The sequence below is a fragment of the Barbus barbus genome (assembly GCF_936440315.1).
Source record: "Barbus barbus genome assembly, chromosome: 6".
Taxonomy (NCBI): Eukaryota; Metazoa; Chordata; class Actinopteri; order Cypriniformes; family Cyprinidae; genus Barbus; species Barbus barbus.
Window position 1 is genome coordinate 6,287,487 of NC_136734.1, and position 288,358 is coordinate 6,575,844.

Genomic DNA, 288,358 nt, shown 5'->3' on the forward strand with positions numbered 1-288,358 from the left:
ACGTTAGGGCCACAGGTCTGTAGTCATTAAGTCCAGTAATTTTGGGTTTCTTTGGGACGGGGATGATGGTGGAGCTTTTGAAGCATGAGGGGACTTCGCACACCTCCAGTGATCTATTGAAGATCTGTGTGAAGATGGGGGCCAGCTAATCAGCACAGATTTTTAGGCAGGCTGGTGACACACCATCTGGACCAGGTGCTTTCCTTCTTTTGTTCTTCCTTAAGACCTGGCACACATCATCTTCGCTGATCTGAATTGTAGGTGTGGGGGAGAGAGGGGTTGCTGGAGGTGTGAAAGGTTGTGTGAAGAGGTGATCTGGACGGGTGTGGGGTGATTGTTCAAAACGACAAAAGAACTTGTTTAAGTCGTCTGCCAGGTGTTGATTCTCCAGAGTGTGCTGGGGGATGGTGTCTTGTAGCTGGTGATGTCATTCATTCCTATCCACACTGAAGCAGGATCACTGGAAGAGAATTTGAGAATTTGAATTTATAGCAATATGTGCAATTGCATATCGACCTGAACAACCATCAATCACTTAATTAATCCTTGCATTGAGTTTCTCAATGAGGCTAAAATTTATATTAAATGCACACGCTCAGCTAGAATCTGGAGTTGTATTACTTGCCTTGCCTTTGTGTTAAGGGATTACCTTTTGTCTTTGTCTTTGCAGAAATGTGGGTTTCCAGAGGTTGTTGATTGGTTGGAAGTTCAGTAGTTGTTGAAGTGGCTGAAGATGCAGTTGTGGCTGGTAGAAGTTGAGGCGGTCACAAACTCGAGTTGAACTCGGAGACAAGGCGTGGTGGCAAAACTTACATAATAAAACTTGGACATAATTTCTATAAATAGAATATGATACATTTGATAAAGAATTAATTGGTAGAAACATTTGAAGCAGTAATTTTTACACTCATACTGCAACAGAGCCGACGAGACGTGATCAAGAGGATCCAAGCTTTTATTAATAAACATAGTCAAATAACAGGCAGGGTTAAACAACAGAAACAGAAAACAGGAAACAAGGCAACACGGAATGACAAGACTAAATAGAACTGGACACTAGACTCAGTAAAGCAACTATCACTAAGTGAGTGATAAACGCAGAACATTACACAGAATGGCTCGGTAAGACAGCTAACACTAGGGGAGTGCTATATGCAGAACAATACTCGGCAATGACAGAGAGGAAGTCCAAGGCTTATAAAGTGTGTGTGATTGTGTGATCAGCTGTGTAATCAGTGCAATCAGCTGTGTGTGTGCCGTCAGTGCAATGGATGATGGGAACTGTAGTCCAATGGTGAAGTGCAACAGTAGTGTAGTGCAAGAGTCCATGCGGTGAGCGGGTGGCCTCTGGTGGTGAGTGAATGGAAGTTCATGGACCGGATTCGTGACACATACATAGCAAACATGAATATAAACGCTTAAGCTATTCGATAGTTATTAAAAATGCATACATAATGAGTGATAATGACATTAGTCAAATGTGTGGGTTACATGCATAATATGGAGTTATGCATAGAAATTATTAGTTGCTCATAAGTCCTTTTAAGATGATTTTAGGTGCATATGGAAAAGTTAGTATCTGTATGCATTCTGTGGACGTGAGAACATGTTCTTAGGAACACAGGTCAAAATGGTTTTAGAAGGAATTTCAGTCTGGTTCTTGTCCTGGGTGGGGGAAGCCAGTCTGAGGAAGCTCATGATTTCTATCATGGATTTACATGCGATGGCCATGCTGAGCGGATCTCTTTGACCATCAGTCTTGGTTACTTGCCCCACATTTGACAATCTCCTTCCTGAGTTGAGATTATCAATGTGTTATTTTGTGTTCATGTTGTAAATTGTTCTGTGATAGAGGCTTGTTGGTTAGGCTTGCTTCAGATGTGCGGGAGCTAGGTATCTGATTTATGACATCCTGTTATCCGGGGCCTTTTTGTGGAATTTGCTCTTTTGGTGGTTCTAACACCAATCTGATCGAATCTTAAATAGTCTGATTCGCTCTGATATCCTACAAAAATAAATAAATACACAAGTAAATAAATAAAAATTTGAAGTTGTAAATAAAAACAATTATTGAAGTATGTTTTACAAGAAAATTCTATTCCAGTCTTTGCACTTCAAAATTCCATGTTTGATTCAATGTTACTTGCAGTTTTTTGTAATTAATTATAAAATTGACTAGCAATTTCTGACTGAAAATTGAAAATCAGTTGCAAATAGCGAATACAAGTTTTAATTGATGCACAAATGCATGTATGCTCCTTTTTAACTTTACATAGTGATATAGGATTATTTTAAATTAGAATGAATGAATGAATGAATGAAATATTTATTATGCAAATTTGTGAATCTAATAGTATACTGGTATTGGTATCGGGCCGATATTACGCTCTTGAACTCATACTTGTAGCACACACAACTTATTTAAAGTAAAAAACTGAAACTATTATTCCGAGGTGACCGTAGCCATCCAGATCCAGACTTTATCCAGATTAGATGGTGGATCAGCAGCTACAGCCTACAGATGATCTCTACAGCCCTGAATGCCAGTGGAGACCAGGACAACTAGATGAGCCCCAGAGACTGATCTCCAGTGAAGACCCTGTCTCCTCGTCGGCCATCGGGACAAGACCACAGGAACCAGATGAGTCCTTTGCACAATCTGACTCTGCTGCAGCCTAGATTTAAATTGCTGATTTGTCTGGCCAGAGGAGAATGACACTATTTTGACACACTATTTCCCCCGTCTGAATACTGTAAAGCTGATGTAAAGCCACCCAGCTTTATCTAAAGATGTAAAGTTGCTTTGACACAATTTGCATTGTTAAAAGCGCTATACAAATAATAGTGACTTGACTTGATAAAATTCAAATTCAACATGCAGACATGTGACAAATCGCCCCCTCCCGGGAAGGCGCGTCCTTGTGCCGTAAAGAGTTCAAACTGAGGAGGGAGGGCGGGGGCTCTGGAGGAGGGAGTGGAGCAGGAGAGAGGGCAAACCAAACACAAAACAAAATAAGAGTCCATGGGAGAGTGGAAGGTGGGACGAACCAATGGGAAGCTAGGAGCAGGAGCAGGAGGAGCCAGGTTTTGAGCCAGAGACCAACCAGGACGAGGCCCCAGGGTGGAGTCGAAGGCGGGAGGAGCCAAGCTGGGAATGACGCCTTGACAGTCGTGGACACCCTGGGGACGACCGAAGGAGATGCAGCTCTCGTAGATGGAGACCCAGATGGAGCCGAAGAGCCGATGAGTCCACTCTCAGCCGATGGTCCTGGAGACCGAGGAGGAGCCGCGGCGACAAGCGTCCGAGGAGGAACCGGAAATCCAGAGGTCAGAGGCTGAGCCGGTGGGACCGAAGATGAAGGCGAATTCGGAGGAGTATTTCAATAAAGCTATTACATGTAAAAATGTAGTGCCATTTTTGTCCTCATTACTATATAGTTCACCATACATGGTCTGTGCATATATTGAAGTATATTAAAATACAAAAGCACTAGTTTCACATATATGGAAATATGTTATGTAACATATTGCATTATATTTTCCAGGATAATTTCAAATATTTTAATTTCGCAAGGGCAGGTAATTTGCAATGATCTGTAACAGTGACTTCTGGGATCGGTGGATCTCATTTCGAGATCCAAATTGAGTGTAATTTGAATCATTTGAGTTCAGAGATCCAATAAAGACTATTTGTATTTTTTGGGAAATAAATAAATAAATAAATAAAAAATCCAATCAGTTTTTGCCTGTGTCAAACCCACCATGATATTGGATTTGAAAATTTCTCATTTCTGTGCAAAACGTCAATGATTTATAGGTTTATTTTTCCTAAATGCTCTGAAAATGTTAACAAGTGTTAATTTGGTAATGTTTGTTAAACGATTCAGTTTGATGGATCTGTAATGCTAATGAATGTTCTGCAAATGTCAATAACATGATAATTGCTATCAGTTCATAATAAGATCCAGCATTCATTAAGATCCTTGCCCTTAATAAATGCTCTGTTAAACACTGTTAATCAAAAACAAACATTAGTAAAACATCAAGTAATATTGAAATATGTTAGAATTTAGATTAAGCTTCACAGAAATGTTTATCGCTGTCAAGCAACTTACATTAAGTGCTGTTCTTCATTGATTAATGGTAAATAATGCAATAACAAACGTCAACAATTTAAGCCATTACTTTTGCCATTAATTTACATTAATAGATTAACTAATTTTCTTTTTCACTATTAGTTCATATTAACTAATCCATTAACTAATGTTAACAAATACAGCTGTTACACATTCTATTTAGTGTCTTGTTACAGATATTTTGTGGAGCTCCATATCATTTTGATTGTTGCTGCTTGTTTTGACAGCATCTTGTATATCAGGAATTAAATGCACTTAATTACTCAAATTTAATAATGTAATGATAATTAAAATTCCAGTTCAACATACTGTGTTGCAACGAAATCAATTCAAATCCTTCAAAAATATAAATAAAGCAAACTTTTTTTTTTCTACCTTGAAGGCCACAAATCACATTGTTCTTTTTTCTATTTAGATCAATGTTATTTTTAAAATATGATAAGCGTCAAAGCACCTGGCAGAGAGGTAATTTATAGACATGTAATGTGGTTGCAGACATGAAATCTTAGTGAGCTCTTTTCTGACGTTTGTTATCATCATCATCGCACAAAAATGTCACGAACAACGAATGGATATCACTGCCAACAGATGAATCTCCTCTTTTATTCCCCTTCACAAGCATCACAGTCTTGACCCTTCACAGCCTCTGAAAGAAAATTCTTTGGAGCAACGTTCAACGAGTGCCATGTGCACCAAAAAACCTTGAAAGGAAACAGAAATGTGAGGAATTATCACATATGTGTATTAGTAATTGTTTTCGCCTTGAAACTGCCTCATAATCGGACTGTCACTCAAGGATGAATATACCTTTAAACTGTGTAAATAATACACTGGTTTTCTTTTGTGCTCTGCAAAAACACACAGATGAACAGAAGATCACAATAGAGGAACAGGTATATGGAAATGAGTCTCAAACAGTCCTCAGAGAGAATAAAATACGATTCTGGTGGCTTTGGTCGCACCGGCATTCAAGATGACACAAATCCAGGGTTGAAGACTCGAGAGCAAAACCCAGAGGAAAATGTCATTGCTCAGAGGTTGCACACTCATAGCTCAGGAGACAGAATAGAGTTCACATTCATGTTTCATCTCTAATTTGTGTCGAGTTTTGTTTCTCCTGGGGAGTTTTTAAAGCTCTCAAATCAGTGTCATAGCAATATATATTTAGATGTCATTCGTGATTCTTTTCTACTGTATGTTAAACCTTCAAGAGAATCCTGCATTGATAATTGAGCACAGGTTATGTATTCCACATGTTACTGTGTTCATTTGTGACTAAGGAACAGTGTGTAGTAGATGTACACATCCAATGATCAAAAAGGTTATCAATATTGGAGTTTGGTGGCATCTTTTAGATTTGCAGTCATGCGGTATTCCAAAAAGTGGAGAAAAATGACTTTTATCTAGTAGACATGCGCAAATATCTTTTTATTCTGGGAAAATGCATTGAAGGCATCGGATTTGTTTGAAATGACAAAGGCCTTCAGTAGGTGGCTGAAATAAGAAAATACAGCTTTCATATAAATGTTAACTTATTCACCCATTATTTACTTATAACGCAATGTTTCCAATAAAGTGTATTTTGTTTGTTGTTTTTTCCATTAATTGAATAAATTTAGGTTGAACCACATGAGTCACAACAATGTCTTAAATGGGTCTTCATATTGGTACGAGCCTAGGCTGTCAATGGAGGGACAGAAACCACTCAGAATTCATTACAAATATCTTCATTTGTATTATGAAGTTGAATGAAATTCTTATGGGTTTAGAAGGACATGAGGGTGAGTAATTCATGACAGAATTTTCATTTGTGGGTTAACAATCCCTTTAATTTTAGATGAATAAAAATACAATGAATACATAATCTGCTTAAAATCTCATTCAGAGACTGTACTGTCATAGAACATAAAGTGTGCCTACACATTATTCACACACAACATATTAAGACTATCATTTTACACAATAACGTAACATCATAGTTATAGCTACGACCGACCCTGAAAGCTGTGTGCAAGTTCATAAACTTTGCCTAGTTCTGGCAAAAATAAGTACCAAGTTGTAAAATATACACTACCAAATGCTTGAGCAATCCTAGCTAAAACATAACCTTATATAATAACAAAATATTTACAAAAGCCTCCAAGCAGGAGGTTGATAATGATGTTTTATGTGACATACTTCCATAATTTGACATATATGATAAACACAAAAGAAAAACAAACGAGATCTCTTTAATATCTCAAATGTTTCTCCTATATACAAATGAGGTTAGATGAATGCAAAATGACGATTTATTGTCTCTAAACATTATTTAGATATTTCAATGTGTTATTGATCAATTGATTGATTCATTCATTCATTCCATATTCCATACATATAAGACAAAAATTTGCATAAAATTTAAGTGCTATTTATTGCATTAATAAAAGTGTTATTTTATGCAACTAGGTATTATTCTACAAACTATACACCATTTACTAACATAGGCCTAAAACAAACAGCTGACGCAAACCAGAGTATAATAGATATTTGGGTAAGAAACCACTCAAAAGCACTCATAAAGTCTTAGCAACGCCCTGGCAAACTAGCATTGTGGATACTCACATTTCCTTCAGACAATGAAAGAAGTTGTTATAATACATAATAACTCAGAATTTCAAGAAATTCCAGAAAGTAATTTACATGTGGGTTTAGCTTTAAACAAATCCAGTCTATGGAGAAGTTATTAATGCAGGCGCACGGGCAGCAGAAATCCCTACAGCTGCAGACAGCAGTCCAGAACGCGCAGAACAGATGCAATAGTACGCTACATTATTCAAAGCAGCCTGCAAACAAAACCGTGATGAATGTTGTGTTTCCGCCACGGTGCGTCTGCACAAAACAAACACCTTTAAAATCTATAACAGTGCATTTACACACAGCCCTTTTCAATAGACTCAATAGGCCGATTCACTGCTGCAGACTCCTGACTGCACGCTTGCTGCTGGTCTGTGGCTGATAGCATGTGTATGTGTGTGTGAGATCTTATAGGGTTTTGATTTATTTCATCGTTCCCCATGGTCTATGGAGCACTCAAAAAGCATTAATGCCATGTATCGGGGCAGGAGCCATAAATCACAGGCTGAGCTGAAGAGGAGCCGCCGTCCGGCACACTGCTGCTGATTTGGACATCAAACCTTGAACCCCAGAGACCCTCAGCAGCTCCCCTGTGTGGTCTGGATGAGAGAGAGAGAGACTGGAGAGGTGAGAACATCTTAATGAGAGGATCTGACATCCCCTCACCTCCTCACATGTTACAAGAGACTCTGCACTCAGTGTACGGACATAAAAAAAGAGACCATGCATGTGTAAAAAATAGAAAATGTGTGTGTCAGAGTGTATAAAAAAGACTTGTGCAATTACAAAAGAAAGTTCTACCGCAAAAAAAAAATATTAAGTGATGTTTTTTGGAGGGAGAGAGAGAGAGGAAAAAGTGTCAAAGCATCAAAAATAATCAAATTTATGCTTAAAACAAGGAGGGGAAAAAATTTACCTTAAAAACACATTACAATAAACTAATTATTATTGATTAAGTATGGTATGGTCCATATAATAAATAATTGTTTTACTTTGCATGAATGGATTTTTCTTTGGGGAAAAAAAAATCTGATTCCTATATATGATTTATTTATTTAAATATATATATATATATATATATATATATATATATATATATATATATATTGTGTGTGTGTGCAGTCATATGTGCATCTCTTTGGAATTGAAGCAGTCGTCTTCTACAGGAAGTTGTACATTTGGACTTCTAATGAGCGTTACAAATCAGTCAGACCGAGGAATCTTAGAAAGCATGATTTCACCGCCTACCTTTTGGAACGGCCTCTGCTGCGCTCCCGATGCTTTAAATGTTGCCAAGGTAGGCAAACCGCTACATTTCGCAACAAAGCTGTGGAGGATAAAAAAACAAGATTTTTCAGCATATTCCGATGAACTTTCCGAACTGCATGAAAGTGCTGAATTTGAAAATGTTTTAAGCTATGTGACGCACAAACACCTGCTCACAGCTTTCTACTTTTAGCTGCTGCTTTAGAGGATGTTCAGATCTCTCATTGAGAGTGATCCAAACCCCTACAAGTCTGGTTAATGTTCAGTGAATCCATTTGTGAAATACATCAAATGAAGGCCATTTGCTTTAGTCTTGTGAAGCTCGATATTCAAGTCAACACTCTACCTGGTAAACAGATCAATAGGACTCATTTCCCTGTGGTCAGTTGTTAATGAAACTGTGCCATTCATTAAAAAGTGAAAAATAAGATCAAATGACTGTAAATGGAGTCTGTCATTGAGGGATATGTGAAGGTGATACTAATTTATATAGTCAGTTAATGGCACTAATCTCTGCGGGTCACAGGATAAAGATGGTGTGGGCCGGGACATCAATAGTATATTCAGTACTTAATCCAGCGACTGTCATCGACAATCTTTCCTGTGGTTTTGTTTTCAGAGACAGATAGAGTTTTTATATGCAGAATGTGCTGTTTATATTCATGTCAATTTACCATTTTAAATACATTTTATACTATAGAACACGTAAAGTATACTTGGTTATTTAAAAATTTAAAGTTAAAATGTTTTAAATGTACTACATATTTAAATACAAGTTTCGGTTACATTTATTTTAAGGTGTCCAGGTGTACAGCGCAATTGTACATTTAAGTACTGAGCAATATTAATCAACTACATGAACTTAATATAGGGTTGGGGTTAGGATTAGGGTTATTTGCATGTAATTATGCATAATCTATTGTTATTATAATAGTAAGTACATGTAACGTGTAAGAAGAACACCTTAAAATAAAGTGTTAGCCAAGTTTCAATAAAAATGACATTATATTTAAGTTTATCATAAATGTTTGTCAGTACATTCAGGAGTAAACTTTAACCATGTGTTAAAGAGAATAGACGCAATTGTGAAATTCCATATAAAGATGTACTTAATTCCCACTTAAGTGGGTTAAAGAATCACTATAAAATTTTGCTAATTGCATTTAACATAAATCTAACGTGTAATTAATTTAATTGATATGCAATTACGTAGTTGAAAACATTATTTTCAGTTCACACTTACAGTAATTATATTATTTTAAGGTTTATTATTTCCATAATAAGGGATTAAAAATAAATTTGCTAAAGTTGACTTTTTTCTCTCTCAAGAGGTGAAGTGATAAACTGTATACTTTTAATGCAATGTATGTCAGCTACCTTTCGAATGCATGAATGTTAACGAAAAATGTAATTTTTCAGCCATCTTTGGATGATTTGTTTCCCCACTGATTTTATCACAGTATATTCTGTGATTGTCTACTCCTCCATAAAATAACATGCAATACTGACTTTGAAAAAAAACATTTTATAATCATATTGGCTGCTTTTTGAACCAGGAGCGTATGATGCCTTTCATTTTTGGCATCTCACAAGGTTTTGGAACAGAGCTTAAATGTTACTCTTGTGCAGGTTAAAATGAAAAATATATACTGTATGTGTCCTGCAAACACACCCACAGCATCTGCTGATCTCTTGGCCACTGTGCTGGTTGGTTGGTAACAGCATTATTTCCGGATTTTCTCTCTCAGTCTCTTTCAAACGGCCGATAAAGCGGCGTTCTCCCATCAGGAGCACGAGCTCGCTGGAGATCCGAGGCGAAGCCCAAGGTGACTCGCCTTATTGGATGCGATGCGTCGACTTGCAGTCGATATGTTACCTAAAACTGATGTGTAACCCTGCGAGCACTCGTGTGACTGATGCCCTCAATATTGTCATCCATGGAGTTTCCAGAGGTGTGCAATTGGTTGAGCGGTAAAGACGAGAGGATATGAGATACATTATCATGACAAATTCCTTCTTCGTGAAAACATGCCGTCCAAGGTTTTTAGAGCTTTTTATACACACGCTTGGAACACAGCGTTTTTTTCACAGTCATCACATATTTTCCACTGTTTCTCAGATGTGTGTGTGAGAAAGAGGAAAGTGTGCTCCATGTGTGAACTGCTCTATTATTCAGCGTCTTCACATAAATACATATGCTGCTTTTGCAAATATTAGCTGAATTAAAACATATTTGTCCACTTGATCACCAACAGAATCAGGCACGGTTGTAAACAAAACAAAGATTATTGGATTATGTTTTACAAGAAATACTATTTTCGTTCTTCTACTTCAAAATGTCATGTTTAATTCAAAGTGTTCATTACAGTTTGTTTGTGAAATTTACTTGCATTTTTTTTTGTAGACGGGTAAAAACTCTTTTCTTTTCTTCTCATCTAATGTATACTTTAAACTTGGCATTGTGTGCTAAGAATGTTGTGTGCTAAGAATATTGCTTTTATGATAAATTGTTTGCATTTTATAAGGTGCTTTGGATAAAAGCATCTGCTAAATTAATAAATGTAAATTTAATATACCTTCTTTCTGCCCAATTAGGGCAGTATTGCATATATTCTTTGCAGTAAACAGAATCCCAGAATGCATTGTGACTAGCAAATAAATATATAATACATTCTAAGATGGTTAAAAGGTTGAGAGGAATGTTGATTGTAATACAAAATACTTGTATCTCATTCAACACTAAAGGGTATCAAATAAAACACTTTATTGCAATTAAAAATTGATCATTGGGGCATTTCAGGATTTCATAGGAGGATGAAAGGCAATGACGTTCAGTTTCGCACAAAGACATTTTTGTTGATGGATTCAACCATTTACGCCTGTTTTATGCATAAAGCTCCCTAACAAAGTAATAATGTGATTACACAACAGTTTATACAAGAGCAAAGGCTGTTTATTCCACCTGTATTTTGATGCTGTTTGCATGGTAAAATGTATTTGATATCAGATACTGTAATGTTGAATGAAAAAGTTATTGTACTATCCGTGAGACTTAGTTTTGCTAGTGTTTGCTCTTGTGTTGGTGTGCCTTTGCTTATCATAAAGCTTTATCACTTGCGTAGTTTAATGCAGCTCTTTTCGAGAGCACATGCATCACTGAACTTCACAGATAAAGTCTAATATCCACAACAAAACAGCAGCCATTAACAAAATATGAAATATACAAACTGCCTGAGTCAAGATCCAATGTTGTTTTTATATCTAACATGACAGTAAATTAAGAACAAAGTAACAAACTAATTAATGGACAGTTTAATTGATGGCAGTGCAATGTACAAACGACAACATTCACATTTAAAATGTAATTGAAAGCAAAACTTTTAATTTGACATTATTACAAAGTGCAGTTTTTAAAAGTGTACATAAGAGTGTTGAACACATGAAAGTCTCTCTACACATAAGTGGCCTTTTTTCATTAATATTATATGCAAGTTTAGCATATTAAATATACCTTTAAGATCTGAAGTACACTGCAAGTGCACATTCAATACTTTTTCACAAGGTCAAGAATTCTGTAGTATATGACAAAAAGTTAATTACAGTTAATTTAAAGCATTGAGGTCTCTGTATTTTCTCTCCAGTTCCACACTGTGATCATAAATCTTTGGCTCTTTAGTTCCATAAAATTGGATCAGGTCAAGGCCAAGAATACAAAATTATTTAAACACACACTCACACAAGGATTAAAGCCCTAAAATAGGTTGCATCTTGTTCCCTTTGGAGGTTTCTTTTTGTTGTCCCATACAATAATTAGCCTAAAGAGGGAACAACATTGCATTTGTGACTTTACATCCTGCATATCTCTGAATTTGGAGATTTTTTTCATAATAATTGTGACTTTATAACTCAAAAGTGTGCCTTTCACATTTTTATTTTGCAAATTCATCAAGAATCAATAGGTCTAGAACATCACAATTCAAAGGATAAACACTGACTACAATGTAGACTTGCATGCAATTTAAAAGCTGCAGTATTGCTAATGCATTGTTAAGTTCTGGGAAGCAACAAAACACAATCCCCACTTTGTTGTCTATTTCACTTGTGCACATTCAGCCCCCATTTCAGATTTACATTTGTCTTGTTTTTGGATGTCAGTCCTTTGCAGTCAGTGGCCGCTGGCCCTATCAGTCTGGGCCGCGATCCATCCTTGTACATCTTATAGAAACCTTCATGAGCTACACTGACCACTGGATCCTTTCCTTACTTCTCAGTCACACATTAATTGGTCGATCAGGCAGTGCTCGTCCCTCTGAAGCAAAAATAAATGGAAAGCAACTCCTCTCTGGTTCTCTGGTGTATTCCTGTGCTTGTTAGTGGTGTAAATTGTCTGGCAGAGCCTCCGGGGAGTTTCGCAGGAAACAGGTGTTTACTTAACCCAAGTCTGCAAATTGGCTTTGAGGGGAAAAAAATTCAGTGCACAGAAAGAGAAATGGAGGAGAGAGAGAGAGAGTGCAGCAGCAGGTAGTGCGGAGGAATATTTGCTTTGACAGGCGAGTCGATTAAGCAAATGTCCTTATCAAACGGCTTTGCGCATATGCCAATGTTCACAGCTGTGTGTCATGTTCCTCCACTGGCATGAAAGTAGATTTAAATCAGATTTGGCCCACATGGGTTGGGGGTGTCACCCAAACCATAATCGCTACCAAATCATGAATATGCTAATTGTTCCAGTGCTATTGGTTGACATGTTAATGCATTAAAGTCTTTGCAATAGATTACTGGTAATGTGCTGTGATTGTGGACTTTTCTCCTGTACCATAAGGGTCTCAATATTTTTTTTTTTCTTCCTGATCACACTTTAGGTGGCCACTTAACCTCTTAAGACCCTGCAGCCTCATATGAGGACATTATATTTTAGTGAATTTCTCTGAGACTATACATGCCACAGTTTTAAGTCTGGATGTCCTGTACAGAGCACATTCAGGGCTTTTCAGAGATACCAAATTGGATGTTGGATGTTTCACCATGACCACTCCCTCTCCTTGGTCTTCAAAAATGTCGGAAATTAATTTAGTGACACTCTTATGGAAATATGATAATATTTTGTAATTATCATTTAAATCTGTCTAATTTTTAAATTGTGTGTCATAAATAAACAGCTCAGGAAAATGTTATGGGGTTTCAAATTAAAATATGACTTTCTGTTACGAAACAGGATGTTGATTTCATACATGTCCTCATATGAGGACACCGGGACTAAAAGCATGTTTATTACGCATTTTGGGAGACATAACAAATGAATAGGGAAATCAATTATATATTTCAATATTCTATGAAATATTATATATTATTATGAAAATCTGGTCAATTATTACTCCCATTATTACACTTCTTTTTTCATTACATGTTGCCCCAAAACCATATTAATATGCAAATTAGATTTAGTTTATAGATACATTGTATATAATGAGAAAAACAGTTTATGGCCATTTTACAAACATTTTGCATAAAAAAAAAAGTGTATAGAATCATTCTGTTTTAACATAGTTGAGAATCATCTTTATCACCCACTGCTCCGGTTGTGTGTTCACGGTGTGTGTGTGTTCACTGCTGTGTGTGTGCACGTTGGATGGGTTAAATGCAGAGCACGAATTCCGAGTATGGGCCACCATACTTGGCAGTATGTCACTTCACTTCACTTCATCATCTTTATACAAAGTTTGGAAAAAAAATAAAAATCTTAAACTAAAAATGTATTGGCGATTTTAAAAATCAATTGTTTTTGCCCATGCATGTTAATTCATGTCTTTTTAATTTTTCAAAGAAATTGAGTCCCAATGTCCTTAACCGAGGACATAGCATAACTTATGAATGAAATATAATTTTTAATTTTTTTAACATTATTGTTTAATGCTCTAAACAATTTAAAGACATGAAAAAACTTGCGTCTTAAGAGGTTAATGTGTACTTACCCGTTTGATAAAAAAACAAAAAAAAACACTGCATACATACAGTTGAGGTCAAAAGTCTACATACACCTTCCAGAATCTGCTAAATGTTTTACCAAACTAAGAGGGATCGTACAAAATTCATATTATTATTTTTTTTTTTTGTGCTGACCTGAAAAAGATATTTCATAAAAATACATTTTCATATAGTCCTCAAGAGAAAATAAGTTTAATTTCTAAAAATGACAACTTCAGAACAACTTCTCACACTGCATCATTCTGTTGCAGTGTCTGCCCTCATCGACCCGGGCTCCTCAGGAAATTTCATTTCCCAAGAGTTCTTGAATCATCTAAACTTGCCCCACAGAAGTCAAGCCCGAGAGGTCCTAGTCGAGACCATCTAGGGAAAACCGCCAGGGCACGGACGGGTTAAATATTGAGCTCCCCCGATGACGCTGCAGATTGGCTGCTTGCATAAGGAAACAATAACTTTTCTGGTACTGGAGGGACCCACCATGGACATCTTCCTGGGACGACCCTGGCTTAACCAACACTCTCCAGATGTCAGATGGGATCCCTGTGAAATCACTCGCTGAAGCAAGGCGTGTCACCAGAATTGTCTCTCCACGGTTCCCAAACTGTCCACATCCCCTGTCGGATCCCAAATCTGTTCCACTTTCATCGAAAGCCCTGAACCTCAGGATGTACCTTCGATCCTATCTGACTATATGGCGTTCCAGGATGTCTTCAGCAAACAGGCAGCAACCCGTTTGCCCCCACACCGTCCATGGGACTGTGCGATCAGCCTGCTACCTGCCTGGAGCTACACTCCCCAAGGGTTGAGTGTATCCTTTGTCCATACCGGAGCTCAAGGAAATAGCGGAGTACATCCAGGAGGCTCTCCAGCAAGGGTTCATCCAACCATCCAAGTTGGCTCTGCAGGAGTGGCGCCACTGGCTGGAGGGAGCACAGTTTCCATTCACCGCCATCACTGACCACAAGAACCTCCAGCATCTGCGGAATGCCAAAAGACTCAATCCCCGTCAAGCACACTGGGCACTCTTCTTCATAATATTTAATTTCACCATCACCTATCGCCCCGGAGACCGTAATGTGAAAGCTGACTCCCTCTCACGTATCCACTCCCCTGATGTACCCACTGAACCAGAGTCAATCCTCCCTCCGGCCATAATGGTCAGTCCCATTCAGTGGGACCTCACAGAGTGCATCCGTACCACCACTCACACGGAGCCTGCTCTGCTGAGAGGCCCAGAAGGGAAGACTTACATCCTGGCATCACAGCAGCAAACCCTTCTGGGCTCTGTACACGACCTACCGGGCTCTGGACATCCAGGCAGCCAGCGAACTCTCTCGCTCCTCCAAGCTCGGTTCTGGTGGCCCAGTATGACCCGGGACGTCATCCGGTACATCCGCAGCTGCTCAGTCTGTGCAATGTCCAAAACTCCACGCCATCTCCCTGCAGGCAAGCTGGTCCCTTTGCCCGTTCCCTGGAGGCCCTGGTTGCATCTTGATGTGTATATCTTTGCCAATCTCCCCAACTCGGAGGGCCACACCTGCATTCTATTCTCCCATTCTCCACCGCTCCTTTGCTCTTCCAGATCACCTGCAAAAGACAATTATCTGTTACCTCCAGCTAAGAGACTTGAAACCTTGAAATCTATAGACTGTTGCTTTTCATCTGGTTGCTCCTCTTGTCAATAAATCTGCTGTTTTGAGTACTTACCCCTGTCTCTATGGGTTATTTGCTGACAGTGGATCATTCAGGTAACAACACAGTATTAAATATCAAGTGTATGTAAACTTTTGAACTGGTCATTTTTAGAAATTCAACTGTTATTTTCTCATATGTCTTTCTCAGGTCTCAGTCCAGGTCTTTAACAAGACACGGTCTAAATTTAAATATATCTAAGGTAATCTGACCTTCAGCTAGTGTTTCCCACTCCTTACAATGACTTCAGAACAGAACAGACCAGACCAAAACAGAACGATAACTTCAGAACAGAATGTTCACTTGAGAAAAAAACCAAAACAGACCAAACCTGACCAGATGTTCACTCCAGACCAGAACAAACAGGCCAGACCAGACAAAAACAGAATATGCACTTCACTTCATAGCTTATTTATTATATTTCTAATATATTAATTGTAATTGTATATAATTAGTATAATATATTCATATAATTATAATATACAGTGGCAATTAATTTTAAGCTTCATATTAAAAAAAATATATACTGTAAATTAAATCAAATATAGATAATATAGAGAAGCTTTAAAATATCCAATTTGTAAAATAACAATTTATGTTTACCTTTTGAGCTCTGTGTGAAACTATATAAATAATTAAATTCAGTTGATTCCTTTGCATAGTCATACTATATGTTCTTTCTGCTGCCTTCTCAAATTTTGCTGCAGCAGAAGTGTTTGTTCCTGCCTTGTAAATGCATTTAAATTTATTTTTAATAACGACATCTCTTTATCTTCAGCAGAAAAGTGAATTGCGCTGATTCTCATGAGAAGTAAATCCAACTGACGCTTTGCTGATGCTCTGCACGTTCCGTGTGATTGGCTGTTTGCTGCACGCGTCAAACTTTCACGTGCACACGCTCCAGAGTTAATCATAAACTCTGGTTCAAACTCAGAGTTGACAGAGAATGTTTATAATTGAGCTTTGTGAGCCCGCTGATCCTGATCTAAACCAGATTGGATTTGTTTGGATTTGTCAACTCTAAACTTACTATAAAACTCTGAATTTGTTCATCTTGCTTCATGCTACAGGCCACTGTTCACTTCAAGCTCAGAAAAACAGATCAGAACAAACCAGACCAGAATATAACTTTGCTCCCTCTCTGTGTTTCTATAGTGTAGAGCCAATCTTAGACAAACTTCAAGTTTAGCTGAATATATAATTAATGCATGCACACACACAGCAGACGTCCATTTCCACTGTTCAGTGGTGAAAATATTACATTTTACTCTTAGAAAATGATGTACGGTGAATCTCCTCACAGATTTGTCAACAAGGGAATTCTCTGAATTATTCAAAAGGATAAGGGCTTGATAATAGCCAATTGTTCAGCCTTTATTATAATGTTGTTTTCTCTCTTGGCGAGTTTCCACTCTGTCCTCTTATTTCAGTATGCAAATAGAAACACACGGTGACCTTCTGAATAACAGCCTTCTGTGGATTTTGCATTAGTTTACAATACAGACAAAAAATTATTGCAGTGCAATAAATGCAATGAGGCCACCGCAATGTTTATGAACTATATGACAACAACATGTCTAACAAACTCTCTACGCTGCAGCTGAAGGTCTTGGACTACAAGTGCTAATATGATTGACATGAAATTGTTACACTTGATTTTATTGTATTTTGTTAAGGTCTGTCAAGTAGGACCACATTTCTTCTTCGAATTCAAAAACTCCCCCCTGTTACTTATGAAGATAAGATGATTTGACAGTATGATCACACGAGCACACACGACACATCTGTGGTGTTTAATCAAGATTCATCAGAGCAATTACACCTTAAATGCTCCATCACTCAACAGCTGTGTGTGTGCGCCTGTGAGAGCACTGCCTTGTTCAGGTATGCCAGTTTAACAAGGTGCCAGTCACAAGATAGAAGATCTATGCTCAGTGCTAAATGTGCTGCTCAACATTTAGTTGTGATAGCCGACAGTAAATGCTCTTCTGACAGTATTCTTCTGACGTTTAAATAGATAGAAGGCTGCGATCACCTATACAACCTCACTCTAAAAGCAAAACATATTGCAACAGCACTGACAGAAATGTTTCAGCAGTGCATTGACATCTTCAACACATTTTCACTCTAATTATACACCTATCTGTGGATGGAGATAATGCTTCTGATGTTTAATTGATAGTTGAGCTGCCCTCTTATAGTCGACTAATCGTTAGTCAACCAGAAGAGGCTTGGTCGACCAACATTTTATTAGTCGCTCAGTTGCAAAAAACAAAAACAAACAACAACAACAACAAAAACAATTCCACAGGCGAAGTCACACAGTTTGTGACGGAGAGCTCGTTAACGGCTAGTCTATGGTGATACAGTACATAAGGCAGGACATCCAAACGCTCGCCTATCATTCATAGACCTCAAATATGGTTTATCATCTGAAATATAGGAGTATTAGAAGTATTAGCAACTTTACATATTTACACTGTTCAAGTGTCCGTGGTGTGTGGAAGCTGAATAGTAGCGCTCATTGCAGGACAGATGGAGGCGCCGGTGTGCTCCCTCTTAAAATACTCCGTAATCTTTGTCATACAGATAAGAGTAATGCATATTTCAGATCTGTAAAGACTCTCTGTTTATTTTTATGCACTCACAATAACAACAAAACGCGCTTTTGTAAAATAACGAAAGTAAACAGGATGCACTTTCTGTTGTCTCGGTCTGAACTTGAGCGCGAAACTCCGTGTATAGGCTATCTTTGCCTTACAGACATTAAACATATATCTAAAGAGAGTTAAATGTCTACTTTCAAACGAACAAATTCAAATGGAAAAAATATTCTCAGATTATGTAATCCGTATGAAACAAAGTGCATCACTACTGTGGAGATGATGAGTCTGTGTAGCCGAGTTAATCTCTTAAACGGAGAACAAAGAAAGCACTAGTTTATCAAATGATTAAAATGTTAATGCAGTCTCCTTGCTGTTTTTCCCTGACACATTCATAATCCTTACTTCTGCCTGTGCGCTGTGGCAAGCTTTATGCATGTGCTTGAGCGCTTATTAGGCTATGTAGACAATTAAAGGCTCATTATAATGATTTAAATGGTTTATTAATAAACGTGCAAGTCGACTAATGCTTAAAATGAACGACTACTAGTCGACCAGAAATATTCTTAGTCGAGGGCAGCCCTAATTAATAGTTTAGACTTTTAGTAAGCCAAAGGTCTTTTAGTAAAAATGTCTAACCTTCAGCTTGTGCTTCATGTCTTTTCGCTTACGTATATTTATTGATGTTTTTAAAGTAAACATAAGAATAACTTTAGTAATATTTCCAGATGAACACTTGGCTTCACTTGATTCTCCAGACATCATATTATATATATATATATATATATATATATATATATATATATATATATATATATATATATATATATATATATAATCAGTGAGTCTCAATTCTCAAATCAGATCATCAGGCTTTTGAGGAACGTTTGTTTCCAGAAGCTTTACTTTCTCTGTTCCTCGGTGGAGGAATGCAATTCCCAAGCCTCGAAAACATCTCAGATCTTTTGAGGAACGTTTGTTTTTCATTTCTCAATCATCACCGGATTGCATTTCAGTATATGTTTTGATAATTTAAATATCATCTTACTAAGACATATTATTAGAGATAGAGTGATGACTGATATTTATATAATTTTATGTCAGTATCTGCTATACTGGTATAAAAAATCTTATTAATTTACATCACAAGCATCAAAACTGCATATCTTAAAATATCAGCAAATAACAACTGTGAGGAAATAAATACCTGACTACTATTTAATTTGTCCGGCTTTACAGGCTTAAATCCTGAAGAAAACAATTCTCAGTTGTCAATAAAACATCATGCAAGAGTCTCATGCAGACCTCTCGGCTTGTGTTGGGTCATGCACAGACAGCACACTATCCCCCGGTTTCACAGACAAAGCTTAAGCCTAGTCCTAGACTAAAATGTAAGTGCCTTTGTTTTGTCTTAAGATCCACACCAGTAATGCTTTTTTCTAAGGCATGTTTATAAAAATGTCCTAATTAAACTATGGCCTAATCCTGGTTTAGGCTAAGCCCTGTCTATGAAACTGGGCCAATATGTACTCCGGAGCATAAGCCGAGGCCCAGATCTTTTACACTTGGAGAACTTGACTGTGACGACCCATGCTTTACGTGTGTCATCCCTGGGTTGAATTGTGTAATTGCTGCGCCTTCCAACTGATTGTTCTTGGATGGGTTCATTGAGGAAACCTGCTGTTGGTTTCCTGTCTTACCTTTTAAAAAACTGTATGGCAACTGGTGAGGGGAGAGCTGCACTTTGTACTTGGTTTGAATTGGTTTCTGTTTAACCTCGTTTTACTTTATACATCCAACATTATTACAGTCCATTACACTTTCATGCATTCACTTAAATTTACACCAATGATTCCTGACTTTTTCATTGTTTTTTTTTTCTGTATAGTTGTATTTTGTCAATACATTTTGTATGTTATTTGCACTTTCTTGTGTGTCCCTGTTTTTGTTACGTTCTTTTTGAGCCATGGGACGTAACATTGAGCAAGGCGGTAATAACTGAGACCCAGACCGAGGTCACAATGTGGTTTCCAGAGATCTCAAAAGCAAGACCATAAGCTGCGAACTCTGGATAGTAAAGCTGTACATCCTTTGCATTACTGATGAGAAGCTATGTGTGCTGCTAAGGGACGGATCTATCACGGGTAGATAAGTTTCTGTTTGGCAGTTTTGTGAGCATATAACAAAATGAACAAACCCACACACACTCCGAGCAACCAAAGGAGGCGGTTAGCTTTTCTTGAGCTTCTTGCTTTCTTGTGTGTTCTTGTTTTGAAAGTGTTTTGTTGTTTCCCTCTTCCTGTGCCTTGTTTTCTGAACCAGCGTTTTTGAGGAAAAAATCTCTCTGAAAACAATGGCAAGCTATATCGAGCCAAATCAGTGCAAACAGTACATCATTGAACTTTTTGCTTTTTGCCACTGACTGTATATTCAAGTTTACAGTTTATCCTATAGAGTGTAGACCGATGAAAAAACATTCATTATAGTTCTAATATTTTGTCATATTATTACTTTATTTGGCCAGATATTATTAACAAATTTAAATGTTAAATTGTTTGCATTTGTTTGAGTTGTTTCAAGATTGTTTGATGTTTATGTTGTTTTTATATTTTGCACTGCCAGAGTTCAGCAATACCAAAATGATAGATGACAGGATAAAAAGCTATTAATCCTCTGGGGGAATTTGAGTTCATACTAAATTTGCTACTAAAAAGAAAAAAACAAACAAACAAAAAAAAAAAACCCTTTCTAATTAGTTGAGAACACTGTGCTGCAAAACTGAATGAGAAACTGATTCGATTACCTCATTTGTAAGGCTTTTAGAATGATTGTGTTTCCTGTTTCCATGGTAATAGAGTGAAACAGTCGGGTTCCGGGAGTAAAATCTCCATTTCCTCTACAGGGAAATAGATTTTTAACAATAACTTAAAGCCTGTCAAAGATAGACCTACTGTGAGCTCTGAGGTTGTTACATGCTGATGATATATGCTTTTATTGAAGCTATCAGTTTGCATTATTTCAACTTATTTTTAAATTCTCTGCGTTTAACTGCTGAAGTTGTGGGGTAAAAAGTGCATTTCCCATGATGCTGTGCAGAAAATTAAATCAGTCAGAGAGTTGCAGCAAGCAAATCACAGCGAAGAGCATAGCATGGACAATTCATTCCTACAAAGCACTGTGAATGACATAATTGGGTCTTGATATGCTGTAAAATTAATAAAATATGTGTGTGTGTGTGTGTATATATATATACACACACATACTGACTGTATGTATGTATATGGTGTGTGTGTGTGTAAATATGTACAGTCGTGGTCAGAATTATCACCACCCTTGTCAAATATGATCAAAGAAGGCTGTGAAAATTAATCTACATTGTTAATCCTTTTGATCTTTTATTTAAAAAATTCACAAAAAACCTTTCATTGTAGAATAAGAATTTAAAATGGGAGGAAATATCATTATGAAATAAATGCTTTTCTCTAATACACAATGGCCACAATTAATGGCACCTTTTTATTCAATAGTTTTTGAAACCTCCATTTGTCAGTTTAACAGCTCTAAATTTTCTCCTATAATGCCTGATGAGATTAGAGAACACCTGACAAGAGATCAGAGACCATTCCTTCATCCAGAATCTCTTCAGATGCTTTAGATTCCCAGCTCCATGTTGGTGCTCCTTCTCTTCAGTTCACCTCACTCATTTTCTACAGGGTTCAGGCCAGAGGACTGGAATGGCCATAGCAGAAGCTTGGTTTTGTGCTCAGTGACCCATTTTTGTGTTGTTTTTGAGGTTTGTGTTTGGATTATTGTACAGTTGGAAGATCCAAACATGGCCCATTATAAGATTTCTAACAGAATCAGTCACTTATTGATTTTTTTATCTGTTGGTATTTGATAGAATCCATGATGCCATGTGTCTAAACAAGATGTCCAGGACCTCCAACAGAAATATAGGCCCACAACATCAAAAATACAGCAGTATATTTCATTGTACACATGGGGTACTTTTTATCCCTGTTTTCACCAAACCCATCTTGAGTGTTTACTGCTAAAAAGCTCATTTTTTTTATTTAATCTGACTATGGAAGCCAGTCCCATTTGAAGTTCCAGTCATGTCTGATGATTGAATATGCTAGAGTTTGTTTTTCGATGAGCTAGGATAATTTTTATTGAAACACTCCCAAACAACATGTGGTGATGTAGGTGCTGTTTGACAATTTTGTTTTAAGGTTTTCTGACCCAGAGACTCAACTATTTTCTGCAATTCTCCAGCTGTGGTCCTTGGAGTCTTTAACCACTCAAACTCTCCTTCTCACCGTGCATTAGGACAGTATAGACACACATCCTCTTCCAGGCAGTTTTGTGACATTTTATGTTGATTTGAAATTCTTAATAATTGCCCTGATGCAGGAAATGGGAATTTTCTTAAAGCCACTTCACTAATTTGTGAAGCTCAATTATCTTTTGCTGCACATCAGAAATATATTCTTAGATTTTTCTCATTGTGATGGATGATTAAGGGAATTTGGGCTTTGTTTTCCCTCCTATTTATATTTATGTGGAACAGGAGCCAAGGCTGGATAATTTCATGTTCATAATCACCCTGGAGTGCTCAAAATTAATAATATACTTCAGAGATATTTTACTCATAAGAATTTCTAGGGGTACCAATAATTGTGTCCAACGTGTTTTTGAGAAAACACATTTATTTCATAATGAGATTTTCCCCCATTTTCAATTGTTTTAGTTCAATGAAAGGTTAGCTTTTTGTGATTTTGTTTAAATAAAAGATCAAAATGATTAATAATGCAGTTTATTTTCAGAGCCTTCTTGGATCATATTTACCAAGGGTGGCAATAATTATGATCACGGCTGTATACATACATACATACATACATACACACACACACACACACACACACACACACACATATATACATATACACACAGTATATAGGTAGATATAATCAGCAACATTAAATATATATATATTTTTAAGTAATTGTGTTTAACAGCTAAATTCCAGGTTATATATATTACCCATGATGCTGTGCAGAAAAAGAGCTTTTGATGCAATGATGCAATCAAGTCAGTCTCACTATGCAGTCAAAATACTTTTTTATACTGTATATATATATATATATATATATATATATATATATATATATATGCATACATACAGTATTTAAAATAGTGTATTTATGCATTTAAAATCTATTTTAAAACTTAAAATAGATTTTTCTTTTCTTTAAAAATAATCAAAGACGTTAAATTAAAAGTTTATGCTTAATTTTAAATTGAAGCATGTTTTTCATTTGACTATATCATTCACAGTGTATGGGATTGCAGTTCTTTCCCTCACGAAAGCAGTTAAGTTCTTTTTGCCCAATTTCCAGTTACTTTTTCACTTTAAATCAAAGGTCGTACTGTTGCACTTCTCCTTAAAGCTGGTTGGTTTGGTTCATGACTTAGGGTGCTTCTCAAATGGAAGGCTGCATATCTTGGCTGTCATGTCATCAAATGTCGCTGAAGGCTGTCTCAGTCAGAAGATAGCCTTTGTTTTGTGACCTTCAATAACACACAATCCTTTGCATATTCCAATTCACGAAAGTACACTGACGAAAAACGAGCAACTGAGTACTGAGCTTGTCTGAATTTATTATGAAATGTAAGACAAAAATAATGTTTTCAGACATGAAAGCATAGATGTTATCTTTTGTTTCGGTGTAAATTATTCACTTGACACTAAACTGCAAATGCTGCTCAAAAAAGTGGGTGGAGACTAAAGCTCTCTATAGTGACTTCTCTGATTGGTGGGCGTCTCTCTTGGGCTCACTGATAGTGTAGATCTTCAACAGGAATTTAGAAATTGCACAAGTGAGGTTGAAATAACACTGACACTATCACTAAACCACCGAGATCAAAGAAGGTCTGTCTAGAAAGGTTTATACACTTTCAGAGAAAAAGCAACACTGGGGGTGATATCCTTTCAAAAGCTACTAAAATGTACCATTTAGGTATACTGCACTCTCAGAAAAAGGTACAAAAGCTGTCACTGGGGCTGTACCTTTTCAAAAGGTACACTTTTGTACCTTTTAAGTACTAACATGTACCTTTTAGGTACCAATATGTACTCTTTTGGTAGTCTCAGCCTCAGACTTCACACCCACGAACTGTTGGCTGATCGTCTGATGCATATGGTACACAAAATTGGAAACACTTCAGAAGTTTCGAAGTCGTCGTCGGATTGGTTAAATTATACAGGCTTTCCTGGAGACGTGTGTGATGCGTTCTTTAATGTTCCGCCTAAAAACAAAGATGCCGTGACACCAAACCCCCTCATGGAATAAGAAAGCCGTTGTGTTTACAACTGTGAGGATGAGCGCTTATCAGAATCAACTAAACGCTAGATTTTCAAAAGTATGTGAAATATTTCAACTTCGTGGCATATAATCTTTAAAATATGTCCAAGAGTTTTACACACCAGTCTGTTATTGTGGGGACATTTCCATGCCCCTAAACATGGCACGGCACAAAATGAAACTTCACTGGGTGCTTTACCTGTCAAATAGCCTCTTGGGCAGGCTTTGGCCATTCAAATCGGCCAAAGTTCCCAGATATTCTGCCTTCAGACAGCTTTTGCATCTTTTTTTAGTTTTTTTCTGAAAGTATACATCATTGTTATAAATCAATATACCAATTGTTAAACACAAAGAATGGGCTCATGTTCTAATCAGGCTTCGTGTTTAATTACAGTAAATGTCTCATGCATCAGGTCTGGTAAATGGGTTGTATGTTTAGTCATGGCGATCTTTTTAAACCTTTGGGAACCCATCGCTCTTTTTTATGTTCTGCTCTCACTGGTGTGAATAAACTGCTTGCACTTCACTCTGCCTGAGCCTGCGTTGTAATAAATAGCCAGGTAGTCATTTAGCAGCTGTTTTCATTTGAAGACCCTCACAGCTTCAGTCCTCCAGGAGTAACCCGAGGTTAAATGACTCTCACGGCACACTCAATGATGAAATCGAACCAGCAACCTTCTGGTTACGAACCCGTATGAGTCTCAGCCGCTATGCCACACCGCCCACATCCACCTTCACTCTATTCTGAGCGCTCTGACTCAAGCAGACATATGTTGTGTGAAGCTTACTGTAGGTGTGAATATCGTGAGGCAATAGTCGCCCATCTTCTCCGTCAGACTGACTCGGTTAAAAGCTTCTCACAGTCGGGTGTTTTGGGGCTGTCAGTGGGCTGAGACGTTCCCCGATTCTCTCAAAGAGAGACTTTTACTGTATGCCTTTCCCTACATGACTCAACGTCTTCTGTTGACACAAAGAGCCTTTTGTAGCTGAACTTCTGAGGGCTGGAGGTGTCAGAGACATGTCACGTCTCAGCGCTGATGTGTAGATCGTTCTGCCACGAGAAGCAGAGACTGTATTAAGCGGCTCCTTCAGATTAGGATCGCGGCGAGGGTGAAAGCGCTGCCGGGAAATAAATGATACGCTGCGATGCGGCAGCGTGCTCATCTCTTAGCTCTTTAGATGGTGGAGGATTCGAGTGACAAAGTCTGTGATGTAACAACGTTGCATTACGCCTCACTGAATGAGAGTCATCTATCTTTTAACGCAGGTTATTTAAAAGGAAATTGCACCCTAGATCTGGAGAGTGGCCCTCGTGTAGCTGCGGTAATACCCTTGCGGTAAATAGCAATCGGCGATGGAAGATTGAAACTAGAACACTAGAACCGCAAATTGCCTTTTGTATTGAGAGCTCAATCTTAGTATCGCTGGATACATTTTTAATAAGTCTGACACAGTTAAACTCGAGGTGAATAGCACTCATGGCAGCACTTCATTAGGAAGTACAGCGTCAAATGTGAATTCAGAAACCCCCCGAAAGACCGCTGTTTTGCTCAGTGAGATGCAATGCAAATGTATGCATTGAAAACACATAGTCATCAGCCACACCTCGATATTCTGATCTTCTTCATGCATGCTGTGCATGGGACTGTGTTTGTTTCGCTTTAGGACGGTGGACTCTGTATTTACCGCACGGAATACATTCATCCCAACCATGATGCAAATCACCCCTTTCATGAGTGCAACGAAAACTGTCTCTCCATAATCAGGCAGTTTATCAACCTTTCAGTGCTCATCTGTTACAGAAGAGTTGCAGTCTCTCCATACAGATTTCCACTTTCAAACTCAGGTGTGCTCTATGCTCTATTCAGAGTTGTGCACCATTCACACCTAAAATCACAGTGCTTTTCACCAGGTCAGTTCCTGACTGTGAATATATTTCAGGTGGCAAATGGAATGCAGAATCATAATTTATTAATTTGAATTTAAGAAAGTGGCAATAAAATATCAGTGACATTCAAAGAAATGCACATATAATTACTGACATACTATATATGTGTGATTCTCTGATACATTATGTAAATGTGTATATGTATATGTGTGTGTGTGTGTGTGTGTGTGTGTATGTGTGTGTGTGTGTGTGTGTGTGTGTGATCTTATAGAGGCAATGATGAAAACAGCAGCACAAACATCACTGAGTGTTCTGGATGAATTTGATGAGTTCGGTTGTGTTTCCAGTTGTGTGTCACTCAAAATCATCTATGCTGTTCAATGGAAATCATCTCCAGCTACATGTCCTCACTAAGCAACAACTAACTTTTATGAGCATCTGTTTGCTTTCTTGTCTTGGTTTTATTAATACAATTTCTGAAACCTAGCTAAGAACATTTCTCTAACATTCCCGTTAAGTTCTAAAACATTATCTTACCGTTCAATGCGTCATCAACATGTTTATTTTCTAAAGTCAAAATAAAACTGAAATTGCAATAAAGTGGGTTAAGTGGGCTGTTTAAGCTTGATTGTACTGTGCTCAGTGGATTTACACTTTCAGAGTTTTCATAACAACGGCCTTTAATTAAAGAAATTACATTTCTCTAAATTATAAAACAGTTTGGGCAGATGTAGGGTTAGGTACTAAATGTAAACAAATATTATTTTCGCTGAATGTGTTAGATAAAGCAGGTCAGTGGGATTCACGTAAAATGGGCAACCTTTAACCTTCAGTAATTATTTGAATATTATGAATATAGTGTTGAATATTTTTGCTTGATAATAGGCTATGTATTCATAAATTATGTGTTTTTAAGATATAGGATAATTTTTGATAAATCAGGGATGGCCCACTTTACCTGAAAAGAAATGTGGGTAGCACTTTTTAATTTGATGGTCCCTATTGACTATTCTGTTGACAATATTTAAAGTTGCACCTATGTGACAACTAACTTTTATCAGAGTATGATTCATATATGGAAACTCTTTATTGTGATGGTCTCCCAACAGTCATTCTACTGACTACTGACTAGTAGTTTTTCCAAGTACATGTCAACTCATTCTAACCCTAAGGCTGATGATACATGGGACAAGTTTTTGAGCAGTTAATGCCAGGCACCTTTTTTTGAGCAATGTTGCTTGGGCACTTTTCCACTTAGAATGGGTAACAAATTTCTATCTGGATACTTTAGATCAGTTGTTGGTCCTGTGTCTAACCAAAATTGCCTGGATATTATAGCTGAAACTTAAAGTTAATAAAACATTTTTTTTAAAAAAAATATATGTATCAAAAAGTGTCCCACTTTACCTGCATTCACATAAATCAAGGTCAACATAGCAGTCTTTTAAACGTCTACAAACATTGAAGTCTCAGTTAAACCCAAGTACTCAAAAAGGGCAAAAGCAAACCAGTTTCCTTCAAAAATGTCTCAGCCAAGTCCTCATCTCATATATGAAACATTCACAACTACCTAATGCATTCACCTAAAGTAGCCTTGTCAACAAGTTTGTGTGAGTAAAGGCAAAGATCTAGTACCTTCAATACCCTGTAGATAGATATATCATTTGAGTAAAGAGTACATATGCTCAAGCAGACAGTAAAAGTTGCTAATACTCTAAGTAAAACTACAAAGCAGCCAAAAAGATACAGTAACTAGTACATTTACTCAAATACTTTACACCACTGCATATCATGTAATGTTGCAAACATCATGAGAATGTTACTTTTCAATGTTTGCTGAATGTTTTGAAACAAGCAGCATTTGGAAAGCATTATGAGCATCTAAATGTAACAATTTGGCAGGGGAAACACATTCCATGAATGATGATGAAGTATGATGATGCTTTTGTGCTAACTTTTTGAGAACATTTTTAAAAACCACATAACTTTGTATGAATGTTTTATTAATCTTACTAAAATAATATTTTCCTATCTAAAGTTCTGAGACGATTCCCTATTAGCTGAGAAGATTGAGAGACAATTTTTATAGATAAACCTCCTTAAATGAGAACACAAGCATGATGACTTTTAAGAGTGCTGCAGCTGAAGCAGCATGTGTCCAATAACCGAACTCTCACTCATGTCATGGTGAATATACACAGTGCAGGATCTCCGGCACTCGCTCGTGTCCCTCTGAGGGGTGATTAGAATATCGTAGGAGAGCTGATAGTTCATTAACACAAGCAGAGATTTCAGCAGGGACTGGTAAGCAAACAAAATGAAGAACAACAGGAACATAAACCACGCTGTGCATAGTGCAGAAATAGAGGAAAACATGTGATACCTTCATATTAAAAATGTTTGAGCATGCTCTTCATCAATTGCCACATAACCATGCTTCACATGACCATAAATTACCATTTGACCCTGAGGTAAGTGGAGGTTGGAGGTTAAGGCCTGGTTTCACAGACAGGGTTTAAGTTAACCCAAGATTAGGCAGTAGTGCAATTAAGACATTTAAATAGTTTTTTATAAACATGTCTAAGAAAAAACAACACCGTGTGCATCTTGAGACAAAACAAAGGCACTGACATGTTTAAAGATCAGTTAGTGCAAGTTTATTTTAGTTGAAACAGCTCAGACTTACATTTTAGTCTGGGATTGAGCCTAAACCTTGTTTGTGAAACCGGGGGTAAGTGTTCTCTTCAAGGTCTACATCTGGAATCACTACATCTGGTTGTTATCAATTGGAAAGAAACGTTTAGAAAAATTAAAACTGAAGGGTCATGTTAGTTGTGTGTTAGACACGCCATGGAATGAAAAGAATACACAAGAACTATCATCAAAGTCACAATGGGCCTCATTCATGAAAACCAGCAGAAGAAATGTCTGTGTTAATCATTTGTGTAACCTTTCTTATGTAAATGAAACCGAATACTCTAATTTACGTAAGAATGGTTGCTGGAATGATTTACACACAAATCCGTTCTGCTTGTGTTTCATGAATGAGGCCCATTAACTGAATGAATGTTGAACGCAAGCAAAAACACCTTTTTTTGGTGAAATGTTTCGGTTGGGCATTCATTAAATGTTACTATTGGTTTCAGAATGTTCAGGCAACAGTAACGTTCCCACAATGTTTGCAAAATTATACAATTGATTATTGTTAATATATATATATATATATATATATATATATATATATATATATATATATATATATATATTCTTCTATTATCTATTGAAAACTACAATAATATTAAAAATATTAGTAAGCTTAATATATGTAAAAACATCATGTTTTGGATACTTGTAATTGAGAGGTGGTTGTCCCAAACCCTAACCTCTAAATTTCAATGTATGAAAATGATATTAAAATAATTTTTCTATCTTTTTTACATTGTATTTTTTTAATATATATTTTTGATTCTTTTATGAAGTGAAGTTCAAAAAATATTTATTTTATATTTTCTTTGTAAATTATGAAACTTCATGTGAAAAAAAAAAAAGAAAAGTGCATTCTTGAATGGAAAGTGGTCTTCAAATGAAAAGTCCCGCACTTTCATGTCACTACCAAAACAGTGTATGTTTTAATCCATTGGCTGAGACTAATTTTAACTACACCCCTTAATTTATGATCAAGAAATATTTATCTGTCACTCTCTCTCATGATGAATAGATATCCCTCATCATTTTGAGGTAAATCTGTTCAAAATCTGAAAAATCTGTGTGTAACTTTAAGGAATGTCACTACCAAAAACCCTTTTTTCTGCTATTAAGCACATTTTTTTAGGAGTTATTCCATAACATTTAGCTTTTATATGTACACCATTGTTCAGAACTGTGTTAGCTAACCATATGCTGATTAGCATCTTTGAGCTAGTTTCAAAATTATCTAGTAGAGATATCTGGTAGAGTTTCGGTAGTAACACCTTTTTTTGGGGGGGGGGGGTTATCCCATAAAACTGAGAATTAACTACACAATTGCTAGAAATGTTTACTTTGGATATTATACAATTTGCATACACAGACATTTTTTTTTTTTTAAGACACCTTTTTTCAAGATGTTTCCAACTCTGACTTTGGACCAATTCTGTAGAATGGCCCATATATAAAATTCAAGGGAACATTGTTAGAAAAAAAGAAATGAAAGCTTGCACCCGTAACAGATTTCATGATGTAGGTGGATGCAGTAACATTCAGTAAAATCAATCAATATGACTCTTCAACAAACAGCATTACCAGAGTCATCAATCAGTACAGTTAAGCTGCCTCTGTGGAGCATCCTTACTGTAGCGATTGCCTCACAAAGCAGCAGATCACACAGAACTGGCCATCGTTCTGCACAAACTCTCTGAACAGCAGCTCAAATCGGGCTCCAGTAGGTCTCATACGCAGTGATTGCTGCCCTCCACTCGTCTAAGCACAAGCGCTGCTCCTGTTCTATTACAAAAGTCATCCATCAGTACAGTAAAGCTGTCGTAAACAGCCATCAATCATCAGTCTGTATGGCAGTAGGAGATGCCTGTCACACTGCTGGATTCATTTAGGCTGATCCAAACCATTCCTGCTTGAGACACCCAACTTGTGTCAATGATTTATCGTTCTTTGAAGGAGTTTATTCCCATAAACCTGAACCCTACGGCTGATGGGTTGCATCTTGAGGGTCTAGGTGAAATACCTTTGTTCGGAAGGAAGGATGGGAGGAAGTCATCTAAATATGACGTCAAATTTACTGATTGATTAATTGATTAAGAAATGAACACCTTTATTCAGTAACACAATAAAATCAGTCAAAAGTGAGAGGATAATGTAACAATTTATTTACAGTAAGTCAAAACTATTATTAATATGACTGAATTAATAAAGTTCCATAGCAAAAGTCAAGGGTTATTTTATGCAGATACAGTTCATTAAGGTATTATATTTTTACAGTGCATGAAATTGATATAATTTTCTATATAGTCTTTAGCTTTGATAATCTATTTTTTATGTGTTTCTCTTACAGATCTCAGGAATTAAGACGTCTGCCATGTTTGGTGAACAACTGCAATTCATGACGTTTTTATGGCATCCCTCAGTACTTTAATCTAAACAGTTTTCCATACAAATGGCCACACACAGCTCTAATCACAGTCACATGTGGAGCGACTCTGATGGGCTGCTATTGCGCTGTAAAGGTGATGGATACCATGACATGCCGGGTAACCTTTGCAGATGACATTGCCTTTCATTAGAGCACAGGGATGGCCGGCATGTGATGGCACCGCTGTGATGTACATACATGTTTTTGCATTGTACTCAAATGTTTTAAAAATACCTTACATCTGTAATTACATTTATAATTACACTCTTGACCCATCCCTTATACCTTAACCCACCCTTAAACCTACCCATATCCCCAAACCTGTCCCTAACCTTTCCCATATCCCACCTCAATAGCAGCAAAAGTGTTTTACAATACAATATGAACACAATAAGTACATTTTACTTATTTTTGATGTAAATACATAGTAGTTAAGGCCACCTAATATAAAGTGTGACCAATTCAGGTACTGTCAGAGCCTCTAAACAATGCTTAATATCTGAACTAACATGTGTTTTGCACGTCTCACTGCTTTAACTATAAAATATTACAATTGCATAGAATAGGAAAAAAAAAAAAGTATTTTTTCAAAGAAACCACTACACATCAAATGAGGTGGTTATAAAATATGAAACATTCATTCATTTATTTAAAATGCATTTTTATATTTTCATTTCATACTTTCACTCCCCAAAATAAATAAATACATATTTTATTTATTTATTTGTATTGTAACAAGATAAATAAAGTATTGTCTTTCACAAAATAATCACAAGCAGACGTAAAATTCCTTTCACATTATTTGTTAATAAGCAAACAATAATAATCCATTCATGCAAGAGAAATTGAATATTTGAAAGAAATGCTGAATAGAGGAATAGAGGAATTTCTGTATGTTCATGAACATCAAATTTTAATTTCTTTACACCATAACATTGATCAGATGTGCTGAACTGTTAATCCAGATAACAAGTGTATTCTGAAAATAGAATAATGTGTCCATAATATCATCTGTGCACAACCTCTGAGATAAAAATGGCATGAGAGTTTGTGGTAATTAGAAATGATGACGGATTGAAAATGATCTGCAAGCCAAACCTACAGCGAACTGTCATTAGTGGGTTGTCAGTGTTTTTAACACGTCAAGCGCACGTTTATGCTCCTGTGAGCCGCATGTGTCAAACTGCTGATTTATAAATGCTTGGCTTCACTACGGCCTGAAGTGCCGTTAAAAACATGTGATCACAACAGACAGATGAAAACCATTATATCTGTGACATTATCACCAATAAGTATCAGGAAGAATAAAAACAGCTGAAAATTAGCTGTGAAAACAAAAATAAAAACCATGAATCATAATTGTAAGTGTCATTTCATTAAAGACATAATTTGAGATGGTTTAGGTGATCAACCAGCTTTATGCAATATTTACTAGAAAAAAAGATAAGTGTTCCTTCCAACAGTATTCATAAGGCCTTTGAGTATGTAGTGTGTGTATATATATATATATATATATATATATACATATATACATATACAGTATATATATACATGTGTGTGTGTGTGGATTTGATTACATGGACCTGTTTAGGCGAGCAGGTTTATTATCAATAACATAACATATAGGCAACAAGCTAAAATAAAGTAAGTTGAAGTACTAAAATAAATAAGACTTAAAAAACATACAGTACTTGTGTACAATACATATATATAACAGTTTTATTGAAAATATTAACAAAAACTATAATAGTATATCAGTGTGTCACAGTGCACACAGCAGGGAGGAACGAGGAACACACAGACGAGCATGTAACTTCAAAATAACAGTCTTTACTTCAGACATCAAGGCAGGGCAAGGCAGACACAGACAGGAACACCGGGGAGTAATGAGTAGACCAGACCACATCAAACTGACCAGACAGGACTATAAATACACAGGATAATCATAGATAATTAGACGAACACGGCTGGACAAGAATTAATTAATGATCACATTAAACAAGGAAAGGAAACAGACCAAATATGCACACAAGAGGCGGGAACACATGACACACATGACAGAGGACTGACACAGTGATTGTAAAACAACACTAACCTGTATAGTCTTGATTTTGTGGCCTTGTCTTGAGAGCTCATAAACCATTTTAGCATGGTCTGGGTTTCATTTCATGGTCTCAGACATGAGGACAGTCTATTTCCATTGTTCTTAATGTAATAATCGCCTCAAACACAGATCGGCACTGTATCGTCACCATTTTTGAAATCTCATTTCATTTGAAACACTGAATACTGCACTAAATTAATCAGTTTCTGTATTGCACTTCCTTCAAATGATTCTTGCCGGTTAATTGTCCGGGATCCTGGTCTAAGGTCCAGGTCTTATTATATTGGTCTGGCTTCTGACTCCAGTTTTGTATCAATGTCTATGTTTGCCAACTATTTTCAAGGCTGGCTGGCTGGACTTTAACTCTGTTTTGTCTATAAATGCTCCTATAGATTTAATCTGTGGTTCAAAGATTCTCATGAATTTAACCCATATGGGATTTTTGGTGGATAAGGTTAGACGAATGTTCAGTACAAGCTCTTAACACTGTGGACGGCATCTGTGACATGTTGTCGATGACCACAAACTTTCTTTTGCTCATTTTAGATAGTCTAACAAATAGTTTGTACAGAGATGACTTTGAATGAAAGTGTATGTGGCAACAGTTAAAATTGCTTACTAACACTGTCTAACAAAGTTATATAAAGCATATTGCAATGTTAACTACACAAATGAAAGGTTTTAGTTCAAGGAGAAAGGAATAGTTCACATCACAAATAACATTTACTGAAAATATAGTCATCTTCTGGCCATCCAAGATGTAGATGAGTTTGTTTTTTCATCAGGTTTGGAGGAATGTGGCATTACATTACTTTTTCATCAATGGGTCCTCTGCACTGAATGGGTGCCATCAGAATGAGGGTCCAAATAGCTGATAAATACATCACAATAATCCACACCACTCCATTCTATCGATTAACGTCTTGAGAAGCTAACATCTGTGTTTGTTAGAAACAAATCTATCATTAAGATGTTTTTAACTTCAAACTGTTGCTTCCGGCTAAAATACAAGTACATAATCCATAATGACACTTCCTCCATTGAAAAAAAAAACGCCTGGTCTGAATCAGGAGAAGAAAGTTTCACAAATCAAGCTCCAAAATACAAAACAGCTAGAAATAAATATGCTGGTGGATCTTTTTGTGAGAGGACACCAGAGGCTAAACATGTAACCAGGAGTTAATCAAAAACACACATTTTTGCTTATAAAATAAAACAAACAAACAAAAAGCAGCTTTGCAATCCTGCTTTCATACCCAAAAGACTCGCATTACTTGAAGCACGATATTTGTTTGTTTTGGCCAACTGAGGGGCGGATGTAAATTATTTTCTCTCTGCATGTGACAGGCAGATACTGCATATATTTAACCCGGCACAATCCAGTAACTGAGCGTTTATTTCAGCACCACGGACAGTTCCCGAGCTCAGTTTGACTGACTGCTCCGGCGCTTAAGACTCGAGTGATTCCGTCTTTGATTCCGTACCTAATTACAGACGCCTTCGTTATAATTTTATAAAGAAATCCTTCACGATTAAAGTCCGCATCTAAAAAAAAAAAAAAAAAAGGCTCGGGATGTTGCTTTTTCTAATATCTGCTTTATCTCTGGCATACATGCAGATTTACACACATAACGCCATAGAATGCCATTCACAGAGTCAAATAATAAAACGCAAATTATATCACTAATCAAATAATAGGTAGAACTAAAGACGCGCTCTCTCTCTATCTCTCCTCCAAACACTGGATGTGCTTCAGTCCCTCCCCTTTCTGTCTGCCATCACCCTCCTCTACAATCCAGTAAAGTGATGCTCGGCGCCTCCTCCTCGTTTCTCTCCGCGTTTCTCAGCAGCAGTCGGACTCTCCATCTCTCCATCCGGAGCTGCACTGCTGTCGGATATTTCCTCCTCAGCTCTGCCTTTACACTCGACCGTTTCTCAGATGCTGCTCAGCGAACCGAACCGCCGGATTTCTCCCTCTTGAGTATGAGAGGGACCGATGACCCATCCGCACAGAAGAACCAGAGCCAGCAGCATGAGCCGCGCCGCCGGACCCGGAGCCTCAGCAGAACTTTAAAGCAGCGCGGAGCGTCAGATTCCCGACACACCGGAGCAGCAGTTTCAGGTGAGTCTTTAAGGAGCTTTTATTGAGCTGGACGCTGAGTGTGTGAGCGATGGCGCGCTGGGTGCTTGTGAAACTGGATGTTGGAGGGATTTTTACATGCAGCACTTCACGGAGCTCGTGCGCGGCCAGTACATGATGTTTCTTGAGGGGATCAGAGGGTCTTCTACACGGATTTGAACCGGACTGGCTCTGCAGACGCTTGACGATTTGAGTAACCCACGCGCGCGTGTGTGATCTGTTTTCAGTCCACGCATTGCTCATTGTTGCAAGTTTGAATGCGGATTGATCGAGATTTGGTGTGTGTGTGTGTCTGTGTGTGTGTTTGTGCATGTGTGTGGGGTTTGATGCTGTTTTTATATCTCTGCTGAGTCAACTCACAGCCTAAATGCCCATTAGTGCACAAAGCATAAATTAAGTCTCATCACTATTAGTGAATGACACCATATGTCTTCAGAGGGGCTGAATGACTCATTCTGCTTTGCAGTCAGAAATGTTTCTACTCAGCAACTGCACATTCAGGACAAACATGATAGCAAGAACACTGTTTCTCCCCCCTCCTTTGTATGTTTTCTACTGCATCTGCAAAGTCAATAAACATGCACACTGCAGTAGAAAGCACAACAATCTCCATTCTCAGGCCTGCATCGCACCGGGAATGTGATGCAGAAGGATATGAAGTGTTCACACTCGCATTAAATTCGGAAGTGTGGTGGCGAGGAGCTCGTGTTGCTGGTGAAAAGGAGCCAGATCTTCACAGCTCTGCCACAAACGGCGTGTTGAGGGCATGGAGAGGCTCAAAGCTGGAGGTGAACTTTTGTGAATGTGTTTCTGATGCTTAACTGTTGGGGGAGCTCTCGCACTTTTGCGCTTGATGTCAAATTTGACTTTGAAGCTTTTGGTAATTGAGTGATTATGATGGACACAAAGGCGCAGCCGAGAGCCCTAAAGAGTTTTTCCGGGATGCATCGCATTACTGGTGCAGTGAATCAAACCTGGTCGATATGCACTTTTCATCTGGACATATTATGCAAAATTATGACATTCGTCAATTGAAACGATCAGTCCACATCATGCTTTTAGTGGCCACTGTAGAAGGGATTTGTTTTATTATTATTATTATTTTTTGTTAATGCAAAATAACCAGTTGTCTGAGCAATGCAATTGTATTCACTCACTTATGCAATGAACGCATGCTAACCTATCTAATTGCGTATCTAATTGCACAAACAAGCCTCACTTGTGATCCTTTGATAATGTCAGCAGAAGCTTGGGGAGACTCAGTGTCATGCACTCTGTGCAAACTGACCCAGGTGTGCGTCGTAGCCTGACGTTCGCCACCGCACCTGCTGTTCTGTACCTGTTCTGATCGTCATTCACCAAGGCAAATAAGAGATGGTCTGCATTCAGAGCCTCTCTCAGATCGTCTCAGACCACAGACGTGGAACTGTGGACGCTTGCTCTACTCGCAGGCCAAGACAAGAATATCAACGACGAGGCTGCTTTGGCAGAGGGAATAATGAGCACTGTCTCATGCTGGCAGGAGTCACATTGGCTGCCATGTGAAAGGGTGCAGCTGGGGGTCTTGGCGTCCTGGTTCTCAGAAAGAATCATGTGCAACTGAACACCTGCTTGTTTATTGTGCTGGTCTGTAGTGTCATAAAGATGACAAGGCTCAGATGCATCCATCAGATTCAACTGCTGTCTAGTATTTATGTTTATATGAAAGCGGAGGTCATGGTATGAGACATAAATGCTGGGAATTAAGATTTTATTATTCATAACAAACATTGATTTATTATTCAACCTGGGTGCACTACAGTTTTAGGATACAGAGGAGATCAGGGCTAGTTTTTTTGTGAAGTCAGCGAGTCAGTGTACATACTTGGAATAATTTTCACTGCATGTTATTGTCGTAACAATTTGACATAATTTTATTAAGTCATCATCCAATTATTGTAGTTAAAACTATTTAAAATTATTAACTATTTTTAAAGAATCATTTAATGATCAATGTGATTCCCCATTTTACAAAAACTGTAACAGTGTGACAATATTACAAATGTTACAAATGTAACAATATGACTCCCATGAAGTGGGATGCTAGTATGCTTTGGAATGCTGGCTATTATTATTTATCTATGAAAAAAAAAAAAAAAAGCTAAGGTGATGATGAAATTTAAATGTCGATGTTTAAATTTTAGTATTCATACAAAATATGGATTTATTATCCAATCGATGCTTAACCAGGAGACTGGGGCAAGTTGTCACATTTTTTATTTATTCAATATAAATTCAGTTGCTCATAGATACCCAATATATCACATAAATTAAGCATCATATGAAAATTTCAGATTGGACTTAAATTGCATTGTTATTGTCCAGGAAAAACACATTTAACACACTTTGACTCTGATCACGGGGCATGTTGTCACACCACATGGGGCCAGCTGTTACAATGGGAACCTGGCATTAAGGTATAATTCACCAAAAAAAATAAAAAAATAAATTGTATCATCATTTACAATATACTATTAAATAACATTGGTAACCAAATGTATCTTGTGCACATTGAACATTTTATCCATTTTAAGGACAGAAACACTGAGACATTTCTCAAATCATCTTTGTTTATGTTCCACAGAAAAAAGAAAGTCATAAAAGTTTGGAACAACACGAGAATGCTCCTTTTTGGGTGAACTATCCCTTTAATCAGACAATTTTAAATCAAAATCATTATTTATGCAACACAAAACATGACTAAATACTAAATATAAGATTCCAAGATGGTTAGATGTGAATATGTACATTAGCTTTGTCGTTATTACCCAAAGTCATCTCCTTTTATTGCCAAAGAAATGTCCTGACTTCTGCCTAGCACGGCACATGTCATTACAGCATCACAGAGGCGAGAATGTCTCTGGTGTTCTGATTAATTCAAGACTTTAAGCAGATAATACCAGCACTTCTCTCTCCGGGATATGGTAATTGCGAAGCATGGTGAAAAGTCGATCTCTGGGTTTCAGTGATTTGAGTAATCTCAGAACACCTTGTGTTAACAGAAATTAGCTAGCTGCTAAAATTAGCCCGCTGATAATAATCCTTCTATGCTAATATGAAATCGGGACGAGGTACTCTAAATTAATATCGCCGGATCAATTGATCCAGCTCGCAGACTTCATCTCAGCCTCATAGTGTTAATATAGATGCCCAAATCAAACATTTATGGGTCAAATATTACCGAGAGATTCTCCAGTGACATGAACCGGTGTCATTATCAGTCGTCTTGGCAGGATTTGCACATCATTGTAGAGGTACTCCACCGTAAGTTTCATCATTGACATTTTGAATGGTTATTGCTGTACTGTAGTTACAGTACTTAAGCCTTTAATGTCACATGATAGAAGCTCGGCATAAATGCATGTCAAATTGATTGACTTCATAGGCATAAGATATCTCAGTACTGCAGAGCTCTGTTCAGAAATCCAGTGCACTGCCTTGTTCTCTAATGCCTTCATAGGGAACTAAAGAAACAGCCTCATAATGAGTGATTTGAGATGCTGTATAGCGAGCAACAATGTCAATAATGAAACACATTTCATTTGGTGGCCATCTTGGGAATGCTGTTATGCGAGTTAATTTTCTATGTAATTAAGTAAACAAATAAATTAACAAATATTGGCCTACAGTCATTTTTATAAATAATAGTAACATTATACATTATTAGTGCTGTTTATTTACATTCATTTATATAATTTGTGTGTATGTGTGTGTAATACTCTATATCTGTTACTTTAACTTTTTATTACTTATTAGTGATTTTGCATTGGTGTTTAGTGTTAATTTGAATATATTTTGAGCTATGAACATCAATGATGCATGATTAGTGCTGATAAATATAATTATTTTGAAAAAAAAAATAAAAATCTACATTGTGAGGTTGTCAGGTTTTAAAGGTATTTTTTAGACCTTAAATAGGTCACGGTTAAAATTTGATATCAGGTTGTTTTGCATTCATGTTCTATGTTTACATTTAGTTTTATTGTTTGTTTATGGCATAAACCTTGCTTCTCCATTTTTATAATGCCCCTCATAATTTTTTAGACAACACAAGTGCATTTTCTCTTATGTCGCACTGGCTGATTGCATTCCCTGTAAAATGTTCCTGTGACATTGTGAAGAATAATTTTATCTAAAATGTATTCGTTTATATTTCAGCCAGCTGTGAGAATTGTAACTAGATTGTTCTGGGCATAGGGAGTTTTTGATTAGGCTATTAAGTATATTAGCTGTTATGAAAGTGCCCAATCTCACTGCGACGCGTCCTCTGTCTTCTGTTTCATATCATTTAATAATGTCTCTGAAACAGGTCTATCAGTAAGGCTGAAGGAAATATGTGTGCCTTTCTTTGAAAAGATGATCTGATTTGTGCAATTATGAGTCAAACGACACTATAGACTAAAATATAGACTATGGACTGAAAACTAGAGGCCAGTGTTATGAAAAGAAAGTGAGGACAAAGCTGCTGTTAATGCTGTGGGGTTTTAGATCATATAATATGCAACAGTGTTTCAATGACATTTGATAATGCTGTAATTGTAATTGATTGGTGACATCTGTAAAAAGTGCTGATACACCAGAAGTTTGACTGGTTAGCATGGGTCAGTAGTTTAGTGGGTACAGGATCTAATAAACATGTTGTTGGTTAAGATGCACTGATAAGTTTATTTAGCTCTTCCTGTCCTATAGTTGTAAAGCACTGCAGTTTTTCTTTGGGTGCGATGAATGAAGCTGAAATACTAGACGCAGTAGAATATACATTTGTTATTGTATTTCTGATGTTATCTATTTTATCAGTAAAGAAATTCATAAAGTAATTACTATTAAACTGTGAGGGAATATTTAGATCGGGTGGCATGTGTTTATTTGTTAATCTAGCCACTCTGCTAAATAAGAACCTTGGATTGTTTTGGTTATTATCTATGAGTTTGTGGATATGCTCTGCCCTGGCAGCTTTTAGAGCCTGTCTATAGCTGGACATACTGTTTTTCCACGAAATTCTAAAAACTTCCAAGTTAGTTTTTCTCCATTTGCACTCAAGATCCGAGTTTCTTTCTTGAGAGAATGGGTATAACTGTTGTACCATGGCGCAGTACGTTTTTCTCTAACCTTTTTCAATTTGAGGGGGGCAACAGCTTCTAATGTTTTAGAGAAGATAGTGCCCATGTTGCTAGTCATTTTGTCTAGTTCATGCGTATTTATGGGTACACAGAGCAGTTGAGATAAATCAGGCAGCTTATTTGTGAATCTGTCTTTGGTGGCTGGAACAATAGTTCTGCCCGGACGATAACGCGGAGCCATATAATTAATATCAGTAATACGCAGCATGCACAATACAAGGAAATGATCAGTAACATCATCACTTTGAGGTACGATATCTATATCGGTAAGATCAATTCCATGCGATATAATTAAATATAGCGTATTATTAAAACGATGAGTGGAAAAGGTGACGTTTTGCTTGACTCCAAAAGAGTTTATTAGGTCAGTAAACGCAAGTCCTAACACATCATTTGTATTATCAACGTGAATGTTAAAATCTCCGACAATTAGCACTTTATCAACATTAACTAATAGATCTGAGAGGAAATCTGCTAATTCTTTTAGGAAATCTGTATATGGCCCTGGTGGTCTATACACAGTAGCCAGAGAAAGAGATAGGAAAGCTTTCTTTTGCATATCTAACAGTGTAACATTAAGCAGAAGTATTTCGAATGTGTTAAACCTCTTGTGTCCTGTTTTCTGAGTAACATTGAGAGTATCACTATATATTGTTGCAACACAGCCGCCACGACCAGTCTGACGGGGCTCATGTTTATAACAGTAGCTTGGTGGAGTAGACTATTAGAATAATTTCTGAAGGATCATGTGACACTGAAGACTGGAGAAAACATCTAGCAACTAATTAAATTAATTGACATCAGGTTCTTTAACATGATTAGCTATAAACGGATGTCTTAGAAAGGCAGAGTCTCTATTTTTCTCATGTAATGACATTAGCCAAACAGTGGTTGATTACTTAAAAGCGTTAAATGAGTAAATCCTTAAAAACAAATAATTTGAGACAGAGTGTCGGAATGAGGGTTGAAAATAACCATTTGTGCGACTATATAACTGTTTAATAACATTATAAGCAATCCTCAAGGAAGATATTAAAAAGAATCCATGTCAAGACCCTTTTAAACGCTGATTACATGGTTCTGAGAAGGGAAGCACTTGGCCCTTCATGGCTGACCGCATGCCCGGCGACTGTTTTTGCCTGATCTTCATAAATTATTAAAAGCCATGGTCATTTGCGGCGATTAACCTCCATAATTCATACAATTATGTAATGAAAGGACTGAATGAAAGGCTACACTGTGGCCCCCGACTGCTTAGGCAGTGGGGGAAACACTTGTGACAGAGAAAACCTCGGCGCTCAAGCTCAACTGAGGCCCACCAGCTGCTTCAACCTTGCCACTGCCAACAGAGACCGCTGGGATTATTAATAAACAATGGCAACCTGTAGGGGGAGAAGAGGTAGGTGTGGTTTGCCAGCTGGCTTGACTTCACTTCAGCATCAGTGCATTTCCCCAACTGGAGTGGTGAATGGCTGCCAGCGAGCTGGAGAACGAAAGGGCATGAGGAGACGTCGCACACATGTGTTTTTGCTACAGTAGTGCTTGTAGAATTAACACATTAGCGAATGCAGAGATGTTTGCGATGAATTAAGTTAAATTGCGCAAGCCATCCCTCCATCGTTGATAAGACAAACAGATCTTCAGATGAAGTTCCCAACCCTTGTGTTTCATCTAAAGATTTAGAATGAGTGAATGATACAGCTTTCTGGAGAAAGAGAGAGAGATCTGATCACCTGTGCTAAAAACCTTTAGAATTATATATGTGAATTATATTTAGCCAGGAACTGGATACAGAAAAGAATAAACAATGGAATTACAAATGATTTTTGAATTATACAACATCATCAAAAAAGCTGTTCAGTAATGAGAGATGAGCAAGTTTTATAGCTTTGGAGTTTGGTTGCATATACAAACTAATAACCAGTTTAGACATGGGAATAGATAAAAAATACTATTTATTATGAAAAATAATATAATAATTATATAAGAATAATATACTGAAGTGCTCAATTAATGTAATGTTTTTGGACATCAATTTCATGATATTTGCAATAAAATGAATGCATTATAGGGATTTTTTATTTATTTTAATTTTGAGTAGGACATCTCTATATGTAATTTCATAATTACGTCTATTGTCTTTGAAATAATGTCAAAGTACTGCTGAATGGAATAATTTAGGATAAACTTACATACTTCAATGTAATTTCTATTGAAACTTGTTTGCCATGCATTTAAATATATTTGTAATTACAAAAAATTTAAGATTTTGCAATTTAGTACATTTAAAATCTATTAACTTTAAACCCCCCCCCCCCCCCCCCCCCCCACACACACACACACACACACACACTATAGTACACTACAAGTGTAGGTTTTTATCTAACATTGTCTTATTGCATTCTGTCCATCTTGGAAACAGTGTGAAATAATTGTCAGTTGTCATATACTCAGGTGACCTGCACTCAAAAGTTTAACTCAATACCACTTTGATAACTTGCAATCAGGAATCTCTACATCTAAATGGTAATGGTTTCCTCTCGGCTCTATTATTTCCTTGCCGAGCTGGTTGGAGACGGTTTAATGTACCAGTGAGAACAGTCGTGACTCAGCATAATAAAGCAGCGTCAAGTAGCCTCTCCACAAAATGTCCCAGATCCGCTTGCTACCTACAATTACTCTGTGACTGACAGCACCTTCAACCGAGATTTACATTTTGCTTTAAAGCGAGCAAGACGTATAATTGAGTTTTAAGAGTAGCTGTTCCTAGATCAGAGGTCACAGAGAGGCAAACTGTTATCGGTAACCACTCAAGAAAAGAGAACAGATAAAAGCAGTAAAGCGCTCATTGTGGGTTTTTTGGCCTGCACCGATGCCAGCGGTCGTCCCCTGTTTTCTTCAATTTCTTTATAGAGAGATGCTTTAGAGATACTCACCCAAAGAAGGAACAAAGACACATAATCTTTGCCACAGTAGGTCTGCATTTAATTGATTAGTTCACCTAAAAATGATAATTCTGTGACCATTTACTATTGTTAAAATAGATCCGTTTACTAATGTGTATTATACTTGGAATGTATACCTGGCTACTTAAAACTTCAGAACGGAGAGGAGGTTTCAGCCAGAGCACACAGGTTAAGGCTTTTACACAGCAGAAATAATCATGACAACAGGCACTATAGATTATATAAGATAATAAACACACAATTACAATAGGATATGGTTTGTATATGATTTTCTTGAGATGAATGTGTACATTTGAAATGCTAATTTGTTCAGCAATAAAAAAGGATATACATAGGATTTTTTTAACAACAGTAAACGACCAAATTGCACGTGATCACAAAAGGAAGTTATTATAAACACTCGATGGTGGTTTAAAGTGAGTTCTGAGTAAAAGTGTACTATTAATCTCATAAATTGTTTTAGTGACAGCACTAATATATATATATATATATATATATATATATATATATATTAAACATTTTAATAGACATATATATATATATATATATATATATATATATATATATATATATATTAGGTCTGTTAAAATGTTTAATCTAATTAATTACACGATGTGTCAATTAATTAAATCTGAATAATCTAAATAAATTACATTTGGCTGTGAAAATACTCCAAAAAGATTATTTAAATGTTAAATGAGAAAGTATTAATTAGAAATTACAAACAGTAGCTTTAGAAAGAAATAATTAATTTGATTCAACATAAAAATGATTACCCAGTGGTCTAAATGTTTAGGCTACAATGCCCTAACATAAACGATGGAACATAAAAGAAGATAATTTGAGAAAGATCTCAGTTTTTTTTTAATTCATTTATCTATTTTTTTTTAATCATGCAATGGAAGTCATTGGTAACCGGAACAGCTTTGTTACCAACAGTCTTCAAAATTTCATGCTTCACAAAAGAAAGTCATTCAGGTTTGAATAAATGATGACATAAGTACATTTTTTTTTTTTTTTACGAAATATATTCTAAATATAAAAACTAAACTAAAACTTACAGCAGGAGGCGGTAAATGTCTTTGAGTCAAAAATTCATTCGATTTGTTTAAACAGCTGATTCATTCAGGAAGGAAGTAAGCGGCTCTCTTTATGAATGGATCTTTGAATCATTGATTCACCCATTGATACACACACACACACACACACATATACATATATATATTGTGGCGGGAGGACAATATATAAATCCACCCAGTGATCTTTTTAAAATCCCTGTTCCTGTCAGAGTGACATAGTTCTGTACAGACCGCTCCAACTATAGCTGATTGACAAGTCCGTCTTACCTTAGACCCGCCCTGAGTGAACTGAAAGCTGTTCGCCATTGTGCCATTTTTGGAATGATCTGCGAATCTTTGAGCACATTGACTGTGTGAGTCTACAACAGCAAGTTATACGCTTGTATATCTTTGAATATTCATGGATTATTATGGTGAATGCGAGATGGCTGATGCGTCAACATATCGGGAGGGGTCGAATAGGGAATCTATACATATCTCTGGTCTGCTCGTCACTCCACGGAAGAGAGGGGCGGAGTCAGCAACGCACACTAGCATTTAAAGCAACACGGACTAGATCAGCGTGCTGAAGACAGAGCTGATTTTGACAGGGTAAAGAAGATGTTTTTTACACTATCATTGAGAAATTTTAACCAAAGTATGTTATAGACATTTCATTAAGACCCTAAAGAATCATATCAACTTGTGTAAAATGGGCATCTGATGACCCCTTCAACACTCTTGGTTAAGTTTAGTGTCCAATTTAGTGTAGGCTGTACATTATTTTCAAACCCACTTTTCTGAACTGCTGTGTTATATATGAAAACCACTGTGATACAATGTTGTCAGTTCATCTGTTGTTCATCTGTTTCAGATAAAACTGAACAATTTATTAGTGCCACTCACTGGATGTTTCATTTTGAAAGTGTCACGAAATGTGCAACAAGCAACACAATATAATTTGGCAGAAATGTCATTACAGGCATATTTTTCTAATGACATCAGCATTAAATATACCAGGATAAATACAAAATTTTGAAAAAAAAAATGCTGTTGTGTTGTCTGGTAAACACCATCACAAATGCAATTATCTGATTGGGTGCTTGAAAACGTAAAAATTATTTGACTTTTCTTTTCCATGACAATCGGGTTTCAGGAATTTTACATGCAGTCTCATTCATGCGTACAGTCTCATTCATGTGTTTTTCTTTTTCTAAAAATTCATATTTCTACAATTTGCATAATAAGGTATCTAGAATTGGAAAACCTACAATAGCAATACCGTCCATGGTCATTTCTGCAAAATATTGCAGAATGTTGTCATGTTTAAAAAACAAATACTGCTTTTTTGTAATTTTTGTGTACGGGCAGTATTATTTATTGACCCTGGAATGGAAAACAGAAGCTTAGACATTCATATTTCTTGTTTCAAAAAGGGCTAAACATTAGAGTTGGTAAATGATGACAAAATGCACATTTTTAGGTGATCTATTCCTTGACGTGCCTGCAAGACACACCTTGAAATAATGAAGGGTCACAAAAATGGACGGTTTTGTAGAGTTTCCTTGTATAATATATTGCTTTGGCTTTGGGCTAGTTAATATTCTCTCTTCATCTGGCCTTTGGATGAGCCCTTGATATCGCTCCATTGTAGTTCTGCCGCTTTTAAGCTGTTCACAGACAAGCTTCAAAGTGGAGGAGGCCGAAGCTTCAGAGAATGTTGTTAGTCTGTTTTCCTAAACTAAAGTGCAATATCAGCTCGGAAAGAGAGAACAGAGGCAGAGAGAGAAGTGAAAAGATTTCGATTTGATCCGGTGGGACCAAAGCGGTGACGTGAGAGCCCAGCTGAGCTGCGACTGCGGCAGTGTGCTTGATTTCCCCATAATTACCTGGAGTATTTTTGCCCTCTGTTTCTGCCCCTGCCTCCGTCGAATGGAGCAGCTATTCTTTAATCTTGTCACTTCTCACGACTATGGAAGTGGGCTTTGGAAGTACCTATTAGAGGAAGGAAATTGCACAGGGCTCTCCCTTTGGCCCTTCCGGATGGTTTGAGAAATGAAGAAAGAGAGGGTCATGGGAGAGAAGGAGTGCTGGACTAAAAGTGTGGAGAGACGCTGATGGCGCAGAACGCCCCGAGTGACGCTATACGCCGGTATTGTCTGAATGCGTATTTGGAGAAGAGTAGAGACGATGTGGTGAGAGGAGGGAGAGAGCAGCACTGACAAAAAAAGCTTTTTCTGCCTTTTTTTTGTTTGTTTTTAATTTAAACATCCGTAAAACATGATGTTTCTACTCTAGAAATCAAACAGAGCAAGATAAAAAAGACTTGTTACAGAATATTTAATAAAAAATTTTTTTTCGTTCTGGCAATTTAAATTTATTTAATTATTTATTTATTCAATATATTACATTTTATAAGAGTTATGCTTAAACATGGAATTAACAATTACTGGAAAAAAAGGCAAAATAGTTACTGGCCTTAATAAAAATGTCAATAAACTGTATGTATGTATGTATGTATTTATTTGTTTGACAGTTTGTTTTGCAGTGCCCCCCCACCCCCCACCCAGCAAATGTAGCTTGATCATCAAAATCTGTGTTTTTTTTGCAGTGAATAAACACAAAATGCCTTATTTAAAGACCTAATGCATCAAGTGGGCTTTTATAGTAGGTGTGAGGGATAATTTATGAGATAATATGGGACTTATAGACATGCTCACTTGACACTTTATAAAAGTTGTTGAGCCAAAGTCACTGTGCTAAATCTTCTTGTGCTTTACAAGCTAGAGTATTAGCTAGTGAGCCAACAGCATGGTCATCTTAAAGACAACATGAAGCGGATGTTGCAGCTGACTTTACTACCATATTGTGATGTATTTCAGAATTAAAAACACAGATTATGACCTGATCTAATCCATTGGTTGCTTATTGGATTGTGAAAAGCAAGTGTCTCATTTGAAATATAGGCAATATATTAATATACACTCAAAACACATACACACATGAATATGAATATGAATATGACTAGTTCACAACATGACCCGTTACAAGATAAATAATGTTTATTTTGATGCTAAGCAATGCTGCCATATGGTTTAAATGTTTAATATATATATATATATATATATATATATATATATATATATATATATATATATATATATATATTTTGCACAGTGAATGTAGAGTGCATGTCAAAATACATTATTATTAGGTTATTTATTATTTTATTTTATTTTATTTCTATCTATTTGTTGCCAAGAAAACAGTAGACCAGAATTACTATTTCAATTTGTGACAAACAGTTGTAAGTATGCATTGTGGTAGTAGTTGAGGTAGTGAAGGTGTCTAGACAAAATGAGAACAGGACATTTGTCATGAAAATACTGCAATGGTCTTAAAAACAGGCTTCATTCATTCTTTAGGCAACATGTAATATTTGCTTTGATTTTGGAGAGGAATCTCATTCCTTAGAGATTCAACAAAGAACGCAGTTATCAACAAATGACTTGAGTTTGCTATTAAAATGAGCAAAAAATTCCCTTTCATCATCTCTAATACTGAATTATGAAGTAATTACAAATTTTAATTCAATGTATATTTTTAAAACTGGGTTAGTGTGCTTGCTTTAGGGCTGGAAGTGTGAATTGGGTGGCTTTGGTATGTGATAGTGTATCTGGGCAAGAGGTTTGGACTGTTTGTGCTTTGGCCCACTGTTGGCAAACAGCAGCGTGTGGTTCACATACTTCACACGATCCGACATTCAAGACAGGCGTGTTTCTGTGCCGTGTTTGACAGGCACGAGCCTGCTGATTCAGCTGCACACACACACACACACACACACACAGAGTGCTGTAGGCAGATCATAAACTATCACATCAGTGCAATGTTTTTGTGCCGGTAATGATTCGGTGAGCTCAGCGGAGGGTAACGCCAACTTTACCGCAGTCAACAAGAAGCTGAAAAGATTTCAGCCCACAGACCCGAACCAAAACTGGTTACTCAGCTTGAATTGTCAACCTTATAGGTTTCTTATTTTGTTTTTTTATTTTTAATTTTTCCAAATTGCAAAAGAACACTGAATACTTTAAATGTAAATTGCTTAAAAATGCAAGTGTTGTACAAATCTAGTTATGGCCCTTTAGTGCAAACGGTTTAATTCTGAGACGCTTAGCACTATGTCAGAAACTCATTACTGCCTCTGGCCTCAAATTGGATAATCTGTGTGTTTTCTAAGCAGTAATATTTAAGATTTCGGCTTTTAGTTTCACGCAAGAAGTGTGTTAATTTAAATAAAGCTGTTGGATCGCAACCCATGGGGTTTAGGGGTCAATGCATGAGTGTTTATTATAGCTAATAAATACTTACATATTAAATGTGTCTCTCGTTGCATTTGCATTGAGTTTACAATATCGCTCTCCAGTGGCGTTTTAATAATGCAGCGCTTTTCCTTTTCAGTATCTATAAAACATCACGGGTAAACCTCCAGGCATTAAATGTGTCCTGAGATGAGTGGCATTACTGAGATCTCTGTTGTGAGGACTGATTGTATGGCTCTTTAAATTAGTGCGTGTCTTTGATTCTCTCTTCAGGGCTTTATGAAGATGATTAGGCTCCGGGGAGTGTGTGGAGACTCAGCGTTCAGCGGTGCAGGGGTCATGCGCCTCTATTTTAGGCTGTAATGGAGCGAAACTTTAAAGTATGTCAATGCGAGCGGTGTGCTTTGAATCTGTCTGCTATGAATCAATGCTGGAGAAATCAAAACTGCAATCATAGTGGCTCTCAGCTTTGCCAAATGTAGGCGATGAGGTCAAGTTTTATACAATGTTATATTTTATATAATGTTAAATGAATCATTACTCCAGTCTTCAGTGTCACATAATCCTTCAGTAATCATTCTAATATGCTGATTTGCTGCTCAATAAACATTTCTGGTTATTATCAATGTTGAAGACAGTTGTGCTGCCACATTTTACAGGATTTTTGATTGATGTAAAGTTAAAAAATATATATATTTCTCATTTATTTGAAAAACAAATATTTTGTAACTTTATAAATGTCTTTACTGGCACTTTTGATAAATGTGTCCTTGATTAATAAATGATCAATCAATACTGATTATTTAAAGCATACTTTTTTTTTTTTTTATTGATGATTGAAATTTTAAGGTATACCTTTTATGGTGTAATTACACAACCAAGTACTGAGTAATAATAATTAACAATTTGTACTTACATGTTATGGTTAGGTTTAGGGTTTGATTGCTTGTAACTATGCATAATTTTCTCTTATTAATATAGTAGGTACATGTATATGAAATAAGGACACTGTAAAATAGACTGTTACCTCATTTATATTTATATTTATATCTAAGTAAAAAACAGTATATTTTTCACCTTCCGTCATTTCTTCATTTCTAAATTCATTCATTGAATCAATCAATCAATCAATCAATCAATCAATCAATCAATCAATCAATCAATCAATCAATCAATCAATCAATCAATCAATCAATCAATCAAACAATCAATCAATCAACCAATCATTTATTTATGTTTTTGTTTGACAACTTGTACACCTTTGCATTCCCGTCAGGCCTACAGAGCTAGTTTCAAGAATATGAGCAACAAGTCTTAGAAATGATCATATAAATTCAGTACAGTGTGTCTAAACGGTTGACTGGAAGTGTATTTGATTTTTGACCCAGAGAACAGATATTAATATGATCCTTTACATCTTCCTTGTAATTGACTGGAGCCTCCTGTGACATGATTTATATTGGATGCCGCTCACATGCTGTATACATTTCACATGGCCACATGACACCTGCTATGAAAGATGCAGGTCGGATACATCTACAGTTGAGCAATCAGCATGTGTGATCTAGTAGTGTAAGAGTGGGCTGGTGGAGCATGAAATACTTGCTTCATTTGGTAAATCTGCTTCTTCTGCTGAGTCTAGCGGAGTCAATCTTTATCACTCTGCTATTGACCTTGTCAAAGCTGAGAGTACTCTTTGCGTTTCTGTTCCTTTTATTGGCGGTTAGTGTTTACATCTGCCATGAAGCCAAGCCGAGCTGTCTTCATAATCATATTTGTCCTCATTTGAAGAAGAGATGATTATTATTACCATGGGAGCTCTTGACACCAGGGTAATCGCTGCGCTGAACTGCATCCAGAAACGCTTCCAGACGCTCCGGAAGAGTGAAAAAATGCAGGAATTACTTTAAGGACTTTAATTATGATGAACCTGTACAAACAACATAATCAATAACAGATAAATCCAATGAACTTAGCTACTGGAAATTCCCGAACCTGCAAATCAACGGAATATTATGTTGCAGTGTTCAAGATTCAAAATTCAGCTCTATTGACAGCATTTATGGCAAAATGTTAATTATCAGAGAAAATAATTCTGAAATGGTTACAATCGAAGTCTTTGGGCAAGAGTTTCAGAGGGAGAAATGTGAAGCTTGTATTGTTAAAGCACATGAATTGAATCATGAATTTGTGGTTATACATCATTGATGTAGTCCATGTGGGTGAATTTCACTCCATGTAAACAATCCTTTTCAGCTTTCCTTGCATGTATGTTGTAAATTACCAGCATTACATGGTACTGACAGGAGAGTTGACAGACTGGATATTGACGGCATATAATTCTACATAACTTTACACCAGGGGTGGTTCCCTGATGTTTAAATATTAAATGGATAATTACTTTTAAGTGAGTTATTTAAAAATTAATAATAAAAAGTTAAAATTAATTTTACTCATATTATGCTTGAATTATGATTTCTGTCCACTGGTGTGACTGTTCAGGGATTATTCGTTCTTGTTTTTTTTAAGTACATAAAGAATAAGTAAAAATGTATTAAATATTCTTCAGGAAACTAAGGCTGGCAAATCTTTATGTTTTAAGCGCATATTAGTGTATACTAATTCAGTAATTTATTCAATACTGCATACTAATTACGGCACATAATCAGAGGGCATGAATTTGCTTTCATATTTTTTTGTAAATGTTTCTATTTTCTTGCACTGTAACAAATGGGACACATATTCTTCTATGTTCTTTTATTTAAATGTTTTTTTTTACTTATAAAAGGCAATTAATGGCAATTAATGCTACTGGAATTAAAAATAAAATAAATAAAAATTGCAAACTCATATTATTTGAGGGACTGCACTCAATATGTGTACTTTTAAAAATGTACTGTTCAAACCACATGATCATTTAAAATGAAGTAGTGAAATTAAGTTGTGGGGAAGTAATTTTTAACTTACCCTTTACGGGCCTACTTTATATTAGGTGTCTAACTAATATGCACTTCCATCAAACATAATGAATTGCTTGGTATAGTGTACTTATTGTGCTCATATTGAATTGCAGATCACATTTGCTGCTATTGAGGCTGGATATGGATACGTTTAGATACAGGTTTGATGGTAATTTGATGGAATTTGATGGAATTAAGGTTGTAACTACAGAAACTAATTACAGAAAAGAGATATGTAAAAACATGCATGTACACAATAAGTGCATTGTATGAAATTATTCATTTAAATGTAAGCACACGGTAGTTAAAAGCACTTGATATAAAGTGGGTCACACCATAATACATAAGTAAGAAACAAACAGCTGTCATACTAGACTCATCAAGATGTCAGGAGCACATTAAATCTTACAGATTAAGGCTGACTGTAGTCTTCAAAATGAGCTGCTAATGCTTAAATAACTCCAACATATGCTTTTTTGTCACTTTCATGCAGATTTGGAAGTGCGAGCTAAATTAAATCAAACCACTGGCTTACTTCATGTATATTCATGAAATCTGCCAGTACGTAAGTGTGGCATATTTCACCTAAAGGTGTAGATCTACAGTGAGCGGCCTGAGCTTACGCTACCATCTGCCTGGTGTCCCAGAGGAGCTCTGATTTATGGAGCACGCCATTTCGCTCTCATCCGCTCGTTTCCCTCAAAATCATGCTTAAATAAGAACAATGGGCCGGCTGAGCATGTATTAAAGGTCCAGTTTAAGCGGGAGGGATTGAGCCACACGGCGGGCCGTCTTATCTTGGGAGGGAAGTGAAATGAAGGATAAACAGCATGCCATGTGGAAATTAGGTCAGAAAAAATTTAAGCTGAAAATAAAATAGCAGCCAGATCGAAGCTTCTCGTCAAGACGCACCAGAGGCCCCGTCCCACGAGAGATCTACATCTGTTCACCGCCCGCCGCTAATAACAAACATGCTCACAGACGGCGGAAACTTCGGTCATGGAAGGTCGAAGCCACGCAGTGTCACTTCAGAGAAACTCAGCGAGTAAAAAGTGCTGGCCAAAGATTTTCTCCAGTCGTATTTTTAGGCCACCGTCGTAATACACGGCAGAGCAGGACGGTCTATGAAACAAATGTCAGCTTGTGAAATTCCAGCGTATTACACGGCGAGTGGAGATGACAGCGCTGCTCTTTCTGGCTTGAAAGCGGAGTTTTATAGTGCAGGAGTAAACGATTCATCCATCTCAGACTCTGATAAGCAGGGCAATTTCCAGCCAATATTTGCAGTGATAAACTATGCCCTGCTGGTTCAATTTAAGACGCCTGCATAGCGCAGGACTGTCTGGTTACACTAACTAGTCCATCAGGGCTAACGTGACCCTGCAGAGAGCAGTGCAAGGCATGTGCAAGGCATAATGCACCTTTGCAGGAGATACTAAACGTGCTTTGATTTGAAATCACACTGTTATATAGTATTTTTCTATATAACAGTGTTAAGTTGCAATTTACATTTCAAATAAATTAACTTTAAATGTAATATCAAATAACACACTACAGTTAAAATTATAATCAAGTACATGTGCTTTAGTATGTCAGTCAACTAAAAAAAACAAGTTAACTTCTTTAAAGCACTTTTTAAAAAGTGCAATTAAGTGTGCTAAGAAACATAGTCAGGAAAGTGGCTCTCTTTAAGTGCACTTAAGTGACCTTTTATTTCACTAATATATTAAATGCAAGCACATAAAAAAAAGAATATATATATATATATATATATATATATATATATATATATATATATATATATATATTAAAAACTATTAGAGTGCATGTGTATATTTAACACAGTTTAGTACACTTCACTTTTCAAAAGTGGTGTAATGCTAACAGTTAGGGGTTAGTAGTGGTACTCTCCAAACTCTCTTGATTGACTGAGTCTGAAGTTGACATGTAAGTCTGCTCAAGCAAACAGATAACTTTTTTGAAAGACATGTGCTTTTACATGCACACCAACACTAGTACCTATCTTTATGTGATTAATGTAACCCGGCCTCATGTCCAAACTGTCACAGATGTTCATGCTGATTTTAACCTCCACATCTTCACATCTCTGATCCAGTCAGAAGATCTGCTGATGTCTTCTGACATTCACACGTGAAAGGCCTTATCAGAGCTGCGTTATTTCCATCCTCAGTGATCTCATGCTGTTGTTCAGGGTCCGTTGGGTGAAGATCACGCATGACGCGCAGCAGAAGTCAGTGTGTGTTCACTGCTGCAGCCTTTCAGCACACATCACGTCTCACAAACGCACTGCAGAAAAAGCCACCGCTCTTCTGAATCAACACTAAACAACATGGAAAATAACAAAACAAATACTGAATATCTCTCTGAGGAGGATTTGGTTAAACGTTCGTCATTAAAACCACACACACACATATATATATATATATATATATATATATATATATATATATATATATATATATATATATATATATATATATATATATATATATATCAAAATCAGATAAGTCTTTTTAATAGCTGAAGTTATAAAGCAGTCTAGTTCAAACTAGAACAGTCTGACACTGTCACGAATCCTGGCCATGCTCTTCCGTTAACTCGCCACCAGATGTCACTCACTCACCACATGGACTCGTACAGCACACTGGACTACAGTTCCCACAATACATTGCACTGACGACACGCACAGCTGTTCTCTATCTCTCCCACACCTGATCATCATTTCAATCACCACCACACACCAGATAAGCCTGGGACTTGCTCTTGCTCAGGGCCGAGTATTGATCTGCGTTTAGCGCTCACCTAGCGCTAGCTGCTTTACCGTGCCATTCCGTGTTTCTGTAATTGTTGCATTTATCACTCACCTAGCGATAGCACTTTACAGAGCCACTGTCTTAGCCTTAGTCTTGCCTTGTTTTCCTGCCGTGTTTGACCCTGCCCGTGTTTCCTGGATTTACCCCTTTGCCTTGCCGTTTGGACTGTGTTTGCACCTCGTTTGGATTATTGCTTTCGACTCTGGATTATCTCTCTGCCTTGCCCCTTTTGATACTGTTCGCTGATCGTTGACCCACGCTTGCTCCACGGATTGCTCTGTCTTGCCCTTGCCATAACCTGTTTGCCGATGTCTGACCCTGCCTGTTTCTGACCATGTTCCTGAATAAAGCTTTGCACATGGATCCGCACGTCTCACGTCTCGTCAGCCCCGTAACAGACACCAACAGTCGTGGGTTTGAGTATTTGCTCATGTTTGCTCAGTTGCTCATGTATAGTTGGTCATGTATCCTTTGGCGTGGTAAACAGCCTGCGAGATGCATTTTGAGAAGCGCGTGTTTCTCCTCCACAGGGCGAGTGGGTGGAATGTTAAGTGCCTCGTCCCAGTATGAGCTTACAAATGACCGCAGGAGTCGAGCGATTAACATATCTGTTTAAACATGCTGACAAAAGAGACACATGGTGTTCACCATCGGCAAGGAATGGAGAAAATCCCCGTCCTTCTTCCATCAGCCATTTGTTGTCATGAAACTTCCATTTGCTTGATGAAAACGGAAAGGAAAACAAAGCAATTGCACAAACGCAGGTTCAGCCACCCATAAAACACAGCATCATTTACTGTCACATTTAGCCAGAACGCTTTCACATAACCAGTCCTTTTACTGACGCCACAGTCTGCTCCACTTCATTGTAGCTTATGGGCTTATGGTGCGTTCAAGACATGCTGGAAAGTTTACAGAATTAAATATATATTCAATTGTACAGTACTGTTGTATTTTCTACATGCAATTTAGTTTTAAAAGGAAAAATAATAATAATAGTTTAAACAAATTTAACATCAATTTAGAGACTCAATTTGCATCCATTGCATCTAATAAATAGGCTTATATTTACATTGTTTTATAAAGAAGGATTTGTGATTTAGGTAACACTTTATTTTAAGGTGTCCATAATACAGAGTAATTACCTTGTTAAGTGCTTAGTAGTAGCTGTTGTACTTACATGAAATAAAATGTATTTACCATGCATGTAACTAAGTTATGGAACAGTCTGTACTTAACAGTGTAACAGTAACAGTAGCTGCCTACTACATCTACATAATTATAAACTGTAAGTGCAGGCTGTTCCATAACTTAGTTACATGGTAAGTATATTTTGTTTCATGTAAGTACAATGGCTACTACTAAGTGCTTAATTAGGTAATTACTCTGTATTATGACACCTTAAAATAAAGTGTTAGCGTGATTTGCTACTTTATAATTTATGTCTTGAACTATTCTGTACTTTTTTTGCTGTTGTTTTCCTATCTGTTTATTTGTTATTCTGTGAAGTTGAGCTGAAAAAGCATTTCACTGCATGTCATATGTTTTCTTGCAGACATGCTTCCAGTCTGGTAAGTCAGGGTTTAATGAAATTCCAGAGTTTCTCATTTGTAATGTTGACTTAACTTGAACTGACCTGCAGAAAAACCAATGGTGGGTTTATCTGAAATAGATTAAGTACTACTTCTACTACTACTACTAATTGATAAATTATTGCTGCAAAGATACTAGTTCTTCTAACTTCAGAATTCAGCTAACGACTAACAAAGGAGGGTTTATTCGAAATAGATGACATAATAATAATAATAATAATAATAATAATAATAATAAAAGTCACTTCAGGGAAAAACAAATAACTTGTGTGAATCTGAATGGTGATTACGGTTGAATTATCTTTGGTTTAATTGAATTCGCTACAAGCCTAGAATGGCTAATTTATCTGGAACAAACTCCCCAACACCTTGACCGGCCAAGCTGTCGGTCTGAGCGCGTTAATTACTTGGCTTTAAGACAGCGGCCGTCCCGCTCAGAAGCACCGGGCCAAATGACCCATCCACGGGCAGCGATTCTGCTCGCAGGCGCTTCTGTCTCTCCATCGATTGCCCTGGTCTCCTCCCCTCGCCAATCGCGGGCCCATAATTCACTGGCCAGGTAAATTGGAACAATAAGTCAGACCATTAGTGAATTAGTTTGTTTTGAAAATCGTGCATTGATCTGGGCTTTGCTGATTGGGTTGAGGCAGGCGTGGGCATTTAATTATCCTGCCGAGAGTGCTGAGCTCAGACTCCTGAAGGTCAGGCTTCTGCGAGAGCTGCGTGAATGCACCGCGAGGGTTGTTTGCACGCATGCGTCCGTTCGCTCGGTGGCCGACGGCTGTAATTGGCAGCGCGTTTGTGTGGCCGTCTGCAGAGGTGTGCGCAGCCTGGAGCGTTTTCATAATTGTGACGCCTCGTAATCTGAACGCGACAAATTGCACTACACTTGCTTTACCCTCCCCTGATTAGCTCTCCCCCGCAGTGCAGCGTGTGACATGAATACAAATTAAATATAAAAACATATAAAACAAGAGCGCGGCCAGAGTCCTGCTGGTCGGCCGGCGGCTCCTCGAGGGATTAAGTTTCGGTGGCAGATCGCCCAGCGTCTAGCAGCGCTGCCGCACTACAAAATCATAGTCTACTGTTTGTTCAAATATGCCAGAGAATCACAATTTCAGTCTTCATTACGGTGAATTATGGATTCTAAATATTTTCTGAACGTTTCTGCAATTTCAAACGTAGGCCTACTCTACATAATCCATTGTTAGTTCATGTAACTTCACATAATTCAACTAATGTCTAACATTTACAACAAAATGTACAGTATATAATATACAGAATAATATATTAGGTATATTTATGTTAAGTGTACATTATCCTAATATTTTATCAAACCTTAATTGTGCAAGAAATATAGGCTTACGTATGATACAAATGTCTAATAATGAACAATGTTATATTCATAAATTAAAAATAATTAAATGTGGTAAAAAATGCTTTATATTTTCACACTTTGAAACCTAATTTTGTTTTATTTTATTAAATAATTTTTTCATAGTCCATTGTTATTACATGCAACATCATAATGCAACTAAACAAAGCATGCAATTTAAAATATACACATATACACTGATGTAAATTGACAATAGCCACATGCTGTAAAATAATTATATTGTTTCATATGTTCATGTTTTGAAACCCGATTTTGATTTTTTAAATGTAAATCTAGTCCATTGTTAGTTTATGTAATTTCATAATGCAACTAATCTAAAATATACAACACAATACTATTTAATTTGTATTTATGTTAAAATATCTTAGTGCCTGTGGAAATTATTATTTTGTATTATTTAAAATATTTCACATTTTAGAAGATATTCTGAACCCATTTTATATCACCATGAAAGCATAATTTTCCTACATTAGATTTATTATATGTTTCTTAAATATATATTTTCTTATTACTAATCTTATTAACCTTTTATCTTGACAAGCACCATAACATGGTCCAATTTTATATTATGAACCTTCAGAATACTGAAACATTTGACTAGAAATCTACTACTGTTTAAGACATCCATTGTTTAAAACTCTGCTATAACATTTTCTAATGAAACATGTATGGTGAACAATACTGTCATATTTTAACATAGTATCTAGGACTGGAACTATATAAACAGATGAATAGAGTCAGCACTAATAATATAACTTAATATCATTACATCAATCTGGATTAAACTGTAAAGTTGCTTTTTCAAAAGCACTGGTGTATATATAGATAACATTGATTCAGAGTTCAGACGGATGTTAGCTATGTACATCAAGTTTAGAGGTCTTGGCACTGGGGTTTTGAAAACACTCTGACAGCAAACATCCAGCGCAGCGTTGACGGAGGCAGTATGTGGTCTACATCGAGTGGACGGGGACTCGAGAACAAACCCAAACCCTCCACTTCCTCTCAGAGGAGTTTGTAGGAGGAAACTGTTCGATACGTCCTCACAAAGCAGAATCTCTCTCGGTTCAATTCAGCAGCTCCTGGGACCTGGAATACAAATAGGGGACAAGCCTCCATCCCTGTGAACTGTCAGGAACAAAGCAGAGCTCAGCCCCTATGAAGGGAAACAGCAATTGATTGAGTCCACACAAGACTTGCATTAGAAATTAGATTTCTGAATAAAGCACTGAAGACAGGAAGCTCTCAGAGTGAATGAGACCATTTACAGACTCAAAAAAGAGGTGGGGGGCAAGGATTAGCCCAAAAGACTGCAACAGCGTTTAAACAACAACAACAACAATTCAGCACAAGACCCGTTTTTGTAATATTCTTGTTCCTAATATTAACATTTTAGGTCCCACTTTATATTAGGTGGCCTTAACTACTTTGTACTTACATTTAAATTAAGCCTTTGATACAATGCACTTATTGTATAAGTACATGTTTTTAGATTGTACTTATATTTTTAAAAATACCTATATGTAGTTACATCTGTAATTAATTTCTGTAATTACATTTATAATGTTGACCTATCCCTTACACCTTAACCCACCCTTAAACCTACCCAGATTACCCCACCAAACCTGTCCCTAACTTTACCCGAATCCCACCTCAATAGCGGCAAAAGTGTTTTACAATACAATATGACCACAATAAGTACATTGTACCTATTTTTTGATTGTAAAGTGTGACCACATTTTTACTTATTATTCTTCCAGTTCTTCTAACAAACAATTTTAAATAGTAAATCTTTAATGTTATCAAAGTGCTAAAACATGTTAACAGTGTAAAAAGATGTGATCAAACATGCTAATACAAGCTAGTAACAGGCTACAACGTGTTAAAAAAAGTTAGTGACGTGATAAAAAATAAGAAAATGTGCTGTCATTGTAAAAACATGCCAGCAATGTGTGATTCATACTGGCAATGTGCTAAATCATGTTATTATTGTGCTTAAACATGTTAGAATCATGTTAAAACATGCCGAAAACTCGTTATGATGTAAACATGCTAACAACATGTGAAATAAGGCTATAATTGCATTAAAACAAACAGGCAACATGCCAAAACATGCTAAAGCATGTTAGCAGTGTGTTAATTAGCAAAACGTTAAATCATGCTATACAAAATTAAAACAGAATATGTTAGAAAATATGTTAGAAAAAGCATGCTAAATCAAAATAGTAACTTGTTAGGGCCAACTTTCAACAGGCTTAAACATGTTAGAAAGATGTTAGCATTATATGCTAAAACATGCCATGTTAAAAAGCTAAAAGCATGTTAAAACATGATAGAAATGTGAGGAAACATGCTAGAAACATGTTAGCAACCTGCAAAATTAGGTTATTAACATGATAAAAACAATATGCTAAAAACAGGTTAACAACATGCTAGTAATGTGATTAAACATGCTAACAGCAGGCTAAATCGTCTAGGAAATGTTCTAACACATTAGAGCCATACTAAATAATGTTAGCACAATGTTAAACATACTAGTAATATGGTAAAGTATGGTAGCAAAATGGTAAACATATTAGCAATATGCTAGCAATACATTAAATCTTGCTAGCAACAAGTTAGAAATGTTAACAATGTTAAATGCTAGAATCATGCTATCAACTTGTTAAAACATGCTAACAACAAGCTACATATGAAGGCCAAAGTATGCTTCAGCATTTATGTGTGCATATGCGCTTTGATTATTTTTGCACTAATTAGTTTGTCCACAAGGTGGCAACACTGGCCCAGCCCGGAGTGGACAGAAAAAAGAACAACAAGAAATGAGAGAAAACTGCTAAAACAAATAACGCCTGTGTTGATGAGTGCTTGTGTGAGGAGTTTAAAAGATACACACAACTCTAATAAAGTATTTCAGAGTAAAAATACATTTTTATCGCCCATACCTTTTCAGAGAGAAAAAGCGAAGTGATTAATTTTCCTTGTGCACATGTACACTTTGAAAGACTGTGCATTTGTTTATTTATTTTTAAATACAATGTCATATCTCAGCTTAATATGCAGAAATGACTCTACGTATTTAGCTTGATTTCGTTGAAAGGTAATCAGAAACCATGACTGGAAAAATGTCAGAGTCCTGGCTGACCCGACATGGGACAAGTGATTTGGACAAATTGATGCATGGAAAACACTGCAAATATTATAATTTGACGCATTGAGTCATAAGCGGATTTGTTTGGTCTCAAAACATCCGTCAATAAATGAATCCACACTGACAAAAGCCAAGGTCCTTCAGGCAGTCGAGAGAAAATGGTGGGAAATTTGTTAACAGCATGTGTCTTTCTCAGAGGGAGACGACTAAAGCGCAAGAGCGGATAATAGTATGAGTGTTTAATATGAAATATCTTGTCATACAGTGTATCAGCAGGGGAATATTCATCTATGAGACCCTCTTCTGAAGACTTTAGAAGGCCACTTGGGTTCATTGATTTTCTAGTGCAAAGAACTCGTTGTAATACATTTGTGATGTGAAAATCCAGTGCATTTACCCACTTAAGTTATTTAGCAGACACGTTTTATTCTGAGCAATACAGGGACAGACGCCATGGGTGGTGCTTTGCATTCACAACCTATTTTACTTCCATAATGTAAAACAGGATATTCAACCAGAAAAAAAAAAAAAAAAATGTATAGGCTGTAACTTGATGCTATCCATGGGGAATTGATTGGATGGAGCATTTCTTTACAGAATGGCGTTTCTTACCAGAATGGAATCAGAGTCAATGTGAGCTTGCAATGCCTAAATAGTTGTTTGACTGATTAACCCACACAGCCTACAGGCGATGCCAGCCACATAAAACGTTTTAGGGTGGTTTTGATATATAGTAGCTACACTTGGAATATGGAACAAAATCAGTTTGGTTAAAAAAACAAACAAGCAAAAAAACACATGAACCCTTGATTACAAAGATTTGTTCATTTGTATTCATTAATACCATGCACAGTGCTGTGATGTATATTTTTACATATGTCATACTAACATACTGTATGTTTATTTGTGTCTCATGCTTTACAAAGTGATTGGCTTGATGACATGTTAAAAACATGCAAATCACAGTGAAATTTTCTAACACGCTATAAGCATGTTAAAACATGTTATCAGTGTGGTAAAATGGTAGCACAATGCTAAAACATGTAAACATGCAATTTTTACATAGTAATATATTGTGCTAAATCATGCTAGCAACATACATTTTAGGAAGATTCTAGCACTGTGCTAAACATGGTAAAATACTGGAAACATTCTATAAACATGTTGATACACTTTAGAAACATGGTAGCAACTTGCAATGTTATAAATGTGGTAAAACATGCAAACGTCATGCTAAGTCATGCTAGCAATGTTATAACATGTTAGGAACATGTTAAAACATACTAATATGGGTCTGAACTAATTAGTCTAGCATGGACTGACTGTGTTTTATTGGTCTGTCTGAGTAAAACCATGAAGCTTTTTTTTTACTTTTAAGTTATTTAAAAATTTCAGACAAAGCTTTGATGACTCTGATCACATGACTATGTATATTTAGCTTAATTTCACTGAAAAGTCAGGAAACATGACTGGAATGTCCGGGCTGACCCGACATGGACAAATGGATGCATGGAAGACACTGCAAATATTATAATTTTCTACACTTGAGTCATACGCACTTTTGTGTGGTGTAAAAAAGCTCTTCTGCCATAAATGTCAGCTGTCATCAAGACAAAAACAGCAATTATACTCACAGAATTTCTGGTGGAATTATCCGAGTAGCCTTCTCCAATTGCTCTACGCACATTCTGAAGTCTTCTTTGGAAGGCATGTAATTCTCATGTAAATATGCAACGTTTAGGGTTCATATAAACAGAAAGATTAAGAATAAGTGTTGTGACAAATCTAGTAAAGAGGCAGAACAAGTTATTGCATTTTGAAACTTTTTTCTTTGGAATAATCTGCACTGATGAATCATGCACAACATGACCAAGGACATTTATTTATAAAGTAAATAAAGAAAATAATCACTTTTAGTTTTATGTGGACCTTAACCAGGTCTGGCAAGGTGATTGTGTTCATTTTAAACAGCACAATAAACCGTGGCATTGTAAGTATTCTGCTGCCCTGCTGCCTCTGCGATGTTTTCCGTAATGCACATGCAATTTTCCCGATTAGACAGGAAGAGGTGCATTACTTAAAGTGAGAGGATGAATAAATTATGACCCTGTTGCCCCGACAGACAATGTGGCTCTTCGTTTGCAATAAATATAAATCACGGTGCAAATTGCATTATTTTGCAAGACATCTAAACAGTTCCCCTGCTCGTGCTGTCAGTGTAAGTCACAGTATTGCACTCAGTGCAGTATAAATGTGCACACATTAATTATTATATGTTTGTGCTTTTCCGTAAGCCTGCGGTAGGTTTGGCTCCGTGCCTCGGCCGCTCTCTTAGCACCGCAAGAAATATCAATATCAGACAGCATTCGTCATGGTCAGTCCTTCAGATGCCGGCATCGCTTTCCGCTTGATGCATGTGCTTCTCTTCGGTTAAAAGCCGATTTGCATCAATTCTTGTACTTTAAACAACAACAACAAACTCTATGCAGGCCCATATGTCTGTGCACCTTAGCATAATTATGAAAATAACACATTGCATGAAAACACCTAAGTATAAACTGAATATATTATTTTCAGACACTTAACTGCATGTTATTTACAGTTAAATAAAAAGTATTATGATTTACATTTAAAGTATACTCACAATGTCATTTGTTTTGAAACTTGTATAAGTGTTTAAATATATTTGTAATGAAGAGGTTTTAGTAAGCTATATTTAAAATATATTACCTTTAAAAGTAATATTACATAAAACACTACAGTTACAATTATAATCAAGTACGTTACGTGTTTTAGTATGTTAGTCAACACATCAAAACAAGTGTTTGACACACTGAGTCATAAGCGGATGTTTCATCTCAAAACATCCATCAATAAATGAATCCACACTGACAAAACCCAAGGTCCTTCAGGCGGTCGAGAGAAAATGGTGGGACATTTGTAAAAACTCTTTAAACTTTTTAAAGCATGACAAAAGATAATTAAAACATGATTTAAAATGTACTTCAAAGCAAAAGCATGTTAAGAAACACTCTTGAAAGTGCACATTCTTTATACTTAAAATAACCAGTATTTCATAAATCAGTTTGTTCAAGTCAATTGCATTCCTCAGCCACTCCAGCTCTGGCAGACACCCGAAGCCCATGATGTCCGTGTGTCAGAGAGCCAGTTGAGAGTTGGAGAGCTGTGGGATTGTATGGCGAATATGAATGTCATTAGAATAACCCTCAGCTGCCATTGATCAAATAACATCCAGCTGTTATGGCTGAGCTTCCTCTAGAGGAGCCTTGTCATTCAGAGGTGATAGTCACTGGTTACAGGAGCAGATCAGCTAAACATGGACACTTGGTGTAATAGAAAATACTCTAGTGTTCCCTAAAGATATGTACTTTTCAGACATGCAAAATAAATAAATAAATGTCCATAACAGCTTTTCTTCCTTCATTTGTGAAAATGGAGTTAAGAATATTTTCTGGAATGTTGTTTTGAAATTTTGATTATTTGAGTATGATTTGAATATGTAACTCTGTTGTGTGTTTTTGTAATTTTTCAGTAGTTTATTATTATTATTATTAATACTAATAATACTAATAATAATAATTATTATTATAATAAATTACAACAACAACAATAATAAAAATAATACATTTTATTATATTTGTTGTTGTTGTGTTATGAATTCTGTTAATTTTGCCCATTCACCTTGACTTTGTAAATACATTCACTATGAATGATTTTGTCTGTCGTCTCTGACCTTTGGAAAATCCGTTCAGGTAAAGGCTACTGAACCTTTCCCTCTGGCGTGAAGATTTCAAAGGGTTAACGTGTCTCTCTCCATGTTTGTAATTTCAGTGAAATGATGCATTGTTACTTTCTGACAGGCAACCTCAAATTAGTCTGAACTAATTAGTTAAAGGAGCCCTCATTAGACGCTCAGCTGCATATTTGTCACTGCAGGTGATGCCGACAGTAGAAGCCTGTGTGACTGCGAGATCTTCATTCATTAAAGACTGTAAACAGCCGTACAGGAAGAGGGAAGAAATTATTTAATTGACAATTAGATAATTGCATAGAAGAGAGAATATTAATCTGCATTCAGCTGCCTGGAGCTCGTAGCATATGCATCGCTTAATTATGTATACTGTGTAAAGACACTTTTAAAATGAGCAGGATATTTGTAAGGTAATATCCATAAATTTGCATGACTATGGCCAGTTTTTGCATTCTCAGACATATTATTAATGCAATCTTTTTTCTGCAGAATGTTAATTATGGAAGTACGCATACATGTGTGTATAATATTACTCATTAATGATTCATAACCTTTTTTTTTATTAAAGGTGGGTAAGGTCATATTTCCATTAACAGTGAAAATACAAACATGTAATTAAATTCTCAAAGTACAAGCTATTCAACTCATAATTTACAGTCATTATTAAAATATTTACAGCATATGTTAAAAAAGGTAGATAAATTGAAGCTATGAGGACAACATCTGAATAAATTATAAAATAAATGATCAGATTATAGATAGATAGATAGATAGATAGATAGATAGATAGATAGATAGATAGATAGATAGATAGATAGATAGATAGATAGATAGATAGATAGATATAGATATATACATTTTTATTTCCGTTTTAGTTATTTTAGTACTTCAAGTAAAATTCTATTACAACTAATATTAATTTTATTTCCAGTAAAAAAAAAAAAAAACCTTGATTAAAAAATATTAAAGCCCTGGATAAATAGCAGCATTTAATTAAATATTTTCTCAGAAAGAAGCCACAGTCGTATAAATAAGTAAGTAAGTATGTAAATAAATAAATAAATAAATACATATATACATACAGGGCCTAAAATTAACACTCGCCAAGCGGAAAATGCAAGTAAAAATCGTTGTTGGCGAGTAAATATAACAGTGTCAGTCGACAGTTGGCGGGTACAACTTTTACGAAATATAACAATGCAATGTAGGGAAAACAACAGCAAGTTTTTAAAGAGATTCACTGTTTCTGATTTTAGCGAATAAAATAATATTTTCCAAAGACAAGATCATTGTGATTAGCTGTTCGTAAGCGACAAGAGCGAATCAAATAATAAGATACTTAAATGACCGTTAAGAGTTGGGAGAAAATCAGATATGTGTCAGATCCATTTCATGTGCATCAGGTATTAAAGAGACAGTGCTGATTTTAAAGTGAAACGTGCTGAAGACTGTTGTTGATGTAAGTCAAAGAACAAATAAAAAAAATAAATCATTGGACTGTTCTAGTTGCTGATTAACTTTTGTAGCTTGCATAAAGATTAATCTGTATAGTTTATGCATATACAATTTATAGTTTATGTGAAGATTGTTTTAAAATCACTTAAATTAAAAGTTGTTATATATTTCAGAGCCTATTAAATGTTAAAAACAATGGCTTTCAATTATACTGTAATGTTGAATGGCTATAATTACTAGGTAAAATTGAGGGATAATGCATTCATTAGAGACACTAGTAGCAGGACAAATTAAAAACATTGTAAATATGTTTAGTCATTGTAGTAGTAATATCTGCCTGTTTTTGCAAAAAGAGTTTTATGGCCAGTAAAACAAATATTTGGCCGGTAAATTTGATCACTTCACCGGCCACTGGCAGGTATGGCAAAAAGTTAGTTTTAGGCCCAACATACATACATACCAAAAAAAAAAATATTCCCTTGGCTATACAAATTAATGCACAATGCAAAAAAAAAATAGTGATGCTACACAGTAGTTATTGGGGAAAAAGTACTGTATTACAGCAAAATAGCTTTTAATAGCTCAGAATTTGGGCTATAATGCTGGAAGGGAAGATCTGGAGGATCATTAAATTTTAAAATGGCTCACAACAAAAAAACACGCTGTTGGATAGACAGTCATAAAGAGTGCTGCTGACCTGTGCTGTGATCTGGAAATGCAGCTCATTTTAATAACATACAGGCTGGTCGTGGAAAGCTCACATCTTTTTCTTTAAGATTTTGCATAAGACATTGAGACCTGTTTTTTGAACCAAAACAGTTTTGTATTACGTTCTCCAAAATGATCTTGCTAAAACACATCTCTCGAATGAATGTCTCATGAATGTCACAAAAATCATCCAGAAATTAAATGCAGTACAATAATACAACACATACCATGATAGGGGCTAAAATGAACTGAGCACCAAATGAGAGTAAATATCAGCATTTGTGAGTTGTCACTCATCAGTTGGCCTGTGACATTTCTTATTAATCCTAACAATGCCTGAAATGCAATATGATTCAGCACAGTTATTAAATCGCAAATTGTGTTGTAATTATATACTATGTAATCTGATGCACTGTTTCAGCACTGTGATCATTTTTAACGGTGCACAGTAAATTCTGCTCTTTAATTAATTTGAAGCTCTTTAATTGATTATTTTTTTATTTCAGTTTGTGTTTTATTTATTTTACTGCATCAAGTTAAATTTTAATTTTCATCTAGCATTTATTTTATTTCAAGACACATTTTTTTCTTATGTATGCAAGTATGTATGTATGTATGCATGTATTATTAATATTATTATTATTATGTGTTTCCCTATTTATTTATATATTTTTTTTTTGTTTTTGGTGAAATAGTGCATATACAGTTTCATGGCTGGTAAAAATGAATGAATGAATGAATTTTAACAATGATAAGATTGTTCAATTTTTTCTTTGATTTTTAGGTGAAATGTTTTTCATGAGATTTATCCTCGGTATGGCTTTACATAAAAGGTGGACAGATGCTTTTTTTTTCTGGACTCAGAATCATTTCATTGTTATATAATGGTCTGTTTTTTAAATTATTTTAATATTAACATCTCTTTTACAGACGCCTCTAGACAGGAGAATATTTACTCTTGTCCATCTCACTTTGACGCAGGATGTCAGCATGTACCACTTAATTGCATAAATGAGGCTAATGCAATAACTTCATGTGCGAACGCGCGCCCGCTGTTAATTAGCAAGTGGAGATGCACCGCTGTCTTCCTCCACGAACCGACCCCATGTCACCACATATCATAATTCTGACACTCACCCTGTCTGAACTTATCATGCCACCAATTAGTCTGAATAAAGTGAAGGCTGTACTTCCTGTTTGTAATTCATTCTCATCGGTGAAAAGGGCAGTGAGTCGTGTTAGTGTGGCGCTCTGCAAACCAACTGCTAATAAAATAAACTGTTGGGGATGTGACAACAGGATTCGATTTCTTTGCACATTCAGTGGTGTCAGGGTTTGATGACTGATGTTCAGATGTTGTCTTGTGTTTCTTGCGTCCCGCAGGTCTCCACAGAATGGAGCGAGAATGAGCAGAGTGCGGTCGAGAGTGAAGCATGTACTGGAGGCTCATTGAAGTCACTTACTTCCTGTTTATATGGAACCATATAACAGTTCAGTCTTCCCGCAAAGAGCCCTCGGCCAACGAGCAGCATGTTACCAAGCAGTTTGACTGGCTCATCTCTGACCGTGGCCCTTTCCACCACTCGAAGGGGTATCTCTCCTTCATGGAAAGATTTCGCCAAGGATTCACGACCCGGTATAAAATTTATAGGTGAGTAATCAACACCATGCTAGTATGCACTGTGTATGGCCTTTGCTCATGGCTGTATTTGAGTTTCTGCTGAGTTCTCTTAAAATGGGCGAGTTATGAAGAACTGTCCTCAGTGTGAACCTATTTTATCATCTTACAGAAATTCAAAGCGGCCCAAGCATTCGTTTCCAGCCATTCATAGGGGATATGCATGCAATCTGATCAGCGCCGCATTATTGTGCTTCTAAAAAGCTGAGATCTTTAAAATAGTGCTTTCCAGGTTTGGAAGAAATCATAAGCTTTTCTAATTTTTATTCTAGCTCTGAAATAATACAGTGGCAAGAAATTGTGGTAACACTTTTTTTTAAGGACCAATATATAGTTGCTTATTAGTATGCATATTACCAGCATATTGGTTGTGTATTAGTACTTATAAAGTACATATCAATGACTTATACTGCATGACTACTGTATATTTTAGATTCCTTAATCTCCATATACCTAAACTTAACAGCTACATTACTAACTATTAATAAGTTACTAACTATATTAATAAATAAGTAGCAAGAAGTTTACTGAGGCAAAAGTTGTAGTTAATAGTGAGAATTGATTCCAAAACTAAAGTGTGACCATTTTTTTCTAGTTCTGAAATATTGCATCGCCAGGAAATTGAGTGGAATCTCAGTAAATTGATTTTTGAAAATAAAGTAATAGTGACCAAGTGAAAGAAATCATTTAAATTCATTGGCATGGAGGCTTGACAACCTGCATTGTGTGCACAACTGAGTCGGCTGTTGTTCTTGTGGAGCAGTGATTTCTGTTGTTAGGTACTCTGAAAATACTTTAAAGAACATTGAAAATAAAGAGGTACCACTTTACATTAAATCTGCTTTTATTTGTTGACATTAATGCATGCACTAACTGCATCTTAACCTAACAATGAACAATATATTTTTACAACATTTGGTAAGTTTAAGTGATGTTAAAATATACAGTTTTTGATCTGAAAATGTATTAGTAAATGCCTGAGGATAGCATTCATATTAATAAATGCTGTATAAGTGTTACCCATGTTAACTAATGCAGTTAACTAATGTTAACAAATGCAACCATATTGTAAAGTGTTACCAATAGAGACATTTGATGGAGGTTAAAGTTTGTTAATGCTGCAGGTATCATGATCATTGTTAGTCCATGATACCTGATATTAATTAATTTAAATGTATTGTGAAGTTTTACCAACATGTTAATGCTGTGAAGTTGCTCTTTCATCATTCTGGAGATTAAATGGAGCTCACTGCTGTTTTATGTCTCTTTGGAAGGTCTATAGGAGAAATATAAATAGTGAGCCACAACTGAGTCCACGATTACTGCACTGAGTAATGTCTGAATTCTGATTCTGCTATCATAACAAATATAGTTTGGGACATTTTTGGAATGTTGTCTGTGGCAGGAGAAACATCTGAGAAGAAAGAAGAGATATCATGTTTTTTTTTTTAGGTTTAGGTGAAGGATCTCAGCTTCATTAAAAAGCTTAATTTTTGCACAGTTATCAGCTTCAGGAGAGCAGGAATTAGTGACACTTGTACCATAACACTGCCACACGTTTGAGCATGGAGTAATTAAAATAACGACATGCACCTTCCAGGAGAGTTTAAACATGTTTTTATTCAGCACTCCTCAGATCTTTACCACATGCCATTATTATATCTGTCTATGAAGTAACCCTCCTTTTGATTTATTATTAAGTCACTTGAAATAATTACAAATCCCTTTTTCCATGAAATACTCTTCTATTTATAAAATTCACTACTCAATGGTGCAACAAGGCAAGCCACGCTTGGTTCTTGAAGTGTTTTTCATGTTCATTGTCTCTATAGGGATTTCAAAAACGTCTTCAATACAGGGTTTTAACTCATCAACCAAAGCAACCTGTTCCCTAATGAAGACAACATTGCAAACTTTGATTTAGGACAAAAATGTACAATAAATTCTGAAAAAAGGACAAAACTGCATACTTAACATCTTTTTTGAACAATCTTTTAACAACCTACTTATCCTAAGAATTGTAAATGAAATATTAAAATAAGTGGTACAATGTACTGTATATGTGCAGCAGTGTTGCCAAGTCTGCAGTTTTCTCACAGAATTGGGCTACTTTAACACTGTTGCCTCAGGTTGTTTTTTACCAGGGGAACCCCACCAAAAACTGTGCATTTTACCCTCTGGGTGTGGTTTTTAATGGGACCACCTCGAAACACTACATTTGGGCTAGTTTTGAGTAGAAATTGTGTGGGTTTTGTTGTGAACACCTGGCAACCATGATGTGCAGTAAAAACAATGTATTTTATGTTTTAAATTTAAAAGAGTAAGATAATGTAGAAAGCTCTTTTTTGAGCTCTTTGAACAAAAACTTCACTCTAATTCTATGGTAAAAGTATCTCTGATTTGTAGATCTCTGTTTGCACTGAAAATCTATCTATTCGACTTTTTTAAGTTAAAATCACATTTAAAATCACTGCTTAACAACGCCATGGTAGGTCTGTCTTGAAAAATGTGTAGGATATCGTTCAGCATCAATTTCTCTATAAAATGAATGTGATTTCAGCCCAACTGCTGTGCTCTTCTACTGCAGTGATGTAACCTCATGAGGATTGAAAAAGCTAAGGCAATTACAAAGCCGAGGAAATGCATCAGTGGGAATTTCTAGTAAAAGAATGAGCTTTACAAATTTAAATACATTTTTAAATAAATTAAGGTCATTTAATAGGCCTACATAACTAATACATAACTTTATAATAACATCCAGCCCAGAGTTACTATGTATATAGTATGTGTTTATATATACAAAAATGACTAATCAAAAGGAAAAACTGCCTCACAAGTTTTCAATAGTCCATCAAAACCTGCAGCGCTACTGTAGACACGGAATCCCTGTGCACATGCTGCTGTAGTTAGTCATACGATTGGTCGTTGCTCTAGTCAGAAGCACGGCAATCAGGCTCGCGATTTGCCACAATTTTATTCAAATGAACAAGCGCAGAACAAACATGTTACCATCCGCACCCCCAAAGTTTTACGGTGAATGTGATTTCACCAAGTGCAACATGTTCCTGGATCAACTTCCGTGTTGTTCCTGGAACAACATTCCAATCAACCAATCAGAATTGAGGGATACTATTACAGGAAATGTAATTTGTGTCATTAGTCAGGTCTTGGCAAACTAGGTCAATAAGGAGCAATTAAGTACAGTATTACTCTCTTTTTTGTGTTACATACTTATTTAAGTATTAAAGTCCTAATTAAAAGTCTATAACATACTTTGGTTAAAATTCCTCAATAGTAGTGTAAGAAACACCTTTTTTACCCTGCCAAAATCAGCTGTTTTCAGCAAGCAGTTTTTTTAGTCAACGTTGCTTTAAATGCTAATGAGCTTTGCTGACTCCACCCCTCTCTTCTGTGGGGTGATGAGCAATACTGTTTACTTTAGCCGTGAAACTGGCTAACTAGTACATTATTAGGACAAGTGATTTGCAAAGATTCATAAAAAACCCTTATACTCACTTCTTCTGTAGATGAAGCTAGATCACAAATGATTCACACGAACATAGATGCATTTAGGCAGATTGGCGATCGGCGCATTCGCTTCAAAGCGAAAGTAACGTTAATCCTCTGTGTCTTCAGCAGCTCAGATGTTAGGAGTAAATGAAGACTGCTATTATTCATTATACTTCATTATTACATCCAACAACAAAACACCTCAATCGCTTAATCGGAGACATCTTGTCTTCCCCTGCACCGGAGTCGACACAATGGCGGTCGGACTGTTTACAGTTCACTCAGGGCGGGTCTAAGGTAAGACAGCCTTGTCAATCAACTATCGTAGGAGGGGCCTGTACAGAACTTCGTCATTATGACATGAATCTCAGAACAGCTGGATTTGAGAAAGGGGATTTTAAAATAGGGATTAAAAAAAAAACAAAAAACACTGGGTGGATTTTTATAATTATTGGATGGATGTGTACACACACTTCCAACACACATTTATGTTCAAACAACTTGAAAAGTGAATTTTGCATCCGTTGACCCCTTTAAAAATGAAACCTTCATTATAAAACTGACTCGAGATCAGTTAAAACCATTAGACACTTGTTATGGCAAAACTTTGGAATGTTGAAAATGTTTTGAAAACTAGGTTGAAATCTGTAAGATGTTTTCTGAAATCATGCGACTTGCAAAATTTGATACAATCTCCAAACCACTGATTCAAAACTAAATGTTTTGATTTCGAAGCTTCATGAATCAGTGCTTTTCTAGTTTGCATCCCTACAAATGTGTTAAAATAAGCCCTACCGAGAAGTAATTAAAGTATGAATTGGATCCATATGGTTGAGATACTAATGGACATTGCATGTATTTCTACAAGCTCTCACAGCAAAACTGCTGTTCTTTTCTCAAGAATGCTTCCACTTGGCGTGCAGTGACTTTTAAAATAAGCTTTCAAGATAAGAACATAAAAAGTCACTGCAGAGGACACATACAATATGTCTCTATATCTTCAGTGCATTAATGGATAAAGCCGAGTTCGGCATGTGGTTGCTCTAATGGTCTTAAAATCTGCACTGGAGCACGAGAGACGGTTGTGTTTTCACCTTGATGCACCGGTTCAGCTCAGGCTTTGTGATGGTCTAGCCTTCATCTTGCTCGTTGTGCCTTGAAATGCAGTTGTTTTACAATTTTTGATGTCATATATCAAAATGGCACATTCTAATCATTATTGCAGGAATGCAATTAAAAGATGCTGGTATACACAGTGTGAAAAATATCCTGTAGTGTTTGTCATCAACAGATATTACAAATAAGCGATGACAGTGCTGTAATGAGCCCTTAATAAGCATATTTAGAGCTCTGTGAACAAAAATATGTTAATGGCGCAAAAAAATAGTAAATTTGGAGGGATCACCAAAGGGTTTTTGGCACAAAAACCCCCTCAAAAAACAGTGGTAACAGCCTTTTTAATGCACAGTAAAACAGCGTAACAGTATGTTTTTAAAGTACAATCAACTTAGCACAAAAGCTACTATTTTTCATGTTATGACCTTTTAAATGTACTGTAAAAAGGAAAAGAGTCAGTCTAGGTAAATGGAAGGCCATAGATACGGAAGTGAAAATGAAACACTCTGCAGTTTATAGTGTTTTTTGAGCTGGGATACAGCGAGAGCGAAATACTTGCATTGGCATTTATTCTTTCCTGATATAATATCCTTCCGATGCCATGAAAACGTACCTGTCAGTGTCAGTGACACTTACATAAATCGCAGCACACTCTGAATGTGTTACATTTGAGTGAGAAATTTACTTCTCAGAAGCTAAATGAACACTACTACATGTTGTGGAGGTGAGGAACACTTGAAAAGTACATTTTCTACTTGATACAATCTAGTTTTTAATCTGTATGTAACAGTGACTCTAGTGACTAAAAGATACATTGTTGAAACAGCAATGAATGGCTCTGCTCTAAAACAAGCAGAAAGCTACAGAAGTCGACAGCATTTGAAAACCTTTTTTTGTTTAACACCAATGCAAATGGCATTGTGTGTATCTTTCATGGAGTAGACAATCCTGGAAAGCATTGCAGATAAGATGGCAGATACGGCAAGAGAAATGGCTGTGATAAATATTTGGATATCATTCAGTTCTAGAAAATGTCAAAAACAGTTTGGTCTAATAAAAGAAAGAAGAAGAAGAAGAAAAAAACAGTTCCAAACAAAGCCACAGTTATTATATTTGTTATTAAGATGCATTTTGGTTGATCGGATCACAAGTGAATGAAGGAGACACATTCCCGCTTACACCTGCTGTTTTAGTCTGTCTCTTTTGTCCACTTTCAACAACTGATTTCTTTCTGGGGAGGCTCTATGGATTGGAGTTTGTATGGGCTTTATCTTATTGTGAAATAAGTTCATGCATTATACTTATGAACCTGAAAAGAGACAATGGAAAATGATAAAAGAGAGCAGCAGCTTTCATTTCTGCTCTAATAGCAGCAAAACTATGCAGAAGGCTGTAAGTTTGCATTAGAATCAGGACTGGTATGAGATTGTGTTTTTTCGTTTTTTTTGCCTTCAAACTATACATCAAGGTTTAAATTGAATCTGGCTAGCGCACTTCGACAAGACATCTCATAAGAATTATATCAGTAAGCAGAAAGGAGATTGTTTTTAGCAGCTTACACTATGGAAGCAATCTGGACGAATGAGTTTTCGATTACCTCTGGAAGTGGTCGAGAGTGGACAAACTCAAAACGTTTCAGACCCATTTATACCTCTATTTAGCATTGTCTTCTTGGATCGACAAAACCACATTTTAATACCAGGCGTAAACAGGGCCTCCGAGCAACACATAGCTGTGTTTCCTTACCGAATAAATCTGTTTTTTGAATGAAACGAGTGGGTGAATAATTCAATGATCCATTCATAAATGCTTCATTCTATTCTGACAGGCTCATTTATTTGCCCTAATCCCACTGAAGTGTTTACCATACAAAGTGAGAGCTTTGAAGAGATGAAGGGTGTAGTAGGGGACCAATTTTTTTTTCCTTGAAATGCACTGGGTCATCAGTCAACTAAGGAGGCACCATCATTACACAATTCAACCTGTGCAAAGAATCATGGGGGCGAAGCATCCATCAGTTATACCCTTTGAAATGATTTATTCTGAAGGACCCTTTGAAGTGGCCAGTTTTGAGAACTTCACTTTGGAATGAACCTTCAATATGGCGGCCTTGATCATTCTCACTCCGAAGTGCCCTTCGGAGGTAGATTTAGAGGACAGTGACTTGGTTTGTTCCTGAATGAATCAGTCATTTAAATTAATCCATTCATTAAGACACCGAGTTTCACATTTAAAGTATCATTTAATTGAAAGCCATTTAATTATTGATGCATTATGCAATTGCAGAAATCTAAATGCTAAGATGCACATTGAACATTTTTTATTAATATCCCACACAACTAGTTCATAATAATGCAATATTTCTAATTTGAGCAACACATGGTTAAACTTTGCATACATTATTTAGGCTAAAAGCAAAATGCTGAAGTATATTTAATCATAACCTCTGTTACTTTTCATATGCAGCGAGTGTACAAATTAGAAATATATTTTTTTTCTTTTATATGCTACATTAGTCTCAAATAGTTGACAACAGTTGAGAACCATCTGTATAGTGAAACACTTGCTTGGGTTTATGAAGAAAAACTGATGTATGTTATTTGGTCTGTAGCATCCAGTGTTATAAAGCATTCTGTCAAAGGATTTTTTTTTTCTAATCAAAAGTTGTACTTATGGGAAAAGCTGTTATTTTCAGAAGTGCCATAGGAATTAAAGTAAAATTATGCTTTATAGATATTGAAGCGTGTAGCATACAGTTACTAAAATAAATTGCTTACAACAGGATACAGCAATGCGTTGTTGTCGCAGCTGCTTCAAAGGAATCGGCCTTATGTGCTCTCAAACACACACACACACACACACACACACACACACGCACACAAGCAATGTTCATGTATGACCTCCTTATAAAATAATTTTCCTCTCAATTCCCAACCCATCAGCTGCCATTCCAAACAAACTTTTAAGAGAGATGCTGGTGCCGAGTCAACCACCTCACGTCCATATGTCTGCACTCGCTGTCCTATTTTACGATTAATGTCAAGAAGTCTGGCGTTTTGCATTTTCCCATTCCCGACACTGTCATCCAGTGGCTTTAACATGTCTGTAACGGCTCAGAACGAGCGTCCTAGAGGAGACAGACAGCTAAGATGTGATCTGACGGAACACAATTCCTAATATTACTCCTATATCCTCCAGTCTCTTTGCATAGTAAAGCTCCACATATTTGACTGACATGCTACTGCAAATAAAAGGCAGAAGTTGCACTCTCAGCTTTCACAAGAGCACACTTTGATGCCTCCGTTTCCTGTGAGCGGAGAATTGTGTGATAGACTTCATCTGGGTCGCGTGTTTAATATTCTAATGGAAGATTTAGGCCGTTTTCCTTCGCTCTGCTTTCATTTCCACGTCTCTGCTGTTGTCTGTATTTGCTTTCTCTCGTCTCTTTTCCCCTCTGTCCTTCCCGTCTCGTCCTGTTCTGTGTTCAGTTCCTCTCTTCTTTTATCTTTCCATCACCCTGTATCCATGTTTTCTCTTCACTGTATCTCTTTCCTCTCATGTCAGCTGTAGATCACCCTCAACATCTCTTTCTCTCTCTCTGTGATTCCACTGAGTTTTACTCTTTTCGTGGACCCTAAGGGCTGGGGAAGTGAGGTTTTTTTTATATGTCACATACTGAAGGTGTCAACTTTTGTCGGAGGGCTTGACTGACTGTATTTGAGTTGTTTGGTGAGACAGTCGCTGCTCCCTTTTCTCATGTTTGACCTATTTATGTGTGCTTGTATTTTCAGTTCCTCAAACTATGACTTTAAGTCACGAGAAAACAGATTATCAGAAAAGAGAAAAGTCATTAAAAAGTGGTGCATTCAAGCCATGTCAGAAAAAATATTTACAAGTTGAACGCACATCATCACAAAGTCATAATCATGAGTGCGAATGATAAAATGAATGAAATTATTATTATATTATACCACAGTATATGTTATGGACTTATACTGCAATATTTTGCATAAATATTTAGAATTACAGTGTTAATAATAATAATAACAATAACAACAATAAAAGATGCATTCACGTCCTTTCAGAAATAATTGAATAAATTAAAACTATAAATATATATATACGTCCCAATGTCATGATTCGCGGTATGTACTTCGAAGTTACGCCCCCCTTAGTTACTGTTGCTCCCTCGGACAAACAAACGGAGTTGCTCACTGTCTTACAGTGACAGCTGCTGTGTGAAAATCTTGTCCCACGATGTTTTTGCACAATTTTGGACACAGAAGGCTACCAAATGGAAATTAAATATTCCATGGAGGGATTTATAAAATATTTAAAAATAAATACGGTGGCTAACTCGAAGCGAGGGTTTATAGATCACAATGCAAGCGGAAGAAGTCTCATATTAGCTCGGTCATCACGATCGCAGATGACAACATGCAGGATCAACACCGTACCACAGACTACGTGATGTGAAGTGACATTCAGCCAAGTATGGTGACCCATACTCGGAATTCGTGCTCTGCATTTAACCCATCCAACGTGCACACACACAGCAGTGAACACACACACACCGTGAGCAGTTGGGGGTTCGGTGCCTTGCTCAAGGGCACCTCAGTCGTGGTATTGAGGGTGGAGAGAGTGCTGTACATTCACTCCCCCCACCTACAATTCCTGCCGGCCGGAGACTCGAACCCGCAACCTTTGGATTACAAGTCCGACTCTCTAACCATTAGGCCACGACGATTACATTAATGTACATTTAACCAGTTTAATATGGAGAGGCACTGAAATATAGACCTTCGTTTATGTCTTTTTACCCTACACTGTACAAGCCACGAGAACAGTCCGCTATTTAGGTTTGTACGTTAGCATGGACTCACTAACTTTAACGTTAGCTAGTTTTAGCCAGAGATACCTTGCTAAAGCACAAGATAACATTAACGCTCTGCTTGAGCAGGTGAAAATTGTAACTTAATGAGTGTATGACAACCAGAAATTGAACCTTTTTGTCTTCATTTGTATTGGGGTTAAATACTTAGGGACATTTTGCTCTGTTTTGTTTGGATTCAGGAAATGTAATAAAATAGATTATATTGCCCATCCTCTTAGGATACCTGGAATCAGTGTTACAAGTATCCCAGGCACATCGTTTTTCCATTTTTGAAGCATAAACCCCATAAAACCGATGCAAGCTTCGGAGCTTCCAATGTTTTTCTATGGCGCTGAAACCTAAAGATGTCCGAGTTCCGCTTCCTGCGCTACTGATACTCGACTGCCATTGGCTAGTCTGCGTTCGAGGGGAGGGGCTTACCGATAGGTCAATTATGTAATCCCAACGTGTAAATGCGAACTTTTCAGCAGGATTTGAATGCACCAAAAGAAACATATACATAGATAGACATTATAGATCTTATTATGATCAATACATTTAGAAAACACATAAGGTGAAGTTTCATGTCAACTTACAACACTTTACAAAGCATGCAAATAAAAATATGCAAAAAAAAATTAAATGTGTTGCAACAGACTCTAAACAATCGCAGTCGTTATTGTGCAAGGGGAAAAAAAACTATTTATTTTTGTTTAAAGTTAAAATTTGGTTACAATTTTCACTTGAGTATGAAGTTTAACAGCTGTGATGGATTTCCCTTTGTTGCCACAGTTTTACCATAAGTGTTTGCAAGCAGTAGCCTTATTCAACAAGGGTTCAGCCAGGGACGTGCTTCAGGTGCGCGCTCGACTCATAAAGTGCGGAAAAAGGAAATACATTATGCATTTGGCAGGGACATTGCCTCTGGCATGGCGACACGGTGGCGGCACGGAGAGATCGTGTCTCCCTGTGTTCCCCTGTCTCCTCCAACAGAAGGAAGCATCAAATTCAGCCATCAATGCAGGATATCGGCTTGCTTGTGACAAGACAATTAAATCGTGCATCAATACTGAGTGGAATTCAGTGCGCTTCTCATTAAAAATTTAATAAAAAAATCTGCAATCACATCTGTCTGACATCTGCACTGCTGTCACATGAACTGGGAAGGCTCATCCATCAAACGTCGGTAATCTGAACAAAAGTTTTGTTTCTCTGTTTCTGGAGCGAACGTCGAAGCCAATGATGTGTGTCTTCGGGCCTTTGAGTCTCTCAGGCTGCCGCTTCCTCTTAGGTGGTGAATTGGGTCATCGCGTCTAATTTTGGTCTCACTTCTAGCCAGCAGAAGTTACGTAATGCCAAATAAATGCTGTCTAGTCATGTTTTGTCCCACAATACAGTGAGCTCTGATTGGATCTAGCTGCTCAGATTATACAACAATCAGAAACAACCCTGAAGGCCCGTCTCCTCATGTTCGACTTCACCTAGTGTTGATTTCACAAACACGCTTCTTGCTCTGACTGGTAAAGTATGTAACAGTGGCTGACCCAGATGGACTTTCAGTGGTTGATGATGATGATGGCTAAAACCCATTTAATTATAGCAACTGAGATTATGAAAACTGTATGCCATATTATGAAACAAAAGTGAATGTACTTTCAAATAACTGTTGCTTTATAAAAATGCATGTAGTATTAAAGTATGATTCTATTATTATTCAATGTTACATTCTTAAGTTAGAAAACCAGTTAGAAAAGTTTCCATCTGTAGGCAATTTACAGAGCATGCGAAGTATCTTACGTATGAATCTTCATTCATCTGATTCACTGATTAGATTCTGAATATTAGATTCACATCAGCTCTTTGCTTTTTCTACAGAAATTGTGTTCAAATACTGAGAGACATGGAAAGAAATTATTCGTGCATTCATTTTACTGTAGCTGGTAATTGAACTACCTGATGAGCAAATTGAATAGAAATGGGCGTATTTTACTGGTGCATTCATTTTCATTCGGCCGAATGGTGTGATTTAATGTTGTGTAAAGGCCACTGTACAGCAGTCATTACTTAAACACAGAGGTTGTTGTGGACTTCCCATATTGATTGATTGATTAATTGATTATAAATTCATGTTGTATGCTCCACAGTCTATGGGTTAAACATAGTGTTTAGTGCAACTAAATAGTAATAGTCAAGCTACTCTTTTAAACATTATATTACATATTATATTATATTATATTATATTATATTATATTATATTTAGGGCTGGCAAGCAATTAAAACCTTTAATCGAATTAATTACATGATGTGGTGATTAATTAATCAAATTAATCGCAAATTAATCACATATCACAGTTGGCTGATAAATTACACTCAAAACATGATTTAAAGTCATTGTTGTGTAAAGCATCAAACAGACATTACAAAAAGTAGCTTCAGCAAGAAATATTTAGTTTGATCCAACATAAAATTTAGTACATATACTCTTTTGGACACACACACACACACACACAGACACACACACACACACACACACACACACACAAACACACACACACACATATATATATATATATATATATATATATATATATATATATATGTATATGAAGAGTTTACAAATTTTCAAAAATCATGTTTTTTTATTATGTTTTATTGAGTTTTATTGTGTTAGTTAGCTATTTTTTAAAGTTATCTTTTAACCTATTCAAAATAACCCAACAGCAGTTTCATTGAGATTAAGCGTCTACACTACTTTGTGAAACCAAGTAACATCAACACTTTCATTGCTACTACTAGCAGTTGTTCGTTTGGACACCCGTGTCATATATCATAATATTTCATTTTTTTATAGTCAATTATTTTACATTCAGAATTTTCGAGGTCACCACCAGATGTCTCGAATCTTTGGAGAAAAAGCTCCTGGCCAAGCACAAATGCCCTATAGCCTTGATTATTCAACAGCCCTTTTCTTAATAGTCGTTTTGCTTGTTGCCTGGGAACACGCGCGGCTCAAATACGATGGTTAGTAGCGAGCAGAACGTAATAACAATAGACGTGTCCCTGGAGCTCTGTAGGACGTGCTGTGTTCAGAATCAGATTGCTCTCAGAGTGAACTTCTCCCTGGGCGCGTCTTTATAAAGCCAGATTAAAGGACAGCTTAATGCTGGACAATGGCAGCCCGATCAGCAACAAGCAAATCTCTGCTCCTCTAATGACCTGGACGCACCGTCTTAGTCTGCAGGCCAAATGCTGCAATTTCACAAGCTGCTGCTCTAGCGCTCGGCTCAGCCGGAAAGGTCACAATCACTTTGAAGAAGATGAAGAATCGCCAATCTACGATTACTGGCCCAAAGGCGTGTTACTAGAGAATAATTAAATGGATTTCAATCAGTAATCTGTTGTGACACATCATTGCTGACTGCTCGCTTGTGTTAAACTCGTCCTGTGAGGAGCAGAATTGTTTACATGTTGGGCAGTGCTGAGAAAAAGAGAGTTTAGAGTTGCAGCAAAACCTTTGGAAGATCCATCATACACTGTAAAAAAAATGACAGACCTCCCAACTCAAAATTGTCTAGTAACTGATTACATCTAAATTTTTCCATTGGCCCAATTGCAATTTCTGCTATCAGTTGTGTCAACAGTCTGTTAACATTGGTTCAATGAGAAATAATATGTTGAGCCAATGGAAACATTTAGATGTAATCAGTCACTAGAAAATTTTTAGTTGGGAGGTCTGAAATTGTTTAGTGTACCTTATGATGTGAAGTTCCGACTAAACATTAGTTAGTTTGTAACTAACCTCGTACTTAAGTCTTTCCTCACCACAGATTTTTCTAGCTTTCCGTGTTTTCACTGTTATACGGTAGGAGGTGCTATTCCACATCTTCTGAAAGAGCACTGAATGTCTAGATCAAATCACGGCAAAGAAGAAGCAGAAACAAGTGATCGCATGTGTAAGCAGATGCATATGCAAAATATCAGGATCAGCAAACATTAAACAGCATATAAATCAAAACTGCCCAATGTTACTAAATTAAATGTAGTACGGTGGCCGAGAGAGCTCAACGCGCTGAAAACCTGGAAATGCTCACAACACAAGCAAATAAAGAAATGCACTGCAAATAGCAAAAAAAACCCCAAAAAAACAACTTCATAAATTTGACAATACATGCGCTGCAAATGCTCACAACACAACCAAATAATAAAACGCAATGCAAATACAAAAATAAAAAAAACACCTGCAAATTAGGAAAACAACTTGTAATTGTTATTTTTGTTGTCATTTTTATGTCTGTAGTTTTGTATTGATTGCTGTACTGAAAATGTTAAATTGGTTCAGCAAAAGAGTCAACATTAAAAGACGTTAAAATTTGCATAATTTAACTGAGCCAACTGAACATTTCCAATGCAGTCAAGACAAACTGAGTTTTGACCTTCAAAATCTTTTACAGTGCAGTTCTGCTGAGATGCTCTTGTCACTTATATAGTTATATTGATAATATAATTTGATTTAAACTAAAAAAAATAAAGAAATACAAGCATGGGCTCAGACTTTTGGACCCCAATGCTGCAAGGCGGGATTTCAATCAACCAACTGTGATTCTGTCACTTTTAATCTTCCATTTCCAGGAATCACTCTCAAACTAACACTGCATGAGCTGGATTTACCAGAACACTTTGTATTAAACTTTTTTTTTTTTTTTTTAATATAGTACAACATCAAAGGAATATTCTCTGTTTAAAAAAACAACAACAAAAAAACAAGTTAAGTTCTATTGAGCTCTGCGACATGCTGTGAGTCACCACATCATTTGGACTTGGATTTGTCTCTCAAACAAAAGCAAAAACATGTCTCTCTTGCAGTGGAAGTCAAATATGCAACCATTACACTGTTATGTCAGTATGAACAGAACAGCTAGGATTTGTTTAACAACCTTGTCTGTGCAAAATTACAGTATGTCCAACCTTGTCTGTGGTGCACCACATATTAAGAGTGTAATTGCATTGCTGTAAAGGTGTTTGCTTTAATTCTTGAGGATTAAAGGTTAAATACAGGGAACTTAACATTGACCAGAACTTAAATGTGAACACATATCTTGATGCAACTACACTAGGAAGTCCAAAAAATATAGTGCAATGTAATGTCCCGGGGGTTATTTCAGTCTCACAATAAAACTGAACTGGCTCTGTACAAGCAATATTAAAAATGTGCTACTGGCTATCAAACTCCATAAGCTAATGGACAAACTAACTCTGATTTATTTTATGGTTTAATTTTTAGAGTGAGAGAGACTGCGGCATCCTTTCTGCAGCACCATAATAACAGTCAGATTGCACAAAAATAAAATAAAATTACATGGTGTGGTGCTAATAAGCAAAAGCCCATTAGCCTTTTAGGCATGTGTTGGAAGTGTAATCATTTTGAAATTTAGGGAATTGTATCCTGCAGTACATGTGGATATAGCTGTGATGGGTCAATGGTATTACAATCAATGGGAGAAAGTGGAATGCCCAACATGACGGCTCTAATTAAGTAAGTACCACCTTGCAAATAAAAGGACCACTTAATACTAATGCAATTAAATAAAAAAGTTGGTTTAAAATAATTAATGACATTTTCTGATTTTCTGTGAACTAATCTGAAGTGAGGATTATGTATGTTTAATACAGTTTTGACAACACATTATCTAACTCTTATCATATGTTAATTACAATCACAAAGAATGAAACTCACTATTTGTATAGAGTCCATTCATGTATTAACTACAGTTTATAAACCTTGCATTAACTATAAACTAATAGTTTGCAAATGATTTGTACTTATAAAGTGTTACCGCTTTAATTTATTAATTTACAGTAAATTCAATTTACTGTAATTCTGAACTCAAAACCCTGCCAATTAAAAAACATTGCAAAAACTCTAATTTAAATTAGAGCGAGGCAATTTTAAGCTAACTGAAACATGGGATGAACAAAATGTTTGCATGGGGCTTAATGGGATTGCTCGTTCCTCAAATCACAGGTTCCAGGTCCTCAGACGGTCCAGGGTTTGTGTGATTGGCCTGATCGGACGTCATTGTTCTTGGACTGCAGCTTGTGTCGACGGCAAATCCAATATAAATGCAAATCTGTCTATTAATGCACTTTAAAGTCTGCAAGCGTCTAATGTAATCAAAGCAAAAATGACAATTTGTATGTGAAATTTAAATATTTATAAGAGTGGCATGTTGATCATGTTATTGTGCAGAGTTGAAAAGGTGTGAGAGAGGCTTTGTTGGACTGTTGTAGACCTTGACTCAGGATTCAACAGAGTTTAACAGCAAGATGCAGGAAAATGAGATGATCATCCAGTGTTGACTGTATTTTAATTGTGATATTGGCATATGAGAAAAGCTACTCATCTGATTTATGTTATGGAACGAATACATTTTGCAGAAATGTCCAGAACAAACTGCGGTTTTGCTTATGCTGCAACATGACTGCTAAACTTAGGGTAACAATTGTAGCTTTCTCCTTTTTCTTCTTAACCTCGGTTAAGAAGAAAATGACAGATGTCAAGCAGTATTTCCACAAGTGCCAATTTTGCAGAAGTCCTTGTACCTACCTCGACAACTTTTGCTCTTGAAGATCAGCACTTTTCAGCAGAAGCGTCCTTTTAGGTTATTTTTCATTTGTCTGGAGACAGCGGCAAATCTTCAGTCTTACATTTCTCACAAATCAAATGCGCACAGATGTATTTACTTCACGGAGCAATAAAGGAGCTCTTCTTCAAATAAAGTATCCGTCTGTCAGCCCCAGCTGAGCCCTATATATACATGCTTCATTCATAGAAAAATTAATGCGACATGATCAGGGTCAATATATTAGCTCAAAAGAATTCCCATTCATTTAACATTTTTAACATTTTATTTGAGCAAAAGAAGCTAAATTATTTCAATATTTTTGTCAGCTTGCATGCAGTTTAAATGGAAATAAAATCCTGAGTTTCTGGCCTTTTGGACACATGCAATTGCTAATTCACAAGCATCCAAGCCACCGTTGCTTATCTGAAAACATCAAATGTGAACTTGCTGTGACAGTTTTGCCCATTTCAATAAATACTTAAATAAATAAATAATTAAATAGATCTAGATGAAGCTGCAGAATAATCCACATTGATCAACACACAGCAGTATTGTTTTGTTTTTCAATAATTCAGTGCTTTCAATTGGTTGAGTAAATGATTCAATGGCTCATTCAAAAAGATCCCAGTCCACCTTCTTAGCTTTTGTGCTGTTTATGTATTTATAAAAAGTTCAGTGTTGTTGCAGATGAAATGCAACATAAGTAACATTAAACAGTCAATTTGATCAGGTTAGATTTTGATTTTGATACTTAATAGAGTCTTGTGCAATCTCAAAAGATTGAAGTAGTTTCTCTTTACAGCATTCAAGTATTAAACTTATGTGATATTATAAAAAAGCAATAAACATTAATTAAACATTTAATGTATTATAACATAATATAATAGAAAAGAAAATAATAGAAAAAAACATAATAGAAATAAGCCTATTTAAATAAAATATTAAATGTGATGTGTCTCTATGAGAATGTCCTTTTACTCGTGTGCTTTTCTTCATCTTAAATTGTGTAGCAATTCATAGTTTTTAATAGCATTGGACAGTATTTTGCAGCAAATTATGTATAATGAGATGCAATGTTAAAGCAGCAATGAACACTAACAGTTCTTTCTCTTCACAAAAAAAACACATAACATACTGTAACACTTAATTTCCATATTTACTCTCCTTATCCCATCCTATACAAAGGATGCTGGGAACTAAAAATCCACTACCCAAACAAATCAAATTAATTCAGAAATTGGAGTTTAAATTATGCACAATAGTAAGTCATTTTAATGATCAACATTATTAGGTAACCTGAAATTAGCAAAATAATAATGTTTGCAACTTAAAAGTTTAAATAAAATAAAATAAAATACAAATAATAATAATAAAATAAATAACTTGCAATCATGCATCTATTTAAGTTGTGGTCCCCTGACTTTTTTTTTTTTTTTTTTTTTTTTTTTTTAGTGTATGAAACTATACAAGGTAACTTATGATTGTACTTGATAGCATTAATTAGTACACTGGGTAGACATACTGAGAAATCCAAAGCGGACTTAGTTAATAATTGAAATGGGTCTTTATGAGCGAGAGAGTTCTCATGTTACCTACCTCTCCATTTGCCCTCTGAGAGGAAGTGGCATGGATCAGTATAAGATGTTCATGTGCTGCTTCACCTTACTTTACCGATGAAATGACTGCTTCCAAAAATAAACATGAACCAAATGCACTCTGGTTAGATGTGCAAGAGTACTAATTTCCACCTGTCAAGCTGCCACTTGACTTGCTTCACCAGAGCAGCATATAATAACACGTTAACTAATTATCATGGTCATGGAATGTTTTTCATGCACAACTCGCTGACATGAAGTGGTTCGCTTATGATCACCATCTGCAAGTGCAATTTACAATGATTTATCAATGTCTTTATGCTAGCAAGTTCACATTAGTGCTTTAGCTGCATGTTGTCATTGTTAGGCAGAAACCTTATCTCCATATTTATCTTTATCTTTATGTATGTCTTTTGGTTTTAAATATTTAACCAATGGAAAGCATTAATAGCTTGTAACTGAACCTCTTAACTCCATTGGAACCACAAACTGTCAACAAAACCTCACCTGCAAAGTTTTAATTGGTACCATGTTATTACCATGCTATTACTGCAATTAACCCTTTTTGATTAATATATAAAAAAGAGATTACACAGGAACACACACACACAAACAAACAAGCAAACAAACCAATAAGTAAATAAATAAACAATGATGATGCTATAACAAACTATCACAAATATAGTGTGTGTATATATATATATATACATATATCACAAATATAAACTTTCAGTTTGGATAAAGTAATTCTTGTTTTTATGCTGCATTGGTTTGTCAATACGCAGATATATATATATATATACATACATATATCAAGGGGTGAAACCAGAAGGGTGTAAGTGGCATTTTTGGTGAAATGGAGATATATACATCAAATGAAAGTTCTTAATGAGCTCTTTCTACATATGTGAAAAAAAAAAAAAAATCTGTGTTGCACAGAAAAAATAGCAAGCATGATGACAAATGATGAGAGAATTTTCATTTTTGGGTGAACCATCCCTTTAAGTAGATAAGTTGGCCCACATTTTTTAGCTGTTTCTGCTCTCAGTCCTGTGTCGTGCACTTTTGAAACCCAATATTCTGCAGGACTAAATGAAAACGTCCAGATATCGATCTTGCGCAGGACACAATGCCTTGGCGTGACAGGCCGAGCGGCCTCATATATTCAGAGTGTGTGTGAATGCCACAGTGGAGGGCGGCCCGCTATCTCAGCCTTTTGTTTTAAGCCAGAGACAAATCCTTTGTCCAAGTCGGCCAGGCTGAATGAGTTTGCTTGATCCTGCAGTAATTAGATGGAGCAGAGGTGGCTGATTTAGATGCAGGCCACAGATACGCAGGAAGTGAGGGGAATGTGTAATGCATGGACACACTTTCAGACGAAAGGGGTGAGATGGAGTTAACAAGAAGAGAGAGAGAGACTAAAAGGTCACATTCAAGGTGAGAAATAATCAGAGACATTTGCTGTCCATCTAATACACAGAAAGCATGACAAGTGCCCTAATCAGTGTGTTGCCTATTACCAGTCTACTTTGCGGCCTTTTGCTTTTCTGATGAAACCTGTCAAGAACACGTTTGGTGCATTGTGATTTTTTTTGTGCCTGACAAAGACCTGATTGTCAAAACGTTGCAATACAATTTTGAATGGATCAGTTATATCTGATCCACTACTTTTGTATTTTGCTTCAGTTTGTTCTTTTTGTCCTGCACCGAAGCCCTTTTTGGGTTTGTAGCATGTGCACACTTTTTTTTTTTTTTTTTTTTTTTGCCATTGCGATTGTTTAACATTTGTTTTTGTTTTTTTTGGTGCTTTTTGTAGTCTGTTGCTACAAATGATTAGATACAGTAAATAAAGCCTAATTTTTGTTGCTGTTATACAGAGCCTTCAAGCCACATTGCAAATACAAAAAAAAAAAAATCTAAATTATGTTTACTTTTTTGTTCAAGAAAAATGGAAACTATATTTGTATTATTAAATGTATGTTTTATGTATTAAAAATGCATAAATTATGCAATGCAATGTAGTTTATTTGAGAAGGAAAAAAAAAATATATATATACATGCAAATGACTTTTAATGACACAATTCTCTACACTGTTAGACATTTCAAAGCGTTTTTACAGTAACTTACTGGCAATACTGACTAATTAAGATTTATAGTAGCAAACTGTATTTGATTTACAGTAGCAAACTCTACTGTTTTACAGTAAATTACTGTAAAAAAATCAAATTCATCAATATACTGCTGTAATTCATTCATTTTAATTTCATCAGATTTTATAATTTTTATATAGAATTCATTTTATTTTTACTCTACATAGGTACTACTGGAATTCAATTAAAACAGACACAATAATTACAAAATATCAAATTCTTTATTTAAAACATTGTATGTACAACACTTAAAAATAACAGTCTTCCAATGCTGGAACAGTGCATCTTTACCATTTCTCCTGTCTTAGGATGTTTTGCAATGCATTATGTTTTATCCTCTGGATTTATCCTCACAAAGAATCTTTAGGCAACAGAAACATAATGGGGAAAAAAGACAAGCAGCCAAAGAATACATAGCTATAACACACAAACATCTAACAGGAATTGATATTATGGCAAACGTGTTTGCAAATGTTTGATTTTAAGATTTGTTTGTGATATTCTGAATGCAGTGCTTCATTTTGCAAGAGATGTGAGGGATTTTGCATTTTGAGTGTGCAATTCTTGGATTTGTGTGTAAAGTTGTGAAAAAAAGAGGCAAAGTTTTGAAAATGGGTATAAGATGGGTATAAAAACAAACAAACAAACAAAAAAACCTGTAATATATTCAGTATGAGCTGTTATGACTTATGAAGTATGTCTTGCCATAAGTGCCTGAGATGATGGAACACTTCTTCAAATGAGCTACTGAAATAGCATCTGTTTGTCAGTAGATATATGGACTGTAAATATCACTGGATCAGAGAGCATTGGGATGAGAGACATAAAACAATCAACTGCTTAATGGGATACTTCAGCCAAAAATGTAAATTCTGTCATCATTTACTCACCATCATGTCACTCCAGAAATGTAAGACGTTCTTTATTCTAAAGAACATAAAATAAGATATTTGGAATTCTACGAATCAAACAACATCGGAGATGCTGCCAATATGTTGGTAATGTATTTTTCAGTCCTTGAAATACTTACATAATGAGAGTGACTTTTTTCACAACACTGACAATTAAAATGATATAAAGTCCATTATTTTAAATAAATGCTCCTAAAAATAGGCTTCTTTTTCATTAAGCAGAATTGAATTTCTTATGTTTGCTCTGACCTGGACCTTTGCTCTGTTTCTAGCTCTCACGCTGCTGATAAAATGACTAACATTAATGAGTAAAATACTACCGAATGCTTTGCGAAGCCGTTTTCACACAGCCGTAACCGCAGTCTCTCTGTGAAAATCAACAACATCTGAATTGGGGAGGATGATGTCGCATTGCTCTCGAACCCCAGATAATCATCCGCCACGATGGGATTAGTTAATTACCGACAGGAAGAGCTGGCAATTAGCAGAGAAATGGAGCTGGAAGACATGTCAGGGTTAAGAACTGCCTAAACCATCGAGTGGGCTGAAAGCGCATCTCTGGGGAATTTATTCACACCACTCCAGGAAAGAAAATGCGCTCAGATGTAAGGGTGCCGGCCATGTTTGTTTGAAACTGTTTTAATCACTGATGTAGAATGTTGGGTCTTCAGAATTAACGCAGGAGAAAACATGGTGTTGAAGATATTACTCCCATGGTACTTTCATTACTACTAGTAGTGCTGTTTGTTAAGTCGAGCATTACTGTTAGGGATTTGAACAGTCTTTCTTATGTTTTGTACTGACCCACTTCCCTGCACGGAGTTTCATTTCTAACTTCATGTCTCTTGTGACTGAACCATGGTCCTTTTGAGGTAAATCATTTTGTTTCCTTGTTTGTATCAGGGTTATTATCGTTAATAAAATAAATAAAAAAAGAAAAAAAAGTCATTACCTGAAATAAAATAACTGAAATAAGCTAAGGCAACATTTTGTCATTTTTATTTAGAATTGAAGTACTAAAATAACATAAACTAAAACAAACTGTAAAACTTAAAAAAAATAAAAAATAATAATAATAATATATATATATTTTTTTCAATTTATAAAATTAAGATTAGTTGCTGCCTTATTTTTTTATTTTTAGGTTTGCTCAACTTAGTTGTACTTGCACTTACAACTTAATTATATTAAGCTGACTTAGAAAAAACAAGCTAAATTTTAACTTAAAAAATAAATAAATAAATAAAACATAATACGGTGATGCTGGTTAATGTTAGTCAATATATTAACTAGTGGAACCTTAATGAAAGGTGTTCCAAATCTTTCCAAGTATCCAAAATATTAACAAAAAACTTAGAATACCAGTGACACTTAAAAAAGCAGGTATGTCTCTACAAATAATGTGCAATAAAGCTTGACTTTCATGCATTGTTTGTGATGCAGAATATTCCCCTGTGGATGATAAAGCCAGCAAAAATCCTGTAGACTTTCACTGAAAACCCAGCAAACTCAGACTTTTCTACAGAAAATTAACGCATAATTTGTATTGTCTTAAAACTGACAGTGCTGCACATATTATGTTTGGATCAGGAGGCAGATTCATAAATCAGCTTTGCTAAAATTTATGTGAATCTGTGAAGCACCTTTCATTAACTAGCTCATTTACTCTCAGGTGTTTTATGCTAATCAGCAGAATGTGCATATTTAGTTAAGCATTGTGTTTGGATGGAAATGATGTGTTTCCAAGAGCATAGGTATTGTTGTCACTGTGCTTGAAGTGGGCCGGCACCAAAAACCAAGTCCATCAGTAGTTTTCTTCTAAGGAGTTTTAGAAGAAACATCCCTAGTCTCTAGTTGACAAAGTGATGCCAAAATGAACCTGAAATGGCATTAAGTCTCCAGAATGCATTTTAAAGCAGCAGTATGCATACAGAAAAATATAAAAATAAAAATAAAAAGTGAATCTGCTATGAAATCAGACAGTAAAACCCTTTGGTTCACATTGAAACCTTTTCAAATTGCATATGTTCACTTATCATATATTTGAGTTTTATTATAATTATTTTATTTTCATGACTCATTGCATCTGCCTTTTTATGTAGGTGTGTGTGTGTGTGTGTGTGTGTGTGTGTGTGTGTGAGAGACAGCTATACATTAACACACAAACAGCTCTCACAAAGGTAGATCAGCTCACCATCATGAGATAAGCAGCTCTTTAAAATACTTATAACAGATCATATGCTTTTCATTAATGCCGCTTTACCACTGTGGCTTATCTTCATACGTCCATCACAACATGCTTTGTTATAGTGCTTGTAGAGCAGTTCTTCACAACCAGGGGGCCCGGGGCTCATAGGGGACGTCAGGATAAAGCTATTTACATTAAATTATTATTACTATATTAAAACAATCAAACTCATATCTAAATTAAATACATAAAATATATAATAATTTTTTTTCTAACTATTGTTTTAATTAGATAATTATTTAAAGAGAAAAACAAACAAACAAAAAAACTTTATATGTAATTGCTGTAAAAATGATTCCCTATCAGTCGGTCACTCCGAGTCACGTCGGTGACCGACGAATTGAGATCCCAATTCGTCGGTCACCGACATGACGTCTCCGTTCCCTTCTTCAGGGAACGAGGGTTGCATACGTAACCGAGACGCTCTGTATTTAGGCATGTTCCAAACTTGGTAACCTCATATAAAATAGACGATAGCTTTCACTGACCATAAGTTGAAAAAGCACACACATATGGGTCATTCTATAATTTAAGGTATGTTTTGTGTTTTCTAAGATTTTTTTTTTTTTGTCAGGAATGTCATATTTTATCCATTAGGGATATTTATACTACATTTTGTGCACCCTGTTTTTTCAATTTGCTTTTAGCAAAGTATGCATCTTGAATTGATGAGTCTTGAATTCAAAATAATGAATGCAAAAGTCAAAATGATCTAAATTTATTCATGCAATATAAAATACCTTAAAATATGTTGTTTAAATGCAGTTTTCTTTCAAATAATAAAACAAAATGTTAAGTACTTAAAAAATATTTACTTAGACTAATGTCTGCAATGTTGCTAATCAGAAAACTAAAAATGGTTTATGCCAAAACCATGTGACTGGCATCATGTCATTTCCTTCTTCTGTGAACATTCTGAACACATTATGGCAAATGCTCTCTTAACTTTATTTATATATGATCTCCAGTCACCTGTTGTCAGCATATTAATTGCTTGTTGGCTTTAATTCAAATAAATATTACAATTTGAGCAGAGCATTAGAACAAGACAAGGCCTGTTATTGAATTTTTGAGTCAAAATGGTGAAATTGTCAGTTATGTTTTTTGTTCCATAATACAGCTGGCCAATTCACCATCAGGGGAGAAAAACAAAATAAAAACAAAAACAAACAACACACACACAAAAAAAAAATATTAGCTGTTTCACTGAGAATCAAAAACTGCTGCATGTAACACTTTTCCCATGATTTATGATACAGATTGGTTTGCTGGTCCTTTTGCTGGTCAGATTGCTTTCTAACCACCAGCGAGCCACTTCAGAGTTTGTTCTCAATCTCATTCAGGTGATCTCGGACTGATTATTTTGGTGTGGATCCAAGCAAAATTATAATGTGCATATATGCTGAAAAAAAAAAAACAACCCTAAAAAAATCTGTATAGTTTTGCTGATAGTTTGAGTTACAGTAAATGCTTTTGAATGGAACTGACACATAAATTTGGACAACAAATCTCAAAACCAGAGATGTTGCATAGGTATTATATTCACAGCTCCATTAGTTCACATCAGTTTTACACATCTACTATTTCATGCAGTTCATCCCTCATCCAGTTAAAGGCAAATAATACCCTTCAAATTCTCATCGCAGACGTTTTCACTCTTTGCTAAACTTTTTAATTTCAACACACTCCTGAGGTCCTGAAAAGACAGCAGAAAAGTTAAGCTAATAGAAAGCAAAAGATAGGATAATCATGAGAAATAGCTGATAAAGTAGAAGTGTTGAGCTCATCTCTAACTTAATAAATAGCAAAGGGCTGGTGTGGATGTCATTGCACCTCAACTCAGGATTTACCGGGGTTTTACATCAGCAGAAAACTTTTCCATAAACGTCACATCTGTATTTATGTCAAACTTCACAGATGACTTGAGTAATCATTAGAGTCACCGCGAGGCATGTCATTCGGTGCAGAAAAGTGGAGCGTTTTGTGAATGTTCAAATCAGAGTCCGACAAGTAGCTGTTTCCTGTGAAAAGCTGTCAGGTCCGTTTTATTCCGTCTTCTGTCGTTCCAAATTAGGACCGTACAGGTGACAGCAAATGCCACTCTATAAAGCAAACCTTAGCCAGGAACGTGACATCCCCTTTGCAATGGAAATGTAGGATTTTCTTTCTGTCTGTCATTGTGTGAATGGCAGGCTCTCTGTGGACAGACAGACGCTGTGGGACGGTCACCCGCCGTCTGCTGTCACATATTGGCGAGCGTTGCACTGTGAGCGAAACATATGAGTGAGGAAAGTAACTATTAATATTGAAAGGCCTGATTCTGCAGCTCAATACGCAGAGAGAGTTTGGTGAGCAGACATGCAGTACATCATATATGCATCATTGCAAATTGCATGTGGATATGTGAAAAGGAATTACACTTATTATGGAACTAATAGACTTTAAATGAATATACACTCTAACAAATGCTCGGTTAAAAACAACCCAACTTGGGTTATGTGGCAACCCAGCGCTGGGTAAATATTGGACAGAACACATGCTGGGTTATTTTGACCCAGCTGGTTGGTTTAATTGCTTTTTACCCAACATGCTGGGTTGTTTTATTTAAGTCAACTATTGTTTAATATATATTGTATATATATTATATTATATTATATTGCTGGCTTAAAATGGGCTGGAAATTAATAATCACACAGAATTACTAGAAGGAAAAAGCAATAATCAAAAGATGCACATTTATTATTAAGCAAGAACACCCATGGACAAAATACAAGACAAAAAAAAAAAAAAAGTTTCATAGAATACAATACAACAATGCAATTAAATGCGCACATTTTTCACTTATAAGCTTAGAAAGAACTAATTTTTGATCAATATAAAACAGATAGATGATCCAACATTTATTTATGACTCATAAATAACACTGATTCAGTCAGTAAAATATATACACAATTTCACACTATCGGCTTTATTTATAGTCACGTTTTGTATGGTTGTTAGTGCTTTTAGAACATTGCAATCGGTTACTTGGGTGTTGCTAGTCGTAGCTGTTTTAAGTTTTTAGTGACCTGGGTGGTTACTAAGATCTGTCTTTTCACCTGTTTCACCATCTGTAAAAGTTGGATGCAGAGTAGCACACACACGATTTGAGGAATCATTCATATCTGTGAGTAACACAATGGAGTTTAAAGGTTTGCTCAGTTCAATAACCCTAAAAGAGTGACTCTAAGTACTACTAATGAGCACTTACCAGCCCAGATGTGTTAAAGAACAAATGAACTGTGATCCAGACGAGAACATTGAGTTTCTACAGCAAACAAACAGAGTATTGTGTTGGTCTCCATAGTGACCGTCATTAGATGGGCTTGATTGCAAATGAGCCTGAACAATGTTGCAGTGTGTGCTGAAGAAATTAAATACATATCAGGAAATAACAGCTTCAAGAGAACAGAGCAGAGGTTATTCTTCTCTTCGTGTTCTGCTTTATGCTATATTACTGTACCTCTTGAATGTTGACCTATTGGAAGATTCTTTCTTTCTGCATTATTTCTCTAATAAGTAGTCAGATTAAACCCCACCCCTGCAAGCCAATGCTCATTTGCATACACATTTTAGTGCCACGCCCACATATCAACAGCCAATCAACAGCTGATGCATAAAATCAAGTCCCACTCTACACAAGGGTCTTTTGTCTCTGTCAGATGTGATGTCAGCCAAGCATTGAATGGAAAGAGATTTAATTGCCTTTCTATCACACATTCACCTTTCTTATATTGTGCCTGAAATAGTTTATATGGATTTTAAAAGAGGCCGGTGTGGTTTCATTTCCATTAAGCCACAATAAAACAAACCCCACACACTTTGACTCTCCTTTTCACAATTTTCCAGGTTTCAGGCTGCGTTTAACCATTGTGAGCAGAATGAAAATGAGGCCAGGCAGCATAAAGAACATGCAACGGAAATGAAATGCATTGATTTTCAAACCTACTTTCACAGGGCCTGTATATTTAAGGGCAGTGGATTGTAAAGTCTGGTTGTTTTTGTGCTGCGGTGATTTATGGGTTTGGTTGGACAGGGCTGATGATTATGAAAAGCCGCATTGTGCAGCTCTTCTGGCTTCCACTTTAAGAGGAAGTTTTATAGGGAACTAAGAGAAGAGACACTGACGAGGGACCTGTGAATGAACAGGAAAGGTGTGAGACGGGAAGAGAGCAAGCGATTGAGACAGAACATCAGGATCTCGCTCTGCTGTTAAATGTTCATCAGTCACAAAATGATTGATTAATAAAATGATGGCTGTCATTTTAAAATCTTGGACTATATTTGCATAGGGCCTACACATTTTTTTTTATGGACATGACTATTTTTGCATCTGTAACATCACTTTTTTCTGTAAATTATCAACTGCCTAAAGTCTTTTAATATGAAATGAGTACCAATACCCCATCAGGTGGCTAAAAAGGTACTGATCTGTAAATAAGAGTGATTATAATTGGTAACACTGACCATTTGATGCATATTGCACACACACACTCATGCACACACACACACAAACAAAGGTCAAACAATCTGCCTGAATATGGGTCTTGTTTACATTGTAACAGGTTTGGAGAAGGAACTAGTTGCTTGAATTGTGACAGAATTTGTAAACAGCATGTACAAAACTAATTTGATTGGCTGCTTTATGAGAGTCAGTCTTGTCTAAACTACATTATACATGCCGGACCAGAAGTTGGCAATGTGATTTTTTTACATTATTTTGATGGTCCCTTTAACACATTCTATTGTAATGTTGTACCTACATATGTAACTCTCAATGGATTGTTAGTAGAGTATTGGTAGACTGGTCGGGTTAGGGTTAGAATAATTTGACGTACTTGCAAAGCTACTTTAGTTATTCAGTAGACCGTTGGGAGAACATCACAATAAAGAGCTAGCAGGGATTAACCAGTTTACTCATACTTTAATGAGAGTTAATAGACATGTATAGGTGTAACATAAAATTCAAAAGAGACCATCAAAATATAGCGTTTCCTGTCATTTTATAAATAATATGTCTGCACAAACTTACACTTTGAAACCTTTTTTCAAATGTGAGTGTTTTCAGGCCCCTACCATGCTGTTGTCACGGAAATAAATAGTGAAAATGCACAAAAAAGTACGGTGAAAACGGTGTTGTGTTAACACCCACTTAGTTTCAGTAAATGGTCTGGGTGAATTAAGGAGACAGTATAAATTAATAAAAGGATAAAGTTAGAGTATTTTTAATACATAATACATCAAACATGCAAGAACAAAAGTGCCTTAAAATCTGAAAATTGTTTTTATCTATTTTAAGTATGGACGCATCCTTCAGAAATAACTGGCTTCTGTGCATTTCTTTATATAATTTATTAGCAAACAGGGCATATATTGTAAACAGGGAAGTATATTTAACAAACTGTTTTTATATTAATGTATATTAATTGCTGTTTACAGGGAAGTCGTGGCCTAATGGTTAGAGAGTCGGACTCGTAATCCAAAGGTTGCGGGTTCGAGTCTCGTGCCGGCAGGGATTGTAGGTGGGGGGAGTGAATGTCCAGCGCTCTCTCCACCCTCAATACCACGACTGAGGTGCCCTTGAGCAAGGCACCGAACCCACAACTGCTCCCCGGGCGCTGCAGCATAAAACGGCTGCCCACTGCTCCGGGTGTGTGTTTGTGTGTGTGTGTTCACTGCTGTGTGTGTGCACGTTGGATGGGTTAAATGCAGAGCACGAATTCCGAGTATGGGTCACCATACTTGGCTGAATGTCACTTCACTTCATATATTTTGCAATGTTCTGTCAGTGTGAATCAATAAGCAGTTGAACACAATTTTTGACATTTTAAACAATGAAAATGAAGCGTTGAACACTGCATGGATTCGCATGAATGTTTATCCAAACTTCCATTGACAGAATTGTCGTTCCCAGGCACCATTAGCGTCCATTCATTTTAGAAAGCTCAGGAAAAATAGCTCCCTCATGTCTTTTACGGACTGAAAGATGGTGCTGTCAGGAGCATCCGTTCAGAGAATCCATTCCACATGCTGGATTGTCCACACGTTCCCTCTTTTAATGTCACCCATTTTTAAAGAAAAATTTATTTTCCTGTGAAATTGCTTTTGTGGATGGGGTGGAGTATATACAGCACATGTGTGTGTTTGTGCACTTTATCAGCGGAAAGATTGTGATTCGATGCCGGCAGGAGTCTTTGTACGCGGCTATATGGCTGATCCTTTGTGATCTACAGAAAGGTCTGGAGAAGGTCAACTAACCTACAAAAGGTATCAGCGTTTCTGAGTCCATGATATTGTTAGTTTGCATGCCTACCACGATTCACGGCTTCTTAAAAACATCCATCTCATTTATAATAGCTCATTAGCATAAAATAAGCACCAATGTGACAATTATGCTCAGAAATTCGAGAACAAGGTCTTACCTTGATCTAATTAGACATGCTCAGTTGATGTCACTGTTAGTGGAATTAACCAGCTGAATTCCCATGGAACGGCAAATTAAATCGCACAATTAAAAATTCTCACTGGATCACTAATAGTTCTAGATCATTCTGCTAATATCAAGCAGGCTGTGTTTTAATGTCTTGATCATACATGCATTAATTTATTGGATTAAATATTACATCCACACATGATAAAGATGGAGGTCATATTAGAATACTTTCACTAGTTTGAGTGGATGCTATCATATTATTATTATTATTATTATTTTGTTTTATCAATTTATTAGGAAATATTCAAATATATCCCTTTTTCTGTATTTAAATTGTTGCTTGTTTTAGAATATTGTTTTAATTAATTGTTAGTCTTTTGTTAAACACTTTTAACTAACAAAAGCCAGGCAAAGCCCAACAACCAAACGGCATCATCATCAGGAAGTGACATCATTTTGAGAAAAAAATATTGCGCAAACATCAGTAAGTGATGGATATCATGTAAATCAGTTTCATTTCAAAATATGGAAACTTCCAACTGACTGTAAGCTATCTGTCAGTCTCTGACTGAGCAATGTCTGATGTTAACTTCATCCAGTTCTGTAAATAATCAATTATTAATAATGTTTAACAGCTTAAATATTAAAATGCGTGTCCTTTAATTTAAGGAATCTGGAAGAAATCTGCTCACAGTGTTGCCAGCTTCCAGAAAAACTTCCAGGCCAATGCTGACCAGCCCATTTTAATTTTGGTATTTTTACCTTTTCTTTGATTTTAATTTGCAGTATATGTGATCCATAAATATGAAAAATGTGATAAGCTGACATAACCATCCATTAAAGTCAAGTCAAGTCAAATTTAGGCTATTTATAGAGCACTTTTCACAAGACACGTTGTTTCAAAGCAGCTTGACAGAATGTTTCTTACTTATTTTTACCTTGCAATATTATTTCATTTAGCTGATTAAAATTATATGTCAATAAAATTGTTTTTGCCAAATAAAGTGTTATTTCCCAGTTTAAAAAAATATATATGTTCTGATCTCACTGAAGACCATTAATAGCAGACATTTCTACATTACATACTCTTGTTTTGTCTGCACACAAGCATAAATGTGCAATTAATCTACAATGCCAAACTCAATTAACCTGCCTTAACATTCCTGATGTGGGTGAAACTCATGTAAATTAGTTTGTCGTGAAATTCATCAAATGCTTCTCTCATAGCATCTCTCCTTCACTTGCTTTTTCAGCAGTCCTTGGGATCAACACTGCTTGGTACACCGCGGTACATTATAAAAGAAAACCTCCTCCCACCCGCGGCCCCCGCCTGCTCTGCTCAAACTCAGAAATCAAATAGTACTGCATTATGGGAATGATCCAGCCAATGATTGCACCCAGTATATTATGTCACATATTTAATCTCTGGCTTTCAAAGAAAGTAGATAAATGCCTTCAATGGTTAAATCAGTTTCTGTGAACTGCTAACTGTGGTACATCTATATTTGCTCAGCAGACACTTTCCTGCCAAAGTGAACAGAGTGTTTCAGGAATGAGTCTTAAAACCCAGAAACGAGTGAGCATTTTTGCCAGATTTAAGGTCCTGAAGTCAGTGGATTTTTTGAAAGGGCTTTTATTCAAATGCTTGAAATAAGTTGTGTGGTGAACCAAAGGTCAAGATATTGTCACGTTATATTCTATGACACAAAATACATCAGTAATGTTCCTTTCTGATTTTTTATTTGTCTTGAAAAGGGCGGTTGCTAAAAAGTAGCTGAATTGGAGAACGTAGGGAACATTAATTGTCATAACAAACAGGTAAACTCATCTAGTCACTTTCACAGCCTCGTGGTGTTTATAATCGCGCTTGTGTAAACTCTTCTAATTCAAACTTTCAAGGAAAATGCTTTTAAATAAAGACTGAGCTGTTGGAAGCTTAAGGTGGTGACGTTGAAATCTGTTTATCGCATGCGTTTAGCTTCTGGCAATTTCACCTATGCTTCAGAATTATTAAAGCTGTGTTCATTTATGATGGTTATGTTCATAAACAAAATGTGTAAGAATCGTAAACTTTTGTTGATCACAGAGCTTATTTTCTGCAAAAATACTTACACCAATGGAAAACTTGGTCACACTTTATTTTAAGGTCCAATTCTCACTATTAGCAAACCATTAACTATGACTTTTGCATAAATTAACTCCTAATTTGCTGCTTAATAATAGTTGGTTGCTAAATTTAGGTATTGGGTAGGATACTGGGGTTAGAATATGGACATGCAAAATATGTGCTGTATAAATACTAATAAACAGCCAGTGTATTAATAGGCATACTTAATAGTAAGAACTGGTCCCTATAAAGTGTTACCGAAAATTTCTATTGGACTTTTGTCAGTGGAAACAGGGTGATGTTAACTTCTGTGTTAGCCTACAAAAAATGTCATCACTATAGGGCTTTATTATATAGCTGTTTGATTTTGACTTTTGTCTTGAATAACACCCACAAAACCCTACATATAACAAAACCCTTTCAGATAATCTACTGTCATGCCAGAGCAATGGTTTGAAGGGATGCTTAAACCGTTGCCAGCTACCTTAATAATAACACATAGATATCTGGAAATGTGTTTGATAGAAATATGCAAAAGACATTTGAAGGAAACGCTCTCACTCCCAAAAGCAGGTTTGCCAAAGTAACAGAAGAACACATGTTAACATCAATATGAAATGGCATTCGTAACTAATTATACTTTTACAAAAATGTGACGTATTTATGAGCCAGAGGAGATATTCGCCATGAAAAAACCTGAAGGGTCAGATGTGATTTTATTCGTTAGGAATTAATTGGATTGTGAATAGTGTCTCTCCATTATATCTAAATGCCATGTTTGGGTCGTAAAATACAACTAGATTGTTAGCCAAGCATCAGATGCGATCATTAGGCGAAGCAGAGCCTGGTGGGATTTGTCCTCTACTCAGATGAGCGATTGTCTTTGATTACGCTGCTGTCTGTCTGAACGCTCTGATGGGGCAAAACAGACGGGCTCCTGCTATAAATGTTCAGAACTGTTCCCTCAGAAGAGCACGCAGGGGAATTAGCTTGTGACAGGACACCGTGAGTTCAGTATGATTTGTGCAGGATATATTTACACAGAAAAACAAATACGTGTTGTGTTTTTGGTGTCTGTACTGAAGCTCTCTCTGTAAAAGACGAGGGTTTTCTGTGATGTGTTTTGTTGTGTGTCTGAGGAACAAACTGATGCATGCCGCGGGCAGATATATACATCAGAATATTGTTCAGTTGTCATATTTTACACAAATGTAGATTTTGTCCTAGTTTTCTAAGGAAAGGCATGCTCTGATTTAGACTTAGTATAGCCTACTATCTGACATAGTCCGAATTCTCAGCCAGGCCTAAAACCTGCTGGTCTCTAACAGAGCGTATGACAGAGAAATGCTGACACTGTCTCGTTGCTCTACATTGCTCTGTATGTCTAAATATATAAACTGCGCACGAGGGAAAGAGACCCGCGTGTGTGAGATTCAGTGAGTCAGCGGCTTCAATTTCAAAATCTCTCCAGCAAGGACAGAAGACAGCACGGTCAGTTTACATGAGAGCTGCCGGTGCTTGATTCACTCCCGATACTGTGAAATGAAAGCATTGTAATGCCTGCAAAAACACCGGGGCCTGCAATGTTTGTTTTTACACTGGTAGTCAGGTAAAAAACACATAGAAGCGTTACGTCACTATTTATTTCTCAAGTCTGTGGAAACACGCAGTCGTCAGGCTCAACAAACTTCCGAGTAGGCCCCAAGATGGCTTAAAATAATTTAAAAATATTTAAATAGGTAAAACAACTAAAAACCATGGATCCTTCTTGAAATGTCTGGATATATTGCGTAGCCCATTTTAAAGGTGTGATTTCTAGACCTCAAAATATAATATTTTATTGGGTAGAAATTGTGACTAAAATTAGGGCTGGGCATTTAGCCAAAATATTATCACTTCTCCCATATGTTGATAATCATCTAAATAATTAAATAAGGAAATTTCCACATGTTTGTTAGGTCAATATTTAGAAAATACTGAACATATTTATTTATTTATCATGAATGATGCTGCACATCAGAACTGTATAAATTAAAATATAGAGGAAAATATAATTAAGAATAAGAATAACAATAACAATAAGAATTTAAGAAATACATTTTAGAGAAATGTAGAAATGAGATAAATACATTTTAGTATATAATAGTAATAGTAATTTTGGTTTGATTTGTAGGGCAGATCTTTGAGTCTCAGTGTGTATTTGATGGCAGTTTTTCTCAAATGAAATTGCAAGATCACGTCGTTATCAACATCAATTTTATCCCTGACTCGATGTGACATAACCCTAATTAAAAGTATTCTTAACTGATAAATTCATGTAAATGGTTGGTAACACTTTATTTTGATAGTCCACTTTACTAACAGTAAGTAACTTTGCAACTACATGTCAACTAGCAGTCATTAGAGTATTAGCAGACTCTCTGTTTAATATCTTCTAACACTTTATTTTGATGCGTCCACAACATACACCATACTGACTGTGAGAAACTTTGCAAGTATATGTCAACTTACTCTACTAACCCTAAACCTACTCTAACAGTCCACTCTGAGAGTTAGTAGATATGTAGTTGCAAATTAATGATAATTAGTTGACATGTAGTTACAAAGTCACTTATAGTTACTAGAATGTCAAAAGTGGACTATCAAAATAAAGTGTATCCAAATGGTTTGGTTAAAAAGTGTGTAAAAACCTGAATAATATTCATAGCTTTAAACTTCTGTAATCCTGCAATTTAATTTTCAGAAGCTTTGAGTGTCAGGCTGTTAAATATTGTTGAGAAAAGTGGGGGTCTTGCAGTCAAAAAGCTTGATATCTGCTGCCTTAGTATCACAGCAATGGGTTTTGTGGACAAACACTCACATTGTACACAAAGTACAGGTCTATTTCTGAGGCGTTTCCTGTGTTAGGCAGACAAGTCATTTAAGTGATATCTCAACTGATTAACGCTATTAACCAACTCTCCAAACACAGGTTCCCCCAGTCTTGAGCGACGAACCCGCAGCGGCTCTTTCTAATGGCTTTGTGGCGTGATAATCACTCCTGTCCTGCGCGCTCAGCCTTTGCTGGCGTGGGCTATTTGTTATCCCTCTCTGAGTTCCTCAGAGAGGTCATTAAATCTGCCGTTGAGCTGAGAAATAATGTAGTGAATCATATCACAACTCCCATCCAACAGCTTCTGCTAATCTGAGCGTATGGGCCTAAGTACATATGGCTCTCACATATGGCTCCTCGGTAATGGCCAAAGCCGAGAGGAGTTTAACTGATGTGTGATTGAGATTTTACACTTGGTGTTGAACTGATAATCTCTGGCTATGCTCATTGGCTATGGTTGTGTCCAGAATGCGGCTTCATTCTGTGCAATATCACAGAAGAGAGATGTAATGATAGCATGTAGTATTTACAAATGTAAGACTGGTTATGTGAAATATTTATAGGACATTATTATATGCCTATGCCACACTAATTGACACGTTTTGATATTGCTCTCCCCTAAATCGTTTTATAGCTCATGTACTGACTGTTTTTTTTTTTTTAAGAGTTGTTGTTAGACTACAGTTGAATGAGTCTAAATTAGGAATATAGATTGTAGCTTGGCAAGCTAGAGTTTAAAATAGCTACTCTAACACTGTTGACACCTTGCAAATGAGTAGTTTGTATAAATCTCACGTGTGTCTGCTCAAATAAATAAATGTAAAAAATGTCAAATTAAAGCCTAAATGTTTCAGTATATGGGAAAAATATGCATTAAGCACCCAGATAATCCATTAGTAATCGGATTGATGGCTCAATCAAATTAAATTTCAATTGAAAGGGAGGTATAGATCTGAAATAATCTGATAAACAGGAAAAAAAAAAAAAGTGTAAATGCTTGATTTTTTTTTTTCCACAGTCAAAAATACCTTATGTCATACATTTATATATGTGTAATGGTTTATGAACCTGTCATTGGAGTAGACTGAATACTTACTAAATATGTGCTAAAAAAGATGTCTTCAGACATTAAAAATAAAAAAGGATCCTCTTTCCAGTGACATTATCAAACAGGTCATGAATTGACAAATTTTCATTTGGACGCGTTTCTGTTACTGTGCATGAACTGAGATATTTCCATGGATACTTTTTTAATGATGGCTCACCAAAATAAACAGATTTCAGATTTTCTGTGAATACATACCAACATGGTACATTTGAATATTTTAAACAGTAATATTTTTACTTTAGCACAAAGTCAAGCAAGTACTCACAGGGACACAAACACACAGTCTTCGAACCCCTCGCAGTCAGAAGATATATTACCTTAAACTTTCTCTTGAGCAGAATGCACCAGCGATTCTTGAGCGCCAACAGTGGATGACTTTACCATTGATATCTGTGAATTTGGACACAGTCCAGAGATGAGAGAGGGAAATAAAGCGCTCTGACCCTAATAGCCTGCGAACAAGCACAGGAGAAAGGAGGCGCGCTGAAGCCATGCAGCTGGAGATTGAAACGCGCTGATCGGCTCGGAGAGAATTGGAGCTAAGTAATAGGTCAATTTTAGTGCCCACAGAGCCTTTCACAGCAAAATCACTGGAACGCACACTTGCGATTCAAGGAGTGGAAGGAAACGACGTCAGAATATCCAGAGCTGTTGTTTTCAGCATGTGTACAGTCTCTCCATTGTCGTCGCTTCTGGTTTCTGAAGCGAAAGCATGAAAAATAACATAATTGCCAACCAACAGAGCGCATGTTGAACATATGCTGGTGAGGTGCCTCCAAACTAGAAGACTAGTGCTTGACAAAATAATATGATACTGTATCAAGCATTTACAAAACCCTCATTATACTTTCATGTAGCTCAAATAGTAGAGCATGGCGCTAGCAACGCCAAGGTCATGGGTTTGATTCCCAGGGAAAGCAAGAGCTGGTAAAATGTAAAAACTGTAACTTGAATGCAATGTAAGTCACTTTGGATAAAAGCGTCTGCTAAATACATAAATGTAAATGTAAAATGTATACCATAGTGTATTAATACATTTACACTCATGTTCAATGATATTCAATGGAAGGAACTTCAAAGAAATGCATTGAAACACAAAACACAGTAGTGCTAAAGTGAAGCCTTTGGGTTAGGTATCAACACTATTTATGATGATAAAAAGTAGTAATGTGCTGAAATGAAATAAAAATGGACAATACTAGATAAAATGAGATGGAAACAGACAGTTAGAATAGATTATAATTATACAGTATTAATAACTTGTGTGACTTGGGCTTTTTCTTGGCCTCTATTTCTGTTCTAATTTTTTGGTGTAAAACGAGTTGCTAGCCTTTCATTTTGCATAATTTTTTGCCAAAACTGTACTTACAGTTAAGAAAGTACTGGATAGTATAAGGTTGGTTTAGGGGTAGGTTCAGGATTAGTACCTAGTTATTACCCAGTTATTATAGATGCTATAATAAGTACATAGTATGCACACATGGAGCAGGACTGTACAATAAATTGCTCCCACAATGGCAATATGATAACATTGTGAAATAAGTTTTACTTTTTAATATTAGTAATCAGAATAAACAATTCTTCCATCAAGTAATATGGGAAATTCTGAAGTAGAAAAACTAAAATTATATTTTAGTTTGAGGAATATTTGTTTGCATTTTACGCAGATGCACATTTACCCTCAGATGCTGCTAATATTATCAGAATTTCCAGTCATAACTGTTTATAAGAGTGCTGTTTTGAAGGTCTGGTCTGGTCTGGCATTGCAATCATCAGTATTCCAGTCTCTAGTTGTGTTCTCATTTCCATTCTTCACTCTCCCGTCTCTCTTCCTCCTTCTGTTGCTGCTTCCTATTCCTCAGCTTCCTCGTCTCATTTTCTTCCCATCTACTCAAGCATCTGAACACGTGTGCGCAGCTGACACACCTTATATCCTCCTCCTGAGTGATTTCATGTGGAGTCTTAATACGCCTCATTATCTGCACTACTTTACCTTGAGATTTGTTGATGCAAAAGCAGACACAATGCAATTTGCATATATTTGTTCCCGTTCCCTTGAAGAGCAGTAATTACGAAGCTCTTAGAATGATTTCCAAAAGGCGTAATGTTTCAACTTTCCTCAAGGAGAAGGGGGCTACCCAAACCTGCCGTATAAGTGAATTATCATCTTGTTTTGCAGAGGACTCCTTATATTTTTATTCTCAAGACAGACCTGCTGATCGCAGTTTGTGAAGTGTCTGAATAAGAGGGTGTCAATCCAGAATTGTTATGGCACCCGCGGCGCAGCGAGGGTCGGCTTCACGCAGGTAGACTTAATTGTATGCGCTTGCCCGGAGCTCTCAGCCGCCTGGTGATATTATTATTACAGTACCGACCCCGAAAGCCCTCCAAACCGCCAACATTTGTAGAACACAATCAGTTCCGCTCGATTCACAATTTGTCTTGGTAAAAATTTCCAGACGAGGTGTGCTGAGGAATAGCTGTAGACCAAACGTTCTCAAACTTGACTATAGTACATCAGCAAATAATGTCGGCCCACCGACCCCTTTCAACACTGTTTAATTATAATATCTCATTTAAAAAATATTTTTGTTTTGTTTTGTTTCTCACTCATTGCATGTGCAACATGGGCTCGACACCGAAATAATGTATAAGATGAAAAGATGCATCCATCACTGCTGTGTTCAAATATGTAAAAGATGCTGGAAAACCAAAGAATTTGGGCAAATTGGAGGATTTTTCTGAAGAACATCGCGGGTAGTTTAACGATTCAGGATAAACAAGACACTCATGAACATGCATCACAAAAAAATAAATAAATACATAAACACCTATGTTATTGTTTCCTAAAAAATGTTGTTTTTTAAATACATTTTAAATTATTTAAAAAGTCCTGTATCGTTATTTTAATGCATTGCTTTTGATTTTACTGCATTTAGTCCATGTCCCAGACTTGAGAAAAGCCCTGCTGTGGATAATGAACAGCAATTAACATGTCACTGCATCCAGCGTTTCTGGATTTGAAAAGCGCAAGAACACTAGCAGATAAGCCTGTATAACTGTGTTAATTGACTTTTTATTTACAAATGTTGGAAAGGTGGATCAATATCTTTACAGGTTTAGTCTATTAAGCATTTTCACAGCCTCCTTATCACACAACCTGTAAGGTCAGGGAAGCCACCCAGCTTTCAGACTATTGTTCAAATGGAATCAATTCACCTGGTTTCTTCTGTCTGTTCTCAAGACACTAGCTAACAAAACAATCAGTAGCACAATGATTTTGCACCACTGACTCAATTCTGTCATTTGGATATTTAGAGCGCTTTCACACTAGAGGTGTTTGTAGAGACACTTGTTTGCTTGGTGTCAAAGCAGCTGAGTCGCACCTAAAACCAGTGCTAGCATCTTTCATCAGAACTGCAGAACTAAACAGCTATTGATGATATAGAATTTTTGGCATATGCCCAATAACTTACTAAATAGTATATTTCTCCTGCTGTGTTATGTAAATGTACCATGGTTTAGATTCAATGTGAAAAGATAGTTGTGGTCACAGCGGTGGAATCAAAATCTGCTTCGGCCCAAACAATTAAACCAAATGTGAAAATGCTATAAACATATTCTGTGTTCTTGAAACAGATTTCAGTTAAATGCTGAAATGCATCATCTCTTCTCAGGTGTTTGGTCATCTCAGATCTTCATAAGGGTTGGATCCAGACTGAAGCTTGTGTAATTCCTAGTTACCTTGGGATTTCCATCCCATGGCAGAAACAGAGAAGCAAATAGAGAAAAATTAGTGTCGCTGCTGTTCCAAACAAGCAAAAATGATGTGTTCAACCCGAGCAAAATAATTATAATGTGCATTTGATCAGATATATCTGAGGTACAAGGTTATGAGATACACTATTTGAATGCTTGGCTAAAGAGATGTGTCTTTAATCTGGATTTAAACAGAAAGAATGTGTCTGAACCCCGAACATTATCACCATCCATCCTTCCATCCATTCATCCATCCATCCACCCACCATCGTTCATTCATTCATTCATCCATTCATCCATCTTCTGTCCATTAACTGTTAAATTTGTCCAAATTTTGAACAAATAACTGATCAATTGAAGAGTTCAGATGCAAAAACCTCTAAGTGCAGTCTAAAAATGTATTCTAAAATGAGCATTTTTATCAGGCTCTTATGTTTATGTTCTGTTATTTCACTTTAATGGCAATGAAAAGAACCTATTCTAACCTATAAATGCTCATTCTAGAAGAAAATGTAAAATGGCACAGAGGCTTTTGCATCTGAACTCTTCAAATGCTGTCTGTGACTGAAGATGCTCAATATAAATAGTGTGGTTATTGCTGCATAAAAGCAAAATCAGTCAGGGAGTTGATCTGAATGTAAGCATACATTTAAATGAATCATTTGATACAATGCACTTATACAATGCAAGTTTTTACATTGTACTTATGTTTAAAAATAAATAAATAATTTAAAAAATACCTGCGTGCAATTACACCTGCAATTAATTTCTGTATTTCCATTTATAATTACAGTTGACCCATTCCTTACACCTCAACTCAACTTTAAATCTACCCATACCACCAAACTCATCCCTAACCTTACCCGTATCCCACCTCAATAGCAGCAAATGCGTTTTGCAATACAATATGACCACAATAAGTATTGTACTTATTATTAATTATTATTTATTTATTTTTATGGAAGTACATAGTAGTTAAGACCACCTAATATAAAGTGGGACTCTATCTTGCGCTAACCTAAAACACCATAGTCAATGTACAACAATCTATGAAGCAAATGTGAAAGTCAGGGCAATCTCCAGCTCCTGATCTGAATGTCCAGCCTCCTTCAAACAGAGTGGCAGGTGTTAGCAGAAGTTCAGCAGTGACTGCTGCTGTGGCACTTTTCCAATGTTAACACATTTAAGACTTTAGACAGGTGCTGAATGGACATTTCCAGTGTCCAACTCTGAAGTCAGCATTTATGAAAATAGATGCTTCTTTAAAAAGCAGTTTCAACTGTTGAGCCTCATCCTGATTGAAGCGTATTTCATTTGATTATTAACAAATCGTTTGGTGAATGCATTTCACGTCTCAAGGATTTTCAATTTTCACTTCATTACAGGAGCTAGATGCATGCGATTCACTGCCAAATGAGATGCTAATCGAACCAATTGTGAGATTAGTGAGACCAAAATCTGGCCAATGGCAAATCAGGACTGAAACTCACAGCTTCGTTACGACAACAGGAGTCGCGATCCGCAGCTGGCAGTCATGCTGATTAGATAACATTGTGAAAGCCTTGATTTGAATTCAATATCAACATGTGTTTGCTTTTGTTTTTCCCTCTATATCACACTGGACAGAATTGATTGCCACGTGATTGTTGGTGCTATTTGAGCTTTTGCAGTTGCCAATGCATTTGAAATTATATCTTGCAAAAGTGCCATATGAAATCCAATCCTGATGGCACAATTTTTGTCTTGACAGTTTACATCACAAAACTGAACTACATTGAAGGAATAGTTAATCCAAAAAAAGCTAACATTTCTATTCTACCCACCCTCATGTTATTCCAGTATGTTTTTCTCCTGTGAACACAACAAGAAATCTAAGAAAATCTGAAATTGACTTTTAATAATTTATTAGCACCTTGTATAATAAAACACTAATGTACTGTAATTTTATAATTGTGATATGGTAATAAATTGACAATGACAGTATTTATGTTTTGTCAATGTTCCGTCCGATAATGATGCTAATAAAAAGTACTCGAGCAGCCTCTGTTGCTATGGTTACCTCCTCTAGTAAAAGCAATTTCTGTATGCGATAGTGTAGTTTACCGGCAAGAGAAAAAACACACTATAACTGCTGTTTAAATTAACTTTTGTGGTTACTGTATGTGTGTTTGAAAACACTGTTGAAATGCGTGTGCATATGCAAGAATACATAACCGGCCCTCACAGTCTGCTCTATTCCGTTCTGCAGGGAGTTTGCGCGTTGGAAGGTGAGGAACACGGCCATCGAGAGGCGGGATCTGATCCGGAATCCTCTGCCCTTGATGCCGGAGTTCCAGCGCAGCATGCGGATGCTCGGACGACGACCGTCCACGCAACAGTTCATCGACACCATCATCAAGAAATATGGGACGCACATCTTGATCTCAGCCACACTGGGAGGTGAGCGCTGCCACTGACATATGCATATCCATGACATTATGGATTCATATTGAATGCAGACTCAAACTGATAGAGACTGAAGAAATTTGATCATTAGATAAAATTCCAATTTAACTTTCATACTTTTTAATTCTTATTTAAAAAAACAAAACACACAAACAAACAAAAAAACATATACCGTCCACACACGAGAAACAGGCCAACAAAACTCATATACATTTATTATCAAGAGGCCACAAATAAGTGGCAAAAAGTGCAGTCAAAGGTACTTTGGCACTTTATTTGTGGCCTCTGGATAATACATTTATATGAACTTTTCTGGCCTATTTCTGGAGAGCAGATTTATTTATTTATTTATTTTTTAGCTATTTTGGGATTTTCGCACCAGAAGTTTATGTATCTAATTTGACTTGTGTCTGGTGCTACAATTTTTTTCAGTCTCTTTAATTCTTATTTATTTATTTACTTATTTATTTATTATTTTGACATATTAAAGTCAAAGGTTTTTTTATCTCATAAATCAGATAATACTGTCAGCAGACAGAAAAAAAACAATACATTTTCCAAAATATCGTATATGTTGTGAAATATTGCAAATTACATAAATAACCTTAGTAGAAACCTTCAAAATGTCAATATGAGTTTTTATATGCGTTAGTGTTACTGAAATTGAGAAAGAAAGAAAGAAAGAAAGAAAGAAAGAAAGAAAGAAAGAAAGAAAGAAAGAAAGAAAGAAAGAAAGAAAGAAAGAAAGAAAGAAAGAAAGAAAGAAAGAAAAATAAAGTCTGTTGTTGGTGTGCTGCTGAAATGGAGAAAAATAAAACAATCTTAAGTTATTTGTTGTAACTGAAATCTATATAGCCAAATAGATAAAGATTAATAAAATAAACTCTTAAATGTGCATTTTGGGTATTTTCTTTCCACTAGTCTGAAAGAAGTCAAGATATGGAAACAAAAAAGTCTTCTAAATTGTTCAAATTTAGCAGTGCGTGAACAAACTATGTTTTCCTGTAGTGTCTTGCCTTAAGAATTGATAAGTATCTATTTTCTTATCTAAATATGCTCAATTGTACGGTTTGCTGTATCTGTTTTTGTGGTCCGTGAGATTCCCTGCTGTGAAACATTGAAGAACAAATCATTCTGTTAATGGATTGTGTCTGTAATGCCAATTCATAATCCCATTTCACGTGTTTGTGCAGAACTGAACTGAGCCCGATACCCTTTTTGTCCTTTAAGGTCTCAGTTTCATATAGATCCGCAGCTGTCGAGAGTAATTGCTCTGATATGCTGTCATTTGGCTTTCATGGGGAGTTTGTATTCAGGGGTTGGAATATTATATCAGTTCTGGCTTAGTGGTTAAACTTGATGCTCTAATTATGGCATAGAGAAATCGGATAGGAAGAGGGAATATGATGCTGGATTGTAAGAACAGCATAAAACCAAAGGCAGAGCACCTCAGGTGCTTAGTCTTTCATGGTCTCTCATAGTTACGTGTGGTATTTCAGTTTTAGATTTAATCAACTATAATGGTTTGCCCAAACAGTGGTTTCATAATTATGACATACAATTTACATAATACATTTTCTTTTTTATTGGTATTAATTAAAATATTGCTTTCTATTGCTTTCGAAACGTTTCATGTATTTTCTAAAAAAAAAACAAAAAAAACCCCTGTTATGCAGTGACATTCCCCCATTTAAATATTTTAATGATTTCATATTTAATCAAATTACATTAAAATAAAATTTCTTACATAGTCGTTACCAGTATTTTATAATTTTAACACTTTTCCTGACTCTTGCTAAGCTCAATAATTCAACTTTGTCTTTTTGCGCTGACCTTCAACCCTGTATCTCTCTCTGTTTATGGCGGTCCTTTGGTCTTGAGGGAGATTTTAATTCACAGTTTTCTGAGAATGAGCTGCACAGCTTCATTCATGGTTTCTCTGTCTCTCATCATGATCATCATGTCTCAGTGCGTCAGTGGGCTGCGTTTGCTCTAGGGGTCATATGACATGATAACAGGCCTGAGGTCAGCGCTGTCAGTGTCAGTCGCGCGATTTACAGTGTGTCATTATGTTGGCAGATAAACATGAACAGAGAGCAGGCGCACACAAGATACAAACATACACACTCTACCGAGAAGATGATGCTGTCTGATCCACATTAAAGCCAGCATGTGTCAAGCATCTGTGGGCTTTTGTAAAAGTCCCTGAACGCTCTGGAAATCCCAACAGGACCAATGTCACAGAGTACTAAAGTATAATATATATATATATAAACGCACACACACAAACAAACACACACACACACACACTGTGAAGTTTGATTAATGTAATAAATTGGTTATTTATTTATTTATTTGACATAAGGTTATTATCACGGACGGAAAGTAAAATTTACTTTAAATTAAATACATCTCATTTTTATATATGCATATTTATTTAACTTACATGTATTTTCATGTATAAATAACTAAAATAACAAAAAAAAAAGAACTAAAACCTGAAAAAATATATAGACCAATAACAAAAAAGTGTATTATATATAATGTATGTATATTTCCTAGTTGTGCTGCAGTGCACTGAACCATTCAAAACTATTGCATGTATTAACATTTGATTAAAATGTTAAGTTAATATTTAATTTAATATTAAACAAGTTATTTATTTATTCATTCCTTCTTTCATTTAAACTGAAGGATGTGTATAGTAATCTTTGGAATTACAAATGTATTGTCTTTAAGTGTTGCGCAGGTCAGTAGCTGTGCTGTTGGTAAATTACAGCATTTATTGGTCATTATAACTGTATAGAGTTTATTGCAAAGCAAAGAAATATGAAATGGCAACTCGAATTTCATTAAATTTCAGACACAGTGTTCGAGGGAATCCATTGACACGAAAGCCTTTACCCTCCGTCACCTACACGATACGACCATAAAACCCAATGGAAAATCGATAGAAGCAATATGCCTGTTCCAGTCCAGAGTACCACAATAAATCACAAACTGCTGTATAATCCAGAGAAACACGAGGCTAATACCTGAGTGCGGCCCATAATATCTGTGATTACAAACAGTATGAGAAGCTGTTGTTCAGATATCAGCGCCGGAGGAAGCAGCCGCTTTATTGTGGACAGACGGAGAGCTTGTAATTATACTGCAGCTCAAGGTCAAATTAAGGTTCATTGTTCTTTGTCCGCTGTAGGTGTCCTTACATTGATTAATCGGTTGATTAACAGGAAATCTGATTTATTAATGCTGCCTTTAAAGGTTACTCACATTAGTGTCAGGGTTTGCCGTCCGCCCTTGTTGTAGCAGATTTCTCTTGGTTGAGATTGAACAGTATAGACACAGCTGAAAATAAAGGTCACGAGGATCGAAAGGTTGATGCTAGCAGGTTAATCGACAGTCATGGATGTGCACATAATATTAACATGCCTGCAGGAAGATGAGGGCAGAACAGACAGGAGACATCAGCTGTGACTGTGGTTTAAGGTTCCCGAACATATGTGACATGAAATCCGTTACAAAACCTGGTGATTTGTCTTCATATGCATCCCCTGCGGCTTCTCAACTGCATGTGGCATGTTTCTAAACATAAACCCTCAGATTGTGATCGATATGATCGTGTGGTTATGTGCACACATACAGTATGTTGATACATAATGATATCAAGAAATCTTGAAAAGAAAAGCAGCTAGAATGCCAGTAAATGCATTTAAATTAAGGCACTAGTTGGTTTTCACTTTAACAATTTACAACCTTTAACTGATGATGCATGACCTTTAGATGACCTTACATGTTGTTATTAATGTAAATGCACAATAGAAGTGTCATTTGTGTCACAACATGCCCATTTTCTAGTTTAAATCATTAAATCATCTTTTGTCTTTACATTTATGAATATGAATTTGTTAGATGCTTTAATGCAAATTGCATTTAATATAGATGTTTACATATTCATACTGGAATCAAACCCATAAAAGTGCTTATTTATATTGAATGTGCAATTTTAAAAGCATATTTTTAAAAGCAACACTTGCAGATAATACAATATTAATCAGCTTAAGTCACTTAAAGAGAGATATTTTTTTTACAGTGCACTTTGTAATAATACCAAAATAAATGTTTTATGTTGAAGTGCATTTTAAAGTATTATGCAATATTTTGTTGTGGTTTAAAAAGAAGTACACTTGCTTAGTACATTTATAATATTACGTGTGTTGACTAACATACTAAAGCACATGTCAAATTTATATATTTTAAATGTTCTAAATTACAACTTCATTACAATCATGTTTAATTAAAATATATTTAAATACATGCCATACACGTTTCAATACAAATTACATTTTGTTTATTTTAGTTTATCATAATTGTTTGTCGGTAGCAGTACATCAAAAATAATAGATTACATATAAAGATGTACTTAAGTCCTACTTAATAAAGCTCTAAATAAAGCATTGTAAAGTTAAAGCTAACTGCAATTAATATAAATTTTAACTATATTGCATTTTTAATGCAATTGCAATTAACAGGCAGTTAAGTGTCTGAAAACATTACATTAACTTTGCACTTAAGTATATTCAAGTATATTATTTCTATAATAAGTGCTCTTTAAAAAAGTATGCTGTCGTTTTTCACAAGGGAACCCTAGTAAAGTCAGTTTTATACCAGCAATTTTCTGTTCAGTCTTAGTATTTCTATGTTACTGTTATTGCAGTGTAGCCTGACGCTCACAGCTGATTGGCCAGCGGTTAGTGAAGCTCTTGAGATGATATGCAGATTCAGCACTTCATGTGTAGATAAAGCACAAGACTGCACAAAGTGAATGATTGGAAACATTCTGGATATAGGAAACAGCTCTTGCAATGCTCACATGAAGTGCAATACTTTCAGATTTTAGTAGTATTACAGTTCATTGTTGAAATACACACACATAAATGTTCAGTGAAAAATTGTTATTTCACAGTGTTGAGTAAAATGCAAGTAGGCTGATAATCAGCTTTTTTTTCCCACCACCGACTATGATCTCAACAGAATTCATTATGCAACATGATACACATTTCAAACAGTAGCATGTTATATTTTTGGACTACACTTCATTTAAGGTGTCCTTGATACCGTGTAATTATACAATTAAGCACTGAATAATATTAACTAACAAAATGTACTTGCTGTAGGGTTGGGGTTTGGTATAGAGGTTGTTTCTTGTAATTATACATACGTTACTGTTAATACTCTAGTAAATACATGTAACAAGGATGCTGTAAAAAGTGTTAATTTTTGTCACATGATTTTTATCATCTCAGAAATGCAAATTGTTCATTGGCAGTTTTTTACATTGAATCTAGTTTAAAATGTACTGACAATAAGATGTTAAAAAATAAAGGTCAAGTCAATCACATTGTTTTGTAGGATTCAGTTTTACACACACTGTGCTCTGGTTTATAGCACACAGTTTGTCAGCTGAAATATATAGGTCAACCAGCTATTTCATGCATGCTATTTTACATACTGTAAACAACATACACACACTATAGTACAGGAATAGTAATAATGTTATGCTAGTATGTTAGTCCATAACTGTGTGTGTTGTCTTTTGGACAAATTGAGGGATATCTCAATTTGCATTCACGGGTTCTTTAACATCCATTGAACTAAAGTTTTTTTTTTTTTTTTTTATAGTGGAAAATTATCTTTAGATACATGAAATGTTGACAGGCTTAGACAAAAAGGTTCTTTTCAGAACTGTTCACTGAAAGATTCTACAGTTCATCACTTTTGCGAATGTTGACCTGCTAACAAGAAGGCCGACCAAACATTTGTGCTTGAAAAATGTTTGTAATATCATTATTTTTCTAGTTTGAATGTTTGTCATGTTACATATGTATATAGTACGAGTAGTAGCCCATAACACACTGACCGTATTTATCTGTCAATAGTAGCATCCTAAACACTATGGCTGCGTCCGAAATCGCATACTTCCCTACTATATAGTATGCGAAAAACAGTATGCGAGGTGAGTAGTATGTCCGAATTCATAGTATTCGAAAAACAGTAGGCGAGAATTACCCGGATGACCTACTACTTCCGCCCGAATTCTGTAGTAGGCATACGATGGACACTTTACTATCCCATGAGGCCACGGGAGAGGCGTCATATTCGAAAAATGGCGGAAAGCGGCGACGCGGCTGTTTTCAAGTGCAAGTACCTCAAGGGAAAACGTTGTCATTGTGCTTAAATTGCACTTATTTAAAATAATCAAAGTAAACGGCTGACTTATTAAAGTTTAACCGTTGTAAATCGATGAGATGACTTCATGAACATGGCGGATGTAGTATGTCCGAATTCTATTCATACTACCCTCATTCATACTATATAGAACGTACTTTTTTAACGGTCGAGAAGTATTTGTTTGAATTCAAATGTAGTACCTACACAAGTAGTATGCGATTTCGGACGCAGCCTATGACTTTGTCTCTCGGTAGACTGGATGAGTGAGTGAGCTACAGTAGTGCCATGAAAAAATAAAATCAACAACCACCTTTTTATACTGTAAAGTATATTGTGGATATGTGTGTGTATATTTTTGGAGCTTGTTTTCTTTTGTTTTGATGTTTTTTAATTTAATGTATACTTGTAAATACATTGTATTTCATGGTGGTTTCATGCTTCTTCGGGGTAAATGAACAGTGAGAATGTTCTTCATGCTAAGAAAAAAAAGTTCTTTCAAGAATTGGTAACTGAGAATGGTTCTTTTGTGGCATTGCTCCAAAACCCCCATTCTGAAACCTTTATTTTAAAGACTGTAGTGTTTTATATTAGTTATGTTATTTAGCAGGAATGCTGTCTGAGAAGGACACACACTAGAGTTTGGAGCAGAGCTACAGTAGAGCTTTGGAATGCTTAATTCTAAAGATAGAATGAGAGGAATAGATAATGCATAGAGAGGAAAAGAAAGAGAGAGAATGTTTTGCTCCCTGTATATGTCCGTGTCAACGCATAGCTGGTGTTTTTTGCCGGCTGGATTTTACGGCTACTGTCAGAGCAGATATTCCTCTGGTGTCCCAGTGAATGGTTTATTTAGGAAAAGGTCAGTGGCGCTTTGCAAAAATCAATCATAGCTGCTTTACCCACTCGACTCCAGTGGAGAAGAAATCTTTGCCATCGAGTGGTGTGACTGAAAGAGAGAGAGAGAGACTCGGGTCATGTCAGTTTGACACTGTAAGCAAAATTTTCTCTGTGACAGTGTGTGAAGTGAGTCACCGATGCACGCCGAGTCTCCATCATGTCAGTGTGTTTGGCACTTCTTACACACTAGGAAGTCCACGCTGAAGAAACATGTTGATAAAATGACATGTTGGCTGCATGAACCACAGCACTCAAAATGATGCCCGTATGAATGCTGGCGAGCTCAATGGGGCGACTTTATACAGCATGACAACAAGCATTGAAATGTGCTGTTGCTGTGGCATCTCAGTATTGTTTTACTGTAAAGCAATAGTGGAAATCATTTAGTCATCCTCATGTCATTCAGACCCGAATGACAATAGGACAATGACTAAAATGCACCATAACGTTGTAAAATGTTTTTGTTCAAAATTATAAATAAAACAAATATTTTGGAGTATGTTTCTCAAGAAAATACAGTAACACTTTACTTAGAGCCTTTATGTATAATGCATTGTAAAAGTTGTTTTAATGCATAAATTATGCCTTGTAATGCACCTCATAATGCATTGTACAATCCCATTCGTAATTGTAAGCACCGTTAAAGCATTATAACAATTATCAATTCATTGTTATACTATGCATTTTAATATTGGTTATAATTATTTACGACAGATGTAATATATTACAACACACATTATAAATAATAACATGTTATACCCTTTAATAACCCTATGCAATGCAATATACATGAAGTCTTACTGAAAATGCTATTTCAGTTTTTCTACTTAAAAATACTTAGACAGGCAAAGAGGGCTTTCCCCCCAGCTAAATAATCACAGTACATTAGGAAAATTGTTTTGTATTACAAATTTTCTGAAATTTTATGTTTGACTATGCAAATGAGGTATTGTTTAAACATGCACATATTTGCATTCATTTCCAGAAAAGAAATCTGAATTCTGGATAAAATCAAGTGCTATTTTGATTTGTTGACAAAGTTTAAGGTTTTTACAGAGTGGATTTTGGATCTTGGATTCGTTTTGTTACTTACTTTATCCTCACAAAAACCTTCAAGCAATAGATAGACAGACAGATAGACAGACAGACAACTAAATAAATAGCCATGCTTTTATGAAGTAAAATGCTATATAAAATCAGGCAAATTATATATGAACCAACCCTTCTATAAAAATATTCAGAATATAGATAGGAATGTAAGAGCTGATGAAGTGGACAAAAAACTCACAGCTTAAAAAAAAAAAAAAAAGTACTGAAAATTAAAATTTACAGTCACAAATTGATAAAGTAAATAATTAAAATCAGGCAAATGATGTATGAACAAACCCCTCGGTAAAACCCTTCAGAATATAGATAGGAATAAAACTGTAAAAATTGATTTATGTAAGTGTTTCTGAAATGGAAACACTCCAAAAAAAATATTGATTGTAATTGAAATATATAGAAGCACATATATAAAGTGATATAAAATAAACACATAAATGTGCATGTGGATGTTTTCTGTCCACTTGTCTGATACAAGACATAAAATGGAAGACAAGCAGCCTAAACTCTCTAAATTGACTATAGTGCATGCAAAAAGCAGGGTCTCGCCTTAAGCTGTTATGTGTAGAGCATTTTCCATCAGGTTTGCCATCAGTGAAGAAGAAAGGGAGTCACGGAATGACATAAGAGCAAGTACATGACGACTGAAACATTCCTTCTTGTGAATGGGCATTTGAGAGTGTGATATTTTAACTCTTGGCATCTGAAAGACGGGAAGTGAAGTATTGCGTTAACTGACCATATTGCTCTGTGCCTTTAGGTGAGGAAGCTCTCACCATGTACATGGCTAAGAACAAGCTGGACCGGAAGATGGTCAACGCCACCCAAGGAGTCGAGGCACTGCACCAGCTCGCCTCCTCATATTTCATCGACCGCGATGGCACCATGCGCAAACTCCACGAAATACAGATCTCCAGCAACGCCATTAAGGTAAGCAAAAAAATGAGCGCTAGAGAGGAATAAAGTCAGAAAGAAAGAAACATCCTCTTCTTCATCCATTATCCGCCCACCGTCCATCTGTCCGTGGAGCTTTTTCTTGTTGGAGTTGACAGGCCGCTGAAGAGCTCCTGGCAGACAGGGCTCGAGGTAGCAGGAAGTCAAGCATGACAAAATTAATCGGAATTGACAATAGCTGCTGAGTCAGGACGACAGCAAGCAGCAGACACAGCACTTGTGCTGAACTTAAATACAGACACGGGCCTAAGAACGACTAACCTGACAAACTAGTGCAAATCTCCATGTGCATTTATGCTCACAAATGTTTCATCAGCGGCTTTGTCTGTGTTTGTGTGTCTCTATTAAAGTAGTGTCCCTTCTGAAAAAGATGTGTGGTCATACTTTATTTGGTAACACTTTATTTTAAGGTATCATAATACAGAGTAATTACCTAATTAAATACTAAGTAGTAGCCGTTGTTCTTACATGAAACAAAAATTTATTTACCATGTAACTAAGTTATGGAACAGTCTGTACTTACAGTTTGTAATTATGTAAATGTAATAGGCAGCTACTGTTACAAATATGTAACGGACCAAGTCTGTTACACAGCTACTTGTACGCTTAAGTGCAATCTGGGTTAAATCAAACTAAGGTGCAGCTGGATAGTATAGATACACATGAAGTACACTTAAGTACAATCTCGATACACTTTATTTTAAGTAGCTAATGTTTGTGTAATATTATGTAATTGTTATGTAATTAGAGATGTATAACATGTATTTTAGCTGTGTACTGGTGGGTTAAATCAAACTAAGGTGCAGCTGGATAAGGTGGTGTCCAGTATAGATACACATGAAGTACACTTAAGTCCAATCTTGATACACTTTATTTGGTAACGCTTTAGATTACAGCCCGCAATGTACCGCGTAATTCAACAGAATTTACAGCGTACCTATTTTGTAACTATAAAGTACCTCCACAGTACCTACTCGTAGGTATAAGGGAACAATATGCAACGTTTGGGGAATAAGGGTGTAATAACCTGCGGAATTATAAAGCATTTATACTGTAACTATTTTATAACTAAAGGGTACCTATTCTGAAATTACGTGTATATAGAGTCCGCGATTTTCCACGTCAACATAACTTAAAGCTGAAGGTACATGTAGGTAAACGGAAACAATTGGGGAATAAGGGGGTGATGACTTGGAAAATTAAAAGTATTTACACTGTTAGTATTTCATAAGTAAGGTGTAACTATTCTAAGATTACATGGTATTTATATCCTACTGTTTTAGGCAACAATACTATGATTTAGAACAAGTTGCCTTATTGTAATAACACAAAATATATGCAACATATTTTTATACTATGTACTGGGTAGCCTACCTATTGTATTATTACAACATATATCTTACATGACATTGATACAAATAGTAAACTGTAGTATACTATATTATATAGTAATTATAGTTAAGTTCAAAACCAAAATAGTCTTTATACAATTTTACCAGTTTACTAAAGAATATAAGCTATATTATTCACTAATGTTATTTAAGTGGGGTCATGGAGATTACTGAACAACTCAGCTGAAAGTATGGAGCAATTATGTGATGAGCTTCTGATATGATTTGGTTTAGAAATTCCCATATGAAAATTTACCTGATGAAAGAGTATTGCTTATGGTCATCTCAGCAGCGAGTCAGGTCACCAGCACTGTACTGTCAAGGTGCAATACAGTGGAAAAGTAGATGTTGTTTTTTGATAGCTGTAGTGCTGTTGGTAACCAGAGGGTAATCTAATCTAAAGTGATTCCTTGTTACCCTCTTGTTACGTGTAGTTACTGTGTAAGTGTAACATTTGCGATGCCTTGTTACCATCTTGTTACGTGTAGTTACTGAGTAAGTGTAACATCCACGGGCTGTAATCTAAAGCGATGCATTGTTATCCTCTTGTTACGTGCAGTTACTGAGTAAGTGTAACATCCACGGGCTGTAATCTAAAGCGATGCCTTGTTATCCTCTTTTTACGTGTAGTTACTGTGTTAGTGTAACGTCCGCGGGCTGTAATCTAAAGCAATGCCTTGCTACCCTCTTGTTATGTGTAGTTACCATGTAAGTGTAACATCCACGGGCTGTAATATAAAGCGATGCCTTGTTACCCTCTTGTTACGTGTAGTTACTGTGTAAGTGTAACATCCACGGACTGTAATCTAAAGCGATGCCTTGTTACCCTCTTGTTACGTGTAGTTATGAGTAAGTGTAACATTAAACAATATTAGTTATGCTACAATAGATGTGTTTCAAAGTTATTAACAAAGAACTGTATTACATAGTTAAAGGTTAACAAATAAATAAAAGCACACACACACTCACACACAAATCATGTTCTACATTTATTTTTAATAGGCATATTATCCATTTTTCCTTTCAGCTGTGGGCAGGAGTCGACAAATTTCTGGAGATCTTTTGCATATGCTTGCAGAGTTGTCTCTGCAGTATATGAGGGAGCAGAAAAGTCCTCCCCCTCTGATGCAGTTTTCACCTGTGATCACAATTAGAGAAAAATACATCGCAAAAAAAATAAATAAATAAAAATAAAATTGTTAATACATGTCAAGTTTGCATAATGTAAAGAAGTGTTGCGCAAAGCTTATATTTAACCAAATATATAAAATAAGGACTTCTGTGAGGACTCTGTGTCACAGCAATGTTTCAAGGAAAATCTGTAAGTTGTCAACACTGTGATACGGTAAAGCAATAAATAATAAAATATCAAAGGACTACAAAAGTACACAGGTAACTGGAAAATAAAAACAAGAACTTCACAGTACAACAAAATAGAGAATATGAGACAGTAAGTAGGTCAACTCCACTCTGATGGGCTCCAATTCACCAATTGAGAAGTGAACTACTCCAATTCAAAGGAGTAGTTCACTTCTAGAACAAACATTTACAGATAATGTACTCACCCCCTTGTCATCGAAGATGTTCATGTCTTTCTTTCTTCAGTCGTAAAGAAATTGTTTTTTTGAGGAAAACATTTCAGGATTTCTCTCCATAAAATGGACTTCTATGGTGCCCCCGAGTTTGAACTTCGAAAATGAAGTTTAATTGCAGCTTCAAAGGGATCTAAACAATCCCAGCCAAGGAAGAAGAGTCTTATCTAGTGAAAAGATTAATTACACGCTCCTCTTGTCTAGCGCTGCGGTTCATGACAGTTAGGGTAGGTCTAAAAACTTCAAAATCGTCCTACATCGCTGCAGAAGTACTGACCCAGTGTTTACAAAGTGCATATACAAAGAAGAACAAATGTCCTGTACAAAAACGGTGCGATGTAGAACAATTTTAAAATTGGAGCAGAAAATGAGATGGGAGTTTTTCGACATACCCTAACTGGAAACAAACAGAGTTCGCGCAGAGCTAGACAAGAGGAGCGTCTGAGATTAAAAAGCATATTGTAACTTTTTTTTTTTTGAAAATAACCAATCGTTTCGCTAGATAAGACCCTTCTTCCTCGGTGTAGAGCCCTTTGAAGCTTCATTGAAACTGCGTTTTTAATCTTCACCATAAGAATCTGGCCACCATAAAAGTCCATTGTAGAAAAATCCTGCATTTTTTCCCTCAAAAATCTTAATTTCTTTGCAACTGAAGAAAGAAAGACATGTACATCTTGGGTGACATACGGGTGAGTAACAACACCATAGTTCACAATTTAGAGGGTTTTCGGTCCCTCTTTATGTATCGCTTACTCCTTAACACACCCTTAAACCTATCCATACCACCAAACCTGTCCCTAACCTCACCCGTATCCCACCTCAATACCAGAAAAAGTGATTTGCAATACAATATAAACACAATAAGTACATTGTACTTATATTTTGGTGCAAGTACATAGTAGTTAAGGCCAGTTAATATAAAGTGGGACCGGGTTTTCTGTACATGGAGACTATTTTTAGACTATTTTTTCAATGTTTCTTTTTTTTAACTATGGCATAAACAGTTAAAATTTTTGCGTAAGGTACAGGGTATACCCAGGGGTTAAGGTGAGTTGGAGCCCATCAGAGTGGAGTTCACTGTCATTGAACTCCGGAACTTTATTTTCCAGTTACCTGTGTAAGTTTTGTAGTCCTTTGTGTTTGTGCCACCTCTTTAAGGTGAATTGGAGCCCATCAGAGTGGAGTTGACCTACTTACTGTCTCATATTCTTTGTTATTTTATTATTTATTGCTTTACCATATCACAGTGTTGACAACTTACAGATTTTCCTTGAAACATTGCTGTGACACAGAGTCCTCACAGAAGTCCTTATTTTATATATTTGGTTAAATATAAGCTTTGTGCAACACTTCTTTACATTATGCAAACTTGACATGTATTAACAATTTTATTTTTATTTATGTTTTTGCAATGTATTTTTCTCTAATTGTAATCACAGGTGAAAACTGTATCAGAGGGGGAGGACTTTTCTGCTTCCTCATATACTGCAGAGACAACTTTGCAAGCATATGCAAAATATCTCCAGAAATGTGTCGACTCCTGCCCACAGCTCAAAGGAAACATTGATAATATGCCTTTTAAAAATAAATGTAGAACATGATTTGTGTGTGTGTGTGTGTTTTTACAGTTTTTTTGTATTTTGTATAAGTGGTTGCAAATTAGTTTTTTTCTGCATTCTGTTCTTGGAATTGATCTGTTAAAATTTTGTTAAATAATTAAAATATTTCTTTAACTTAAAGACTTTGGACCTTGCATTTTTCTATGCAATACAGTTAATTGTTAATAACTTTGAAACACATCTATTGTAGCATTACTATTGTCATGTTACACTTACACAGTAACTACACGTAACAGCCCGCGGATATTACACTTACTCAGTAACTACACTTAACAAGAGGGTAACAAGGCATCGCTTTAGATTACAGCCCGCGGACGTTACACTTACTCAGTAATTACACATAACAAGTGGATAACAAGGCATCGCTTTAGATTACAGCCCGCGGATGTTACACTTACTCAGTAACTACACTTGACAAGAGGGTAACAAGGCATCACTTTAGATTACAGCCTGCGGACGTTACACTTACACACTAACTCCACGTAACAAGAGGGTAACAAGGCTTCAATTTAGATTACAGCCCGCGGACACTACACTTACACAGTAACTACACGTAACAAGAGTGTAGCAAGGCATGGCTTTAGATTACAGCCCGCGGATGTTACACTTACTCAGTAACTACACGTAACAAGAGTGTAGCAAGGCATGGCTTTAGATTACAAAAAATTGTAATCTAAAATTGTGCTTTGTGTGTCATACATACCACGTAATTTCAGAATAGGTACCCTTTAGTTATAAAATATTTACAGTATGAGTGCTTTATAATTCCGCAGGTTATTACACCCTTATTCCCCAAACGTTGCATATTATTCCCTTATACCTACGAGTAGGTACTGTGGAGGTACTCTATAGTTACAAAATAGGTACGCTGTAAATTCTGTTTAATTATGCTATACATTGCGGACTGTAATCTAAGGCGTTACCCTTTATTTCAAGTAACTTAGGCCTGTGTACTTACATTTATAATTACGTTGTATAAAGTTTGCAACACATATTTAAAAATATTTTGGTTACATAAGTAGCTGTGTAACAGACTTGGTCTGTTACATAAGTGTAACAATAGCTGCCTATTACCTCTACATAATTACAAACTGTAAGCACAGGCTGTTCCATAACATGGTAAGAACATTTTGTTTCATGTAAGTACAATGGATACTACTAAGTACTAGATAATTACTAGGTAATTACTCTGTATTATGGACACCTTTAAATAGTGCTACCATTTATTGTTATTATAATAGTAAGTACATGTAATGCGTAACAAAGACACCTTACAATAAAGTATTACCAGATGTGTGTTTAATTGTGCTGAATGTACACTTGTAGTGTACTTCAAATTTTAAAAATATACTTTCAAAAACTGCTCTTTAAAATAGCTTGAAATTGCATTTTTAAATTGCACTATACTCTCTTAGAAAATAGCCTGAAAATAGACCCCAACTAGTTACCTAGCTGGGGACTATTTTCAGGCACTGCGTAATATCATTGCGCCTGCTGCACCCATGTACGGCAGCAAAGTTCCTTGATTATTACGCTGGAATGAGAGTATAGTTCCTAGCCATATTGGCCTAGAAACTACAGAAAAGTCTAGCTTTAAATAGGAAAATTATCGAAACTCTTTGGTCATTTTTGAGCGAGATGCTAATGGTCTAATCTGATTCAATGATCTATGCTAAGCTACGCTAAAAGTGCTACTGCCAGACCTGGAGACCGGCTGAAAGGATTCAAAAATGGTAAAACTCAACTGTTTAACTCTAGGGGAGTTGTAAAATGCCTATTTCCAAAAAAAAAAAAAAGAGGGCAATATTTGGCTGAGATACAATTTGAGATTTTGGAATCTGAGGGTGTAAGAAAAAGAAAAAAAAAAGTTGTCTTTAAAGTTGTTCAAGTGAAGTTCTTAGCAATCCATATTTCTAATAAAAAATTAAGGTTTGATATATTTACGGTAGGAAATTTGCAAAGTATCTTCATGGAACATGATCTTTACTTATTATCCTAATATTTTTTTTGGCATAAAAGAAAAATCGATCATTTTGACCCATGCAATGTATTGTTGGCTATTGCTACAAATATATCCGTGCAACTTATGACTGGTTTTGTGGTCCAGGGTCACAAATTGTAAATACATGACACGGTTTTCAATAGAACTGAGATTCAATTTTAGTTTATCATAAATTATCATCAGCCTATTAAGTACACTTTAATCAAATTTCAAAGATAATAGAATTATGGAATTACATATAAAGTCCAATTTAAACAAAACAACAAAAACAAAAATAAACAAACAATAAACACCTTCAAACAAGGTTCACCTAATTGCATTTAATATAAATTTAAACATATGGCACACTTTCATTTAGTACATTTTCCAGTTTGTTTGTGTTTGCATACATACCTAAGCAGAAAAAAAATATGAAAACATGATTTACTTCATGAACCATTTTAATCGTTGACGACATCCCCAAAGGACACTTTGTGCCCAAAATACCGCTACATAAACTCACACTCTCTCCGGCTTTTCAAACACACAAATTATGACAGCATGGCGTCAGGCTTCACTCTCTGGAGGCATGAAATGCATAACGTCTGTCAGCTAGCCTCTCTCTTACCCTGTCCTGCCGGAAGGGGACGTGCCCTAGACACTTCAGTATATATTTGGGGGCTTGCAGCAGACAAATGAACAGTGCGAGGAGAAGAAAATGGCCTCCCAGTGCCGCCTCTGCTATATTTATCAGTGTCTTCTGTAGTCTGAGCACTGCTGAAGAGATCTACAGCACTTAAATCACAGAGACGACTCCCTGTCACTGTGTGTTTCAGATGGGCTGTGATATTTTAACATGAATGTTATTTGAAAGCAATAGTCCATGCAAAAATGCACATTATGTAATTTACTTTGTCTTTCTTCTTTGAATTTAAAATGAGACATTTTGAAGAATGTCCATGTTGCTCTTTTCCATATAATGAAAGCAGACTGTGACCAGGAGCTTTTTGTAGCTTGACACTGCCACTGCCTGCTTTCACTGTATGGAGAAAAAAAAGCAGCTTGTATAGAAAGCTGAATTAGCTTAAAATGCTCCCAGCATTTCTTGTATTTATTGCATTTTTACTAGTAAAAATTACTTATTAGAGAGTTTTTTAATTCATTTCTTGCAAGCAACAGTCACAATTACAGTTTTTCCCCCCATTCTATTAAAGTAAATACAATTAGCTTTGCAATTAATTTTTTGCTTGTAATGATTACAAATGAAGAGCTTTCTAATTAAATTATTTATTTTAACAATTACAATTAGAAGGGTTTCTAGATCAGCCCTAACTAATAACAATTACAGTTAGAGAGCTTTGCAATTCATTTATTGTAATAATTACAGTTAGACAGCTTTCTAATTCAGAGTTCTAGTAATTCTAATCCTAGTAAAAATCGCAATAAATGACCTTTTTAATGCAATTCTTGTTTGTAATATTTGCAATTAGATAGCTTTCTAATGAAATTATTGTAGTGATAACAGAGATATTTCTAATGCATTTCTTACTTGTAATCATTTTGATTAAAAAAGCTTTCTAATTGTACTTGTAATAATTCAAATTAGTGAGCTTTCTAATTCAATTCTTGTAATAATTACAGTTGGAGAGCTTTCTAATTAAATTCTTACTATATACAATTACAATTAAAGAGCTTTCTAATTCAGTTACTTGTAATAATTATAAAAATACAACTTTCTTATTAAATTCTTGTAATAATTACAGAGATTTATAATTCTTCTCTAACTATTAATAATTGCGATTGGAGAGCTTGCTAATTTAATTCTTACTTTTAATAATTACAACTGGATAGATTACTAATTAAGTTCCTGTAATAATTACAATTACATATTTATCTAATTAAATTCTTACTAGTAACAATGTTTTACAGCAAGTAAAATTTGGAGCATTTTAAGCTAAACTGGCTTGCCATAAGCACTCTTCTGAACATCCGCTTGTGTGCTCCACAGAAAAGAAAGTTGTATGTGTGTGAAATGAGAGTAAATAATTGATGACAGGATGTTTGCGTGAAATATTGCTTTAGGCTTCATTCTCCATGTGTCATTATTGATGTTGATTATTGATTGTATTGATGCTGATAATTGATTTTAGAGAATTTAATTTGTAAAATTCTGTACAAAACCTATAATCAAATGGTTAGTGAACCTTACATCTGATCTTAAGGTCAGTCCAGTTTTCCTTTCATATATTGCATATTAGAGCTGAAAAAACAATACTTCTTGAATTCAGTCGAAGCAGATTTGTTGTCTCGATCTGGAGGATTTTTACTGATAGAAACCAGACCCATTAAAGAAACATAACAGCACTGAAATACAGTTGAAATAATGTTATTATTATTATTTGTTTACATACTGCAAATATTGCAAACAACAAAGCTTATTAGATACAATGACCCAAAGAGATAACAGGCAGAATAATCAAATCTCAGCTTCTTGTATTTACAGATTTTTTTTTTTTTTTTTATTTTTTTATGCATGTGCATTTTTGTATGCTTCATGCGATTATTCTTTAATGTCACTGAACTTGAAGCATATTCATATACACATAAAACGAAAAATGAAGTGAATCAAGATCTCGCCTAAGAGCTTTAATAAAAGGTGCACTTTTATGATTGGGTGTTTTGGATTGACGAAGACTAGATTGATGCTGTGAGAGAGAGAGCTATGTGATAGTTGCCCCTCAAGGTCATGTCTTCCTCCCTCAAATGCTTTCAGCTGATTTAGTTTTAAACTCCATATGCAAATTTATGATTATGCATCGAGCGTTTCAGAGGACATCTATTTAACAATCTATTGGTTGGCCAGGATCCAATTTTAGTCGCTATCCTGCGGCGCGGTCCCAAAACAGGTGCTGTTAAAATGGAGCCTTTTTTTTTTTTTACCTGCACAAAACACATCAGCTGTGTGATTGTATGACATCACTCTTATGTGTGCAGTGTAACATCGCTCTGACTCGCTGCTGTAACAGAGCAGTGAAAACAATAGCTAAGATGGTAATATAGTTGCATCATTTGGCTGAAGAATATTAAGAATTCTGATTTCCCCACCTTGGACCTAAAGTAGCAGGACTATATTCATACATTTGTGCAAGGCAGTGGAGTAACACGACTGTCGCTGTAGGTCACATGACGATGATAACATGACTTATTCTATACATTATATAGGTATATATTATACGTATATATTTATAATGGTATTAAAGTTTGTTCATTTCCCTGATTTTGGACACACCCTGTGAATTAAAAGAACCTCAAACATTAGGTCAAAGTAACTTTATTAATACCCGAAGGTAAATTTGTTGCGCAGACAAGATGTTCATTCTTAAAACAAACCAATCCATCAGAGAAGAAAACAGTAAGTCTATCTATTATTGTTCGGTGGTATTAAATATGAATGGTTATTGATATTAGGAAATTAGTACTTTTATTAAATCGAGGATGCATTAAGTGACAGAAATGACATTAAATACATTTATAATATGTGGGTATTTGCCGAATAAAAATTTTACTGTCCTATGGTGTGACATACCAAAATTGTAAAAAACAAACAAAAAACTTAACATATGTATAAAATGTATATAAATATATCTTTATTCTTAGAGTTACAAATAACATGGGAGAGCTTTATCTTCAATGTTTTTTTTTTTACATATTTCTGTCACACCATTGGACACATTCATGTCAACTACCTGTGTATTTATAATACATATATTTATAATGTTATTTTTAAAATCGGTTTCACAAAAAAAAACAAAAAAGAAATTAAGCAGCACTTTTCAAAATTGATAATAAACCGAAATGTTTCTTGAGCAGCAAATCAGCATATTATAATTATTTCTGAAGGATCATGTGAAACTGAAGACTGGAGTAATGATGCTGAAAATTCAGCTTATGAATTACATTTGAACATATATTCACACAGAAAAATATATTTTATTATGTCATACTATTTCATGGTATTACTGTATTTTTTACTGAATTTTGAGTAGGGCCAGGCGATATATCGAACATGATGATCATGCGCATCTCGTCAGTAAAGCCGGTTCCGTGATTAGTGGTAAATCTCCATCACCTGCTTTCAAATGGAGAGGCATTTAATATACAGAGCCGTAGATCACTTATAAGCTACGCAATCGCCTTCGATAATGAACGTGATATTGTGTAGCTTGTCAGTCTTGTCAATCGCATGCGATATATCGCCCAGCCCTAATTTTGAGCAGAAAAGACTTATTTCAAAAACATTCAACTATATTGCCAACCCCAAACCGTTGAACAAAACTGTAAATAATTTAAATAAATGCTAAACAAATAAAACTTTATTTGTTTTATGTAAAGGCACTGCACTCTAAATATAGTGGAATATGTCATGTAATATGAGTTATTTCAGCAGTAAGTCAAAGATAAGTACTCTGCACATGAACAGCATCACATCCTGAGAATGACTCCAATAAAGCCCAGTGCGCTCTGTGCTATTTTTTCCAGTCCCTGTCAGACTGTATGATATGACAGCTGTGAGATCTCAGCTAAAGCTAATGCATACTGTGAGACATCAGCTTTCTTTTATGTCAAACACTGTGATATACATCTTTGGATTTTATTCATAATTGACATTGATAACTGGCTGCTTTACAACATCAGTCGTACCACATTCGGACGTTGCACTAATGTTAGAAAAGAAAAGGAATTTGGAGAAGCTGGAGGCTGTCGTGGACTGCTTATTTTTTCAGAGTGAATGCGTATCAACTAAAATCTGACATGTATCACTAGTTTGCCCTCTGTGTTTACCAAAAAAAAAAAAAAACATTGAACAATACAATGAAGACATCATTGGGCTCTCGGGTAGCTGAGGTTCATGTCCCTTTGCTATCAGAAGCTCAAAATAGAACTTCATTATAGGGATGACAGGTGACAGATGTAATAAGAAACAGGCACAGTCGTCATCCCATGATGCCCTGCTTCATCGCAGATTTCTCTGGATACAGTTTGTTCTTTAATGCTACAAGAGCTTCTAATCTTCCCTTAAGACAAAACAGACCCAGCTTTAATAGAAGCACGGAGCTGTCACCATCTTCCCGAAGATCTTCACATGAATATATGATAAAAGCAGGAACGACATCAACACAAACACATCCGGACAGACGGCCCTTTCCTAAAAGCCAAACATGTGCGGCAGGTGGAATCAAAGCTCACAGATTTACAGTCTTTTAAGTCAAATGTTTACACGCGTGTTATTGTGTTTATCTGTGTGAGCTTGAATGAGCATCAAGTCATGCGGCTTTTCAGCGTTTGTGCGTAATCCCTCAAATCTCCGTCTTCATTAGACGAAGGCTTTGGTTTTGTTTTATACTCTGGCAATCTATGTCTTAATCCTCTGATTATTTGTGTGTGTGTGTGTGTGCGAAAGAGTCCTGAAGCTTTTAGACTCCGGGGATTATTCCCTTTTCATGCCAAGAGATGTGTGTTACGGAGCTTCATAAAGGGATTTTCAAGAAATAGTTTTCTGAAACATGAAATACCAGTTATTTAGTCCGAATTATTAGTCATGTTCTTCCACAAAGCACTAAAGCAGATATTTATCTGAATGTTCATGCTGCTCTGTTACATTCAGCTTAGTTCATATAATAACTTGTGAGGAACAGATCTATATTTAATTCAGTACTTGCTGAAAGCCTTTATTGTAGCTCTCAAAGTATTGTGAATAAGAAATACACTATAGCATACTTCTGTAAACCGTATTTAATGTTTGCAAACAAATAATTGCATATTGATTGCAATAAAATTAAATTGTATTATAGAAGTTTGAATGTACAATGAATGCAGATAGCTGAACATCAGAGCATTTTTGACCCACTTAAGTAGGAGTGAAGTGCATCTTTAAATCGAGTTTAGTATGCTTTTAAATTGGTATTTTTTTATAATCTTTTGTCCTGCTAAAGAAGTACACTTATTTTGATGCGTTGACTAACATACTACAGCACATGTAAAGTACTTTATTATAATTTTAATTCTAGTCTGTTATTTAATATTAGATTACTATATTGTTACTATATTTTGTTATTTTGTACTAAATCGAATAAATTCATCATTAGAAATGTGGAATTAAAAATATATTTAAATACATGACATAAAAATTTCAATAACAATTACATTAAATAATATATTAGCTTACCCTAAATGTTTGTCAGTACATTTAGCAGTAACACTTTAACCATATTTCAAAGACAATAGAAGTAATTTGACATTAGTACAACATGCACTTTTTAAATGTTGAAAAACATAAGTGACACTCTTTAAGTGCACTTAAGAGGTTTTATATTTCATTAATATTGTATTATCTGCAAGTACAGTTTTTTTTATAATATACTCTAAGGATTCCAAATGCATTACAAGTGCATGGTCAATAAAAATAAGTGCAATTATTTTTCATAAGGGAATGTATTATTATTATTATTATTATTATTATTATTATTATTATTATTATTATTTCAATGTGTTCAAGAAGCACATTTGTATTTGTACAACATTCAGAACTATGACTTTTGAGTTCCAAGGAAAACAGACGATCATATGCACCGGATCGACACAAGGATAATTAAATGACAGAGTTTAATTTTTACCTCAGTTATTCTTAAAACAGAGTGTTTTCTCATTCTAAGTTCTCTTGTAGGTTTCAGGTGTGTTATTGTGATTCGCTCTGACGTGTCTCCTGCCTTCACCTGCCCACAGGCACTAAAGGTCAGACACGTGCTGCAGTTCTGCTACCGTGTCATTGCAATTAAAGTGACCCTGAGAGTGTGCAGAACTAACACTATCTGCAGAACAAAAGACTGTATTTAGGTCAAAGGCTGCTGTAAATCAGACTCTGGAGGCTGCATTAAGATGACAAAATAACAATGAGAAAACACAGGAAGAACTAGTTTCAAGTGCATATTTAGTTTAAATTAGAATCCAGAAAACCAAGAACTCATCAGCTTACGAAGAATACAAGACTAGAAGAACACAAGGGCTATTAATACACTGGGAGGTAAATGAACAAACACCTGGAAACAATCAAGAAGAGATCAGAAAACAATGCTGCCTCAAATGCACCTGGGAAACTCAAATCTCTGAATCAGGCATTCAGGGTTTAAGACCAACAACAAAAAAACAGAAGTAATCTAAAAAAAGGACCACCCAACACAATGCACTTTATTAATTCACATGGTATCTAACAGATACATTACATTTTCATGTAGCAAACCATGAAAAATAACTAATTGCACATTTAAAGGAATAGTCCATCTGAAAATGAAAATGTGCCCCACCTCAGGCCAAGATGTAGATGAGTTTGTTTCTTCATCACATTTGGAGAAATGTATAGCATTCCATCACTTGCTCACCAATAAATCCTCTGCAGTGAATGGGTGCCGTCAGAATGAGCATCCAAACAGCTGATAAAAAACATCAAAATAATCCACAAGTAATCCACACCCCTCCAGTCCATCAGTTAACTGTGTGTTTGTAAGAAACAAATCGAGTATTAAGACGATTTTAGCCTCAGACTATTGATTCTGTTGGTTCCATAATCTGTAATGATGCTTCCTTCAGTGAAAACATTGTGTGGTCTGAATGAGGAGAGAAATATGCACAGATAAAGCACAGTTTACAGGCCAAAACAGTCCAAAACAGCTCTAAACAAATAAGTGGGTGCATACATGCACAGTTTAAAAATGTATTTGTTTCTTACGAACACGCTGCTTTTGGCTTTACAAGATGTTATTTTATTGACTAGAGGCATGTGGATTATTGTGATGCTTTTATCAGCCGCTTGGACTCTCATTCTGACAGCACCCATTCATTGCAGAGGATCCAGTGGTGAGTGTTTGCTCAGGTTACCATCACTATTGTTAATACTATTTATTTCCAAATCTTAAGTCGTCCCACAGAGTTTTTTACTACAGACAGGAATGATTACTCAAATCATGCAGCTTGCAACGGAGGTGTGCTATTACTTTTCTAAGCAATAGGACTTACGATTTTCGCCCAGGGCCATTACAAGAACATATTGATTGAGTTTTCCAGGAGGGAAGGTGGTGTGCACACTTTATGATCTGACATATCAAGGCAGAACATACTGTATAAAGCAATAACCAACACCAACATATGCTGTAAATAATGTAGTGATATAAAAAAAAGGATTGTATTTAATGTTTATCGTGGCATTTTGATGTGTAGAGGGTGAAATGCAAAGCTTTGAAATGTTAAAACACAGTACCTTCATTGCTATTTCATTACTATTTTCCTAATTGCCGAATAGTGAAAACTATGAAGTAGCACAAATTGAGGTATGGCAATTATTAAGTGACCAAAACATGGGACACAAAATTAAAACGTCTTCAAATTCTAGCTCTGCTCTGGACATTCATAAACGTTTGTTGCATGCATACGTAAATGCAATCATGAGAAACGTCTCAGTTATGTATGTAACCCTCGTTCCCTGAAGGAGGGAACAGAGACGTATGTCGGAACTGACTGATGAATTGGGGATCACTTTGGGAGACTAATCTACTTTGAGTGTAAGAAAACAAGCCAATGCACATTGGCATGCGATAATTGCAACAGCTGCTCTGCGCTACAGCGCGAGTATTTAATGAGCAGTAGGTGCGTCGCATATTTGCTTTTCTGCTGAGGAGCTGAGCTAGTAATACGCATATGGGGTCGCTGCCGGGACAGCACATATGGACACCCAGCCTAACACAGGTTCCACAATACAACGAGTGAAGGCCTCGCGTCAGATGCTCTGCCATGTCTGACTGCCGGGGGGTGACGGAGGAACTTACAGGGTTAACCATACCTGGGGAACTCTACTGGAGCAAAAGACGCACGTATCTGGCCCAGCGGGCAGGAATGGCGTTGTAAGCCAACACTTTGAATGGGTCCTTCGCACTACTGGCCCCTGGGGGCGAGTACACAGGAAGATACCGGCTCTACACGAAGGCTAGATTTATTCGCGCAAGTCGCGTCTGATGTGAACGCACTGTTAGGAACCTGACGACCAGGTCGTGCTTACCAAGATACTTACCATCAACTGCGTCGTGATGTGCTGCAATTGCAGCAACATACACCTTCAGGGTGGAGGGAGACAGCCTACGCTTCAACCCTTCTTGCAGATAGGAAAGCACAACTCTGACCGGACATCTTCAGGGGTCCTCCCGGTGGGAAGAACACCAATCAACGAACAGGTTCCAGTTCAGAGCATAGAGGCACTTTGTAGAGGGGGCTCTAGCGAAAGTGATGGTGTCTACCACTGATTGGGGTAGGTCACCTAGAACCTCCGCGTCCCGTCCAGGGACCAGACATGAAGCTTCCAGTGGTCTGGACGCGGGTGCCAAAGGGTGCCCCGTCTCTGGGACAGCAGGTCCTTCCTCAGAGGAATGAGCCAAGGAGGGGCTGTTGCGAGGAGCATGAGTTCCGAGAACCAAGTCCGGCTGGGCCAGTATGGCGCAACTAACACGACCTGCTCCTTGTCCTCCTTGACTTTGCACAGGGTCTGTGCGAGAAGGCTCACTGGGGGAAACACATTTTTGCGAAGGCCCTGGGGCCAGCTGTGCGCCAGTGCATCCATGCCGAGAGTGACCTTGGTCAGAGAATAAAACAGCTGGCAATGGGTCGAGTCCGGAGAGGCAAACAGGTCAACCTGTGCAGCTCCGAAGATACCACAAATAAGTTGGATCACCTGGGGATGGATTCGCCACTCTCCCGGAAGGGCGGGATGTCGTGAGAGCTCATCGGCTGCATGATTGAGCACGCCAGGGATGTGAATGGCCTGAAGCGACCTCAGATGCTTCTGACTTCAGAGGAGGAGATGGCGGGCGAGTTGCCACATGCGACGGGAGCATAGACCACCCTGGCGGTTGATGTACGCAACAGTCGCAGTATTGTCCGTACGGATCAGCACGTCCTTGCCATGTAGCGGCACTTTGAGGCGGCCCAGCACAAGAAGTACCACTAGCAACTCGAGGCAGTTGATGTGCTAATGCAGTTGAGGTCCCATCCACAGACCCGACACTGCATGTCCGTAGTACGTGGCCCGCCAGCCCGTGGCAGAGGCATCAGTGAAAGCCACAGCATGCCTGGACACTTGTTCTAGAGGGACTCCTGCCCGCAGAAATGAAGGGTCTGACCACAGGCTGAAGGTTTGGCAACAGTACGGGGTGATGGACACCCGGTGTGTGTGCTGCTCTGCCACGCCCGTCTCGGGACTCGGACGTGAAGCCAGTGCTGAAGCGTCCTCATATGAAGCAACCCGAGCGGCGTTACTGCGGCTGCTGATGCCATATGCCCCAGGACCCTCTGAAAAAGTTTCAGTGGGGCCGCTGTCCTACCTCTGAACGAATTCAGGCAGTTCAAAACTGACTGGACACGCCGTCTGGTTGACCGAGTCCAACTCCATACCGAGAAAAGTGATCCTCTGCACAGGGGAGAGTTTGCTCTTTTCCCAGTTGACCCAAAGTCCCAAGAGGCTGAGGTGACAGAGCACCATGTCCCTGTGTTCGCACCACTGGTCCTGAGACTGTGCCAGTATCAGCCAGTCGTCGAGATAGTTGAGAATTCGAACGCTGCGTTCTCTGAGAGGAACAATGGCTGCCTCTGCGACTTTCGTAAAGACACGAGGCGACAGGGACAGCCCGAAGGGTAGGACCTTGTACTGATACGTTTGACCCTCGAATGCAAACCGTAGGAATGGCGAGGGGGAGAATTGAGACATAAAAGAGCGTGTCCTTCAGGTCAATCGCTGCAAACCAATCTTGGGGACGGATGCACTCGAAAATGCGTTTTTGCGTTAACAGTGCTTGAACGGGAGCTTGTGCAGAACCTGGTTCAAGGTTCGCAGGTCCAAGATTGGCCGTAACCCACCACCTTTCTTGGGCACAATGAAGTAGAGCCAGCGAGACGGCTGGGGAGAGCTAGAAAGGCTCCCAGACACCGTGCAAGTGGGATCAATGGAACCACAGACGTACCCGGGTTGGGGCAGTGAGGTGGTACACAGGGACTCAACTAGGGAGGCACTGAGGCAGCCCGAAGTGGAGTCTGAGTGAGCTGCGCAACACTTACCTGGTTCCAGGGTGGGACAGAGGGAGTGAGAGAAGGCCTGGTGGACTCTGAGGAGCCAGCGGCGGAACAAAAGAAAAAGGAAACAAAAGATTCTCCACCCGGCCCTCCTCCGGGGGAGGGAGTGATGTAGCCTCTGTCTGCATCTGTGCCACTGAAAACTGCTGGGCAAAGTTTTCAACGGCGTCGCCGAAGAGGCCGGCCTGACAGACAGGGGCATTGAGGAACTGTACTTTGTCGGGCTCACACAAATCTGCCAGGTTCAGCCACAGGTGGCGCTCCTGGACCACTAAGGTGGACATCGCCCGACCCAGGGAGCATGCAGTGACTTTCGTCACCCGTAGGGCAAGGTCCGTCGCTGCACACAGTTCCTGCATAACTCCTGGGTCGGAACTACCCTCGTGCAGCTCCTTGAGCGCTTTGGCCTGGTAGACCTGCATGAGCGTCATGGCATGCAGGGCGGAAGAGAGGACAAGAACTTACCCGCTCGGGAGGGGAGACGACGCGGATTACCCACCATGAGGTGGCGGTCTTGGGACAGAATTGCATCGACACAGACCGCTCCACTGGGGGGAGATCCACGTACCCCTTAGCCGCCCTGACATCGAGGGTAGTGAGGGAGGAAGAAGGACCAGACTGGCTTCGGGCAGAAAAAGTTGCCGTCGACAATTTAGTCACTTCCTCATGCACTTCCGGAAAGAAAGGTACTGGGGCGGAGCGCTGAGAACCAGCACGGGCCACCCCAAGAAACCAATCGTCCAGCCGCGATGGCTCAGGACACGGTGGAGGGTTCCACTCAAGCCCGACGCTCGTGGCGGCCCCGGGAAAGCATAGCAGCCATCTCTGGGTCGGACTTGGGCAACGCTGCCACACCCAAAGGGGGAAGTTCAGCCGAATCTTCTTCCCCGGAGGACATACACTCACCCTCAGACACAGCGATCGACATCTGGTCCTCCTGGGGAGCCCCAAAAGTGACGACTGGTACCGCACGAAGCGGATCAGCACGCCCTCTTGTCAACTCTACTGGTTGCAGTGTCATGGAGGAGTGAGGAGCCCGAGGAGGTTGACTTGGCGGGGTATTCCTAACTGTAACCCTCAGGTCACCTAGGTTATTAGCCGAAGTAGGCTTCTTTTGATCTAGCCCAGAAGAAGGACTAGATCGGGGAATATACGAAGGGGCTCCTGTTTCCTCAAGATACTGGAGTCTCGACCTTAACACTGAGATGGACACGTTCCCGCAGTCAGAACATGTACCATCCATGAGTGCCACCTCAGCATGTGCGAGGCCCAAATATGTGAGCCAGTAATCATGACCATCACCGGGGGGCAGGTAGCGACCGCATCCAGTAGCACACGGTCTGAATGACATCTTGAAAAAGACGCAGGGTCAAACCATGTGTGCTCTTTTAGGAATTTGCTCTCTACTGGTGCTGAAACGCACAGGGAAATGGCCGTGGCTACACAACAGTACAATAGTGCAAGCCTGTTGTGAGCACTCTCAACTGTATAAACAGCCATCTTGTTGAAGGCGCCCTCTTCATGAGCTGTGAGAACAGCTGTTTTTGCTCTCTCATGAGATCGCGGCCAACACTGTCAGTGCCATCACACCCGTACCAGACACGTAGAGGCTCGTTTCCCAAACAAGCAGCTCGTCTTCCACCACTTCCGAAGAAGAAAGAAGCACACGCACAGGAACGCATGTGTTCGGCTGCGAAGTGAAAAGCAAATATGTGACGCACCTGCTGCTCATTAGATACTCACGCTGTAGTGCAGAGCAGCTGTTGCAATTATCGCATGCCAATGTGCAGTGGCTTGTTTTCTTACACTCGAAGTAGATTGGTCTCCCAAAGTGATCCCCAATTTGTCGGTCAGTTCCGACGTACGTCGAACATGACCAACTGAAGGGGAACATAAATTCAGAAACGTGTGTCCATACTTTTGATCAGATCATAAAACCACTTCAGTTATATTTCAGAGATAAAGATGTTTGAGAAAAAGGCTATTAATGCAGTACTTATTATGCAAAATAAAGCCTCTGAAGGTCCTCTTTTTGAAGCCAACTGGACAATTCATACGAAATGTGAAACAAGACAAAGTAAGACCCTCTGAAATCATAAAGATGGAGATGGAGATGCACCACAGCATGTTTTGAAGTTGCAGATGTTATGCTGAGATGTTTTTAGCTCTTACATCCACTTTTTGACGTACCCCTTTAGTGCAATTTTTTTAACAAATAGGGTACCCCTTTAGCATAATTTTTCGATGTGCAGGGTCATCCATATGGCATAAGAAACCTTTGGCATAAATATGCTGACACGAAAGACATTGGGAATTTTATCATCATGATTAAATTATATATTGGGCAATGGAGGACCCTGCATGTCGAAAAATGGCTCAAAAGGGGTAAAACAATTATTTAAAAAAAATTAAGTTAAGTCAAGTTGAGCTTTATTGTCATTCCGCTACATGTGGGGACATATAGTGGAACGAAATGCCGTGCCTCGCAGGACCACGGTGCTACATAAATACAGGCATACAACAATGAAGTAAAAAAAACACTATTAACCTATACACAACTAACCCACTGACAGATTTTAACAATAAGTATACTATATATAAATATTTACCCTATACAAACTAAAAAAATAAAAGATAAAAAATACAAACTATACGAATGCTTCACATAAATATTTACCCTATACAAACTAAAAAAAAAAAAAGATAAAAAATACAAACTATACAAATGCTTAACGTAAATACTGTACATGTGCAAAGAGAAACATTTTGAGTCAAGCAGCTGGTTGGGGAACAGTGCAAGATGATTTGTAGTGCATGAGCATGTAAACATACATATATTGCTGAGTCTTTTGTGGGATTGTGTAAAAATACACTAAAGGGGTACCTTGAGCATCAAAAAATGACTCCAAGGGGTCCAGACCAAGCGTATGGGAAAAAAAAAAATGGATGAAAATAATCTGACAAATGTGTATAGCCTACTTTTAAATGTAGGAAGTAAGTTTTTGTAATGCTGGTTGAAAGTCCATTCACATCACATAAGCGATCAATAAGTTAAGTGGTTCAAATGTATTTATATGCATTTTTATGGACTGTGGATGGTGTACGACCATTAAATGTTCATCCAATCATATCCCTTGGTCCCTTATGATAGGCTGTCTTACCTGCCTATCAATGTATGTATTTGCATACCTCCAGGCACCCTGTTCGCACAGACATGATACGTTATCATCAGTGAGTTACATTATGCTATTGCAGACCGAGTGAGAATGGAAGGCGTTATTATTGTAAAATTATGTGGTTTGTACTGTAATGTTTTCTCACCAGTGAATGAGACATGAGGTAATTTGACAGCATTGCATTCTACCCTTCAGAAAACACAGTTTCACATTGTTTAGCTGGTTAGCCTCTGCTCTGCCTGTGCGCGGTCATGTGTTTTGGAGGAGGTGTGGCTTTGGAGACTGATTTGCAGGGAGGGTGGGATCTTATGCTTTCAAAACAAACTTGCTATCTCTAGCCTCTCTGAAATCACCTAACCTATATTCAAGTATAAAGAAATAGAAAGGTGAAGGACATTAGTTTTAATTCTAAGTGGGAAGTCATAATTTTTAAGTATTCGCAAATAGGGGTGTGCGATATAGACACAAATAATATCTCAATGTTTTCTGGGATTATATTGATAACAATAATTAGACAATATTTTGCTAAATGTGTGTTATTGTGCGGGTGTTTTAAGGACAGCTGACTCCTAAAGTTTTTAGTATTCTTCATATTCTAAATATTTTTTGCAAAATACTCAATGTCAAATCGAACATCGTTAAAACACCAGTTATGATATTGTAGTAAAAAGAGAATGGTCCCTTTAAGCCTATTCACTGTGTTTGTTCTGTTCCTATTCCTAATGGCTGTTCAGTTACGTCAATCTGAGAATATGTGCTGAGTTACGTTTGTACGTAGAGTCGATAATAGAGGTTGCTTGCATGCTCATCGTATGGTCGGGAAAGCTAACTGCGTGCTCGACAACATTATCGCAGATGATATATATTGCACACCCCTATTCACAAATATTATTTTAAAATATGCACACAATCATTCTCATTTATACCCATTGTATGTTGAAAACAAAACATTTCACCTCATCACGTTCAGTTAGGAATTACATGAATCATGTAAATGATACCATATTTTCAATTCAAAATGTCAATAATTGAGAAACAAAATCAAGTAGTTTGCATCACTGGATATTACTGTCAGTCGTTTACAGTTTCTACCACAAAACAGCTGTCAATATTAAATGTTTAAAACTCCATTCATCTTACCTTGCTCTCTTTAAATGTTAAAACTGATGCTGGAATTCAAGCTTCTTCTGTTGACAGTAACACCGCCTACTTTGATTTGATTGATCAACTCGGTCATTTTGACATTTATGAGCACTGTTAAACCGCTGAAGCATGTCAGCCTAAAAATGTGACTTTTAAATCTTTTTGTCATCCGGAGAAACAGAGCACTACGTAATGGAGTGCAGCAGAGCGGTATAAGAGAGTCAAATATAGGAATTTGTCCATTTTTAATTATTGGGGTTGTTCCCCTAATTGTTTATGGTGGTTACGGCTCTGACTTTATCAAAGTACAAATCCCCACAGAATAATTATTGAGTACAGTAATCAAGTAACATTGCTCAGGTATTTTACACATGTAGTTTAACGTGATCTGTGTCTGTCTTCAGGTGACGGAAACACGGACGGGTCCACTCGGCTGCAGCACGTATGATAATCTGGACTCTGTTAGTTCTGTTCTTCTTCAGAGCCCGGAGAGCAAACTCCATCTGCAAGGTAAGTGACTTTTGCATTTCATTGTGGTTTCATTTGGTTGTGTTCACACTGCACCCAATTCAAATTTGTACTGCCTGACTGTCTGTTACAAACTCACTTGAGTCAGAAATACCAAAACAATCAGATGAGAATTGACTACTAGTGACGGATAGGAAGGAATAGCAAACTTGAACATAATGACTGTTACTTTTCAGAGTGAAATAAGCTCAGATTTAATCTCAAAAAGCTGTATGTATGTGTGAACAGAGCTCACAGAATCACAGACGTTTAAGGGTGCTGACAGCTGAGTTTATCACAGAGATTTTTAGGGGGTCTGAGATGAAAGACGGATGACTGAAACCCTGCTAAGCAGGGTCTAGAAACACCTAGGATTTGCATAAATGACTTTTTGCATCCATCATCAATCCAGCTGCTTGTGTGTCAAATTAAAAGCAGACAAAAAAGTGCAGAAATGTTTTCGTTTCAGCATTTACATATGAAAAACATCATTATGTCTTTATAAATCTTGTCTATCAGAAAACACTTTTTTTAGATTTTACTGTGTGCACATCTGCTGTATTGACACATGCTTTAAAAGAGAGAAACACAGTTGCACAGCTGCGATGAGATGCGCCTGCAGGGAAAATAAATGTGTATGAATCTGTCTGGCTGATAATACTAGAGGTTACACAAGATTTGATCACCAGGGATGGGAACTGAAGAAACATAACCAATTCTGTTCTTTAACATTTACAGTAATGACTTTTAAGATGGAAGTATGTTAGTTTTTATCTTTTTTTTATTTATTTTTGTTTTAGAATTACATATTGCATTATGTTGTTAAAATAAAAAAGTTTTAAATTATATATATAATTTCCTTAAACTATATATATAATATACATATATATATATATATTATACATTTTTTATACTTTAATTTATCATATTTTATGATTTTCAAGCCATTTTAAAATTAACGGCAAATGTCGTGGCAGAAAATGACTAGTACCTTTTTTTATGTAAAATGTAAATGGTTTGTGATTTAGACAGATGAGTTTGCCTATGATTAATTAAAGCTAGCTCATAAGAGTCATTTGTTCATGAATTGCACTACAATGTTCATATTGTGGAATTTATTTCATGCGACCAGCAATGACACTGCAATATCCTTTATTGCATTTATTGTTTAGTTGTATTATTTCATTTAATTCAGGCTGCAAACTCACAACACATAAAACATTTATTTTGCTGTGGTATTGAAGATTTAGCAGTGGCGCTACAGACACTGTCAGAGTGTTTTATTAACAAGTTGCACCTGCATTGGTGGATGAATTCACATGCAAAAACTATCCTTCACCACCCACATGCTCAGAGTTAAACAGATGTGATCAGCTTTGAATGAATCGGTTTTAATGTGAGGTTTGATAACTAACTAGATAGAAGCGTCACACTCGTGTCTAATTGCATGTGTTGTGATTCATGTTTTAACTCTACTAATAGTCTAGTTAGCAGAGGCTGTCTTATGCATTTTCTCTTTTGGTTAACTCAATTTTTTTGTCATAATCTGAAATATGAATGCTTGTTAGAAGTATCGCTAACACATTTGGGGTATGTAATGAAAGGAATCTGTCGGAGCCACGAGCGGCTCAACTTTATCCATCTTTTATCTGGCTGTCTTATTTTGAATATTCTCTGTGAAAGCTCTCAGCAGGTAACAGGCTTTGATGCTGCACGTCATTACGCTGCATAAAACATCCCATCGTGATGACAGTATGTCAGGTCATGGCGGAGAGCGGTCATCCGTGCCGTCTTGATCTGGATAAAAGTCTTGTGCTGTTGGTCTGCTATCAGGCCGTTGTCTTTGAGATGTTTGGAGAAGATGGATTTGATGGCTGTTGATGGAAATATCTTCTCAGAGACGAGCAGCTGAAGATGAGCAAACATCTGCTGATGAAACAGTCTCACATACCGTTGTCATAAGGTCTCGTCCACTTTGCAGCTTATTCTGACCAGCAGCCACTCACTTAGTTAGGAAAATATAGAAGCCTGTTTATGTCACATTAGAAAAAACAAAAATCATGCATTAGTAAGCAATTATTTTGAGATAAAAGTCAAAATTGTGAGATACCAAGTCATGCCTTTGTAAGTAATAATCATGAGATTAAAAAAGTCAAGTCACAATTATGAGATAGAATATAAAAAAAATATGATAAAAACATTGTGACATACACATCGTCAGAAATAGAAAATACTAAGGCACAATTATAAAATAATTATTTTTTATAAAAACTTTGAGATATACAAATATGACACACATCAATTATGAGATAAAATGTAAAAACTATGAGATGTAAATATTATGACATACACATCATCAGAAATATTAAATAATAAGTCAACATTATGAGATAAAATGTAAAAACTTTGAGATATATATATAAAAATATGACATACATATAATCAGAAATGTGAAATACTAGGTCACAATTATGAGATAAAATATAAAATCTTTGAGATATAAAAAAAAATATGACAGAAATGTGAAATACTAAGTCACAATTTTGAGATTATATGTAAGAAACTGACATACAAAAATTATGACACAAAGTTAGAAACATGATATTCTAAGTCATAATTAACGTTATAATTATGAGTTAAAATCTTTTTTTTCTTTTATGTCATAATTTTGACTTTTTAACTCATTTCAACTTTTTATGTCATGATTGTTACTTGGTATTATTATTATGACTTATCTCATAATTATTACATCTGGTCGATTTTGAATTTTAATTGCATACATATTACATTTTATCATAATTGTATGCCTTTTTTATACATAAAAATTATGTATTATTTATATTATATATGTATATACATTTCATACTGTAGTTTCAACCTTTTATGTCAATTACAACTTTTTCATGTCAAAATACAATAAATCAGTGGAAAAATACTTTATTTCCTTCCATCCATAACTGCTGGATGAGGCGGATAGAACAGAACACATTGTTTTATGTTTTAATTTTATTACACAGCATCATTTAGTGAGCTCTTGGTGCAATACACGATAGAACAGCGACACATAACCCATCAGCCTAAAACATCTGAATGATGATATACACAGACCAACACTGCAGACGGAAGCAAGAGCACAACCCTGTGACTGAGACCATCTGTGTGCTTCCTAAGAGACACTCTCAAAATCATCTATTTCATCATACATAACATTTATTTAGTTTCTGTGGTGTAAGGCAGGTTTAAATATAAATTACCTGCTCTACACATTTTTAGAAGGTTGGAATGAAACTGCAAATTTTGTTTTCACTTTTCCACCAGAGACAAAACAGAGAGTTTGAGAGAACAGCTGTAGAAACTGATTATGAAGCGTTTTCTGAGGACACTCTCAATACGCTTCGTTCCGTTCATCCGCAAACTTTTAGTTTCTCGAAAGTGCAATATCATTGTTCATTTCCCTGTCTGATGTGTGTTTCCGCACTATGCATTTCACCACGACCCTCTGCGGACTGAAACTTTGTCTGTATTTAGAATTGTATATTTATACACATATTTACATACATACACTGGAAATGGAAGGTCAAGTTGAGCGCTTTGTATTGTGGGAGTATTTTGTGAAGTGTCCTTTGCTGTATGCTACAGTACTTATGTTGGTAAATGCATCAGGTCATTATTCACACTGTTCACAGTAAACATGCTGCAGAAAGTATAAGTGGATCATGACACCATTTTCGTATTTTGTATCTTTGCGTTGCTTTCCACTAAGTAGATTAAAAAAGAAATGGGGAAAAAGTGTTTTTGATCTTAAATTTATTTTGAGTATTTATCTTTTGTTTATTTTTTTCTTACCCAGCTGTTGTTGCTCTTATTTATTTATTTATTTATTGTTATAAGCAAAACGTCTAATGTAAATAAGAAAGTTTTATGCTAATAGGGTAATAAAAATAAATATTATTTTTTCTTATGCAGTTTTGTTTTGCTAGTAAATGTATCATTTTAATTATGTTTTGCTGCAAAATAAAACAACATTTATTTATTTATTTAAAAAAAAGTCAAATAAAGTAGGTAGATATACTCTTTCCACATGTCAAGACAAAATGCAAAAGAACAAGCACGGTCGGTCACTAAAAACAGACACTTGATGTCACATCTACTGTTCGTGTGTATGTCTCACGCTCCATCGGCGGAAGCGTTGAGTGAAGATATGGCACGTGATTGACACGGACTGAGATTTAACACACTTACATGAGCGCGAGATGGCCACGATCACGGGACGGCCATGGCGTCTGTCGTCTCCCATTATAGTTGTCTCCTGTGTCTGCATCTCTTGATGAATTAGGAAAGGTCACTTTGAAGGAATTGTTGTTGCCATTAATAAAATTGCCTTGCGATCTTCTGACTGAAGTCGATTGCAAGTAATAATCCTGATGGGAATATGGAAGGAGGGGAGGATCAGCTGTTTAAAGAAATCTGTAAACAAGGTGGAGATGAAGCATCGCCTGGTCAATTGCCTCAATGACTTCATTTCATAAAGCACCTAAAATGAGAAGTCATTGTAAACTTACCATGATGGGGAAAAGTTGAATCACACAGACTGCATGTGATGTATAAGATCAGTCATATTCAGTCATTTCATAAAAAAAAAACTGTTCATTACACCTCTCTGAGTTTTAGTTCAGGAGCAATAATAGTGAGGCAATAATGATGCAACATAATGATGATATATATATATATTTTTTTTTATATATATATATTGCGGGTTCGAGTCCCCAGCCGGCAGGGATTGTAGGTGGGGGGAGTGAATGTCCAGCGCTCTCTCCACCCTCAATACCACGACTGAGGTGCCCTTGAGCAAGGCACCGAACCCCCAATCCGGGTTTGTGTTCACGGTGTGTGTGTGTGCACGTTGGATGGGTTAAATGCAGAGCATGAATTCCGAGTATGGGTCACCATACTTGGCAGTATGTCACTTCACTTATGTCACTTCACTTATAACTAAAATTACAATACTTAATATTAATTAATTAATAATTAATGTTTTTTAATGTTTTATACTGTATAAAGGCTTTAAGTCAAGTTAAGGTAAATGTGACATTACATGAGATTATTGTTTTCAAGCTGTTTTATACTGTTTTTCCATAACTGAAACACTGATCGATCAATTACATGAGATGATCGTTTCACTACAGCGATCATGACACATTAAAGAATGACAAAACCAGATTTATTGTTTGGATTTCATAATAAAACTGACAGAAGTTGAAAGCTGAAACTTGTTTCATATCTAGCATAACAAAACACAAAGCTTACTGGTATTATTGTGTGGCAAGGGCTACAAATAAAATTTTCTCCACTCACATATAAGAGCAGCGAGAACATTTTGCTAGATATCTGCTTTTGTTTTCCACGGAAGGAAGTAAGTTATAAGAGCTTGGAACAACAGGGTCATTAAAAGTTGAAAGATTTTTCACGTTTGGCTGAACGAACCTTTTAAAGGGATGTTTTTGAAGGTCTAAAGATGAAGGTCTTTACAGGTCAGTGGAGTTTAGAGGACTCTCTGTCTCTCTCTGTACGTCCTGCTTCAGAATAATGAGCTGGTGGCTATTTTAAAAGTTCAGCATTACAGTATTTCAGGAACTGCCTTTAAGGGTTGAGCTTAAAAGTTGACATTTTCCGTTTTGTCACACAATCTATCTGAGATCTTTGTCAGCGACTGTAAGGCACATGACTTTGTTGTTTTAATCCGTCGCTGTTGTTAATGTATTTGCTCAAACACGTTTCTCTGTTTTTTGAGCAGATTTATGCAACTGCTCCATTAATTGGATTGGATAAGCAGCGATCAGCACTGGAGCGTTTCACAGTTTGTGGTCTGTATCCACTGCTGTTTTGGAACTATTTCTGTTGCAGCAAAAATCTTCAATATCTGGCCATAGCATGTCTGAAATGTCACTTACTCAATATTAGGCCTGGGTATCAGCAACTCCCTCATCACAAAACATGCCACAGTCCAACACTGTGACGTATTGTATTTTAAATAAATTTAAGTCTATTTATTTTTCAAAGCAGCTTTGACCTCTTTGTAATTTCTAAATCGAACTGTGCTGTAGTATATACACTACCAGTCAAAAGTTTGAGGTCAAGGAGATATTTTGAAAGAAGTCTCTTATGCTTGCCAATAATTTGATCAAAAGTACAGGAATATTGTGAAATATTATTACTATTTTCAAATATCTGTTTTCTATGTGAATATAATTTATTGCCATCATCAACGTTGACTTTTCTGCATCATTACTCCAGTCTTCACTCTTCAGTGCCACATGAACCTTCAGAAATTCTTCTAATATGCTGCTCAAGAAACATTTCGATTATTATCAATGATAAATAAATAGTGAAAATCATGATTATTTACTATTTATTTTTTAGGATTATTTGATGAATGGAAAGTTCAGAATAGCAGCATTTATTTGAAATAGAAATCTATTGTAACATTATATGTTTTGTAAAATGTTGCCATTTTATAGGCCGATATGGCTACTCTCATTCCGGCATAATAATCAAGGAACTTTGCTGCCGTACCATGGGTGCAGCAGGCACAATGATATTAAGCAGTGCCTGAAAGTAATCCCCATAAGTAGTTACCTAGCGGGGACTACTTTCAGGTGCTGCTTAATATCATTGCTCCTTGATTATTACGCCAGAATGAGAGTATAGTTCCTAGCCATATCTGCCTAGAAAATTGCAACTTTTCGTTTTCCGTCGGTCTTAGTATACGATGTAACTACAGAAGAATCAAGCTTTAAATATGAAAATTATCGAAACTCTTTGGTCATTTTTAAGCGAGGGCCAATGGTCTAATCCGATTCAATGATCTATGCTAAGCTAAGCTAAAAGTGCTACCGCCAGACCCGAAGATCGGCTGAATGGATTCAAAAACGGTAAATCTCAACTGTTTAACTCTTGGGGAGTTGTAAAATAAGCCTATTTTCAAAAAAAGTGGATTGTTCCTTTAAAGAACAGGGAGTTTTTTTGCTTTTTTTTTTTTTTTTTTTGTTCCTTTCCTTCTTGTTCTCATTCAGAGAAAGACACGAGTCAAGTGACTTTGCCTCAGGATATCTGACGGAGCGTGATAATGACATGCTGTTACATTTCCAAATGCAATAAAATCAACTTTGCCATCGTGTCGACATCACAGACACACACTAATCAGCCGCTCTCGTCAGCTCCTGCAGGATCTTTGATTTTCTGATTTGGAAATAACTGTTAGATTTCTGTGCTGCAGTGTGTGAGGAATTCACTGCATTCCTCCCCGGCCACATTTTGCCCATCTTGTGACGTCTCCACCAGATTAGACTGTAATTGTGCCCTGGAACCGAGTCAGAGCACACTGACCTTCAGCCCACAATGCCACCGGCGAGTCTTCATTTCATTACTAAAGCCTGAGTTTCACTAGTGTGGTGGTTGAATGAGCAACACCGATGGCACAAACTACAGCTGAGAATGAAATGACAAACCATTCACACTTTTAATTACACAGTGTACTGCAGACAAAGTCAGGTTTGAGATGTAACGTTATGATGACCGTCTGGTCAGGTAGACAGTCCAAAAACCAAATAGATGACTAGTAAGATATTGTAACTGTTAATGGGATCAAAAATGTTAATTAAAAGTCATTCAAAAGCAGTATTTTTCTTGTATTGTGATAGCATAACTTTTGCAAGCAACCTGAACATAGAGAAGAATTAGTAAAGAATGATTAATTTATTCATTATTTGAATGAATGAATGAATGGATGAATGAATGAATGAATGAATGAATGAATGAATGAATGATGCATTTATATAGCGCTTTATTGTGTATTGCTGTACACCCAAAGCGCTTTACAATCATGGGGGGGGGTCTCTCCTCAACCACCACCAGCAAAACGGCACCAGTGCACTCACCACACACCAGCTACAGGTGGAGAGGAGAGAGAGTCATTGAGCCAATCAAGTGTATGAGGATTATTCGGAGGCCATGATAGACAAGGGCCAGTAGAGGGAATTTGGACAGGACACTGGGGTTACACCCCTACTCTTTACGAGAAGTGCCATGGGATTTTTAATGACCACAGAGAGTCAGGACCTCGGTTTAACGTCTCATCCGAAAGACGGTGCTTTTTGACAGTATAGTGTCCCCGTCACTATACTGGGGTGTTAGGACCCACACAGACCACAGGGTGAGCACCCCCTGCTGGCCTCACTAACACCTCTTCCAACAGCACCCTAGTTTTCACCGGAGGTCTCCCATCCAGTTACTGACCAGGCTCAACCCTGCTTAGCTTCAGTGGGCAACCGATCTTGGGCTGCAGGGTGATATGGCTGTGAATTAATTAATTAATTTATTTATTTAAATCAGTTTCCACAAATATATTCAACAGCACAGCCGTTTTCAACATTGATAATAAATCTTTGAGCAGCAAACCAGCATATTATAATGATTTCTGAAGGATCATGTGACATAGACTGGAGTAATGATGCTAAAAATTCAGCTTTAATCACAGCAATGAATTATATTTTAATGTATATTCACACAGAATACAGATATTTGAAATTGTAATAATATTTCATTACTGTACTGTGTTCTTGATCAAATAAATGCAGCCTTATTTTAAAAACATTTTAAAAATGCTCCTTCCTAGATACTATTAGTTTTTTTTTTTAATTAATTATCCCATTAAAGGCCACATCCATGCGTCCCTAAGAAATGCTTCTGAGTAGTTTCTGCTGGACATTATCCTAAACAAGTCTGTGAACTAACTAACTGGTCATTCAGATGACCCTAGGTGATTATGAAATCATGTAGATTTGGACATCTGTAATATATCAATGTAATTTCAACTCAGCAGCAAATAACACAAAGGCTTTGAGCTGTATTCAGAATGCATGAATGCATAATGATTTGATCATATGAAAAAGATTCAGTTTTATTCACACTTCATTTCCAAGCTGTTAATATTATAACACAGTAAGTGATCTTTGCTAGCATTGCCTATATGATGGCTGTGAATGAAGAGAACATGTACTGTAGAAATAAAGTGCACTGTGACCCAGGCCGATTGAATATCGCAGACATGTTTTCTGCCATCTGGCTGAGAATGCTAATGTTTCACCTGAGAAGCATGACGTATTGATTCAACAATCCACCCGTTCAAGTCAGGCCAGCCTGCTCATTTTTTCCAGCCATGTTCTTCCGCACTCTCAATTCATCTGACATTATGTGGCTTGTGTTAGCGTTATCCAAGCATGCCTCACTCAGTGATAACGGTATGGCCTGGGGAACAGGCTATTCAAGCAGGCGTCCGGTGAATGGTGAGGCCAGAGGGGCGAACGGCTGGTCACAGAGATCATTCCTGCCCCGAAGACAGCCAGATGCAGACCGGCACAGAGTCCCAGCATTGGAGACCTGGGCCAGACCCGCCGGGGTTTCCAGGCCTGGAGACAGATCGCTGCTCAGGCCTGATCTGAGGTCACGGGATGGAGTTTGATTTCCAGAGAGCAACGAAGAACAGCTGTTGCTATGGAGATGCTAGAAATGCAACACAAATGTGAAGTTGTTTTGGATGCGAATGGAAAATTTGTTGGTTCACCATGTATTTTAATGAGAAATATTTTAATCTTAAAACAGAAGGAACTCATGCTTTCATGAACTTTGGAAGTATTACAGTATGATGAGGAATATATTTTATTAGACATCATGAAGTCACTAGACTAGTTTGCTTGAACACGCCGTTTTAGTTATGAGCTAAACAAACAAGAACTGCAAGATGCTAATTAGCTGATTATATAACTATGAAATATACATGAGATTTTGGTGTGGGATTTAAGGAAGACTTTTTGTTTCATTTGTTATGAAAAGTTACTTTCCCTCAGGCCATCCTGAGTTTGTTTCTTTGGAGAAATCTAGCATTCCATCACTTGCTCACCAATGGATCCTCTGCTGTGAAAGGGTGCCGTCAGAATGAGCTGATAAAAACATCACAATAATCCACATCACTCCAGTCCATCAATTAACTTCTTGTGAAGCCATGTTTGTAAGAAACAAATCCATCAAAACGGTTTCAACTTCAAAGCATTGCTAAAATTCAAGTTCGTAATCCATAATAACGCTTCTTCCAGTTAAAAAGTCCATATCCTGTTGTCTCTCACATTAAAATCCAGCCACATATATGTTTTGAACCATTTTATACTGTGTTTGGCGTATAAACAGTGCTTGATCTATGCATATTTCTCTCCTGATTCAGATCAGAGCACTTTTCACTGGAGTAAGCGTTATTATGGCTCTTTATTATTATCTTAATTATGGATCTGTTTTTACAAACACAGCTTTTGGCATCGCAATACATTAATTGATGGACTGAATTACTTGTGGATTATTGTGATGTTTTTATCATTTCCCATTAACACTGTTAATGCATATTGAATCTGTACTTCAGGATATTTTGCTCGTAAATGTGAGTTGGCAGTGAAAGCAGAAGCCGATTCTCCTACACCTGCTGCCAGTGGCCACAGATGCAAATAAAAGAAATGCCTCACTGCAGAGGCTTTAAAATGCATTATTTTTAAAGTATTGATATATGGATTTTCCCTCTCTTTTTCTCCTGTAAAAGTTTCAAGATTAACTAAAACTTTATGACTTTGTTCCACAGAAGTCATTTGTAGGATATTATGGTGGAGAGTATATGCTTTTTAATTTTTTTTTGTCCTATTGCATAACATTTGATATTTCAATATCCGTTTGTTCTTTCCCTAGAATCGCTGCTTATGCCTAAAAAGTGAAGAATGCAGTTCAGTAAAGCACTAAATCATAGTAAAAGTGCAAACTCCATTTCACCTTCAAACAATTTCATCTCTTCTTTCTGTGATCAAGATCCAAACCAAACCTACTGTAACTCTAATGGCTTTCAAACAACAAGCTAGATCACTTGCTTGTTAACTTGAAAATATTAGATGTGAATAATGGTGATGTGCATAAAAACGGGAATATAAAAAAATGGGAACACTTAAAAAATTATGCTTTAACATATAAGCTACGTGTCATTACCTGAACAACATGCAATCTTCAATTGAGGGAAAATATTCCTGTAAATGTCTTTCTGTATTGAAATAAACTGATTCATAAGGAAAATAATGTGAAACAGTTGATGAGAAGGCTAATGGTTAATGCATCAATCTGCACAGTGTGATATGGATTCCTCACTTGATTTAGACTAAATAAATGAAGGGAAATCAACTATCAAAGCAACACCGAGTTTGTTAATTTATTTTATTTTATTTTTTTACTTGAAAAATGACAGTTTTCAAAAGCAGTGGACAATCTAACAAGTATGTAATGCATGTATTTTATTTATTTATGACAGCAGCAGTTAAACACGTTCCACAGCACAGCATGATTGTTCTCAGGAAAAATAAATAAACAAACCATGAGCAAAATAAATATTAATGTTGAGTAAAATCAGCCATACAACCTACATATACAGCTCCCTGCTAAGGCGCAATATAACTGATATGGATGTGATTTGCAATGCCATACATCGCCAGAGACACACGAGTCACACAAATGGCGCCTTATGAGACTCAACTCGCAACTGATTTGTTGTATAACCCACAACAGATGGCTGTCTTTGCATATTCCAGTATTACTAATTAAAAGTTGGAAAAACTTGCACTTTGTTTCCAGTCTCTGTGGGTGAAACTTACAAAATTTTACACAAAGAAATCGAAGCCTATTTTTAGGATCATTAATGTTTTTGCATTTTCATCCTGACATCCACAACAACTGGTACTGCTTTTAATGTATGCTGATTTAAATAAATAGAAAAGTAAATTGCATTAAAATAATGAGACTCATGATTAAGAATAATGGAAATTATGTCAAGCAACAACAACAAATCAAATGTAAAATTAATTGCAGCTATTTCAATTTGGTCATAATGGTCCTTAGAACAGGTTTAAATTTCCTTATGTTTTTTTTACATTTTGAAGTGGATTTGACGTTTTCACTTATTCTCCCAGTGTTCTCAACTGGTAACATCAGTAACTTTGGTATATCGATTTGGATAAAGACAGCATTTGGGACCAATAAATAACATGAGATCAAGGAGAAGGCATTTCTAAGCAGGTGTAGTTAAAACGAGCCATTCATTGGTTAATTCACACCGTATTTTCTCTCTGATAGACACAAGGCTCTTCAGAGGCTTTTGACAGCCCATTGTAATGAATCCACTAGCAGAAAGAGGAAAGAAAGTTGCTTTTTGTTGCCGCTTGTTTTGTTTCTCTCTTTCATACACAACCGTTGTGTTCTTGCCGGAACCATAAGCCCATCCTGGAAGATTTATGAATACGTTAGAATAGCCTGAGCCAACAGTTTTCAAAGAAGTGGAGTGAAAATAAATTAAATAGCCCCACAGGCAATTCATCTGCTGCTTGATGGATTACATACTCATCTTCATACTCTCTCTCTCGCGCTCTCTCTCCCTCTCTGCCACTCTTGCTTTCTTAAGAAGATTGGCAAACATTTGGCAAACAAATGAATAAACACGAAACAATTCAATTAGGACATATGTGCAATGAAGTCTGTCAGTGATGAATTGTCGATGGAAAATATGTCTGGGTTTGAAGAGACAACGTGATGAAAAATGATTTGTTTTTCGAGGTGACCAGATCAATGTTTCTGTCTTTCTCAGGAAAAGACTGACGGAAATGACATGGCCATGAATTCTGGGAAACGTTTCTGGTGTCTTATTTTACATCAGGATTTAGAATTATTATTATTATTAGTAGTAGTAGTAGTAGTAGTATTTTTTTATTATTTTCATCATCATCATCATCCTTATTGATTGATTGTCCTCTTATGCAATTGTTCAGAAGTTTTGAATATGTAAGATTTGTTTTATCTCTTTAAAAGAAGTCCAAAACTTGCATTTGCTTGATTAAAAATATAGTAAAATTGTGAAATGAAATAAGTGTTTTCTATGTGACTATATTGTAAAACGTAATTTATTGCTGTGATCAAACCTGAATTTTCTGCATCATTACTCCAGTCTTCAGTGTCGCACGATCCTTCAGAAATCATTCTAGATAGATAGATAGATAGATAGATAGATAGATAGATAGATAGATAGATAGATAGATAGATAGATAGATAGATAGATAGATAGATAGATAGATAGATAGATAGATAGACAGACAAATAATGAAGCTATTTTAAATTGCAATAATGTTTCACAATAGTACTGTTTTTATTGTATTTTGATTAAATAAATGCAGCCTTGGTGAAGATACTTTTTTCACAAATGGAAATGCGGTCAAGGATTTCAGAAGGAGACGATTTTGCAGTTTTGTTTTAATATGCGGTTTCGGTTCAGAAGATCGAGAGATGCAGAGTTTCGTCTTAAATGTGCATGAGCACCGTAGATGCAAACGGACGGATGGAGGACCTTCACACTGCACAATGATCAGAGGCTCTGTTGTTCGGTTTGTTAAGCCATACAGATCGAAACACAATCAGCGCAGTATGACGGACAATCCAATCACGTTTAACTGCAGCGACGAGAGCGTCAGACTGATGTGGCACAGTCGCTGAGGATCATTCCCCTTATAAACGCACAGGTGCTGGGCATAGCTCTTCTGTAATGGTACATCATTTAAAAGATTGATGCCACTATCCTTATATTCAGCTCTCCGGGTTTCCAGGCATCCAGCAGGCTGATGAAATCCTTCCTGGCTGACCCTGAGGTCAGCTCTCAATCTGAGGTGGTCAATCAAGAGTGAGTTTCTATTTAGACTAGTGGGGCAGATAAATCAGCCATTTCCCTCCTCCTTGAGACCGGCTCTGACAGTAAATATATTTTCTTAGCCCTCATCCTCCAAAGCAATTTCAAGACGTTCTGTTTTTATATTGATTCGGTTTTAGTTTTCTGATGCTTGCGACAGCTTGATATTACAGTCCTTTCAACTCTGCCTTTATTTACAACACAACTCTAACAGTCTTTTGAGCTGACGTAAAGGTGTATTGATTTGCATCTGAAACGGTTCCAGGTTTCAAAAAGTAGATCTCAAATAGTTTCTGTGACTCCATACTGGCTGTGTACTGACTGCAACAATCATGCAATGTTGCATCTGGATATCGTTAGCAGATCTCATTAAGAATTTCAGCTCGGTGGGACATTTTAGCATCTTAAATACTGTGTACTTATATAGAAAATTAAAAAATGACATTTTTACAAGAGACTTTCCGAATTATGCCATAAGTCTGCATAAACACAAAAGCTCTGTTCAAATCCTAGTGCGTTTTCTCCCAACCAGGATTTTTTACTTTTATAAAATGTTGCCAGAATGACTGTGCTGCCTTCCAAGATAATTTTTTTAGGGGCCAAATTTGCATATTTCATTGACAGGGCAATTTTAGAATGCATTGTGATAAAGAAAACATCATTCAAAGTCAGTCAGAATATCAACTATGAATACATATCACTCGATACTGAACGATTTAAATATAAATATTTCAGTCTAATTACAGTAATAACTAATTAATCACCCAAATGTGTGTTACACTCATAGATGCAATTTACTTGATGTGATTCTCTGATTGGTTGAGAGGATTTGCGGAATTATGGGTAATGCAGTTTCTCACCAGAACTTCCACTGTTAAGCATGATAAAAAAAAAATAAATAAAAAAAAAACCTTAAGTAACACATAATACCATTAAGTAACACTCTATAAAGTGCAATAGTCAACTTCCAGAAATAAGTTCCATTTGCTCCATATTGGAAATTGATTTTTAAAAATAAGTTACAAACCATTAAAAACAGACCTGTTATGAGATATGAGGTTGGTATATGCTTGATTGGTTTATCCATGCTTTTGTTGAAGCCATCCGTTCATGTTATTTCAACCTAATTTTAAAAAATAATCATGTTTATATAATCAGAATTGCTGGTGAAAAGAACTATATTACGCACATTTCTCAGAAAAATTGCAACCAACCAGAGAATCAAAACAAGAATATCATACCAAATAACTATTTTTGTCTTTCTGTAGTCTCTCAATATTTAACTATTTTAAAATTTGTTCATAAAATGCATGTTCTGTAATAACTGTAAAATACATTGTTCCTATATCAACATCTTTAAATCAATAGTTTTGAATATTTCCATCATTTTTAATTTGATTATCATTTGCAATGTTTCATGGGATTGTTGATTTTTCCCTCACTAAAGGCATTGAGTTAAAAGTCTTGTATCTTGGACTTTCAAATTATTATTACTAGTATTATTATTTTTTATTTTTTTGCAACCCAGGCTCACTGGAAATATATGCTTGTGGTGACGTTTCTGCAACACCGATATCATGTACCTTACTGCATGTTTTTCGGTTCAGAATTCTAATGTCTGGGAAAAATAACAAACCCAACCCTAAACCTACCCAATAGTGTTTATGAATGCAAAAATGACAGAAAAACACATTTGGTGATACAAATGGGATATTTTAACTTACTTAACACAAGTAAACACAACATGCAGTTTTTATCTTTTATTAATATTTAAATTTGTTTGATGTGAAACATTAAAGTGTGACAAACATGCAAAAAAAAATAAAAATCAGGAAGGGGGCCAACACTTTTTCACACCACTGTATTTTAATAGTAGGCTAGATTGGGGTGGGTTAAATGCAGAGTAAATTTCCCTACATGGTCAGTAAAAGTAATCCGCCAATACACAGGTCATTATGCACATTCATGTCACTCTAAAATGACGACGCGCCCAAAGCAGCAAAACTGTACAAATGCTGGACATCCACACACCACACCACAGTATTATCAACACACCACATACACCTCCATAACAATGTGCATGAGATAATGCTCATCAAATAATAATGCACTCACCTGTCACTTGTAAATAAAGGGTCTGTCGTTCCATGCCCCTTTACTCGGATTTAAAAGTAAACACAGCCAACGAAATAACTTGTGCTCGGTGCTAGCTGTTAGCCACTGATAGCACTCATCGTTGCAATCTTTGAAATGGCACATAAAAACTTTGCTGGCTTTTGTTAGAGTATTCAGTTTGGGTGTAGGTCTTCCTTTCTCAGTAATTCTCTTTTGTCTGAAAAAGAGCGCCTTGAAAAAGATGATTTTAGTAGATCAGCAACAAGATCTGGTGTAGACGCCGATGACTGCAGCTGTCATTTTCTTTTTGTTTACTTTCATGTTCGTTCCTTGGAAATCCCTGACTAAAGGGGCGGTCTAACGCTGGGGGTAGCACTGGGCACGTAGCTGGACCCAGAGGGCGGGATGTCATTGAAAGTCAAAATTTGATTGACTGATGATTCTGTCACTAATGCTTGTAACAAATCAGATGTGACATCTTTCAACAAAAGGGTACCACCATCTGTGGTGCTGGCCTCTGACTTTTTTTTATGTAGGATATTCCAGTTCAACCTCAACTAAACTAATCGTAGGCAATTTAGTGGACATTGCACAAATAATAATACCTAAATAATCAATAAAATCGGACGGCCCACCACTGCGCTAGTAGTATAGACAAAATTTTATTTTAGCCAAACCCATTTCAAACAAGGTTATCTTATTATATTGTTACCTTTTAGACTTAAGAATACATCCATTCCAGACAAGGAAGACGCTCTGATTTGAATTTACAACATTTATTTTACCAACCAAACATGTTAGCATGTTTGTTGTCGTCTTCTAAATAATGTCGCGAGTGGGGCTTGAGGAAGTGACGTCGCCTGCGTCTGCTGAGTGCAACCTGATGCAGCCCTAGAATTGAGACACAGGACACAGACATACTGCAAAATAATAATAACGCGACTGAACGAGACAAAATAACGTTATAACATTTAGTTTCGTCTCGTTTTGGTCAACGAAAATGATGAGACATTTTAGCATAGTTTTTATTTTGTAAACCACATTTATTCTCATTTTCATTCGTCAACAATATTGCATTATATATTTAATTATAGTCATTGTCACATTACGAGCATTTACGTTGCGTCTCGTTTTCGTCACGTGATAAAGGTTCGTTGACGACAATATTCCGTCATAATTTTCATTGACGAAAGCAACACTAGTGGTAATCAAGGAGTTGTTCTATAAGCGCCAGCTGCTGGCAGAGAGTGACATTGCATCTCATTCAGCCCGCCTGCTGTTTCTGTGTCATGCATGCAGAAGTTTTATGTGGCAGAATTTCACAAAGCTAAAGTCAGGTCATTTTGTTTTTGCTTCAGATTTTGAAATTATACAGTCTAATATAAATCAAACCTTGCACATGTTTTTTTTTTGTTTTGTTTTGTTTGTTTTATGATCAATTCATGATTAAAATGCAGTGGCTGCCTCTAATTTCAAATGGCTATGAAAAATCAAGGTGCAACAAAGAGTGAAGAATATGCAAATGCTATTTAATATGTGATTTTTCAATTTCTGTAACTGAACATCTACAAACATAACCTAAAGCATCTTTTCATTTCTATATTTGTGCTATAGGCCTATGTTTATTTGTGCTATTACTTGTGCTATACACTTTTAATAATGTTTAAACTGTATGTTTATGTTTATTTTTGGCTAGTGATTTTTGCTGTGTTGTCGAAATTGAAAGTATCTAAAATATTGGGGTCATATAAGCGTATTTATTATAACAGAGATCAAAAACAATGATAACAGCAACTTTTTTTCTGTGTGTGTCAGGGCCAGTACAAATGTTGCAGGGCAAGTACAAATTTGAACCACTGGCCAGGCCAGTAGAAAAAAATCCTTAATAGAACCAAAGATGCTTAAAAAAAATGGAAGGGGCACTAATGCACTTCAATTTTGAGTGGTGTCTCTGTCACTTGCCTCACGGAACATACCTATTTCAGCACAGTTTTGGAGCAAAGCTATTGTGCTTACTGCAAACATTACATACATACATATATACAACATGATGCTTTTAACTTGAAATCTGCCTCCTGTTGCAAACAGATAAATAAGTAACCTGTGATTAGAACTGACCAGAGATCAGCGTGTAATTCTAGTGTGTGTCAGTCCTCTGTGTTTCAGCAGCTCACTCTCATGCGTCAGCCAGCAATTTCTGCTTCACCCTTTAGACAGAGGTGTTCCTCATTAGCCAGGCAGTCTCTGCATGCCATTTTCTCTTTATAGTTGTTACCTACTCTTTTCTGACTTTCTGGTGGCCTGTGTAGAATGACGCTCTATTGACACTTGTGCCTATTAGTCATTTTTAAACCTTGTGCAATATTCTCATGTCATTATTTGCTGGAGTTTATGCTAAATGAGTAGTGTTTCATCATACATGCTGATAGCAGCTTGAAGAGACTAAAGGAGTCAGAGCATTTTTTATTTTGTCATTTCAGTATGCATATTACTAGCATATTGACTGTCTGTTAGTACTTATAAAGCACATACTGATGGCTTATTTTGCATGACCATATCTAAACTTAATAACCACCCATATTAAAGTGTGACCAAAAAGTGCGCCTGCAAAGCAACGTTGGCTCCACGTGGAGGGACTCGCTACTACTGAGATAAAATACATTTACAAAAGCAGGCATGTGATTTTATGCTGTACCGGGTGCGCTACCAAGCAAGCTTACTTTACTAGAAAAGCCATACATATGGAGCTGGTTATGTGATGAAAATATTAAAATGTATTAGTTCACAGATCATGCATGGTAAAAGTGTTTTGAGCTCCAAACATAGTATTGTGCAAGGAACCACATGAAATTAAGTATTTATTAATCAATCTGCCCCGTCATCATAATTTGTTGCTGTTTTACTACGTGTAGCGTTGTGTGGGAATTGTGAATTGTGTGTATAGGTACACTTTTGAAGTGCTGATGGTTTTCTAATGAGCTTAGGTTGGAAGTTAATGTGGTGAGAAACTGGTTTATGTTTCCTATCAAACTTTTACTATGTGGTTCTAGAGCGGCTCTCATTGGTATTTCAGCAGCACCAACAAGTTACTGAGTAATGAATACTCAAGGAACCAGTGGCGCAAAATTAATAAAATAATGTTCCAATGGTCGGCGTAAAACCGTTCACCTGAGGTTGATGGCACTGGTTAAAAAGCCATTTATTTAATCGTGCGATTTCAGGGGAGGACAAGGAAACATTGCCACAGATCTGCTCTGCATTACTGATTTTCAGACTAACGTTACTGTCACTGAAGCCAAAGTCATATGTGGCGTATTTTATTTTACAGCATTAAAAGAGTGGGCTACTTTTCTTTACAAAGTGCAGTGCACTGTTATAAAGCTATGACCCTTTAAATGAGCTGGCCATAGCATCCACTCAATGTGATTACACAGTCGAGAGAAGGGCGGCTCGTAAGGTCTTAATTTTTTTAATGTGATTTTTAACAGGAACTTAGCCATAATTCAAGTAAAGCCTCTCACTCCATCAGTGCATTAGGTAATGATTATTTTGTGAATTTGGGGGTATACAATGCTCAATTAATCTTTGATGAAACCCTTGCTTATGAGGCGGACCGTGGCATCACAACCTGCACCGTTGCCAAGAGCCTGTGAACTCTGGAATCAGGCCCGATTTAAACGCCATAAAAATAGCAGAGCAGTCAAGGCCAAGTCCCATGGATGAAGTTTAACATTTAGATAACATGCTTCTCACCTGAATAAAGGGCACATGCAAGAGCTGATCAATAGTTCAGACCTTAAGAGGAAATGCATTTATTGGTTGGTATTTAGGAGGTATCCATCCTCTCGGCAGAGTTGGAGTCAAGACCAGCCCTGGACCGAAAGGGGTCATATTAAAGTAACACAGAGATATTACCTGCGAATAGAAACACAATGGTACAGAATGTACAAATGCAACACAGATTAGTCTAAATGGATACCGAGTTTATGATGAAATCCAGGGCAGACAGACTTTAATAACATGCACCCAACATTTTCTTACTGCTGAATGATGTATGGGATGCAATTAAATAAGCTAGACCTGCAATGTAGGTGCTCAGCTACAGGGAGAATAGCTGGTTTTAACGGGATGAAATGCAAGACTGAACTGATAAATTGTGCCCTGTTTTATTTTAAGTTTTAGCCCATTAAACTCCATCGCAGTCTGCCATCTTTCATGTTTGATGACTTTGGTTGTGGACACAGTCTGAGAATATGTGTGACGGTCTGATGAAACCTGCCTCTCTCAGCATCCGCAGGCTCTCATTAGTATTTTTACACCTGATATCTCATCATACACTATATTTTTCTGGTACGAGGACTGTTTTTCACATCAGCTGAATGAAGGGAGATTTTGCAATCATCCAGCAATGTTTACAAGAATGAAAGTGTGAAAATTAAGTGATCGAGGTGAATCTCATAAACAAGTAAAGCTCAGTAATGAAACTTGAAACTTACTGAAAACAGGACATATTTAGCACAAAAAGATGATGATTTAGCTTAATTATTATTTGACATATGCGGTATATATATATATATATATATATATATATATATATATATATATATATATATATATATATATGCATACTTAGATAGATAAATAAATAAATAAATAAATAAATACATAGATACATACATACATACATACATACATACATAGTCAGTCTGGGAATTTATTGTGCCTGAAGATACTTTTTGGAGAAAAATGTGCTTAATTTATTCACCTATTCACCTACACAGACATATTTGAATAGGCTCAATGAAAGAAGCTTTAAATTTAAGCATGAATGAAACAAACTTCAGACAGAGCTGTTTGATAAAATGATAATAGTGGAGAGAGAAAGGCGCTGGAATCCCTCTCTCGATGCTGCAGTGTTTCAGTAATGGAGACGGGGATTGTGTGTGTGTGCGTCGGGGCTGTTATTGTGAACCCAGGGCTGTTGGCACCACCAGTGTCGTCGAGCTGCACCCATCCATGAACCCACCATCTGGATTCTCCCACAAATCACATTAAAGTTGCAGGAGCAGGAATACATCACGCTAAATGAATATTGGCTCAGGGCTCCACAGTCAGTCTGATGGAGAGAGAGACAGTCGAGCTTCTGTGACGATCAGTTCTGCACTCTGATGGCAGCTCATGTCTGTCACATTGACTGTTCGGCAATGCTGCGACTCAGAGATGCTGGGAATCTGAACGGCCAGTCCAGCCCCCTCACTTCCGGGAAAATGACAAATGCATTTTCTGCACTGGCCTATGCAGAACTGCCATGATGCCAGGATGGATGCTGCTTTAGAGTTAGTAATGTATTGCTAGGTGTTTTTCAGCACATTATTGGTCATTGCTGGATGGTTGCTTACAGTCAGAAGTCTTGAAAGTTTTGTTCTTCAGGAATGTCTAATGCATTCCCCTTACTGGGGTTTACAGAAAACACTGTATGAGTTTTTGTATTACAGTATGCCAAATTTGCACTGTAAAAGTGGCACAAAAGTGCTTCTCAAGTGGCATTTATGTGTCTTTACACAGACTGTTAAAAGCTGCTCAGAGGTGGCCTAAATGCATTTACACAGCAATTGTTGATCCAAGGGACTGAGGAGGGTCAGAGCAGGAATAGTCTGGCTTTGATACTGCATTGCATCTTTACACTGAATTTTGAGCAGGCACAGAGCAGCCTGAACTCTGCTAATACACCTTTATATATTTTTATAATATGATTGTTTAGCAAAATCACATAACTACAAATGGCATGTTGAATTTATAAAAAAAGTTTGATGATCAGTAATTTATTTTAAGCTACTGTTATTTTAAGTGAAATATTTGACACAATATTAGCAATATTGTGTTTTTGTCAGCAAATAAATTTACAAATGAAACCACAGCATCTCTGAGCAACACATAACGCTACTTCAGATGCAGCTTGTGTGCCATTTGTTGATACTGATTTAATTTGATTGGTAACAGATCTATAGTGACAAATATTTAGTATATTTTTCTAATTACATGTAATAATTCATGTAAAATTATGCATGCAACTAATAAGGTTATATACAATGTCCACTATAAAGGTAAAAAATCCCCTGGAAATCAATTTAAGGTGGCAAATATAACATTGTAATGTAAATATTAATATAGTATCTGTTACTGCTGCTCATTTATAATTTTTGATTAAAAATTTGCATTAAATAAAAATAAAATTTAATCCAGGAAAAAAGTGAAAAACACCAAATTTGAAAGGAACAAAAAAAAAGTGAAACAGTATTCGGGGGGAAAAAAATAAAATAAAAAAATACCAGATTGCTTAGAGCCCTACGTATTCTAGTTGGTCTCTTACAGGCTGATGATTTGAGGAATCATTTGCATAAGTTTATTACATGGTGTAATGTTGCTATTGCATTCAACACAAGTGTGCACTCAGACCCCCCCCCCCCCCACACACACACACAGAGCGGAGGATATTATGACAGCCCTGGTAAATAAGCCGAAGCCGATCACGACAGAATACATCAATCACTCCTCTGTTTTATTCCATTATGTAAAGTCCTCCCACTCCGAGGGGACAGTTCAAAGTCAAGTGGACCTATGGCAAAACTTTCACAACAAGCTCGCTGCTCTCCGACAGCATGATCCACTGTCACTGTTGGCAGAATGTTCAGAGCTCATTTACTGCAGCTGAACTGTAAACGCTCTACGTAGGGTCCATATTGTATGGGGGTCCTTATCAGGTGCCCGTTTCCAGAGCGGGCCGATGCGCTGCTTAATGTGAAATCAAGAAAGTTCTGTCATCGGCTATCTGCAGCACTTTCTACCTGTTGCGCACTGATATGAAATCAATAATGTCTTTGGATCTCTGTAATGACTTTAACATTGATTCTCTTTCCCGTTTTCAGGTTTGCAGGTCATTTTCCCCGAGTACCTGCAGGAGAAGTTCGTCCAGTCAGCTCTCAGCTACATCATGTGTAATGGCGAGGGAGAATACGTCTGCCAGAACAGTCAGTGCGTCTGTCAGTGTGCCGACGAGTTCCCACAATGCAACTGTCCCACCACTGACCTACAGATCATGGAGAACACGCTCATTGGCATGGCAGAGACTTGGGAAGCATCTTACATCGACTTTGAGAACTCAGGTAACACTAGAGCAGCCATTTATATAAGACCAAAAAGCTGGACACTTTTCAGGATTCAAATTTCCAGGATAAAAACAGAAAAATAATCCTCAACTAGTGACTAAAAATAAAGATTTTCATTTATTTAATCACATGTCGGTGGGCGGAGTTGGTGTAAATAGTCTCTGCCAACAAGGTGAGCTATTTGCACTTAGTGTAAATAGACACTCCGTTTTTAATATATACAAATGCATGAAGTATACAATAGTGATCTTTAATGGAGAACAAATGAGTGTTCGGCTCAAGCCTGTGCTGATATATGGACATGATATTTTTAAACCGGACTGTCTAACCTAAAACTGGACAGATGGCCACTCTAGGTAACACCAAAAATGACAGAAATGCATTGCTATCTATAATTTTTCAGTGGAAACGTCCTTTCAAAACCCTAGTGGTAAATTGAGTCTGCTCGCAGAATGCCAACACAATGATCTGACAGCATTAGCCGGCAAGTTCGCTTGTCAGGTCTGTCAGCAAGTCTGGTCTAGAGCCAATTTTACGATCCATTGTCAAATTTGACAGTTTCACCATGCCACACATCATGACTAATAAGTAGATGTGGCGACAGCGAGCATCGAGTCAGGTGTTGTAATCCCATTCGTGGATCGATTTCGACAACGCTCTCACCACTGCACACTTCCACGGCTGCGCTAATTGGGCTAAGTGACGTTTGAAGTCATCTTCATTGATTTTGCTTGAATTAAACAGAAGACGTCTGTTTGCTCATTCAATAGAGGAGCTGCTATCGGCTCTTCTCTAGGCATATATTCAGTGCTCATTATACGGCAGCCATCTTTACATGCATTATACCTGCCTTTTCACTCATTTTTGCTGAGAGAACATCATTTTATTATTTGCATTCAGTCAACGAATCAGAAAATATAAGGAAGTTGACTCCATGTTGACAAATACATTCATTATTTTAATGGCTTTGGATGTGTGCATCATAAAATATTTAAATGGATTAATATAGTAATACATGTATATAGTGCATGTTATTATACAGTAGCACAGACTTATAATGCAATGTATAACAGGTGGTCTACTAAAAGTTGCATGCCACGGCATTTATTTGATCAAAAATGCATTATAAACCAGTAATATTGTGAAATATTATTACAATTTAGAATAACTGTTTACTATTTGAATATATAGTTAAACAATGTATTGCTGTGATCAAAGCTGAATTTTCAGCATCATTACTCCAGGCTCAAGTGTCACATAATCCGTCAGAATTCATTCTAATATGCTGATTGGCTGTTCAAGGAATATTTTTTATTATTATCAATGTTGAAAACAGTTGTGCTGCTGAGTATTTTTGTGGAAACTAATACATTTTATTTTTAATGATTTTATGAATAGAAAGTTCAAAATAACACCATTTATTTGAAATATTATTTGAATCTTTTGTAACATTTTAAATGACTTTACTGTCACTTTTTGATCAATTTAAAGCATCCTTGATGAATAAAGTGTTGCTGACTCCAAATGCTTGAACAGCAATTAAATGAACATAATAATCAAAAACCAAGGTAATGCAAATGGGTAACAAATGACTGCATATTTAAGCAAGACAACTTTCTGAATCTAGGCTGTCCTTGGCCAGTCGACCAAAAGCTTTAAATATTATTAATCAGCTGCTGATATGCTGAGTCTGTTTTTGATTTCTGTGAGCCACCTTGTACTGAAAACTCTGCATAGGACTTGCATGCTAACTTCTCTCTTTGAGCCAATATGCAATAAAGCAAGCATGAATAATTCAGCGCCCCACAATGCTTTCTCTGGGAGAAGAGGCACTTCTTGCGGTTTATTGTAACAGTCAATTTCACCCCACCGCCTGAACTCCAATCGCACGCCACGGGCAAAAGCTCTGCTCCATTCCCACTCCCAAAAGAAAGATTCACAGAAAGGCTGTGCAGGTTTATGAATGAATCTTCTATTCCTACCAACTATTTCTCTGATATCAGAGCTGCACTGCATTGCAAACATGAAGTGAAAGTATGTGTATCCCATTTAGATTTTGTCTGTCAGTTTAAGAGAACAAACAAAAATGCAAACTAAACATCCAACAAACAAAAATGTTCTTCTAACATCAGTGTATGGTTCCCATTTGGTTATTTATTTATTTACTTATTCACAAACTTATTTATTTATTTATTTATTACATGTGTAACCAAATCATCACTGACACATGTTGGATATTGAAGTATGTGTACATACAGTACAATTACAGCATACTCACACATACTTACTTATTTTTTTTACACTTCATACTCACGCGTACATACTTTAAACTCAAATAAATCAATGTGTACTGTATAGCAAATCTCAGCTGCTTGATTGTTTATATTGTCACAAAATGTAAGTATGTCATTGTCCAGCTTGTGAAAATAAATTTAAAAATAAATTAATTAATTATTAATAATAATAATAATAATAATAAAACAATCTGCACATTGTAAAAAAAATATTCCTACTGTCCTGGTACAACTTGAGCCATTTGGTTGTTGCCTGTATGACAAAAAATAAATAAATAAATAAAGTTAAAATACAAATAAATAAATAAATACATATTAAACAGTATGTGCAGAGATTGCTATAGTTCTTATATATTTAAATAAGGTTTGACCATTACATTAAAAGCAGATTGTCATGTTTCTGGTCTGTTAATGGCACTTCTACAGCACCTTCCTGATCTGCAAGGAGTAAATTGCATTTCTGAAGGAACACAATCTCAGGCATCATTAGTCCACTAAATGGAGTAATGAAAAGTATGCTGGATATGAGCAACTCGAAAGGTCTATTCTTGCATTAATAACTGTGTAACTGCCTACAGTTAAAACCAAAAAGGATGGTTGTAAAATCATTGGTCCTTGATGTAGAACATCACCTAGATAGTGACCTTCAGGTAGTCTGTGACATACAGTAGTTAAAAAAAAATAAAAAAAAGATCTCAGAAATATATATTATTTAATTAATAATCTTTGTTTTATTTACAGAGCCATTAGTTTTTATCTCACCTAGCTGCCAAAGCAACAAACATATATAAAGTATCAGTTTAAATTTGAGTTATTTTAGTAAATCAAGTTATTATCAGTTTACGTTTTAGTTTTTAGAGTGTTAATACTATTTATCATTTTTTTTATTTTCTTTAATAAGTCTATGTAGTTAATAATTTGTATTCCAGTTTTAATTATTTTAGTATGGCATGTTAAACTAAATTCAAATGAGAATTAGCCGAGCTGAAATATATATATATATATATATATATATATATATATACGTATATTATTTTAAGCTAACGTTCAGTTAACACTTCAGGATACATATTTCTTTCTTTCACATGCTTTTAGTTTGATTTAACTGTAACCTGAGTAGACTACATGTATTTTCTGGTTCCCTGAACCAGAAGACTGTAAGTAAAGGAGAAAAAAAAAATGGGTCTGTGTAGCTTTCATATACACTTAACCCTGTTTTAACATTTTCAGTCGTAAAAGTTCAGTTAATAACATTCATCTGATAAACACTTTTATATAACATTGCAAAATGATTGTGGAAAGGTTCTCTGAATGTCGTCGACCTTAAAGGGCTGTCCTGCGTAGATCGCATTTAATGCAGCTCACACGCCGACAGACATTTTTCACCTCGCTGATCAAATATTTCTGAACAAAAAACATAAAGCAGAAATAGGTTACTCCCCAAGGTGATTGCTCAATATCCACCTTATGAGCATGCTAGCTTATATATTATTAACAGGTAATAAAAGGTCCAAATAAAACCAGACACTGCGATATATTTATATAGAGCAGAGGACACTCAAATTGAGTCTGTGAACCTCAAGGTCGCCGCAATATTCCTCTGGACCGACCCAAAGAGAAAACGCTCCAGCATGAACAGATGAATCTTCTGAAATGTCAAGTTGATCAATTAGGGAAGTAATAATTGTTTAAATGTGTTAATAAAGTCTTAATTTAATGTCAGTAAGTTCTTAAATCATCACCTAACCCATCATTTAGAGGTGTGACTGAATACGATTGTCACCGTTCTGTCAGATATAAACTGTCTGGATAAATCCTGTCATAGCAGGCTGGAAAATTAGGAAGCCTCTGGGTTTTTTAGTGCAAACATTTAGTGTCCTAATTGTTGAAGACCCAGAGGCTCCTGTCATCACCTGTGAAAACTGAACATTATTTTGAAATACTAGTATTCATAGAAGATTTATAAATGAGCGGGTAACATTTTATAAATGATGATGACACTTATATGCAAAATATATAGGCTACCGTACCGATCAAAAGTATACATTTATTTTATCAAAATTATATTTTTAATCATATATATATATATTTTTTTTATAAATAAATAAATTGTGAATAAATCAACAAAAATATTTGGCCAAAGCACAAAAAGTAGATATTAATTAAAAAAGAGATGTAACAAATAAACACTAGTTTGAGTAATATAAGTATGCACATACAGTTCAAGTATATAAGCGATCAAATAGAGAATATCTGCATGCTTACAGTAAATATTAAAGTACAGCTTTGACTGTGTCAGTGCACATTTTACATAGCAGCTCAGTGGAGGTTTAAAGGATGCTTAGAAGTGAGCATATACGTATATATAAAAAAGAAAACACATATGTAAATACACATGCATTTGCCAAAGTTTGAGAGCTCAGTTTTAATAAAAGATTTTGCAAAAACAGGGAATGCAACAAATTCCTGGAGCACAACTGTTTTATTCTGCTTTGAAATATTCATATAATTAATATATAATTAATGTTATTATTAAAGAAAGTGTCCAGAGTCAACCTAAAGTTTCCGCTAGTTATATGCAGTATAATATATTCAGAATGCTGCTATTCAGACACTTGTTTTGTTGTAGAATTATTACAATATGTGTCAGGCTTTTTACCGATAGTGAAGTCTCCAAATGTCTGAAGTACAGAGCAGAGCATATTGTTTTCTGTTATGTTTTAAAGGGCATTTAAAAGGCATTTTAAAAAAATACACATGCATTTTTTGTTTTATTTATTTTTTGCATGTGTAAAAAAAAAAAAAAAAAGAAAGAAAGCAAGCTTGCTGCCTTCACGTGCACAGGCAGTGATAAATGCATTCCCGGTATTCTTGGGAAAAGACAGTGTTTGTATCATTACAGGTCTACTGTGCTTGTGTATGTGTGTGTGCATGTTTTCGGTTCCTTCTTGCTCTTGACAAATAATTTTCATCAAGTAACACACCAGTAAACACAGGCGCTCTGCAGACAGTCATGTGTCATTGCGTCAGAGCCTGCAGCGCTTTCTGGATTCAGATCCCACACCGTGTCATTTTAATAGCATATCAAACACATCAAAGGAAACAAGCAGGTGGAGTTGTTAAACACCGTGAGTGCATGTTTAAACCATTATATCGACATTTCCAATATGACCATGCTGCAAATATTTAAATGGACCATCAACCAAACTTGACTGCACTCAAACAGACACTTTTCTCGTATGTGCCGTGGGCTACAGGCACGTTCATAGTTAGAGCTCATCTGACTACTGTCTGACATGACTGTGTCATTGGATTCCCATATGACATGTGATATATCTTTTGTTTAAAGCAGTGGCTTTCGATCCTGTAGGGTTGAAGCTAAACTAAAAAAAAAAAAAAAAACCTTGAATTAACTTATACCTGGATTTAAAATAAACTCAAACGTTTTTGTGATATAATGCCAAACAATTTGAACTAGGGCTGTGCGATTAATTATGAAAATAAATAAATAAAATGTGCATTACATTGATGTGATCTTTCTAAAGTTACTTTTTGCACTTTTTTAAACTACAGTAAAAAAAAAAAAAAAAAAGTCCCTAAAAGGGAAATTAAACAATTTTTGGTTTGGGACACAGGCTGATTAATGTTATTAATGTTAACTAGCAGTCAAACCTTTATTTACTCACTGTTTTAAGCTACTGTTTTGGTAAGGCAGTCTATAGCTAATAGACAACTCATTGTATAAAGCTCTTGGAAATTTGACATTATGAAAGTAAAATGGATTGGATATGGCTTTGCATTTTGACTTTAGTGACACTGAAGGATTGAATGGTGAAAGATGTGAGATGGAAATCATTTCGACTGCACACTGAACTCTGAATGCTCTCTATGTAATGGTATTGACAGTTTTGTGGTTAAAATCAATCCTTGTCCGTTAAAGTCAATACTTTTCTCCATCACTCTTAACAGGTTTCTCCCACAATGGATTCCAAGTATCAATATGTGGTTTATGTGGATATACTTTTGCCCTTCGCCGAATGAGCACCTGTCTCTCTCTCTCTCTCTCTCTCTCTCTCTCTCTCTCTCTCTCTCACACCTTAGATGAGTTTAAGTCGTTTCTGAAACGTCTGCCCGCGACACACTTCCTGCCGGTGAGCAGCGTGCACCTGCTGTGGGGCAGCGACTGGGACCTTCAGAACCGCTACCGACTCTTGCAGAGTTCACTGGAGGCCCAAAGACTGAAGATTCAGCGCACGGCCCGGAAGCTCTTCGGTCTGAGCATTCGCTGCCACCACAACCCCAACCACCAGACACCCAGAGAGAGGTGAGAGCTGATGTCCCCACATAATAATACAGCAGGAAACTAGGGTTGTATTTCAACTGCTCATAATAGACCTCAATGGGACACTCTTAAAAAATTAATGTTCCCAAAGGGGAAATAAAACAATTTTTGGTTCCTAAAATAACTTTTCAGTGAACAGTTCTTAAAAGAACCGTCATTTTCTTAGTGTGAAGACCATTTGCATTATCTAACAAACCATTTTACACTTTAATAAACCTTTTGTGGACTTTAAAGGTTCAATAGATGCTAAAGTTTCTTCATGGCACCATCAGAAGCTTTATTTTTAGAGTTAGCTGTCCACTTTCAGCGTCTTTCTGGTTCTGGAAGTATTTTCCCATTCATTTTCTCATTAGGGATTTAAGGAAATTCATGAACTAAACCAGCCAGCTTCCAGATGAATCACAACATTTTAGCATTTGATTCCTAGCTAAAAAGTATCTAGAAAACAAGGAAGGATAATGTATTTATGTATGGGAGAAACTACTCATCCCATGAATACTTAAAAAAAAGATTCCCAAAGGGGTTTTTCATTGCGATGTCATAGAAGATACATTTTTGGTTCCCCAAGGAAATAAACTTTTGTTCAATGGAAAGGTTCAGTGAATATTAAAGGTTCTTCATGGAACCCTCAATGCCAATAAAGAACTATCTATCTATCTATCTATCTATCTATCTATCTATCTATCTATCTATCTATCTATCTATCTATCTATCTATCTATCTATCTATCTATCTATCTATCTATCTATCTATCTATCTGTCTCTCTGTCTGTCTGTCTGTCTGTCTATCGATTTAGGGAGAGGGATTGCAAATTATATAATTGAATCAGTCTTTTTTTTAACTATTGTAAATTTAACTGTACATTACTACACCCAAAGTTTTTCAAAATGTTTATTTGAGTGATTTACAAAACCTCAACTTTAGATTAATAACTAAATTAACAATGTAATTTGTTGTAACATGTAAAGGTTGTGACAAAATGTTGTTTGCTTCAGTCTATTTAAAATTGCAATACACAAACAGAAGGCTCTGCTAGTGTGTGGAAACCAGCTGGAGTTTCCATGATGTCAGTGACTTTTCTAATCGATGTTTTTTCATGACTGCACATAGTGTGATACTTCACTGGGGATTTGACTTAAATATTTTTATTAAAATTAAGTTATAAATAATTTTGTCAGACAAACATATCATTGTTTTATCATTTTAGAGATCTCTGCTGAGAGAGAGAGAGAGAGAGAGAGAGAGAATTTGGAATTTTAAAACACCATTTTATTACAATTAAATTAAAAACATGATGACACAAAAGAGTACATATTCTCTATTCTCTAACTCACAACAAACTATTAAAAATCAAAACATCATCAACAATACCGCAAGAACATTTTTACACACCATCTTTGTTCAAAATACATCATATATTTCTTTCTCAGGCTGAGACCGCTCTTCTGAAAAGTCCTTAATCATTTTAAGTTCTTCTTCAGTAATACGTTCTTTCCACTTAGTCAACAACTGAGTTATTACTCGCATTGACTTCAGACTCAACTTTTCCGCCATTGCTTTGGTGTTAGAGAGTTCAGATCCAGTTATATCAATTAGCCTCCCAAGAGTAGTGACATGAGACTTGATAAGTCTGTCAAAAAAGGACAAAAAAATTTGTTCGACACATCAAGGTGGATCAATACAAGTTAGCCAATGCCAAAGAGTAGAGGCTGCCAAATTATCAATAATTAAAACCCATCCTCTATAAGACATATTGGAAAGTAAAAACATCCATTTATTCAAACAACCCACTATTTTCTCTTCTACTTCTTCTTAAAAAAAAACAGTCATATTGTAATGATGGGTCTGAGGCACGGGGATCCATTTGCAGCTTTAATAATAAGACAGGGTCAAACAGGCAGGGATCATTCAACAGCGACAGGGGTGTCAGAGATAGATCGGAATCCATAAACGATAACCAGGCTTGAGTCGAGGTAGGGGAAGTAAACAACAGTTCAGAGATCGGGTCACAAAGGCAGGTCGCAGAGAATCACAGAGTCGGGTAACAGTCCAAGGTCAAAAACAGGAGCTCAGTAAACACAGACTAACCGCTCAAAGGTGTAAGCCAGGGCAATACAAGACTTTGCGAAGCGTGACTGGAGATTTCAGCTTATATGGGGAAACAGGGATGGAAAACACCTGTGCCGCAATCAGTCTCAGGTACAGGGCATTGTGGGAAATGCAGTTCAGTTAATATTCCGGTGATGGTGCCCTCCGGTGGCGTTCTGGGAGGGCCACAGAGGCCGAGTTTGTGACACATATCATCCCCCAAATATACACCCAGGTATTTAAACCCATCTTTGCTCCACTTTAACTCTGCAGGGAGAGCAGGTTGTCCATTCGGCCATTTACCAAATAAGATAGCCTCACTTTTTTTCCAATTTACTTTAGCTGAAGATACAATCATAAAATCACTTCAAATTTCTGTAATTTTATTCACATCCCTTTGTTCTTTAATAAGAATTACAATATTACAATATAATTTAAAAACATTTTCACAATAGGGAATATTTACACCCTTTATTTCTGCTCTAAACTTTCTCAACAGAGGTTAAATCGCCAAACTATATAACATACCAGACAGAGCACACCTCTGTCTAATACCTCTGAAAACTCTAAAGGGGACACATAAGTCACCATTTACCTTTAGTAAACTTTCAACATCACAATATAAGACATCCCATAAATAACTATGTTCCACTCTATCAAACGCTTTTTCTTGATCTATTGATATTAAACCAAAATTAATGTCCAAGAGCTTACCAATATCAAGAAAGTCTCTAAGAAAGAAAATGTTATCAAAAATGTGCTTACCTGGAACACAATAAGTCTGATCAGAGTGAATGATTTCAACTAAAACCTTACTTAATCTATTTGCTAACGCTTTAGATATAATTTATAATCACTGCATAGCAAAGAGACAGGCCTTTCTTTGGCAGTAGAGTAAGGACTGCTCTGCGGCAGCTCAGTGGTAATCTTCCACTGCTCAAACTTTCATTGATGACTGCAAGCAGATCTGCACCAATATCAGGCCAAAATGACTTATAAAAGTCTGTAGAAAGGCCATCTATTCCTGGTGCTCTGCCACATTCCATACTTAGAAGAGCTTTCTGGAGCTCTTCTAAAGTCAACACTCTACAAAACTTGTCATTGGCATCATTCGATACCTGAGGAAGACACATTATCACTGTCTGACCTGTGTGTAAGCTCACTGCTATACAGTTCTTCATACAACTCTACTGCCCTCTTACAAATCTCTATATGATTCAACAAGAGTGCACCACCCTTAGAACGTAAGCCATAAAAATATATTTTTTGACCATTTTGTTTCTCCAAATTATTATTATTTTTTAAGGTATATCCATCCATCTAGTCAAACCAGACGTCATGCTGATAAATTGGGGTTTAAAAGATTTAACTGTAGTGACACTATCGGACGGGAACAAAATTTGAACTAAATTGATCTGAATAATGACAGTACTGCCTTCTATAGAGCTGCTTTACAGCTGAAATTTAATTGGTTTACAAACTGATCTTTTTCGCTTTGGCATTGTTATTGAACTGAACTGAATCATAATTTAGTTAAATAATGGCACTATTATCTTCTGTATCACTCTAAGATAATAATAAAAAAAAAAAAAATAGAGCCCAATGTATGATGTTCGTTACAGATAAAGTTTGTCTTTAATTGATGAATTTTACAAAAACACTGCTATTTCCCTGTTAATCAATGAGAAGCTGCCTTGAAACAATATATATAGTATAAAGTTCTATATTAAAAAAAATATGACTCAACTTGAAAAGTCACAAGATGAGCCTTTCAAGTATTATATGTGATTGCTAATGAAGCATACTGTTGATATTGATAAATGAAAGAGAAATCTTTCTGACTGTAGTGAAATTAAAGAGTGCAGTGATCTATTAAAAAGTGTCAAAATCACCGCCTGAAACATAATAAAACAGACAAATAAAGCTATCTGTCCACTAGGAAACTTGACTTATCAAACAGAAAATAATATGCACACTCAGGAAATGCAAATAAATCAAACTCTATAATAAATTACAAAAAAAGCTGTTTATACCAGTTAAGAAGTTGGAGAGCATCAACTGTCACTAATGTGGAAGTGGCTCACCCACGCTCCAATGGAGACTTTGACAAGGTCTGTGCTGAAGCCTTATCAAAGCCGAGCAGAGTCAGAGCTCTGTGGGGCTCACATCAAGGATGTCTGATGGCAATAGCTCAGAGAGAGCGAGGAATACAAAATGCAATGGACTATTTGAATTCCAGGTAAGCACGGGAATGTTATCGGTGCAGTGTTTGTGCGGCAAATAGAAAAGTTGTGTGTGATTGTTGGGGCTAATTCGTTAAACACTGGACTTCAAAGTATAGTGTTGTTTTGCTGAGGGTGAGAGAGTCTATTTCTGTTTATGTGCAACATACTAGATTCATACTTCAAAGTCGGAGCGGCTAGTTTAGCTAACTGATAACAGAGCAACAAATTAGCATCCCATTTGAATAAACTAAGCAGCAGGGGTAACGATCCGTCATGGTAAACAATCTCTGGGGGAAAGCATAGAGTTTGAGCACAGTTCCTGTGCTTATACACCTCAACTTCAGTTAATGCTTCGGATAGAAACATCCTTGTGCAATTCAACTGAACATATTTAACGCATCCATTGCTGTGGTGGTATCAAATATCAGTACTCAAGTATACATGAAAATGCTTGCTACATTAAACCAGATGTTATTTGGTTGTTTGTTTTCTGGATTCTGATTTTTTTCTTATTATTCCATTTGAATAATTATATAACATTTTAATAATCAAAATTTAAAATTGAAATCATGAAACCAATACAACAGTATTGAATAATAGTATTGAATTTACCCCACACACAGGGTAAAAGGCTCACCAGCATGGGACAAAAGGCACACAGTATTGGGTAACACTTTATTTTAGGGTCTCTTAAGTAGTTGCTTATTAGCATGCATATTACTAGAATATTAGCCATTCATTAGTAGTAATTAAGCACATATTAATGCCTTATTCTACATCCCTAATCCTGCCCAATACCTAAACTTAACACCTACCTTACTAACTATTAATAAGCAGCAAATAAGGAATTTATTGAGGGCAATAACTCAAAGGTGTCTTTTACCCTGCGCTTTTAGCACTGTTGTACCCGATAGATAGATAGATAGATAGATAGATAGATAGATAGATAGATAGATAGATAGATAGATAGATAGATAGATAGATAGATAGATAGATAGATAGATAGATAGATAGATAGATAGATAGATAGATAATATGTTTGTGTGTGTTTCTGTGAAATTCTTGTTTAACTAAAACTGTGGCAAATTGAAGTGAAATGAGTTTTTGAACAGCTTTTCATGTTGAAGTTCCTATTCTGTCCAAATAACGCAAACTTCTCTTGCAGTGATCATTACAAACTTTCAGCTCAAGTATACTGTAACTTGTTAAGCATGTAAAAAGTTTGCATCTGTAACCTTAGGCTGAAAACTTGTTGAGAAGGTTGTTACTGTTAGTGCTGTCAACCGTCGGTTTGCTGAAAGACACGTCATTATATTCAACGCAACTATATGACAACCCAAGAAACATAAGCATCCGAAATATGAAACCTGTGACGAATTCTGAAGACAATACTGATGCACTACAGATATCAAGAATTAGATTCATTTGAATGCACATATACACCCAAAAACCATATTGTACTGTTATTCCATCAAGAAATATAGTTCATAGCTTGCTGTACTGATATAAAATGTATCTGATGAACGCCGCTAATCCAATCAGATGTTGAAATTGAAAGTATTTGAGCGTCTGAGCTCAGATCAGCCCTAAATAACAGCTTATATCAACAATGTTGTTGTGCTAGCTGTGCTGTCACTCAGGATGTCCGTTCTGTCTCCGCTGACCTGCTCTTTGGCCTGAAGGTCCTGATGAAGAAAGATGGCTGCTCGCTTGAGGAAGTGTTTCCTACTGACACTGAGCGGCTTCCCATTGCTCATTATTAGCAGCAAACTGCCTCCATCCGCCCCATAGACTCCAGAGATGGAAGCTAACTAACTCCATTCTGCAGACACGCTGCTTCCAGTTTGATGGCACACCAATTATCTAGAGGAATAAAACTTAATTTGGCTCCAAACTTTGGTTACTTGTGATTACTGCCAAGTTTTCTTGGGAAGCTCTTACTTAAGGAGTTCGGAAGTCATAATTGTGAGACAATGTGCATTCAAGTGACCGATTTCTCTAGTTTTTGCTTCTCTTTTTTTGTCAAATGCAGTCTTTTTTTACGCTGCTGCATAAAAATGAAAAGCAGATGATGTGTGCTATGTTTAAATCTGATCTGGTTATTCATTTTCATGCAACCGTGAGGAAAGATAGTAGATAGATAGTACTAAAGTAGTTTTGTCATGCAAGCTTGTCACCTTATAAACTAGAGTATTCTCTGGCTGGCAATATCACTCATTTTTTTCAATGCTTTTTATTGTTTATCAACAATACATAATAACTGACAGTAAACTGCATACATGTTTGCGACTCTTGCATTGACAAAATAGAAAAAAGTGCTCAAATAAGATGCAGATTTTCCCACTGGTGGTCACGCTGACATGGTTTAAGAGCGGCATGTTTCTCCTCTATTATAAGTAGATTACGCTGCTGTTTCTATATTAAGGCAGATCCTATGTATATATACCTTGGTATAGCGAGACAATTCCCTCTCGTCCATTCTTGATGCAATAGTGCCGACGCACAAGGTCTGTCTGTAGACCCGGGCAGAGGAACCAGAGCTCAGCTTTAACCTCGTCTTTGCTCAATTATTGGCCTTTTGCAAATTGTGCAGTTTCTACTTTTAGGGAAGCGTCTCAAAGTCAGCTGCTGTTTATTCCTGGCTGAGAAAAAGCTGATGCAAGTTTTACATTAATATTTTGCCTTTATTGTTTCTTCTCCCTGAGTAGAGTCCAAGATCAGGTAACCTTAAAAATGTCCTGTTAGCTAAAATTCCCAATAAGAGATCTTTTAAGGTTGTTTCCACACTTGGTTCGATTGCTTGTTCGATATCTAGCCTCCTCGTGCTCCCATACGTCTCTTTCCATGAGGTCTGAAATCATCATTGATGTAGTATTAGCTGTTTACCACTGTAATAACTCTGAAGGGATGATGCTAGTTTCTCTCTGTTATTAAACTGTTTGTCCTTTTCAATTTACTACCAAATCTCCACACTCATAGAACAGCACTTGTCTTTAGGATGAGTCACATGAGGCAAAAAACGTGAGCTGTGCTTTGAAGGCAATTTATTTTGAGACAAGCAGCTATGAGCAATATGTTACAAAAAGCGATATCGGGAGCATGACAATGTGCAAATTATATGTTGTTACTCATGGCCGCTTGCTTTCAGTTGTAGTCTTACTAGAGTTCACATGAACCAGGGCTTGACGTTTACTTTTATTTTTTTATTTTTTTTGTCCCAAGCAGCACAAGTGCTCTTAATTTCAAATGTTTAGGAGCACATAAACGTAGATATATAGAGGAACAATGAAAATTCATTAAATAATTATTTTGGTCACACTTTATTTTAAAGGGATCCTCGGGTATTAAGACATTTATAGCTTAATATAACGTAAATTATGTCTTTTATTTAAATATGTAATAGAAAACCCATGAAAATGTATGTTATTTTAAAACAAATCTACATAGTTTTTGGACTATGGGGGCTCCATTATTTTATGTGCACAGTACATTCTGCGTCAATGATGTCAAATGGTTGCACTCGGTGAGCTACTGGCGTTTATTTATATGGTCGTTGCCTTTTTACCACAACACAACTCAGAAAATAAAATACTGATATGATACCACATTGTGTGGCTTTTGGTTGTCATTTTCAGTCAAAGGGAAACGAGAAGCAATGCAAGACTGCTTTCATAGCGATAATAGGAGGAGAAAAGCATGGGAAGATGCCTGTGGATGAATAAAACTTCATAAAAACCCGCTTCTTTTTTCTCTCCACTTTAGCCCTGATGCCTTTGAGTCTTAGTAGACCACAGCTACTGAAAGAGCTTACAAACGCCTGAGACAAGAAACGCTAGATGCCATCTGTTAAGATGTGCACATGCCGACGCTAATCATGACTCACGGCCACTAGAGGAGTTCCTCAGTGCTGATTTCCCTCAATATCCGGGGTGTTTAGACTCCTTGTGGGGAAAAAATCGATGGTACCACATTTGGTTTAAACCTATACTTATGTCCATCGCCACCTGTAAGCTCTTTCAGTAGCTGTGGTCATCATATCAGTAGTTTATATTCAGAGTTGTCTATTTTGAGATGTACTGTGGTAAAAATAGCAACAGGTAGCGCTAGTTGCTCACCGAGTGCAACCATTTTACGTCATCCGAATAATGGCGCCCCCCCATAGTTCAAAATATGTATAAAACGATGTGATTTTTTAAAATAACTTAAATCTTTGATGGGTTTTCTACTACATATTTCAATAAGAGACATAATGTATGTTATATTAAGCCATGCAAGTCTTAATACCCAGGGATCCCTTTAAGGTCCAGTTCAAATGGGGAAAATAAATAAATAAATCAATACTACTACTACTACTATACTAATACTACTACTAAAGCCCGGCTCACACTGTGCGATTTTGGCCACGATTTCGTCGTCTGAGACAAATTTTGAAAATCCTAAAAGATTCCTATAATCCTAGGCTAAAATCGGTTGTCTAAATCGCTGGTTTGACATGTTCACCGACAGCCGATTAATGGCCGTTGCGATCAATTTTTTCCTCCGATTAAATTCTGGCAGTGTCAGAAGATTTCAGACACTTTCCTGCAGTGTGACATCTCCTACGACGACCGTCAAACCAAGAACCAATAGGAGCACTGAACTTGACGACGCAATTAGCGCGACAACTTCAAACCATTCATTATTTGTAAAAAACAATATATGTATAAAGTAAAGTTTACTTAAAGTTTATTTATTAAGGGGCAGGATGTTTAAACTCGAATAACAACATTACCTCAAGTTCGCTCTGTAGAACTGGAAGTCCATAAAGTCCTCTTTTGCCCAGCCATGACTTGCTCCACACACGTCGTCTTTTTCGTTTTTTTTTTTTTTTTTTAACATCAAGGCATGTAATTAATCAAACTAACGCTACACGTTGCTGTTGTTTGCTAGCTACCATTATAGCGAGAGAACGCGGGTCACGTATTGATGACTTAAAACTCCGGACAAGTCTTCTTGAGTACGTCTGTTTTTGTAAAAAAAAAAAAAAAAAGTACGTCCGTTTTTGTCGCGTCTTGACTGTCGTACAGTCTGACATTAAGACAACTGAGATCCTACAGTCTGACATGGGGATCATGTTCGTACAGTGTGACAAGCAACAATCGCAAAAGATTATTAAAAATCGCACAGTGTGAGCCCGGCTTAAATAAACAAATTATGTTATGGACCGCAGAGACCTACTTTTTATATTTAAACTATTTTTACAATATATTTTACAGCTTGCACATCTATTTTAGTCACACAAGACATGATACCTCACACTGTCAAGCCCTGCTAACCCCAAACTGCAGAAAAACTGCATTTATACAAATCTAATGAACTAAACTCTGATGCCAACCAGTCCAAAGACATCAAAAGGCTCTTGTGTGAGACATAAGTATGAATCCCACACTGTATTTATGTAGATGTAAACATAAATAAATTGCTCTGACCAGAGCAAAAGCACAGCCGCCACTGCAGTGGCAGATAGATCCACGCCTCAGGGATTTCTCTGCCATTTGACTACTGGATGCATCGCAAAAGTCAGTGTGATATTTAATCAAATCAAACGATGCAATTAAAAGAGTAAGCACACCGTGCTGGTCATTTCAGTTTATGCAAAACCCCAACATTAGAGTACTGGCTGCTTGTAATTAATGGATGTTTGTTGTTTGCTCTGAGCTTTACCTGATAAACCGTGGCTGTGATGATGTGCTTTCTGAGGATAGAGAAAGACCCTTATTTACCCCACACAACAGTTACTTATGTGCTTTTAACATTTGTGTATGTACATATCTGCTTTGTATAAACTCAAATATTGTGCATGTCAGGCTGTGAAGGAGGGCTTCTGCAGCTGATTTTTACCTAATTGGTATTAGGTGCATTTTTTTTTTTTTTTTAGTAATCTTAGCTGCTGTTTTCTGCAGAAACATACAATATTGCACTTATATAAACTACTTTTAAATGTACTAAGCTGTTTGCGGTGTTATTTTTTGTTAATATATCTATATATCTATTTTTTTTTATTAAAGTTAATTTAAATTAGTCATCAATAAATAGGATCCAATGTGGCAATTAACTGAAATAAAATAATGACATTTTTATGTATATATTGCTATTTTAAATGTTTATCATATTTATTAAAGTGTATAATTATTTGTTATAATAAATGTGCATATTTGTATGCATTTTTATTGTCTTACAGGCAGATTTTATTAGTATTATTATTTAGGTTTATTTACTTTAGTACATCAAGTAAAAATGTTTCTTTGGCAACTAGATGAAATAAAATAAGTTTAAGGTTTTGTAAAATATTTTATTTTACAAGTTAATCATATTTATTATTGTTGGTCTAATTATTATAACTTGTTACGGCTTTAGTTTAGGTTTATTATAATAACCCTGCATGGTACAGAGATGCTTCCAAGTTCTCTGCCTGACTCACATGCCCCTGTTTATGGAGTCTAGCGCTGACACGGAGACAGCTGAAACACACACTGTGTTTCGTGATATCTGACAGGTTGCTGTATCACTTGCAGCATCTTTAATTTAATAAAATAAATGGACCCTACATACAAGCCTCCTCCTCACACTGTATGGCTCACATCTACAGTCTGCTCTCTCTCCTCTCCTCCATTATCCATTAGGAGAGAAATTGCGGTGATGTACGTCACGCAGTCTGTGCAGCAGAGCGCACTGATGCGTCATTACAAACATGCGGATGTGAAAACAAACAACATTCTTCCTCGTCTTCTCCATCTCATCCCCCACGACAAACTAAAGTCAGCCACTTGTTTCAGCAAAACAAATAATTGTGAAAAATAAAACCAGAAAGCCACTCTGAAATCCATATTGGGGAAAGCAGTTAGAGAATATAACACATGGGAGTCAGAGCATAAAGCTTGCTTATTGCGGATAAATATGAAAAATACAATATTAAATGCCACGAGCGAGTCGACTGCATATGGCTTCAAATACAAAAGAATAATCTTAAGCTTTTTATTGGTTGGGTAATCTGGAATCAATTCAAATAAAATCAAATAACATTTGGCTAGGAATATTTCTTTACATATATAGATTGAATGCCATGTGCTCTATTATGAGAGATGCTTATAAGTTTACAGTTTAATTTCACTATTGATAGTCTGTGGAAATTGCATATAGTTCACGATAACTGACTAATGAAGGAATGCTCATATTTGTTGCTTTCAATTTCCATTGCACATATCATTTCAGAAATGTGTTTGTATTTCAAATAGGAAAACTTTGATATGATTAGTTAGGTTTTGAAGAATCACACTTACACTGGGTTGCACAGGTTTTGTGGTTTGTGCAGGGATACGTCATGTACATTGCCTGGCTAATGTGATTTGAAATTAAAGTTATAATATGGTAAACTGAAAGTATTTAGGCTCAGTCTAAAATATTCTTTTTTGATCCCAGTTTTAGTTCAATTCAACATTTAAAATTAATTGTGCAATGTCCTACTTGAAAGATTACAGTAGAACAGCACTTACAATCAGATTTCCATCTCATATTATACTGTATTCATCAACTAATATCAAATATGAAATTATTCTTTAAATGCTTAATTATGCCAGTTAAATGTATTGTACAAGTTTTACTGTTTATTTGATCACACGACCCTATCAAATGAGAAGACAGGTAGAACTGAATTGAGCAGAATATGTTAGATATGTTTCCATCCAAAATTATTAATGCAAAAAATTACAGTATCACAAATATTTGGGAATAAAGCACAGTTTCTATCCCATGTATTCAAGAAAACAGTAAATGTGTAATAAATAATAAATAGCAAATATGTTCCAATTATAGTTAAATTAAGTGTTTTCTTATTGGATTAAAATAATAATAATAATAATAATAATAAAATCCAGCTAAATTGAGGTCAGACATTTTTTATTTACGATTTTATGGGATTATTATTATTATTTTCATCATCATCATCATTATTATTATTATTTTTTGGCATTTCCATGCAACTTTTTTTATGTGATATCCATGTGTGACTTGATGACTTGAGAGTACCTAGCCCAATACCGATGCCAGTATCAGTACCTGTGCATCCCTAATTCACTTCTATGCAAATAATATACATCCATAAATCAAATTTCATATATTACATGATAAAAGAAGGCAAATAATCCTCTGTTTACAATCGCACACCGGCCAAACAAATGCTAACACTGCATAACATCATTGTTTGTCCTCTAAAAATTGGTTGCATGGAGAATTCTTTGTCAGCAATCAAAGAACTGCACAGCTACCTGTAGCATTGCTTTTTTGTGTCTCTAACATCGGATGGAAGACAGGGATATCAAGCAGGAATAGCCCACATCTGACTCTGTTTCTCTCTGGGTTCATTAGCATGTCACCGTAACCTTTAGCACTTTGTCTCCGGAAATCAAAATGCAGGCGTTCAGTTCTCCCCTCCTGCAGTAGAGAAGCTCCAAAGGCTTTCAGAATGACAAGGCAAAATGCCTGCGGGGAGAGAAAAGACGAGGTGTGCATTGGGAAAATTTGACAGAATACATTATCCATTTTAGTGATTAGACTGTAACAAACGTCAGGAGGCTGAGGCGCTAGCTTTGTTCCTTTGGACTTAACACTGCATTATTAATGGATCCTTCTACCTACCTGCCTTGACTGCATTGTTATCTGTCTGCTTTCAGGTCGGTGCTACAGTGGCTGAACCGCGTGCAGTCGTTCCTCTACTGCAACGAGAACGGCTTCTGGGGAACCTTCCTGGAGAGCCAGCGCACGTGCGTGTGCCACACGGGGGCTACCCTTTGCCAGCGACCTATCCCTTGCGTGATCGGCGGCAACAACAGCTGCGCCATGTGCAGCCTGGCCAACATCTCTCAATGCGGCTCCTGCAACAAGGGCTACAAGCTGTACCGTGGACGCTGCGAGCCGCAGAACGTGGACTCGGAGCGCAGCGAGCAGTTCATCAGCTTCGAGACGGATCTGGACTTCCAGGACCTGGAGCTCAAGTACCTGCTGCAGAAGATGGACTCGCGGCTGCACATCCACACGACCTTCATCAGCAACGAGGTGCGCCTGGAGACCTTCTTCGACCCGCGGTGGCGTAAGCGCATGTCACTGACGCTCAAGAGCAACAAGAACCGCATGGACTACCTACACATGATGGTAGGCCTGTCCATGAAGATCTGCCAGATGCGCAACAGCAGTGTGGACCCCATGTTCTTCGTTTACGTCAACCCGTTCAGCGGAAGCCACTCGGAGGGTTGGAGCATGCCGTTCGGTGAGCACGGATACCCCCGCTGGGAGAAGGTGCGACTGCAGAATTCGCAGTGCTTTAACTGGACCCTGCTGTTGGGAAACCGCTGGAAGACCTTCTTCGAGACGGTGCACATCTACCTGCGAAGCCGCGCTAAGGTGCCCACCGTCCTGCGGAACGACACGGGCCAGGGCCCAGTGGACTTATCGGACCCCAACAAGCGGCAGATCTACATCAAGATCTCCGACATACAAGTGTTCGGCTACAGCCTGCGATTCAATGCCGACCTGTTGAGGAGCGCTGTGCAGCAGGTCAATCAGTCGTACACACAGGGGACCCAGTTCTACTCGTCCTCGTCCATCATGCTCCTGCTGCTGGACATACGAGAGAGAATTAACCGTCTGGCCCCACCGGTGGCCCCTGGGAAGCCCCAGCTGGACCTGTTCTCCTGTATGCTGAAACATCGGCTCAAGCTCAACAACAGCGAGATGATTCGCGTGAATCACGCTTTGGACATGTACAACACAGAAATCTTGAAACAATCAGACCACCTGACTACCAAACTTTGCTGAAAACACAATTAGAATAAAACGTTGTATTGAGGACAAAGAAAAAAAAGAGAGATAATCCTTTTTATTTTCTTTCTCTGTTTGATTTGGAAGCTTTTGGTTTGCTTTTTGATGTATTATTAACAACTTTGTAAGTGTAATTGTTAAACGGAAACTAAAAATACAGAGAGAAATCATTTTAGTTCACTAAAGGAAAACAAAAAAAACAAAAAAATATATATATATATATACTGTATCATATTTGTCGAAGCATGTCTGTCATTTCCTAAAAAAAAAGAAGAATACGAGAAAAGATCACTATTACTATTAAATTCAACATCCAGTGACACAGAGGCCTTGATTTTACTTTGAGGGAACAAAGGTACATCTTAAACTGCCATTCTTTACTGGTTAAACATTTTTAGAGATGTAAAGACAACTACGTAAGGGCAGAACCAAAATACAGTAATTCATTTGAGGCACTACCATGTTGTTATCATGCATCTTTTAGATGAGGTTTATACAGCGTAAGGATTCATTGACTGTACTGTGTCTTGTCCTTTCATACGACACCCTCTAAGAGAGCATGGTAGTGAGTTCAGTACAGATGTCCACCGTTTCTTGCTGGACATCCAGTTTTCTTGATTGTCGTTTAATGCTGCTCACCAGGTGAACTGAATCCTTCGTGGGCTCCCTATGTTGTATTTTCAGATTCGCGCTCTTGTTCTTCAGCGAGGTCGAGTCGCTTCGGTGCCTGAGTGCAGTATCTATGGTTGAACATAATCAATTCATGCTATTTCATACTGCTTTGCATAATGTACACGTTGTGATTGCTGATGTGTCAAGCTTTTTTTGCAGCACCGTGAACAAAATTTGATCATTTCTCTTTTCTTTAAGGGTCAGCATAAAGCCATACATTTCTCAGAGGGATGAAAAAAAAGAAGCTGGGCACATTTTGTGAGAAATGTCCTATAAATTGCTTTTGTATTTTTGTTTTTCAGTCTTTTTCTAATGAAATATAGCACAGTGGTCTGAAAAAAAAATAAGAAAAGTATATATATATGTTCTGCGGGATTATGGCATGACATTGTAAAGCCATTGCATTTTCATTAACAAGAGTGAATCCACAAGAGCGGTATATTAAAGCTTCAAATATCTATGATGGTTTTAATCTCAAAATCTGCTTGTATACCAAATGTACACTTTACTTTTATAAGATTTAATTTGGGTTTTATATTCCTTGATGCAATTCAGGTTTAACTTTTTGACATGTCGACTGATTAATCTCTCTACTCTAAAATCTTGGGATGGGGGATTTTTATTTTTTATTATTTTTAAATTTTTTGTGCAAAAGAACCTTAGAGAACTAGAGTAATTTCTAGCATAGGAAGAATGCCATTAGTATTAGCATAAATTATTTTATTGTCATTATTATTGTTCAATCTTATTAAGTGCCTGTTAGCTATCCCTTTAATGCTTTTTTTTTTTTTTTTTTTTGGTTTGTTTAACAGGAAGATTCCATCTAAATCTAAACACATGCCACTTGACTCATGGGAACAGGGCCAAAAGCTTTCTTGCTGTACTCTGCATGAATTAAAAATAACCTTTTGAGAGGAGACTTAACTTGGTTAATGAATTACAGTTAAATGTGTATTATAAGTGTAAATACCTATTTTGTCTTGATATAGCCATGGAATCAAAAGCTTTTCTTAGATTACAGCGAATGAACCACAGCCCGTTAAACACAATGCAAACCACCCTCGAGCACAAGTTCTGTAAATATCGCAGGTAATCCCACAAAAACATTTGCACCTCATCTGGAGAAACATCACCAGCTGATATGGATCTTGTCCAAGCTAAATCTGTTAATGATCTACACGAGCACATGCTTACAGCCTTCCATACACTTCTGTTGAAACCATGTATGATACACTATCTGATAGAGCATTCAGTGGGTTGAGAAACTGCTTTCAAGTACTTTATGTAATTTCTGCTGTTTTGTTGATATAACTATATCGGCTTTCTTCAAAATGAATGTTTCAAATAATAATCTATTTCTCATTAAAATGCCATATTTAATAAGAAGACCAATGCTTGTTTGTACCACACAAAGTCAGCAGCAATCACACAGCAAACAAGGGGTTTATGATTTCACGCCAATCCCAGTATTTTCTAATCTTAGCCTGTTTGGTGTAAGAGTGGCCGCTGAGCAGACTCTGCTCGTTTTTGAGACTAACAGGTAAGAATGCAGTAGAAACATGCTGTGGTTGCACCTGAGGGAACCTGGGTTAAGTGTTTTGCTCAAGGACATACTGGTTCACAGAGGCATTCAAGACTTCCAGGATAAAAGTAACATTTCGGGAGTCAGAACTCTAACACAATACTCCTTGATACCGCTGAAGAACTCTGGTGAGACGAAGAGTTTCTGCCACTGTTTCACACCACAGGGCAAATCTAATCTTGTTTCCCCATAATTCCTATCAAGATGACATATCATTAGAGAATCAAATCACAGGTCTTAATTTTTTTTGGAAAATGTTAATTTAGAACAGGCAAATTATTAACATTTATATAGATGGATGAAATAACAGCTGAGCCTTAGTGTGCTTATCATCATCGTTTGGACAGTCTTAAATGTCTTGATCAAACTGGTGTATTAAAAAGAAAACCTGAAAGGATTTCAGCAATGTTGTTGTTTGGCCATGATTACACCAACCTTGACTATCTGGGAAAATGTGCCTTTACTACATTTTTGGAAAAGTCAAAAAAGCATCTAAACATACATTTCACACCAGTTTCCAGTTGAAATTAACACTAGAGGCATGACAAACACCAATAACTTTTATTCCCTTTCACAAATTATGATTATTGGGGCAGAGTATCAATTAATAAAGACTTATTTTTATGCAGTTTCCTGTACAAAACTATATAATGAGCTTAAAACACTTTTACCATAGTATATGATTTGTAAACTAATATATTGTGCTGTTTGCATCACATAACCAGCTCCATATGTATGGATTTTCTGGTATAGTAAACTTGCTCATTAGCGCACCCGGTACAGGACAGCACTTGTAATGTGAATCGAGTCCCATGAAATATAAAACACATTGAATGACTTGTAGAAAAAAGATGGTTACTTCAGTAAATGTGTTTTTATCTTACACTTGCTTTTGTTAGCACTATACTCTAGGGTTTAGGGGTATACTTTTTTCAAATGCAAACCTCATCTGTTTCAGATAAAACTGAAGATGCTTTTAGCGCCACTCACTGGACATTTCACTTTGAAAGTGTTGCGGAAAAAGCAACAAAATATCACCAAAGACGCGTTTTTCCAATGAGCCTTATTTGGATTGCATGTAACAGAAAGGAGCTGATATTAAAGTTACTGATACTGATGGATAGTTTAAAGTTGCCGTTTTGATTTTAGTCAAGGTTCAAAACACAGGGTTGTTTATGTGTTCCACACTCACACTCACATAACCTGACAAACATGTGTACATCTTGCTTCTATGACGCAGCTATCACCATTGGGCTTCCTTGCGTAATAGATGAAATCATTAACTATTTTATGCTATGGGGAATTGGTGGCTAATTTGTATGAATTCGTGCAAAAACATTTGTACATTTTCATGCAATTAACTGATGCCCCAGTCATGGTTATGATTAGCATTGGACCTTCATCCTTACTTTTTTCATTCACATCATACCAATTTCTGCAAAATCTGCACTTAGTTGTGTTTTCCTGTAAGATTGGGTAGGCCCACCCTTAAATCTCTGGTCTTAGATTTTATCACCTGTTTTATTTACTAGAGCTCACCTCTCCTCAACAAGACACCTGGTTCTTTCACAATTGTTGAGGGACAAGTTATATACCACAGTTTAAAGCTTTGAGTTAGGACTTTAGACAATAGACAATAATTAAACTGAATCACTAAGAGCAATAGTAATGGTGGTTACCTTAGCAACTGCCACTAATTAGAAGGTGCTCCTCATCTTGTCAAGAATCATTTTGCACATCGTATTGCACAGTGAACTCATAGGACACAAAGAAATGGACGCACAAGAGCACTCAAAACATGTCACCGTCAATTACATTTTCCCCACATAACAGAAATAAGCCTCTCAACCCCCCAAGGTCAAGTAAACCAACCTCTTTCCCTGCCAAGCCCAGTATCGATGTGTGGTCGGTAAACTGCAGACGTTGCGGTATTGTCCTTCCAGTGGCATCCCATTACGTGAAATGCTGATTAATTCTGTTGCATGCAGCAGCTAATGAGGCGAATGAGTCTTTGTGTGTGAGCTAGCCCACTGCTACACCCCCACCCAAACCATGAATGCTCTGCCAGGATATAATTACAATGTCCTAATAAATCACCATGCTTTGTGCTTAATGTGTCGTAAGCTCATTGCTAAGATTGCGTGAGCAATTGATATGGAGATCCACCCGACCGTCAACACCAATTGACTTGTTCAAAGGGTACAGGAACTTCAAGCTATGGTAACTGTCCTATTTAATAGCACTTTTATGTGTACATAGCAAATTAACTACAATGCCTTATGGTGCATTTTTATACTTCTCAAGAATTTAGGAAACGACATCCCCCTAAAAACTGAAAAAGACAGCATATAGGATGACCATGGAATCAGATTTTAATATCCATCTTTACCATGTTCAGTAAATTGTCCCAGATGCCTCCATTTAAGGCCCATGAAGATGCAATTTTGGTTATGCTAAACTGGATCCTGTAGCTTTAGATGCAGATTATCTTTGAAATTGTATCCAGAAATGTAGCAAATGTAGCAAAGTTTACATGAAGCTGGCTGGTTATTTTGTTCAGGATGGTGCACTCTCAGAAAAAATGGTACAAAAGCTTTCATTGGGGCGGTGCCTTTTCAAAAGGTACACTTTGTACCTAAAGGGTCCATTGGTAACTTAAATGTACATATTAGTATCTAAAAAGTATCAAAGTGTACCCGAGAAAAGGTACCGCAGCAGGGACCGCTTTTGTACCTTTTTATTTTTATTTTTTTATGAGGGTATACTGACCAAATGACAGTGTCCAAATTCTAAGAGATCAGTCTGGGACAGTTAGTGTAATGGTGGTCTAGACCAAAAGTTACCAATTAGCATGGTCCAGATCCCGACCCCTTGACTGGCTTCACAGGGGCTGGGAATAATTCCTCACAGTGCTGATTATCATGACAACAGAGACACAGTGTCTGCATTGGAAGTGAGTGCCGTGACATGACAAAACTAGATTGCTTCTATTAAAAAATAGAGCTGTGTATGCTGCAAGCACCTACTCCATACGACAGATGGCCTGTTTCTGTTTTTGATGCACTGCACAGCTACTCAGGCACTTTTGTATCCCCATCTGACTATAATGAAATAATTTAATTCACAGCTATTAGTGTGAATTGTATGTAATTGGTCTTTAATTGGAAGTTTTGTCTCTTTGTCGCCATCTCTGTTTGAAAACCTGGAATTGCAGTTACTTGCAGAATTATCTTCTTAGCGTGGGGTTGTGAGTCGACACGGCTCCAGCGCAGATGAATCTAATGTTTTGAGATGAATGTGTGGCAGTCAGTCACCGCACCAGTGTGGATATTTACTGTACTTCGCAATCACAGATTCTAGCCTACGTCTTGGAATATATGACCCAAATAAGAATTTTCACCGTATATTGCCATCTGAACAAGTAAGCAACAAGTCTGCCATGTTTGTTCTGACCAACTGGGGAAAAAGCATTACAATAAATTGCACTACCAATGGTGATTCAATCTAAAGATTATTTAGCTCATATCACATCAAACCGTGCAAATATTTTTTATTGTTATACTTTTTTCTCAAATTATTAATGTTAACAATATTAGTATTGAGTATAGTGTGTATTATTAACGTGTATATTTCAGTTTCTGTACAGTCTAATAATTGTCATGCCATTCAAATTTCATATTAATAAATTCTTCTAACCCAAAAAGCAAATTATGCTCCCTTCGACCTGGTTTTCTTTAAAATACAAATCTTGTGTAATCCCAGGCTATCTGTAATCAGAAGTACATTTAAAACTGGAATGCAATTTAATTTCATTCACATGTGTTTCATAAACACATAATCCTTTCTGGATTACAATCCGCCATCAAAACGATACATTTAATTATTCTAGTTGATGTGAGAAAAGGCTATAAATGATGCGCCACCTACAGGATCCTCACATGTGATAGCCTACTAGCTGGGACAACTTCTTTATGTTTACAGACGTGATGTAATGATGCAGCAACATGCTTGAATTTCCCGTGAAAACCTACCCGTTCCACTCAAATTAGAAAACATTATTATAAGATAACCGTTGTGAATTGGGCTAAAGTAAGGCGTTAGTTTTGAACACTCTAGTTATGTACTTTCTCAAATATTGATTTCGGAATAATTTTAACCAAAAAAAGTTACGCAGCTTTATAAAATGTCTCTGGGCTACCAGTTTCAGCCATCTTTTGGTTATATATATAGGTCAATGGATTATTATTATTTTTAAACAGTTTCACAAAGCAATACCCTTTTGACTATTTAAGTATTGCAAAAATGCACATGGCTTCTTTTATGTCAATGCAAGCCACAAACTTTGTCCAGACAGAAATGCAGGGACGCTCAGAGAGATTTTTGGTTGAAATTACTTTACACAGCCCAAGGTAATGACAACAGACAAATTGGTAGACCAGCATGCCATTCCATAGCAATGCAGCTGAAACACTATGATTCAGTACAAAATCACTGCATGGATGTGAAGCCACTATAATGGCCTGCTTTCAGGTTATTGTACATCTAGCCTTGGGTTTCTGAGAACATTCAAAGGAAATGGCCCAAGTATAGGGCTGCATCAATTCAAGGTTTCCCCCTTTTGTTGCAGCAAAGACGACTGGGTGTTTAAATGAGGATCTTGAAAAATGTTCCTTGCTTTTCTATCCATAAGTACTCCCAAGTCCAGGAGACAGTATTCACTGCCAATCAAAGAAGTTTTGCTTTGGGGAAGTTTTAAAGTATGGGAAATATGAAGCCTGTTAAAACAGCCCCAGAATAATCACTATGCCATAATTTAACTTTAAATACATTTAGTGTGCTCTAAAAAACAACAAAGCAGTGGTGTTTGATGCAGATATGGTGGTTCTGTATCAGGTTCTGTATGAGACATCTCAACAAATTGTTTCTGGCAAAGACAGTCCAGCGATTAGAACAATTTCCTCATTTTGTCTCCTAACGGAGGAAAAAAGCATGTTTTTTTAAGATGCATGCATTTGTAAATATGCTGTGGCAACTATATAAAAACACGCTCCTAATTTGCAGAAAAACACAACAGTCAAGAAACACCATAAATCTTCATTCTCAGCTTTAGCTCTGCGAAAATGTGCCATGAGGCAGAAGAAAGCAATAAGGACAAAGATTTATCATCTCTATCCGCATCTTCAATCGCAGAGGAGCAGAGCGAGATTTGAGCTTTGCTCTTTGAGAGGAATAACACTAAACATCAACAATATGTCATGAATATCCCCTGTGCTCCAGCATCTAACGGCAGGACTAACCTGGGATAGATCGATCGTACCCTTAAACCTCCAACCCTGTAGGGTTTTATGTCAGATTTGGACACAAGATAAGAACGTTATTATCAAGGGCCGAGAGCCAAATGTGCATCTGTTGGAGTTCTTGCTATGCTGTTTCTTTGGTCTGCCAGCCTGCAGCAGCCCTAAAACCATACTGTGAACAAAATAATGAAATTCGGCGCATTGACTGGAATGGGTCTGAGAGTCCTTTAACTGATTCTGCAGTTTTGACTTTGTCTTCAGCTTTCTTCTGATTTCTAAGCTCATGGTGAGTTGAGTGAATTCATTGATTTCACTCTCCAGTCTCCATAAACTAGACTGAACTGAGCACCATCCTGGATTTAGATTGTTTTTTACTTCTTCTACAATTTGTTGTCTGTATGAAGAGTCATCTTCTGAATCTTCAAGCCAAGCATTGCGAATGTTTTTGGATGGATTTTCAATTATAGCTGATGAAGAACTGGAAGTCAAGCTGTTTCTTGCCAGTGCTTTGTACGGCTAAATTTAAGATGATGATGTCATTGCCTGAACCTACCAGTCAGAAAAAAATACAATCTGATAAATATATTCATAACATTCCTCTAATGTGTATATTTGCCAGCCACATTGCCTATCCACATCCTTTTCTGTAATTTGCAGATATTTTGGGCTTTCCATGTTTTCACTGTTTTACCGTAGGAGGCGCTATAACACATCTTCAGAAAGAGTACTGCATCTCTGGACCACAACAGCGAAGAAGAATCAAAAACTGTGATCACATATAAAAGCAGATGCATATGTAATATAATGCAATTATCAAACATTAAGAGCATATAGCTAGAAAAAGCCTACCAGTGCAGTGAGTAATGTTGAGCCTGGAAGTGGTGTAGGACTGTGAAGCTTTGAGGGTGTTGATGGAAATTCCATCTGTGTTTTGATCATTACTCTAAATCCCATCCGGACATAGTCTTTGACAAAAACAAGATTTTCTCAGATTTTTATTCAAAATATTGTTGTTGTTTTTTCTTAGGAAACTTACCCATATTCAAGTGCTAATAATAATAATAATAATTATTATTATATATGTAAATATGCAATTATTTGACTTATTTAGTTACTTATTTTTTTAAGAGGAATTCTATTTTCTTTCTTTTTGACTTTGGCATTTTCAGATATTTATACAACAATATTCTGGGGACAAAGTTTTGTCAAAAATAAACATATATATATATATATATATAAAAATGATGGTCAAAAATAAATCAATAAATAGTTATTTTAGTGCAAGCTGTTGTATCTGACCATTGGTTTGATTTGGTTTGATATTTTAAATAAAAATGCAGAAACACCTGAAACAAGGTTGGTTACAGCGCCACCTAGTAGAGTAGTATGTCTAAACAGTCTACATAGATGCATAACTTTTATAGTTTACATTATAGTTTATCTACTCGTTGCCCCCAATATTATCTTCTTGTCTCCAAGAGTACCAATATAAAGCCTTTCACCAAACCTTCTGACACAGTAAGAAATTATTTGTAACTCAAAGGGCTAAAAATGGATGAAGTTCCACTTGTGTGGTCAAAGTGAAGATCATGGGTCACTGAGCTTAGAGGATTGGGCAGTTTAATAACATTACTGGAAAAAAAAAAGCATGAAAAATATTTTTCCAGATCTCCTTCTGTGACATTCTTTGTCTGTCCTTAATCAGCGGATGAAATCAGAAAGGCTGGCAGCGGCCCAGCAGAATTGGAGCACAACGGACTGAGCCGGTATAATAGGATTACTGGGAAAGCATTTAACAGAGGAACTACAACCCCCAGTAATCCTGTTCTCCTCATTGTCCTCTTCCTGTTTCCGTTTAGACAGCATCAAATCGGGCACTTACTGAATAGCTGAAGATCTGACCTTGATAAAAGTCTTCTGAAAAAATACTGTGATATAAAGAGGGAGACAAGTGTACTCATAGAGAAGCGCTTCTCAGATGAACGCTTCAAAAAACAGCAAACCAGTTGCTGACGAGAAAGCAAACATATGCATACAAATCCAAACAAACACTGTTTACTAACAAAAATCATGTTATCCGGCTGCATTCCTACGGATATAGGTTCAGGATGAAGGATGTCCATTTCTGGAATGTTTGTGTAATATTTCTTTCAAATAAAAATGTATTTATTTATTTTGCAAAGGGACATTTTTAACCTCAGTTTAACATTCTTATTTGCATTACAGGATTGAAGCATTGCCTGCGAGAGAGCATCATACGAGCATGCAATGGACAATGCGGATAAGCTTTTTTTTTCTTTTTTTTTCTTTTTATTCTCACTCTATGCTATGAGCTATGAGCAAAGTGACATATCTGATGCAGTAAAGCAACTCTCCCTGTATCTCTAGCCATACATTGAAATATTTCCCAATGACAGCATTCTAGAAATGAAATTTCTCAACTTATGCTTAACTATTAATGTATTTTATCAGAATTAGTGACAAAATAAAACATACACTCTTCTGTAACAAAGGCTCCTTACAATTTATTTTTTTTTAGTAGTAAAAAAAAATGCTACTTTGCTCAATCACAGGACAACAAAAACAATCAGGAATCATTGCATCTGCTTTAGAAATGTTCCTAAATGCACCGTTAATCTGTCCTGCTGGGAAAGTATATGGCTCTGGTATTGGCCAAACACATTCATTAGCATCTGTGCATTTACGAGCAAACAGTCCTGCCTAAAATGTCATTTCACCACAGAAACAGTATCATCAATCATGTGCTGGAGACTGACTCTGGCTGCCATGTACAGCTCCTGGACACACTCCTATTTTATTCAGTACTTCTTCATGGGACAAAAGCAGCATCCTACAAGTTCGCCATGTGCTAGGGCATCACTGGCTGTCAGGAAAGGCGGCAGCTGAAAAAATCAACCCATCTCTCTGTTTTTCCACACTATCATGAACTGGGACAGAATAAATTTGTGCACAAATAAAAGTTTGAAAACTAGACGCAACTAAGAGCTACTCTCAAATGATCCATCACCTTTGCATTAAAACTAGAACAATGTCAAGCCTAAATCCTGAAAACATTTTAAGTGACCCAATTTATGATCTAAAAAAAGTCCTTTAAAATTATGTTTTGTCATTTGAAGCAATATTGCATTGAATATCTAGCCAGAGATTTTCAGCAGCAGGCTAAGACACTGACATATTTGCAGCCCCAATTTATGCTGCGTGATTGACAGAATAGAACATATTTACATAGCGATGACCAGCGTACAACCTTTCCCGCTTGCAAAAACATGGACCTGGGCACGCTAACAATGTACCCCTGCCAAACTCAAATAGGCCACCGATAGCAGCTTGAGACGGGGATGAAACGGAGTGAGAGAGAGAGAGCTGTGTGTCATGTTAATATTCAACATGTTCCCATAACCCGTTTGTCATAAATCCATATTTTCATACATACTGCAAATAAACTCAACATCTCTTACTACACACTTGTATAGCCCTGGGGTTGATTTTTTTTTTTTTTTTTTTTGGAAGGTCATATTAAAAACTTCTACTGTGCCTATTTTTATGTTTACTACTAATGGATTTTATTTTATTGTTTTAGCCTTGTCCCATATCTAGATGTTTAATATTAACATATGAAAATTGTGCCACAAAGATTTTTATTTTTTCAAAAGTAAGTGACCACTGAGAAGAATATGATGAAATATGAGACGCAAGTATGAACAGAGTAAAAATCTAAATAAATATCACATATGAACTGAATTATTTTATTGTACTTTTTTCCAACCATGCACTGTAAAAAAAATTCCGTAAAATTTACGGTAAAAAACTGGCAGCTGTGGTTACCAGAATTCTACCTTAAAAAATACGGTAGGAACGTTTTAGGTTTTAACTTAAATTTACAGTTAAATACCATAATTTCTTTAACTGATATAATCTTAATATACCAACCTATTAAAGTACTGAAATCTGTTTTGTTCCTTTGAAATACAGTGATATCCACCAAATGCAGGTGATGATGAGAAAGTCACATGATGAGTCAAAGCCCATCACAAGCAATTTTTAAACAATAGAATATACAGAAGGTGCACAGTGTCATTCACACAAGCACTAAACACCATCATGGTGAGACTCATTAAACTGAAATATACAATAAACATTAATTTAACAACATTAGATGTAACATACAACCCTAATAAACATAACCGATAAGAAAAAACGAAGAAGAAACATAGTTATTTCAAAGAAAAAAACATCAAATTCAAACAGAATTTGAAATGGAATGCAGGGAATTCTGGGAACGTCAGTTTACGGGTTTTCCCTGTAAATTTTACAGGAACTTTCCGTTAACCATGTAACAGGTTTTTACCGTAGCAATTTCACAGTTTTTTACCGTTAAAATCACGATCATTTTTTACAGTGTGCGGTAAATTCATAAAATTATATATATATATATATATATATATATATAATAGTGCTGTCAATTATACTATAATATATTATAAAATATTAAATATTAATATAATATATTGATGTTGTCATAATTTCACATCGAATCTCCAAATTACTGTAGAAGCAATATAAAGGTGTTACATTTTTAATATCTTTACTAAGTAGTCTATTATTAATGAAGGCAAGAAGCAATACTGCTACTGATGTCTCTACTAAATGCATTTTCCCCTCAATTTTATTCACGAAATATAGCCATTCAACATTCCTGTATAATTTAAAGCCATTACTTTTAACATTTAAGGCTTTGCAAAATATAACAACTTTTTAATTTTAAGTGAACTTAACTTGAACATCTTCACAAAAACTATAAATTGTATATGCATAAACTATACATTGACTATACATCTTTAAAAGCGGTGCCGTCTATGTTTAAGAAGCCTGTGTATGAAGTCATATACGAGGTCATATGTGGATTCTAATAAAGCTGCTGTGGGAAGGACTGCAAATTGTAAGTTTTGTAAATGCAATTGCGATTTCTATTTTATTTTGCTGTTGAAAATGGACTGCAAATCATTAAATCATATTTGCTATGGTCTCCCATGTTCCTTGCTATATGTGCATTCCAAACATGAAAATATGAGAAAAGTCAAACTCATGAAGGTATTGCTTGGTCCATTTGCTCTGTATATGGATTAGCTGAAGTCTGGGAGCAATAATGAGATGTGGGATTAAAATCTACAATTTAGCGAGGGTCAAATATTTTCATCTATTTAACAACATTAGCGTTCCCTCAGGTAGACTGCACATTGTCAGCAGCTCACTGTCTGTGTGCTAAACCTGGAAGGCTGTTGAGCTCATGAATATTAATTACTGTGTTTGCATTGGTCTAAATTCATTTGCTAAAATCTAATAATGGGCAGTAATAGCCAATGGGCATCAGTTCCACCCACTTGCCATCCAATCAGAGGGCAGAGGCTTCTGCTTGGTTTCAAAGGTTTCATTTATTTATTTATTTATTTTCCCCACAGTAATGCAATCAGTCAGGTGAGCCACTTTAAAAAAATAATAATAATAAAAAGGCAGATGAGATTGTCAAGCCAAGCAAAACCTACTGGACTGAAGCACATCACATTTTCACATTTTCTAAAACACCCCACATCTTAGCCGACAGTCACAACAATCTTCTGTTGTGTGCACTCATGAGATGTGCTGCAAGAAGTTGCAGGTACCAAGACAAATTTCAAACATGTCTATCTGTCCATTGAACAAGTTGTCAGGAGTGCATCTCGATGAGCAAGAGAAGCAGCATGAACAACAGCCAATGAAATTGCAAGAGTGTGGAGAAAAGTGATGAAACGGAGCAGGAGACAGAATGTGAGAGAACAATTTTTTTGTATCATAACCCAAGTGGTGGAGGAAAATAATTTGATAATTGTTGCAGATGTTGTGTGATATGTCATCTAACTGTTGCAACAACACCACTGAAAACAAGAAATGTCTTTAATTGCAACAGCCTTCTTTCTAAGGGCAAAAATCTGTGAAAAATGTTATAACTTCACATTAAAGTTCACATTGCAAATGGGTGGTAATAGATACAAATGACTAATAATGTCATGGGGAAAAAATGATATGCATTTTTAACAAAGGGAATATTAAAGGGATAGTTCACTCAAAAATGACATTTCTGTCATCATTTACTCACCCTCAAGTAGTTCCAAACCTGTATGAATTTCTTTGTTCTTCCAAACACTAAGGAATATATTTTGGGCTGTTTTGGGGCACCATTGACTTCCATAGTAGGAAAAAAAATACTATGGAAGTCAATGGTGCCCCAGATCTGCTCTGTTTCCCCTCATTCTTCAGAATATCTTCCTTTGTGTTCAGCAGAACAAAGACATTCATACAGGTTTGGAACTACTCGAAGGTGAGTAAATGGTGACATAATTTTCATTTTTGGGTGAACTATCCCTTTAAGAATGAACAATGCAGTGTCACTTTTTAATTCTTAATTGATATTATAAATTAGTTACAAATTAATTTTTTTGGTAACACTTAACACCTTTATATATTGCATTCTAAAATTAATTTTAATGCAGTAATTCTGCACTAATTCTCATGAATCATTGTAACTACACTTATAATACATTATAATACTTATCTATTATTATTACACCTTTAAAAAAGTTTCATATTTTTAGTAGTTTGCACATTAACACTGATTTGTTTTTTAACCATTACATTGTTTTACTTTAATAATCATTCAAACACAGTAGCAATATACCGAACACTACATTCATCACATGACTGACATTTTACTCTTATATGTATAAAAATTGTAGATAATGATATAAACGCGACATTTCACAAGACATTATCACCTCTTAGAGAAATAATTAGCTATTATTTACGCTTGAGAGCTAATGTTTACCATGTCGTGTGCACATTTTAATGTCTATTTTGTGCATGCACAATATTTATACTGTATTTTCTGCAATCAACAAGAACCAAGATGGCTAACATTTTGATACACATCACACACAATAACATTTATTTTAAATATGGTTGTTTGGCTATATAATATATAGTTACTGTAGATATAAAGCTCATTTTAAACACGTGTTATCTCATAACATGTATGTGTCAACAGTGTTGCTTGCTTATAATGGCATTTTTCATTTTATTCTGACATATTTTGGCCTTTACCACATAATGTACAAACATAATGTCACCATGCAGATTTTTTTCTTCTTCTTTTAAATATGAAGAATATAAGGAGCATATGGGGGGGAAATACTGATAATTAACACTAAAGAGTCTCAAAGGTCTTCCAGTACAAATGAAAGCTTGAGGGTGAAACTGCAGACATTCAGTGTATGGATGATTAATGATTGTCTGTGGCTGTCCGTGGAGTAAAATTCAATCACGATTAATTTGATATCTTTGTTATTAATTCATCATAATTGAATTAGCTGAAATTTCACTGTCTTTATATTAAAAATCACTCTATACAAACATGTTTTTTGCTTAGAAAGCAATAAGCTATTTTATGTTACCCACCTTTGCCTTTTGCTATATTGTATTAAATGAATGTGTTCAAAAATGCCTTTATTGTTATTATTATTATTATTAGTAGTAGTAGTAGTAGTATTTTCCTTTAGGTTCACTTAATGTGGCAATTTTTCACCCAATCTCTGGCTCTCTGACTGAAAGGGAGGCTTACTCTTCATGGCTTCAATATAAATGGACAGTTTTAGGGTCTTTGCATAGTAAGTAAGTGAAAACGCACTTTTCGAAACACTCATGTAACTGTATTAATAATTCCGGATGGCTACCTGAATACAGCAATACATGTTTGAGCCAGAATCTGACACTGAATGTGATGAAAATCCTCATTGTAGCATTGTCTTTGTCTGCTTTTTCTTGAAAACACTGCATACAGATACAACATGCCATTAGTACTTTACTGAAGTCAGTCGATACATTCAGTGTTAACTATCTGCTGCTGTTGTGTGATGGAGTCTGTGATTGATGGCTCTGACTGAAGTCCTCGATCTCAGGCCATCTCGCTGTTCCCTTCTGCCAGTGTTTTCTTCGGTAAAGCGGCTTCTCTCACTCCATCCGTCTCTGCCAGGGGAACCACAGGCTCTCCAACCCACACGTCTTTTGTTTCGCTCATTACAACCTCCTCTCCAAATACACCACATAGTTACTGTCTCTCCTCCAGCGTTTTTAACCCACCGACACCAGCAGACGTCTTGTGTTCAGCAGTGCTGGTGGATTGGTGTGACGTTCCAGCATCGTCCTTATCTGTCAAACTGATCGTTTCTGAGGTCAGGCATTGCACATTGGGAAATCAGATGTGGTTTGAGTGATGGGGTCGATGAACTAGTTCGAGACAGGAGAGTGTACGTGTTTTCATACTTAAGGTTCTTCAGTGAGCCTCTTGAGTGAAGAACCTAATTAACCCTGATCGCCGGGAATACCTTCCACAATTATAAAACATGACTTAATCCCAGATTCATGAACAAGTGACATACTACTGCACTTCACTTATGATTTTAACCCTTCTCAGAATTTGTAAGAGTCCAATAGTCAAATTAGTATGAGCATGATTGTTCATTAAATGTCACGTTTTTTTGTACTCTTCTTGACAGATCTTTATTGGTTTTAATTAGAGGTTCGCTCCTCTTGCAGTGCTTAAACATTTAACCTACATTATGAGAAACTAACACAACACAAATCACTGCAATTCGTGTGGGAAATAACCAAATCTGATCTGTGTTTGCAACTTTCAAATTATGAAAATTATGCTTTTTTATGGAAGTTAATTTTGGGTATGTGTTATTAGAAATACATTAGAGTCTATTCACACAAGAATGATAAGGATACAGTATGACCATTCATACCAATACTGTTTTAAATGATTGAGCTTTTTTAAACTCTTTGGATTCTGATTGGCTGTCAATGGTTTTATCGTTCATAAACTGGAAGAAAAAAAGTTACTAAAAGTGATTGCAGTAATGTGGTGTGGCATGTTCTCTTATAATTAGATTTTTTAAATGCTATATCACTAGTTATCATCTTTGGTGTGAATAAATATTCAGCAAGGTCCAAAAACTCATCACCAAACACCAATGACTTGTACATAAAGGTAATAGATAGATAGATAGATAGATAGATAGATAGATAGATAGATAGATAGATAGATAGATAGATAGATAGATAGATAGATAGATAGATAGATAGATAGATAGATAGATAGATAGATAGATAACCAACCTCGCCAGTTAACCTTAGCAAATTGGTTTGCAGGATGAAATCAAGGTTTAGGTTGAAGCCAAGGACACTAACAAGTAACTTTGATGTATGCTCAGTGTGAGCTGCCTTTCAATGTCTAACATAAGGTAGTTTATTTCACACAAATATAAAAAAAAGGTCAAACGTTCATGGGTGGACTTTTGTTCAGCAGTCTTCACTTATATCACAGAATCTCTGAGTGCACAGCAAAAGTAATAACGATCCCTTTTTTAATGACGTTGCAGCACTTTCAAAGTTAAATATCCAGTGAATGGTGTTAAAAGCATGTTTAATTTTGACCAAAACTGATGAATGTGAATCTGGCAACATTCACAACATTGGTACGTGTACATATCACAGCAGTTTGGAAATGTCTGGTGAGTGGCACTGAAATGGTAATGCTCTACTGCTTTAAAAATGATGTAACACCTACACCAATCTACTCTAAACCAAACCAAAAGTCTAAACAAAAGCAAACCTGAGATCAAAAATGTTAACTGCTCAAGCAACCATGCCATTGTACTGTAGCTTGCTTCTACAAGTTTTTGAGCTTCTTTGTAACTTGCACTCTGCATTGCAATTGCAAAATGCTACTGAGGAAGTTTACTACATTAGAAAAGCAATGCATATGGAGCTGGTCATGTGATGTAAATATAAAAATGTATTCATTTACAAATCATGCACTATGATAAAGTGTTTTGATAACATAACATAGTATTATGCAAGGGACCATGTGAAAAATATATTTTTTGTGTGTGTGTGTTCTGCAACAATGTGGGTATTACATATTGTGCTGGCAATGTTTAGACTGTTGTGGCTGAGCGAACTGAGGTCATTTTGATTTGTAGCAAGAAGTGGACACTAAGATATTGCACTGTCACTCTGTTTTTCTTTCTTTTATTTTTTTTCCACACACACATACACATTTTCAATTGCTGTGCTCCTATTGGTTCTTGATTAGACTGTCTTTGCTGAGCCAGTCTGTACACTGTATGGCTCCAAAATTTATGTCACAACTGAAATAGTCTAAGACTAAGAATCATCGCAATGGCAATTTATCACGCGATGGTGAGCATGTCACACTAAGTGATCAAAGACAGTCACTAAAGAAATGTTACAGATGTCAAAAATCCAATTACATTCTCAGAAAGAATATAATACTGTTTATTAATACATTTATTCGGGAAGTCGTGGCCTAATGGTTAGAGAGTCGGACTTGTAATCCGAAGGTTGCGGGTTCGAGTCTCAGGCCGGCAGGGATTGTAGGTGGAGGGAGTGAATGTCCAGCGCTCTCTCCACCCTCAATACCACGACTGAGGTGCCCTTGAGCAAGGCACCGAACCCCCAACTGCTCCCCGGGCGCTGCAACATAAAACGGCTGCCCACTGCTCCAGGTGTATGTTCACGGTGTGTGTGTGTTCACTGCTGTGTGTGTGCACGTTGGATGGGTTAAATGCAGAGCACGAATTCCGAGTATGGGTCACCATACTTGGCTGAATGTCACTTCACTTCACTTCACTTCACTTCACTTCACTTCACTTATATTTACATTTATGCATTTAACAAACACTTTAATATAATGTAACTTATAAATGAGTAAAACAAGCTATTTGTCATAAAGAGGCACATAACACCAAAATTGCTTGTAATGCAAAGTTTCAAATATTGTTGAAGTACAAGCTACAACAAGGAGGGATTAAGGGAGAGTGAAAGTTTTTTTTGTCTGTTTTTTTGGATGCAGGGATTCAGCATTCCGGATGAGATTGGGAAGATCATTCCACCAGCAAGGAACAGTGAACAAAAATGTTCGAGGCACCGCTCACTTACCGACTTCAGGCTTCTGGAGCCTAATAAATAATTTCACAGAATCAAACAATTGACACAATATGAATTATCTAATAACTACTATTAACTTACAAGAAACTGGCACAAGCATTTAGTGTAGTGTTAAGATAAATGTCTGTCAATTTAACAGATAATGCCCTAAAAGAAAATGTGTATGTTTGTTCTTCTTCTCTGTTTTTCTTTTTTCTTTCTTACAGTGTAATGCAGGACAAATAACTAGTTCTACATTAATATTTTAACCACTACTCTTAATGATTACAGAAGATTATTTATGCAATGAATAGGTATTAGTAATTTAGGGCCAGATTTACTAACAGTGTGAGCCAGCGTAAACTGTCTTTGGCGTTAAACTAGTACTGTCAGGTTTTACTAAAGACATGCAGTGACAAGTTAGCGATGAAAAGGCGTGGACACAGTTATTTTTGCATCTGACTTTACTGAATACACATTTGTAAGAGTTTCACTTTCAGATGCAAAATTAATGTTAGGAGAGTTTTTAAAAGGATCTATGCAATTTAACGTCTACACTCATAAAATGACTTGTATTTGCACCATTATTTAACGTCCAAAAAAAGCATGTCTTAAACTATTTTGCACTTGAAATGGCTGCATTTGTTGTTGCTAGGAGGAGGCAGCAGAGAGAACAGAGAGCATTTGGTAGGAGGGAGAGGATTTTTTCCACACATATTAATTTATTTGGAATGCCAGAAGAGCACGTTATCTGAACATATTGTTTACTAAGCCATTCTATTTTAAATTTGCTTCAGGAAATAAAAGATGACTTGGAACCCTCAACTAGGAGTGACAAAATACCAGTTCTATCAATACTTCTTGCAACCCTTCTTTTTTTTTGGCCTCCGCTCTTTTCAACATACTGTGGCTTCTTTATTTCTTAATTCTTTATTTGAGACTACGCTAATTTGTGTTGCGCTTGGTATATTGCGTTGGTCGATATGTAAATGAGACAGCGTATCTGTGCTCCTTAAATTTGTGTGTTATTAGTAAATTACCCTCAAAGATTTGTGAAATTGTGCTCTCGTGCTAATTTGCCCTGTTTAGTAAAACTAGCCCTTAATATTCTACCTAAAGAACTATTTAACAACTGTGGATTTTTTTCAAATAAATGCAGTTTTTGAGAACTTATAGGTCCAGTTTCCCAGCGTCAGTCTCTGAACTTCACCTTTCTCTCTATCGTATCAGTATGACAGGTCCACACTTCACATTAGATCATTATAGAGTCATTAAGACATTGAGTCATCAGCCATACCCCAAATGCCAAAAAATAAAATTGTAACCCATACAGTACTTTAACATACCTCACAGAAATATGTGGTTCAATGCATGTCGCTTACTTAAGTTTTAATTTCTTTTGAGACATATTCTTCATGGAATATCAGGACCTACCAGCTGAATGACTCCTTAGTCACTGAACAACTGGTTAAAATCACTCAAACCACAAGGTCAAGTAAGTGAGTAAGTGGCTACACCTCTTCCACAACTGCATCTCTCAAGAGGGAATTATGTCCTGTTGACCACCTCTGCAGACAGTTATTAAATCTTCAAGGACTACCCTCTAGCTATAGATAGTGGGTCTGTTTCCATTGTGAATTCTGCTGCAATTGTCAACATGCATGTTTGGTCTGTGGGTGCGCCCTCAAGATTCAAGCCACACAGCAGATGCGTCTGCCTCAAAATTGGCTCCTTCATGGACAACAGTCATGTGAAGTTGCTCTGCTTGACCTCGTAAAGGACTCCCAGATGCAGGAGAGACAAGAAGAGAGATGGAAGAGGTTTGCATCAATGGCTGGCAAACACCCATAAAACATACCTTTAGAAATGTGCCAAACGGGACACAAGGTCAGTCAATGGGCTGTTAGTACCCCTCCTCCTTCTAAGGTTTGAACAACAGCTATATTCTGATTTACCAAAAAGGCCTATCCAGTGAGGAGGAGTGAACCATTCAATAGACTAATAGATTGGTTGAGAGAGAATGATTTACACATTTGGCAAATGCTTTTATCCAAAGCAACTTACATTGCATTCAAACACATTTAGTCAGTTCTCGTTTTTCCTTGGGAATTGAACCCATGCCACTGGCTTTGGTTGATTGCTTTCAGAAATCTATTTTTGGTGTTTCACTTCAGAGGGAGCACAAAAAGATGATCAGCTCATGCATTGTTGGGGACAATTTAAACTGTTAATTAGGAAAAGCAACTAAGGTTCCCAGTTGGCTCAACTTTCTATCTTCTTTATGGTTAAAGAATGGTGTCCTGTCCTTTGTGGTTCCCTAGTGGGGTCCTACTGATTGTAGACTATGCCACTAGGTATCCAGAGACTCTTCCCCTCAGAAAAGCAAACTCCCAAAACATTGCACATCCCAAGGACATCCTGAAAGACCAGAGCACTTTTTGTTTCCTAGCTAATGGGGGGTGTTTAAGAAATGTATCTCAGTCTGTGACAGTAAGACCCATTTATGCAGACTAGTAAGGCTGCATAAATCCTGGATGCCATGTAATCAAGACCCATTGAAGGACATCTCAATTTGAAGGATCCTTTTTAGGCAGTCTTTGTTTCGTTTGCATCATTCAGCCTTTTTTGAAGGACGTATCAGGTGTATCCTCAATCACCTCCAAACCTTTGCACATATTCCAATTCACGAAAAACAGTTAGCTGACACTAAATCGACACTGAGTTTGTTCAATTTCATTATGCAATGCAGAAAAAAAGGTCTCATTCTAAAATGTAATGCTGAGCAGGACTTTAGCCTTAAAGCCTCAGGAGAACTGGATGCATCCTTACTAAGATGCAGCCTTCCATTTGAGAAGCACCCATAGAGAGATTTAAACATTAAAAATAATTCTGCTTCAGATGGAACTGACTGGGATCATGCTCACATATGCTGCCTTTGGGTTTACCAAGGCCTCTCAGCAAGGCCTCTGTAGCCTCTTTTCTTCATTCTCTTTAAAACTTAAAACATGTGAAATGTGAAAAGAGTAAAAGTGCTTTGCATCCAAACAGCTCTGATACTGCAAAAAATCTAGTATCCAGTAGCTTTGCCATTCATCTACATGCATTTGTTCAACTGGTGCCATATATGGTCACAAGTTCAGGCATAACATAATCTATCCATGACTTCCTTATTACTTCACTGTAAACCAAGTTTCTTCATGTTTCCATATAATGTCTTCAGGTTTAATAAAGTATTCTAGACATCAACAACATTAGGTTTAAATTGGTGTTCAGGAGAGATCATCAGATCTGCAAATAGTGTGTTTTCTACAGGAGCTTTGAATCTGAACACTCATTAATGGTTCTCTCTTATTCAGAAAAGATATATCAGAAATCGTACATGTGAGGCTGGATTAAGTGGTTCAGGCTGTATTGCCAGAGGACTAAATAAACATTATCAGAATGATTATGGTATAAAACTATACTTTGTTCTGGCTACACTTGAACTGGTTACAAAATAGATGTATGAGATGATGAAACAGTTAATTGTGCAGAGCATGTATGTAAAATGTTACAAAAATTTAACAATAACCTTTTTTTTTGTTGTTGTTAACACTAAGGACTTTTTTTTACAGTTTGCAATTGTTTGTTTATGGATGTAATATTTACTTTGCAAAATATAAAGGTTCACAACATATATATATATATATATATATATATATATATATAACCTGGAAATTACTTGAATCAACCTTTTTTTTCACTGCAGAGATAGTGGGTTGCATTTGTCCATATTAGGGATTTTCCTGCACATAGGTTATTACTTCTACTAGGATTTCTACTTTGGACCTTCTGTGCAAGAGCGCCCTCCAGCTTCGAGTATGAATGAAACATACATTGAATTTGTTTTGGACAAAAGCGTGCACACAGAAGTGATTTTACATGCATCGGATTGACAGATAAATCATGGTTGATCTGTCAGTCAGATACACGTAAAATGCATGCACTCTTATTTCAGTGTTGTTGTTAATGTTGAGGTTATTTTATCATTAGTTTCGCTGCACTGAATTTTGTGCATGCATTTTAGACACACATCGTTCTTGCTCCATCCATGCAATAACTGTTTCCTTCTATCAACCAAGTTTCCATTTACTGAAACTGCTGAGTGCTCTGATAATATCAATGGTATGACACATTTCAGGAGCTGTCAAAATTACGATTTGAAATCAGAGCATAGCTCACATTCGCTAAAATAATGAAACACTAATGATGCTGATTCAAAACACCAATGCCGGTGATTGACAGTCAATGAAAAGCGTGGTTTGAATGGCCCGTCCCCCAGCTGAAATTGGAAAAAAAAAAAGGAAAATTGAATTGAATTGAAAAAAAAGAGACAGAGCAATTTTTAAAATCTTCTTTTATCCCTTCCTTGAACATGTGACTAAAAACCAAATCTGAGACATTCAAACTGACCAGTCAGCAGATTAAAACTTTTCCCACCATGCTAAAGGTGTGACAATTAGCAAACCCCTGATGTATACATTTGGCCTACAGGTCTTAATCACTACAACCACCTCTGTGCCTTTTGGAATTCCAAATGGCCCTTTTGTTACAGAAGATAGGTTTGAGACAGGAAAGTATAAGTCTGAATGCAACTGTCAGATTTCCTCATGTCTCATTCGGTGGTGAGAAAACATTACAGTATTAAGCTCATGATATTATAATAATAATACCTTCCATTCTTGCTCACTCTACAATAGCATAATGAAACGTGGTGATGATGTATCATGTCTACACAAACAGGGTGTGTGGAGGTAGGCAAACACATACGTTGACAGGCAAGTAAGACAGCCTATCATAGCCCTTGGATATAATTGACAAACATTTTATGGTCCCATGCCTTCCACAGATATAAATACATATAAACACATTTAGACCACTTAACTCAGTGATTGCTGTCAGGATGTGAAGAGACTTTCAACCAGCATGTTTTTGAACCAAATCACTTACCCTGTCTTGGGTAAAACAAATGTTATTTGTGTTGTTCACCTATTGTGCCACACAATAATAAACATTCTACAGACACAGGGTCCGCTATTCTCAATGATTCTGCATTGTTTGTGACAGTGACTGAAAGCACATTCTTTTGCCTGCTGAAAAAAGGCGCTTACATACAAAACACATAAGTCTGGCGCTTGAGATCAGAAGCATTGTTTTTTTGGGAATTGGAAACAAAATATAGCTTGTGACACTAGAACGTCAGATGATACAACCCAAAGAGGACTGAAAAAAAAATTCACATAGACCACTTTATGTGGTCTTGTGTTTAGGAGTCAAAAGCTGTTTAGGAGTCAAAGCTCGTTCATCTAGACCTGTCAGTCATGTAATCGTATCTCTTGCCCTTCCGTATATAAAAAAAGAAAGAAATATTTTTCTACACATGAAATATGAAAGCAAATAGACCTATAATTGTGAAGATACGTTTTCTGTATATGTTTTTATGCAGTTCGTGGTATTTATTTTTACAATAAAGGATGTTTATGACACATGACAAGCGATCAGTCCATTATAAAACGTGCAAAGAGTGCATGTCTGCCTATTATAGAATCAAAATCCATTTTAGATCACAATCGGAAGTTATTACAAGCACTCGATGATGATTTAAAGTGGGTTTTGAGCAAAAACGTTAATAATTGCATTTTCAATATAGCGTGATGCTATTTGTACCTCGAATTATTTCAGATGTATTCTTGTAAGCATTATGGATATTTTGTTTCTGATGAAGAAAAACAAGTTATTTATCTTAATTAAATGCTGTATATTGAGCAGCGGACGATGTAAACCACACAAGATACATACGCTACATGAAGAAAGAAAACAGTGTTGGTCGACACCCCCTAGTTTACAGGCGTGAATTAGCAGAAGGCGAACATTCGTTTCACGCTCAGTGTGAAAGCAACATTCCCGGGCGATTCGCCTCACCTTATCGCATCTCGCTTAGTGTGGAAAGGCTTTTAGAGTGGGTGGGATTATTCATGTGTCATTATAGATGCGTCGCATCTACTGCCGTGACTCCTGAAAAACGTTTTAATTCCGCGTCGCTCCATCAAACTCTCTCTGGATCCGCTCCTCGGCTATCAAAGAGAGGGACGTCTGTACTTCCTCAACAGACAATGAAAAAAGGTGCGCCCATTCAAGACAGTTATGTTCGATCCTTCGCTGGCTGTGCTGATTTAAATCTAGCGGGTCTATTGTGTTTTGTGCCGCTAGTTCAATTACGCAGGCAGAGACGATTCTCTCCGGCCAGTCAGTGATCAGCAGAGTTTACACGTCACGTTTTGGTAACGGTACAGCTCGCTTGGAACCTCGGCCGAGGTGGTACTAAAACAAGTACCAGGTACTGTAACCAGTGGAAACCCCCCCCCCCCCCCCCCCCCCCCATACTATGCAGTGGAAAAGCACCATTAAGCAGCAGAATCTCAACTCAAAAATCTCAAAGCCAAGCCAACTCAGTAGCCTACCTTTCTGATATGCAAATTAAAGTATTCAGAGGTTTTGCCCCATCACAACTGCTACCCTCGATGATTACCAGTGCGTGGCAGGAGATTGTGAAAGGACGATTACCCCATGCAGGCTGACCCAGCCCTGTGCTCCATCCATGCACCTTCACAAGGACAGGCTCTGAGGTGCTGCTGGGATCTGTTTTGGGTCCACTGCTGGGGTAAAGCATGAGAGATTGAACGGTTCAGATTGTGTTCCCTCCCCGCCATCTGCTCTACAGAGTCGCTGTCAGACTGTGCCCAGTAATGAAGGGTGTCATGAAGGTTACACACATCTACCGCTCTGGACCTCCTCCTGCTAACTACTCTGCCCGATTTGCTAGAGAGAAGCAGAAGAACCTTTGATAACTGCCACATCTGCTCAAATAATCTTCATGACTTTCTAAACATTGACTAGATGCGTCTGCTCTTGTAACACTGCATGTTTTGTTTTTCATCCAATGACTAGATGGCATATGAATTCTTCAATCATTACTTTGCATGAACACATGCATACATGTAAAATAATTAGAACATCAATAATAATAAAAAAAGAAAATAATCCAATCAATTGCATGATGGGTAGATTAATCAATCTAATTAATTGCAAATAATCAATATATGATGAAAAGATTATTCAAAGTAATCACATAAATAATCACAGCTAATAAATCTCCCACCATTTATTATAGTTAATAATAGTCATTAATGCATAATTACTGTTTTGGAGTCAAAACTATTCATTTTTGTTTTAACAGACTAGTCATGTAATGATTTGTTTGGCAACTTGTGTTATGATTTTGTCTATCGAGATTCTTATAAAATAAGCACAATTCAATTATACCTACAATGTATAATCTAAAATGGGTATTGCCACATGGTTATATTCTGGTGAATTTACAGCAAAAAAAATAATAATTTACTGTGAAAAATACCATTTTACTGATATAAAATTAAATGCATCATGTATGACCGCATTATATATCTAGTCTGTGCATACACTACATTCACATATAAATTGTGGTGAATCCTGTTTAAACATTCTAGTCAGTCTCAAGAATAAAACAAGAGAGTTAATTCTAGGATGCCTCAGTACTGCACAGCATACAGAGTGAGTTCTGATTGGACAGTGTTTTTGTGCAATATGTGACGCTTTATGGCTCTAAGAATCCAATTCTAATCCAGAGCAAACAGCAACAGTAAAACATCCACAGAAAGGCTCTGATGTAGCCAGATGGTGCTGGACATCAAAATAATCCATCACTTTTTCAGTGGAAATTACATTCTGATTATGTTTAAAATGGAAATATTGACACAGCTTACTGAGATCCACAGATTCTGTCAGTTTAATTTGAAATCAAAGGGAGAAATCATACTTTAAAGAAAATAAAAATTAAATTATTTAATTCCCTTAAAAATCTATGAATTTCTGAATCAGTTTTTTTTTGTTTGTTTGTTTGTGTAACTTACAAAAGTTTAGCTTATGAAGCAAGGACAATTCATGTTTCTGTGATATGACCTCTGTAACATTTAATTTAAGAGAAAACAATCTGTGACATTTAAATGCTTTATAATTGTCCAGCTGGTTTGCAAGTGATTGATCAACTGTAATGAACTGTACTAGAGACTTTTTCATCCACCATGTTCATTAATTGTTCCACAATAACAAGAGAATTTCAGACAATCAACAAATTAGAAAAGCTCTGTGGAGTGGACACAGCTGAGAAATATGAGCTGCCTGAATTTCCAATGTCAATAACATCTGTGAAAATCTGCTAATAAATATGGAGCGTAAGGGTGGAGAGTGATAAGAGTTGAGCTCAAATTGCAAATGCAATGGGAAATTTCAAATCAACACATGGGAGAAAAGTATGTATAGTTAACAAGCTATCCATATTTAAAGCAATTAAGAAAATTTGATAGTATAATGAAATCTAATGACCCTCTTGACTGGAGTAAAGAACCACATTTTTAGTAGCCAAAAGTGAATTTCAGACGAGGGAAACATTTTAATTAGTTTCCTTTAAAGGTGAACAATACCAAAATGTCACTTCCTTGACCTTTGTTTCCTAGATCAGACATTATATGTCCTGTTTAAATTGTTTACTTATATCAAGCTACAGTATAATTTGCCTGTGCAAAGCTCATGGCCACAGTGGTGACTGAGTGGCTGTTTCTACATTTTTTTTCTAAATGTTATGGTATTATTGGTGGTTAGTGGCCCTATAAGTTCCATTGGCATTGTTCACACATGGGAAATCTTATTTTATTAAACCAACTGTTTAAACTGAGATACATGAGTCCAGATTTGATTTGTTTTCCCCCAGTTCAGACTGCAGTCACGCTTGCTAGTGCCTACACACTGGTTGCCATAGTAATGACACAAATCTTCACTTTGGGATTCACCATTAGTGAGACTTTACCAATAGATGTTCTGTCATCAATGTAATTAACTTTTGCAAGGCAACACAGACTCTCGTTAATTTGCAGCTGCATGCCAACTAATTATCATTAGAATATTAGTAGACTGTTAGTTTAGGATTAGTAGAATAAGTTGGCATGTACTTTCAAAGTTATTTATAGTCTGTTGAATGTCTGTTGACGAAACATCTAAATAAAGTGTTGGCAGATATTAAGCAGAATCAGAATCAGAATTGGCTTTATTGCCAGGTATGTTTACACATATGAGGGATTTGTTTTGGTGACAGAAGCTCCACAGTGTGACAGAATGACAGCGACAGGACAGAACACATATAATAAAAATAATGTACAAATATACAAAATAGACAATGTTCTAAATAGCACAAACACAATATACAAAATAGACAATTTAGTATGTAAAGGTATGTTAGATGCAAAAAAAAAAAAAGTATGATAGTTGTGTTTCATGCTTATTGTTAAGTGTTCAAATGTTCATGAGATGGATTGCCTGAGGGAAGAAACTGTTCCTGTGCCTGGCCGTTCTGTTGCTCAGAGCTTTGTAGCTCCGACCAGACGGCAACAGTTCAAAGAGGGAGTGGGCTGGATGTGAGGGGTCCAGAGTGATTTTGACAGCCCTTTTTCTCACTCTGGATAAGTACAGTTCTTGGAGACTGGGGAGGGTTGTACCAATGGTTCGCTCAGCAGTCCAGACTACCCTCTGTAGTCTTCTGAAGTCAGATTTGGTAGCTGAGCTGAACCAGACAGTTATTGAAGTGCAGAGGACACATTCAATTATGGCAAAGTAGAACTGTTTCAGCAGCTTCTGTGGCAGGATGAACTTCCTCAGCTTGCGAGGGAGGAACAACCTCTGCTGGGCCTTTTTGACAGTAGAGTCTATGTGAATGTCCCACTTCAGGTCTTGAGAGATGGTGCTGCCCAGGAATCTGAATGACTCCACTGTTGTTACAGTGCTGTTCATGATGGTGAGTGGGGGGAGAGCATGGGGGGTTTCTCCTGAAGCCCACAATCATCTCCACTGTCTTGAGCGTGTTGAGCTCCAGGTTGTTAAGACTGCACCAGACAACCATCTCTTTAACCTCCTGTCTGTACGCAGACTCGTTACCGTCCTGAATGAGGCCGATGACTGTGGTGCCATCTGCAATCTTCAAGAGCTTGACAGAGTGGTCTTTAGATGTGCATTCGCTGGTGTAGAGGGAGAAGAGCAGCGAGGAGAGAACACAGCCCTGGAGCAGGAACAGGAGCTCCAGTGCTGATTGTACAGGTGTTGGATGTGTGTTTCCCCAGCCTCACTAGCTGCTGCCTGTCTGTCAAGAAACTGGTGATCCACTGACAGAAGGAGGTGGGCATGGAAAGCTGAGTTAGTTTGGGCAGGAGGAGTGATGGGATGATCGTATTAAAGGCCAAGCTGAAGTCCTCAAACAGGATCCTCACATAAGTCCCTGGTCTGTCTAAATGTTGCAGGATGTAGTGCAGTCCCATGTTGACTGCATCATCCACAGATCTGTTTGCTCTGTAGGCTAAATTCAGGGGGTCCAGTAAGGGTCCAGTGATGTCCTTCAGATAAGCCAAAACCAGTTTTTCAAATGACTTCATGACCACAGATGTTAGAGCCACAGGTCTGTAGTCGTTTATTCCTGTTATCTTGGGTTTCTTTGGGACGGGATGATGGTGGAGCGTTTGAAGCAGGAAGGGACTTCACACAGCTCCAGTGATCTGTTGAAGATCTGTGTGAAGATGGGGGCCAGCTGGTCAGCACAGGATTTTAGACAGCACGGTGTCACATTGTCTGGGCCTGGTGCCTTCTTCTCTTGTTCTTTCTGAAGACCTGGAGCATTTCATCTTCACTGATCTGCAGTGCAGGAGGGGGGGGGGGGGGGGGGGGGGGGGGTTGCAGGAGGTGTGAATGGTGTTTTTTTCAAACTTGCAGTAGAACTCATTCAGATCGTCTTCCAGTTGTTGATTCTCCACAGTGCTGGGGGATGGTGTCTTGTAATTGGTGATGTCTTTCAGATCTTTCCACACTGAAGCCATGTCACTGAAATATAATTGGATCCTTAGCTTATCGGAATAATTCCTCTTTGCCACTCTGACCTCCTTTTTCAGTGTGTATATGGCCTGTTTATACAAGACTCTGTTCCCATTCCGGTAAGCATCTTCTTTGGCCTAATGGAGCTGGCTGAGTTTTGCAGTGAACCATGGTTTGTCATTGTTATACAGTTAGATGAGTCCTGGTAGGAATGCACATATCTTCACAGAAACTGATATAAGATGTTACAGTCCCAGTGAGCTTGTCCAGATTGTTTGTAGCAGCTTCAAAAACACTCCAATCAGTAAGGTCGAAATAGGCTTGTAAAACCCGCTCTGTTTCATTAGTCCTATCTCTTTACAGTCCTTAATACAGGTTTAGCTGATTTCAGTTTCTGCCTGTAGATGAACCAAAACAGTGATCAGAGAGTCCTAAAGTTGCCCATGGGACAGAGCGATATCTTTTATTGCTGTGTAACAGTGATCCAATATATTAGTCTCTATTAGAGACTAATAGAGTCTCTAATAGAGTCTCTATATAGACTCTATTAGTCTATATTAGTGATATAATATATTAGGTGGGAAATGTATCATGATGTCTGTATTTTAGCTGTTCACGGGAGAGATTTGCTTTTATTAAAGTCCCCTAAAATGATGAAAACAGAGTCCAGGTGTTGTTGTTCTGTGTCTGTGATCGGATCAGCGAGTTTCTGTACAGCTGAGCTCACGTGTGCTTGAGGTGGAATGTAAACACTCACGAGAATGAACGAGCAAAACTCGAGTAGAAAGGCTTACAGTTAATGAAGAGCATTTCTAGATCTGGACAGCACATCTTCTTTAACACTGTTACATCTGTACTCCAGCTTTCATTGATGTAAAATCACGTCCCACCGACGCACGATGTCCCCATTGATTCTGCGTTGTGGTCCGCTCTAAATAGCTGAAAGCTTGGCAGATGAAGCGCACTGTCCGGGATGGCGTCATTCAGCCAGGTTTCAGTGAAATGCAGAGCAGCAGAATTTGAAACGTCCTTGTTTAACTGGGAAAGCAGAAGGAGTCCATTTTCTTAGGTAGAGAGCAGAGATTTGCCAGATGGATGCTAGGCAACAGCATTCGAACAGCATTATAAATCCTGTCTGAGCTTCAGAAGCGCACCGGCTTGCTTCCCCCGTCTGCATGTCCTGAAGCGTCTAAACAGCGCCGCAGCTCCGCAACTACTATGTTCAGCAAAACGTCAGAATAATAGAAAACCGGTAGGAGATTTTGTGGTGTGTTCTTCCGAATGTTCAGCAGTTCATCCCTGGTGAAACTGATCGTGTTTGACAAACAAAAAACAAGAAAAACTAACAAAAACACTAAAACAACTGGAGAACCAAGCACAATGGCTGCCATGCACAGCACTATCTTAGTTAATAGTCTACTAATACTCTAATGACTGGTGTTTAACTTATAGTTGCAAAATTACACTGTATGGAATATCTAAAGTGGACTATTAAAATAAAATGATACCACATTAGCATTATAAATACCATTTTGATTAAGAAATTTCTCTATTTTAAAGTCTTATTCATCTTATGCTCATGCTAATATTTTTGTAGGCCAACCTGGAAGTTGGCATGTTTCCCTCAGAAAAGTCAGTTTATGATTATTTTGTTCATGATATATATTATATAGATATATATTACGAGTTTTGAAGCTTTACTACAATTGTCAGAAGTAACAAGCCAATCTATATGCTATAAACAAACTACACCATGAGCGACTTTAACGCCATCACACTCTCAGAACAAAAAGGTACAAAAGCTGGCAAAAGGTACTAATAGTTTTAGTTTATTTCATTTATTTAACAGGGACAATGCACAACATAAGTGTTGCGCTAGAGTTGGCTATAAAGATAATTTGCATCTGCAGTCCCTGGGCAAGATGTTGTTACAAAATTACAATACTCAGTCACAAACAATACAACACATACAATACCACATCATACTCCATAAAATCTAAAAATGAAAAAGGTACCATTTAAGTACTAATATGTACAATTTAGGTACTAACATATGCCATTAAGCAATGGTGGACGTAGTACACAAATCAAGTACTTGAGTAAAAGTACAGATACGTACTATAAAATATTACTCCAGTAAAAGTAAAAATACTGCTTTTTCAATTTTACTCGAGTGAAAGTACAAAAGTACTATTTTTTTTTATGTACTTAACTAAAAAAGTACTGATAGACAGATTTATTTTGCAATTTTACTTAATTTAATTTTATATTTGTGCATTTTTTTTATAATCCTACTTCTCAAAATACCTGGGATTTTCCCAAAATAACCACTATATGGAGTCAATATATATATTTTGTTGTTGATATGGACTACGTTGACGAGAGTGATTTAGTAATGTTCACTGTGAAGCTTACATTGTAATGTACCTGAGAGAAAGCAGATTTGACCATCTAATTTTCACCAGTAAGAAAAAAAAGTGTTTTAAAACTTGTTTTGCAGCACGTCACAGTTATATATGACATGAGAATAAGGCCTAAAGTTAAGAATAACATTTTAAGGAAAATATAATTGTAGTTTCATAATGACTTTTTTCTTTTCAAACCTTGTCTGTGGTGTAAAAAACACCCCTGGCCAAATGCCCCCAGAGGGCATCACTTCCCACTTTTATAATTACTGTAGCTACCATGTTCTGAACATCACAGCTTTTATTTTTCCCTCAGATGTAATCTATCTAGGTGGTTGAATAAAAAAATAATTGGACTTTATATCTAAAATTTTCCTCAATTTAGTACCAGCAAGCTTGTTAGCTGGACAGTTAGCATCAGCTAACATTATTTACTTATTTCCTGTATGGTTATGAATAAATATTCACATCTGTCTACTCAGCTAGTTGATCTAAACAATATAAAAAACAGACGTCACATAGGGCTAAATGCGTAGCATTTTAATAAAACTGTTAACGTTACAGCAGAGGGGAATATGAACGTGCATGAGTTATTTTATTGAATCTGTGTTATTTTAATGTTTCGTTTTTGACCTAAAACAGAGAGAAACCACATTTTTCAAAACAGGTAAAAGCATTACCAAAATCACAATGGTGTTTTACTGATGTAATTTATGTTGTAGAATAAAGTGTGAAAATATATTGAGCTTGTGTTACCACAGTCCTTATTTTACGAAGTAAAAAATAAATAAAAATAAATTATAGAGCATCTCTCTGGAAACCTATCAGAAAGACTGAACTTTATTTGCGCAAATAAATTTAGGATTCAAAAGACACCCAGAGTGAAACCAGCTTAATTGTGCAACACAAAATGTGCATTCATCAAAATAAAGCACATTCATCTCACCTGTCACTTACCTGACTCATACAGATAGAGTTACTAATGAAGTCAGCAACTCCAAACTTTGGGTGAAAGTGTGACAATCTGTGATTTATAGAGTTGAATAATGTTGCACGTTGCGTTAAGCTCATATTTTCTTGCAGCTGTTCTGTGTTTTTCTCACTGTGCAACACGGGCTGTGCTCTCTATTGTTTAAAGGACTAAATTAATTTAGAAAGCATTTGAACACACATTTGTGATGAGTCTGATTAGCGCTCCAGCTGCACCGCGAGGGCTCTCCGAGTTCTGCTGGCATTAATTTTCAGTCTGTCGTGTGTGATGTATAGCACTATTGGCCGGACATGGCGGCGAGGGCGGGCCGTCCTTGCAGGGCGCCACTCTGGGTCAAGCTATCCCCGTTTGACTGAGCCCGAGCCCAGAAGCCCCAACACCAATTAAGAACACTACATCAGCCTGACAAAGCACAAGGTGACTAATTCCTCTGCCTTGTTTGTTCCTCAAAAAAAAAAAAAAAAGTGTGGAGCTCAGCATTGTGGGACTAAATGTTAGGGCCACGTCAAAGTGTGTTGAATAGGATCCGGTAAATGTGAAGGACGCGACTCGCCCTCAAGGCCAGAGTTTTCTGTCACTTCTCAGCAAAAGACATGACATTTTAAGAAGTTATTTGCTAGTAACTTGTGAAGATAAGACTCAGCGCTGAGTTAATGTCAAGGTGAGTGTGTTTTGTTAAAATTCACAGAATGAATACACAGGAAGGACTCCTTTGGTTTGCGATTTGAAAGAACATTTGATGTTATTATTATTTATTTTTTTCAGAAGTGCAGATGGTGCAGATTGTTGATTATGTACATGTTAAGGAAAACACAATGCAGTCATGCATTTCAATTATGTTAATATTCAAACTGATTGAATTTTTCCCTGAATACCCTGATCTCTACAGGGGGAATGACACACATAGGCGTGTAATCGTCCTTGAAAGTGCCAAATGATTCAAAGAATTTCTTCCAGCACTTTGAATGGGCCACCTGCTGTAGACAGAGTTTTGTCAGCTGCTTTCTCTGGCCTTGGCTTTCCCTCTCTTATTTACTTTTTTGGTGCACATGCAGAACGCGGGTGACAATCTGCGGCAATCTCATGCATTATTTCATATAAAAGTGTTACAGAGAAGTTGAAGTGATACTTCAAGCAGAACGTAAAATGAGGCATTGCATTTAGAGGCTGTGTATTTTTGGTTTGATTCATATGGCAGTTTATCTGTAACGCTGCATAAACTAACCGATGCTTTAATAAAAGCATTACAAGTCTTGTTCTGTATCAGAAAAATATCAACTCAGTCTTTTTTTTTTTTTCATTTCTTTCAAGGCTCTCTTCATTTGCAAACACACCTGCACACTACAATAAACAATTAATCATCCATGTGATCCAATATCAAATTCATATATCCACAAACATCTGGCCAATTATGTTCTACCAAAATTGCAATCCTTTAAAACTCATTTGACCATCAGTTTAAAATCAATATGTGACCAATTTTATTTCAAGATGTACCTGAAGACTGCACTAATTAAGTGAAGAAAAGACAAGTGTTTGAAATTGCCAGATGTTTTCAGAAGTAATTTTGTGCATAAATGGCTGATTCTTTCAAAGTAAAATTTAGTTTGCCAGTATAACACTGAAGTTCTTTTTTACAATGTGGTGGGTTATGAGACCAGGCTTTTGGGGTGTTAATCTTGAATTGTGATGGTAAAGGAGTACAGTGCATTATAATGCAATGCTACATTGTAATTGTATTAGATAACATATGCCTCATATGTTTTTTTTTTTTCCCTCTCTTTGTTACTGTAAAGAGGGGTCATGCTGGGCTAACAATTTCAAAAGTGTAACATTCAAGAATTTTGGGAAGAATTTGATCTTATTTTAGCAATAACTCATTAATGCAAATAACAGTTTGCAGTTTAAATTCATATTTGTGACCCTGGACCACAAAACCAGTCATTGTTTTGGTTTATACATCATCTGCAAGCTGGATAAATACATTTTCCATTTATGTATGTTTTTTTTAGGATAAGACATTATTTGGCTGAGATACAACTATTTGAAAATCTGGAATCTAAGGATGCAAAACAAAAAATAAAGATAGAAAATCACCTTTAAAGCTTTCTAACTGAAATCCTTAGCAATGCATATGACTAATCAAAAATTAAGTTTTGATATATTTGTGGTAGGATATGTTCATGGAAAAAAAAAATCTTTACTTAATATCCTAATGATTTTTGGCATAAAATAAAACTCTGTAATTTTGACCCATATAATGTATTTTTGGCTATTGCTACAAATATACCTGTGCTACTTAAAGGATTAGTTCACTTTTAAAAAAAACTTTTGCTGATAATTTACTCACCCCCATGTCATCCAAGATGTCCATGTCTTTCTTTCTTCAGTCGAAAAGAAATTAAGGTTTTTGATGAAAACATTTCTCCATATAATGAACTTCAATGGGGCCCAAACGGTTCAAGGTCCAAATGACAGTTTCAGTGCAGCTTCAAAGGGCTTTAAACGATACCAGACGATGAATAAGGGTCTTATCTAGCAAAACGGTCGGTCACTTCAAAAATAAATAAAAAAGTTTAAGTTTTATAAGCACAAATGCTCGCCTTGCTCTGTTCTGTGATGCGCGTTCGTGACGTCACGGTTGACTTAGGCGGAAGTACAGAGTCAGTAGGCTTTTTAATATTAAAACACCCAGGATACGCACACGAAATGGGCATTTTAAACAATAAACTGACATAAAGACATTTGCATATGTGTATATGGTCCTCCTTTCGCACATTTGTAAACACTGACTCGGTACTTCCGCCTAAGTCAACCGTGACCTTTTCAACGTCATTGCGTATTACGTGACGTCACGAACGTGCATCACAGAACAGAGCAAGGCGAGCATTTGTGCTTATAAAACTTAAACTTTTTTATTTATTTTTGAAGTGACCGACCGTTTTGCTAGATAAGACTCTTATTCATCGTCTGGTATCGTTTAAAGCCCTTTGAAGCTGCACTGAAACTGTCCTTTGGACCTTGAACAGTTTGGGCCCCATTGATGTTCATTATATGGAGAAATGTTTTCATCAAAAACCTTAATTTCTTTTCGACTGAAGAAAGAAAGACATGGACATCTTGGATGACATGGGGGTGAGTAAATTATCAGCAAAAGTTTTTTTTAAAAGTGAACTAATCCTTTAAGACTGGTTTTCTGTTCCCAGATCATATTTTACACAGGGTTCATTCGTAATAGATTTGTTACACAGCTATTAGCGGTCAAGACTGCTTCATGCTATTTACACCGGAGAGTGATGAAGAAACATGTAGAATGTGACGAACTTCATATTAAAGTGTATAAAGTGAATTTAGTTCATTACGTTTGCTGATCAATGGCACAACTTACCACATTTATATTTATATTTATACAGTATTTATACAGATAATTTGTGTCACAGGTTTGTCAACTGTTTAACAATGTGGCTCATCGGGTCTGAATTTAAATTCAGAATCATCTGTTTCGTCATATTTGCTTTTATTTAAAAACTAGCCTCGTGTTTGTACTGTGAAAATGCTTTTGCATTGACATTAGACTTATTCATTTGTTATGAATAATCCATTTAATAGTATTATTTTCTTTAAAAAAATTGTCTTTTGTTTGTAATTTAAGTGTGAAGCTGTTTTTGCACAGATGTCAAACTTAATAATTTGTTATTAATACTCCATCAAAGGTACAAATTAAATGTGACAATGATTAAATAAAAGTAAAACATAAAAAAAAAAACAGTTTAAAAAATATAAACGCATTCGTTAATTGAATTTTCAGCAATAAAATAGCTATAGTGATTTTTATCAGTTAGTTCTGCTCCTTATTTTATTGGCAGCATGACAATCTCACTCTCAAGGCATCCAATACTTTTTAATGTCCAAGAGCTATGTGCCTCCTTTAGGAGGCTCAACAGCTGATGGAGCTAAATATATACATGGCTATAATTGCACCACATATATTAACATGACAATCATATTTTTAGTATTAGGCTACTATTGCAGGTTTTGTATTCGTACAAATACGTAATTCCAAAAGGAGTGTAATGGCCTGATCACAGTGCAGTTTGTCTTTCTGTCTTTTCTGGTTTAGTGTCCATCCAAACATCCTTAAAAAAAAAAGAGATTTGGATTCATGGCAAATCCAAGGACAGCAGTGAACACAGTGGCCATCAGAGATCTCTGTAGTAAGATATTTCCAATCTTCATCATCAGACTGCAACACATGCATCATGTATTTGTCCTTGAAGTAGTTTCATCGTCGCCTTACTAGAAGAAAAATGTGGTTACACGCATCGCGTCTCATGAGAAACATGCTAGAAGCACCAGGTCATATCTCTGTGTGGATATTCCTCAGCCAACTGCTTATCTGTGAACAGATATTACTTGTGGTTCTCCTCCACATCTAAGGGTATTTTTTTTTTCTTCTTCAGGCAACAGAAGAACACGCCTGGAGGAGTGACAGAATCATTGTTTAAAGAACGCAGGCTACTGCACTTCAATTACTGTTTTTATTTCAGGGTTCAGTAAGAGATGTTAACAGCGTACAGACCAGGTTAAAAAATCAGCAGAAAAAAAGAAATGCTGCCTTAAAGTGCAGCTACGTCTGAGTTAGGCAGTCAGTTTTATGACACATCAAACATTCAGATGCAAAGAAAACATGGAAGCAGGCTAACAAAAATGAATATACAATTGAAATGATTTTATGTTGTTCCAGATAGTGGACAACCATTAGTGGTGTTGTGTTCTCAAATGGTTAGATCTATAAAAAAAATAAAATAAATAAAAATAAAATAAAAAAATTATAAAAAAGCATGATTCAAATGATTAACTTGTGGTGCACTTAAATTTTTGAAATTATATAATAATAATATTAATAATAATAAGCATATAATATATGACTGAACACAATGATATTGTGACAATATCTACTTAAAGAGAGTACATGACTGTTTCTTAAGACATTTAGATACATTTTTAAAAAGTGTACTTTGTAATAATGTGAGATTAAAATTTAATGCAGATTTTAAACCCATGTTTTAATAATATTTTGTTGTGCTTTAAAGAAGTACACTTATTTTGATGCGCTGACTATTATAATTTAGATTATAATTTTAACTCTGGGTTTTTTGATATTACATTTTTGGTTAATATTTTTTAAATGCAGTAAATTAAAACCCCATCATTGCAAACACATTTAAATACTGTACATGGCATAGGTTTCATAAGAAATTACATTAGAGTATATTTTAGCTTTGCATAAATGCTTGTCAGTACATTCAGCAGTAATCATATTCCAAATACAGTACAAGTAATTATGAAATTACATAAAAAGGTGCACTGAAGTCCTACTTAAGTGGGTCAAAACTCTAAAGTTCAGCTAATTTAATGTATTATACATTTTAACTATAATACCTTTTAATATGAATACAGTTAAAATGCAATGAAATGTCTGGAAACATTGCATTCAGTTCAAACTTAAGTGCATTGTTTAAAAGTACATTATTTCAGTACTCTATTTTTAAAGTATTATAAAATATAATTCTTCTGTACAAGATTTGTGATGCACAACTGCCTAGTGGACTGAAAAAGCAAAAATCACACAGTCCAATCAACTAGCCTAATGCTGCAAGCATGTTAACATGCAAACTATTACCTAAACACAAGCTGTCATCAGATTTCTTTTGGACTGCCATGCATTATATGGATTTTAGCTTGCATGCGTCAGTTCTCTCCTCAGGTCAACCTCTGAGAAACAGATCATTGATTTGTGCTCTGTTTCAGGGTCGTAGATCCGTTCATCGTCACGCATGCTAACCTTGCAGCCCACATCGCCCATCTGTCGCAAGGGAACACGGCGTGGCTGCTGCAACCTCTCATTTTAATTATTCAGACTTGTAAGCAACTTTATGCTCCCTGGGAAGGTGTGGGCTGGAGAAAAATGGTTGGACGTCATCTGAGGCCAGGTGTGCAAATGGATTCATCTGAGGAGTCCTGCTGCCTCACGGGAAAAAAGATTAGTTCAAGAGAAAGGTCAACATTTTTTTTAAAGCAGGTATTAGTTGTCTGCTTGTCAAGAATTATAAGTTACAAAGCAAAATACAACAAATTCTTGGTGGGTTAAAAATTTAATCAACATTTACTTTTAAGGATATTCCTGTCTGATCACATACATAAACAACTGGTCTCACACATATTTATCATTCCATTCATTTTGATGCAGCTTTCATTATTTGCTTGGTCAGCTCCCTTCTGTAGTCAACACCACAAAGTTTGTTCCTAAACCTAAAGTATAGAGTATAAAAGGCCTTTGTTGATGAAAACATTCTTCCAAAAGGTCATCATGCTGCTTTTTAAAATACCTCATTTTGGTAGGAAAACACCATTGCAAGCATGATTCATGCATAAGGCAGACCCAGAATGCACTGCAACAAGCTCAGTAAATAAGTAAGGAGATAAAAAATAATAATAAAACAAACAAACAAACTAAAAAATAAAACAATAAAAAGAAACAATGACTTTTAAACTATTCTTAGTTCGTTTGTTTATTTATTTATTTATTTCATATATGGCAAGGCAACTTCTAACATTACTAAATAAAGGCAAATTAAGTTTTTTTTTTTTTTTTGACGTAGTCATCAATTACCAATTAAAATAAATAACAGTAAAAGGCATTCCCATAAATAAATAAATAAATATATAATAATAATAATAATAATAATATAGTCTGTATTATTACAATAGTGGTTATCAATACATTTAACAAATAAATGTTAAATAATAAATCAATAAATTGTTATAAGTATAGTTATTTTAGTAAATTGTTATAAATATACATGCATCAATGTGCCATCCTGAAATCCTAAACATTGTCACAGTATTTTTATGGTGAATTTGGGTGAAGCCAGGGTATTATTACCTTGCTAAAAAAGAAAACAACAACAACAAAAAAACAGAATTGTATTACAATCTATTAACAACAGTGTGTGTGTTTTATGATTATTTATTACAGCTCTTGGAAGCAATTACCGTTCTGTACTACAAAAGAAATGCACTGGGGACATTGTAAACACACTTTTCACATGAAACATAAAAAAAAAAGACAAATTAATTCACAGAAATGCATGGTGCTTCAAAAATGTCATGCAATTTGGATTAACAAATATGCACTGACTTGTAATTATGTGGAAGAACAGACTGTAATATACTGTAAAATAGTTTAGCAAGCAGTCGGATAGCTGTCTAACATACTGCCTTGACCCGTCCTGTAAATCAGATGTGAGTAAAGGAACTCTACTGGGCTTTGGACCTGCTTCTAATCTATTAGAAATGTCTGTTGATTGAAAAGAGGACGACCGGTTGCTCGTGGGACGCTTCCATATGACACATCTGTGCCAAAGATTATCCATATCCGACCATATGGTCCAGAGCAGAGAGCCGGATCTGCTACTGTATCTGAGAACACCTGAAGGGCAGCAGAAGCTCTCGGTGTCTCAACATTAAACCTGCACCTCCGTTCAGCAGGCTTCATGTCATATAGTGTGCTCAACAAATAACAACATTTTCATGACTACACATAACCAGTTAAAGGTTTGAGATAATTAAGATTTTAAATGTTTTTGAGAGAAGTCTCTTCTGCTCACCAAGGCTGGATTTATTTTGTTTATAAAACATACAGCAAAAACAGTCATATTGTCAAATATTATTACAATTTAACTGTTTTCTATTTTAATTTATTTAACAATGTAATTAATTCTGGTGATGCAAAACAGCTCAATTATTAATAATGGTATATATATATAGATAATTTATTGTATATTTCAAATGCATATGTTTAGGATCATATACAGGATGTGTTATTCTGATCTCAGTCTTGATAGATTCAACATTTCTCACCTCAAGGCCCATGTACTCCATCTGGGTTTGCAGTCATCTCAGTCACCTTGGATCAAACCCGTCATTTTTAGCAGCTTCGATTCCTAAGCATTAGATCAGAAGCACAACATCTGTAGCACTGATTTATGCTAAACTGCTACATCATGTGCAGATCATGTAACATGACAGAGCCGGCAGGATCTCCAGATAATTCAGCATCAAACAGCATCACTGATTATTATGTGATGTCACATCCGGATAATGCATTTCTTATACAAAATCCTGCCAGTCACGTGACGGTTTCTGCCTGCGAGTCAGGAGCATCAGGAGCCCCATTTGTCATTCTAATTGTATTCTTTCGCTCAGCGCATCGATTTATTGCACCTGGTGGAAAAGCAATTCAGTGCTGCTGAGAGGGCACACCTTTCAAAGCATTATGAATCGCGTGTCGCCGTGTTTTAACTTTAGAAAAAACTGTGCCTTCTGATTGCGGTTATGGCACGAGGTATAAAACAGTAATTAAATATGCAACAGCATAGGACTCATAACTTATTGAGGCTTTTGCCTGACAAATTGTGCTTTTTTAGACTCATTAGGCAAGTCATGCATGTAGCATTTCATCTGCATAAAGAATAGAAAAATAATTGCTTCCTTGATATGTTGGGTTTTGGTAGTGAATTATTAAAGATCACAAATATTCAGTTCCGCTTTGGTTTCATGTGTTGTCACCACAGTCAATGCCTCAGTTAATATGTCTGCCCTGAAAAGAGCTCAAAAGGAAATGTCAGCTGCTTTGAGGAATGATATTTTGAAAAATATTTGAGAAATTACTTTGAAACTGGGAGGGAATTCATCTCCCAGGACTCATATCTCATTCTGAATATAGATGAATGCATCAAGTCAATGCAAAAATGCATGCGAGACAGCTCGACTGCATGTTGACTACATAGTAATATGTGCCAGGGTGCTCGTATAATTTTATATAAAATGAATTTTTATTGATACCAAGCAATAGTGTTTTTCCTTTGTTTTCTAAGGGTAGCCTTGCTGTCAGACTGTCTAGGTTATAATAATTCATTCTGATGGGGTTTAAGAGCAGATATTAGATTGAGAGGAACTTTCTGCTGCAGTGTTACAGGACAATGGATTGGGTTTGGCCCAGAGGAGCATTAATCCACTCGCTTGCGCTTTAGATAACGTGCTGCCAAGAGTCCTGCGCACTTCCTCTGAAGTCTTACAAAGTCAAACGGTTTTGCAGACGCAGGTGCACAAAGTACAACCAGAGTCACACAAATGCAAGGTATTGGATTTTTTTAAGCATAATGGTATTATTTATAATAGCAAATTGAATTGCACATGAATATCACATTATCCAGTGTGTGCATGTATATTTATAATGAACGTACATGACATCTTTCTAATTACATACAGTACATGTGGATTAGCATATGTGCATGCGAATAAACTGCTCAAGAACATGTTCAGATCATATTTTAAAACTAAATCAAAATGAATTATATTTTGCATCTTGCTAATTAAGCCTATTGTAGTTATATTGATTTTATTTTATTTATTGACATTGTTTGAGCAATAAAACAAATGCATTTTTAAATGCGGTATATTTATAATGCATTTTTAAAATGCATTTTTACTATGAATTCAATGTAATGCAAATCTATTGAGAATCAATAATCATGAAAATACATAAAAAGCACAGCAATATTATAATAAAAATGAAATTGCACATGCATACAGTCCAGTGCATGCATGCAGATTTATAACAATTTTACATTATATCTTGTGCATTATGTATGTGTGAATTAATCTCACAAAACCACTCAAGAACATGGTAAGGTCATATTTTACTCCAAAAATCAACAGGAAGAAATTACATTTTGAATAAGGAAAATTAAGCCAGTTTTAGCACTAGTATTGCACAATTTAATTTAATTTAATTTAATTTAATTTAATTTAATTTAATTTTATTTTATTTTATTTTATTTTATTTTATTTTATTTTATTTTATTTTATTTTATTTTATTTTATTACACTGTGGTATTGTTTTAATAATACTTAAATGCATTTAAACTGAATTAAATGTAACTCAGTTAGAATCCTCACTGACAATCACAAGTGAAACTTGTTACAATGTGAAAGTTTTCATGAGAGTCACCCATATTTAATGACATGTGTAGGTGCATGTGCCTGACTTAGTGCGAGTGTATTTATATAGGTGTGTGTTTGTTTGAGTGTGAGTGTGTGTGTGTATGTGTGTGTGAAAGACAGAGGCACCCGCTGATATGTGGTTAATGACTGCAGAACAAGGAGGACAGAAAAGAGCTCTTTTAAAAGAAAGCTGCTAATCAAAAAATCCTATTATTTGAAAAGAGACTTTGAAGGCATGCGTTTTTGAGTGGGTGCTGAGTTCAAGATATTAGCTGAATAAATCCATCCCATAATATGCTTAAATGAGGGTGTGGTGATTTTATTTTCAAGTGCTTATTAGAGTTGCATTTCTTAAATTAGTCAGGGCTTTTGAAGTAACACTATGCTTTAAAATTCATTATTATTTTCTTGCGTTACATGTCTCATACTTTTTCCACATTTATGTGTAGTATCAAATGCATTAGCTATCCTTAAACTGTGTAAATTAATTTGAAGCACAAAGCTGTTGTTACTACTGAGGTGAGTGGCAACAACTGATTGATTGATTGATTGCAAAATAGCCCCCTGTTCACATTTAAAAAAAAAAGTTATTCTGTATAATATTATCCAGCCCTGCATTGGATGTTCCTCATATATAGTCAGTATCTGATTTCAATCACCTCGGCTAAGACAGAGCAGGAAGAGACCGAGAGGCCTGCTGCGAAGGCAGAGGTTAAGTTCCAGTTGGACAAGATCAAGAACAGCCCAATCTGTTGTCTTGGCATTAATGTGGCTCAGCAGAAAAGAAGATGAATTTTACAGGGCCGATGATAATCAGGGCAAGAACAGTCTGACAGCTATAATGCCACTCTATCATATTTGATACACACATTTCTAAGGACTCTAAATGATCAAGATAATCAAACTTTGCTTTCACACAAAATCTGTGTACTTCATGTGTTCTGTCGTCTGATTGGTCATATATATATATATATATATATATATCCCTGTTTCACTTAATGTTTACACTTATTACAAATAGCTATAGATTATATTTACACCTAGCAGGATTTTCTGTTATTTATACTACTTATTGCAAATAGTGGCAATTATCTGCACCTCAGTATTGTAGTGTATTATAAAACAGTATGCAATGATAACATACTGAGTGTAAATTATAATTTTAATTCAAATTATTAAATGGATGTCACCTTATTGGAACAAAAATCCCTCCTTACACCTACCCTAACCCTACCCGATACTTTAAGTTAAACTTTTAGATTGTTTCCTTCATTATTATTGAAAATACATGCCTTTCCGACATGATATCTGATTTGAAAAGGTAAGACAAAAGTTCGGCAAAACGCAAATTCGAACCACAGTCGATCGCGTCAAAAACGACTTCAACACGTAGGGTAGAGTGGGGGGAAACCCCCTCCCCCCACACCTTACTGTTTTAACCACAAGATAAAGTCAAGATATTTTTTTATTTTCACTGTGGATGATGTTGACAAGAGTGATGTAGAAGTTTTCACCATGAAGCTTACACTGGTGATGTACCGGAGAGAAAACAGTAAATGACAGCAATAATTATATATATTTTTTTTAAGTATTTTAAAGCTTGTTGTTTTGTAGAACATCACAGTTTTGAGAGGGCCTGTAGATAGGGAATATGTGGTATTTACAAAAAAAAAAGCTACCTGTACTCTGATTTTGCTGTAAATATTTAAAGCAAATTGCTTTGCCAGACTGTGGGGCATTTTATCCCACCCATGGGGCGTTTTGCCCCATAGGTGGGGTAAAAACGTCCTCTTTGCACATTTTTGCTAAAAATCTAATAACATGAAAACTCTGGACCTTTTTCATACTTGGTTTATAATTTATGTCATTGTCACTAAAACTATGATAACTTTTCTGAACACATTTAACTTTTGTTTCACTGAAAAAAAAAAAATACAATCCTTAAGGGGGGGCATTTTCCCCCACTCTACCCTACTTCTCCATATGCCCCACTGGAGCTGTTATTGAAAGAGGGTCTTCTGTAATGCTTTGTAATCACATTGGTGGGTGGAGTTAGTGTAAATAACCTCTGCCAACAAGGCGGCCTATTTGCACTTGTAAATAGACACTCCGTTTTTTATTTGTGAACTGATGTTCAGCTGTTCTTTTTAATAGCCAACTTATTTTCAGGTCATCTTCATAAAAGCCCCCCCCCCAAAACATTGTCACAGGCACGAAGATACATCTTTCATTTCATCAAGCTGAATGCTCCCTAAAAACTGACAGTCATCATGTTTTCAAGCTATTTCATGTTTAATTTTGAAGTGACAAAAAGCAGCGATGGAAAGTGGTAGAGTTGCTTACTTTATAATTAGTGCTGTTATAATTAGTGCTGTAAATTAGTAATTTGAGAGCTTACACAATAACAAGAGGTGGGATTTGTCTCAAGAAGCAATCACATCCAATCATAACCAATCATATCCAATTATTATTATTATTACCAATTATCATTTCTCCAGAAAAGTCACGGCACGCTAAAGGGTCTCTGTAGAAAGTCAATGAACTGAAGGGAGGCAAGCCTCCGCTGTAACTTTACCCGCGGGTGTTGCTGTTGGACAGTGTTACTTTATAAAAAGGAGTGACTTTTAGTAAATGTAAGAATAGCTTACTGGATTGAAGCAGCTTGGCTTTACTTGATTATCCAGATATCAGTTTTTAGAAAAATCAGTGAGTCTCAAATCTGATCATCAGGCTTTAGAGGAACATTTGTTTCAAGATGCTTTATTTTTCACTGTTCCTCCATCATTGTATTGCATTGCAATGCAATGCAAACTTTTTCCCTGGTCTTCAGGTTAGACAAGATCATGAAACAAGATGATGTAAAAAGTCATACATAACATTAAAGCACTCATGAAACACTGCAAACGTGACACATGTGCAACAGTTATACAATAATAAGAAACTGAGCAGATCTTTACTGAGACGTTAGTTTGAAGGTGAATTGCTCTTTTTGAATATTTTCACTCTCGGTGCATCTCAGAGTCATTTTTTTTCCCTTATATTATTCTTGAGAAAACGTGACAAGACTTAACAAACACTTTTTCTGCCATACAACATGCTTTAAATGTGAAACATTAGGCAGGCACTCAAATAGCCAAAGTGAGTTGTTTAAATTATGTATATTTATATATTTGCTTAAATTTGCATTTAATATTTATAACATGAATGTGTTATTTAATTCTGATTTGGCTTGTATATTTCTTAAAATAGCTTGATACTTGACAGAAACCATAACAGAGTGTATAACACCAGTTACGGCTTTTTCACTTTGTTTGGAACTCTCAAAATGAGTTATGGTGTTCTGTCTTTGTTTCGCTGCATGGCAATATGACCTTACGGTGCCGGCTTGGAGTTATAAGGTGTTCTCCCTTTGTTTTACAGACCATTAAAGATTGCCGCGTTTTAATTACGGTGTAACTTGTATACTTTCATACTGTCATGATTGCAGACTGTGGCAAAACTAAGAACACTGGAGACAAGGAATAACTCAAAATAAAGTCTTTAATCTACAATCCAACAGGGGTAACACAAGGCAAGGAGAGACTCACAGGAATACAACATTGACGTTAATACCGGACGCTGGACAGTGGAAAACATAGGGTTAAACACAGGGAACCTAATCAGGGAGAACAGGAACAGGAGCAAAACCAAATATAGCTGCAAGCAGCAAAGAGGGGGGCAAGCACTCAAGTGGCAAAATGAGGAGCTAAGCATAGCACAGAGCATCAGACCAACTGCAGAAATTAGTAATTGAAGCCATTTTAGGATTATTTTAGTCAAAACAGCTGAAAAATCATAAACCTCTAGTAATATGATTTATTGGCTTATCACGTTTGACCAACAGGTGGCACCGTTATCAAATCGATGTGGTGTGTTCTGTGTGAGTTGACAATGGCACACACAAAGTTTGGTGTCAGTATGCCAAAGCATTGCAGAGATACAGCCTCAAGTGTCATTTTGACATCATGCCTCAAATTCGTTGTTGTGGTATGTGAAAACTGTTTTGTCTATCAACATGAAATCCATTACTTTTTGTCAGCATGGTCTGAAGATGATATGATTCGATTTTGGTGAAAATCGGACCAACGGTCTAGGAGGAGTTAGAAACAGTAGGTTTTTAAAGAAAATAAATATGGCGGACTGGAAATTTGGCTGACTGTGGCAAAGTTGGTGCCACTGTTCTCAGCATGACTCAAGGAATCTATTAATAACAGTCTCATTACAATAGGCAAAAGTCACAGAAAGATATAAGCATTTATTTGAAATTCCATTATAACTTGTTCCGAAACGTTTTGAGTACTTTCAGGTCATGGTCTACATGGTACATTTAAAGTTTCATAATGGTACACCAATGCATTCGTAAAATATAGCATTTTTTATCATAATACCCTATTATAGTCAATGGCAATTTCATGTTTTGTTCAATTATAGCGCCACCAAGAGGCACAATCCCACCCAATTTTTTATGTGTACTTAGAGTGTGCCCATACATACGTGTGTCAAATTTGGTGAAAATATCTCATTTTGTTTTGGAATTATAGACATATTTGTGTGTAATTAGATGAAAAATCACTGACTGTTGACTTTGTTTGCATTTTTGTGCCACTTACTATTAACATTTTGGCAATTGAGCATTAGTGTATAGCCGGGACACTATGTTTTTGTACTTCCCACGGTGGTTTCGTGTCGATCGGAGTAACGGTTTCTAAGATATTGGCAAATGTTTTTTAAGCGCTAAAATGCTAAAATCGGGCAAGTTTGGTATCGCTGGACTCGACAAGGATTCAGGAGTCTAAAAAGTTGACCAAGTCACTAAGAATTATAAGAAAATAAGTCAACCCCACCCAAAGTTATAAGCATTTGAATATTTGATTTTACCACTGGGTGGCACTGTTTCGAAACTTCTCAGGCTCCTTCAGGGCATCGTGCTGATGACCCATACCAAGTTTCGTAACGATACGTTAATGTGTTCGTAAAATATAGCATTTTACTACAAAATTCAACATGGCCGATGCCCAAAATGGCTGATATGGGAAAATTGGATATGGTTAGACTCGGAATGATGCACCGAATCTAAACAAATTTTAATTTTTTGGCCAAACCATTCACAAGTTATAAGTAAAAACATGCATTTTTCATATATCCTGACCACGAGGTGGCACAGTGAAGTGAAGTGAAGTGACTGATCTAATTTCCAAATGTCCAGTGTCCTACTTATAATTAATTTGGCTGGACAAATAAAAAACTTTTTCTCAGTTTCACACTCTAGTGAGTTAAGGTATTTTGCCTTTGTAGGGCAGCATATATATATATATATATATATATATATATATATATATATATTATATGAAATACAGCTGCACTTTAACTAAGAATGACGAGCTGACAAATGACCTATTCTGTGGACAAAAAAGGTTGTACTTTACAAAGATTAGCAAACAGCTGCTGCCTGAGTATCAGAGGCTCTATAATATCCTGCAGAAATGTTCGGCGTCTCCTGACAGCAGGCTTTTGTGAGCATCTATTGTTCGATGTCGAGCGCTTCCATTTCCCCAGGCAGTAAAGGTTAGGGCACAGATCCACCTTGCTCCATTGCCCCAGACATCTTAAACCTATTTGAAACAAATGAGCTTCCCTCTGAAGCAAGGCCAAGGCCCAGGAATCAATCTAATTGAGAGAAGGGGGCTTACAAAAGAGCTCGCAAGCACTTTCAAACATTGCTCTAGAGCCAACATTAAGGGAAGCGTTTCTTACACTTCTGTCCTCAACTAATCTGGCCTCAAATCCCTAAGCTGTGTCAATGGACATGATTCTGTGGGCTTCTGTCTGGAAGGTAACGAGCAGGAGTGTTGGGCTAAAATGGGATCAAGGGTCCAGAATCTCAAATTATGCTTGGGACTTTGCAGTCGTTGAGCAAAACAAAAAGCATTTTTATTTTTTTTATGTGGCAGAACTTCAGTCCCTGTGAGACGTTCTGTGTGGCATCAACTCCACAATTCAACTGCGATGAGTTACTGTGTGATCATGTGTTTTGGCCTATGAAAAGTTACATGTACAGCTGAATTTGATCTGTCTTTTTTGTCATTTTGTTTTTGCCCTTTTTTATTGAGAGTATGGACAGTTGAATGAGAGCATCACGATAAGACCATCACAAATGAGATCAGTTTAATATCTCAGGCTACATCCTTCTGTAGTGTTAAAGAGATCATATAGGAGATCTCAACATTAGCTCTGGTCTGCATAACATGACTTTCTTGTGTAGTATTTTTGTCTCGTTTACAGTTAAAGTAAACGTAAATAATAAATACTTACATACATACATACATAAAAACCAACCTGGTCTCACAGAATTCCGTGTAATGACCACAGACCCTTAACTCTGAATCTGTGGTGGCATCACGGAATCACCGAAAATTCCGTCATGGGCTCACAGACGTGATACCAATGTAAGTCAGTGAAAGGCATCAGCCGTGGTCCATGCACGGATAACCAGATTCAAATATAACTGCATCGGAGTCACTCTTTTTACGTGGTCCACACATGGATCCACTGGTTCAACACAAGTGCTGCCTCAATTGAGTCGTTTTCTAATTTGGAAACGTAAGCCTTTCACTTTAAATATTCTGGGCTTTTTTAGAAATATGTTTTCACCATGCCTGAAGCATTGTTCTGTAGTCGTTTGAGCGCTAGCTTCCTCTGATCGGCTCAAGTTCCGTGGTGGTATCATGAAATCTTCCATGGTCACCACCGTTTCACCCACACTGGACGTTATTTAGGCTATAGGCCAAAGCAGTTTGTTCGATTTGACACTTGAAGTCTTCAAGACGGTGTCTGCAATGGCAATTAACCTGTCGACCTCTCATCTACTCCTGTTTTCACATAATTCAGTTTGATCAGTTTGTAGCCTTTTGCTTATTGTGAGTTTCACTGTGTCAACATGTATATATTTCTCTTCATTTTCAGCTTGATATAAAGCTGGGTGGCTTTATATCAGCTTTACAGTATTTATATGCAGATTGTGCCCATTGTAAGTAGTCAGAGTGTTTGTATCATAAAGTTTATTTTAAGTCCATTGTATTCTTTATTAACCTTTACAAATTGGTGCGGTCTCTTCATGTTCTAACAGTACATGATATCTGTCCCCACCTCATAGTCTGCCTTTCTTTCCATGTTGAGTTTTATTGAACACATCTGTCTAAGAAGCAAGAGTCTGGAATTGCTAGTATAACTTCTCATGTGAAAAATCAGATCTTCAGTAAATTTGGCCAAATCAGATCACTGAAAGCTGTTCACACCAAGAGCAAGAACTGTAATGATAACTATTTTAACATCCACACCAACAGACAATAGTGTTCTGTTTACTGTTATACATGCTGCAGTTATGTTGTTGTCTACTTTTTGTTGTTGTCAATGTTTTTATTGTTCATCATGTGTTCAGTTCTGTCTCCTCCTGTCTTGCAGGATTTCTCACAGATCACTCCATCAGCTTTCCACAATATCAGCCCTTCCAAAAGCTTGTGAGTGTGTGTGTATGTATATATATATATATATATATATATATATGTATATATATATATATATATATATATATATATATATATATATATATATATATGTATGTATATATATATATATATATATATATATATATATATGTATATATATATATATATATGTATATATATATATATATATATATATATCTTGCTCAAAATGGTTGACTTTTATCATTTTCAAATTATAATTATTATCAACCATTAATTTGTGTATTTAGTAACAATAGTAGCAAACAATGATTACAGGAGATATCGTTTTAAAGGTAATAATTGTAAAACATTGAAATATTGTTTTGAATAAATATAGCTTTTTTTTGTTAAAGAGAAGAACATATGCACTTTTCAAATGAAGCATTGAGTATTATTTGGCATCTTATAACATTTTCTGTAAACAAATTCTCTTTTTATTTTTGAATATAGACAAAGTTTGTTTTTGTTTTTTTTAAAGAGGTTTTCTATTGCATATTTCTTAGTTACCTCTATGCAAATACATTTTTATAATCAACTGCTTTTTTCCCCTTCCATAGTGGCACAAACTAGAGTGAGAATGCTGTTCTAAGCACTATATGGGACAAGTTTTAGATATCAATAAACATCAGAAAATTACTACAAAATGTGTGAATCATGATTTTTTTTTTTATGCCCAACTGACAGATCTAAGAATGGCACGGTTATAGGGTCCATTTCCAGGAAACAGAAGTGATTGATTGTTTTCCTTTAATACACTATAAATACACTGTAAATGTTACAGAAGCACAATTGAATAGTAGAAAAATACTGCATTTTTCAATAATTATCAGGTGTTGTTTTTTGTAAGCAAATTAAACATATTGACTTATTTTAAACACAGTATATGCAAACTTTTGAGTTTAAATATTATACATTAATATTAGTGTAAACAATGTATACAATGGGAACCATTACGCTCTTGTTTGAAAAAAAAAAAATCACTATAATCAACAAATCTGTTGCTGCGTCAGTTTAACCACATGATGCAATCTGTTGTTGCAATTTTATATTGAGTGGAGACAAATAAATATTTAACTGATTGTCTGTCCATGCAAGAACCCAGAAGATCCTGTCACAAATGACCATATATGGACAAGTAAGTGTGATGCCTCTGCTCAACTGGGTTGTCATTGGCTTTGAAGTTCCCTTGGCACTCACAGAACTTGCTGTGATTGGACTATCTTTTAAGATACACAGAAATGTTTCAGCTTTGTCCTCTTCAGGTGCAAACATCAGTAATGTGCATGCTCATCTTGCTTATAATACAGTACAGGACTCATGTTTATCTTTCCTTGGTAAATTGATTACAGTTGTGCATGAAGTGCCTGTAGCAATATAGTCCATGCAGTCTCTTCTAATGCATCTTTCAGCATTCCCTTGTAATGGAGTCATTAATATGACCACATGTTTATGTCTTAAAACAATGATAGTAATTATATATATTGTTTACACAATTGAATGGTGTATTTACCAAATACCATCCCTAATACAGAATATTCACCATACTTTATCAAACACCATGTGCATACTTTGCTGGAGGATACCGCATAAAGACAGCTAAAGTAGCATGTAAAGAGTAAAGACAGATCATATTGAAGAGAAATAAAAATGAGTTATTTAAAACCATATTAATTTTAATCAGATGAAGCCACCAGAATGCATGCATAGTGAAATGTCATGAGCATCATAGAATCACATTCAGTTTCCTGCTCATCATCAGAGCTCTCCTGGTTTTCTTCCGCTTGCTTGCTTGTCCACGTCCCTATCATAATCTTATTCTTCCATGACTTAAAAAAATTGCAGTTGTTATCCAGCACCGTACAGAATAACTGACGAACAAAAGACATGTGACCAATTCAAATCAAATCACTTTATTGTCACAATACCATGAACGCAAGTGTACAGGTGGTGAAAGTCTTTAGTGCAAACTGCACCATGACAATATGGATGACATGTATTGAATATATATATGTATATATGAATATATAAGAACTCAATACAGATAGAGAACAATATGGTAAATATTATACTATATCGAGAGCACAAAATGAAAACAATAATAAACATAATAATCACAGTACACATATACCTTTGCAGTGCAGTACGGTGTGAATTAGTGCAAACAGAATGTCAGGGTGCAGACTAATAGTGAGTCAGAGTCCAGTCAGTGTAACTGATAGAGTGTAGTATATAAGAGGTTGGTGGGGTGTGTGTGGTGTTACTGGTACGAGTTCAGTTCAGTCTGATTGTCTGTGGAAAGAATTAACAAATTAATTAAATTAATTGGCAATATATACTATTTTTATTTATAATTGTTATGGGCGAAAAGAATCCCTCCACCACTATCTTGCAGTTGTTCAGTTGTGAAGTTTCTTTTATGGGCCGTAACATCTGAGCTGTTGCAGTAGAGCTGTTCGTGAATGCTGTCTTCACAGCAGATGCCTGATTGGTTCAGGCAGCAGTGCTTCATTTGGTGGCCATTGAATTGATATCTTCATCAACTGGCTTCATCCTCCTTCAAACAAAGAGACAAAACCATAAGTCAACAATAACTCTAGTGAAATGGTGTTGGTGAATACAGGTGCAGATGTCAATACTCATCATATTCAGTCATTTCCTGCCCAAATCCCAGAGATGATGCACAGCTAATTTGCTCATTCTGGGAGCAATAAAAAGATGTATGTGTGAAACATGACAACTGCTGAGTCTAACTTGAAGAGTTTTTTGAGAGATCAACATCAAATGCTGTACCACATATAACTGCATAGCTTGAATACATACATACCAGTGGAAATGTGCAACTTTTCTTTTCTGTTTGGGCACAATAGGCCACGTTCATTCCTCATCCCCATCAGGACTGGTTTGACTGGCTTGCAGTGACTGATTCTTCAATAGCAAGCTATATTAATATTAATTATTTTAAATATGATTACATGCCGACAGTATTGTTGTAAGCAATTTAAAGGCATCTTCACACCAAGGATGTGTCCACACTGCAGCTATTTAATATTTAATGACACAGAGTAACAATATCATTGGAATCTCTTTGACTCTTTCAGAACACATTTCTCCAGCTGATGAACAATACAGAGATCAGAATCCACCAGACTTTAAAGAGCTTGAGCATTTAAATGGCAGACAACAATCGCAGCGCACAGTTATGATAAACACAACATTATTGTCTGTTGGTGTGGATGTTAAAATAGTTCTTGCTCTTGGTGTGAACAGCTTTAAGTGATCTGATTTGGCCAAATTAACTGAAGATCTGATTTTTTCACATGAGAAGTTATACTAGCATTTCCAGACTCTTGCTTCTTAGACAGATGTGTTCAATAAAACTCAACATGGAAAGAAAGGCAGACTATGAGGTGGGGACAGATATCATGTACTGTTAGAACTGGAAGAGACCGCACCAATTTGTAAAGGTTAATAAAGAATACAATGGGCTTAAAATAAACTTTATGATACAAACACTCTGACTACTTACAATGGGCACAATCTGCATATAAATACTGTAAAGCTGATATAAAGCCACCCAGCTTTATATCAAGCTGATGTAAAGCAGCTTTGACACAATTTGCATTGTTAAAAGCGCTATACAAATAATAGTGACTTGACTTGACTTGACTCTACAGTAGAGTTGAGGCAATGGCCAATGACAGCAGCAGGAGTAAAAGTCGTAGAATTTTGTATGAGTACACATGTACAATATCATATGAATTTGCTGACATGGTAAATTGTATGAACTGTTACTACTTCTACATGACACTTTGTTGAGGGTTTTTCCTGATGGGCTATGTAAACCAAAGTTAAAGAAACATCAAATGCTGTGCAAATGTAACTGCACTACAGTTCAGTCAAGGTTCTCAGACCAACACAGACGTACCATTGGAAGTGTTTACCTTTGCAGCTTTTGGTCTTCTCCGTAAATGCACAAGATGGCCAAAATCAAATCCTATGGCAGACCTTCCTTTGGTCTTCCAGGACTGTAAGGAAAGTTATTATTAACACGTAAAATAAGGATGCGTTCATTAAAGCAAATCAGCTATAGCTAAATGTGTTCAACAAAACCTGTGACGGGATGAATCTTTGAAGGACTTGTTCAGCCTCCTTGGCAGCTTCTTCAAGATCAGCATTGGGAGCTTCAAGTTCAAGTTCCCTGTTAATTCCAGCAGCTTTCTGTCAGAACTGATCTGAATTTGATTCTGAGATTTAAAAATATGGCATGATGAACCACAGAAAGAGAGAAAACTACGGTTACTGTGGTAAATCCATACAAAGAGTAGACAGTAAACACAGTTTACTATGGTAAAATCATGAAAAGGTGTTGTGGTTACCATACCTACAAAAAAATACCATAGTAAAACTACAGTTACGGTGATGAGAGGCATGTGTATTGACTACACATGACATGGTCTAGCAACAGTTACTATGGTAAAAATATGGTAAATGTATGGACTTTTTACATGATCACAATTATCACGCAATACTGGGTTGGTTGATTTGTTGTGCTGTCATCAGCCATGTCTAAAAGCTGAAGACCCATGTCACAACATGATTAAAAATGGTTTTATATATTTATTTCAAACGGCAACAGGTCAACATACAGTAGAAGTTAGCATTAGGCTAATGTCAATGGCAGGCTAGTAGCTGTGCTAACTAAGCAGCCCACTGTTCCACTCACAACTCATTTGAACACTTATGTTTCCATTTTAACACATTACCTCATCTAATGTGATGCAGAAACACAGAAATAATTAAAATAATACCATTAAACCCGTGATCCCGTAACATAAACTTACCTGTTTGACGGTGTACACGCATCAGGTGAACCGGGCGAACTGAGCCTCGCTGGTGACTTTACTGCTGCTGAAGATGTTGTGTTATTTATACGCAGATTGATGAGACTGGGTTTTGTAGGCCCATCAATTTCTATTGATGAATGACAGATGAAGTGTAGGCTAAATTATTTTAAATGAAACAACATTAGGGTAGCTACAAGCCACTGCGTGAGACTCGAGGTTGTCCGTGTGTCTACCACGGAAGAGTCCGTGGTGCCGCCACAGAAATTCAGGGGTGGATAAGAGGTTGACAGGTTAATTGCCATCTCAGACACCTTCTTGAAAACTTCAAGTGTCAAAACGAACAAACTGCTTTGGCCTATAGCCTAAATAACGTCCAGTGTGGGTCAAACTGTGGTGACCATGGAAGATTATGTGATACCACCATGGAACTTGAGCCGATCAGAGGAAGCTAGCGGTCAAAAGACTATAGAACAATGCTTCAGGCATGGTGAAAACATATTTCTAAAAAAGCCCAGAATATTTAAAGTGAAAGGCTTACGTTTCCAAATTAGAAAACGAGACAATTGAGGCAGCACTTGTGTTGAACCAGTGGATCCGTGTGTGGACCACGTAAAAAGAGTGACTCCGATGCAGTTATATTTGAATCTGGTTATCCGTGCATGGACCACGGCTGATGCCTGTCACTGACTTACATTGGTATCACGTCTGTGAGCCCATGACGGAATTTTCGGCGATTCCGTGATGCCACCACAGATTCGGAGTTAAGGGTCCGTGGTCATTACACGGAATTCTGTGAGACCAGGTTCTAAAAACTGAGTCTGGTTTTCTGAAGAAAAAGAAAATAGTGAAGTGAGTTTTAAGTTTAAAACAAGAACAAATATCTGCCAGTGGTTTCATTTGTGCATTATTCCCTTTTCAGATTAATCAGTTTTAGTGGGATTGTTCTTTAAAATATCAATAGTTGATTTTGATCAATAGATGGTACAATGTGTGGAGATTAAGTGTCAGTTTAGTTAAAAACACACACAAGGAGAAGCATTGGGATCAGCAGTCATGGACATCTGCATTCGGACTAGATTAGATTTCTCAGAAGATCATTGAGTTTGCAGAAAAACAGCAGGTAATTTGCTCTGGAATATAAACATAAATTATCAGAAAAACACAGATTCTGACAGAATTAATCACAGTGTACATCTGTGAAACACAAACTGTACACAGATTTGCCAAGATATCTGCAAAGCACAGTTAGAGATCTAAGTATGAACTTTCTCATCAAATATTTCCAATGTCACAAGATTTGAGCTACCATCCAAATGAAAATTATAGCACACCTATTCTATGACAAATGTTTCTGTAAAAAAACAACAACAAAAAAACACTTGTGATGAAGCTGCTAGTCGATCGCTAGCAATGAAAGTGCAACTTGTGAGCAATAACATTTTTCTGTGGGATATTTCAAATTGACTAGCGTGTCACATTCTGCACAATATTGCAAACACTGCAGAATATTTCTCCTCATAATTTTTGCACAACTTTGGAATTTATTGCTGTAATCGAAACGGCCAAGTCAAATTAAGATCTAATGTTTTATTAAAGACAATATCCATGAATTTTATGTCCTTGTTGCTCTAGTGAAATTACCAAGGCAATGAGCGTCCAAAATAATTTATGAAGCGATGCAGAAACATTTCCCATTTTGGGTTTTGCTGTAATGAAAATTCACAAAGAGCCAAGATGCAGGTTTTTCTCTATGGCGAAGAGCCAAGCCTGGATCTGATTACAGTCCACAAGATAACAAAGTGCTTAGAAATTATGTGTGAACGTAAGTCTAATAACATGACCAGAATGTGCACTTTCATGCTAATATCATTTTTAATACGCTGCACAGACTCATTGGATCGTGCAGACAGCTTGCAACACATCCAAGTGAATTCAAAGGATTCTTTGTAAAGTCTCAGTGAATTTTTACTTATATTACTTCTATGAAAAATTAAAGATCAGTGAATATCAGGATGTGTGGCCGAGAATATGATCAGTGCATGATTATTAACTAAATTCAGCTCTAATGCTTTGGATCTAATATGTTACTAAGTTTGTTATTTTTCTGTGCACACGTGTAAACATTGCTACTGATTAAATAATTGAAAAAAAAAAGAAAGGTTAGCTTTAACTACTAATCAAATTCTCTTTGATAGCGACTGAATTCATTAGCGGTCTGTTGTGGTCTTATGAAAGGTTCACATGAGCCTATTGAAAAAGAGCCAGAGCTAAAGAAACCATCTTCAAAGCGGAGCTTCAAAGGCAGGCAGCCACTGTCATTTATTCTCATATTATCACAGATTAAGCAGATCAGACTTGATCATTTGCATTTTTTTTTTTTATATTAGCATTAGCCCTCCTCCTGTGAATATACTGCAAGTAAGTCTGTGTATTTATGCCAATGTACAGTCAACAGTAGTGTACAGAAAACGGCTCGACACAGAGACACTGGGGCAGTTCATATGAACAAGACATATGAACGCCTAAAAATGCAATAATCTTTTTGTTGTTTTATAATGAATGCTCATTTAAAGGAGATGCCTCAAGCAAATGTTGCCTGTCCACATCATCTGGGCAATATTATTGGAACTAAACTAATATTACGTGAGCTGTTTTACTTTATATGTGACCCTGGAGCTCAAAAGCAGTCATAAGTAACACAGGTATATTTGTAGCAATAGCCAACAATACATTGTATGGTTCACAATTATAAATTTTTCTTTTATACCAAAAATCATTAGGATATTAAGTAAAGATCATGTTCCATTAAGATATTTTGTAAATTTTTTACAGTAAATATATCAAAGCGTAATGTTTGATTAGTAATATGCACAACTAAGAACTTAATTTAGACCATTTTAAAGGCAATTTTCTCAATATTAGGATGTTTTGCATCATCAGATTCAAGATATAAGATTAAAATAGCTGTATCTCGGCCAAATATTGTCCTATCCTAAAAAAAAGACGCATCAGTGGAAAGCTTATATATTCAGCTTTCAGATGATGTATACATCTCAATTTTGAAAAATGTACCTTTATGACTGGTTTTGTGCTCCAGGGTCACATATCGCAACACGTTTTTTAATTAACTCATCAAAATAATGTAACCATTTTAATAATAATGATAATAATAATAATAAAAGCAAGTTATTTTTTATGTTATTTTAAGTTTCAATATAATATATCCACTGCCCTAAAGAACACACACACACACACACACACACACACCTGTTTGTTTTTGTGAATTGTGGGGACATTCCATAGGCGTAATTGTTTTTATACACTGTCTACACCTAAACTGATCCCTTACAGGAAACTTTGTGCAATTTTACTTTCTCAAAAAACTAATTCTGTATGATTTCTAAACTTTTGAAATATGGGGACATGGGGAAATGTCCTCAAAAATTACCTTCTTGTAATACCTATGTCATACCTATATCATTATACAAATCTGTGTCCTCATATGTCACAAAATCACGCGCATACAAAAACAAACACACACGCACACACACACATCTACCTACCTATATGTATATGGTCCTTGGCCTCCAAAAAAACATAAAAATATGTGGGTAATAACAGTGGAAAAGTTCTACAGTGTAGCAGCCGACTCAAGAACTATGCAGAAATGACACAGCCACGTTAAAAAAGCTGTTTTTTTCCAAATGTATCTTGAAAATACTTGTAAATTAAAAACAACAACAACAAAAAAGTAATAAATACATTTTACTATCAAATCTATTCACTGTTCTAAAAAACAACGTGTTTTTATTACTTTGAAAAAAAGTGTCAGGATACCAATTTTTTGAACCTGTTTGTCAGCTTCTCTTTATAGAAGGTTTCTTTTTTTCTCCCACTATTAGTGTCCTCAAAAGCTTGACTGACACACATACATCCTTATGAAAAATAATTTTATTCAAGTGTACTAGTAGTATACTTCTTTTAAAATAAAAAATAGGAAGGTATACTTCTAGTTGACTTTTTATGTACTTCTCAGAAATGGGCTTTATGCACTTCTTAGAAATATACTTAAAATTACATTTAAGTATACTTATACTTAGAAAAAGTCTAAATATATTTTAGCTATACTTGTTCTCCTGCAATCCATGTTTTCATTGTTATATGGTAGGGGGTGCTAGTACTCATCTTCTGTACAGAATTTCCAAAAAAACAAGTGAAGAAGAAAAAGAAACATCAGATACTTCCACGTGTAATCTTATATGATCATCAGACATAAAACAGCATCAGAACTGTGTAATGGTATGGAATAAAATGTCAATCAATGAAGAGGTAATAATGACTGTCAAGCTTTGGGGTGTTTTGTATGTTCAGATATTCATATAACAAAATATATACAAATTAATACCTAAATAGGGACATAGTAGTATACTTAAAGTTCACTTAAAGAAAACTTACAAGTATACTTGCGGTATAAAACTACTAAACTAGTAGTTTACTGAAACTATACTTCAAAGTGTACTAAAAATGCTACTACAAGTATTTAATTAGTTAACTATCAGTATACCTATAAGTTAACTTTTAGTATAGTTGCAGTACAAGCAAAAAAAAATGATGTAAATCAAAGTTTACTACTTTTATACTTAAAGTATACTTAAAAGTATACTTTTATATATTAGAAAGTGGGCCAAAGATTTAGTTACTTCAAATACTACTAGTACACTGATGTGTATACTTACTACATTAAGCATACTTAAAAATATGCTCGAACTTTACTTAAGTATACTTAATAAAATAAACTTGAAGTATACTACTTTTTGGTAATGGACAGTTTAATCCTTCTGGTTACAAAGAAATAAAAAGCAAGACACCAAACTATCACTATGAAATGATATACATACAAAGAGATGAAGTGAATTTTAGAGGACATGACTGAATTCAGCATAGACTTTTAGTTGAAACCCAGAACATCAGAAGCGTTTCTGCCACTGGACGGTTAAACCAGCTCACAGCTACATGATGGAGAGAAAACGGAGCAGGCGAGTTATGAAGAGAGGAGAAGCTTGTGTTAAAACAGATGAAAGCAGAGCAGTTGAAAAGAGGCAGGTGTTTTGAAGCCTTTAGCTTCAGTGCTCTGTGGCTTAAACAGCAGTCTACAGTCATTCTGAGTGAAGGTCATCCGTATATTCATTTGACTATCAACACACGGCTGACTGACAGGCTCCAGCTATTGCTGAGAAGAACTTACCTGTCAAATGCACATATACCCTGTTACGTTCACAAAAATATGATCAAGAAAAACATTTCTTTTGGGAGGACATGCGAAGTTCACTTTTAACACATCAATCATTGCTTGGATTCAGATTATAATCAGTGTGAGGTAATACATTGTGTAAATTTATACCAAGCAGAATTATGGGGTCAAATAATGATCTTCCAGACTTCACTGTCTTCAATATGGGAAGATATGGAGTCTGCTGAATGTCCATTGTCTGGGAATATTGCATTTGTCAGAATCATAAAACAAAGTCACTATTTTATTCAATTCCACTGTGCAATAGGCAAAGAAATGTGTGCAACATTGTCATGACAACTAAATGTGTTTACCATGTTAATTATAGGAGAGCCTGGGGCTAGTTGTCACAATCTCTCTTTTTCACAGGAACTAAGGTTTCTAATGTCCAGTAATGCAAATGTGTGTTTCCCTAGACGTTATGCATGTTGGTTTTGTGAATTCTATCCACCAAGACACATTTCCACTTTCATTTTCACTTTCCATTGTTGTTTGGTTACACGTGAACACAATAAAATCACACTGACACACATTCTGACATTCAAGCATCACTATATACCAATGGTCAATTTGAACTGAAAGGTTGAAACTGGTGTTTTCAGGACAAAAGCATTGTTCATAAATGTCAAGTCGAGCCAAGTTGTCACATGCTTAACATTTATGCAAAATATTAATTATGATTTCTGTTTGCCAAAACAATTGTTTGATATTTATCTTCGTTGCCCTTACTCTTGTTTTAAAGGGGTCATCGGATGCAAAATTTACTTATACTGCCAAGACACATTTCAGTTCAAACAACAGGTAAGTGTACACATCCACTCTATAATGATAAAACACACCCAGTGTGTGTGTGTGTGTGTGTGTGTTTAATCCCAATAAATCATAAGCGGTGTCTCAGATCAAGCTGTTCTCAGATTCTTGGCAGAGTTGTGACACTGTCACACAGGACAGTTTTAACCTGCTCAATTTAATATAATGATTTATGTATATTTGAGTTTTAATAATTTTTCATGTTGTCATTTTATTCCTCTTGACTATTTTAATGGGTGTATGTATTTAAGTGACTCTGGGTCTCATCACATGACAGGAACAAGGAAATAGACAGCATTCTGTGGACTTTTGTATATACACCGGTGGCCACTTCTCACATTCACTTTGGAACTTACAGCACGCTGGATTTCTTGAGGACTGTTTTAATGGAATGGGACTGAAAGACTTTTAACAGCCTAGGATTTCTAGTTTTATTGTGTTGTTTTAAGTTCCCTTTGAATATTGCACATACACTTTATTTATTCATTCTGTCTGTTGTTGTCTCATCATTTTAAACACTCCAAAATCTTACACAGTATAATCTGACCCCATTTTAACACTTGTAACATCTTCTGATAAGGCTGATCGTTACAGAGTGATGTAGTTCTGCACAGGCCCCTCCCACAATTGTTGATTGACACTTGTGTTTTTCCTTAGACCTGCCCTGAGTGCGCTGTCATCTGTCCTTCATTGTTTTGATGCTGGAGCAGATGTAGCCAAGAATGTCTCCTAAGCGATTGAAGTGTTTTGTTGTTGGATGTAATAATGAACATAGCAGTCATCATATACTCCCGATATCTGAGCCACTAAAAACGCAGTAGATTACCTTTGTTTTAGTAGGGAATGTGTCCCCTGATCTACCTAAATGTGTCTAGGTTTGCTCATTCATCAATCACTCGTGATCCAGCTTCACCGACAGAAGAAGTGAGTGTACGTTTTTTTTTTTTTTTTTATGAATCTTTGCAAATCGCCTTTCCTAATAATGTGGTAGTTAGCAAGTTTTGCGACTAAGGCGGCTAAAGTTAACAGTCTCAGAGAACGCTCGTCACCCCATGGAAGAGAGGGGCGGGATAAGCAGAAATCATTAGCATTTAAAGAGTGTAATAACTTTAGAACTATTGTTATAATTTTAGCTTTTAGGGAATCATTCTTAAGGTTCGATATTTATATGATTAATTGATATTAATCAAAATGTCCAACATATACCTCATTAATGACTTGTCCAGCAAGCATTAAATCAGTATGCCTTAACATTTCAGATAATTCCGTGGCCACAGTGATACTGAATTGATTAGGTAAGTTAATGTTGACATTAGGTAAAATTAGCATAGGTAAATTTTGAGCGTAGGTAAACGCGATCTTTGGCAAATAATTTCAGACTTGAAAAATCACATAGCAACAGACATAAGATTTCTTAATAGAATCAAAGTTTATTTCACTACTCTAACACAATACTAAGCTACACACACAAACAGAAGACTTAAACATACACACAGACACACAAATTGCAGGCAATTCATTGTTTTGATCTGAAGCGAGTTCTTGGTTCTAATGCTCGTTTTCAAAAATGCTCTAACTTCAAACTCAGGGAAATCACACGCATGGAACTCTTCTATCTTTACTCTTAGCGATGAGTACAACCAGTTTCCAGCAGATTTAGGAAATATTGTCTTACTTTCCTTGCTTTCAGTTGAGTTCAGTTCCTTCCCGGTTCAGGAATGACCGTGCGCGGATTGGCAGCTTGGTAGGTCGTCGTCACGAGAATACTCTTCAGTGATTGGATGGCTTCGTTCTGACTTGATGACGCTCCCAGGAAGTTGGTTTCAGTTTCTGAGACTTTAGATGTTAAAGTTCTTTGGAAGTTTGAGTCTTGATCTCTGTTCACTGCTCGATCATGATGTTAAATGACTGAGAGCGCCGAGCAAGCAGAGAGCAACGAACGAGCTGAGCTTTTTTTTTTTTTTGATCAGGGAAATTATACATCAAAAGATTACAACAATACCATCAGTTCCAATAACACAGAAAGCTTATAAATGACATGAAAACAACCTTGTAAATATATTGTAATATATGTTGTAAATATATTGTATATATTGTTTTCGAGTATATTGCTTCAATAGCAGAAAATAGTATAATTTGTCCCTTCTAAAATACTTGAGCGAAAACATTGCGTCTCTTTGTCTGTTAGAGAGCAAAAAGGCGCGTTCCTCTTTTGGGGAAAAATGCGAGGTCGCGGGAAGGTCAGTTTTGTGGAGATCTGGTGTTTTGCTTAGTTCGGACGTCGGCAGTAAAACCGTCTTCCCTGCAGATAACATCATTGAATTACTGCTTTAATGGTCAGGGAATCAGGGAGGGTTTGTGCCAGAGTTTCTCCAAATGACAAGGTCTTTGCCCTGTTTGACTTTATTAGTAAACCGATCACGAACATTGACGGTGCTGTTCTTTAAAGATTTCCAGATGTTCTTCTCAAATATATCCTGGGTTTTAGATGTCTCCTGAGATAAGAAGATTCAGGGCAGGAGATCGGCCAGCCAGTCACATGCTGTTATGGTCGCTCCAAGAAGGAACATTGAAAATAAATAAATAAATTAAATAAAAAAAATACAACTAAAAAGCTGAATTTTCGCAAATGAATTAAATCTTGAAAAAAAGAAAGAAAAACTTTCTTTATAGATTCAATATTTGACAGGCTTCCAAAAGTAAAGAACTAAATTTGTAAAAACTAAAAAACTTGTAAATGCAACATAAGTTGTGTCTCATTTCGAAGGCTGTGCCTTTAAGAGTTTATATTTGTCAACAAAATATTACTATCTTACTGAAATGCAAGTATAGACATTATTTTTGAAGCTTTAAAGACATTCCTGCTTTCCTGTAAGTTACTACAATGCACACCTATAGTCTACTGTGTATTTGTGTTTTTACAAGTAAGCATAAATGTTGATTGCGTGCAGTATAATATTGGCAGCATTATTCTTTTTAATTAGCCGGGGCTGTTAAGGACCCAGACGAGCACTACAGGACAATAATGAATTCAGCCCCTGTTAATCAGAATCCAGGAGGAACATCACAGTTCGCTCAAGTGTCTGCCAGCTTAGCAAAATTTAATTAGAAGAGCCATAAATCTTATGCCGGCTGATGCATGTTGGGAGGTGGCGAGGAAAAACGCTCCCGTCAGAAACCCTCTGCTGCTTTTCCAGTTAAGCAAACATTTCTCAGTATTGGCTTCGTTTTTTGTCAGTGTGTCATGTAACTGCAGTTTTTCAAGTTAAAATGTCAGTGTTTAATTTTTGAAGCAGCGTTTGCGGCATGTTGATGACACTGAGCATGGCGTGTGGATGACAGATTATCAAACGCAGTCGGCGGCATCGCACCGTTCAACAGCATCAGACGACTCAAAGGAAGTGCAGTTTGAAGGGAGCCGCCGCAGCCAGAGGTGGCGAGACAGGAACAGGCTGACAGGAAGAGAGTTTTGCCTCCTAATTACTCACAATTAATTGTTGTGCTTATGATCGTGTACTTTGACTCACAGTCAGCAGGTTCACCCAACTAGACTAACAAACATTATGATTCCCATGAAAGTAGCAACTGACTGTAATTGCTTAGGTTTGCACTTCAAACTGAGTCTATTAAATCAGTTATTTATTTTTACATATTTCTTTCAGTAGTTAGAATACTCCTTAAAACTAGTTACAAGTGTTTTGTTTTAGTCATTGCTCTCACCTTCCCACCATAATTGGCTTGTGGTTATATTGTTGTTGTATGTAACAATTGATCCCGTATATCCCAATATATCCAGTATATCCCAATATAATTCTTGACATTTGTTTGCATGTTTATTTCTTGATCATAGTGAAGCCAAATTGGAGATGGATTTTCACACATAAACACATAGTTTGTTAAACTTTTTTTTTAAGAATGAGGTGACACTTGTCCTTCATGCAACACGTTAACTTCTGTAAAAAATATAAAAAAAGAAAAAAAAAAAAAAAAAACCCATATCCAGCCTTGATAAATGTATAATATTGTCTTTTTGCTATTTTTATCAAATGATATTAATTATTTTAATCACATTTTTTAATCCAGTATGAAATCTTTTTTTTTTTTTTGGAGAAATGTTACCACAGTAATGTTTTTACTTATTGATATGATGACAAAGGTTAAAATAAAAATATCATTCTTTCTAGAGAAAGATATGCACAACTATAGCTGAGCCTTGGTCAGAAACTGAGAAAAATTGCTTGCATCTCCTTTCAAATGTCCATGTGAGTCTCCACGGATGGCCATTTTTTAATTGACTGTGCTTTAGAAAATGCCTTGAAAGCCCGAAAACTTATGTGGAATGAGATCATATACATTACAGCATTTTGATATTGATTGGATATCTTTGTTGGTTAACTGCTGATCTAATGTAGAAAGAAATAAACTAGGAATGTCCCAGATGACACTTAATTGTGCAATCAGTCTTCATGCTGTTAGTTGGGTCAATTTTGTGTGGTTATCCTAACTTGGTCAGTCAGACAATAAAGACAAAAGTGTGATAGCCTTTTAATGCTTAAAATGCCATATGTTTTGAGCAAAATGTGAGTTAATTCATCCCTTTCATGCTCTAAAGACATTTTCTTCCAAAATGTCAAAGGCACTGGTCTTTCAAAAAGGTGAACTGACATTGGCGTTAAGAATGCCAGAAACATTTCTCAGTAAACCAAAGAAAAATGAAAGAGACACTATTTTAAGCATGTAGTGTCGTCTTTTCTTTGAACATTAACTGACAAGTACGCAAGGTGTTCAGTATGCCAGGATTAACTTTTTGCCACATTTGCAGCATCATATATGAGATGAGTCCGTCTCAGTCTCTAAATAAAACACATAACATGCTTAAAGAACATAAAAACACTTTTTGATTCTAAAACATTTGATGTAATCATTTTCTACTAAAATATGCATGAGTTGAGCCAGACGTTTTCTTCAGTGGATGGTTTTTATGTCTTTAACAGGAAATGCTCATTGCAAGGGTCAGATTATCATGCTTGCAATTCAATTTAATCAGTTCAATGTTATTTTGCAATTCTTAATAACGTTAACAGCCAGTTGGCATGTCCTTTTACTTACCAAATCCAAATTTTCTCACTTTTGGCATGTCATTTTTGGACCTTAAATGATATGCATGCATCTGTGGCCATATCACATTCAGTCAAGTGGTTGAAACAAGAAAAATTAGAGCTCTGTAGCTCAATATAAACATTCACTATAGCAAATAACAGTATGGAAACACATCACAGTTCATTTGTCATGTATGCATGTGACAAACAACAACCAGCGTAATAAAACATTGTGATTATGATAAACTACACACAAACGTTTGCTGATATGAGTATGAAAACTTTAGTTCAATTTGTGTAAAAATTAGAAAATTTAATAAGTTTATTTTTACTTCCATGCTGTAGAAAGTGTCTAAATTATGTTACAGTGTTGTAAATGTGGAAAATCAACAGGGCTGCACACGAAATGTTGTTAAGACAAAATTTAATTAAAGTTATTACATGTTTTGGTAATTAAGAAATATTAAAAAAAAAAAAGTTTTTTTTTTTTTTTCCATTGAGCTGAATATAAACCGGTTATGTCAAACAAGTTACCATATGTCAAAATTAAGATATTACTGAATACTCTGTATGTTTGCCGCTGTAATCATTCCAGTACACAAACCTGTCGTGAGCTTTATTAATCTCATCATATTATTTTATCATGCTATTAAAAACACTTTTTAAAGTTTAAGTTGTTGGTTATGTGATTCTGTATGTTTTATCTTTTTAATTCATAGCAAGAGTATTACAACCACCATGCTATTAATAAACTCCATTAGGCATGCCGTTTCTTGAGTTTTAGTCCACTTTGATTTCCATTAATATTCTATTTTACTTCTTAGGGCCACATAATTTGTGTCCTCTAAAATGGAGAAACTCAAATGGAACCTTCACATTAATTGATGGCCAGAAATTACTAGCATTTGATCATGAGCATGTCAGGCAAGCGATCATGAGTAACAGCAGTGAGAGCTCTCAACAAAGACAGAGATGAGAGCTTTCACTTTTGTCTGAGCCACACAGTGACATGCATAGGGGAAATAAAGACACTGCCTCAAAAAAGGGAGGTTTTATGCAGCACTAAAAGTAATGTGGAAAAAGAAAGCTAATAAAAAAAACTTCGAATGTTGGATGGAAAAAATCCATGTCTGCAAGTTTGACTTGAAGATTAGTTTGAAGACCTAGAGGAAGCTTTAAAATCTTGCTATGCAGTTATTATAGCATTCTGGGTGGTTGCTATGTATCTGTCTATTTCTCTGTCATAAACTTTAACCGTAATAATACATCACACATTGTATTCCAATAAGAGTTTTTGGACATTATGATTCAGAAAGTATGACTCGTAGTCGAAAATATCCAGTCTAATCCAAACAATATTGAACTGACTATTGAGACATTTCTCTCCTATACACAAGAAACACGATATCAGACAAAAAGCATTAGAGCGAAACCCTCTCTCCCATGTCAATACAAAGACATAAAATAACCAAGGTTTCTGCAGTAAAGCATAAGAAATAACATTCTATGTAAGGTCCTTTGCAAACTATATGAGTGTCTTTCCTTGGAAATAATTGGTCTGAAAGCATAACATTTTAATGAAAGCATTCAGTAAAACTTCAAATGGTTATGTTATGCTGTAGATGTTTGTCTCAAAGTTTGGTTTAATATTTGTCTGCAACAAATTCATGTAATTCAGATATCTACTACTTATGTTCAAACTGTGAAAATTAGCACAAAGAGTGTATTAAGAAGGTCCAGTATAGAGCCTCGTATATTTGAGCTCATCTTTTGTGAAAAGCAAGTCTGATATATTTACCCCTTTACCAAAGATCATGCTTAATGGTGATTTAACCCGTAATTGGTTAAACCAATGGTGTTGCGCCTCACCATGTGTTAACCATCCCTGTCTTCTCTATTACAATGTGTTGCCATTAAATATTCTAAATAACAGAGGGACAAGGCCTCATTTCTACATAAAGTCTTTGTACTGGGGCGTACAGTGAACATCTGTGCTGTAGAATTAAAACACCATATAATAGTGCCAAATATTTAACTACTTAATTGCTCTGTTCATGATGTTGTGTCATTTTGTACAACCTTCTGTTTTTTGGCAGACTTGTGCGATTGTGTTGTGAAGAACTATTGCTAAGAACACTATCTTTCCAATTAACTTTGCTATTGTGTTACAGATCTTCATGATGAATATTCACTGATTTACTCGGCAGCCGGAGACATTTCAAGGAAAAAGCATTTACGACTCAAAGGTCAACCTATGTGTATTGGTTTTATGCTCACTGAATATCACAGTGCCTCACAAGCAATGTTCATTATTTCCAGAGACACGGAGAGACAGAGACAGAGCAGCATAGCAAGCAGAACAGAGCTTTAGTCCTTAAAATGTTTCTCCTAAAATCCCTTAGGAGAAATAAAAATAGACACAAAGGAACCAAAAGTTGATCTATTGGACCCATTGGGTGTAGCATGTTTATTTGAAGTCACCCTGAGATTTTAAATTTAACAGCACATTTGCATGTTTACGATGTTTACGTCAGTTACTGGTCACGTGACATGCAAATAGATTACATTTTATTTATACTTATTTATGTTTTAAATATTTCACTTTTAAAATATCCAAACCCACATGATTTTAAATCCTGGTGAAATGCTGTAAAGTTATATCCTCGACAATTTTAAAAACTATGCAAATATGTAAAAAATCTAGCACACATGGGTGTGGTTGATTGCGATTTTACTTTTTTGACGTTAGTTAGTATGCAATGTTGCTGTTTGAGCATAAACAATATCTGCAAATTTGTGCATATTTGAAAGTTCAATGCAAACGGCGATAAAAATTCTGGCAGTTTAATGTCTACAAAAATGGCTCATAGGTTCTACAATGAGTTAATTCCCGCATCTGATACGTCACAAACCCAGATAAACATGCAGCAAAGGGGGCGAGGCCATGCTGCGCTACTTTAGAGAAGAGGAAGAGAAAACTAGGGGTGCACGTAAAAATCTAATCACGATTCTGTCTTCTAACGATTCACAAGTTTCAAAATCAATGTTCTAAGGCAGTTCCTCGCATCACCCTGCTATGCACATGCTCTGCATCTCTCTCTCTCTCTCTCTCTCTCTCTCTCTCTCTCTGTATTAAAGCTTTAATCAGGATAAAACCATATATTAAACGCTAACAGAAGCAGTAACATTTACAAATAACAGCATATCTAAAATCTGAGACAACAACAAACAAAAAAAACTATCATTAAGAGCCGTGATTGCACAGGTTCTGCGCGATCCTCTTCACTACTTTGGGTCTCAATTGGGCTCAAATTGATAAGCAATATAGACCACGCCATTGTTTACAATACACCCAGAGCACATGCCGCTGAGCCAAGGGCGGGACGTTCAGACGCGGACTAGAAGCGGTTTAGCGAATCACAACACACCGGACCAGCTAACCAATCAGAGCCCATCGCATATTTCTGAGGGAGGGGCTTCATAAAAGCAAGAAATGATCAGCTCATTTAGAGAAGGGACAGAGCGGTGTGGAATAAAGGGAAATCATGTTTTTATTATTTTTTTAAAGAAGCATTAACACGTTAGACTGCACCCCATAAACACAATCAAGCCTAGGAAAAAAAAAAAAGTCAACCACCCCACTAATATTCTATGTAGAAATGGAGTTTGCAGCATCTATTGTGTGTGAACCAAGCAGCTCTAATATGCTGAAAGCATCAGATCATAAGCTACACGTGTGTGAACTGAATACAGCGCCATTTATTTATTTAAATTTTACATTCAACAAAATACATTATATCCTTTTCATCCACTCATGAACCCCCTGCAGTTCCCTCATTAACCTCGGATTGAGAAACCCTGATCTGCGGTAAGTAAAATTATGTGAATGCTAAGATTGCCTAACAAAAACTTTAGTCAAATTGCTTGGAGTTAACATGGCACAATTTAAAAGGACATATCTGTATAGTGATTGATTTAACAACAGTAAAAACAAAAACAAAAACGGGGAAATATTTTTGTAGTCAGATGAGACTAAAACATGCCTCTTTAGCCAAAACAACTCAGCTGTGGAACAGACCCAAGACTGCCCACACTTCAAACAGCACCATGGCTAGAATTTAGTACAGAGTGAAATCACCATGCAGGAGCCTTTTCATCAGTGGGAATCTTGCTAAAATAGAAAGAACAATGGATGATGCAAAATACAGGGAAATACTGCAAGAGAACTGTGTTTAGTTTTTCTTGTCTTGAGATAAAACATGTATATGAGGCTTCTCATTATTACATTAGGGATCCTACCATCAAATATATTGCTCTTAAAAAGACCCAACACACAACAGCGCAAAACTCTGTCTTAAAGTTAACACGTTTTCAAAACATTCCCTATTTACTTTATCAAATGGTCATAAGGAATCACATTTGTTAATTTGACATATAAGAGCCCTGGTGGAATGAATGAATGAATGAATGAATAAATGAATGAGTAAGTAAGTAAATAAATAAAAACAAACTACCATGTATTTGAAATGCATTTATTTTGTGCTAAGTATCGTACAAATGCATTTACGATTTTTTTGTGCTTAATAATAATAATAATAAATACCCTGCAACTGTACTTTTGGTATAATAAACTGCTATACTCAAATTGTGCTAAATTGGAACAACTATTTTGCGCTTAATGCACTTTAATTTTGCAGAAGCAGTGCTGAGGTAATAACATACTGTAAGTTTCAATTCTCAAAATGACCCCTCACTCAAAAGAATATTTTTTTAAACCAAGCCAATGTAACTTGATTTGATGTCACCCTGTGGAAGATATTTGCATCTGAGCTCTGAGCTAAGATTCCACAAAACATGGGACAGCTTTTTTGGTGTGATTGAACAAAATCATGCAATCCCAGAGTATTGGTTTGGGCAACTTTTCTGGAAATTCACATTCAGGCCATCCCAGGTGTGTATGAAATTATTCGGCAGAAATCTAGTTTGAGCGATGAATGGAGCTCAAGAGTATTTCAGCCAGACGACAGAGTGCCTGACACTTAGCTGATTGTAACTCCTCCCACTTCAATTTATAAGATATGATAATTCATCTATACTCACATTTGCTATAGTCTGTCACACAGACATGTGCTTACCCTCCTCCATCCCCAACTTGGGTTAGTTTGCCTCAGTGAGGGTTGCCTGTGGATAACTCAGAATCTGAACCCTTCAGAGCGAAGCCTGCCTCCAAATATAAAGTTCAGGACCTCTACAATAATTTTATTCAAACAGAGTTGTCCTGACTGAAATCAAAAAAAAAAATGTTTTATATATATAAATATGTTTCAGTACTGCATATGTATATACAATGCAAGTGAATGGTGACAAAAACTTTGAAGCTCCAGAAAGCGCTTGGAAACACTCAACATTTTGCTTCTCCATTATAGATGAGCTGTACCCATCAGTACATTATCAGTGCATTTCTGCTGCCCTTTGCAAAATGCTTTTTACACACAATATAATGATAGCTTATGGCATTTTCCCAGCACAGCCAAAAACAAATAAGTAAATAAATAAACCGCAAGAACAAAACACTCAGTGTGTGATTGGATTGCATGTTTCATCTTGCTGTATTGGATATCGATTAGAAACATGCAATTGCATTGATGAAATTCAGGTCAGAGAGTCAGAGAGCAGAACAATGCATTTAATGTGTGTCTGTGCTTCCTCTAGGAGTTATTTATTACATTCATGTTTCCTGGCGCGTAAGCTTCTGCTCTAAATCATTGCAGTACCGCAGCAGTCATGGCACATGTGATGTAAAGGGAAGTCATGTTAGCAATTCCAATTTACTTTACAATGCAGTTTGAAGGGTGTTGAGTATAGAACAAGTAGGCCTCTATGAACTCATCAGATTTATAAACCAGAAGGTCATGCTTCAGGAGTAAAGTTATAGCACTGAATCAGATTCCCAACCTCTCAATACTGTACAAAAGCTACTGAATTATTTTCTTTATATTAGGTGGCCTTAACTACTATGTACTTACATTGAAATTAATAATTTGATACAATGCACTTATTGTGTACATACATGTTTTTATATTGTACTTATATATTTAAAAATACCCATATGCAATTACATATGTAATTAATTTCTGTAATTACCTTTATAATTACACTGTTAACCCATCCCTTACACCTTAACCTACCCTTAAACCTACCCATACCACCAAACCTGTCCCTATCCTTAAACATATCCCAACTCAATAGCAGCAAAAGTGATTTGAAATACAATATGACCACAATAAGTACATTGTACTTATTTTTTTTATGCAAGTATATAGTAGTTAAGGCCACCTAATATAAAGTGTGACCTTTTTTTAAGTATGTTATGCAAACTCAGTATACAGCAGTGGACAAATATACAACAAAACAGTTTGTTACAGAAAGTGTGAAATGAGTTAATAATGCATTTGAGAAGATGAATGCAAATTCTCTCTTTTGACTAGTAGCTTATTAGCATGCATATTACTTGCATATTGGCTGTTTATTAGTACTTATTAGGCACATATTAATGCTTTATTCTGCATGAACAAATTCCAGATTCCTTAATCTGACGCAATACCTAAATGTAACAACTATGTTACAATTAATACGCAGCAAATTAGGAGTTTATTGAAGGAAAATTCTTAGTTAATTGTGAATATGTGTTCCTTAATCCTAGTGTTGCCACAAAAATATGCAAATCTGTTCACAAAATGTTAAATACGTGAAACTCACATGTTGATTTTATTGTATTTATAGTAAGTGATTGTTTAAATGTTTAATATTATTAGAATCAGAGGGTTCATTCAGTTCTGTGTCAGTTTAAAATACTGTATTATAACCTTTTGTGACATAAAATACATACATATGATTGTTCCAATGACACTGCCGAATCATTTGAAATCATACAGACCTGATTGAATCTAACATTGAAACGAACCAAAAAATTGCACAAAAACGCACCACAAAATTGCTAAATTTATCTTGTTGTATATTTTATACTCGAGCTTGGTGAAAATTAATCCCAGTCATACAAAAACAGCAAACAAATTAGGTTTTTATGCTGTCATTATATTAAAATGTTACATTTCTCTGCATATCTGAATGTAAAACAATCTTGTATACTGTATTTTATGTAGGAGTGCATCAGGGCTCTGTTTGGAGACCATTACATTTTTCAAGATAAAGTTTTTATCTTAGATCATGCTAAACCATCTTGAGCAACGATAAACCTAATATTACTATACAGGTCTTTCTCAAAAAATTAGCATATTGTGATAAAGTTCATTATTTTCTGTAATGTACTGATAAACATTAGACTTTCATATATTTTAGATTCATTACAACACAACTGAAGTAGTTCAAGCCTTTTATTGTTTTAATATTGATGATTTTGGCATACAGCTCATGAAAAAAATTAGCATATCATGAAAAGGTTCTCTAAACGAGCTATTAACCTAATCATCTGAATCAACTAATTAACTCTAAACACCAGCAAAAGATTCCTGAGGCTTTTAAAAACTCCCAGCCTGGTTCATTACTCAAAACCGCAATCATGGGTAAGACTGCCGACCTGACTGCTGTCCAGAAGGCCATCATTGACACCCTCAAGCAAGAGGGTAAGACACAGAAAGAAATTTCTGAACGAATAGGCTGTTCCCAGAGTGCTGTATCAAGGCACCTCAGTGGGAAGTCTGTGGGAAGGAAAAAGTGTGGCAGAAAACGCAGCACAACGAGAAGAGGTGACCGGACCCTGAGGAAGATTGTGGAGAAGGACCGATTCCAGACCTTGGGGGACCTGCGGAAGCAGTGGACTGAGTCTGGAGTAGAAACATCCAGAGCCACCGTGTACAGGCGTGTGCAGGGAATGGGCTACAGGTGCCGCATTCCCCAGGTCAAGCCACTTTTGAACCAGAAACAGCGGCAGAAGCGCCTGACCTGGGCTACAGAGAAGCAGCACTGGACTGTTGCTCAGTGGTCCAAAGTACTTTTTTCGGATGAAAGCAAATTTTGCATGTCATTCGGAAATCAAGGTGCCAGAGTCTGGAGGAAGACTGGGGAGAGGGAAATGCCAAAATGCCTGAAGTCCAGTGTCAAGTACCCACAGTCAGTGATGGTCTGGGGTGCCATGTCAGCTGCTGGTGTTGGTCCACTGTGTTTTATCAAGGGCAGGGTCAATGCAGCTAGCTATCAGGAGATTTTGGAGCACTTCATGCTTCCATCTGCTGAAAAGCTTTATGGAGATGAAGATTTCATTTTTCAGCACGACCTGGCACCTGCTCACAGTGCCAAAACCACTGGTAAATGGTTTACTGACCATGGTATTACTGTGCTCAATTGGCCTGCCAACTCTCCTGACCTGAACCCCATAGAGAATCTGTGGGATATTGTGAAGAGAAAGTTGAGAGACGCAAGACCCAACACTCTGGATGAGCTTAAGGCCGCTATCGAAGCATCCTGGGCCTCCATAACACCTCAGCAGTGCCACAGGCTGATTGCCTCCATGCCACGCCGCATTGAAGCAGTCATTTCTGCAAAAGGATTCCCGACCAAGTATTGAGTGCATAACTGAACATAATTATTTGAAGGTTGACTTTTTTTGTATTAAAAACACTTTTTTTTAATACAAATATTCATATTGGTCGGATGAAATATGCAAATTTTTGGAGATAGGAATTTTGGGTTTTCATGAGCTGTATGCCAAAATCATCAATATTAAAACAATAAAAGGCTTGAACTAATTCAGTTGTATTGTAATGAATCTAAAATATATGAAAGTCTAATGTTTATCAGTACATTACAGAAAATAATGAACTTTATCACAATATGCTATTTTTTTGAGAAGGACCTGTATATTGATACAATTACATTGAAGAACTGCACACATGCTCTCCTAATAAGTAATGGTTATAGTGTCTAGGCTCAGTTTGCCATTTTTTACACACAAAAGGACAGAAGTGTTTTTCTTCAAATTAATATTTCAAATTTAAATATGCCTGACACCCCCAAGCACACCTTTGTTTTTGTCATGTTTTGGAAGGAGCAGAGAAGTGTGTCAGACCATTTCACCTAAACCTGCTCTGATAAGTTTCTCTGTCAGCGAGAACACAGACAGCAGCATCTCCATCAGGTCATCCCAGAGACAGGTCCTGTCATCATGTGCAACAATCCCTTTTCACATAATTTCCCATATCTGACTGACAGGCCTGCCATTTTGTCTTCGTAATTATACCGAGGTACTGATCCAATGACTTAATAATGTCAGCACTGTCACTTAGCTTGCTGTTCGGCTAGTCAAGCCTATTGATTGCCAAACAAACGTCTGCATTGTTTGGCTAGTCTAAATGATTTAAAGGGTACATATTCTGCACTCTAGTAGCTTTTTTTATTATTTTCCCCTGAAGACCACTTGCTTATTTCATCAGGGACTCTTACAATGGACTGACAATAAAGACTAACAATAAAGACTGTTTACTGCTTTATCTTTAAAGATCCCATGAAGTCAAAATCTGACTTTTCGGGACTATGCTGCCTTGAATCAAACCTGGTATACCTCTAATTCCCAAGTTCTTATTACAAGTTGAAACACAGTACAACAAATAACCAAAAATAAAATGAACAATAGACAGCTTGCTGTGAATATTAAGTTAATACTCATATTTGAATATATCTTTGTCAGGTGGGAGTGGAGAGCGAGGACTCAATTGCAGGAGGCAAAAACGCTTTATTAATACAAAAAATGAAATAAACAACAAAAACTACCCTGTAGGGGAAACAGACTGGCAAGGCAGGACAAGGCAAGGCACACACAACATTCGATGACGAACTGGCACGGGACTGCAAACACAAGGAGATTATGAAGGGATCAAATGAGGAGGGTAACGAGATAACACAGGTGGGGCAAATTAACCAATAATCAAGAAACAAGATGGGTGGGGTCAAGAAAATTGACATGAGAGCACATGGCACATAGAACCAAACAAGACAAGTCATGTGCTCACACGAAACAAAAACACAAGCACATGGCCAACAAAACAAAATCACTAGCCATATGTGTAATATAACTAATGGAGTGTTGCTACTATTGTACTGTATGATTTCATTTGGCCATTCATTTGCACAAACCACTTATCTGACATAATTTAACAAAGTCTTCATTTGCTGAATTAGTTGCACATTTGGTAATATTTATGGTGTTTTACATACAAATATTAGTCAAAATAAATCAGGTCACACAAATTTACAGTATTAAAAAAAAAGACATTACTATTTATTAAGTTATAGTAGTACATATTAACTACTTATTAAAGGCTTAATTCACCCAAAAATTTAAATTAGCCTGTGTTTTACTCACCCTCATACATCCTTGGTGTATATGACTTTCTTCTTTCAGACAAATCCAAGCAGAGTTATATTAAAAATTGTCCTGGCCCCTCCAAGCCTTACAATTGGGTAAGAGGGTTTTGTCAACAGTCCAGAAGACATTAAATAAAATGCGTGCATCTGTAATAAAACATGCCTCACACGGGTCCAGGGAGTAAATAAAGGCCTCCTGTAGCGAATCCATGCATTTTTGTAAGATAAATATCCATACTTCAAATATAATAAACACTTTTTTTCTCACTTCCACTGACTGTTGTATGTGGAAGCCATCCAGGCGGATAAAGTATGACGTAGGCATTGTGCACGTGCCTCTGAGATATGCAGGAGCAAAGGAAACTTTGTTTCCTTACTTTAGCAAAGGAAAAGCAGTCTCCTCTTGGCTTATATCGAAATCCTACGACATTTGTCTGTACAAAACCTTGTTTTGTGCTTCTAATTCATGACCGGAGTTTTGTTTTGTTCTCTTTCCACGTTTGTCACTAATCAAGCAACGCTGACATCCTACGTTATCCGCCTGGACGGCTTCTGCGTATGACAGTCAGAGGAAGTTAGAAAAAAGTGTTTATTACGTTTGAAATATGGATATTTATCTTACAAAAACGCATGGATTCGCAACAGAAGGCCTTTCAAAGTAATCAAAATAATGGAGACTGGAAACTGTTTGCGCTGGTTTTAATTTAGCACCAAAAAAATATAAAAGACAATGTAATCATTTCACAGTAAAATTATATAAAAACAGTATTAATTGCTGTTAAATGTCGCAGAATTTCAAAACTTCAAACCAACATTCAGAACATGTTTAGATGAACATTAGTCGTCTATACAGTGTTCGTTTAGATTTTCTTTGCTTATGTATCAATGTGGTATGTAGCATTGCTGTCTGCTGAGATATCTGTCAAAAGACAAGTCGGTAAGAAAGCCTTCACCAAGATTATAAATTGCAAATATAACATAAGATTTTTACTAAATTTCAGAACGCAAAGCCCATAGTCTGATCCCCATCTCACTGATGAACACACACTGACAGCATACCCCTGTTTATCGAGTAAATGTCCATATTGAAGGCTCGTTTGGAGAGAACATGCCTTTGACGTGCAGCGATGTGAGTGTCAGTCCTCTGTCGTGTGTGTCATGTGTTCCTGCCTCATGTGTCCATATATGGTTTGTTTCCTGTCCTTGTGAAATGTTATCATTAGTTAATTCTTGTCCAGTCGTGTTCGTCTCGTTATCTATGATTTACCTGTTTATTTATAGTCCTGTCTATTGAGTAAGATTTGGTCTGGTCTACTCGTTACTCCCCGGTGTTCCTGTCTGTGTCTTGCCCTGCCTTGTCTTGCCCTGCCTTGATGTCCTACATTTACATTACATTTATTCATTTAGCTGACGCTTTTATCCAAAGCGACTTACAATTGCTATATATGTCAGAGGTCGCACGCCTCTGGAGCAACTAGGGGGTTAAGTGTCTTGCTCAGGGACACATTGGTGTCTCACAGTGGATTCGAACCCGGGTCTCTCACACCAAAGGCATATGTCTTATCCACTGCGCCACCACTGCAGGATGTTGTCCTTACACCACACGTCCATTGAGGATTAAATGTGATTGGCTATGGCTGTCAGTCCCGCTGAACTGCCAGAGCCTTTGGAGCCTCTCACACCACTGCCGTTTGACTTGTCTGTTCGCCACTGACCCCCTGCCACCTCTGCAAACAGTCGATAATTAATGCTTAGGCCATTCAGAGGCTGAGTGATTGGCAGGCCTGAAGCCTGGGGAGAGATTCTGGATCTCAGCTGGCCCATGACAGCCGTCCACACCCTCTGATGCTCTCAGGATCAGGATTAGACTGTATTTTAGCTGCTCACTGTCACGGTGCACACACAAAGAGGACACAGGAACACACAGACGAGGCTATAACTTCAAATAATAGTCTTTACTGAGGACAGGTGGAGCTCCAGAACACACCCAGAAGGTGGAGCTCCAGAACACACCCACCGATTGCGTAATCGCCACGGACCAATGGTAGCTCGAAGGTGTTTAGGAGCCAAAACGAACTCCCCCAGAAAATTTGCTTTGGTGAGCTGTTTGGTGAGCTTTGGTGAGCTGTTAAATAATCAAATCTTAATTCCAATTCCATCATTAAAAATGTGTAATTGTATCGGCACCAATAGCCTTGTGGCATACAGCATGATTGCGCTACGGGCGTCCCGAGTTTGAATCCCGACTCGAGGACCTTGCCCCGATTCCACCCCTCTCTCTCTCCCACTTAACTTCCTGTCTGATCTGTCCTATCCTAATAAAGGCAAAAATGTCAAAATACAAATCTTAAAAAAAGTGTAATTGCAAATATTTTAATGATATTACATATATACTTCAAATGAAATCGAAGAACAAACTGATATGACGTCATTTCAAACAAAATCAGGCAAAAAAAAAAAGTAGTTTTGAGTTCGTTTCGGCAGTTCGAAACAGCTCACCAAAGCAAATTTTCTGGGGGAGTTCGTTTTGGCTCCTAAACACCTTCGAGCTACCATTGGTCCGTGGCGATTACGCAATCGGTGGGTGTGTTCTGGAGCTCCACCTTCTGGGTGTGTTCTGGAGCTCCACCTGTCCTCAGTAAAGACTATTATTTGAAGTTATAGCCTCGTCTGTGTGTTCCTGTGTCCTCTTCGTGTGTGCACCGTGACAGTGAGCAGCTAAAATACAGTCTAATCCTGATCCTGAGAGCATCAGAGGGTGTGGACGGCTGTCATGGGCCAGCTGAGATCCAGAATCTCTCCCCAGGCTTCAGGCCTGCCAATCACTCAGCCTCTGAATGGCCTAAGCATTAATTATCGACTGTTTGCAGAGGTGGCAGGGGGTCAGTGGCGAACAGACAAGTCAAACGGCAGTGGTGTGAGAGGCTCCAAAGGCTCTGGCAGTTCAGCGGGACTGACAGCCATAGCCAATCACATTTAATCCTCAATGGACGTGTGGTGTAAGGACAACATCCTGCAGTGAAAATCTAATCGTGCCACTTTACACACTTAAGTACACTTTTAAAAAGTGCACGTTGTAATAATGTCAAAGTTAAATAAGTAATTAAATAGATAAATACATATTTTAAATCATTATGTTTTAATAGCATTTTTTATCTTTTGATGTGACTAGAATACTAAAGAAAATGTAAAAATAATTGATTATATGTTAATATTACATTGACATATTGCAGTGTTAATATTACAGTTGGTGTTGATATTGCATTTAAATAATCAAATCTTAATTCCAATTCCATCATTAAAAATGTGTAATTGTATCGGCACCAATAGCCTTGTGGCATACAGCATGATTGCGCTACGGGCGTCCCGAGTTTGAATCCCGACTCGAGGACCTTGCCCCGATTCCACCCCTCTCTCTCTCCCACTTAACTTCCTGTCTGATCTGTCCTATCCTAATAAAGGCAAAAATGTCAAAATACAAATCTTAAAAAAAGTGTAATTGCAAATATTTTAATGATATTACATATATACTTCAAATGAAATCGAAGAACAAACTGATATGACGTCATTTCAAACAAAATCAGGCAAAAAAAAAAAAGTAGTTTTGAGTTTGTTTCGGCAGTTTTTTCTGGGGGAGTTCGTTTTGGCTCCTAAACACCTTCGAGCTACCATTGGTCCGTGGCGATTACGCAATCGGTGGGTGTGTTCTGGAGCTCCACCTTCTTTGAAGCGGGATTTTTTTTTTCCCGGTTCGTTTCTCATTCAACAAAGGCCAGGCAGGAGAAGATTCTAGTGATCTCCAAGTCACTAGAAACATAAATACACTGTGTTGAATAACTGAACTGCCACAAAAATATCCGCACCTGTACGATCGCTTGCGGAGATACTTTAAAGGCCCAGAGAAAGCATTTAATTCCTAGAAAGAAATTGCAATGAAGCTTGGTGTCAATGACCCGGAGTTATTGACACCGTGGCCTAATGGTTAGAGAGTCGGACTTGTAATCCAAAGGTTGCGGGTTCGAGTCCCCGGCCGGCAGGAATTGTAGGTGGGGGGAGTGAATGTCCAGCGCTCTCTCCACCCTCAATACCACGACTGAGGTGCCCTTGAGCAAGGCACCGAACCCCCAACTGCTCCCCGGGCGCTGCAGCATAAAATGGCTGCCCACTGCTCCGGGTGTGTGTGTGTTCACTGCTGTGTGTGTGCACGTTGGATGGGTTAAATGCAGAGCACGAATTCCGAGTATGGGTCACCATACTTGGCTGAATGTCACTTCACTCACTTATGCAAAAAGCGACGTAGCGAAACATCAGATGCAAGTTTTCCAAACCCATGAAAAGAATGAAATGAAAGAGTCAAGGTATAAGGTAGTAAGTACCAAATACATGTGTTTCAAATTAATTTTACACCATACTGCTGATGTTGTTCTTTCAATAAGCAAATTTAAAGGGTAGACAATAAGTGGCATGCCAAACGAACATACAATAATAAACCTTTGTTAATATAAAATTATGACACAAATAATGATATAAAATATAAAAATGTGTAATAATTTATCCAGTTTAATAAAAGACCTAGATACAATATGTTGTTCTGTTTAGGGCATACACGCGAGCGTCGCGACACGTGTTTACATTAATCTATAGCCCGCCTCCAGCAGCGCGGGGGTGTTGGAATGTTCGAAAACAGTATACCGTCACTCATCCTTTTCAAACTTCTTTTTGCCCCCAAAACGAAGAACGAAAACGAACTTTGTTTGAAGTATATCGGGGCCTTAAGGGAACAATGTGTTATGTTTGGGTAATAAGGGGGTAACAACCAGATATGCATCATATATTAATCATAAATATGTTCTAAACATACTTAGACTCGTAGCATTCATCATGTTACAGTGTACTCTCATATTACTTTTATTGTTTTATATAGAGCATGAAAACATCATCGCGCCGTAAGAAATTTAAATACAATTTAAATTTAAATACAATGTTTGCCTATCATATTCAAACATTGTAGTCTGGAATTACAGTTTGGGAAAAAACAACTATGATTTTGTAGTCATATAGCTTAGTATGCATGATTTTATAATAGATGTTATGATGCTGTAGCCATAGACTCACTTATGCTTTGTACTACAAAAGGATGTACTTTACCTCTTCCCAGCTGTTCGCAGAAAAAAATATGATACTACATTTGTGTGGATGTATACTGTGATGTTTTTATAGCAAAAAAAGGTTTAATTTGTCCATCAAACAATTAAATTAAAACTAGTGCAATATTTTTCTCTGTAATAACTGTGCAAATGTACACTTGTTCTGATTTTAAGCCCAAATTGTTCCTCCCTTATTCCATGTAATTACAGTATAAATACAACAGTTGTGGGCTGTAAATGGAAGTGGTGCTTGTTACCTCCTTGTTCCATGTAGTTACAGGGTAAATACAACAGTTCTGGGCTGTAAATGAAAGTGGTGCTTGTTACCCCCTTGTTCCATGTAGTTACAGGGTAAATACAACAGTTCTGGGCTGTAAATGAAAGTGGTGCTTGTTACCCCCTTGTTCCATGTAATTACAGTATAACTACAACAGTTGTGGGCTGTAAATGAAATTGGTGCTTGTTACCTCCTTGTTCCATGTAGTTACAGGGTAAATACAACAGTTGTGGGCTGTAAATTAAAGTGGCGCTTGTTACCCCCTTATTCCTTGTAGTTACAGGGTAAATACAAAATTTGCAGGCTGTAATTTAAAGTGGTGCTTGTTCCCTCCTTATTCCATGTAGTTACAGGGTAAGTGGCTACAACAAATTACTCTGAAACAATTGTTTATACAGTAGGTCATACACAGTGGCGGAGCTAGAGTTGTATACATGGGGTTGCCAGGGGTTAGCCAAGGCTAATTCAGGGGGTCCATGGACCATGACAGAAAATCAGTGTATAACTCCAACCTGGCATAAAAAAAGCATGAATAAATCCTGCAATTGATTACCTACTGATTACCACATAATTCTATCAACTCTATTACTAGTGGCTGGAGCAGCCTGGAGTGAGATTTATTCATGAATAATTAACAAGCCTGTGATTAGCACTACCAGCCAAAAGGTTTAGAACAGTACGATTTTTAATGTTTTTACATTTTTCTTCTGCTCACCAAGCCTGCATTTATTTGATCCAAAATACAGCAAAATCAGTAATATTGTGAAATATTTTTACTGTTTAAAATAACTGCTTTCTATTTTAATATATTTTAAAATGTAATTTATTCCTATGATTTCAAAGCTGAATTTTTAGCTAAAAAAATATTATTATTATTATTATTATTACTGACAATAGTCGAGTAGAATTTTTTCAGGTTTCCTTGATGAATAGGAAGTTCAGAGGAACAGCATTTATCTGAAATAGAAATCTTTTGTAACATTATAAATGTCTTTATCATCATCATTTTAATCTATTAAAATCATACTTGCCAAATAAAAGTATTAATTTCTACAACACCCCCCCCCCCCCCAAAAAAAAAAAATAAAAATAAAAAAAATAAAATAAAAATTAAAATAAATAAATATATAAATAATTATACTGACTCCAGGCTTAAAAAAAAAAAAATTCAACATTTCGGATAAATGATAATATTTCGATCTTTGTATTCATTAAAATAATCCTGAAAAAATGTACTCAACTGTTTCAACTGTTTAAAATTTAAACAAAGATTCTTGAGCAGCAAATAATTATATTACAATGATTTCTGAAGGATCATGTGACAATGAAGACTGAAGTAATGATGCTGAAAATTTAGCTTTGATCAGGAATATATTCAAATAAAAATATATTCAAATAAAGCAGTTATTTTAAACAGTAAACATATTTCACAATATTACTGATTTTGCTGCATTTTGGATCAAATAAATGCAGGCTTGGTGAACAGAAGAGAATTCTTTAAAAACATTAAACAATCTTATTGTTCAAAAACTTTCGACTGGTAATGTACACTTTATTTTTTCTATTTTTTTCTAAACTAAACAGGGAACCCTATTGTTAAGGTTAAAGTAACAATTGGTTTGTATACAAGTTCATATTAGACCATTTTTACAATAACGTTATATCTATTCATTTTTTATTAATTATAATAAAAAAGAGCAATTATGAGTAAATATTTAAATGTAATTTTTTCAAAATCTCTATTTTTCTCACAAGTTTATGAACACTGGGATATTGACTTGTAGCGTGTTGTCATTAGCAGTTACTTGACAACAGATGCTGTTTAAAGACAGTTAGGACAGCAACATTTTGCTCCTTGAAGAAAATGGCAACTTTAATTCATCATGTTTTTCGTGCATGTAATATGAAACACCTACATAATATATAGCTGCTATTCTGAACCTTCAGTTACTCATATATGAATCACTGCTTGTGTTTGGCATATTGCATTAGCATATGGCCTTCCTTTGGCATTCTCTTTCTAAATATACTTCTTTCTAAATATGATCTTAATTAAAATAAAATTTGAACATAGCCACAAGAAAAGGAATGACTTTGAAAATAATTACAATTAATCTTTTTGCCCATTTTAATTTATTCATTTGCTTAATGACATGTCATGTCTGAGAGTTATCAGAAAAGCCAAAATGTCAGACAATTAAGGCCATGCCAGAATGAAGACTTGGTATCTTATATGCTCAGCATTTGCCTGCAACACCAGCGGATTGAGCTGCTTTCACCTGTTGTTCACAGCCGTCAGCAGTGATCAGAGCCATTTGACATTAGCCTGTAATCAAAGCCAACGTAGTGTTGCAGCAATTTCTCATGTTATCAAGAGAACGTTCAATGCTCAGCCTGAACAGTATCATTAACACTGCAGGTGTATTGATTAAATATCGATTCAGACCATTAGTTGGTGCTTTCTGCAGAATGGGGCTTCAAACTCAAAAACATGGAGTCAGTTTTTGTTACTCAATAAATACATGGAGAGTGAGAACAAGTGCTAAACCAGAAAATTTCAACCGTCGGCCTCAGAGGGTCAAATATCAATTTTATGAGCTGCTGTTTTCCTTGTTTTTGAGGAAATATTGCACATTTTGCAATTTTGTTACCAACATTTGACAACAATTAGGAAATTATGCTACCAAAATGCATTACTCTGACTCCAACTCCAACTTTATTTATAAAGCACCTAATAAAACAACTAACATGACCACAGTGCTATACAATGAGCTCAATTAAAATAAAAACATTAATAATAACGAACAATAATAATAATAATAATAAAATTAAACAAATATTACCCATGAAAAAAACATCAATCGATAATTGTCTAAAGGACACTGGTAAACTGTCCCAAAGCCTTGAGACAGCTACCACAAATTTGCGGTGACCTCTGAACTTTAATTTTGATCTAGGAACATGTAGGAGATTTTGTCCATTAAATTGTAATGATCTCTTTGACTCTTGAATTTGAATAAGATGTATGAACAGCAATGTATGGAGGGTCTGTACCATGGAATTCTATAAGATACTGGTAACCATGATCTCAAAACAGGGGTAATATGGGCATACTTCCGAGTACCTGTCAGTCGTCTTGCGGCTGCATTCTGAAGCATTTGTCCAAATGTTTTGTTTGAATACCGTAATAAAGTGAGTTACAATAATCGGTTTCACTTTATTTTGATGGTCCCTTTAAAACATTGAGTAAAATGGCAATATGGGCACAAATACGAAAATACAAAATTACAAAGGCAAACACAGGAAACCCACCTCAGCCATTGTAAGGCCATGATTGACAACATGGATTACAGTGGCCGTTATTTCACTTGATATGCGCCTATGTGCTTGGTCTCTTCTGGCTTTTCCTCTGTTTTGTCTCTGTAGCCTTCCACCATGCAACCTTACTCGCATTCCTCCTCTTAAATATTGATCCAGATCATTTCCTGGATGTTCATCGAATGTCATAATTTGTAACTAGTGTGGTGTCGTCTGTCTATGCTTTCCAATTGAAGCTTCATGAGATGCACCTTTGAGCTATTTCAGGGAACTGGTATTATCTGCAGTTCTCTTCATTAGTGAAAGTCAAGATTCACCTTCACAATTCATGGCAAATTTACAAAAATCTAATAGAAATGTGTAGAAAATATGCTTGACAGTTTATGACAACTTGATCAACTATTTTGCATTTAATTACTTATACGATGAACTAATGACTGCATGTTTTGAGGGGTAAGACTATTGCACAGAGAACAATATAACACATTTTGAGCAACATGACATTAGCAATGGATAAATGTAGGAAACTGCAAACAAATGTAGGGTAAATGTACATATTAAGCCCACCAAAATCAAGTTCAAGTTCAAGTTTATTTGTATAGCATTAATGAATAACTACACAAGAACACATGAGTAATGCAATATTAGCACTCTAGTACCTACTAGTAACTAACAAGAAACTCTGATTAATGAATTAGTAAGTAATAGTGCTTAGTTGAATGTGGTAGTTCACTATTAGCTAATCAGTAACTATTATTTTTTCATACCTCCCTAAGAACTACTGTATACAGGTTCATAATTAATATGAATAATACATAATGTATAATTAATTCTAAAGTAAAGGTCATGGTAACCCACTAGTAATGACTCAGTAATTCCTTCTGAAGAATTTGGTAATACTTAATTATTCAGATCATTATTCTAAAGTGAAGATCATGATAACTCCCTAGTAACGACTGAAAACATTGTAAGCTTTTGAGAGTGTTGTAAAGCATTGGATAGTAATTATTCAGGTGTTACTAAATTCATTTTTTGGATCAGTATTCTAAAATGAAGATCGTGATAACTCCCTTACTGAAGTCATTGTAAACTTTTGAGGTTTTTTGTAAGGTTTTGGTTAGTAATTAATTTTTCTAGATTTGGTAACACTTAAATCATTACTAGTGGGTTACCGGGATCTTCACTTTAGAATACTGATCCAAATAATTAGTAGCTTCTTCAGAAGGATGTAGTAACACTTGAGTCATTACTATCCAAAACCTTACATATATCTCAAAAGCTTAAAATGACGTCAGACAATACTAGGGAGTTATGATGCTTTTTAGAATACTGATCTAAGTAGTTAGTAGTTCCTTTAAAAAAAAATTGATAATTCTTGAGTCATTACTAGTGGGTTACCATGATCTTCATTTTAGAATTAATTATACATTATGCATAATTCACATTAATTATGAACCTTTATACAGTAGTTCTTAGTAGTTCTCCAGGATATATATAAAAAAAAAAAATAGTTATTGATTAGCTAATAGTGAACTACCAGTTTCAACTGAGCGCTATTACTTACTAAATCAATAATCATAGTTTCTTGTTAGGTAATAGCAGTTACTACAATGTTAATAATGCATTAGTGACTTGTTCCTGTGTAGTTATTCATTAACAATGGATCAGTATTCTAAAGTGTTACCATTTGTACTTTCATTACCAAAAAGTGTTGTTAGCAATGTCCTGTTACACATTTGTACTTACACATACCATTCAGTCGGTTTTTACATATGTGTAGTTACACAAACATTAGAGTTGTAGATACCATGTACCAATGTGTACTTACACTGTGGTTACATACTACATACACATCTAGTTACTATGTAAATACACAGGTATTAGGGACACTTAATATAAAGTGGGACCTAATCCAATATCAAAATTAATATACAGTCGATATTTGTGATCAGTTTTTAATTAGAAATATTGTCTACATTTAATGATCACTTGAAATTGGAGTCAGATTGAACACAGAGCTGGACTAAAAATACAACTAAATCCTGATAAATTCAGAGGCACAAGTAAAAGACGATCGCGCATTAAACCTTCAACCAGGCCGCTGGACTCCGCTTTTTGGGCCTGCGGGTGGATCCTTACAGCGTGTCCAGACAGACCAGAGACTAACCTGCAACATGATGAGAGATGGCATTGCTGAAGGACTGAATTCAATGCTGTCAGATTACTTCATGTCTCATTCAATGGTGAGAAAATATTACAGTACAAAACGCATACTATTACAATAATAGCGCCTTTTATTCTCACTGCAACATGCTGATGACATATCATGACTGTGCAAACAAGCAGCGCAGAGGTATGCAAATACACATTGGCTGCGTTCCACCCCACTTTTAGACACGCACTCGTTAACTTCCCTAAGCACTTCCCTTCGGGGGAATCCCCGCTGCCATTTTGAAGTGGTTTCCACTTTGTGAAGTGGACGAGGGATGTTTATATGAACAGACCCTCGACCCCTCGATTTTGACCAAGGAAGCAAATTCTTATGCACATTTCAGGACACCCCATAGACCACAATGCAACACGTTTTTTACAACATCGCAACATATTCTCAAAGGAGATTCTAATGTGTAAAGTGTACAAAGATCGTAGATCAGTGCAGATGTAGAGTTGCATTTTAACCAAGTCACAACGCGATACTAAACAGACTGTTTAACAGCAGTAGACGGTATTCCATGTACATTGCTGCCATCTTGAATGTGTCTCTAAAGACATATTAATGCATGTTGTAGATGAGTTTAAATTCCAGATTAGGAATGATTATATTCTTGTTCTGAATTATAAACATTTATTTAATGAAAAAGTAAAAAAAAAAAAATAATAATAATCTAAATGCTTAATGCATCAAAGGGTTAATGGTGTGATTGTGAGCCTATGAAGGAGAGTCATTAATTAGCGCCTCTAATCTGTTGTGAAGGTAAGCAGATTCAGTATCTGTGAAAAGATCAGACTGTCTGAGAGACTCTGGCTGTGTCAGCAACCCTCGGCTCTTTATTTGAAGCATAAAGTGACTCAAATGTCCTTGACACATTGAAAGAGAAGATTCAGAGACTGTAAAGGCTTTTGCAAAATGTGGAAGAAAGACATAAGTAATCTGAAAGGCACATTAAATCGCAATTCACACCGTTTGTCTTATCAAGAAGAACTTTTAGGAAGCAATCAGATAAAACCACTCAAATGCCCATCAGTTAATGCTGCATCCAACCTCCCAGCCCACGTTTTCCTTTCAGGACATTAACTACTTCAGCAAGAAAATAACTGTAGCAGTCTGATAAGTGCAAAAACTATTAAACCAAGAAAATTTATTTTACAACAATAATTTAATGGCATATTATATCAGCACTTCTCAGCTGCTTGCTCGCAGGGCTGATCTGATTGGTTGTGGACAGAAGAGGTAAATCCTAAATGCAAATAATACAATTAATAAAATGCAACTAACAGTATAATTGTGCATATATATATTAATAATAATAACTATGAAAAAAAAATATTATTTGATTAATTTAATAAGTACACAAAATATGAAGGAAAATAATAGCCAGACTATGTTGCAGTATTGTAATGATGGTGAAATTCAAAAATTAGGAAGAGCAGGAACCAATTCCATTGAGTTTATTGAAAGGTTAAACATAACAAATCCAACTCAGATACCAGAAAACTAAGCTACGGAATGAACAGACCAAACATTACATCCATGCATCCAAGACTTGACAAAGAACACAGGAAACACTGGGGTATATATAGGCAGTGACGCAGTGACAAATGTGCAAACAAGACCCATATGGAATCAATGACAGGGTAATAATAATAATAATAATAATAAAAATAATAATAAACAACTACAAACAGAATACACAAAAACAAATACAAAAACCAAATACACAGGAAACAGGAACTGAATAAACTTAAAATATGGCATGGAACATGCCATGACACAGAAAACAGAGCAAAACCATATTCACTATATGGGCTATTATATTAATGTTGGGTCAGAAAGCAAAACTTGTTAAGTGTCATGGAATGCTCCAAAACAAGAAGATCCAAATGCAGCATTTAATAAAGAGTCCAAAAACAAACGCTCCACAAAAAAATCTATGAAATCCAAGAGGGAGGCGAACCAGTGGGCGGGACGGCAGGCCAGGTCCAGGTAGTGAAAGAGGTCTAGAAACAGAGGTAGGCCAGAGGGCCAGGGTGGAGGGTGGCATGGCAGGAGGCCAGGGCGGGGCCGGCAGGGCAGGCAGCAGGGGCGGAACCGGAGGGACAAACCAGCGAGGCTCCGGCCGAACAACAACTCTGGCGGGCGACCAGGACACAGCCAACAGCTTGGCAGACAGCAAAGGCAGAACTGATGACCACCTCAGCAGAGTTGACAAGACCGATGGACCCTCTAGCAGCTCAGGCAGGACTGCAAAGAGCAGCACAGAAAGTTTAGCAGCCCTTATGGCTGTAACAGGACAGGCAGACAGTTCAGCAACAGTCTCCTTGGCCATGACAAGGCAGATTTAAACCCCTTTCACACACAAATCATGGGACACATTTTCCGTGTATTTTCCAGAATTTCTGTGTGAAAGAGGCTTTAGAGTTCAGGAGTGGACACCACTCCAAGAGGGGAGCTGAAGCGGACACCGCCGCTTCGAGAGGCTCCACAGCAGATACCACCACCTTGGGAGGAACTAGAGCAGACTCAGTAGTGGACTCTTGGACTGGATGAGTGAACTCAAACTTGAGTAAGCTAGTGGATTCATAGACTGAAATGAACTCTGGAATGAATTTGTAGACTTGAGTGGCTCCAGAGTTAACTCATAGACTTGAGCAGGCTATTGAGTGAACCTATAGAATTGAGCAGGCTCTGGAGTGAACTCATAGACTTGAGTGGGCTCTGGAGTGAACTCATAGACTTGAGTGGGCTCTGGAGTGAACTCATAGACTTGAGTGGGCTCTGGAGTGAACCCATACACTTGAGTGGACTCCTGGACTGGAGCGGGTTCATGAGTGGACTTTGAGGACTCCTGGACTGGAGCGGGTTCTGGCGCAGATTCAAGGACTGGAGCAGGCTGCGGGAGAACTGAAGTGGACCTTGCTGCCCTCCTCCTTCTCGACCTTCGCTTACGAGACTGAGACAGTGAAGATTCACTATCCACTGGAGCGGACTCCGACATTTCCGGGGACACTGCAATGGATTCAGTCCGACATGACATTACTAAATTGTGGTAACAGAGATAATCAATGAAGCTCCGAAAGTCAAGAGTCTTACACCCCTCCATCTCCCGAGGAGGCAAGGGGTTGTCTAAGAAATCATTAAAAATCTTGCTGAGCTTGGACTCACAAAGTTCCAGTCCTACCGCCAAAGTCCAGAAGGTCTGAGAAAAACCTCCTACTTCCTTCCCCTATTGGTGAAGATCTTCCAACATCTGGAGCCGAGGCCTTCTGCTCCTTCTTCGAAGCATGAGGAAGAATACGAATGCCCCAAGACAATAAGATCCAAATGCAGCATTTATTGAAGAGTCCAAAACAAACAGATTAATCTACATCAGGGCAAAAACAGAGCAACAGAAAACATGTAACAGCAAACAATAAACCAGCAAGCAAGACAAAGAAAACTGGGCTTATATGTGGATGAGATAACAATGTAATGTAATGAGCTGAATGTAATGAGAATTGATAGTCAAAGTAAAGGGTGATGGGAACTGAAGTCCAGAATAACAAACAAAACTAAGAAACATGCCCCCTGGTGGCTATATATGGGCACACCAACTAGACATTGTGACAGTTAAGAACCACTGCATTTTATACATACTACTTTTAGTAGTATGCATACATAAATTTATCAATAAATAAATAAATAATTAGATACATGCATGAATGAATGAAGGAATGAATGAATGAAAATTCTGTTATCACCTTTGTGTCACTTTTAGAAAGCATGGCATGTGTCATTTTCACCGACAGTACAAACCAGGTTTTTGGTCTTCATTTGTCATGTAACCAAACATGACATGCAAAGTTTGAATATGTATATACACAAATGAGAGCTAAAACTCTCATTTGTGTATATACTGAAAAATGATCAGCAAAAAAATATTTTATGGCCCTTTCTGGTAATGGAGACTAAATGGAAAAGACCAGTGTGGACATTCTGATAAGCATATCCTCTTGTGTTTCACAGGGAAAATAAATCAAACAAAGTCTCATTAATTCTCCACATACCTGTCAAACATGATCTGCCTTCAATTATTCATGCTGCGATGTTGCTCAGGCATGACCGTTTCTCACCAGCTATTTTAAAAAATCGCACCATTAGTTAGAACCTGCTAAGTTAAAAAAAAAATATATATAAAAAAACCCCATAATTTAAAGTAGTAATAAAAGCTTTCGAGTGCGCCGCTAAATTTGAAGTGAATTGCAATCTTGGCAGTCCGAAACTGCAGTGTGGAGGAAGCATTTGTGATTAAGTGAGACCTCCATTGAAAATAGAGATTAATGCAGGAATATTCCTATGGCATTTCAAGAAGTGGCGGCAGATAACTTTATTCACAAGATGTCAGCTTTGGCTGCTGAATGCTGTAAACTGGACCATAAGCTCTTTCAAAGTACTGTGTCGGATTATGCTTTGCTAGTCATTAAAATGTAATGTCAGCTTCAATGCTGTGTAAGTTCCCGGAAGAATAGAACTTTATGATTACATTTCAAATTGATCTGGATGTTCACAGCAGTCTTACAGCTCTGTCTCTCTTGCTCGCTGACGTTCTCCCTGGTGGCGTCTCTGGCAAAAGATGAGAGAAACTACAGGACTCGGAGGACAGCCGTTGATGTGCCTTGTTGAAATAGTTGGCCTAGTTTGCTGCTATGTTTTGTGCATTTGTTCGGCTCGTTTCATGTCATACGGTGTGACATCATAATGACTGAAAATGAAAAACTGTGATTCAATATTTCATCAAATATCAAACAAGTTGTACAGGCCGAAGGGATGCGTAATGATATTATTGTTTGAAACAAAGATGATCTCATATAACAGGTTACAAGATCATCACTGAAAATATGCTTTATGAAGGTGAATCTGAAGGATAAGATTGCTATTGGACCTATATTTTATCATGCACATGTCACTGTCTTGCAAAAAATCCTTTTGTGAATCTTTCTTGTCTCCTTTTGGGCTGAAACCACTCAAAAAAGTTTTGTGTTATTCATCTGAGAATATTTTGTTCTTGTGTCACTAATGGTTTCACAGCAAAATCAAAATTCTAACAATTGCTAGAAGTTACATTTCAAAACATGACTGATGAATACATATTGAGGCTTTATTGACAAATCATCTAGGTATTTTATAACAGCCTGTTTACAATCCTGCTGTGATAATGACAGTCTTTGTGTTTATCTTTTCAAAACTAGAATATCTATCAAATATCCACAGTCATTTATCTTTGATTGTTATTTTAGTCTGTCTAACTGAAGATAATGCAGTTTTACAAATTTATACTGTGGTCAAAAAATATTTTATATGAAAGCACAGACACAGAGGGAACCAAATAAACCTGTTTCTTCTCTTATACATACACATTTAAATGTATTAATTTTGTAGATTAACTTTTGTCCAAAGCAACTTTGCATTGCATATACATTTTTTTTTTTTTTTTTTGCATTCTCTGGGAAAATGAGCTGGTGTCAGTCTCTACTGCTTCAACAACAGGAATAATATTTCGTTATTATTTCAGTAGCATGTTTACTGGAAGCAGCATATACTCTCAGTGGCCATTTATAGGTTAGATTTGCACAGCACTATTTCAGACGCAGGACTTCCTACACATCACAAGTGCATGACTGTACCACCTGGCAAGCCAGTGGCTGTAAACATGGAGTCAGAGGATCGAGGTTAATTTTGCCTTCACTGTTGATGCTATAGCTGGCAAAAGAGAGAGTGACTAAGGATTTGATTGAAGAGCAGAAAAACAAACAAACAAACAAACAAACAAAAACACTTTATCAGCTTCCACTTCAGAAAATAAATCAAACCATGTATGCCTGTCCTTTGATATACCTGCTTTATAACACAAAGTAATCAATAAAATTGTGTGTTCAGTTTTTGATTGAATCATCTTAATGTTAATGAAATGTGATCCCACACCACATGGCAAAGTGTCTCTTTGGGATTTTTTTTACCATTCATCTAGTAGTTTTGTGAATTTGCAATCTCTGTTCCAGTTCGTTTCAAAGGCATTTGATGGGGTTGAGGTCAGGGATCTGTCCAGGCTAGTCAAGTTCTTCCACACCAAACTCATCCAACCATATCTTTATGGACTTTGCTTTCATGCTGGAATAAAAAAGGGCCTTCCCCAAATTGTTCCCTAAAGTTGGAAGCATAGCATAATCCACAATATATTTGTATGCTGAAGCATTAAGATTTCCCTTCTTTGGAAGTAAGGGACCGAATAATCAGCCCCATATCATTATCCCTCGACCAAACTTTAAATTTGGCACATTTCAGTCAGGCAGATGATGCCCTCCTGGCATCTGCCAAACCCAGACTCGCCTTCAGACTGTGTGGTTGATCACTCCACAGAACAGGTTTCCACTGCTCCAGAGTCCAGTGGCGGCTGCTTTATGCAGTCCATCTGATGCATTGTACTTGGTGATGCAAGGTTTGCATACAGCTATTCAGCATGGAAACCCATTTATTGAAGCTCCAACCTGTTATTAATGCCAGTGAAAATTTGGAACTCTTTGGCTATGGCAGGGGTGTCCAAGCCCACTTCTGGAGGGCCAGTGTCCTGTAGATTTTAGCTCCATCCAGCTCCAACATATTTTCCTGGAAGTTTCAAATGAGTTTGAATGCCTTGATTATTTGGTTCAGGTTGTTTAATTAGGTTTGGAGCTGAACTCTGCAGGTCAGTGGCTCTCCAGGAACAGGTTTGGACACCCCTGAGCTCTGGACTCAGCAAAGCATTGGCAATTTTTATGCGCCAAGCGCCTCAGCAGTTAGCAACCCAGTATGTGACTTTAAATGGTCTTCAGCTTCATGGCTAAGTTGCTACTGTGTTCCTACTATAAATGCTTCCACTTTCTGATATGACTTACAACTGACCTTGCAACATCTAACTGGCATGACATTTGACAGATTTACTTAGCTGTGAAATTTGCATCCTGTCAGAGTACCACTCTTGAACTTAATTAATTTGCTTCAGTTGATAAGAGATAATATTGGCCCAACTGACTCCTTGGAAACTGATCATGAAATAAATAAAGTGGTTGCTTCATATCATACTGATCATCATGCTTTTGCCATTTTCATTCTCTTTTGTTATCTTTACAGCCTTCATTTACCAACGTTTTTCAATCAAAAGAAACTCATATAGGTTTGGAATGACATGAGGGAGAGTAAATGATGACAAAATTTACTCTTTTTAAAACCAGTGTTGGGGAACGTAAGCATCATGTTTACACAGCACACTCAACGCCGCCTACTCTCCAACGCACTTACTTCTGATTTTTCTCAACCTGGGGATGGGAGCGCTGTCTGTCAATAAATGGACGAACAAAGCAACTGGCATTATGTGTTTGAAAAAGTAACTCTGATATTTTCTTGTAAATTATAAAGCAACACATTACTTTGCTAGTTACTTGAAAAGTAATCTGATTACATAGCTTGCATTACTTGTAATGTGTTACCCCCAACACTGATTACCATGATCATAATTGAATTAGCACATCATACATGGGCATTAGTGGCTTATTCTATAATATAACATTATTTAAAATGTGTCCTCAGTTTCCAAAACACTTAAGATTAATTCAAAAATGTTTAGCAAAAAAAAAAAAAAAAAAAAAAACTTGCATTATCCGGCACATTTTGTAACTGATATGAGGAGGAACTACCACTTCTGTTAATTAGGCAGTCGGACATGGTTATTGACCTTTACTAATAATCTCAAAACAGCCAAATAATCAGCCTGCTTGGGCTCCTTTACAGACACACATCAGGCTACCATCATGTCAGTCTGCTGTCCATCATCATCACAATTTCCTTGCACAGACTACAATGTTTTGGTAGTGACAATCACATTTAAATGTGACCGTGACCGTGAATCCTGTTGTCAACAATTAAATCCAGTAATCCATGTATAAAGAACAAAGCTCTGGAGGTTTGTTTGCAGTAGCTGATGTAGGTCTAGTTAACCAGACTGGAGTAATTTTGTTTGTGTGTCACAGAATCAAAGAGTTCTCTACTGACATTATGGCTGGAAAATAACTCTGTAGTTCCCACCTTGAAGGTTCTCATTTTTTCAAGATTAAAGGTGCAGGTATGATGCCTTTTTCAAGTCTTTGTTCCTGTGCTGGTACAACAGGTATTAGATTCAGTGCTCTTTTATGCAGTATTCATGTGCACTGGCCTCTAGACTTCTGGCTTCATATGACAGCACATGACATCATATTTACTTACACTAGCATTTTTTGCAAAAAAATATCATCTGTGATCTCATGCTCTAATTAGTGTCTCCTGCCCAATCTCATAAAAAAGCTAAACTATTTGATAGGTTGCCAATTTTGCATGAATGCATATAATTTGTACAAAACAATTGTATACATTTATAGAAGGGGGAAAAAAACAAACTTAAAGGTAGGTAATGTTTCTTTCTATCATGCGCAGTCAGTTCAAAATGTCAGAGAATGATATGATCATCTTTTACCTGAGGTATCCAAGTTGTAAATGGGTGCCAATTTTGTGAGCGAGTGAATGTGGAGCCGGTTTTCTCTGTGTGAGCAGAGAAGAAATTACTCACTGCTGTCATATTTCAAAGACACGATGTGTGTCTCAGCAGTCCTTCTAAACAATTAGCCTTCATTTGTAAATAATCAAGAGTTGGAAATGCTAAATTGTTAATTGTATCAGTTATTTAATGATATCACATTAAGCATTGATTGGATGTTGATTTAACTGAATTGAGGTCAGCTATTATTCTCCTCATTTTTAGTCATTTTTTATAGTACTATGCATAAAAATGTGTATTTTTTAATTGTTTTGCACTGGATCCTCTGTAATGGAATGACTGAACCATGTCCTCTCCAAATAAAGCATCAGAAATAGCCCCCAACAGAAAACAGTGAAGTGTTGCTCACAGTGTGCAGAAGGACGATACAGAGCTCACACACCCAGAAATATACCTGCAACAGTGAACAGCTGCTGCAGCCACTGGGACTGAGGAAGGCCGAGTGATAATTGAGTGTTGAGATCCCACTTGTTTCCTCTATAGCTGTACTTAATGCAGTTATAGATAGACTGAAGATTGCTGTTTCCACATATATTTTATTGCTCATTTGGCCTAACTTGAGTTTGAGTCTGAATTGAGAACACAAAGTATGCGGTATGTATAAGCATCTAAAAGCATAGGGACTGATGGGGTAATTAATTAAGGATTAATGGTGTTGTAATTTATTAATAACTGCTTTACGGCAAAATATATATTTTCAAATACATTGTAAATAATAATTAAAAGGATAAAATATACAAAGGGCAAAATATATTTAAAAATTAATTTATTTTTTATATTTTAAAACATATTTAAAAATACATAAATATATTTTTTTATAATTTTATAATTATTATATCTTCTATATATATATATATATATATATATATATATATATATATCAATACTGATGTCAATTATTCCATTTATACTATGGTTACCAGTTACACCTCAAGACATTGTACAGATAATGTATTTTCAAGCCATTCAACGGATTTTTGCCCTTAAAACGTTATAGAATTAATTTATCATGCATTGCATCCCACGCCTAAACTATTTTATTGATAAAATCATCAGAGCAGCTCTGACAACACGTTTCTGTGCACGTGCATGTTGTGCAGGTGTGTGTTCTATCCGAACATAATAAAAAGTAATTTTGTGGCAAAAACATGGAAATATATATTTTTTATTTTATCCTATTACTATATTTATTTGCTTGGTGTCATTGTGTCTTTTTTTTGGTGAGGCTGTAGGACTTTTAAAATAATGGAAATCAATTGACAAAGTGCTATGCATATACAATATGATATATAAAAGACATAATGTGGTCAAGACTTGCTTGTAACTATTTTAGCCGTGCATTTCCCTGAAAATAATTACACACCATTTAGATTCAAGCTTTCGTCAGCCTCGTAGCATAATTTTGAATAAATTTATCACATGAACCCAGCCAGCATTTCAGTAAAATTGGGCATGTTTTCTGAGTGTATTTTACTACAATGATAGCAAATCAAATGATGAATTGTTCAAGGGAAAACCACGGGAAAACACTGAATGAAATACCTTTTTTTTTCCAGTAGTGTAAAATATTTCTAATTGCAAACCTTTAGTTAATCAAGGAATTATATGTTTAAAAAGTGTACTTATGGAAATAATATTTTTTTTTTTTAGTTTTTAGAGGTTTTCAAAGACTTATTAATTGCAATTAAATGAAAATGTATTAGAGAGACACTTTATATTAAAAGCAATTAGTTTATTCAGTGCTTTTAGGCCCATTTGAGCAGGACTTAAGTACATATTTATATGTAATGTCATAATTACTTCTATTGTCTTTGAAATATTGTTAAAGTGCTGCTGTGGTGAATGCACTGATAATCATTTATAAACTAAAATATACTTTAATGCAATTTCTTTTGAAAGTCATGTAGCCTATTTAAAATGATTTTCAATTGAATATTCATAATAATGAATAAGTTACAGTATAGTACATTTATAATATACCACACTAAAAAAATACTAAAATACACCATAGTTTAAATTAAGCATGACATACGATTATTAAAACAATGATTTAACACATTTTAAAATTCATCTTTTAATTTGACATTATTAATTTTTCAAATTGCACTTTTTTAATACGTACTTAAGTGTACTTATGTGTTAAGAAACAGTTACAAAAGTCTACTTTTATTTAATTCTCTGCAGTATATTTATATTTTAAATAATTTTAAGATTTAAAATACACTACTACTTGAACACAACTTGTGTTTGTCTGCCACTAATACATTTATTTTAAATGAACACAGGTCTGTGAAAGTGCCCAAAGTAGAATGATAGCAGCCATAAGCGACCCTGGGTTAAATGGTCAAGTGCATAATGTTCATATGTCTCGGGGTCAAACTCTTTTTTTGAGATCAAACCATTATCATTATCAACAAGTCTGGGAGGGAAGAAAAATGATATAAATTACTTGATCAGTGATTAAAGGATTTTCATGAATTAAAGAGGTCTTTCTAATTAAATAACCACTTGCAATCTTTTGCAATATTGTTCCAAGAATGTCATGAAATTTTGTAACAGTCCTCTCTTCTTCTTAAAAATGTGAGAACTCCAGACAAATTAATCAATATTTAAAGCCCAAAGTCAATAAATCCTTAATTAAGTAGTTGTGGCTCCTGAAGTCCTGAAAAAAAACAAAAACAAATAAACAAACAAAAAACTTTCAGACCAAAAAATCAGCATATAGTCCCAGTTCTGCTTGCATCCCATTACCTTAATGTTACACTTTTATACATTTACTGAATACATACAGTACTGTGCAAAAGTCTTAGCCCACTAATATTTTCACCAGCAAAAAAATGGTTTTAAGTCAGGTATTTCTATCTTTTGCTATAGTGTGTCAGTAGGACATAACAGTTTATATTTACAAACATTATTTAGTCTGGATTTAGTCTGTCTCATTTTGTTCTGTTTCTTCATGTCATTCCAGACGAACTGGATGATGATAAGATCAGATCTTTGTGTGGAGCAATGGTTGTTGTCAGACTCCTTGTGCAAACAAAAATCTCACTGGATTATTACAATTAATGGCAAAAAAAAAATGTTTGGAAATGTAAACTGATATTTCCTGCTGACACACTACAGAAAAATATAGAAATAACTGATTTCAAACCATTTCTTTGGTGAAAATACTTGTGGCCTAAGACTTTTGCACAGTACTGTATATGCAGTACATACCGTACATACATACATATATGAATGACTGAATGAATATGCATAGATCCATGTCCTTCTCATAAAACAGAGCAGAATATTCAGTCGTGCTTGTCTATATCTCAATCATTAAGTGCCAAAAAAAAAAGACAGATTTGTTCAATTCGGCTAGCAACTATATTGCTCAGAAGTGTCATTGTCACTTAGTAGCTTGTAAACATGTTTCCTGTCAGACTGGTAGAAATCAGACTAGAGCTTGCCAGTGTGAGAAAACTCTAGTGTAATTTGCACAAAGAACATCAGTCTGTCAGTCAGTGGACAGCTGTGGGTGGTATGAACTGACTGACAGACTGACTGTTTTATATACCATTTTCGTTGACAGGTAAAATAAGGCAATGCCTTCACAGATTAAATTGATAATGCTAATAATAATATTATTATTAATAATAATATAAAACCAATTATGACCAAGATGGCGGCGCGTACACATCGCGAGGCTCAGCGTCTCTCCAGTTTTTGCAATTTTGCAGTATTTTTCCTGCTCATCTCGGACCTGTTCGCACTGAACAGCTTTGCCTTAACATCATACACCCGACAGGAGCTTTTGGATATCGGTCCGCACTTTTCCAACAGTTTTATAACCAATCATCGACTCATCCCTGAGATCTCCAGAACACCCGAGGCTACGCACTCTGCTCGGCCGGGCGGAAGTGCTCACAGATGGCGCCGAGATCGTAAACAAAGGCGGGGGAAGCGCGGAGGGCTAAGAGCTAAGCTAAAGCTAATACCGCACCGTCTCTCTTTACCCAGCATTTTCCTCGCTAATGTGCAGTCATTGGTGAACAAAATGGATGAGATACGACTTCGCATCACCCATAGTAAGAAACCTTTGGACTGCAATGTCATGGTTTTCACTGAAACGTGGCTACATAGTGACATACCCAATAATGTTATTGATCTAACCGGACGCTACACGCTCCGAGCAGATAGAACGGCAGATGACTCCGGCAAGACCAGAGGTGGAGGATTGTGCATTTATGTAATCAAAGCTTGGTGTACGAACTCTGACATTGTTGGAAGACACTGCTCACCTAACCTAGAGTTTCTCATGGTTAAATGTAGACCTTTCTATCTGCCGCGGGAGTTCACTTCCACCATTATAACTGCAGCCTATATTCCCCCGGATGCTAATGCCAAGCTTGCTATGAACAAACTGCATGCGGCCATTAGTAAACAACAGACTGTACACCCGGAGGCTGCATTTATTGTTGTAGGTGATTTTAATCACTCCAACTTCAAGACAGTGCTCCCCAAATTCCATCAGCATGCCTCCTGCCACACTAGAGGAGACAAAACTTTGGATCATGTTTACACAAACATCGCTGGAGCTTACATTGCGACTCCCCTCCCCCACCTGGGACAGTCTGATCACCTTTCTTTGTTTCTCACCCCCAAGTATTCACCCCTCATCAACCGTGTGAAGCCATCAGTGAAGACCGTCAAAGTGTGGCCAATGGGAGCAGAGTCTGTACTTCAGGACAAGTTTCAACACACGGACTGGAGTATGTTTGCTTCTCAGGCTGCCAGTGGCTCTCACACGGACATTGATATCTATACCACCTCTCTACTGGATTATATCAATACCTCCATTGACAGTGTTACAACAGAGAAACAGATCACAACGTACGCTAGTAAGAAGCCATGGATGAACAAGGAGGTGCGGCTCCTGCTGAAAGCCTGCAACACTGCTTTCAGATTAGATGACGCTCAGGCCTACAGCATATCCAGGGCTAACCTGAAGAGGGGCATCAAGAAGGCAAAGCACTGCTACAAGCTAAAGGTAGAGGAACATTTTTCCAACTCTGACCCCCGACGCATGTGGCAGGGCATCCAGGTCATCAGTGACTACAAGCCATGCAACTCCACTCCGACGGTCACAGATGTCTCCTTCCTTAATGAGCTAAATTACTTTTATGCTCACTTTGACAATAACAACAAGGAGACAGCCACCAAGATCACACTCTCAGGAGACCATGAGACCCTCAAACTCACCTCCACAGATGTCTGCACAGCATTGAGCTGGATCAATGCATGCAAGGCTGCTGGCCCCGACAGCATTCCTGGACTTGTGATCAGGATATG

General features: G+C 36.4%; 1 protein-coding gene across 1 annotated transcript; it reads left to right on the forward strand.

The window, feature by feature from the left end:
• Positions 1-35,572: 35,572 nt before the first annotated feature.
• On the forward strand, positions 35,573-186,596 carry brinp1 (bone morphogenetic protein/retinoic acid inducible neural-specific 1). The gene is made up of 8 exons (XM_079418656.1): positions 35,573-35,902; positions 68,674-68,941; positions 110,562-110,752; positions 119,751-119,920; positions 142,417-142,522; positions 165,368-165,604; positions 172,003-172,225; positions 185,266-186,596. Exons 2-8 carry the CDS (start codon positions 68,724-68,726, stop codon positions 186,404-186,406), a joined length of 2,286 nt encoding a protein of 761 aa, XP_079274782.1. The 5' UTR covers positions 35,573-35,902; positions 68,674-68,723; the 3' UTR covers positions 186,407-186,596.
• Positions 186,597-288,358: the final 101,762 nt, after the last annotated feature.

Bases quoted from the DNA above. Each gene is read 5' to 3' on its own strand.
- brinp1 (XM_079418656.1), top strand. From the start codon at position 68,724: ATGTACTGGAGGCTCATTGAAGTCACTTACTTCCTGTTTATATGGAAC. The intron at 68,942-110,561 runs GTGAGTAATCAA...TCCGTTCTGCAG, and splicing joins ACCCGGTATAAAATTTATAG to GGAGTTTGCGCGTTGGAAGG. The intron at 165,605-172,002 runs GTAACACTAGAG...CTCACACCTTAG, and splicing joins CATCGACTTTGAGAACTCAG to ATGAGTTTAAGTCGTTTCTG.